This window comes from Phyllobates terribilis, unplaced genomic scaffold (assembly GCF_046119375.1).
Source record: "Phyllobates terribilis strain yellow unplaced genomic scaffold, ASM4611937v1 Scaffold_12__6_contigs__length_324123572, whole genome shotgun sequence".
Lineage (NCBI taxonomy): Eukaryota > Metazoa > Chordata > Amphibia > Anura > Dendrobatidae > Phyllobates > Phyllobates terribilis.
In genome coordinates this window covers 303,733,682-304,022,039 of record NW_027362772.1, presented here as the reverse complement: position 1 = coordinate 304,022,039, position 288,358 = coordinate 303,733,682, and the positions used below count along the sequence as shown (strand labels likewise).

General features: G+C 45.3%; 3 protein-coding genes, 1 long non-coding RNA gene and 2 other non-coding genes across 11 annotated transcripts; 4 read left to right on the top strand and 2 right to left on the bottom strand.

The window, feature by feature from the left end:
• Nucleotides 1-94,503: 94,503 nt before the first annotated feature.
• On the top strand, nucleotides 94,504-219,631 carry CLMP (CXADR like cell adhesion molecule). Its single transcript, XM_073657301.1, has 7 exons — nucleotides 94,504-94,964; nucleotides 192,339-192,493; nucleotides 196,787-196,982; nucleotides 197,885-198,043; nucleotides 210,480-210,596; nucleotides 211,972-212,113; nucleotides 217,168-219,631. Exons 1-7 carry the CDS (start codon nucleotides 94,937-94,939, stop codon nucleotides 217,355-217,357), a joined length of 987 nt encoding a protein of 328 aa, XP_073513402.1. The 5' UTR covers nucleotides 94,504-94,936; the 3' UTR covers nucleotides 217,358-219,631.
• A 17,321-nt stretch (nucleotides 219,632-236,952) lies between these two features.
• LOC141172788 (uncharacterized) lies at nucleotides 236,953-253,112 on the bottom strand. Its single transcript, XR_012252534.1, has 4 exons — nucleotides 252,943-253,112; nucleotides 247,767-247,834; nucleotides 245,579-245,643; nucleotides 236,953-237,059 (listed from the first exon to the last, which is right to left on the bottom strand). It is a non-coding gene; the product is annotated as an uncharacterized lncRNA (long non-coding RNA).
• Nucleotides 253,113-253,116: 4 nt separating this feature from the next.
• Nucleotides 253,117-260,931, top strand: HSPA8 (heat shock protein family A (Hsp70) member 8). Of its 4 annotated transcripts, none has more exons than XM_073657297.1 (9): nucleotides 253,117-253,273; nucleotides 257,264-257,478; nucleotides 257,564-257,769; nucleotides 258,214-258,366; nucleotides 258,616-259,171; nucleotides 259,386-259,588; nucleotides 259,710-259,908; nucleotides 260,111-260,343; nucleotides 260,547-260,931. In XM_073657297.1, exons 2-9 carry the CDS (start codon nucleotides 257,274-257,276, stop codon nucleotides 260,733-260,735), a joined length of 1,944 nt encoding a protein of 647 aa, XP_073513398.1. In that variant the 5' UTR covers nucleotides 253,117-253,273; nucleotides 257,264-257,273; the 3' UTR covers nucleotides 260,736-260,931. The 4 variants fall into 4 exon arrangements, with proteins under 4 accessions (XP_073513398.1, XP_073513399.1, XP_073513401.1 ...); XM_073657298.1 differs by having other exon boundaries at nucleotides 253,126-253,273; nucleotides 257,239-257,478; XM_073657300.1 differs by having other exon boundaries at nucleotides 253,145-253,273; nucleotides 257,269-257,478.
• LOC141173265 (small nucleolar RNA SNORD14) lies at nucleotides 257,919-258,017 on the top strand. Its single transcript, XR_012252624.1, has one exon. It is a non-coding gene; the product is annotated as a small nucleolar RNA SNORD14 (small nucleolar RNA).
• On the top strand, nucleotides 259,937-260,035 carry LOC141173263 (small nucleolar RNA SNORD14). The gene has a single exon (XR_012252622.1). It is a non-coding gene; the product is annotated as a small nucleolar RNA SNORD14 (small nucleolar RNA).
• A 1,903-nt stretch (nucleotides 260,932-262,834) lies between the features above and the next one.
• On the bottom strand, nucleotides 262,835-287,487 carry LOC141171828 (uncharacterized). 3 transcript variants are annotated; one of them, XM_073655458.1, is made up of 11 exons: nucleotides 287,036-287,487; nucleotides 286,098-286,158; nucleotides 272,156-272,237; nucleotides 271,767-271,895; nucleotides 270,991-271,146; nucleotides 270,783-270,876; nucleotides 266,329-266,564; nucleotides 265,151-265,261; nucleotides 264,994-265,016; nucleotides 264,512-264,659; nucleotides 262,835-264,417 (listed from the first exon to the last, which is right to left on the bottom strand). In XM_073655458.1, exons 2-11 carry the CDS (start codon nucleotides 286,149-286,151, stop codon nucleotides 264,191-264,193), a joined length of 1,260 nt encoding a protein of 419 aa, XP_073511559.1. In that variant the 5' UTR covers nucleotides 286,152-286,158; nucleotides 287,036-287,487; the 3' UTR covers nucleotides 262,835-264,190. The 3 variants fall into 3 exon arrangements, with proteins under 3 accessions (XP_073511559.1, XP_073511561.1, XP_073511560.1); XM_073655460.1 differs by lacking the exon at nucleotides 265,151-265,261; XM_073655459.1 differs by lacking the exons at nucleotides 286,098-286,158; nucleotides 287,036-287,487 and adding an exon at nucleotides 275,470-275,613.
• Nucleotides 287,488-288,358: the final 871 nt, after the last annotated feature.

Below are 288,358 nucleotides of genomic sequence, written 5' to 3'. Positions count from 1 at the left end.
ACAGCTACGGAACCCTGAAGAGGAACAAGAAGACCATCGACCCGTAGAGGAAAGGGAAGATATGGTTAGTACTGTGCTCGGAGACTTCCCTCGCTCCTGGACTCAAGTCAATGGTGCAGTTGTGGTACCCGTCCTCACGTTCCTCCAACCAGCATCCCAAGTGCCTACGGAGCAACAGGTAGAGCTGGAAGAGCAGCCGGTCCAGGAGGCAGAAGACTCCACACAAGCAGAACAGGAGGATCAACCCTCTGCTTATAGTGAGCCTGCCGTACCCCTAGTGAGCCAAAGAGCCGGTAGACAGCTGCCCAGTTTACCCTTGACAGCTCCTACACCCTGTAGTTCAGGGCTAGACAGTCAGCTCCGTAGGTCCACTAGGGCCACTAGAGGCCAGTTACCCGCACGTTGGAGGATTTGAAGTGTATAAATTGTTTTATTTGTGGTTACCTGTTTTTCTTGTTGCTTGTGTATAATTATGTGTTTCTAGTTATTTATAGGAGTCCATGGTGGATTTACCGGGAATCCTTGTACATGGTTGGAGCGTAACCTAGGAATGGACTAAAGACTGTTAAGGACTCGGGGCAGGACAGACCCCTACCTGGTTACGTCTCCCTGTTTTGGTGAAATGGACACCTTGCTTTTCTTCAAAGACTGCACCCGGTTGCGGACACGCCGTAACCATCTTTATGTGTTTTTCTTATTGTATTATTATTGTTTATACCTTGTTATGTTTTTCTAAAAATATGTTTAGTCCCGGAGTACTAAATTTCACTAGGGGGGAATGTGGCACCCCAGGGGTCTGGTTTCCACAGTAACGGCAATGTTATGTCTGAGAGCAGGTGGGAGGTCTCTTGGTCAGGGATCCTGTGCATGCCACACCTCCTGCCCAGTCCTGGGAGGGGAAGAACTTCCCCTATAAAAACCTAGGGCTGAGGCAGGGTTAGTGAGTAGAGAAGAAGTAGAGACAGAGAAGAGAAGCAGCATAGGAAGAAACAACAGGAGCTCTGTGGGAGCAGTACTACAAGGAGTCAGGGGCTGGCAGCTGCAGAGCTCACCCTGACTGAGAAGCTATCACCGGACCCGGAGTCCGAGGCTGTGGGGACTAACTCCTATCCAGCAGCAGAAACCGACCGGCAGGGGATTTCAGGTCCTCTGGCCAAGAAACCCGAAGGCACGGTCACACGCGTGGGACCAGCACCGCCGTCGTGGAGCGGAAGCTACTAGAAGGCCCCGAGTCACCGGCCATACGGGTGAGCACCACACGGTACACTCAGGGACGTGGGCTACTTATACCCGCCTCTAGCAAGGTAGCCAGAAGAGTACAGTTAGTTTGGGAGGCCTACAACTCCGCCTGGCCAGGGGAGATCCCATCTGCTCAAGGACTGACCAGGCCCCAATCGCTAGCCAGTACTCCGGGAGGGTCTATCTTTGTCACCAGTAAAGACCCTGAACTACACCGTACCGTCTCCGAGTGGTTCCTGCTACCCCCATCATCCACGTCGGCTGCCCTGAGGCCATACCCCTCCCGTTGGGGGTGATACTATCACGCTGCACAATCCTACCACCGGCCTCAGCGGTCTGCCCTGCAGCGGCAGCTCCTTCGCTGCATTCAACGGGTGGCGTAGTCGTACAACATCTACCGCTAATACAGCGCCACTTAGTCTGCCTCCCTGGGCACGGACCGGGTCACCGCCACGAGACTACAACCCTCAACAGATCCGGCTCCGGGTAAGCTCCCGCGTGCGCAACGCTGCGCGACACAGGCCCAGGGGTGCGTCAGAGACCCTCTTTGTTTTAAGGAGAACTTTGGAATAGACAGCAAAAGGTCTTCACATTGCCAGTGAGATTCAAATTAAGATACTTCATTGATGAAGGAAGAGAGACAGAATGCATGTGACATGCATTGTCAGCAGGTAGTCTTTCTCGTGTGGCAGCAAAGACTCACCATATTTATTAGCTAGACAGAACAGAACTTCATTGTTACAGAAAACCGAAATAGACTTATTAGTAACAAATTTCCCTTGGCCCAGCTTAAACCTTCTTGTCAAGGACTTTACAGGAAACAAGTATCTTAATCAGACATTCCACAATGTAAAATTAGAAAACACTCAAGCAGACTTCAGACATAGCAAAAATATAAATTGTTTTTATCTAAATTAATAATGATATCTAGATATTAAAAAATTAACCACAACAATACCAATCAGAACAGAAACAAACAGATCTTTGCAGTCTAAATGCTCATCCAGACATCCGTTTTTTTGCATACAAATTCTAGCCTTATTTTTTTACAGCCAGAACTCGTACCTATTAGAGTCTATGGGCCATTCACTTGTCCGATTATTTTTGCAGACAGAGTGGTCCACTCAAAATCATGGAGACATGTCCCATAGTGTTCCAAGTGTCGTATCAAAATCGTCAATGCAAGTCTATAAGTCCATGACAAAAATTGGACAGCACTCGGATGCCATTTAAGGATGGTACGCTTCCACGGACTGGTAGATAGGAGAAGGTAGAGAAACTTTTTTTTCTCATCCGAAAAAACTTGGACCAAACTCAGACGGCACTCTGATAAAAATCAGATGAAAATCTGAACAAAATCACGATGAAACTAGGACAGTTTTTCTGGTACGTAAAAAAAAACAGATGTTTGAATGAGCCCTAAGTAACCTAAGGATTGTATGGCTTACCACTGAATACAGTAGGAGGGATGCTAATAAAATCTTGAGCACATTACTATTGACGGGAGCATGCTGACTCTCTAAAAGGCTTGAAACCAGTACATGCGACAACCACCTCAGCAGGTAAACTGGTGATTTCTTTCAAAAAAGAGTTTCTAATCTCCGGTAGTAAACAGTGTTTCCAAAAATGTTCCTACTTATAAGTATGTTTGTAAGGTTTGTATAGTTGTATTTCCACTGAGGGCCTGCCAATAAAGCTGAGAGGTTCACTGAGGAACTCTCAATCAGGCTAAGTGAGCAAAGATTTAGCAGCAGCAGCAGCAGAGAGGAGGGACACTGAGGAGCTTGGTTCATGAAGAGTGAAAAACTTTCAGAAAAGATTATACAGCCACTCTGAAATTTATAATCACAGTAAGTACATCAGTCTAATCAAGTCTATGATATTATTTTATAATGTATGCAGCAGATGTGAAATCTGGTGACAGGTAGTACACATATCTGAGTTATGCTTCGGGCACTTCTATTAAAATCAGTGAGACTGAAATACAATTCCGAGCTACGTTTCCTCACAGATGATATTCTCTAAAATGACTTATTGACATATCAAAAGCTGGCTAGGGGTGCATATACTCTATATTCAATAGCATGGCTTGAAGACTAATTATCACTTGAGCTGGCTATCAGGTCCTCTGGGCTGCTATCTGGGTCACTGTAGTGTTTATTAGTCATCATAGTCTCCTCACATTTACAAAGCTGTTTGATAAAAATAATCTTAAGAGATTTTGTCATGGGACATAAAAGTCATCCAGGTTATACGAACTGTCAAAATCGAGTCTGGATGAGCAAGCCTGAATGTTACCCAAGACAAATCAGATCTGTAGTCAACTATATTGTGAAAGTGCAGGCAGCGGGCAGCAAAGGATGGCTTGTTAGTATGAATTAATCATTTCGATCCAAACAAAAAAATAATTCCAGATGGGGGAGATTTTCAGTCCCAAATACACGTTATCCGCATGTTTATCCCTGCAAAAAGAGAAATCCATGGCATTTCCATTACCTAATCAACACAAAGTGGACACTCTACAGAACCCAGTGTAAATGGAGCGTACGTCGAGCAGGCATAGTTCCATCCCATTCATTCTCTATGGGACTGAAGGCATTTGCCAAGCAGAGGTGCACATGCTCAACCTCAGCTTCATTTAGTCAGACCCCAAGCGATCCTACAGGATTAGTAGGATGGGGGTTCTCTTAGGATTTGGGATAACTTTCAAACTTGGTACAAAGTGTTTATCTTGAGCAGAGTGTACATATTCTGTGTATCTTTACAAATACAATAGATCTCCTAACTGAAGTCTTAGCAGATATATGTAGAGATCTTTTTCCAATGATGCACATTTATTACCATATCTGCTGGACAGCAGGAGCTGCTTTATATTCATAGCTAAAAGCAGTTGTTTAGGAATATACAGCGGGATAGTTGATCCTCTGCTTCACCATGGCTTCCAATTAGCATAAACTGTGGAATATTAAAACATCCTTCATAATCCTAAATAAATCTGTCCATGGACTGTAAGGCTCCTATTGGGTGGGCTCAGACCTCGTGGATCTTACTGTGAATTCCTATGTAATCACTGTGATAACAGGTGATTTTAAAGGGCATTTTCATTAAAAGACAATTGTCTCCCTATGTTCTCTCGTGTGCACTTTAATATTCTGTTCTGCCATTGCTGAAATTGCCTTGCTTTTTTTTTGGTAGAGATGCTGGGTGAAAACCACTAATCACAGTCATTAAAGTGCCTGTCAGGGCTAGCCTTAGGAGATGTGTGACCTGTGCTTTGGAACCTGTGGCACCTGTGTAATGGCAGAAACCCAAGGATCAGCCTCTGGCTTCTGCTGTGAACATGCCCCAACTGTCCAGATATATCGCTGGACCTTCCAGGGCAAACGTTAAGAGTGGGAGCCCCCGACCTGTATCTCTGTGGCTACAATATTTAGTCTAAACCAGGGATCAGCAACCTTTGGTTACTCCTCCTGTTTTGAGGCTACAACTTCCAAACATTCCCAGTCAGATAATGTCAGTCTGTGGCTGTCAAGAAGTTGTTGGAGTCATAGTTTCACGACACCTGCAGTGCCGAAGGTTTGTGATCCCTGTTTTAGATTTATACCCACTCATCATACACTGTGCTGCTGGCTCCTGCCAGCCTTGGGGACCTAAGGAGTCTCGGAAGGGTGGGGACGTGCTATTGATTCCTTGTAGATCTGCAAGCAGTAAGTATATAGGTGGTCTGCCTGGGCAGCAGAAGCATATATGTCCTGATGCCGATCTACCCATGTGCCGTTGGATGTCGGCGCTCTATGTTCTTGGAGTTCCTTGAGGTATTAGTTTACTTGGAGCCTGTAATGCATGCAGTACTGTGGCATCTGTCACTCATAAGCCATTACAGCTTCCTTTAATATATAGAGGGAGATTTGTGACACCCCAGGGGTCTGGTTGCCACAGTGATGTTATGTCTGAGAGCAGGTGGGAGGTCCTTTGGTCAGCAATCCTGTGCATGCCACACCTCCTGCCCAGTCTTGGGAGGGGAAGAACTTCCCCTATATAAACCCGGGCTGAAGCAGGGTTAGCAGTCAAGGAGAGTAGAGACAAGAAACAGCAGAAGCAATACTACTACGAGTCAGGGGCTGGCAGCTGCAGAGCTCGCCCTGACTGAGAAGCTTTCTTACCGGACCCGGCGTCCGAGGCTGTGGGGACTAACTCTTACCCAGCAGCAGAAGCCGACCGGCAGGGGATTTCAGGTCCTCAGGCCCAGAAACCCGAAGGCACGGTCACACGCGTGGGACCAGCACCGCCATCGTGGAGCGGAAGCCATTAGAAGGCCCCGAGTCACCGGCCATACGGGTGAGCACCACACGGTACACTCAGGGACGTGGGCTACTTATATCCGCTTCTAGCAAGGTAGCCAGAAGAGTACAGTCAGTTTGGGAGGCCTACAACTCCGCCTGGCCAGGGGAGATCCCATCTGCTCAAGGACTGACCAGGCCCCGTTCACTAGCAAGTACTCCGGGAGGGTCTATCGTTGTTACCAGTAAAGACCCTGAATTACACCGCACCGTCTCTGAGTGGTTCCTGCTACCCCCATCATCCACATCTGCTGCCCTGAGGCCATACCCCTCCCGTTGGGGGTTATACCATCTACGCTGCACCATCCATCCACCGGCCTCAGCGGACTGTCCTGCAGCGGCAGCTCCATAGCTGCATTCAACGGGTGGCGTAGTCGTCCTGCATCTACCGCTGTTACATCGCCGCTCAGTTTGACTCCCTGGGCACGGACCGGGTCACCGCCACGAGACTACAACCCTCAAGAGATCCGGCTCCGGGTAAGCTCCCGCGTGCGCAACGCAGCGCGACACAGGCCCAGGGGCGCGTCAACTTTGGCGTAGTCGGCAGGATTTCGTGCCCGCAACCACCGGGTACTGCGTGCCTGAAAAAGAGACTTTTCAAACTTACCTGTGGTGAAGATTCCCGCCATCCGGCGCCATCTTCAGCCTTCTTCCCGCCATCGGTGAAGTTTCCCGCCATCCGGCGCCATCTTCTGCCTTCTTCCCGCCATCCGTGGAGTTTTCCCGCCATTGGACGCCATCTTGAGGACGCCGCGCGGGAAGAAGAGGGGCGTGGACTCCAAAAGCGCGCGAGAACTGAAGCCCCGCCTCACGTCCGGACGTTGCGTAAGGTCCTGGAAGGAGCCCAGCAGACGCCGACGTCACAGGAGCGCGACGGAAGGTCCTCAACCCTGACGATCCACTGCGGAGCCGCGGCCTACGGAAGAGGATCATCGCAAGGTAGGCCACGGTCCACTAGGGGGGAGGAAGATGTCGGATACGGAGGAGAGCTTCACTGCCTCAACCCCCGCCAGCGCTACCGCTGCTGCAGTTATGCCCTTCACCATGCCCTATATCCCGGGAGCAGCCTGGCTACCCCAGTACTCAGGGGAGTCACATACCCTGCATGACTTTAGAGAAAAGCTGGATAGCCTCTTCCAGGTGTACCCCCTCACAGAAGAGCAAAAAGTGAGCATCCTGGTGGCCCAACTAACCGGGGCAGCCAAAAGGGAAGTAAAATCCTGGCCACCTGGGAGGAAGACTGTCGCAGGGATACTAACCCGGCTGAAGGACACCTTTGATACCCGCACCTCAGCCGAGATTAAGCTTAGATTCTACGGGTGCAAGCAGCGAGCGCATGAGAGTATAAGGGACTATGCACTAAACCTACAAGAGGCCCTGAGGGCCATTAAGCAGACCGACCCTGATGGAGTGGGAAACGAGGACAGGCTGTTGACCGAACAGTTTATAGAGGGACTGTATTGTAATACCCACCGAACCCAGTTGCGGGCAATGGCCTTACAGGATCCCCATCTGGGCTTTGCACAGTTCAAGGACAGAGCCATCCGGGTGCTCCGAGAACCGGCACCGGGTGGCGTTGTGACCCACAAGCGCCCTGCTATCACTTACCACCAGGAGGCGGCGCCCTTGTCGGCAGGGCCTGTGGGAGCTGATGCGCAGGCTTTGGACAATGACCCGGCTCCAGACCTACACCATCAGGTCCAAGAGCTAGCTAAGAGCGTTGCTGCGCTAACCCGAACTGTGCAGTCTTTACAGGCTTCCACCCCAGGGAAGATCCAGCTGGCATCCGGACCGGAGGACATCCCGTGGCGTCGACCAAGGAGGACCCCACCGGCCAGAGGGAGACCCAGTGACCGATACAGCGAGGACGGACGACCCATCTGCCGCCGCTGCAATCAACCTGGACATATGGCAAGGTACTGTTCTTTAAAAGGGCACAACCTGGGGTAGAGGGCCAACCCCCAGGAAAAAGATCACCAGGCCCATCGAACTGGCGCGACAGATATGTGGGAGGACGTCCAGTCTTGCCTGTGGTACTGGATGGCATTCCCATGAGTGCCCTACTGGACACCGGGTCACAGGTCACCACCATCCCGTACGTGCTCTTTAAGCAGTACTGGAATGACTCGGATATTACCCGCTACCCTGACGACGACTTGAGTATCATCGCCAGCAATGGCCAGCCCGTGCCACAGATCGGATTTAAAGAGGTGACCATCAAAATCGGTAGAGTCGAACTGGCAGCACAGGGACTGATCATTGTAGATATTGACAAACATGAGAGTCACCCAAAAATAACTCTAGGAACTAATGTAATTGAAAATTGTCTTGCAGAGGTGATTTTCCTTTTACAGCAGGTTGCCAAGAACGCCAGCTCCGGCGAGCAGCGGGTGCTCCAGAAAGAGATCCGGGCACTGATGCGACGGCAACAGGTGGAACTCTCCGGCGGTGAGATTGGTAGCGTAAGAATGTGTGACCCTTTTCCTATTGCCATGCCCCCAAAAAGTGAAATGATGATTTGGTGCCGGGCAGCTATTGGTCTGAGAGGTAGAGATTACCAGGCAATGGTAGAACCAGTTTACTCGGACAGTAGGCCCACCATTTTGACAGCACGGGGGGTGGTTGATGTACGCCATGGGAGGGTGCCCGTTCGCATAATAAATATCGGGGAGAGGGAAGTGTACCTGCCCCGGTATGCCACGCTAGCCAAATTATATACCATTAACCAAAATTCTATACAATCTGTGGAACCCTTGCCTCCATCTCACCCGGAGGAAGGTAACGGCTCTAAGAAAAACATGGAGGACTGGTGTCAGCAACTACATCTGGGTACTGACTCCACTCCCGCCCACCAGAAACAAGGAGTCTATCGGGTGGTTCAGGAGTACGAGAGAGTGTTCAGTAAACACCCGTTAGACTTCGGGCGAGTCAAGGGGGTAGAACACCACATCCCCACGGGAGACCATCCTCCTATAAAAGAGAGGTATCGACCCGTACCCCCTGCCCACTACCAACACGCCAAGGGGATGCTTAGAGACATAAAGGAGGCTGGGGTGATCAGGGATAGCTGTAGCCCCTGGGCAGCTCCACTAGTCTTAGTCCGAAAGAAAGACAACACCATGAGGATGTGTGTAGATTACCGGAAAATCAACCGTATCACACACAAGGATGCGTACCCCTTACCAAGGATAGAGGAGTCATTGGCTGCTTTAAGATCTGCTAACTTCTTCTCTACCTTGGATCTCACTAGCGGGTACTGGCAGGTTCCTGTAGCAGAGGCGGACCGGGAGAAGACCGCATTCACCACCCCGATGGGACTTAGCGAGTTCACCTGCATGCCGTTCGGACTCTGCAACGCACCGGGAACCTTCCAACGACTAATGGAGTGTTGTCTGGGCCACAGAAACTTCGAGACGGTCCTGTTGTACCTGGACGATGTCATCGTATATTCCAAGACGTATGAGGACCACCTGAAACACCTGGCGGAAGTGTTCGAAGCTCTGGCAAGTTACGGCCTAAAGGTGAAACCCTCCAAGTGTCACCTCCTGAAACCAAAGGTGCAGTACCTGGGACACGTGGTGAGCGCTGACGGAGTGGCTCCCGACCCTGATAAGATCACCGCAATTAAGGAATGGCCAAGCCCCTCCAGCGTAAAAGAAGTGCGGCAGTTCCTCGGGTTGGTAGGCTACTACCGAAGGTTTATTCCCGGTTTCACCAAAAAGGCAGCACCTATGCAGGACCTCCTGATAGGCCAGTCCCGGAAGGCCAAGAACCAGAAGCCGCCCTTCAAATGGGAGGAGCTGGAAGAAGAGTCCTTCCGCCAGCTGAAGATGGCCCTCACGGGGGACGAAATCCTGGCGTACCCGGATTATAGCCAGCCCTTTATCCTCTACACCGACGCCAGTAACATCGGGCTAGGAGCCGTACTGTCCCAGATCCAGCAGGGGAAGGAACGAGTAATCGCCTACGCCAGCCGAAAACTGCGACCCACCGAAAGGAACCCCGAGAATTACAGCTCATTTAAGCTAGAGTTCCTGGCCGTAGTATGGGCAGTCACCGAGCGCTTTAAGCATTACCTCGCTTCTTCCCGGTTCACCGTGTACACGGATAACAACCCGTTGACACACCTGGACACGGCAAGACTCGGTGCCCTGGAGCAGAGGTGGATGGCCCGTCTGTCCAACTACGAGTTCACAATCAAATACCGGGCAGGACGCTCCAATACCAACGCGGACGCCCTGTCCAGGATGCCCAACCTGCCGGACGGAGGAGAAGATCCGGAGGGACTGGAAGAAGTTGAACTCCCTGCGTTCCACCGTCATGGGACTATCCAGTATTCCCACCGGGTAAGGAGTAAGCAGGCTGCTACGTTGAACCCCTTACCCCACTACAACTGGGCGGAAACGCAAGACAGCGACCCTGCCGTCCGACTGGTGAAGGAGATGCTGACTCGGCCGGAGGCTCGCCTTGAACCAGACGCTCCGGAGGAAGCCAAACAACTATGGGCAGAGAAGAGTCGACTGTTCCTTTACAAAGGGAAGTTGTGCCGCAGAATGGTTAACTCCCGGACGCATGAATTACTCTGGCAAGTAGTGGTGCCACGAAGAGACGCAGCCATGGTGATGGAGGCATACCACGACGGAGCTGGACACTTCGGGTGGAAGAAGCTGGAGTTCCTGCTGCGCGAGCGGTTCCACTGGGTAGGCATGAGGGGAACCATCGAGAAGTGGTGCAGAGACTGTGGCCCGTGCAACCTGAGAAGGAAGGACCGTGCCAGCCAGAAGACTCCCCTGCAGTCCATCGTCACCCGGCAACCGTTGGAACTGGTAGCCTTGGATCATGTAAAACTGACCCCAAGCAGAAGTGGCTACGTCTACGCGTTAACCATCGTGGAACATTACTCCCAGTTTCTGGTTGTCGTCCCCGTCAAGGACTTAACGGCTCAAACAGCAGCTAGAGCCTTCCAGCAGCACTTTTGCCGTCCACACGGGTACCCGGACCAAGTGCTGACGGACCAGGGACCTGCCTTTGAAGCAGAGGTCTTCCAGGAATTCTGCAATCTGTATGGCTGCCGGAAGATAAGGACGACACCCTACCATCCGCAAACTAATGGACTTTGTGAGAAAATGAACCAGGTGGTAATGGATCTTCTAAAAACGTTGCCCCTGGAAGAACGCAGTCTGTGGCCTGAGAAGTTGCCCGATCTGGTGGACCTATACAACCACATCCCGGTAGGTATCACCAACTGTACCCCGGCTTACCTAATGAGGGCAAGACCTGGTAAGTTACCTGTTGACCTGGAAATGGGAGTCCTGACACCCGAGGACACTTCACCAGAAACAGACTGGGACACAGAGAGGCAGCAGCAGTACCGGAGAGTACAGGAGAGCGTGGAGCGAAGTCTCTGTCAGGCTAGGGAAAGACAAGAGAAAACTTACAACCAGTATGCTCCCGCTGTTCCCCTGGTACCCGGAGAGCAGGTCTTGAAGAGGAAGAGACGGCTCCACAAGTTGGACGACCAGTGGGAGAAGGACCCGTACACCGTACTGCCCTCAAGCCACGAGAACCCGAAGGTTTGTACCATCAGTAAAGACGGAGGGGAAACCACAGCCATTGTATCCCGGGACCACCTGAAGAAGTGTCCCGAACAACTGAGGAACCCTGAAGAGGAACAAGAAGACCATCGACCCGTAGAGGAAAGGGAAGATATGGTTAGTACTGTGCTCGGGGACTTCCCTCGGTCTTGGACTCAAGTCAATGGTGCAGTTGTGGTACCTTCCTCCAACCAGCATCCCAAGCACCTACGGAGCAACAGGTAGAGCTGGAAGAACAGCCGGTCCAGGAGGCAGAAGACTCCACACAAGCAGAACAGGAGGATCAACCCTCTGCTTATAGTGAGCCTGCCGTACCCCTAGTGAGACAAAGAGCCGGTAGACAGCTGCCCAGTTTACCCATGACAGCTCCTACACCCTGTAGTTCAGGGCCAGACAGTCAGCTCCGTAGGTCCACTAGGGCCACTAGAGGCCAGTTACCCGCACGCTGGAGGATTTGAAGTGTATAAATTGTTTTATTTATGTTTATCTGTGTATTGTTGCTTGTGTATAATTTTGTGTTTCCAGTTATTTTTAGGAATCCTTGGTGGATTTACCGGGAATCCTTGTACATAGTTGGAGCGTAACCCAGGACGGACTAAAGACTGTTAAAGACTCGGGGTAGGACAAACCCCTACCTGGTTACGTCTCCCTGTTTTGGTGAAATGGACACCTTGCTTTTCTTCAAAGACTGCACCCGGTTACGGACATGCCGTAACCAACTTTATATGTTTTTCTTATTGTATTATTATTGTTTTTATCTTGTTATGTTTTTCTAAAATATGTTTAGTCCCGGAGTACTAAATTTCACTAGGGGGGAATGTGACACCCCAGGGGTCTGGTTGCCACAGTGATAGAGATGTTATGTCTGAGAGCAGGTGGGAGGTCCTTTGGTCAGGGATCCTGTGCATGCCACACCTCCTGCCCAGTCTTGGGAGGGGAAGAACTTCCCCTATATAAACCCGGGGCTGAAGCAGGGTTAGCAGTCAAGGAGAGTAGAGACAAGAAACAGCAGAAGCAATACTACTACGAGTCAGGGGCTGGCAGCTGCAGAGCTCGCCCTGACTGAGAAGCTTTCTTACCGGACCCGGCGTCCGAGGCTGTGGGGACTAACTCTTACCCAGCAGCAGAAGCCGACCGGCAGGGGATTTCAGGTCCTCAGGCCCAGAAACCCGAAGGCACGGTCACACGCGTGGGACCAGCACCGCCATCGTGGAGCGGAAGCCATTAGAAGGCCCCGAGTCACCGGCCATACGGGTGAGCACCACACGGTACACTCAGGGACGTGGGCTACTTATATCCGCTTCTAGCAAGGTAGCCAGAAGAGTACAGTCAGTTTGGGAGGCCTACAACTCCGCCTGGCCAGGGGAGATCCCATCTGCTCAAGGACTGACCAGGCCCCGTTCACTAGCAAGTACTCCGGGAGGGTCTATCGTTGTTACCAGTAAAGACCCTGAATTACACCACACCGTCTCTGAGTGGTTCCTGCTACCCCCATCATCCACATCTGCTGCCCTGAGGCCATACCCCTCCCGTTGGGGGTTATACCATCTACGCTGCACCATCCATCCACCGGCCTCAGCGGACTGTCCTGCAGCGGCAGCTCCATAGCTGCATTCAACGGGTGGCGTAGTCGTCCTGCATCTACCGCTGTTACATCGCCGCTCAGTTTGACTCCCTGGGCACGGACCGGGTCACCGCCACGAGACTACAACCCTCAAGAGATCCGGCTCCGGGTAAGCTCCCGCGTGCGCAACGCAGCGCGACACAGGCCCAGGGGCGCGTCAGATTCAACACTAGGTTTTTGGCAGAAAACTGACGTAACACAGTTTGAATAGTCTCAACATTTTTGTGCTAAGCAAAGTTATACAAAAATGTTGCAACTTTTTGCGTTTTCACACCAATTAGAAGCAGCAATGCCAAAATGGGTGAAGCTGGGAAAGAACTGGAGCAGGACAGGGCATGGCAACACCAGCCCATCAGATTCAGCAAAATACAGAAAAATTCAGCAGATTCTTATGTCCCTGCCTGGAGTAGCATTTCTGGTGAGGCGCACATCACAGAAAAGATGCACCAAATTAATGAAGTGGTTTGCACACCAGCCTTAGTGAATCGCCTCATAGTGCATACATACAACTCACTATTTACAGGGCTCTGCAGTATGGAAGAGCATAGTTCTTACACTATTTAATCCCTTTATTACTGTATATCAGCCAGGTGGTGACCAAATAAATACCCATTTAACTTTGGTCTATTAATACATGCTAAATATGACTATTTAGCATGTATGTTGGAAGGTTTCCGGGCATTGAAGCTAAATGTACAGCTAAAGTGTGATGTGACTTAGTTTTATTGGGTCAGTATATATTTGCTTTATTTGAACACTGTAGTTTGATCCTTACACTGTGTGATACTGGTACTCATAATTGTGCAACATATGATGGCGGTGGAACTGTATAGCGCTGTTATGGAAGTGTGAGCTGCACAACGTAGGGCACTGTTATCTGAGTACCGTATAGTATTATTATTATTAGGCCAATGTATGATGGGGTCATTTGTACACTGTATAACCATATACTAAGAGCATGTACTACAAGGAGCATCCTCAAAAACAAGGCCAGTCCAGAGGATGCAGTAAGGTGTCACTTTCCTCTGGCGCTAGAAAGCTCAGGATGAACAGTGCAACAGATCTTACATGGGAATGCACGGTAAAACAATGCATTTCTTAACAGCTTCATAGAATCAATTTCCCCATCAAATAACACTTCAAATGTGAATGTGTTTTGTAATACAGAAGCTATCCTAAGTGACAGGATAGCAAGTGGAATAATCCTATTTATTAAAGGGAGACCAAGAAAATAGCTTCAATTAGCCTGATGCAATCCATAATTCCTTTGGGATTTACAAAGTTATCATATTAGAAACTGTAAGACAGACTCATTCTTCATCAATGCTGATCAATGTGAAAAGTTATGATTTTGTGAATTCAGCTCTGGGATGATATAAATACTTTAATGAAAGCAGCAGATGATTTTTCTCGACTTCTCCTTTTCCCTTCCCTCTCCTCTCTCTATGAACTTTAATAGACAGCTTTAATCTGATACCTCAGTGATCTAGAAGTACGTCTTGATTTGAACAGTCTTGATTTTTTCAAAATGACTGATCAGTTCAGAATGCAAGGGGTGGAGAAGAAGTGGCTCATAAGTGGAGAAAGAAGCATATCACAATTTTTTTTTTCTCAAAATGTCTCTTGATTTATGCAAAGTTTGCTGAAAGAGCAAGACCAAGATCAGAAGATGTAGTTGCGATCCAGCACAAAATGGAGCCCCTAATAACACAGTGAGCAGTTAAATCTGCCTGTTTTTGCACCTAACACCTCAACTCTCTTTATTCCAGGCTGGATAAAGCCAAGATTCTAAGCTGAACAACAAGGCCAAGTTCGTAGCTCTAATTGTGATCTAGCCTTAGGTTCAGTCATTGATAGAAGTACATATTTCATATGTTGTTGGCTATGCTATGGGCTCACCTAGCAAGGTGGATTTAAACCATAGGTCAGAGAGAGCAACACGAACAAAAAGCGGTGGCACAGTGGGCACGACTTGCAGGACAGCAGGGTATGATGGATGATGCGCAGGCAAGCAGAGCAGGAATCACAAAAAAACACAAAGTGTACAAATAAACTGTAGATGTAGAGACAATCCAGGATTCGCAGCAAACAAATGATTAAAGATAGAGTTGTAAGCTATCAGCAGAAAAATGGCCCTTGGCAAGGAAAGACACACAAGACTTGCTTGCAGAGAAGATACACACTGCTGCAATATCGTCTGTAGTGTGAACAGCACCAGAGAAAAGTTTGTTATACTTACAGCATATGAAAAGTTAATTGGCATACAAATAATTAGTCACACGCAGCAGTGATGCACAGGCAAACTGAATACTTGCTTGTTAAGAAGATACAGTGGTGGCCAAAAGTATTGGTACCCCTGCAATTCTGTCAGATAATACTCAGTTTCTTCCTGAAAATGATTGCAATCTTTGGTATTATTATCTTCATTTAATTTGCTTGCAAGGAAAAAACACCATAGAGAATGAAGCAAAAATCAAATCATTGATCATTTCACACAAAACTCCAAAAAATGGGCCAGACAAAAGTATTGGCACCCTCAGCCTAATACTTGGTTGCACAACCTTTAGCCAAAATAACTGCCGGTAACCATCAATGAGTTTGTTACAATGCTCTGCTGGAATTGTAGACCATTCTTCTTTGGTAAACTGCTCCAGGTCCCTGATATTTGAAGGGTGTCTTCTCCAAACTGCCATTTTGAGATCTCTCCACAGGTGTTCTATGGGATTCAGGTCTGGACTCATTGCTGGCCACCTTAGAAGTCTCCAGTGCTTTCTCCCAAACCATTTTATAGTGATTTTGGAAGTGTGTTTGGGGTCATTGTCCTGCTGGAAGACCCATGACCTCTGAGGGAGACCCAGCTTTCTCACACTGGGCCCTACATTATGCTGCAAAATTTGTTGGTAGTCTTCAGACTTCATAATGCCATGCACACGGTCAAGCAGTCCAGTGCCAGAGGCAGCAAAGCAACCCCAAAACATCAGGGAACCTCCGCCATGTTTGACTGTAGGGACCGTGTTCTTTTCTTTGAATGCCTCTTTTTTTTCCCTGTACACTCTATGTTGATGCTTTTTCCCCAAAAAGCTCTACTTTTGTCTCATCTGACCAGAGAACATTCTTCCAAAACGGTTTAGACTTTCTCAGGTAAGTTTTGGCAAACTCCAGCCTGGCTTTTTTATGTCTCGGGGTAAGAAGTGGGGTCTTCCTGGGTATCCTACCATACAGTCCCTTTTCATTCAGACGCCGACGGATAGTACAGGTTGACACTGTTGTACCCTCGGACTGCAGGGCAGCTTGAACTTGTTTGGATGTTAGTCAAGGTTCTTTATCCACCATCCGCACAATCTTGCGTTGAAATCTCTCGTCAATTTTTCTTTTCCGTCCACATCTAGGGAGGTTAGCCACAGTGCCATGGGCTTTACACTTTTTGATGACACTGCGCACGGAAGACACAGGACCATTCAGGTCTTTGGAGATGGACTTGTAGCCTTGAGATTGCTCATGCTTCCTCACAATTTGGTTTCTCAAGTCCTCAGACAGTTCTTTGGTCTTCTTTCTTTTCTCCATGCTCAATGTGGTACACACAAGGACACAGGACAGAGGTTGAGTCAACTTTAATCCATGTTAACTGGCTGCAAGTGTGATTTAGTTATTGCCAACACCTGTTAGGTGCCACAGGTAAGTTACAGGTGCTGTTAATTACACGAATTAGAGAAGCATCACATGATTTTTCAAACAGTGCCTATACTTTTGTCCATCCCCTTTTTTAGGTTTGGTGTGGAATTATATCCAATTTGGCATTAGGACAATTCTTTTTGTGTTTTTTTAATTGAAGACAAATTAAATGAAGATAATAATGCCAACGAATTTGTGATTGCAATCATTTTCAGGAAGAAACTGAGTATTATCTGACAGAATTGCAGGGGTGCTAATACTTTTGGCCACCACTGTACATACTGTTGCAACAGCATTTGTAGTGTGCACAGCACCAGAGAACAGTTTGTTATGCTCACAGCAGATGAAGGGTTAATCGGCAGATTTGCGCTATTAAGTAAATGCAGATCATAGAGAAACAAACGGGTTTTGCTGAAGAGATGATTACCAGTGACAGAAATGGGGTGCTCGGGTAAACTCCAAAGCATTGTAACCAAGTTCAAAGCTTACTGAATACTCCGACAGCACATGGCTATCTGAGTCGGCCGTAATAGGCCTTGGGTGATGATGTCAGAAGAGTTCAATGGCCTATTTGAGAAACCTAGCATGGACCACAGCAAAGGAAGGTGACCATAGGAGAAGGAAACAGTGTCTGGCCCTGAAGCCCTGACAGATTATTAGGAGTAATAGGCTACTGGTGTGTACTCCTGCCTTAGACACACCCTCGGCAAGGAATTAGTTAAAACTTCCCTTATCTTACATTCCCTGGTATGTATTTATAATGGTTTTACATTTCTATTCTGTGTCTCTTTGAATCTCAGGGTGTATCAGTCGAATTCTGTAAGTTATGTGTTAAAATTCTATGTCATGATGATCCACTTTTCCAAAAATGATGAGAAATTGCTAAGGAATCTCTCTTTCTGAAACACCCTACAGAATAAGCACACATCAGGAGGCGCTGGATTGGGCAAACTGACTACAGAATACAGAAAAGGCTAAGAATAAGCCAAACACATGCCATCTTCAAATAAAAATACTTTTGCATACAATTGGTGCCATATAATCTGTTCTATTCAAATGGTAATAAACATAAGGTTCACTATCAGATATCAAGAATGTTAGCTCACATGAGAGTGTGAATCTGGCTGTGATATTTCAGTCCAGAATAGACTGTACATTACAGACAGAGTAATGCATGGCTTTGTTGACTTGTTACAGAATTGATGTCCTGTCATTCATCTTTCTAACCATGCCAGGAATCAGCTTCCCTGCATACAAACAATAGAACAAAATCATTGAATATGCATTAGAAAATTGTGTGTAGCTGTACGCAGAGCCTGCTGAAAAATTGATATAAACCATCATATGTCCATCCAGAGCGGATGACATATAATGGGAAGGAGCTATATTACTGCAGATTCCCATAACACAAAACTAGCAGCACCAAGTAAGTGAAGATAACAGTAAAATGGTAAATTTATGACATTTTGGAAGATAACACTAGAAATGTTTGTGCTGAGAACAGTAAGGGAAGTGGTAGATCTACCAAGCTTTTCAACTGGAGTCTCTGGGTAATGGGGAGCCAGTGAAGAGATTGACAGAGAGGAGAGGCCGGGGAATAGCGGGGGGACAGGTGGATTAGTCGGGCAGCAGAGTTTATGATAGATTGGAGCGGTGCGAGAGTGTTGGAAGGGAGGCCACAGAGCAGGAGGTTGCAGTAGTCGAGGCGGGAGATGATGAGGGCGTGCACTAGTGTGTTTGTAGATTCATGGATGAGGAATGTGCGGATCCAGGAGATATTTTTAAGTTGGAGTCGGCAGGAAGTAGAAAGGGCTTGGATATGTGGTTTGAAGGAGAGATCAGAGTCCAGGGTTACCGCAAGGCAGTGAGATTGTGGGACTGGGGAGAGTGGACAGCCATTGACGTTGATAGATAGGTCACTTGGGGGGGGGTGAGTGAGATGGTGGAGAGATGATGAATTTTTTTTTATCCATGTTAAGTTTTAGAAATCTAGCAGAGAAGAAGGATGAAATAGCGGACAGACATTGTGGGATTTTGGTTAGTAGGGAGGAGATATCGGGTCCAGAGAGGTAGATCTGTGTGTCATCAGCCTAGAGGTGATAATGAAAGCCATGGGACTCTATGAGCTGTCCCAGGCCTAAGATGTAGATGGAGAAGAGCAGGGGTCCTAGAACTGAACCTTGGGGAACACCGACAAATAGGGGGTGAGATGAGGAGGTGGTCTGTGAGTGGAAGACACTGAATGTCTGGTCTGTTAGGTATGAGGAGATCCAGGATAGGGCCAAGTCTGTGATGCCGAGAGATGAGAGAGTCTGTAGTAAGAGGGAATGGTCCACTGTGTCGAAGGCAGATGACAGGTCCAGGAGGAGGAGGACAGAGTAGTGTAGCTTGATTTGGCAGTTATTAGGTCGTTGGTGACTTTAGTCAGTGCAGTTTCAGTAGAATGGTGCGGTCGGAAACCAGATTGTAAGAGGTCGAAGAAGGAGCAGGAGGAGAGGTGGGAGGACAGTTCAGAATAGATGTGTTGTTCCAGTAGTTTTGAGGCATAGGGGAGAAGTGATATGGGGCGATAGCTAGTCAGAGAGGAAGGGTCAAGGGAGGGTTTTTTGAGGATGGGTGTGATTGAGGCATGTTTGAAGCATGAGGGGAAGACACCAGTTGTTAGTGACAGGTTGAAAAGGTGGGTTAGGGTTGGGATGAAGATAGTGGTAAGGTTTGGGATGAGGTGGGAAGGGATTGGGTCAAGTTTACAGGTGGTGAAGTATGAGTTGGAGAGTAAAGAGGAAAGTTGATCATCCGTAGTGGTGGAGAAGGTGGTTTTGGTGGAGGAGGTTTGAGTGAATATGAGGAGGGGCTGTGGGGACTTTAGGCAAACGCTTTGTCTGATGGTGTCAATATTCTGCTTGAAGAATGAGGCAAAGTCTTCAGCTGAAATAAGAGGAGAGGGTGGAGGCACTGGGGGATGCAGGAGAGAATTGAAAGTGTTGAATAGCAGTTTGGGGTTGTGAGACAAGGAGGATATGAGAGATGAGAAGTATGTTTGTTTTGCTGCAGTGAGTGTGGACTTGAAGGTGGTGAGGGACTGTTTGAATGCGGTGAAGTGCTCATTGGTGTGGGACCTTTTCCATCTACGCTCAGCGACCCTGGAGGCCTGTCGCAGTTCTTTAGTTAGGCTGGTGTGCCAGGGTTGCCTGTTGATTGTGCGAGCTTTGGTATGTGTGAGGGGGGCAACCAAATTGAGAGCTGCAGCTGTTGTGGTGTTGTATAAAGAGGCAGCAATGTCTGCATCATGTAAGGAACTAATGTCTGTAAGAGGGAAAAGGGATTCAGAGAGTGAGTGTAGGTCAAGGTGTTTAAGATTTCTGCGAGGGTGTGCAAGTTGGCGGAGTGGGAATTGGGGACCTGGAGAGGAGAGGGTAGAATGTAAAAAGGTTGTGGTCAGAAAGAGGGAGTGGTGAGTTAGAGAGGTAAGACAAGGAGCAGAGGCGGGTGAAGATGAGGTCCAGAGTGTGGCCATCTTTGTGGGTGGCTGCGGAATACCACTGGATAAGGCCGAAGGAGGAAGTGAGGGATAGAAGCTTAGAGGCAGTTGGGAGGGAAGTGTCAATGGAGATGATGAAGTCGCCCATGAGGATAGTGGGGATGTCAGTGGAAAGGAAATGAAGGAGCATTGGCCACTTACATCCTTAGATTCACTGATAATTCAGACAGAAAACAGAATGACGTGCTGCCATTAGGGTCTCTCAATAGTGCAGCTTCAGACTAAGGGCCTTAAAGAAATCACATTTAAGTATTGTAGTGCGGCGGTGTTCACAATGTGCGGTAATGAGGCAGTGACCCAAGGAAAGTCACAACAAAGTTTTTCTTGAAGTTGGGGCTGATGAGGATCGCCTGTCCACACAATGCCGACTTCATGGCCTGGAACACTTCCTCCGCTTGAGGGTTCCATCGTACAATAACTGACTTCTTACCCTTTAACAGATCGGTTAGGGGTGCCGATCTCCCTGCAAAATTAGGTATGAACCAGGCGGTAGTACCCAATGACGCCGGGGAACGTTCTCACCTGTTTTGTACTCAAAGGCCTGGGCCAGTTTTGAATGGCCTCAATCTTGTTTATTTGCGGTTTGATAACCCCACGGCCAATCGCGTACCCTAAGTACGGGGCTTCCTTGAGACCTATTGCACATTTTTTTGGGTTCGTTGTTTACCCCGCAATTCTGAGTGAATCCAGCATCGCATGTACCTGGGACAGGTGGGTGTACTAGTCGGTACTAAAGATGATGATATCATCTAAATATGCGGACGCGTACTTCTGATGAAGTTCTAACACTATGTCCATCAACCTCTGGAAGGTGGCTGGAGCCCCGTGTAATCCAAAAGGCAAGACGACATAGTGATAGACATCCTCTGGCGTTATAAAGGCGGTCTTTTCTTTCGCCGATTCTGTCAGTGACACCTGCCAGTAACCCTTTGTAAGATCAAGCATGGTGAAGTACTGGGCCTGCCCCAGTCTCTCAAATAGCTCGTCTACCTGGGGCATTGGATAAAGGGTCAAACTTCACACCTGTGAAGTGAAAACCATTTCCGGTGACTACCTCTTGTAGCTCATCAAGAGAATGCCAAGAGTGTGCAAAGCAGTCATCAAAGCAAAAGGTGGCTACTTTGAAGAACCTAGAATATAAGACATATTTTCAGCTGTTTCACACTTTTTTGTTAAGTATACAATTCCACATGTGTTAATTCATAATTTTGATGCCTTCAGTGTGAATGTACAATTTTCAAAGTCATGAAAATACAGAAAAATATTTAAATGAGAAGGTGTGTCCAAACTTTTGGTCTGTACTGTACATGCGGGGGAAACTGCCTCTGCACTCAGTTGCTGAGGCACCCCATTTATTTCCACCACCCTTTCTCGTGCTGGGCAAGAGTGGGATCCTGGAGCTGAGCTCTCCCAAATGTACCAGGGGACACTTCCAGCTCTGGAATCGATAGGGTCTCCTCGACCTCTCCTGCCATCACCTCTTGGGGAATCCTAAAGGGGTTACACTCTGTCCCTAGGTTGGCGACCCCTACGGCAGGTATCCCTGACTGGGGATCTTCGGGTTCCGGAAAGACATTTACCCTGGGAGGGTTAATTTTGTTCTCCCACAGGGACCAGAACAGGGGCAAGTCTCTTCCCAACACAGTCCCATAGGGAAGGGTCATCACCACTCCCACCACGTTTAACCTCCCCACACGGAGTGGAAAAGGTAATATCCGCTGTCTGGTATTCTCGGAGGTCCCCATGTATGCAAACAACCCCAACTTTCCGACCATTGGGGCTGTCCTCGGCAACCAACGACGCATAGACAAGTGTCACCAGGCTCCCTGAGTCCAAGAGGGCCTCCGTTGGGTACCCATTGACGTGTACCTGGCACAGTTGAGGTTCACTGCCCGTCGTGTCTGCATTCGCGGTGCAGACTGTCTGGGCATACATGGACACCCGGCGAGTAAACCCACAGTCCATGGGTCCAACAATCAGGGGGCAGTTGGCACCCACTTGTCCTGGCCCTTGGCACCGCCAGCAACTGATAGTGGTGGCACTGTTAGTCCATGAGACCGGTTTAGGAGTCACTGGTCTCCGTCCACCATCACTCCGCGGCACCCCCTCAGTATGGGCTTGCCTCTGGCTGTTCCCAGCAGAGGGACGTTACCCTTTCCCAGTCTCCTGGGCTTGCAGGGTCCGGTGTGACAACTGCAGTGGGGCAGAGTCCCGTATGAAGTCCTGGGTGGTTGTATACCTCTCAATCAGGCTAACCACCTAGTCCAGAGTTCCCAGGTCCCCTTGCCCCACCCAACGCTGTATAGTGGCTGGCAGAGTTCTCACAAGCCGGTCGACCACCACCCTCTCTACCATCTGGGACAGAGTAAAGGTCTCATGCTGGAGCCACCTTTTAACTAGCTGCAGCAAGTCATATGCCTGAGACCTGGCATGTCGGGCCTCTACAAAGGTCCATGAAAACACCCGTTGGGCTCTCACATATATTAACCCCCAGTCGGGCAAGGATCTCACATTTCAGCTTCCCACAGTCCTGGGCATTCTCCCGACTGAGGTCAAAGTAGGCCTTCTGCGAGTCGCCCATCAAGAACGGAGCTACTACTTCAGCCCACTGGGAAGTGGGTAGGTTCTCCCGCTCCTCTGTGCGCTCATAGACGGTGAGGAAGGCTTCCACGTCATCCTCCGGACTCAGCTTCCTTAATGCGGAACGGACCTTGTCCCGGGCCTCACGACCTTAAGGGGTAGGTGATGGTGGTGTCTATCGCAGAGCCGCAATCTGCTGCACAATCAGTTCATTAGTGCGCTGCTGCAACTGCTCCTGCTGTTGCCGCTGAGTGAGGACAAATTGCCTTAGCAGTTCCTCCATTCTGTCCATTAGCAGTTCCTCCATTCTGTGCAATGTGGCAGGCCTAATAACAGACATGCAGCTGGCGTTGGGGTATGCCTCAGTTCACACTGCCCACATTCTCCACCATATTGTAATGCAGCGGTGTTCAAAGTGTGCGGCAATGAGGCAGTGACCCAAGGAAAGTCCAACTTAAACTGCTTTATTTGGCAAAAACTCACAACTCAAAAGCAAAAGCTGTCCTCTGGATCACAGCAGCGATATTCACACAATCCGTGTAACCCTGTTGCCATGGGAGACAGCCGTGCCGTGTCACTTAGGGTGCGTCAGATACGTTGCCTTCACAGGCCTGTGTTCTGCTTCACACAAGCTTGCAGAGCTTCCTGCTATGCTGCTAGCAATCCCAACACTGACACACCCAAACCTTTGCTGCAGTTTTTTACAAGGAATCTGTGGCCATGAGCCACTTCTAAAACCCCCACTGCCATCCTGTAGTCCATTCCAAGAATAAAAGCCCATGCCGGGTTTTCTAAAATCCAACTTAGCCAACTAGCTTGACCAACTCCAAACTTACTTTTATTCTGCACTGCAATCACAGCCGTGTCTGTGACAGCAATGCACTCCAGCGGGTTCAATATGCCTCTATGCACATCCTAGGAGACACATACCGTCCCTCGCATATGACCCATCTCACTGCCTCACAGAATACAAAGTGGAGATATGTCCTGGTATCCCTGTCCTTTTTGCATTACATAGTCCAAATGAAGTGTTAAAAAGCGAGCAACTTTGGAAAACGTTGACAAAAGTAATATTTTTCAAAACTGGTAATCATCCCATGCCATTCAGTTCAGGGTTTCTCAAGCCAAGAGGAAGAGAAGGAAAGACCCATCTACATTAAATAAGTTTTTATTTACATATTTTAGTATGTAGTAAAGACACTTTATACATTTGTTCTAGCTGTTATCACATAAACCAGTGCTACTATATCAAGTCTGGGTCACATCGAATGGTATGTAGTCACACGCTAGCGTGGACTTCTAATGTGATAAAAACTATATTTTTTTGTTAGATCATGAGTTTCCCAAGATTGGGGAAAATTAAAGCAGTTCTCCATCTTTTTTTTTCAATACAGTGCAGAATAGGCTGTTTTAGTGGATGTGCTATTTCTGGGTTGTCTGCCATCTTGATTTCCCCTTCCCGCTGATATGGTTCCACTATTGCTGACTACATTTCCCAAGATGCCACTTGCTTTGCAAAGGTGGTGGAGTGTCATCAAATGTTTTGCTTCTATCTAATAGGGTCCAGTAATCAATCAGTGACATAGAGCTGCTGTTCTCTGATTCATACCACAGAGACTCGGTACACCTTCTGTAATGAAGCTTCCACCTCACTCCCCTGCCACCTGCAAGTAATAGATTTCTTCCTGTCAATTCTTAGCATTGTGAAACTGTTTCTTGTAGGGATACACTGGAAAGTCTGAACCCAGCAAAGCAGAGTGGGTTATTTTAAAGCGCACCTGTCAGCAAGATTGTGCTCAGTAAAATACATACACTGTCAGGTGGGCGACATTACCCTGATTAAAATGATACCTTGGTTGATGAAATCCATCCTGTGGTTCTTGTGTCATCTTTACTTTCAGTTTGGAGATGATATGCTCATGCTTCGGGGCAGCCTGTGGGGGGGAACTTTATCTGGTGCTCTGCTTACATATTCATCTCAGTTAAGGTAACAACACACAGTGCAACTGGCCATGCAGACGAAAATAAGCCCTCCAGTGGTGGAAAATGCAATGGCCATACATATAGAACACAAAATCATGCGGCCACTGGCCACCATGGGTGAGTGAAGTTTCAGCTGTGCCCAACCACATGTGGGGTCTCGCCTTTGAAATACCTCTGTTGAGATAGCATTTTAGCATAGCATATTCAAGACAAATCTTGTTGGAGAGCCTAACTTCTCAGCAGCAGATACTTTTTTGCTCACTTGATCAAAGCTCAAAAACAGAACAAGACTCCTTCAATCCGACTAAAAATAGAATCAATTAAATACGAAAAAATCTTATTTTATAAATATATGATTTATCCATTTCATATAATACATGTGCATAATACTGATTCATATAACATGTGTAGGAGACAGCCTTGGCTAATTAAAGTAACATCTTAAAAGGATGCTACTGACATGGAAAACTTGAAGAAAGTACTTGAAAGTGTATTATTGTGGAAAAGTATCTATAAATACATCAACTGAGCGCCCACCTCACACACCGATGACACACTTAGGGACTTTTATACATTGTCTTTTTATGCAGTTTAGTTGCAGAAATAATTTTTCAGTTGTGACATTGTAGGAAACAAATTCTTTTAAAACTAAAATTAACATATTTTCTTGACACTATAGCATACACACCTAAATTTTGTCACAGGTGTGTCAGGTTTGACAGACAGTCATACGGGGTCCTGTAGAAGGTCGCTGCGTTTAGCCTTGCAAACATCTTCATGACCCAGCGGTGATCCTCACCTTCTGCTGCTAATTAGCACGCCCTTGCTGTATCCTTAAATACACTCAGTTTCTCCAGAGAGTTACTGGTGATAGAGCGATATCTAGTCAGGCTTAGAATTCTAGTTGTCGGATAGAATTTTCTTGGAGTTCTTTCGTGGACTGTTGCCGTGTGCTCTCAGGTGTCATCTTGAAGATAAGTGTATTCCCTTGTTTGCTTCCCTTGTGTGTACTTTAGTTTGCAGTGGGGATGACTAGTGCTTACCCCTCCCTACCAAGGGCTTAGCTTTAGGGTTAGCTAGGGTCAGGTTCCCTGCTCGGCGATAGGTGCAGAACCTATATAGGGTCCATAAGGGGAGACAGGGTTTGTCATTTGAGCTATTTAGGGGTCTCCACTCCCCCTTTCCCTGCGATTATACGCAGAGTTCTCCCCATATCCAGCGTTACATTATCACAGGCCGTATATAATATAAAAAAAAAAACTGCCTTTTTTTTGTGTGTATTTTTTTCTGTGTCGTTATGGATCCGGTTTTGATGCTGGCAGAGCATCTTTAGAGTTTATCACTGGAGGTAACTGACCTTCGATCAGCTGTTCAGTAGCAACCGCTGTGGCCGCAGACTCCTAATGTTGGGGACTCTGCGGGTAGGCCAGTCCAGCCAGAACCCAAGATTGCCCTCCCGGACAGTTTTTCAGGAGGTAGAGACAAGTTTTTTGTGTTTAAAAAAGCTTGTAAATTATACTTTAAACTTCGACCCTACTCCTCTGGAGATGAAGAGCAGCGAGTGGGGATTGTGATCTCACTGTTGCAAGGAGATCCTCAATCCTGGGCTCTGTCTTTGCCACAGGGCTCGGCTTGCCTCCGATCGGTTGAAGGATTTTTCGGGGCTCTGGCCCTCATCTATGATGATCCTAACTGAATCTCCTTGGCTGAGTCCAGGCTGCGTCGCCTTCAGCATGGGGATCGGTCAGTGGAAACTTATAGTTCAGAATTCCGTAGATGGGCAACCGATACCAAGTGGAATGACCCGGCTCTTAGAAGCCAATTTTGCCAGGGTCTTTCAAAAATGCTGAAGGATGCCTTGGCAGTTTATGAAACCCCTGGGTCCTTGGAGGCTGCCATATCATTAGCTATATGCATAGATAGACGCCTTCGGGATAGGGGCTTCTCCGAAGCCCACTTTTTGGGGCAACACCCCATTGCTGGGGGGGGGGGGTCGGTCTGGGGTAGAACCTGTACTTATGAATTTGGAGGAACCCATGAAGTTAGGGGGAGCTACTGCATCGCATATTTCCCCTGAAATCCGCAAGAGAAAGGGATTATGGTTTTTTTTTTGTGGTAAAAAGGGACATTTTATTGGGGTCTGTTTCTCGGTTCCTAAGCAAAAAGGAACATCTGGAACTCGACATACCCTTGGTAGTGTGGGGTTGTATATTCAGGGGTTGTGTTTGTCTTCTACATGCAGTTCTCGGTTTGTCCTGTCGGCAGAGTTGGTGCTAGAGAGCAGGACTGAGAAAATTTCTGTGTTTTTGGATAGTGGAGCTGGTGTCAGCGCATGGTTGATGCTGAGTTTGTGAGAACTCATGGGTTTACTTGCTGTACGTTAACTAAGCCCATCCCTATTTATGCCATCGACTCAGTGCCAATTGCACAGAGATGTCTAACAAAGATTGTACATGATATAAGACTGAGGGTGGGGCCTTTTCATTATGAAGTAATTCCTTGTTATATCCTGAAAGGCCTGCCCACTCCAGTGGTACTGGGTCTACCCTGGTTGGTGAAACATAATCCGGTAGTGGATTGGCAATCCAGGGAAATTGTGGAATGGGAAGATTACTGTCATGAGAATTGCTTAAATATTTCCCTTTCTGCAATCAATACGGAGACCTTACCTGCATTTTTGTCTGGTTTTGAGGATGTATTTTCTGAGAAGGGGTGTCAGCATTTGCCTCCTCATCGTGCTTATGACTGTCCTATTAACCTGATTCCTGGAGCTAAACTACCCAAGTCCAGACTGTATAATCTTTGTGGCCCTGAGAGACGAGCTATGAAGGATTTCATTGCTGAGAGTCTGGAGAAGGGACATATCAGACCCTCATCTTCGCCCGTGCAGCAAGGTTCTTCTTCGTTAAGAAGAAAGATGGGGGTCTCCAGTCCTGTTTAGATTTCTGGGAATTGAATCAAATTACAGTCCAAGATCCTTATCTCTCTGATTCCAGATTCATTCAACCAGGTTGTGGGAGCTAAAGTGTTGCCCAAGTTGGATATAAGGGGAGCCTATAATTTGGTTAGAATCAGAGAGGGGGGGTGAATGGAAAATGGCTTTCAATACCCCTGATGGGCATTTTGAGAGTCTGGTTATGCCTTTTGGTCTCACCAATGCACCTGCGGTTTCCAGCATTTCATAAACTATATTTTCCACCATTTAGTGGGCAGGTTTGTGGTGGTCTATCTGGATGATATTTTGGTTTACTCACCTAATTTAGAGACAGATCAGGGTCATGTTAAACAGGTACTACAGATTTTAAGAGATAACAAATTATATGTTAAACTAGAGATATGTGTTTTCGCTGTCCATGAAGTGCAATTTTTGGGGTACCTGTTGTCATGATCAGGTTTTCGGATGGATCCGGGGAAGATCTGTGCTGTACTTAATTGGGACAGTCCCGAGAACCTAAAGACATTACAGCGCTTTCTGGGGTTTATGAATTTTTACCGGAAATGTTTCCAAAATTATTCGGTAATTGTGAAACCCCTCACTGACATGACAAGAAAGAGGTCAGATTTCTCTAAATGGTCGAATGCCGCCCAGCAGGCTTTCTCCTCTTTAAAGAGATGTTTTGCCACAGCACCTATACTCAGTCAACCCGATGTTTCTCAACCTTTCATCGTAGTTGATACGTTGGAGGTGGGGGTTGGGGCTGTGTTATCTCAGGGTCCGTCTCCTGGTAAATTGCGTCCATGCGCTTTCTTTTCCAAAAAGTTGTCTTCGGCTGAGAGAAATTATGATGTGGGTAATAGGGAGCTTTTGGCGATTAAATTGGCTTTCGAGGAATGGCAACATTGGTTGGAGGGGGAAGTCCATCCTGTTACTGTTATCACGGACCAAAAGAACCTGCCATATCTTCAGTCTGCTAAACCAACGTCTCAACCCTAGGCAGGCTTGATGATCTCTGTTTTTTAGGTTCAATTTTGTTGTCACTTTCCGTTAAAAACCTTAAGGCTGATGCTTTATCCCAAAGCTTGCCTGGTGGTGGTGACCATGAGAACCCTGCCCCTATTTTGCAGAAGGGGGTAGTCATTTCGGCTTTGTACCCTGACCTGGAGGGAGAGGTGTTGGAGGCTCAGGGGGACGCCCCTGCCTCCTGCCCTTTGGAGAGGTTATTTGTACCATCTAATCTGCGCTATAAAGTAATTAGGGAACATCACAACTGCTTCCTGGTCATCCAGGTGGTAAGGCAACTGCGGACCTCCTTTCTCGTAGTTTTTGGTGGCCGAGGTTGAATCAGGATGTGGTAGAACATGTCTCTGCTTGCAGTATTTGCACGAGTTCTAAAGTTATCACATACCCGCCCGTCTGGTTCTCTTCTGCCGCTGCCTATTCCTAGCAGACCATGGACACATGGATTTGTCCATGGATTTTATTACTGACCTACCGGTATCTGCAGGCAAGACTGTGGTTCTGGTGGTTGTAGATAGGTTCAGTAAGATGCTACATTTCATCACATTACCGGCACTTCCGAATAAGAAGACTCTTGCTCAAGTTTTCATTAATGAGATCGTGAAGCTTCACAGGGTTCCTTCTGATGTGGTGTCAGATCAGGGGACCCAATTCGTTTCTAAATTTTGGAAAGCTTTCTGTACTCGACTGGGGGTGAAGTTGTCTTTTTATTCTGCCTTCCATCTTCAGTCGAATGGACTGAGCGCATAAATTAGAATTTGTAAACTTACCTCAAGTATTTTGTCTCTGAGAACCAGGAGGATTGGGCATCTTACTTATCGTTAGCCGAATTTGCTATAAACAATTATCGCCAAGAGTCTACTGGCATTTCACCTTTCTTTGGTGCATACTGTTTTCATCCACAATTTGGTACCTTTAGTGGTGGAGGGGCTTCGGGAGTTCCTGAGAAGGAGCGTTTTACTTCGTCGCTCATTTCTGTGTGGCAGGGGGTTCAGAGTAATTTGAAAATCATGGGACACAGATACAAATGTAGACGCTCGCCAGGTCCGGAACTAGGTGTGAATGATTTTGTGTGGTTGTCTACCAGGAATATCAAGTTGAAGGTTTCTTCCTGGAAGCTGAGACCTATATTTATTGGTCCCTATAAAAAAAACTGCCGTTAGCAACCTAGCAGCGTTTCGTCTGGAGTTACCTCAGGCTCTTAATGTGTTTCACAGGTCTCTGCTCAAGAAGTATGTGATACCTCGTGAGTCCTCCCCCTTGCCTCCGCCCCCAAATATGGTTGATGGCAATTTAGAGTACCAAATTTCGAAGATTGTGGATTCTCGTCTTTAGCGTCGTTCCTTTCAGTAATTGGTGCACTGGACGGGGTTACGGTCCAGAGGAAAGGAAGTGGGTTTCAGCATCGGAGGTGAATGCACCTAGGTTGGTTCAATCATTTCATGCCTCTCATCCAGAGAAGCCTGGTCCTGAGAATCCGGTGACAACTCCTAGAAGGAGGGGTACTGTCACGGGTGTGTCAGGCTTAACAGACAGTCATACGGGGTCCGGCTTTAGAAGGTCGCTGCGTTTGGCCTTGCAAACATCTTCATGACCCCTCTCCCTTTAGGACCCAGTGTGATCCCCACCTAACTTGCGGATTCTACCGTTAGTACCCAGCGGTGATCCTTACCTTCTGCTGATAATTAGCAAGCCCTTGCTGTATCCTTAAATAAATCCAGTTTCTCCAGAGAATTGCTGGTGATAGAGCGATATCTATTCAGGCTTGGAATTCTAGTAGTCAGTTAGAATTTTCTTGGAGTTCCTTCGTGGATTGTTGCCGTGTGCTCTCAGGTGTCATTGTGAAGCTAAGTGTATTTCCTTGTTTGCTTCCCTTGTGTGTACTTTAGTTGGCAGTGGGGCTGACTAGTGCTCACCCCCCTACCTAGGGCCTAGCTTTAGGGTTAGCTAGGGCCAGGTTCCCTGCTCGGCGATAGGTGCAGAACGTATATAGGGTCCATAGGGGAGACAGGGTTTGTCATTTGAGCTATTTAGGGGTCTCCACTCCCCCTTTCCCTTTTCCTGCGATTATAAGCCGAGCTCTCCCCATACCCAGCGTGACATTATCACCGGCCGTATATATATAAAAAAACCTGCCTTTTTTTGTGTGTATTTTTTTCTGTGTTGTTATGGATCCGGTTTTGATGCTGGCAGGGCATCTTTAGAGTTTATCACTGGAGGTAACTGACCTTCGATCAGCTGTTCAGTAGCAACCGCAGTGGCCGCAGACTTCTAATGTTGGGGACTCTGCGGGTAGGCCAGTCCAGCTAGAACCCAAGATTGCCCTCAGTTTTTCAGGAGGTAGAGACAAGTTTTTTGTGTTTAAAAAAGCTTGTAAATTATACTTTAAACTTCGACCCTACTCCTCTGGAGATGAAGAGCAGCGAGTGGGGATTGTGATCTCACTGTTGCAAGGAGATCCTCAATCCTGGGCTCTGTCTTTGCCACAGGGCTCGGCTTGCCTCCGATCGGTTGAAGGATTTTTCGGGGCTCTGGCCCTCATCTATGATGATCCTGACCGAATCTTCTTGGCTGAGTCCAGGCTGCGTCGCCTACAGCATGGGGATCGGTCAGTGGATAGGTGCAGAACCTATATAGGGTCCATAGGGGAGACCAGGTTTTTCATTTGAGCTGTTTAGGGGTCTCCACGCCCCCTTTCCCTACTTATAGGGCACCTTTCCCTTTTCCTGCCGTTATACGCCGGGTTCTCCCCATACCCAGCGTGACAAATTTAAAAAGAACAAAACTAATACAAAAAAAACACATACACCTGGTGAGGTAATCTCTAAATCTCTCCCATGAATCAGGTCGCATTGCAATCACAGCCATAATGTACATGACAACATATTATATTCCAAAATGTGTCTGTGAATTAATCCATAACGACTGTCTGCAAAATATTCCAATAGAAATGTGTTACATCGGCTGTTAAAAGGGAATTGTGAAGAATATTGGAGATATAAGCCCATTTGGAAGGGAATTATAAAGATCTACAGCGTACAGCTGTAACTGGACACTTCTGCAGCTAGGAAGGAGGGAGGGGGCGGAGAGACAGTGAGTGACAAATATCTCACCTAGCAGCATAAAGCCAAGGAGTTACACCCCCACCAGCTAGCTGGTGGGCTTCAACAGGATGACTCCCTGGAGATCGAAGCCATGCGGCTTCCTTTGTGTCAGACAACTATAATTCAATACCGAGTTATGGAAATACTATACATCCCAGCTATACACCAAATAGATTTTTGAAATCCCACGAACATGAGGAATGTCACCCTGGCTTCCAGCCCAGTCTAGAACGTAGGGATGGGGAGATACCCGGGACAGCCTTTCAGAAACCCCTAGGGTCACTGTGTTTAGTCTCCACGTGTAGCAGGGACCCGGCTGGATCCGACGACACCAGAACCGGCTCCCTAGAACAGTCCATTAAGGAAGTATAACAGATTTTAGTTTTTGGAGTTTATAGCTGATGGAGGTCAAGGGTAGAGATTTAGGTACAGCCCAGGGAGCAAGAGGGGGAGTGACCCAGAGAGATTAAAAACTCCTGCAGCTCTAGCAGAGGGCTTTCTTCTCTGGGAGGTCACGATGACACATCCTGTGAGGGAAGTCACCCAAAAGAAAGAGAGACCCACAAGCCTCCCATGTGGCAGCCCATCCCCCGCAAGCCAGGCCTTCCTTCTGACTGGTAACCGACTCTTAATATCTGCTTATATCTTTTGTACCACTACTATTTGCATCTCTGTTTGCATCTCTGACCATTATGAATGTATAACCCATATGTATATAGTGTATTGTCTAGTGTGCCCTTAAAGCGATTAAATACATAATTTAACCTTGGGCTGCTCTTTAATCTCGATCCACAAATCCTCACGTAAGTTGTTCAGTGCAATTAACACGCTACCAGGGCTGGTTTCTGGCCCGATATAATTCCCGTTATATCGAATAGAAACTGGTGGCAGTTATACCAGGCTGACAAGGTTCTGTTTCACTGGGGTCAGTGAAAGGGGCCTCTCAGCCTTTCAGGGGTGTGAGCAAGTGTGGTGCCACGTCAGTGACTGAGTGGGCCACCTCTTCTCACTCCCGGTACCTTCCTGTTCCCGTGTGGACAGGGGGAGTCTGTGTAGAACTGTACCAATCTGACCTTATGCGTCCTTGAGGGGGTGCGGAAGGTCACGTTGGTGCAAAGGGCAGATCCGTATCATGTGATCCATCTGACGTAATCGTGACATCAGTCGGGTGGTGAGGTGGAGATCCTTCACATGTGGTGGCAGCGGTGGGATTCTAAGGGATCTCTCTGGTGCCATTCTTCACAGGAATTAACTATGTTTTTATGTTATTATTATTTTTTCATTTCTGGTAATCATTAGAAAATGTTCCATTTTGTAATCCCGAAATCTATATGGACAATACAGGATCTGGCCTTTACGATAGGTGATAGTCATCTCCTCCCCCTCACTGCACAATGATTGATGCACAGATCTCAGAGTAGGTCAACAACATTTTACGATAAAAGGTAAGTAGTAGTAGTCACAGACCTCCCCCTTCCCCTCACGACACAATGACCTCTTCATGGGCCCCAGAGCATCCCCTGAACACTCTACGATAAAAAGTAATGGTCATAGATAACCTTCTCTCCCTCACTGAGCAATGACCTCTGTACAGATCACACAGCATGGCTACAACACTCTGCCATACAAGACAATATGTAATGGTCACAGATCACCTCCTCCCTATCCCTGCGCAATGACCTCTGAACAGGTCACAGCCTTCAATAAACAGTCTATTGTTGTTTATGTTACTGCTGTAAAGCATACCTTTGAATACCGCTTTTAGCAGCTCAGGAAAGGTGACCAGCCAACATAAACTTGGGTATTAACTAGATTTAAAAGACTAACAAAAAAATTAAAACATTAGAGAAGAAAACAGGATATTTATCGGTATTTGTTTTACATTTGGGAAAATATACTGTATACTGTTGGTGACACATTCCCGGTACAGTGCTTACCTCCATGCAGATCATCTCTAGTGACAGTAGGGAGTGACTTATCAGAGGTGTGAATATCATGTGACCAACAGCAATGTGGCAATCTAGGATAACGCCACAGAGTCCGACACTTTTTCTGCAAATGTTCATTACAGAAGCACGAACCACCAGAAAGTTCCAGAAGACTAGCCTCAGTCCTCATAACGACTCCTATGATAACAAACATATTAATGGTGTCAGACATCAGTTACATTTTGTTATATGTTACATTTTTAATGGCAAAATGTATAATTTAAGATGCAAACTATTTATCGGTGCATCACACAGTATTATACGGCTTTCCATAGATTAGTCAAGCAGATGATACACATGGTCCAAGATCAATGCATATGAGGCAATTAACTTGTCTTCAACACTGGAGAGCGCTTTCCCTTACCTCTGTGTAATGCTGATGTGCATCCAAAGAACTCATTGTCAATTATTACAAGAGATAAGCCGGCCCCATTCTCTGTTTTTGCATTGGCTGTGATAGAGAAGAAGGCTGGTTTAGCTATTGATAAGCCTGATAACAAGCCCCCTGCAAGCAAATAATCTATAATGCTGGGTCACAACAGGCGTACTTCACGTTTCGTATACGGACTGCAATCCCCAGTCTGATGGCGGGCTCCCAACCCGAACTTAAAGCTTCATATGTGTGTGACACCCCAGGGGTCTGGTTGCCACAGTGATAGAGATATTACGTCTGAGAGCAGGTGGGAGGTCTCTTGGTCAGGGATCCTATGCATGCCACACCTCCTGCCCAGTCCTGGGAGGGGAAGAACTTCCCCTATATAAACCTAGGGCTGAGGCAGGGTTAGTGAGTAGAGAAGAGGTAGAGAAGAGAAGCAGCATAGGAAGAAACTACAGGAGCTCTGTAGGAGCAGTGCAACAAGGAGTCAGGGGCTGGCAGCTGCAGAGCTCGCCCTGACTGAGAAGATTTCTCACCGGACCCGGAGTCCGAGGCTGTGGGGACTAACTCCTATCCAGCAGCAGAAACCGACCGGCAGGGGATTGCAGGTCCTCTGGCCCAGAAACCCGAAGGCACGGTCACACGCGTGGGACCAGCACCGCCGTCGTGGAGCGGAAGCTACTAGAAGGCCCCGAGTCACCGGCCATACGGGTGAGCACCACACGGTACACTCAGGGACGTGGGCTACTTATACCCGCCTCTAGCAAGGTAGCCAGAAGAGTACAGTCAGTTTGGGAGGCCTACAACTCCGCCTGGCCAGGGGAGATCCCATCTGCTCAAGGACTGACCAGGCCCCAATCGCTAGCCAGTACTCCGGGAGGGTCTATCTTTGTCACCAGTAAAGACCCTGAACTACACCGTACCATCTCCGAGTGGTTCCTGCTACCCCCATCGTCCACGTCGGCTGCCCTGAGGCCATACCCCTCCCGTTGGGGGTTATGCTATCACGCTGCACAATCCTACCACCGGCCTCAGCGGTCTGCCCTGCAGCAGCAGCTCCTTAGCTGTACTCAACGGGTGGCGTAGTCGTCCAACATCTACCGCTGATACAGCGCCACTTAGTCTGACTCCCTGGGCACGGACCGGATCACCGCCACGAGACTACAACCCTCAAGAGATCCGGCTCCGGGTAAGCTCCCGCGTGCGCAACGCAGCGCGACACAGGCCCAGGGGCGCGTCAACTTTTGGCGTAGTCGGCAGGATCTCGTGCCCGCAACCACCGGGTACTGCGTGCCTGAAAAAGACTGTTCAAACTTACCTGTGGTGAAGATTCCCGCCATCCGGCGCCATCTCCCGCTTCCTTCCCGCCATCGGTGGAGTTTTCCCGCCATCCGGCGCCATCTTCAGCCTTCTTCCCGCCACACGTGGAGTTTTCCCGCCATTGGACGCCATCTTGAGGACGCCGCGCGGGAAGAAGAGGGGCGTGGACTCCGAAAGCGCGCGAGAACTGAAGCCCCGCCTCACGTCCGGACGTTGCGTAAGGTCCTGGAAGGAGCCCAGCAGACGCCGACGTCACAGGAGCGCGACGGAAGGTCCTCAACCCTGACGATCCACTGCGGAGCCGCGGCCTACGGAAGAGGATCATCGCAAGGTAGGCCACGGTCCACTAGGGGGGAGAAGGATGTCGGATACGGAGGAGAGCTTCACCGCTTCAACCCCCGCCAGCGCCACCGCTGTGGCGGTCATGCCTTTCACCATGCCCTATATCCCGGGGGCAGCCTGGCTACCCCAGTACTCGGGGGAGTCACATACCCTGCATGACTTTAGAGAAAAGCTGGATAGCCTCTTCCAGGTGTACCCCCTCACAGAGGAGCAAAAAGTGAGCATCCTGGTGGCCCAATTAACCGGGGCAGCCCAAAGGGAGGTAAAGTCCTGGCCACCTGGGGGGAGGACTGTCGCAGGGATACTAACCCGGCTGAGGGACACCTTTGATACCCGCACCTCAGCCGAGATTAAGCTTAGATTCTACGGGTGCAAACAGCGGGCACATGAGAGTATAAGGGACTATGCCCTAAACCTACAAGAGGCCCTGAGAGCCATTAAGCAGACCGACCCTGACGGCGTGGGAGACGAGGACAGGCTGTTGACTGAACAATTTATAGAGGGTTTATATTGCAATGCCCACCGAACCCAGTTGCGGGCAATGGCATTACAGGACCCTCATCTGGGATTTGCACAGTTCAAGGACAGAGCCATCCGGGTGCTTCGAGAACCGGCACCAGGTGGCGTTGTGACCCACAGACGCCCCACTACCACTTACCACCAGGAGGCGGCGCCCTTGTCGGCAGGGCCTGTGGGAGCTGATGCGCAGGCTTTGAACAATGACCCGGCTCCAGACCTGCACCATCAGGTCCAAGAGCTAGCTAAAAGCGTTGCTGCGCTAACCCGAACTGTGCAGTCTTTACAGGTTTCCACTCCAGGGAAGATCCAGCTGGCATCCGGACCGGAGGACATCCCGTGGCGTCGACCAAGGAGGACCCCACCGGCCAGAGGAAGACCCAGCGACCGATACAACGAGGACGGACGACCCATCTGCCGCCGCTGCAATCAACCCGGACATATGGCAAGGTACTGTCCTTTAAACTGGCACAACCTGGGGTAGAGGGCCAACCCCCAGGAAAAAGATCACCAGGCCCATCGAACTGGCGCGACAAATATGTGGGAGGACGTCCAGTCTTACCCGTGGTACTGGATGGCATTCCTATGAGTGCCCTGCTGGACACCGGGTCACAGGTCACCACCATCCCGTACGTGCTCTTCAAGCAGTACTGGAATGACTCGGATATCACCCGCTACCCTGACGACGACTTGAGTATCATCGCCAGCAATGGTCAGCCCGTGCCACAGATTGGATTTAAAGAGGTGACCATTAAAATCGGTAGAGTCGAATTGGCAGCACAGGGACTGATCATTGTAGACATTGACAAACACGAGAGTCACCCAAAGATAACTCTAGGAACTAATGTAATTGAAAATTGTCTTGCAGAGGTGATTTTCCTTTTATAGCAGGTTGCCAAGAACGCCAGCTCCGGCCAGCAGCGAGTGCTCCAGAAAGAGATCCGGGCACTGATGCGACGGCAACAGCTAGAACTCTCCGGTGGTGAGATTGGTAGCGTGCGAATGTGTGACCCTTTCCCTATTGCCATGCCCCCAAAAAGTGAAATGATGATTTGGTGCCGGGCAGCTATTGGTCTGAGAGGTAGAGATTACCAGGCAATGGTAGAACCAGTTTACTCAGACAGTAGGCCCACCATTTTGACAGCACGGGGGGTGGTCAATGTACGCCATGGGAGGGTGCCTGTTCGCATAATAAATATCGGGAAGAGGGAAGTGTACCTGCCCCGGTATGCCACGCTAGCCAAATTGTATACCATCAATCAAGATTCCATACAGTCCGTAGAACCCTTGCCTCCATCTTCCCCGGAGGAAGGTAACGGCTCTAAGAAAACGATGGAGGACTGGTGTCAGCAACTACATTTGGGTACTGACTCCACTCCCTCACACCAGAAACAGGGAGTCTATCGGGTGGTTCAAGAGTACGAGAGAGTGTTTAGTAAACACCCGTTAGACTTCGGGCGAGTCAAGGGGGTAGAACACCACATCCCCACGGGAGACCATCCTCCCATAAAAGAGAGGTATCGACCCGTACCCCCTGCACACTACCAACACGCCAAGGGGATGCTTAGAGACATGAAGGAGGCTGGGGTGATCAGGGATAGCTGTAGCCCCTGGGCAGCTCCACTAGTCTTAGTCAAAAAGAAAGACAACACCATGAGGATGTGTGTAGATTACCGGAAAATCAACCGTATCACACACAAGGATGCGTACCCCTTACCAAGGATAGAGGAGTCTTTGGCTGCTTTAAGATCTGCTAACTTCTTCTCTACCTTGGATCTCACTAGTGGGTACTGGCAGGTTCCTGTAGCAGAGGCGGACCGGGAGAAGACCGCATTCACCACCCCGATGGGACTTAGCGAGTTTACCTTCATGCCGTTCGGACTCTGCAACGCACCAGGAACCTTCCAACGATTAATGGAGTGTTGTCTGGGCCACAGAAACTTCGAGACGGTCTTGTTGTACCTGGACGATGTCATCGTATATTCCAAGACGTATGAGGACCACCTGAAACACCTGGCGGAAGTGTTCGAAGCTCTGGCAAGCTACGGCCTAAAGGTGAAACCCTCCAAGTGTCACCTCCTGAAACCAAAGGTGCAGTACCTGGGACACGTGGTGAGCGCTGACGGAGTGGCTCCCGACCCTGATAAGATCACCGCAATTAAGGAATGGCCAAGTCCCTCCAGTGTAAAAGAAGTGCGGCAGTTCCTCGGGTTGGTAGGCTATTACCGCAGATTCATCCCCGGTTTCACCAAAAAGGCAGCTCCTATGCAGGACCTCCTGATAGGCCAGTCCCGGAAGGCCAAGAACCAGAAGCTACCCTTCAGATGGGAGAAGTTAGAAGAAGAGTCCTTCCGCCAGCTGAACATGGCCCTCACGGGGGATGAAATCCTGGCGTACCCTGATTACAGCCAGCCCTTTATCCTCTACACCGACGCAAGTAACATCGGGCTAGGAGCCGTGCTGTCCCAGATCCAGCAGGGGAAAGAACGAGTAATCGCTTACGCCAGCCGAAAACTGCGACCCACCGAGAGAAACCCTGAGAATTACAGCTCATTTAAGCTAGAGTTCCTGGCAGTGGTGTGGGCAGTCACCGAACGCTTTAAGCACTACCTCGCTTCTTCCCGGTTCATCGTGTACACGGATAACAACCCGTTGACACACCTGGACACGGCAAGACTCGGTGCCCTAGAGCAGAGATGGATGGCCCGTCTGTCCAACTACGAGTTCACAATCAAATACCGGGCAGGACGCTCCAATACCAACGCGGACGCCCTGTCCAGGATGCCAAACCTACCGGACGTAGGAGAAGATCCAGAGGGACTGGAAGAAGTTGAACTCCCCGCGTTCCACCGTCATGGGACTATTCAGTATTCCCATCGGGTAAAGAGTAAGCAAGCCGCTACGTTTAACCCCTTGCCTCACTACAACTGGGAGGAAACGCAAGACAGTGACCCTGCCGTCCGACTGGTGAAGGAGATGCTGACTCGGCCAGAGGCTCGCCTTGACCCAGACGCTCCGGAGGAAGCCAAGCAACTATGGGCTGAGAAGAGTCGACTGTTCCTTTACAAGGGGAAGTTGTGCCGCAGAATGGTTAACTCCCGGACGCATGAACTAATCTGGCAAGTAGTGGTGCCACGAAGAGACGCAGCCATGGTGATGGAGGCATACCACGACGGGGCTGGACACTTCGGATGGAAGAAGCTGGAGTTCCTGCTGCGCGAGCGGTTCCACTGGGTAGGCATGAGGGGAACCATCGAGAGGTGGTGCAGAGACTGTGGCCCGTGCAACCTAAGAAGGAAGGACCGTGCCAGCCAGAAGACTCCCCTGCAGTCCATCGTCACCCGGCAGCCGTTGGAACTGGTAGCCTTGGATCATGTAAAACTGACCCCAAGCAGAAGTGGCTACGTCTACGCACTAACCATCGTGGATCACTACTCCCGGTTCTTGGTTGTCGTCCCCGTCAAGGACTTAACAGCTCGAACAGCAGCTAGAGCCTTCCAGCAGCATTTCTGCCGTCCACACGGGTACCCGGACCAAGTGTTGACAGACCAGGGACCTGCCTTTGAAGCGGAGGTCTTCCAAGAATTCTGCACTCTGTATGGCTGCCGGAAGATAAGGACAACACCCTATCATCCGCAAACTAATGGACTTTGTGAGAAAATGAACCAGGTGGTAATGGATCTTCTGAAAACGTTGCCCCTGGAAGAACGCAGTCTGTGGCCTGAGAAGCTGCCCGATCTGGTGGACCTATACAACCACATCCCGGTAGGTTCCACCAACTGTACCCCGGCTTACCTAATGAGGGCGAGACCTGGTAAGTTACCTGTTGACCTAGAAATGGGAGTCCTGACACCCGAGGACACTTCACCAGGAGCAGACTGTGACACAGAGAGGCAGCAGCAGTACCGGAGAGTACAGGAGAGTGTGGAGCGAAGTCTCTGTCAGGCTAGGGAAAGACAAGAGAAAACTTACAACCAGTATGCTCCCGCTGTTCCCCTGGTACCCGGAGAGCAGGTCTTGAAGAGAAAAAGACGGCTCCACAAGTTGGACGACCAGTGGGAGAAGGACCCGTACACCGTACTGCCCTCAAGCCACGACAACCCAAAGGTCTGTACCATCAGTAAAGACGGAGGGGAAACCACGACCATTGTATCCCGGGATCACCTGAAGAAGTGTCCCGAACAGCTATGGAACCCTGAAGAGGAACAAGAAGACCCTCGACCCGTAGAGGAAAGGGAAGACATGGTTAGTACTGTGCTCGGAGACTTCCCTCGGTCTTGGACTCAAGTCAATGGCGCAGTTGTGGTACCCGTACTCACCTTCCTCCAACCAGCATCCCAAGCACCTACGGAGCGACAGGTAGAGCTGGAAGAGCAGCCGGTCCAGGAGGCAGAAGACTCCACACAAGCAGAACAGGAGGATCAACCCTCTGCTTATAGTGAGCCTGCCGTACCCCTAGTGAGCCAAGGAGCCGGTAGACAGCTGCCCAGTTTACCCTTGACAGCTCCTACACCCTGTAGTTCAGGGCTAGACAGTCAGCTCCGTAGGTCCACTAGGGCCACTAGAGGCCAGTTACCCGCACGTTGGAGGATTTGAAGTGTATAAATTGTTTTATTTGTGGTTACCTGTTTTTCTTGTTGCTTGTGTATAATTATGTGTTTCTAGTTGTTTATAGGAGTCTTTGGTGGATTTACCGGGAATCCTGTGTACATAGTTGGAGCGTAACCCAGGACGGACTAAAGACTGTTAAGGACTCGGGGCAGGACAGACCCCTACCTGGTTACGTCTCCCTGTTTTGGTGAAATGGACACCTTGCTTTTCTTCAAAGACTGCACCCGGTTACGGACATGCCGTGACCACCTTTATGTGTTTTTCTTATTGTATCATTATTGTTATACCTTGTTATGTTTTTCCAAAAATATGTTTAGTCCCGGAGTACTAAATTTCACTAGGGGGGAATGTGACACCCCAGGGGTCTGGTTGCCACAGTGATAGAGATATTACGTCTGAGAGCAGGTGGGAGGTCTCTTGGTCAGGGATCCTATACATGCCACACCTCCTGCCCAGTCCTGGGAGGGGAAGAACTTCCCCTATATAAACCTAGGGCTGAGGCAGGGTTAGTGAGTAGAGAAGAGGTAGAGAAGAGAAGCAGCATAGGAAGAAACTACAGGAGATCTGTAGGAGCAGTGCAACAAGGAGTCAGGGGCTGGCAGCTGCAGAGCTCGCCCTGACTGAGAAGATTTCTCACCGGACCCGGAGTCCGAGGCTGTGGGGACTAACTCCTATCCAGCAGCAGAAACCGACCGGCAGGGGATTGCAGGTCCTCTGGCCCAGAAACCCGAAGGCACGGTCACACGCGTGGGACCAGCACCGCCGTCGTGGAGCGGAAGCTACTAGAAGGCCCCGAGTCACCGGCCATACGGGTGAGCACCACACGGTACACTCAGGGACGTGGGCTACTTATACCCGCCTCTAGCAAGGTAGCCAGAAGAGTACAGTCAGTTTGGGAGGCCTACAACTCCGCCTGGCCAGGGGAGATCCCATCTACTCAAGGACTGACCAGGCCCCAATCGCTAGCCAGTACTCCGGGAGGGTCTATCTTTGTCACCAGTAAAGACCCTGAACTACACCGTACCGTCTCCGAGTGGTTCCTGCTACCCCCATCGTCCACGTCGGCTGCCCTGAGGCCATACCCCTCCCGTTGGGGGTTATGCTATCACGCTGCACAATCCTACCACCGGCCTCAGCGGTCTGCCCTGCAGCAGCAGCTCCTTAGCTGTACTCAACGGGTGGCGTAGTCGTCCAACATCTACCGCTGATACAGCGCCACTTAGTCTGACTCCCTGGGCACGGACCGGATCACCGCCACGAGACTACAACCCTCAAGAGATCCGGCTCCGGGTAAGCTCCCGCGTGCGCAACGCAGCGCGACACAGGCCCAGGGGCGCGTCATGTGTCTAAGAGGCTGTAAGTTCTGGCTGGGGAATCCACACTGTGGTCTGTATATGGACTGTGAAGTACGCTTGCGTGAACCCAGCCATTCATAGGGAGGAGAGAAAGCCTGAAGTGGAGATGCTGATATCCTTGTCTGGGGAAGGATTGATAAATCTTTTAGAATTAAACTGTACTAAATTTGTATCAATTTCATTTTTAAACACATTTGGAGTCATTTTTATCCAGCTCAATAATCCTTAAAGAACAAGACATAGCATTGTCAAGAATGCTATGTAACATGTTTCAGTAACATGTTTCCACAGGAGTTTCAACATAATATATCATTTACCTTTGAACCCAATGTCAAAGGTTTAGATATAAAGCCATATTCACATGCTGAGAATGATGTCAGAATTAAGGTGCGGAATCGACTCCTAAATCCTGAGAGAAGAGATCATCTTTCCTCCGGCAGTGCTCACGAGTGGAGAATCTGTTTACGTCCGTCACATGTTCCGGAAAATATCAGTGCGGAATAACAAACTTGGAGTATTCAAAAATCCAAAGCATGTTCATTATTACTGTGGATTTTACACTAAAATACAGATTTATGCCACTGAATCACAATGGAGCCTATCTGCAAGTAGATTTGCAGGTTAATAAGCAGCAAATATCAGAGCTAGCTTTTGGCCAATACATGCAATAAAAACATGACTTTAAGGTCCATTTGCAGATTAATATGGCAAATATGATTGGGATTTTGATTGCATTTAGATGACAGGATTGTCTTCTTTTACATTGGAAATACAGTATTTGCTGGCTATTCCTGTAGCCTCACATTACTGGGGATGTCACATAATGTGTGAGAATGTGTTGCATGGAAGTGACAATCGTATACACACTGCTTGACATGTCTGTTACCCTTGAGGAGCACAGTACCACAGTTTACAATGTGACCCCGTCCTGCGGCTACTGTTTCATCACACAATGTTTGACTTCATTATCGGCTATTTTATATTTCTGCTATTAATGATATAAGAAAATAACAATAAATGTGTCTGTCACATTCCTGGGTGATGTGGTTAAGAGCTCAGGAAGGACACAAAGGAACTTTAATTGTTGCAGGATTTAATTTTAAATCTCCATCTCCATAAGCTGAGACAGACATCATTCTATATTATTTAATTTATTTTACTCACTTATATAGCGTTATTAATTCTACACCGCTTCACAGACAATATTGGCACTGTCCCCATTGGGGCTCACAGTCTAGATTCCCTATCAGTATGTCTTTGGAGTATGGGAGGAAACCGGAGAATCAGGAGGAAACCCACACAAACACAGGGAGAACATACAAACTCCTTGCAGATGTTGTCCTTGGTGGGATTTGTCCTTAGCTGTATCCATTACAAAGAACTGAAGATACAATACACAGGTTGAGAATATAGTAACAGATTGCAGAGTGAGGGTCCCTAAGCACCTAATCAGATTAAAGATTAATTTAGTAAGGTAAAAGCAGGCTCTGATAACAACCCGAATAATAAAGGTCCATAATCATGTATGTCTACATTATTTTAAATAAATCAGTCATTACTGATCATCGTTTTCTTATTTCAAACCGTGATTTATTAAATGATTGAAATCTTCTGTCACCTGTAAGGCGGCGGTGTTCACACCGTGCAGTAACTGAGGCAGTGACCCAAGCAAGTCCAACATAAACAGCTTTATTCAGCAAATCACGGGTAAACAGCAAAGTCCTCCGGTTCGCAGCCGGGTTAACGTGAGTCCTTAAACAATGGTTGCCGTGAGCAACGGCCGCGCCAGGCCACTCAGAGCCTGACGGGTGCAGAGCCTTCCCAGGCGTGGGTTCAGCCGCTCACAGGCCCGCCAAGCTTTCCTGCTATGTTTCAACAGTGAACAACACTAATCCTTAGTGCAGGGTTTTTAAAGGACCTGTGGCAAGAGCCACTGGAAAACCCGGGTAGGCGGGAGGAGGCCGTCCCACTGCCTCCTGTGACCTCCTCCAAGAAATAAAGGCCCTGCCGGGTTTTACTAATCAGCCTTAGCCAGATAGCCTGACCAGGTGAATGCTCACCTTCATTCCTGCATTGCAGCCGCAGGTGTGTCTATGACTGCAATACACTCCAATGGATTTAATAGGTCTCTGTAGACATTCTGGGGGATATATAATGTCCCTCGTATACGATCCCGGTCACTGCCTCAAACAACAAATGTTATTAAGGTATATAAACATATAGGATGGGTATGAGTGAGAAACACTAAGGCCCCAAATACATGAAGCAGTTTTCACCCAAATTCTGGTGTAAAACTTCTCAAAACGTTACAAAATTCTTACGCAACTCAAAGTTTTGTGCCATTTGTCATTTTTCCACCAGTCCTGACCGACTCAACCAACTTTTTGAACAGTGTGTGCGAAGCCTGGATGGAAAGCGGCGTAATCAGGCGCGCCCAACAAATTCATAATTTACATAACATAGGTGGCAAAAAATTACGCCAGATATTTTCTCCAGCCAGAGTGGCATACATTTCTGAAAATCGTGCATGGCAGTTTGAGGATGTTTCAAAATCATTAAAAGGATCTCTTAATGAATATTGTGCATATTATTCTGACACATCCTTTATTAAGACTGGTGTACAGTCTCAGGCCTAAGTATGAGGGGCTCCTGTCCTTAAATCTTTCTTGCTCCTCTACTCTGGATCTTATTCCTCTGGTGTTCTCTAATCTACAGGTCGTTGCTTCCGCCATCTATTTTTCCTGTCCACCAGTAACCCTTCACGGTTGGCTATAATCTCCGCGGTTATGTAGATGATAGTGCCTGGCAACCTTCCCAATGTTCAGGATACTGTATCCACAAGGACTCCGTAGAGACGCAATCCCCTACTCTCTTTGACCGAAGGACCCTAGCTTGACTCAAGAGTCTCTTCATAGCTCACAAGATGACGTGACAAGTGAATTCATCCCGGGCAACATGCCCAACTCTCTATCACGCCATTTCTTAATAAAAAAAATAAGTGGCCCCTAGTTTTGCAGACACAGCCCTTTTGTATATTTCACAATGACCCGTTTATTTGAAGGGCAGACGTAATACTGCATAAATGTATGAAACTTACCATGGCGATAACGATCTTCAGAGAAGGAGTCAATCTTCATGAGACAACCCATTTATGTATCACTATTTTCATTACAGTGTACCCATTACTTAATATAACAATAAATGAAACAAGATGGGCTGACATGTTTGATTATTTACCTTCATGGTGAATCCACTTTGAGACAATCATTCAAAACTTGTATGTTTGTAAGAGACTGGTCCTTTCAAATAAGATGGTCAGTATATACAATATATGGTAGAACTGAAAATCTGTCTGCAGGAATCTGGTCTCATTAAAGAAAGTGGTCACAATGTTGTGATGGTCCAACAAGTTAACCCCTTAAGGAAGGAGCCAATTATGTCCTTAATAACCAGGCCAATTTTTACAATTCTGACCAGTGTCACTTTATGAGGTAATAACTCCGGAAAGCTTCAACGGATCCCGCTGACTCTGAGACTGTTTATTCGTGACATATTGTACTTCATGATAGTGGTAAAATTTCTTTGATATGCCTTTATTTGCATTTATTTGTGAAAAAAACGGAAATTAGGCGAAAATTTTTAACATTTAGCAATATTCAAACTTTTAATTTTCATGTCCTTAACCCCTTTCTGACCTTGTCAGTAATCGTACGTTGCTGCGCCCTGGGCCTAAAGGGCCAGCTACGTACTATTACGCGCGATCTTTAATGCGGTCCCGCGACAAAGCCACGGTGACCGCATTAAGTTTATGGAGCCATCTTACCTCAGGGTAGATAGTGCCGTCATCTTGGGGGGTGTCACCGCCCCCCAGCTACCACGATTGCTGTGATTGGCTGTTCAATTCTGAAGAGCCAATCACAGCATTTCTCACTGTTTCCAGCAATCAGTTTGCCGGAAACAGTGATGTGCAGCCTAGGATCGGTGCTCCTAAGAGCACCGATCCTAGGCTGTTGGTAGAAGACCCCAGCCCTGGCCCCAACTTGCTATGATCGGTGCGATCGCCGATCACATCGATCGCACCGCTCATAGCGCGACCGCGCGGTAACAGGGCGGTCACCGGCTTGTGACCTGACAGTCACGGCCCCATGACCCCCTACAGTGTAAGTCCAGGCCCCAGCCACCTCTGATTGGAGCGATCGATGATGACATCGATCGCTCCAATCAGAGTACCTGAACACAGGTGACAGGGGGGGTCACAGGGCGGTGACCGGCTTGTGATCTGCCTGTCACCTCTCTGTGACCCCCTGTGGTGCGTGCCCAGGCCCCAGCCATCTCTGATTGGTGTGATCGATGTCATCATCCGGTGATCGGCCTGTGACCTAGCTGTCACCACGCTATCACCCCCCTGTGACCGCCCTGCAGATCCTCACACTTGGTGAGGATTTCTACAGAGCAGTCACGTCTGATCTGCGCTGTGCTGGGTCTTGTAGTGCCACATAATTTTCTGTGACACTACAAGACATTTCTCCTACCTGCTCCAGTGTTCGGTCTTCTGGATCTGCTCCTCCGATGTCCTGCTGCTGCTCCGGTGTCCTGCTCCAGTCCTGCTCCAGTGTCTTGGATCTCCTGCTCCGGTCTGCTCGGGTCTTCGGTCTCCTACTGCTGGGCTTCAGCAACTGATCCTGCTACTGATCCTGCTACTGACGCTGCTGAAAAAAGAACAGAGAAGGCTTTGTTAAGTCCATCTCTGTTCTCTCCTCATCCACCCCAACCCACCTCATTTTACCCCACCCTCAACCCTCTCTTTTTACCACCCTCGCCATCCCCTTTTTCTGCCACCGAGCGTGTTTTTTTTTTTCGTGCGTCCAGCAGCAGCCGAGCGCTGACCAGCGACTACGTCACTGATCAACGTCCGTGCTTGCTGTTTTCCAGGACTTTTTTTTGCCACGGTCCATTTTTCTCCCCCCCTCCCACTTTGCACCACCTCCGTGAGTGCATCCAGCAGCAGCTGAACGTTCATCGGTGATGCAAATCACCGATCAGCATTTGCCCTTGCTACTTTACACTTTTATTTTCCACTAACCTTTTTTTTTTTGGTAGAGGGCGGTCGCGCTGTACGATTGTGCGCCGTGCTGGGCCTTTCAGTGCCACAGAAGCCCGTGATACCACAATTGCCACTCCTGCTACAGAAGACATCTGACAGAAGACATCTGAAAGACGACATCGGAAAGACGATAACGAAGTATGATTTTTTGATCCATCCACATCCACCCCAATCCCCCTCTCCTCTTCCCCACTTCCCATCCGTCTTTCTGCCACCAAGTGCTGATCATTACTTGATCAGTACTTGATCGCTCGACTTTTGTCTGTCTTTTTTTTCGTTCTTTCCGCAGCGGCTGAGCGCTGATTAGTGACCACAGATCACTGATCCGCACTCGTGATCAAAGTTTTACACTTCCCCTCATTTGCTCCACATCTGCACGCACACCCAGCAGCTGCCGAGAGTTGACGGGTGACATAGTTCACAGATCCGCACTCGTGCTCGCTGTTCTCACAACCTAAGGTTGCTCCTTTTTTTTTTCCAGAAATAAAAAAGTTCATACCAAGCACACTGACACACACACACTCTAAATAAAGTACTGACACACACGCACCACATACACAACAAAAAATGTCCCGCTCATCCCAAACTCGCTATTCAGCGATGACCCGAACTTTGATAGTCTTTTCAAAGTTGGGCCGGTCATCGAGCACTTCAACAATAAGTTTACTGAAGTGTGTGTGCCCCAAAGGGACATCTGGGTGGATGAGTCCTTAATCCATTTTAAGGGGCGGCTTAGATTTCAGCAGTACCTGCCCAATAAAAGGTCTAGGTACGGAATCAAGCTGTATAAACTTTGTGAGAGTACCTCAGGGTACACTCACAAGTTTAGAGTTTACGAAGGGAAGGACTCCCGGATTGAACCACCTGAATGCCCCCCTGTCCTGGGAGTGAGTGGGAAAATTGTGTGGGATTTGGCGCATCCACTGCTGGATAAGGGTTATCACCTTTACGTGGATAACTTTTATACAAGTATCCCACTCTTCAAGTCCCTCTCTGTGCGACGTACCGCAGCCTGCGGTACTGTCCCCAAAAATCAGAGAGGCCTCCCAAAGACGCTAATTGGGCAGCTGCTCAGAAGGGGTGAGAGCAGAGCCCAATGTAGCGACAACCTTCTGGTGGTCAAGTACAAGGACAAGAGGGATGTCCTTCTCTTGACCACCATACATGGTGAGGGCAGCACCCTTAGCACTCTATGAGGTTCCACTACACAGGTCGTCAAATTAGACTGTGTAGTGGGGTACAACAAGTACATGTGGGGAGTTGATCTCTCTAATCAAGTCCTCCAGCTGTACGGTGCTTGGAGAAAGGCCAAGGTATGGTATAAGAAGTTGGCCTTGCACATAGTTCAGATGGCAATGCACAACGCTTTCCTACTGTCACAATGTGGAGGCCAGACTTCTACGTCGTACCTTCACTTCCAGGAGAAGGTTATTAAGGCCCTGATATTTGTCAGCGGTGATGGAGCGGGCCCCAGTACTTCTGGAACTGAAGGACCTCGAATTGTAACAGGCCAGAATTTCCAGGGAGAGGTCCCTCAAAGAGGAAAAAAAGGTAAGTCACAAAAGAGGTGCCGAGTGTGTTCCAAAAGGGGAATACGCAAGGACACCACTTACCAATTCGACACCTGCCCCGACAAACCTGGCCTGTGCATGAAAGAATGCTTCAAAAGATACCATACTTCCATGCACTACTAAATTAATTTCTGACGTATGACAACCTGACGAACACTACACAACTGAAGTAGTGTTCGTCAGGTTGTCCTACACAATTGACGTATAACACTACATTATAAAATTCACAAATTGGGTATCAGTTCCAAAAAGGGGACACTTATTGGGCATTTCCACTGTTTAGGCACATCAGGGGCTCTGAGAACGTGACAGGACGCCCGCAGACCATTCCATCAAAGTCTGCATTCCAAAGCGTCACTCCTTCTCTTCCGAGCCCTGACGTGCGCCCAAACAGTAGTTTTCTCCAACCCATGGGGTATCAGCGTACTCAGGAGGAATTAGACAACAGATTTTGAGGTCCACTTTCTCCTGTTACCCTTGTGAAAATATTTTTTTTTACATTTTTGTGGAAAAAATTTGTTTTTTTTATTTTCACAAGTCAACGTTATAATTTTCTGTGAAGCACCAGGGGCTTCAAAGTGCTCACAACACATCTATATGAATTCAATGAGGGGTCTAGTTTCCAAAATGGGGTCACTTGTGAGGGGTTTCCACTGTTTAGACACATCAGGGGCTCTGAGAACGTGGCATGACGCCCGCAGACCATTCCATCAAAGTCTGCATTCCAAAGAGTCACTCCTTCCCTTCCGAGCCCTGACGTGCGCCCAAACAATGGTTCTGAAAAATAGTAATCAGCTCACCTATTTACAAATGCAGGTGTGCACGGATCCAAGTGCCAAAGGGAATAGTCCATATAACAGAAGCGATTGATCCAGCACTTCCAATAAAACAAGTATTTTTATTCAGAAAATGTCATCCATAAAAAATATATAATTCCATAAGAAATCCACAAAGACATATGGACAAGTGTGTCATCTGAGGAAATAGTCCCAAGGGAGATACATTCAAGGTGTTGGTTGACGCGTTTCGAAGTGATACTTCTTATTCATAACCTATTATGGGAATAAAGCTCAAACAGAATAAAAACTCTCCTAGGTAGCCACACCTATGCACACATGGAGCAAAGACTAATTAATAAATCCAGCACCTGAGTAGTGACAAAAAACACACAACATCCTCTAAATTACAAACACATGTTAAGTTAAAATATAAGTAATTACAAGGTTATTTTCTACCCTTACTAATAATGCAGAATCAAATCTGTTCTTTTATTCAAACCTTCAGGGTTAGAGGTGTTTAACATTAGTATCCAATATGCCTCGCGATTCAGTAAAGCTCTTCTGCGATCCCCCCCTCTAACAGAGCAATTAACCCTTTCCGAACCGTAAAATTGAAAGTCTTTCAAGTTACCATTATGTTCCCTCTGGAAATGTTTGGAAACATTGAAAGGGTTAATAGCTACAGGATTCACAGAATCAAACAATGGCTTTCCCCCACATATGGGGGTATCAGCGTACTCAGAAGAAATTGCACAACAACTTTTGGGGTCCAATTTCTCCTGGTACCCTTGAGAAATGTAAAAAAAATTGAGGATAAAAGATCGTTTATGTGGGAAAAAAAATTTTATTTTTTTTTCACGGCTCTACGTCATAAACTTTTGCAAAACACTTGGGGGTTGAAATTGCTCACCACACATCTAAATAAGTTCCTTAAGGTGTCTATTTTCCAAAATGGGGTCACCTGTGGGGGATTTCCACTGTTTAGGCAAATCAGGGGCTCTACAAACGCGACATACAGTACAGATCAAAAGTTTGGACACACCTTCTCATTTAAAGATTTTTCTGTATTTTCATGACTTTGAAAATTGTACATTCACACTGAAGGCATCAAAACTATGAATTACCACATGTGGAATTATATACTTAACAAAAAAGTGTGAAACAACTGAAAATATGTCTTATAATCTAGGTTCTTCACAGTAGCCACCTTTTGCTTTGATGACTGCTTTGCACACTCTTGGCATTCTCTTGATGAGCTTCAAGAGGTAGTCACCGGAAATGGTCTTCACTTCACAGGTGTGCACTGTCAGATTTAATAAGTGGGATTTCTTGCCTTATAAATGGGGTTGGGACCATCAGTTGTGTTGTGCAGAAGTCTGGTGGATACACAGCTGATAGTCCTACTGAATAGACTGTTAGAATTTGTATTATGGCAAGAAAAAAGCAGCTAAGTAAAGAAAAACGAGTGGCCATCATTACTTTAAGAAATGAAGGTCAGTCAGTGCGAAAAATTGGGAAAACTTTGAAAGTGTCCCCAAGTGCAGTTGCAAAAACCATCAAGCGCTACAAAGAAACTGGCTCACATGAGGACCGCCCCAGGAAAGGAAGACCAAGAGTCACCTCTGCTTCTGAGGATAAGTTTATCCGAGTCACCAGCCTCAGAAATCGCAGGTTAACAGCAGCTCAGATTAGAGACCAGGTCAATGCCACACAGAGTTCTAGCAGCAGACACATCTCTTCAACAACTGATAAGAGGAGACTTTGTGCAGCAGGCCTTCATGGTAAAATAGCTGCTAGGAAACCACTGCTAAGGACAGGCAACAAGCAGAAGAGACTTGTTTGGGCTAAAGAACACAAGGAATGGACATTAGACCAGTGGAAATCTGTGCTTTGGTCTGAGGAGTCCAAATTTGAGATCTTTGGTTCCAACCACCGTGTCTTTGTGCGATGCAGAAAAGGTGAACGGATGGACTCTACATGCCTGGTTCCCACCGTGAAGCATGGAGGAGGAGGTGTGATGGTGTGGGGGTGCTTTGCTGGTGACACTGTTGGGGATTTATTCAAAATTGAAGGCATACTGAACCAGCATGGCTACCACAGAATCTTGCAGCGGCATGCTATTCCATCCGGTTTGCGCTTAGTTGGACCATCATTTATTTTTCAACAGGACAATGCCCCCGAACAAACCTCCAGGCTGTGAAAGGGCTATTTGACCAAGAAGGAGAGTGATGGGGTGCTACGCCAGATGACCTGGCCTCCACAGTCACCAGACCTGAACCCAATCGAGATGGTTTGGGGTGAGCTGGACCGCAGAGTGAAGGCAAAAGGGCCAACAAGTGCTAAGCATCTCTGGGAACTCCTTCAAGATTGTTGGAAGACCATTTCCGGTGACTACCTCTTGAAGCTCATCAAGAGAATGCCAAGAGTGTGCAAAGCAGTCATCAAAGCAAAAGGTGGCTACTTTGAAGAACCTAGAATGTAAGACATATTTTCAGTTGTTTCACACTTTTTTGTTAAGTATATAATTCCACATGTGTTAATTCATAGTTTTGATACCTTCAGTGTGAATGTACAATTTTCAAAGTCATGAAAATACAGAAAAATCTTTAAATGAGAAGGTGTGTCCAAACTTTTGGTCTGTACTGTAGTTGTCAACTCCAGCGAGTTTTACATTGAAAACGCCAAATGGTGGTCCTTCCCTTCCGAGCCCTGCCGTGCGCCCAAACAATGGCTTTCCCCCTCATATGGGGTATCAGCGTACTCAGGAGAAATTGCACAACAACTTTTGGTTTCCAATTTCTCCTGGTACCCTCGTGAAAATAAAAAATTGGGGTCTAAACTAAAATTTTAGTGAAAAAAAGTTAAATGTTAATTTTTTCCTTTCACATTCAATTAATTGCGTGAAGCACATGAAGGGTTAATAAACTTCTCGAATGTGGTTTTGAGCACCTTGAGGGGTGCAGTTTTTAGAATGGTGCCACTTTTGGGTATTTTCTGTCATAAAGGCCCCCCAAAGTGACTTCAAATGTGACGTGGACCCTAAAAAAAAATGGTTTTGTAAATTTTGTTGTAAAAATAAGAAATCGCTGGTCAACTTTTAACCCTTATAGCTCCCTAACAAAAAAAAAAAATTGTTTCCAAAATTGTGCTGATGTAAAGTAGACATGTGGGAAATGTTATTTATTAACTATTTTGTGTGACATATCTCTCTGATTTAAGGGCATGACAATTCAAAGTTTGAAATTTTCGCCAAATTTCAGTTTTTTTCACAAATAAACACAAGTGATATCGAAAAAATGTTACCACTATCATGAAGTAGAATGTGTCACGAAAAACAGAATCAGGGGGATCCGTTGAAGCGTTCCAGATTAATTAGCTCATAAAGTGACAGTGGTCAGAACTGTAAAAATTGACCTGGTCATTAACGTGCAAACCACCCTGGGGGGTAAAGGGGTTAAATCAGAGAGATAGGTCACACAAAATAGTTAATAAATAAAATTTCCCACATGTCTACTTTACATCAGCACAATTTTTTAAACAAAATTTTTTTTGCTAGGAAGTTATAAGGGTTAAAAGTTGACCAGCGATTTCTCATTTTTCCCAAAAAAATTACAAAAACATTTTTTTAAGGGACTACATCACATTTGAAGTGACTTTGAGGGGTCTTTATGACAGAAAATACCCAGTGACAGTGACACCATTCTAAAATCTGCACCCCTCAAGGTGCTCGAAACCACATTCAAGAACTTTATTAACCCTTCACGTGCACAGGGACTGAAGCAACGTGGAAGGAAAAAATGAACATTTAACTTTTTTCACAAAATATTTACTTCAGATCCAATTTTTTTAATTTTCACAATGGTAAAGAGAGAAAATGGACCACCAAATTTGTTCTACAATTTTTCCTGAGCTCGCCGATACCCCATATGTGGGGAAAAGCACTGTTTGGGCGCAAGGCAGGGTTCGAAAGGGAAGGAGCACCATTTGACTTTTTGAATGTAAAATTTGCTTGAATAATTAGCGGACGCCATGTCGTGTTTGGGAAGCCCCTAATGTGCTTAAACAGTGGAAAACCCCACAAGCAACACCATTTTGGAAACTAGACCCCTCAGGGAACTTATCTAGATGTGTGGTGAGCACCTTGAACCGCCAGGTGCTTCACAGAAGTTTATAACATGGAGCCGTGAAAATATAAAATCAAATGTTTTTCCACAAAAATGTACTTTTAGCCCCAATTCTTTTATTTTCACAAGGGTAACAGGAGAAAATGGACCCCAAAATTTGTTGTGCAATTGCTCCTAAGTACAGATATACCCGATATATAGGGGAAAACTATTGTTTGGGCGCACGGCAGGGATTTGAAAGGAAAGAGTGACATTTGGAACGCAGACTTTGATGGAATGGTCTGCGGGTGTCATGTCTCGTTTGGAGAGCCCCTGATGTGCCTAAACAGTGGAAAACCCTGACAAGTTACTCCATTTTGGAAACTACACCCCTCAAGGATTTTATCCAGGGGTATAGTGAGCATTTTGAACCCACAGGTACTACACAGAATTTGATAACATTTAGTCTTCATATTAAAAATTTTCATTCTTTTTTCACGAAATAGTAGTTTTAGTCCCAAAGTTGTAATTTTTACAATGGATAATAGAGGAAAATGGACCCTATAATTTGTTATGCTATTTCTTCCGAACGCGAAGATGCCCCATATGTCATCATAAATTACTATTAGGCCACACATCAGGGCTGAAAAGGAAGGAGCACTATTTGGCTTGTAAACACTTAAATACCGCTGACAGCAGTATTTAACAGGTTAATAGGCCCCGATCGGCATCAAAACCAGCAGGGTGTCAGCTGTGATATACAGCTGACACCCGAGGGAATTGCTGCTATTCACTTATGCCTCAGCGATGCATTTTCACGGCGCTGAGGCTTAGGTACCCTTAATAACTGCCATAAAAATGCGTTACAGCAGTCATTATGGGGTTAAAAATGGATCTGGATGCCTTTGTTGAAAAACATATTACAAGTCATAGATACTACATTTGTGGAGAAGGGAAAATGAACCAGGGGTTTATTGGAAAGTAATTGGGAGAGGTTTCGCCATAGACACTTATGAAATGAGCAGCGAGAATCTCCTGTAGTCTCTGCTGAAGCTGTGCTTCAAGTGAAAAGAAACCTAGAAAGCAAGAAAGCTCAGTCTCCATGGCTCCTGTGTTCAGTACAGAATCCTTTTTATGCAGCGCTCATTAAAATCAATAAGAACATTATGGTAAGGATTGTGTACTGAATATGGCAGCCTTGGAGATAGAGTAAGCTTTCTGGGTAAACAGCTGCAGTTAATGCACAGTATGCAACAAAGATCTGGAATGTAATATCTTTAAAATATACCAGAATACAACTGGATACTCTACAATTCAGCTCAGTTTTTTTCATGACTCTGCCATGTACACAAAGGCTCTATCGGTATAGTTTTCAATGTGGATAGCAGAGTTAAGCATGCAGCAAACAAACAGTGAAACTCCTCTAAAGGAGAATATCTATGGAAGGCTCCGCCCACTCTTCACAATGTCGGTGCTGCGGACAGGACTGTGGACGAATGGGAAGAGTCACATTCTGGCAAAACTGAACAATCAGCGATAAGGGTAATTTTTTATATTACATAAAACGACAATAAAAATGTTAGTTTCATTAATCAAGAAAAAAAAAGAATTTTGCCTAAATCCATAAAATATATAACAGTGTAAAAAAAAAATCATTTTTGACTTGTGATGTTTGCTCCATTAAAAACATGAGCAATTGCATAAAAAAGCATAAGAAAAACAATAGAAAGCCGGTAGAGGTGACTAGACAGCAGTGAGTATGAGGATCCTGGGATCTACTCCGATCTAGTGGTGTCAGTGCTGAACTGTCTACATCAGAGGGGATTACTGAGACCCTCACTCCAGCAACTCCGATCTAGTGGTGTCAGTGCTGAACTGTCTACATCAGAGGGAATTACTGAGACCCTCACTCCAGCAACTCCGATCTAGAGGTGTCAGTGCTGAACTGTCTACATCAGAGGGGATTACTGAGGACCTCACTACAGCAACTCCGATCTAGAGGTGTCAGTGCTGAACTGTCTACATCAGAGGGGATTACTGAGGACCTCACTACAGCAACTCCGATCTAGTGGTGTCAGTGCTGAACTGTCTACATCAGAGGGGATTACTGAGGACCTCACTCCAGCAACTCCGATCTAGAGGTGTCAGTGCTGAACTGTCTACATCAGAGGGGATTACGGAGGACCTCACTACAGCAACTCCGATCTAGTGGTGTCAGTGCTGAACTGTATACATCAGAGGGGATTACTGAGGACCTCACTCCAGCAACTCCGATCTAGTGGTGTCAGTGCTGAACCGTCTACATCAGAGGGGATTACTGAGGACCTCACTACAGCAACTCCGATCTAGTGGTGTCAGCGCTGAACCGTCTACATCAGAGGGGATTACGGAGGACCTCACTACAGCAACTCCGATCTAGAGGTGTCAGTGCTGAACTGTATACATCAGAGGGGATTACTGAGGACATCACTCCAGCAACTCCGATCTAGAGGTGTCAGTGCTGAACTGTATACATCAGAGGGGATTACTGAGGACCTCACTCCAGCAACTCCGATCTAGTGGTGTCAGTGCTGAACCGTCTACATCAGAGGGGATTACTGAGGGCCTCACTACAGCAACTCCGATCTAGTGGTGTCAGTGCTGAACTGTCTACATCAGAGGGGATTACTGAGGACCTCACTACAGCAACTCCGATCTAGAGGTGTCAGTGCTGAACTGTCTACATCAGAGGGGATTACGGAGGACCTCACTACAGCAACTCCGATCTAGTGGTGTCAGTGCAGAACTGTCTACATCAGAGGGGATTACTGAGGACATCACTCCAGCAACTCCGATCTAGTGGTGTCAGTGCTGAACTTTCTACATCAGAGGGGATTACTGAGGACCTCACTCCAGCAACTCCGATCTAGTGGTGTCAGTGCTGAACTGTTTACATCAGAGGGGATTACTGAGGACCTCACTCCAGCAACTCCGATCTAGTGGTGTCAGTGCTGAACTGTTTACATCAGAGGGGATTACGGAGGACCTCACTCCAGCAACTCTGATCTAGAGGTGTCAGTGCTGAACTGTCTACATCAGAGGGGATTACTGAGGACCTCACTCCAGCAACTCCGATCTAGTGGTGTCAGTGCTGAACTGTTTACATCAGAGGGGATTACGGAGGACCTCACTCCAGCAACTCTGATCTAGAGGTGTCAGTGCTGAACTGTCTACATCAGAGGGGATTACTGAGGACCTCACTCCAGCAACTCTGATCTAGTGGTGTCAGCGCTGAACCGTCTACATCAGAGTGGATTACTGAGGACCTCACTACAGCAACTCCGATCTAGTGGTGTCAGTGCTGAACTGTCTACATCAGAGGGGATTACTGAGGACCTCACTCCAGCAACTCTGATCTAGTGGTGTCAGTGCTGAACTGTCTACATCAGAGGGGATTACTGAGGACCTCACTCCAGCAACTCCGATCTAGTGGTGTCAGCGCTGAACCGTCTACATCAGAGGGGATTACTGAGGACATCACTCCAGCAACTCCGATCTAGAGGTGTCAGTGCTGAACTGTATACATCAGAGGGGATTACTGAGGACCTCACTCCAGCAACTCCGATCTAGTGGTGTCAGTGCTGAACCGTCTACATCAGAGGGGATTACTGAGGGCCTCACTACAGCAACTCCGATCTAGTGGTGTCAGTGCTGAACTGTCTACATCAGAGGGGATTACTGAGGACCTCACTACAGCAACTCCGATCTAGAGGTGTCAGTGCTGAACTGTCTACATCAGAGGGGATTACGGAGGACCTCACTACAGCAACTCCGATCTAGTGGTGTCAGTGCAGAACTGTCTACATCAGAGGGGATTACTGAGGACCTCACTCCAGCAACTCCGATCTAGTGGTGTCAGCGCTGAACCGTCTACATCAGAGGGGATTACTGAGGACCTCACTCCAGCAACTCTGATCTAGAGGTGTCAGTGCTGAACTGTATACATCAGAGGGGATTACTGAGGACCTCACTACAGCAACTCCGATCTAGTGGTGTCAGTGCTGAACTTTATACATCAGAGGGGATTACTGAGGACCTCACTACAGCAACTCCGATCTAGTGGTGTCAGTGCTGAACTGTCTACATCAGAGGGGATTACTGAGGACCTCACTCCAGCAACTCCGATCTAGTGGTGTCAGTGCTGAACTGTTTACATCAGAGGGGATTACTGAGGACCTCACTACAGCAACTCCGATCTAGTGGTGTCAGTGCTGAACTGTCTACATCAGAGGGGATTACTGAGGACCTCACTACAGCAACTCCGATCTAGTGGTGTCAGTGCTGAACTGTTTACATCAGAGGGGATTACTGAGGACCTCACTACAGCAACTCCGATCTAGTGGTGTCAGTGCTGAACCGTCTACATCAGAGGGGATTACTGAGGACCTCACTACAACAACTCCGATCTAGTGGTGTCAGTGCTGAACCGTCTACATCAGAGGGGATTACTGAGGACCTCACTACAGCAACTCCGTTCTAGTGGTGTCATTGCTGAACTGTCTACATCAGAGGGGATTACTGAGGACCTCACTACAGCAACTCCGATCTAGTGGTGTCAGTGCTGAACTGTCTACATCAGAGGGGATTACGGAGGACCTCACTCCAGCAACTCCGATCTAGTGGTGTCAGTGCTGAACTGTCTACATCAGAGGGGATTACTGAGGACCTCACTACAGCAACTCCGATCTAGTGGTGTCAGTGCTGAACTGTCTACATCAGAGGGGATTACTGAGCACCTCACTCCAGCAACTCCGTCTCCTCAGAAGTGAAGTGTCTAGATCGGAGGATCAAGTGAGGAGCACAAAAAAATCACCTCCAACCTAGACACTAGATCGTAGTTGCTAGAGTGAGGGCCTCAAAAAATCAACTCCGATCTAGACGCAACCTTGCCGAAAGCAATATTCAAATACATGGACAGCGCCAGCAGTGACTGAATGTGGTGCTGCCCATGACTGAACGTGAGAATCACACCCCTATGACTGAATACGAGCAGGTAGGACAATGTATATAAAACGACTTATAACATCATTATACTACCATCGATTTTCATGAAAACAGCTTGTTAGTGATGCACATTGTATCACCAACAAAGCAATGGGGACAGTGTACATAGCAATTAGGACGTGACAGGTTCTCTTTAAGTATTGGATTCTAAGTTATTTTTATATCCACCACTGTACAAATGTCGGGTTGGCAGCGAACAATCTTTATATATTTTACCTGTTTAATTATTAAAATAATTATTAGCAATTACTATTAAATAGTCAAAATACTAAACATCTGTGTCCACAGTGTTGCTGAGGGTATTGTTACAGTACATACGGTTACGGCCGAAAGTGTTAGCACCCTTGAAAATGTTCCAGAAAATGAAGCATTTCTCCCAGAAAATTATTGCAATTACATATTTTGTTATAGACATGATTTTTTCCTTTGTGTGTATTGGAACTACGCAAAAAAACAGAGGAAAGAAAGGCAAATTGGACATAATTTCACACAAAACCGAAAAAATGGGCCGGACAAACTTCTTGGCACCCTCAACTTCATATTTGGTTGCGCCCTTTGGCATAATTAACTGCAAGCAATAGCTTTCTATAAGCATCAGCTTCTTACACCTCTCAGCTGGAATCTTGGACTCTTCATTTGCAAACGTCTCCAAGTCCCTCATATGTGAAGGCGTCTTCTCCCAACAGCAATTGTAAGATCTCTCCTCAGGTGATCAATGGGATTTGGATCCGGACTCATTGCTGCCACTTCAGAATGCTAGAGCGCTTTGTTTCCATCCATTTCTGGGGGCTTCTTGAGGTATATTTGGGGTCATTGTCCTGCTGGAAGACCCATGACCTAGGACGCAGACCCAGATTTCTGACACTAGGCACTACATTGCCACCCAAAATCCTTTGGTAATCTTCAGATTTCATGATGCCTTGCACACGGTCAAGGCCCCCAATGCCAGAAGCAGCACAGCAACCTCAAAACATCTTTGAAGCTCCACCGTATTTGACTGTGGGTACTGTGTTCTTTTCTTTGAAGGCCTCATTTTGTTTTCAGTAAACAGTAGAATGATGATTTACCAAAAAGCTCTATCTTGGTCTCATCTGTCCACAAGAAGCTTTCCCAGAAGGATTTTGGCATACTCATGTACATTTTGGCAAACTACAGTCTTTGTGTCGTTAGTAGGATCCTCCTTGGTCTCCTGCCATAGAATTTACACATGTGGATGGATAGTTGCGCTGACACTGATGCTCCCTGAGTCTGCAGGACAGCTTGAATTTCTTTGGAACTTGATTGGGGCTGCTTATCCACCAACCGAGCTATCCTGCGTTCCAACCTTTCATCAATTTTTATCTGCCATCCACGTCCAGGGAGATTAGCTAATGTGCCATGGGTTGTAAACTTCTTGATTATGTTGCGCACCATGAACAAAGGTACCTCAAGATCTGTGAGATGGACTTGTAACCTTGACATTGTTGATATTTTTCAACAATTTTGATTCTCAAGTTCTCAGACAGTTTTCTTCTCCTCTTTCTGTTCTCCGTGCTTAGTGTGGCACACACAGACACACAATGCAAAGATTGTGTCTACTTCTCCCCTTTTTATCTGGTTTCCGGTGTGATTTTCATATTGCCCATGCCTGTTACTTGCCACAGGTGAGTTTGAATGAGCATCACATACTTGAAACAAAATTGTTTAACCACATTTTTGGAAATGTTAATTCGTGAAGATCATGAAGTCTGATGTAATTCCTCACTGGAGCAGATTGATGTGATGCTTGTATTTCTCGGATGAACTCAAAGATTTTTTTTATCTTGGACTCAATAAATTACTATGTTTTAACTTTATCCTACGCTGGAGATTTTCCTCTTTTCTCTTAATTTTTGGAAAGGTGCCAACAATTTTGTCCACCCCATTTTTGGGGTTTTGTGTGAAAGCATGGCTGTGGACTTGGTGGCCAAACCTCCAACTCAGACTCCTCAATTTCCCTGACTCACGACTCTGAATCCACAGCACTGCCTCATTACTGAGCATGTACATAAAGTGCAGCATAGATTCATCTCAACTAAAAGCCTAGATCAGGAATAGAACAGACATTTATAGGACAATTCATAATTTTCACAAATTCTTATGAAAAAATTTACAGCACATACTGCATTGGACTACTGTACCCAATTTATTATATATTTTAGGAGTCGGGGTCGGTTCATTTTATAGACTCCCCGACTCCACAGCCCTGTGTGAAAGTATGTCCAATTTGCCTCTTTTTCTCAGTTTTTTTTGTGTTGTTCCAATACACATAAAGGAAATAAACATGATTTTTTGCCGCAGAATTTCCACAGCGAAAAAGCTTAAAAAACGCTTGGTAATCCGTGTCCCATGGTCCCTAATGATAATACGCTGTGCTGTGCATATGCCTATACGCTGTGCTGTGCATATGCTGCTGAAATTTCCGCTGCGGATTATCATTGCGGAAAAATCTGCAGCATGTCCATTAATTTTGCCAATAACTGCCGCCATTGACTTGCATTAAATCGCTTAATATTCGCATGCCTAATGTGCAATTGTTGCGGATATTAAGCGATTCAATGTGCGGATGGTACCCGGGTCTGGAGAAGAGGAAACTCTCATCCAGACCCGGGTACCATAGTACCTGTTAAAAAAAAAGAATTAAAAATAAAAAATATACATATACTCACCTTACGATGTCTCCCGATCTCCTCTATGGTGCGTCCTGGCTCCCGGTGGCTTGCGATGGTGTAAAAGGACCTTCTATGGTGTTATTTAGTCATGTGACAGGTCACGTGATTGCTGACATCGGCAGTCGCGTGACCTGTCACATGACTAAATGATGTCATGGAAGGTCCTTTTACACCACCGCGAGCCGTACAAGAGACCGGACGCACCGGAGAGAAGACCGCGGGCCATCAGAAGGTGAGTATAATGTTTTTGGTTTTTTTTACCATTTTTATTCTTTTTTTAACTATTAACTTGGTCACACTATATAAATCCATGCCGGTTGCATTGATTTATATAGTGTGACCAAGTTGTCAAGCACTTTTACAAGTGATGCTAAAATCGCTTGGAAAGCGCATGACAACCCGCATGCGGAAATGCATGCAAAAACGCTTGACAAACGCTTCTACCTGGCAGGAAAAACGCATGTAAAATCAGCATGCATTTTTTCCTGCCAGGGAGATGCAGAAAACATCTGCAGCATTTCTGCATCGTGGGCACATAGCCTTAGGCTGAGTTCACACGATGCGTATTTCATGCGTTTTTGCAGTTGCGTAAACGCCGCGGAAACGCATGAAAAACGCATGGTAGAAGGGAAGCAATGTCCCCCAATGGAAATCCGCATGTGCTGTGCCCATGATGCGGATTTTTCCGCAGCGTGAACGCTGCGGTCAAAAATCCGCAGCATGTCAATTAATTTTGCGGAAACGCGGTGATTTCGCCGCCATTGACTTGCATTAGAACGCGCCAATTCCGCAAGACTGCATCTGTACTTGCGTTATTGGCGCGTTCTAATATGCGGAGGGTACCCGAGTGTGGAGGAGAGGAGAGTCTCATCCACACCCAGGTACCATTAAAAAAGCTGTAAAAAAAGAGTAAAATAAAAAATAAATGTATTCTTACCTTCTGTCGGCCCGCACAGCGCTCCCGCTTGGTTCCCGGCACTTGCAGTGAGTTGTAGGACCTGCGCTGACGTCAGAGTCATGTGACGGGTCACGTGACGCTGACGTTGGCAGGTCTTTCAATTCAAAGTTGCCGGCAGCCGGGAACTTTGTAAAGCAGGACAGCGCGGGCCATCGGAGGTAAGTATATACACTCTCTCGGGTCACACTATATAAATCCATGCTGTTTGCATGGATTTATATAGTGTGACCTAGTTGTCAAGCACTTTCCAGGTGATGCTAAAATCGCCTGGAAAGCGCTTGTCAATCTGCATGCGGAAACGCATGTGAATCTGCATGTGGATCCGCATGTATTCTGCAGGAAAAACGCATGCACAATCTGCATGCGTTTTTTCTGCCAGGGAGATGCAGAAATGATGCAGAAATTTTCTGCTTCATTTCTGCATCGTGTGCACATACCCTTACACATGTTTTGTAAGGCTGAGTTCACACGATGCGTTTTTCATGCGTTTCCGCGGCGTTTTTGCAGTTGCGTAAACGCCGCGGAAAAGCATGAAAAACGCATGGTAGAAGGGCAGCAATGTTCCCCAAATGAAATCCGCATGTGCTGTGCCCATGATGCGGATTTTTCAATGTCAATTAATTATGTTATTATTAATTATGTCAATTAATTTTGCGGAAATGCTGCTCTTTTGCCGCCATTGACTTGCATTAGATCGCATGGAATCCGCATCACTGTATATGTTGATGCGCTTTTCATGCGGTCTAATGTGCGGATGGTACCCGGGTGTGGAGGAGAGGACTCTCATCCAGACCCAGGTACCATTAAAAAAAAAAGAATAAAATAAAAAATATATATATTCTCACCTTCTGACGGCCCGCGCTGCGTCCTGCCGGCTTCCCGCGCACTTCGCGGTTGAATGAAGGACCTTCGCTGACGTCAGAGTCATGTGACGGGTCACGTGACGCTGACGTCGGAAGGTCCTACAGTCTTCACTGCCGGCAGCCAGGACCGATGAAGCAGGACACCGGGGGCCATCAGAGGGTAAAGTATAGATTTATTTTTTATTTTTTGACATTCACACACTATATAAATCCATGCTGTTTGCATGGATTTATATAGTGTGAAGTTGACAAGCACTTTCCAAGTGATGCTAAAATCGCTTGGAAAGCGCTTGTCAACCCGCATGCGGAAATGAAAGTGAAGACCGCTTCATTTCCGCATGTCCCTGGCAGGAAACCGCATGTACAATCCGCATGCGTTTTTTCCTGCCAGAGAGATGCAGAAACGCTCAGGAAAAAATCCTGAGCATTTCTGCATCGTGTGCACATACCCTAAGGCTATGTGCCCACGATGCAGAAATGCTCAGGATTTTTTCCTGAGCGTTTCTGCATCTCCCTGGCAGAAAAAAAACGCATGCGGATTGTACATGCAGATTGTACATGCGGATTGTACATGCGTTTTCCTGCCAGGGACATGCGGAAGTGAAGCGTTCTTCACATGCATTTCCGCTTGCGGGTTGACAAGCGCTTTCTTGGAAAGTGCTTGTCACTTGGTCACACAATATAAATCCATACAACCAGCATGGATTTATATAGTGTGACCGTAAAGAATGTCAAAAAATAAAAAAATAAATCTATACTTACATTCCGATGGCCCCTGGAGTCTTGCTTCACCGTCCCAGCTGCGGTGGATTGAAGGACCTGCCGACGTCAGCGTTGCGTGACCCGTCACATGACTCTGACGTCAGCGCAGGTCCTTCATTCCATCGCGAAGTGCCGGGAAGCAAGGAGGAGCGCACCGCGGGCCGCCGGAAGGTAAGTATACATTTATTTTTTATTTTATTCTTTTTTTACAGCTTTTTTAATGGTACCTGGGTGTGGATGAGACTCTCCTGTCCTCTACACCCGGGTACCATCCGTACATTAGAAAGCGCCAATTACGCAAGTACAGATGCAGTCTTGCGGAATTGGCGCGTTCTAATGCAAGTCAATGGCGGCAAAAATGCAGCACTTCCGCAAAATAATTGGTAGTGCTGCGTTTTTTTCCGCAATGATAATCCGCAGCGGAAATTTCCGCAGCATGTGCACTGCACATGCGGATTATCATTGGGGAACATGGCAGACCTTCTACCATGCGTTTTTTAAGCGTTTCTGCAGCGTTTTTGCCGCTGCAAAAACGCTTAAAAAACACATCGTGGGCACACAGCATAATTGCAATAACTTTCTAGGAGAAATATTTCATTTTCTGAAGAATTTCAAGGGTGCCAACACTTTTGGCCATGACTGTATATACACTTCCTTGAGTGTTTTGTTTATGTTATTTTCCAGGATTTATTTTCCACGAATTTTAGATCCTAGAAATTTTATTTAAAAAAAAAAAAAAAACCACAAGATTCTGCCCGCATTAATTTTCTAGTAATTACTGTTGATCAATTCAACCTTTGAGTTTCCTATTAAGAAAACATTTCCCCACTTAACATGTAACTCAATTTTCTTTTGCTTTTAGATGCCTCAGCTAATGCTGCTAATCATTCTGAGAAACAATTTAGGTTCCCCTGTATAATTTATTTTCACTTTATAATCTTATATGTGATGCTGGTGTTTTCAGTTTTGCAGCTTTATTCATCAATACATAATTTAGTTGCAGATGCTAAAAGTTCACTCACATCTAAAAATACAATGCTTTGAGTCACAATGACCTCAGATAACGATATTTGCAATTTAAGGCTCCCAAACACACTGGGGTAAAGATGGACAAACCCACCGAATTCAGCAGGACAAGTCGATCATGTAATATGTATGGAGAGAATGCTATATAGTGTATTGGGAGACGGGATTGGATGCTATACAGGTACTTATGATAAATTGGGGGGTCAGAGTGGATGCTATACAGGTACTTATAATGAATTAGGGCACAGGAAAGGATGTTATACAAGAACTAATAATGAATTAGGGGGTTGTAGAAGGTGCTATACAGTGACTTCTAATGAATTGAGGAGGGGGAGAGCGGAAACAGGACCGAGACTTATAATGTATTGGGGAGAGGGGAAAGAGGACACAATAAAAGAGCTTATAATGAATTGGGGGGTGGGAGAGTATGCTAAACGGGGACTTATAATGAATGAGAGGGAGAGGACAGAGGACAGGCACAGGTAATGAATCGAGGGGAAGGACACAGGACAGGGATTGGTAATGGATTGGGTGGGGGAGAGGGCACAGGACAGGGACTGGTAATGAATTGAGGGGTGGGAGAGGTCAGAAGACAGGGACATATAATGAATTGGGGGGAGAGGACTCAGCACAGCACATGCGGATTATCATTGGGAAACATAGCAGACCTCTTAACAAGCTATTTTAATGCGTTTCCGTGGCGGTATTTCCGCCGCAGAAACGCATTAAATCCGCATCTTGGGCACACAGCCTTACTAATTTATATTTATTGGGCAGCAGAAAAGTGGTTAACTATAGTTAATGGGGGCCACAGTTCTAGCTTATCATTAGTGTTGAGCCACCCCCGTAGTGTTCGAGTTCGGTTCGGTTCGTCGAACACCCGTGTGTTCGCCGAACTGTTCGTCGAACACCTTCGAACACCGTTAAAACCAATGGCAGGCAAACAAAAACACATAGAAACACATAGAAAACACCTTCAAAGGTGTCCAAAAGCTGACAAACTGCTCAGAAGACACAACTAACACATGGAAAAGTGACAAGTACATATAGTCATGCGAAAAGAAAAGAGGTGGAGGAGTAAAAGGAGGGGGAGACACAGATATAGGCATGTCATGCCCTTCTAAAATCCAAAAAGTGAGAAGCCGACACGGCCAGTCCGCTCCTGCCCGTGCCACCTCCGTGTCGCCGGGTTTGTGCCAGAGCCGCGGTGAACCCTGACGGCCAGCCCCCCTCTCCCAATACTGGTGCCTGTCCGCTGGTGGGTCGAGCGAGCCCCCCTGTGGTGGAGGCAGCTCTAAGCTTTTTAATTTAAATTGTCTCTCTAATTTGAATGAATACACTTTAAATCCATTTACAAGGATCTATTGGAGGGCAAGTCTCATGCCAGCAGCCGCGTAATTCCAGCTCCAGTAGCGTCCACTTAAGCTGCTGCAGTTAAAAAGCTTTTATAAGGATCGAGCTCGGCTGTCCACCGCAAGGCATCCTACTGCCAGTCCCAGCCCCTATGCCTTGGGGTGCCTCCTGATGCTCTTCACTGAGTATCCCATGGTCCCGAAGCATTTCCTTTGAAAAAATTAAGTGTCCAAACTACAGGTGGTGTAGCTTGCTTAACAGCCGGGATAATCCGCTCACTAGCAGACACTGCTACTAGGCACAAAGTATTTCCTGGGCTAGATGCAGTTAAAAATTTGTAATTAGATACTCTCGTTGGATGCTGAGAAAGCATTCCATAGAGTCTCCTGGCACGCCATATATGATTCTCTTAAAAAGCTTGGGGTGGGGGTCTAGGGGACCCTTTTATAGCCAAAATCACGGCCCTGTATCACAATACGTCACCTAGGCTGAAGATAAATGGAACTGTAGCACCCTGAGGGCTCGGTTGCTACAGAGGTATTGCACCTCACCCAGAGGTGTGATATCTCACTCTCAGGTAAGGATGGAGTGTGGATCAGGACCCGACACCTGCATGCATTACACCACATTGCCGTGGGGCAGGGCGACCAATATGCCTCTGAGATGGGCACGACAGTCCCTGTCCCTGGCTGGAGTGGGGGGAGGGAACACTGAGGAAGGGGAACCCTGTAGTGCAGGAGCAGGGAAGAAGCAGTTCCTGGGTGCATTGAGAAGGGAGTATAAAAGGTGGGCACCATCTTAGTTCAGTGCAGAGAAGTCTGAGCAGAAGTGACAGGGAGCAGGGGCTCTGCATGAGCTCTGCTCCGGAGGCGGGCCTAGTAACACAGGCCCAGGCCTGGAAGAGGGAGAAGGAAGGAAGAGGAGCGGAGAAGGCTCCAGGAACGAGGAACGAAGGGATCCCAGGGTTGCGGACGGGCGAGTCGCCACCGCACGCCCGAATCCACCTGCGTAGAGGGGTCAGGCCAAAGGGGGAGACCGGTCCCTGAAACTAGTGGAGGTGGGAAACGACCCTCAGCTAGAAACCGGAGGCTGTGACATTTTATGTGGCGCAGCCCCTCACTACACCCGCTAGGAAGGCACCACATAGGGTCAGGGAAACTGGTGCCAAGTTTACCAAGAGGAGGCCCGAGGCAGCCGGACAGAAGCGTTGGTAAGAAAGGCCAGACAAAGGACACACAAAGGGGGTCCTGTGAAGCGCTCCAAAGTTATCTGGGAGTTGTCTGAGCCCCTCACCTGGTGAGCACAGTACGACGTGGGCAGCCGTTACCTGCAGACGTGGTCTGGATAATAAGAACTGTGAGTAAAGGCCCTGGACTGCATCACTGACTCCGTGTCGTTACTGCTGCTGCCCTGCACCATCACCCCCATCCTCCGCATACACTGCCCTGAGGCTATACTCCTCCCGTGGGGAGTTATGCTACGCTCTGCTGCACCCACAACACCAGCCTCAGCGGTCTGGCCTGCAGCGGCGGTTCACTCTGACCGCAATCCATGGGTGGCGTAGTCGGACATTTAAACATCAAAACCACATAAATAGTTCCGCCACTGGTTTGACCACCCTGAGCCACGGAACCGGGTCGCCGCCACGAAGACTACAACCACCAGCATCCACCAAAAAGGGTCCGGCTCCCGGTGTCCCAAGGCCCAGGGGGTGCGTCAGAACATTTTCATCACCTTTCACAATCACCAATGGGACAAGGCAGGGATGTCCTCTGTCCCCTCTCTTATACATCCTAGTGACGGAGCACCTGCTCTCATCAATTCGCCATAACCCCAATATTAGGTGGATTGAGGTGGGAGGCACAGAGTACAAGTGCTCTCTATTTGCTGATGATGTCCTAGTATATATCACTCAATCACATATATCCATCCCTGCTGTTATGGCTGAAATAGATCACTTTGTTACATGGTCAAATTTTAAAATCAATGCAGCGAAGTCTGAGGCCCTCGATGTCTCCCTCCCCAAATCCATACAGGATTCCATCCAGTCCAACTTTCCCTTTGCCTGGCCCTCACAGGGTATCAAATACTTAGGAATTCCTATTCATAGAGACCTCTCCCATCTATGTTATCTTAATTTTGGGCCCTTTATTGAACAACTCCATACAGACCACGGTTGGCAAGTTAGAACTGTAAGATTCACTACGTGAACCACTGGTGTTTTGTGGAAAAGCACATGTACACTGTGTTCCAAATTATTATGCAAAAAGTGTTTAGGAGTCATAAGGGAAGAATTTGTTTGTTTGTCAGTTAAACTCATTGATGGTGATGTGTGTCAGGGCTCTTTATATCACTGTAAGCAATTGCAGACACCTGTGCTAATTAGTTTGTCAGGTGTGTCCAATGAAAGGCAAGACTACTTAAGAAGGCTGTCTCACATTATTAAGCAGCCTACATTTTCTGCCAAAATGGGAAAGAAAAAGAATGTGTCGGCTGCTGAGAAGCAACAAATTGTGGAGTGTTTAGGTCAAGGCATGACTACAATCAACATTGTGCGATGATCAGGATGAAGTGTCTTGGCAATCAAGAAGTATGTAGCTGATTCACAGTACACACGTGTGCGTGCTGATAAGGGCAAATTGAGGACTCTTTCCTACAGGCAATTACGTCAGGTTAAAAGAGCAGCGGCAAAAAAGCCTTGTCATAGCAGCAGACAAGTTTTTGAAGCTGCTGGTGCCTCCAACGTCCCCCGAACAACAAGATGCAGGGTCCTTCAGAGGTTTGCAGCTGTGCATACGCCATCCTGTCGACCTCCTCTATCCACTTCACACAAGCAGAAACGGCTCCAGTGGGCCAAACATTACATGAAGACTGATTTCAAAACTGTTTTGTTCACGGATGAGTGCCGTGCAGCGCTCGATGGTCCAGATGGATGGAGTGGAGGATGGCTGGTTGATGGACACCCCACGCAAACACGGCTACAGCGCCAACAAGGAGGAGGTGGAGTAATGTTTTGGGCTGCAATCATGGGGAGAGAGATTGTCGGCCCCTTTAGGATCCCTGAAGGCGCTAAAGATGAACTCCATAATGTATGTGGATTTTCTCAAACAGCACTTCCTGCCATGGTTCAAGAAGAAGAACCGTGTATTTCACAGCAATATCATTTTTTTGCATGAGAATGCACCATCTCATGCTGCACATAAAACATCTGCATCTCTGGCTGATATGGGCATAAAAGGGGACAAACTTATGGTGTGACCCCCATGCTCCCCTGACCTCTACCCCATTCACAACCTCTGGAGCATCATCAAAAGGAGTGTCTATGATGGCGGGAGGCAGTTCACATCTAAGCAACAGCTCTGGGAGGGTATTCTGTCCTCATGCAAAACAATTGAAGCAGAAACCATCCAAAACCTGACAAATTCAATGGACGAGAGAGTTCAGAAGCTCCTTTCGAACAAGGGGTCCTATGTGAAAATGTAACATCACCTAGAATAAAGTTTTGAGTTGAAAACTGTTTGATTTCAGTTTCTAATAACCTGCTAATGCTTATAATTTCAAAAATGACCATTTTTTTGGTCTTTATTAAAATGAAAAGGTTGATCGAAAAGTTTGGGGGATCTAAGAGTGTGGCAACCCAGTAGTCATGATTACTTCGAATTCTGACAATATGAGGGTCATGTTGCAGGCAGTGCAGCAAGAAGGCACTTATGTGTCTTGCGCATCTCGGAGCCCCAAAATTATTTTCCGGGCTAGATGCAGCTAAAAATTATTATTAATTTTAAATCTGGTGGAGCTTAGTATAGATGGCCTAATAGGATCAGTGCTGCACACTGCTACAAAGCCCAAATTATTTTCCAGTCAAGATACAGATAAACATGATTAGTAATTTTAAATCTGGTGGAGCTTATTATAGATGGCCTAATAGAATCAGTGCTGCACACTGCTACAAAGCCTAAATTATTTTCCAGCCAAGATACAGATAAACATGATTAGTAATTTGAAAGCTTAAAACGGTTGGTAGGGTGATTTTAACCAATCATCAAGCTTTTACTCTCCCCAGGATGACACAGGGGTAGAAAAGTCGTTTGGATCCATGATTTTTTCATCTTTATGAACGTGAGTCTGTCTACATTATCAGTGGAGAGCCGCGTGCGCTTATCTGTCAGCACACCACCAGCAGCGCTGAACACACATTCAGACAGAACGCTGGCTGCGGGGCATGACAAGATCTCCAAGGCGTAAGTGGCTAGCTCCGGCCATTTATCCAGATTGGAAGCCCAAAAAGAGCAAGGGTCCAGTGACACAGTCATGGCTTCAATGTTTACTTGGAGATACTCCTGTACCATCGTCTCAAGGCGTTGACTATGTGTCAGACTTCTTGTCTCCTGTGGCCTTGCAAAGGATGGGCTAAAAAAGTGGTGAAATTATTCCGCAAAATTGATGTTACCAGCAGATACTGTGGTTCTGTTACGGTTTGAGTGCTGAACACTTGACGGTCTCACGGTTGGCAAGTTGGAACTGTGAGATTCACTACGTGCAACACTGGTGTTTTGTGGAAAAGCACATGTAAGATTCTGCAACAGTCTCTGCTGATACTCCTGCATGCGTGCATCCCTTTCTATGGCAGGAATAATTTCTGCAAATTTACTTTTGTACCGGGGATCTAACAGTGTGGCAACCCAGTAGTCAGGATTATTTCTAATTCTCACAATTTGAGGGTCATGTTGCAGGTAGTGCAGCAAGAAGGCACTCATGTGTGTTACGCATCCAGGAGCACCAAGTCCCTGTTGTGTTGGTGGCGAGGTAACAATCATGCTTCCTTCCTCTGTCCTCTCCCCCCAACCTCGCACAACAGAAATGTGATCAAGGTCTCCCTCATCTGATGAGTCTTCCATCAGTTCGTCCTCCACTTCTTCCTGGGCTCCTGCACCTTCCTCACTAGTTTGGCTGCTACCATGCGCCCTGGTAAAACCATCTCCCCCACCCTCACATGCCTGCCGCCTTGGTGCTGCCGACCATCTGGACCTTGCACATGTTAGCCCTTCCGCATACAACTCCTCCTCCTCTACTTCCTCCACCTCCTCTTGTGCCACCACCTGACTCCGAATTCTGTTTAACATGTGCTCCAGCATGTAAATCACCGGAATAGTCATGCTGATAATGGCATCGTCAGCACTAAACATCTTCGTCGCCATTTCAAAACTGTGCAGAAGGGTGCATAGGTCCCTGATCTGAGACCACTCCTCCAGCATGATTTGCCCCACCTCTGGATCTCGTTGGCCCAGGCTATACGTCAGAACGTATTGCACCAGGGCTTGTCGGTGCTGCCACAGTCGCTGCAACATGTGCAGAGTTGAATTCCACCGGGTAGGCACATCGCATTTTAGCCGGTGAAGTGGCAGGCCCAACGACTTCTGTAGAGATGTAAGTCGCTGAGCTGCGAGATGCGAACGGCGGAAGTGAGCACACAGCGACCGTGCCCTCTGCAGAAGGCCATCTAGTCTGGGATAGTGGGCTAAAAATTGCTGGACAACCAGGTTCAACACGTGAGCCATACAAGGCACGTGTGTGACATTGCCCCGGCGAAGGGCCGCACCCAGGTTTGCAGCATTGTCGCACACGGCCTTCCCTGGTTTCAGGTCCAGTGGAGACAACCATTCATGAAATTAGTTCTCCAGAGCTGACCACAACTCCTCAGCTGTGTGACTCACATTTCCCAGACATTTCAAAGTAAAAACCGCCTGATGACGTTGAGCCCTACTGCCAGCATAGTAAGGAGGTGTGCAGGATCCCTTCTGCGCAGTTAGAAAGCTTGTGGCATGACCAGACAGGCTTTGGGTGCAGGTGGAAGACCGAGAGGAGGTTGAGGAGGCAGAAGCAGTGGAGGAACTTTGACATAAAGAGGATTGACGCACAACTCGTGGGGACGGCAAGACTTGGACAGCAGCCCCTTGTCCTGCTGTCACCATAGTTACCCAGTGCCCAGTCAGCGACATGTAACGCCCCTGTCCATGCCTACTCGTCCAAGTGTCTGTGGTGAAATGCACCCTGTCACACACAGATTTTCTCAAAGAAGCGGTGATGTTGTGTGCGACATGCTGGTGGAGCGCAGGCACACCTTTCTTTGAGAAGTAGTGCCGACTGGGCATCTGGTACTGGGGCACTGCGACGGACATAAGGTCTCGAAAATTCTCTGTGTCCACCAGGCGGAAAGGCAGCATTTCTGTAGCCAAGAGCTTGCAGATGGTGAAATTCAACCTCTTAGCTTTCTCATGGCTAGGAGGAAATGGTCTTTTACTTGTCCACATCTGAGGGACCGAGGGCTGGCTATTGTGCTTAGACGGGGTTGATAAGGGTGTCCCCGGCAAACTGCCGGTCTGTGAGGAAGATGCAGGCGGACATGTTAGGTTGCCTTGATCCAAAGGTGGTGCTATCGATGTCGGACAGCGCTCAACACCAGCTGGTGTTACCACCTCCAAAGAAAATGATGACCTGCCAATCACGCTGGCTGTTGCGGGTAAAGAGGTGGCAGGTCTGCGCCCCAAAACAGGTGTGACTGCTGTCCCCCCAGTCACAGAGGATGAAGAGGCCGCGGATGCACAAGATATGGCAGACGGTGGTTGGCCCGGCCGGCTAGGCCGCATTGTAGCACACTGAGCTTCCCACTGCAACTTATGCTTCATGTCCATGTGCCGGTTCATGCATGAAGTACTCAAACTATGTATTTTTTGGCCTCTACTTAGCTTTTGCTGACAAATGTTACAGATAACACGAGTTGGGTCATCTTTATCGATCTGAAAAAATGCCCAGGCTATGCAAGGCTTAGCACCCATGCGACCTGAAGAGCCACCACGACTTGTGGTGAGAGGCAGAGTTGTGTTTGAGGATGCAGTTGTTGACTTGCTTCCAGTACTACGTCTCTGTCCAGGAAGGCGCAACCTGACCTCGTCGTCACTAGCATCTTCCTCCACCTCCTCTGCTGACCTCATCTCTTGGCTGACTGTGGGTTGACAGTAAGTGGGATCTCCAACCTCATCATCATCACCCTGTGCGTTATCACACCCGTCGTCCTCAGAGCCAACCTGTTCCTGCCCTGACAAAAAACTAAAGTTGTCGCTCCAATCAGGTATTTGAGTCTCATCATCGTCTTCCTCATTGTCTCCACCAACAGGAGTTACAGTTTGGGAATGAGGGTCTACATTATGGTCAGAATCTTCTGCGTCTGGTCCTGGATCCGACTCATAAAGATTCTGGGCATCAGTGCAGATCATTTCCTCGTCTGGATTCACAGAAGCGCTGGAGTCGACCTCTGATTCCCAGGCTATAGTATGAGTAAACAGCTCTGCAGACTCAACCATCTGTTCTACCTCATACTCAGACGGGCAGCTGGAGATTTGGGAGCTGTGAGGAAGCAACTGCGATTGGGGTGACACCTTTGAGGACTGGAGTATTTGTGATGTTGAAGTTGATGTGGAGGAGAGCCCACTTAAAGGAGCACTTGATATCCGTTGAAGCACCTGCTGTTTTTGTGCCTCATCTGGAATTTGTAGCGATTGGCGTGGCCGTAAGAAAGGGATCTTATCACATTGTCCGCTAAAAGAAGTAGACATTTTAGTTTGGCTGGAAGATGGTCTTTCTTCTGCAGATGTTACTGTTGCTTTAACACCTACCCCACGGACACAACCTTTTTTCCCCTTCCCAACACGCCTATTCCCCTTTCCACCAGCAGCAGGCCTTTTTCCACTCATTTTGGTGGTTAACTAATTCACAACTCTGGAGTTGTTTGCACAAAAAAACAATGGATGGGAACCGAGGAGAGCTGAGTGGCCAAACTGTGGTATTAGGCCAAAACTATTGGCTGGGTTAGATGCAGAAAAAAATTATATTCAATTTGCAACCTGATGGAAGTCAGTATAGATGGACTAATAGAACAAGTCCTACAGACAGCTAGAAGCCCAAATATTTTTTCAGAGGTAGATGCAGAAAAAAAATATATTCAGTTTGCAACCTGATGGAGGTCAGTATAGATGGACTAATAGAGAAAGTCCCACACACTGCTAGAAGGCCAAATATTTTTTCAGAGCTAGATGCAGAAAAAAATTATATTCAGTTTGCAACCTGATTGGAGGTCAGTATAGATGGACTAATAGAACAAGTCCCACACACTGCTAGAAGGCCAAATATTTTTTCAGAGGTAGATGCAGAAAAAAATTATATTCAGTTTGCAACCTGATGGAGGTCTGTATAAATGGATTAATAGAACAAGTCCCACACACAGCTAGAAGCTCAAATATTTTTTCAGAGGTAGATGCAGAAAAAAATTATATTCAGTTTGCAACCTGATGGAGGTCTGTATAGATGGATTAATAGAACAAGTCCCACACACAGCTAGAAGCCCAATATTTTTTCAGAGGTAGATGCAGAAAAAAAATATATTCAGTTTGCAACCTGATGGAGGTCAGTATAGATGGACTAATAGAGAAAGTCCCACACACTGCTAGAAGGCCAAATATTTTTTCAGAGCTAGATGCAGACAAAAAATTATTTTGAATTTGCAACCTGATGGAGGTCAGTATAGATGGACTAATAGAGAAAGTCCCACACACTGCTAGAAGGCCAAATATTTTTTCAGAGCTAGATGCAGAAAAAAATTATATTCAGTTTGCAACCTGATGGAGGTCTGTATAGATGGACTAATAGAACAAGTCCCACAGACAGCTAGAAGCCAATATTTTTTCAGAGGTAGATGCAGAAAAAAAATATATTCAGTTTGCAACCTGATGGAGGTCAGTATAGATGGACTAATAGAGAAAGTCCCACACACTGCTAGAAGGCCAAATATTTTTTCAGAGCTAGATGCAGATATAAATTATTTTTAATTTGCAACCTGATGGAGGTCAGTATAGATGGACTAATAGAGAAAGTCCCACACACTGCTAGAAGGCCAAATAATTTTTCAGAGCTAGATGCAGACAAAAAATTATTTTTAATTTGCAACCTGATGGAGGTCAGTATAGATGGACTAATAGAGAAAGTCCCACACACTGCTAGAAGGCCAAATATTTTTTCAGAGCTAGATGCAGAAAAAAATTATATTCAATTTGCAACCTGATGGAGGTCAGTATAGATGGACTAATAGAATGATGCTATGCCCAAAAGATTTTACTTCACTAGGTGCAGTAAAAAAATTGGTATTCTATACACAGGTGGTATATCTTGCAACACAGATAGTGGAGTAGCCTGACTAACACACTCTGCAATAGGCCAAAAAGGATTAGCTTTGCTAGATTCAGCCAAATGCTGTGAAAAAAACTTGCACAGCACTGGCACAGACCTGCCTGGCAAAAACTGATAGGAACTGATGTAACCTAGTCCTGAAAAGGACTGCAATTACAATTAGTCTTTACTCCCACAATCTATCTATTTAAGAGCACAGACCTGCCTGATAAAAGTCGTAGGAAATGCTGTAACCTAGTCCTTAAAAGGACTGCAATCACAACTATTCCCTACTCCCAAGCTATCTGTAGATTTGTGCGAAAATTGGCTTGAAATTAACAAGGTATAGCGCACACAGCAACAGCGGTGCCGTCTAACACGCAGCTGCAGCAGTGAGAAAATGTTGGCGACGGGGAAAATGGCTTGGTCTTATAGGGCAAGGACATGTGACATACACTGTGTAACATACCTGGCGGCGCCCTTGCATGGTGGTCCATCTCCCACTGTGCAAGAGCGCGCACTTGATCTCCAGTCCAGAATGTCTCTCTGGCTTCCCTCCATGCTGTCTGTTTGTGTCTGTTTCTGCTGCTTAAGGGCGGCGCCCAATCACTTCCTGCTTTTTGTACCTGCTGTGGGTCACACCCCTTGTGCGTCCTCAGCCTATTGCTGTCTGTCACCTGGTATATAACCCAGCTGCTCCAATCAATCCCTGCCTGAGCATTGTGTTTCATTCAGTGTGTGCTTGCATTCTGAAGGTGCCAGGTCCCGTTCTGTGTTCTCTTGTCTGCCTATCCTGGAGGCTGTATTTCCAGGCCTGTCTGAACAAGCTCCTAGCCTGTTCCTCCCGCCTTCTAGGGGCCGATTACCTAGACCCGCTCCTGTATCTTGTCTGTCCTGTCTGAACTCGCTCCTAGCCTGTTCCTCCCGCCATCTAGGGGCCGATTACCTAGACCCGCTCCTGTATCTTGTCTGTCCTGTCTGAACTCGCTCCTAGCCTGTTCCTCCCACCTTCTAGGGGCCGATTACCTAGACCCGCTCCTGTATCTTGTCTGTCCTGTCTGAACACGCTCCTTGCCTGTTCGTCCCGCCTCTCTGGGGGCCGTATTCCCAGACCCGCTCCTGTATCCCGCTGCAGTGTCGGTCTCTTCCGTACACTCAGTTCCAGTCTGAACTCTCTCCTATCCTTTACCTGTTTTGCCTCTATGTCCGTTCCTTTCCTTTTTCTGCAGAGTCTGAACTTGTACCTAACTCCTGCTTGTTGTCTCTGTACTCCCGCTTGTGTGTTTGTGGTCCACTCGCTACTTCACTGCAAGTACCTTGTGGGTATCTGGCTCTGCCTTTCCCTTCCTGTCTGTTCCGTGTGAACAGAGCCCTGTCCCCCCTGCTCAGTCTCGCTCCGCTCTGACTCCTTTGCTCACTGCTCCGGCAGTCTCGCTCCGCTCTGACTCCTTTGCTCACTGCTCCGGCAGTCTCGCTCCGCTCTGACTCCTTTGCTCACTGCTCCGGCAGTCTCGCTCCGCTCTGACTCCTTTGCTCACTGCTCCGGCAGTCTCGCTCCGCTCTGACTCTTTTGCTCACTGCTCCGGCAGTCTCGCTCTGCTCTGCTCTTGCTCACCGCTCCTGGCGGTCTCGTCCTGCTCTGCTCTTGCTCACCGCTCCTGGCGGTCTCGTCCTGCTCTGCTCTTGCTCGCCGCTCCAGGCGGCCTCGTCCTGCTCTGCTCTTGCTCACCGCTCCTGGCGGTCTCGTCCTGCTCTGCTCTTGCTCGCCGCTCCAGGCGGCCTCGTCCTGCTCTGCTCTTGCTCACCGCTCCTGGCGGTCTCGTCCTGCTCTGCTCTTGCTCACCGCTCCTGGCGGTCTCGTCCTGCTCTGCTCTTGCTCACCGCTTCTGGCGGTCTCGTCCTGCTCTGCTCTTGCTCACCGCTCCAGGCGGTCTCGTCCTGCTCTGCTCTAGCTCACCGCTCCAGGCGGCCTCGTCCTGCTCTGCTCTTGCTCACCGCTCCAGGCGGCCTCGTCCTGCTCTGCTCTAGCTCACCGCTCCTGGCGGTCTCGTCCTGCTCTGCTCTTACTCACCGCTCCAGGCGGTCTTGTCCTGCCCTGCTCTCGCTCACCTCTCTGGGCGGCCTCACTCTGCTGTGTTTGTCTGCCACATCTGTGGTTCTGTTCCAGAGTCCCAGTGTGTACTGGGTCCTATCCCGCCTGTGTTCCTACCTGCTAGTGCCTTCCTGTCTGCACTCTAGCCGTGCTTGCCTGTACCCCACTGCCTGCATACCCGCCTGCCCGCATACCAGTCGTGCCTGCCTATTCCCACCAGTCTGTGTGCCAGCCTAACCAGTCTGTTCCTGTATTCCCCTGTGTGGGTCAACAGCCGTGTCCGGGGTCTGTCCTGGAGTAGCACCTGGTCCCTCTGCTCGGTTCCTCCTGGGTGCACTGGCGTCGTATGCCGTCGTGCGACCCTGGTCGGATCGGGTGAATACCTAGTTACGCCCCTCCAGGCATTCACTCTCCGGCACGGTCCAGTGGAATCACACGCACACGCCGCTCAGCCCGGGCGTGTGCATTACAGCATGCTCAGGCCATGGTTCCCGTTGAGCCCCACGGCCTTCGCTCTCTGAGACGTTTTCCAGCGAATACATGCATTAAAAATAAATAAATACAATTTTTTTTTCTCTAGCTGAGTTCCTGGCTAATTACGCACCCGTCCAGATGGATCTATCTGCTCTCGTTCCCGCGGATCCGCCACGTTACTATGGGGATCCAAGACAAAGTCGTGCATTTGTGGAGCAATGCATGCTACACTTCAAGTTCTACCCTCTATGTTTTCCCACCGATCGGGTTAAGGTGGCATTCATTATGTCTAACCTAGCGGGTGATGCCTTGGAATGGATCAACCCCCTATGGGAAACACAGGATCCTATCGTCCTGGACATAATGGCCTTCCTGGTGGCCTTTCTAATGGTCTTCGATGATCCTAACCCGGAGGCTCCTGCTGAAGCTTCACTTCCCAATATCCCGGAGCAGCCCCGATGGGTAATGTGTGTGGGTAGCGCAATAGTCCTCCAGCCCAATGAGACTACTGTCCACCCAGAATCCTCACAGGGTGACTACGCTCTCCGGAATACTTCTCCCAACCTCAAGAGGCAGTCCAGACGTGCTAGACGTAGAGGCAAGCCGTCACGCCAGTGTCTGTCCTCCCTGAGACCTCCTGACCCCAACCTTGAAGTCCTTACTGAAGCTTCATCTCCCTGTATCCCGGAGAAGCCCCAACGGGTAATGTGCGTGGGTAGTTCACCAGTTCTCCTGCCCGAAGAGACTACTGCCCATCCAGACTCCACACAGGAGAACTTCCTGCACCCGGCATCAGATGCTTCACCCACTTTAACCGGTGTGCATGTCCAAGGATGCTCCGAAGCTGTGATTACCTCAGAGTCTGTGCACCTCTACTACCTGGCGGAGGACCCCCAGTTGCCTCCTGAATCCTCCGGGATACCACTCGATGACAAATGGAGAGAGACTTCTCTACACCTGGTAATCGATACTTTGTCCGCTCCGTCCTGTGAGCCTGACAATGGGTACCCCAAAGTGGTAGTTTCCCCCGAGTCTCTACACCCCTCCGACCAGGCGGAGGACCTCCAGTTGTCTCCAGAACCCTTCGGGGTGCTACCTGGTAGCGAAAGGACAGAGACTCCCCTATACTCTGTACCTGATACCTCGCTCGCTTCGTCCAGTGAGTCCAACCTAGTGTACTCTGAAGCAGAGGTTACCCAAGAGTCTCTACACCCATCCGACCGGGCGGAGGACCTCCAGTTGTCTCCGGAACCCTTCGGGGTGCCACCTGGTAGCGAAAGGACAGAGACTTTCCTATACTCGGTACCCGATACCTCGCCTGCTTCGTCCAGTGAGTCCGACCTAGTGTACTCTGAAGCAGATGTTTTCTCCGAGCCTCTGCACTCTTCTGACCCGGCGGTGGACCTCCAGTTGTTTCCTGAATCCTCCGGGGTACCAACAGATAACAAAGAGACAGTGACTTTTCCTCATCCTGTACCTGATAACCCGTCTATTTCTTCCTGTGAGCTTGACAAGATGTACCTCGAAGCAGAGTTTACCCCCAAGTCTCTGCTCCCCTCCAACCCGGTGGAGGACTTCCAGTTGTCTCCTGTACCCTCTGGGGTGCCACCTGAAAATATGTGGAGAGAGACTTCCTTGTGTGCTGTTCCTGGTACTCCACCCGTTTCGTCTGTTGCTGAGGATGGCTGGATAGGAGGTAGCATCCTAGCTAACCAGATGAGACCAGTTTTTCCTGTGGACAGTGGGAGTGATCTCCTTGAAGTGAAGGATTGGCCCTCGAATTCCCTGCGGAAGATTCTGGCAGGCCTGAAGAAGAGGGGACGTAAGGGGGGGGGTACTGTAACATACCTGGTGGCGCCCTTGCATGGTGGTCCATCTCCCACTGTGCAAGAGCGCGCACTTGATCTCCAGTCCAGAATGTCTCTCTGGCTTCCCTCCATGCTGTCTGTTTGTGTCTGTTTCTGCTGCTTAAGGGCGGCGCCCGATCACTTCCTGCTTTTTGTACCTGCTGTGGGTCACACCCCTTGTGCGTCCTCAGCCTATTGCTGTCTGTCACCTGGTATATAACCCAGCTGCTCCAATCAATCCCTGCCTGAGCATTGTGTTTCATTCAGTGTGTGCTTGCACTCTGAAGGTGCCAGGTCCCGTTCTGTGTTCTCTTGTCTGCCTATCCTGGAGGCTGTATTTCCAGGCCTGTCTGAACATGCTCCTAGCCTGTCCCTCCCGCCTTCTAGGGGCCGATTACCTAGACCCGCTCCTGTATCTTGTCTGTCCTGTCTGAACTCGCTCCTAGCCTGTTCCTCCCACCTTCTAGGGGCCGATTACCTAGACCCGCTCCTGTATCTTGTCTGTCCTGTCTGAACACGCTCCTTGCCTGTTCGTCCCGCCTCTCTGGGGGCCGTATTCCCAGACCCGCTCCTGTATCCCGCTGCAGTGTCGGTCTCTTCCGTACACTCAGTTCCAGTCTGAACTCTCTCCTATCCTTTACCTGTTTTGCCTCTATGTCCGTTCCTTTCCTTTTTCTGCAGAGTCTGAACTTGTACCTAACTCCTGCTTGTTGTCTCTGTACTCCCGCTTGTGTGTTTGTGGTCCACTCGCTACTTCACTGCAAGTACCTTGTGGGTATCTGGCTCTGCCTTTCCCTTCCTGTCTGTTCCGTGTGAACAGAGCCCTGTCCCCCCTGCTTAGTCTCGCTCCGCTCTGACTCCTTTGCTCACTGCTCCGGCAGTCTCGCTCCGCTCTGACTCCTTTGCTCACTGCTCCGGCAGTCTCGCTCCGCTCTGACTCCTTTGCTCACTGCTCCGGCAGTCTCGCTCCGCTCTGACTCCTTTGCTCACTGCTCCGGCAGTCTCGCTCCGCTCTGACTCCTTTGCTCACTGCTCCGGCAGTCTCGCTCCGCTCTGACTCCTTTGCTCACTGCTCCGGCAGTCTCGCTCTGCTCTGCTCTTGCTCACCGCTCCTGGCGGTCTCGTCCTGCTCTGCTCTTGCTCACCGCTCCTGGCGGTCTCGTCCTGCTCTGCTCTTGCTCGCCGCTCCAGGCGGCCTCGTCCTGCTCTGCTCTTGCTCACCGCTTCTGGCGGTCTCGTCCTGCTCTGCTCTTGCTCGCCGCTCCAGGCGGCCTCGTCCTGCTCTGCTCTTGCTCACCGCTCCTGGCGGTCTCGTCCTGCTCTGCTCTTGCTCACCGCTCCTGGCGGTGTCGTCCTGCTCTGCTCTTGCTCACCGCTTCTGGCGGTCTCGTCCTGCTCTGCTCTTGCTCACCGCTCCAGGCGGTCTCGTCCTGCTCTGCTCTAGCTCACCGCTCCAGGCGGCCTCGTCCTGCTCTGCTCTTGCTCACCGCTCCAGGCGGCCTCGTCCTGCTCTGCTCTAGCTCACCGCTCCTGGCGGTCTCGTCCTGCTCTGCTCTTACCGCTCCAGGCGGTCTTGTCCTGCCCTGCTCTCGCTCACCTCTCTGGGCGGCCTCACTCTGCTGTGTTTGTCTGCCACATCTGCGGTTCTGTTCCAGAGTCCCAGTGTGTACTGGGTCCTATCCCGCCTGTGTTCCTACCTGCTAGTGCCTTCCTGTCTGCACTCTAGCCGTGCTTGCCTGTACCCCCCTGCCTGCATACCCGCCTGCCCGCATACCAGTCGTGCCTGCCTATTCCCACCAGTCTGTGTGCCAGCCTAACCAGTCTGTTCCTGTATTCCCCTGTGTGGGTCAACAGCCGTGTCCGGGGTCTGTCCTGGAGTAGCACCTGGTCCCTCTGCTCGGTTCCTCCTGGGTGCACTGGCGTCGTATGCCGTCGTGCGACCCTGGTCGGATCGGGTGAATACCTAGTTACGCCCCTCCAGGCATTCACTCTCCGGCACGGTCCAGTGGAATCACACGCACACGCCGCTCAGCCCGGGCGTGTGCATTACACACTGCCAATGACACATGCCCTTGCTTGTGTGAAAAAAAGCACTTCGCTCCGTGTGTGCGCTGCTGATAGGCTGACAGATTGCACCTCCCCACTGTAAATGCGGGAAAGAGAAAAAAAAATGGAGATCTTCATTATTCCTGCAGAGATCCATCCCCTGCCCCTCCCCCCGCCCCGCTGTACACTCAAACTGCGTATTAACATTAATTTTCATCATTACTGAGAAAAAATCCAGTTATGATTTTGGTGCACGAACAGTTATCGAACATAACCTCGAACAGCCGAATTTTTCTCAAATCGTTCGTGTTCGCCGAACAGCTCGAATACCGCCCAAAACAGCTCGAATTTGAGATTGGCGAACAGTTCGAGTCGAACAACGCTCGTCTCTACTTATCATTTTATACTTTTAAACATAGCTGTCCCAAAAACCCTTACTTTAGAAAGGGCAACACTCCACAATCAATTGAAACCTGATGACCCCTAAGATAATAGGTCTCTTCGAATCAAGAGTGTATGGAAAAATATTGAGTGTAAAAAATTATTTTATCAACGATCATATAAAAATACACAATATAAAAATAATAAGGTGCCCCTTGGTAAGAGGAGATGCAGATAAAACCTTTTTGGCAATATGCAGGATAATAAACAGTTACTGGCTCAATTAATAGTCCTGGTAAATATACTCCCAATAAACGTGCCCAAGGTAGATCATCCCTTCTGGATACTAAAGCCCCCGTCTCACATAGCGAGATCGCTGCTGAGTCACGGTTTTGGTGACGCAACAGCGACCTCACCAGCGATGTCGCTATGTGTGACACTTTGCAGCGATCAGGCCCCTGCTGTGAGGTCGCAGATCGCTGCAGAATGTCCTGGACCATTTTTTGGTCGTTGCCCTCCCGCTGGTCAGCACACATCACTGTGTGTGACAAGCGGGAGCAGCGATCAGGCTGGTAACCATGATAAACATCGGGTTACTAGGGGCACACGCGCACTTAGTAACCTGCTGTTTATCATGGTTACGAGCCTGCTAAAGTGAGCGGTAACCTCCCGCTCACCGTAGCAGAGTGGTAACCATGATAAACAACGGGTTACTAGGTGCGCGTGTGCGCCTGGTAACTCGATGTTTATCATGGTTACGATCCTGCTAAAGTGAGCGGTAACCTCCCGCTCACAGTAGCAGAGTCGTAACCATGATAAACAACGGGTTACTAGGGGCACACGCGCACCTAGTAACCCGATGTTTATCATGGTTACGAGCCTGCTAAAGTGAGCGGTAACCTCCCGCTCACCGTAGCAGAGTGGTAACCATGATAAACAACGGGTTACTAGGTGCGCGTGTGCCCCTAATAACCCGATGTGTATCATGGTTACGAGCCTGCTAAAGTGAGCGGTAACTTCCCGCTCACCGTAGCAGAGTGGTAACCATGATAAACAACGGGTTACTAGGGGCACACGCGCACCTAGTAACCCAATGTTTATCGTGGTTACCAGCCTGCTCCAGCTTCAGCAGGCTGGTAACCAGGAGCAGGACATCGTGGAAAGATTCTTTCCACAATGTCGCTGCTCCCCTGATCGTTGGTGAGCCTGCCTGTTTGACAGCTCACCAGCGACCACATAGCGACGCAGCAACGATCCCTGACAGGTCGTATCGTTGTCGGGATCGCTGCAGCGTCGCTAAGTGTGACGGGACCTTAAGAGACCTATTGTCTCAGTAATTATCATGTTTCAAATTATATTTTGAAAGGTGCGTGGCTAATTGTATTTTAATGGTGTGGTACATATTTGTATTCAGTGAAGCAGGGTGGTAGATTTTTTTTATTCAGGAGGTAAATGTACTGTATATATACAATATACAGTACAGACCAAAAGTTTGGACACACCTTCTCATTTAAAGATTTTTCTGTATTTTCATGACTATGAAAATTGTACATTCACACTGAAGGCATCAAAACTATGAATTACCACATGTGGAATTATATACTTAACAAAAAAGTGTGAAACAACTGAAAATATGTCTTATATTCTAGGTTCTTCAAAGTAGCCACCTTTTGCTTTGATGACTGCTTTGCACACTCTTGGCATTCTCTTGATGAGCTTCAAGTGGTAGTCACTGGAAATGGTTTTAACTTCACACGTGTGCCCTGTCAGTTTTAATAAGTGGGATTTCTTGCCTTATAAATGTGGTTGGGACCATCAGTTGTGTTGTGCAGAAGTCTGGTGGAAACACAGCTGATAGTCCTACTGAATAGACTGTTAGAATTTGTATTATAGCAAGAAAAAAGCAGCTAAGTAAAGAAAAATGAGTGGCCATCATTACTTTAAGAAATGAAGGTCAGTCAGTGCGAAAAATTGGGAAAACTTTGAAAGTGTCCCCAAGTGCAGTTGCAAAAACCATCAAGCGCTACAAAGAAACTGGCTCACATGAGGACTGCCCCAGGAAAAGAAGGCCAAGAGTCACCTCTGCTTCTGAGGATAAGTTTATCCGAGTCACCAGCCTCAGAAATCGCAGGTTAACAGCAGCCCAGATTAGAGACCAGGTCAATGCCACACAGAGTTCTAGCAGTAGACACATCTCTTCAACAACTGTTAAGAGGAGACTTTGTGCAGCAGGCCTTCATGGTAAAATAGCTGCTAGGAAACCACTGCTAAGGACAGGCAACAAGCAGAAGAGACTTGTTTGGGCTAAAGAACACAAGGAATGGACATTAGACCCGCGGAAATCTATGCTTTGGTCTGATGAGTCCAAATTTGAGATCTTTGGTTCCAACCACCGTGTCTTTGTGCGACGCAGAAAAGGTGTACGGATGGACTCTACATGCCTGGTTCCCACCGTGAAGCATGGAGGAGGAGGTGTGATGGTGTGGGGGGGCTTTGCTGGTGACACTGTTGGGGATTTATTCAAAATTGAAGGCATACTGAACCAGCATGGCTACCACAGCAAATTGCAGCGGCATGCTATTCCATCCGGTTTGCGTTTAGTTTGACCATCATTTATTTTTCAACAGGACAATGACCCCAAACACACCTCCAGGCTGTGTAAGGGCTATTTGACCAAGAAGGAGAGTGATGGGGTGCTACGCCAGATGACCTGGCCTCCACAGTCACTAGACCTGAACCCAATCGAGATGGTTTGGGGTGAGCTGGACCGCAGAGTGAAGGCAAAAGGGCCAACAAGTGCTAAGCATCTCTGGGAACTCCTTCAAGATTGTTGGAAGACCATTTCCAGTGACTACCTCTTGAAGCTCATCAAGAGAATGCAAAGAGTGTGCAAAGCTGTCATCAAAGCAAAAGGTGGCTACTTTGAAGAACCTAGAATATAAGACATATTTTCAGTTGTTTCACACTTTTTTGTTAAGTATATAATTCTTCATGTGTTAATTCATAGTTTTGATGCCTTCAGTGTGAATGTACAATTTTCATAGTCACAAAAATACAGAAAAATCTTTAAATGAGAAGGTGTGTCCAAACTTTTGGTCTGTACTGTATGTGACCAGGTTTTCATGGGCCCTGTGTGAAAAAGTCTCAGTGGGCCCCTTTAACACATACAACAGTTCATGATGCACAGATACAGTGGAGAAATATAGCTATACAACACAAGGCCCAGCCAGTCCCCTCATCCTTCACATATGCAGACATGCACACACACACACATACACACACGGTGCGTAGACATGCACACACTTACACTACGGAGCCATGCATACGCACACAGTACGCAGACATGCACGCGCACACAGTACGCAGACATGCACGCGCACACAGTACGCAGACATGCACGCGCTCACAGTACGCAGACATGCACGCGCACACAGTACGCAGACATGCACGCGCTCACAGTACGCAGACATGCACGCGCACACAGTACGCAGACATGCACACAGTACGCAGACATGCACGCGCACACAGTACGCAGACATGCACGCGCACACAGTACGCAGACATGCACACGCACACAGTACGCAGACATGCACACACACTACGGAGACATGCGTGCACACAGTACTCAGACATGCATAAGCACACAGTACGCAGACATGCATGCACACACAGTACGCAGACATGCATAAGCACACAGTACGCAGACATGCATAAGCACACAGTACGCAGACATGCATACGCACACAGTACGCAGACATGCATACGCACACAGTACGCAGACATGCATACGCACACAGTACGCAGACATGCATACGCACACAGTACGCAGACATGCATACGCACACAGTACGCAGACATGCATATGCATACGCACACAGTACGCAGACATGCATACGCACACAGTACGCAGACATGCATACGCACACAGTACGCAGACATGCACACGCACACAGTACGCAGACATGCACACGCACACAGTACGCAGACATGCACACGCACACAGTACGCAGACATGCACACGCACACAGTACGCAGACATGCACACGCACACAGTACGCAGACATGCACACAGTACGCAGACATGCACACATACACAGTACGCAGACATGCACACATACACAGTACGCAGACATGCACACATACACACAGTACGCAGACATGCACACACAGTAAGCAGACATGCACGCACACACACACACACACACAGTAAGCAGACATGCACACATACACATGGTACACAGATATGCAAACATGCAATATGCAGACACACACAAACATATACACATACATGTACACATTGTTACAACTCTCCTGTTAGTTTTTATTTAGTTTGCTGGTCACATGACCATTTTGCCTATTTAATCCGGCTCCGCCCTCCTGGCTTTGCTGGACTTCATTTGTATTTACTACTGTTGAGCTAGCTTGTTGCTCTATTGCCGTTCACTGTTAGTTTTGCTAGGTCTTCGGACCTCTATGCTTTTTGTTGTGTGTTTGTCTTTGACTGCTACTATTTCTGCTAGGAGGTGTCCAACTTGTCCCAGTCCCTAGATCTTGTAGGGATCCCTCCCCCACAGGGAAATGCTGTAGATATAGTATATCTTGACTTCAGCAAAGCATTTGACAAAGTATCTCACACCATCCTTATTGAAAAAATGACCAAGTATGCAATGGACCAGGCAACTGTTAGGTGGATTCATAACTGGCTTAGTGATCGGACTCAAAGGGTGGTTGTAAATGGCTTCACATCCAGCTGGATGAATGTCTCAAGTGGGGTACCACAGGGCTCCGTCCTGGGACCTGTATTGTTCAACATCTTTATCAATGATTTAGATGAAGGAATTGAGGGTAAACTGATTAAATTTGCTGATGACACAAAGCTAGGAGGGATAGCTAATACTAGAGAAGAGAGAGAGAGGATTCAAAAAGACCTAAATAAACTGGAGCAGTGGGCAGCAAACAACAGAATGGTTTTTAACAGGGAAAAATGCTAAGTACTACATCTGAGCAATAAAAATGAAAAAAGCATATACAGAATGGGAGGAATAGAGCTAAGCAACAGTACATGTGAAAAAGACTTAGGTATACTAATAGATCATAGACTGAACATGAGTCAACAGTGTGATGCAGCAGCAAAAAAGGCAAATACAATTCTGGGATGTATTAACAGAAGCATACAGTCTAGATCACGTGAAGTCATTATCGGTCTTTACTCCTCTTTGGTCAGACCTCATCTGGAATACTGTGTACAGTTTTGGGCACCACATTTTAAAAAAGACATAGACAAACTGGAGCAAGTTCAGAGAAGAGCGACCAGAATGGTGACTGGTCTGCAAACCATGTCCTATGAGGAACGGTTGCAGGATTTGGGAATGTTTAGCTTGCAAAAAAGAAGACTGAGAGGAGACTTAATAGCTGTCTACAAATATGTCAAGGGCTGTCACATTGTAGAAGGATCATCTTTATTCTCATTTGCACAAGGAAAGACTATAAGCAATGGGATGAAACTAAATGGGAGGAGACACAGATTAGATATTAGAAAAAACTTTTTGACAGTGAGGGTGATCAATGAGTGGAACAGGCTGCCACGAGAGGTGGTGAGTTCCCCTTTAATGGACGTCTTCAAACAGAGGCTGGGCAGACATCTGTTTGAGATGATTTAGTGAATCCTGCTTTGAGCAGGGGGTTGGACCAGATGACCCAGGAGGTCCCTTCCAACTCTACATTCTATGATTCTATGATTCTATGATCTATAGGTCTGCGTTCAGACTAGCCGAGGACTTTAGCGGGTCTGATCGCAGGATCAGGTTCCCCGTTACATCGTAGGGATCTAGTTTAGTTCTATTGTAGGGACAGATCTCCTGCCTTTCCTTAGTCTCTGTAGCAGATCATAACAGTAAGTCCAGCCATAAAAAAAAAATAAAATAAAAAGGAAAGGATTTTCTCTGGGGAAAGACCTCCAGTTTTCCATCATGATCTCGGTGCAAGATTTGGCTCAACGCTTGCAGGGACTCTCTCTGGAGGTGACCAAGCTCCAACAACACGTGAGTAGCTGTTCTGGAGCGCATTTTGTGGAACCAAAGGTACGTCTGCCTGATTTATTTTTTGGCGAACAACAAGATTTTTTTTCTTTTAAAAATGCTTGTCTATTATATTTTCGTTTGAGACCCGGATCCTCTGGTGATGAATCACAGCGCATAGGGTTCATAATGTCACTTTTGCGCAAAGATCCTCAGGGATGGGCCTTCTCTCTCCAACCTAGTGATCCGTGCTTTAGTTCAGTGGATAGTTTTTTTTCTGCTTTGGGTTTGTTGTACGATGATCCTGATCGTGTCTCATCTGCTGAGTCTGAATTAAGACGTTTGAGGCAGGGATCAGGTAATGTGGAAAAATATTGCTCTCACTTCCGTCGGTGGTCTGCCCAGGTAGGGTGGAACGATTCAGCTTTGAAAAGCTTGTTTCTGGCAGGGCTAGGTGAAAGGGTTAAGGATTTACTGATTGCTTATCCCACACCTGGAAACTTGCAGGAGGCAATGCAATTAGCTATACGGGTGGACAGGAGACTGCGTGCAAGGGTTAATGAGAGCAAATCCTCTGCTGTGTCAGCTTCGAGTCCTGAGAGGTTCTGTGCTGACAATGGAGAGCCGATGGAAATTGGGGCGATGGCACCCCGCTCTCAGGAAAAAGACCGCCGACTTTCTGAAGGCTTGTGTTTCTATTGCGGAAGCTCTGGTCATTTTATTAAGAGCTGTGTGCTTCGTAAGAAGAAAGAAAAAAAAATGGTCAGTCATGCTCGTATTGCCTGTTTAAATTCTAAGGGGGTATTCCTATCTGCCACTACTGCTGCTCAGGATGAATTAATTGAATTTCGGGTATTTGTGGATTGTGGATCTACTCTGAATGTGATTGATGGGGGATTCTTGGAAAAACTTAGATTAGAACCTAAAACTTTGTCATCCCCTATTGCTGTGGTTTCTGTCGATGGCTCTCCCTTGAAGAGTGTTACTCACAAGGTCTGTGAATTTCCCCTCACTATTAATGGTATTCACCAAAAAAAGTTGGATTTGGTGGTATTGGATAATTTGCCTTCTCCAGTAATATTGGGGTTACCCTGGTTAAAATTGCACAATCCTGTACTGGATTGGTCTACCAATGAAATTAAGTCCTGGAGCCCTAAGTGTTATGACAAGTGTTGTAACGGACGCATTGCTGCTGTGGATAGAGGGGAATTGCCTGTACCTATTCAGGATTTTTGGAGAGTTTTTTCTGAGGAGGAGTCGCAGGTTTTGCCTCCCCATAGAGACTATGATTGTACCATTGAATTTGTCCCTGGAGCGACTCTTCCTAAGAGTCGTTTATTTAATCTTACTATTCCTGAGAGAAAGGCTTTGGAGGAATACATACAGACAAGCTTGGCCGCTGGTCACATTAGGCCTTCCAAGTCTCCTGTGGCTGTTGGTTTTTTTTTTGTGAAAAAAAAAAGATGGCGGTTTACGTCCTTGTCTGGACTTTCGTGAGATTAATAAAATTACTGTACGCAATCCTTACCCACTGCCATTGATTCCCGATTTATTTAACCAGTTAGTGGGGGCCAAGTGGTTCTCTAAAATTGATCTCCGGGGGCATACAATTTATTGCGCATGAAGGAGGGTGATGAATGGAAGACTGCTTTTAACACTCCTGTGGGTCATTTTGAGAATCTGGTTATGCCTTTTGGTCTCACCAATGCTCCAGCATTTTTTCAGAATCTTATTAATGACATCCTTAGACCTTTAATCGGCAAAAATGTGGTGGTGTATTTGGATGACATTTTGATTTATTCGCCGGATCTGGAGTCTCATTGGCGGAGCGTACGTGAGGTATTACAGTTATTAATGGACAATTCGCTTTTTGCTAAGCTGGAGAAATGTGAGTTCGCTGTACAGAGAATTAGTTTTTTGGGCTACATTATCTCCAGTGAAGGTTTTGAGATGGACCCGGTTAAAGTTCAAGCTGTGCAGGAATGGCCTAGGCCTATTGGTTTGAAATCGATACAGAGGTTTTTGGGTTTCGCCAATTATTACAGAAAATTCATAAAAAAAATTTCTATTATTGTCAAACCGCTGACCGATTTCACCAGGAAAGGTGCTAATGCGGTTCAGTGGTCTTCTGAGGCCATTGAAGCTTTTGTGTTTTTAAAGGAGAGGTTCACCTCTGCTCCCATCCTTATGCAGCCTGATGTGACTAAGCCGTTTTTGGTTGAGGTTGATGCTTCTTCGGTGGGGGTTGGTGCGGTGTTGTCTCAGGAAAACAAGGATGGAGTACATCCCTCTGCCTTTTTTTCAAAAAAATTTTCCGAGACTGAACTTAATTACGATTTTGGTAATCGGGAATTGCTGGCGATTAAACTCGCATTTGAACACTGGCCTCATCTCTTGGAAGGTGCTGAATTTCCCGTTCAGGTTTTCACTGATCATAAAAATCTGATATATCTTGACGCTGCCAAGCGCCTGAATGCCCGTCAGTCTAGGTGGGCACTTTTTTTCTCGCGGTTTAATTTTTCCGTTACTTACATCCCGGGTACCAAGAATGTTAAAGCGGATGCTTTGTCTCGCAGCTTTTCTCCCATGGTCGGTGCTGAGGAGGAGGGGAGCATTTTACAAGAAGGTGTTGTGATTGCTGCTTTGGACTCCGTTTTGGAAGATGAGATTCTTAAAGCACAGGAGAATGCCCCATCTAACACTCCCCATGGGAGGTTGTTTGTGCCTAGGACCTTTAGGAGAGATTTGTTTGTTGAGTGTCATGAGTCTCGGTTGGCAGGTCATCCAGGAATTTCTGAGACCAAGAGACTTGTGGGTCGCAGTTTTTGGTGGCCTGGATGGCAGAAGGAAGTCATTAAGTGGGTGCGCCAATGTACTGTGTGTGCTAGATCCAAGTCTTCGCATGCTCCTGCTGCGGGGTTGCTTTGTCCTCTGGAGGTTCCTAGTGCACCTTGGACACATCTGGCTATGGACTTTATTACTGACCTTCCTCCCTCTGAAGGTTTCACGGTCATCTGGGTGGTCGTGGACTGTTTTAGCAAGATGTGTCACTTGGTTCCCTTCATCAAACTACCTTGCGCTAAGACACTCGCCAAGGCCTTTGTCAAGGAAATTGTCAGACTACATGGCGTTCCTACTGACATTGTTTCTGATAGGGGACCTCAGTTCGTGGCTCGTTTTTGGCATGCCTTTTGTGACAGGTTGGGAGTTCATTTGTCGTTTTCATCCGGATATCATCCTGAGTCTAATGGCCAGACAGAAAGGAAAAACCAGGATGTTGAGCAGTTCTTGCGTTGTTTTGTGGCAGACAATCAAGAGGGGTGGTCTGAGTTTCTGCCACTTGCTGAATTTGCCTTTTTTTTGTTGTTCTGGGAGACATCCGTCTTTTGGGTCATTCTCCAAATTGGTTTCGGCTGTGCCTGAGGAGGAGAGTTTTTCCGGTGATTTGGAGAGAGTTTGGACGGATGTGCGTGGTAATCTTCAGGAGGCTAAGAAAAAATCTAAGAGGTACTTTGATAGGAAATGGCAAGAGGTTTTGTTTGCTGTTGGTGACATGGTTTGGTTGTCCTCTAAGAATCTGCGATTGAGGATTCCTTCTAAAAAATTGGGTCCCAAGTTCGTAGGGCCCTTTAAGGTACTTCAGATAGTTAACCAATCTGCTGTTAGGCTGGAGGTTCCTACGTCCTGGAGGATTAATCCGGTGTTTCATGTTTCTCTGTTGAAAAAAGCTGATGTGTCGGATGGTGACACCTCTGCCACTGTTCCTCCGGTGGTGGAGGACAGGGAATATGAAATTTCCCGCATCCTAAATTCTAGACGGTATAGAGGGACTTTGCAGTATCTCGTCGCTTGGAAGGGTTTCGGACCTGAGGATAACTCATGGGTGAGGGCGGATGATGTTTCTGCCCCCAGACTTGTCCGAGCGTTTCACAGGAGGTTTCCTGGTAAGCCTGGGCCTAGGGGATCCGGAGGATCCTCTTAGAAGAGGGGGTACTATTACAACTCTCCTGTTAGTTTTTTTTTTAGTTTGCTGGTCACATGACCATTTTGCCTATTTAATCCGGCTCCGCCCTCCTGGCTTTGCTGGACTTCATTTGTATTTACTACTGTTGAGCTAGCTTGTTGCTCTATTGACATTCTCTGTTAGTTTTGCTAGGTCTTCGGACCTCTATGCTTTTGTTGTGTGTTTGTCTTTGACTGCTACTATTTCTGCTAGGAGGTGTCCAACTTGTCCCAGTCCCTAGATCTTGTAGGGATCCCTCCCCCACATCTATAGGTCTGCGTTCAGACTAGCCGAGGACTTTAGCGGGTCTGATCGCAGGATCAGGTTCCCCGTTACATCGTAGGGATCTAGTTTAGTTCTATTGTAGGGACAGATCTCCTGCCTTTCCTTAGTCTCTGTAGCAGATCATAACACACATACAGGCATACATACATATTTGAACACAAATTCTTAAAAACACATAAACAGACAAAAATATATTTACACAGTCATACACATCATACATGCACGTGCGTGCACACACACACTAGAAATATTTTTAATATGGGGATTGGGGAAGCTGGCAACAAACTTCACTCACCTGATCCCGGCCTCTGTCCCATCCAGCTCCTCGGGCATGTGGCAGTACAGGGCCACCGGCGTGTCTTTGATGGCCGTCACAGACATGGCCCTGGACCATCAGGGAGGCCCACTCGCCGTCAGGGCCCTGGACCATCAGGGGGGCCCGCTCGCTGTCGGGCCAGGCCCGCTCCTCCAGCATCTGTGCAGGAAGGCTGCCGCTGTTTGAGTGCTGTCACTTCTCCAGACATGGCAGCGCACAGTACGCAGACATGCATGCACACACAGTACGCAGACATGCATACACACACAGTACGCAGTCATGCATACACACACAGTACGCAGACATGCATACACACACAGTACGCAGTCATGCATACACACACAGTACGCAATCATGCATACACACACAATATGCAGACATGCATACACACACAGTACGCAGACATGCAAGTTTCCCCCAATTAGGCACTGGAGAACTGGCTGTCAATCTGCATGACACCAGTAGTCCCGCCCTGTCAACAGGAAGAGAAACTGCTGCTCTGTTGACAGGGAGTAGCTAAGTCAATGACCGGTGCCAGGTACAACAGACAGGTAGTTGCCTCTGTTAGCAACTACATGCCTTTTTTTTTTTTTCTTTTTAAAGGTCCGGATATCCCTTTTAAGGAGCCTTTTCCAAATTACACAGAATCCACTACAGTCTGAATCTATAATGTGCAGATTCCAATAAGAACAAGGAAAACCATTTCATGAATACGTGTCCAAACTTTTGACTGGTACTCTAAATGCACTAATTTTTAGGTCTGAGTGGTAAGACTGATAAGTCGTACATTTATGATGAGGTAACAATATATTATTTGATTCACAGAAATCTGAAGGGAAATGCATTTGTTATGCACAGTATAAGTTTTTTTTTTATTTCTTATTTTTATATATCCATCTTTTTTAAACCAACCAATAAATTTCCCATTTGGAAATCCAATGTTCGATGACAGTGATCTACATATAAAAACAATTTTCACTGAGAAATCATACCCTAACCAACTGTGCTACAATGCCCTGATCAAAAGAACATCCAACTACAGCAAAAAATATTGTAAATCTCTTTGGATTGGAAATATATCTTTGTGTCTATGGCAACCATTACAAGCATTGACAATACTAATAAAACAAAAGCATCAAGAATGATTATAACCTCCAGGATTATCAGAATGACAGTCTGTATTTATATGGTTCCAAATTATTCCACGGTGGTTTATGCATAAAGTGTAAAGGTAAAATATGGTGCAATTGTAAGGGAGCTCTAAGCTTTCCACACTACAGAGTTATTGTTTGATATATTTTGAGCTAAGATTTTTCATTAAAAAGGGAGTTGAATGAGCCAGTATATAAGATTTGGACATACTGTACACCTCCATCCCTCCTACTCTGCAGGAGTTCAGGCTAGCCAGTAATTGCTCTCCTTGGTTAATCCCAGCAGATAGCTGGGAGGAGCAGGTCTGGGATGCTGCCATGTGGTGAATGTTCTGCACAGTATATTTTCTTGCTCTCCTTTCCTTCTGCACACGGATAAGTGGCTGCTATTACATTCATGCTCATTTTTTCCAATTCGGGACTTTCGTTTCTTGTAAAAAAAAAAAAAAGGAACTAAAGCAGGACTCCCAGTCTGCTATTATCTCTAGACAAGGACCAGTAAAGTGACAAGTACTGACACAAAAGGCAGAGGAAACTTGGTTCTTGAGCTGACACATGGAGGTAATTATGTTGCTTGCATTCCACTCGCTGTGATGCTTCCCCCATGCAGGGCTGTCTGCCATTCCTGTAAAGAGCCAATGCACTGCACTGTGCCTTCAACTCTGCCCCAACTCTGCAGCCCACAAATTCCTCTGGATTTATGAACAAAGATGCAAACACTGCTTTGCTCCTTCCTGGGTGAGTTACTTTTCTTCTTCATTTTTTTTTTCCCAGGCTATCAATATTGTGTTAAAGGTGTGAGTGATAGTGAATGATTTTATTCTGCAAAGTGGGGGAACAATTACCTGTTGGCTATAAATGGAACACCTTAGCATGTCTAATGTAACAAGTGCTGGGATTCAATGCTGCCTTTGTTATTTTACATATTTCTTAGCATAATCTAAATGGTTGTTTTGTAAAGGGCAATGATTGTAAATGGAATAATATGTTGAAAAAAAAAAAAAAACATAACGTTGAATGGCATTGGAGAAAAATGGCTTTTTTTTTTTTTTGTGTGTAAGGGTCTCGGAGGAAAGACTGAGGTTGCAGCGGTTCTGCAGGAGGTGCCCTCAGCATAAGTATTCTTCAGGTTAATAGAAAAGGCTATTGTTTGCCTGGAACAGGCGCCTGCAACGGCACATATTGGAAACAGATGTGCTGGAGGGGAGGCTGGAGAAGGAAGGAGGGAGGGATGGAGAGAATAAAAGTGTACACAAGGAAGGACAATGAAAGTGAGCTAACCAAGGAATCTGCAAGCACAATGGACACAGAGGACAGGGCTTTCTTGCTCCTTTATATTCATATATTTCATATAAATCACCGGGCTCATTGTATGGCTTGTTACATTATGATGGAGAATTTTAATTTTATTACAGCCATGGGGGTCACTGGTTGGCCATTACCCCCCCTTTACATGGCTTTCTCCAAAACGAGACATGGCTCACACTACAGGATCAGACAGCAGCCCCGGGATATAGTCACTGTGGGGTTTCAGCGCTTTTCCTTTACTGGAACAAAGCCTCTTAATTCAAGATGTGTCATACAGGGCGTACAAGACTGTCGCTTTCATTCACAAATAACTTTTGTCACAAATGATGTCATTCTCGCCATGCATATCAATTTATGGAATTAATCTGGATATACGCGATCTATTGTAGAAGCGTTTTTAAATAACATGAATGGCAATGCATATGTCACATTGTCTGTCACCGTGGAGTCCGCCTATACGTCTTGAAGGAATTCTTTGTGTACCCACATCTCTATGTATGTGCCAGTCAGCGGTGTTGAGGAGGGGGGGGGGGGATGGTTCAGACAACATTCACAATATTTATGAGATGGGCTGGAGAAAAATCTAAGCTCGGTTAAATGGAGGGGGGTCCTAATAAAAATTTAAAGTCAACTGTGTGGTTTTTTTTTTAGAACGGTAATGAAGTTTGAGGTCAGAAAAGGATGAAGCAGTGGAAAGTCTTGTGGATCGCTGAGAAATCTAACAATTAAGCTTTCTCGGCAGAGAAATAATTCTGGGTGCTCATGGTAACTTTGTTTTCATCGCTTATCGAACATGTCAAAGCAATAGCTCAGTGTGGCTGTCGCTCCACGTTACTTGTGATAACAGTGGCAATTACTTGTAATCACTGTTATTGGAAGTGAATGCATCTCAGGGTGCTGCGCTGTAACCCCCTTGGGCTCCTTATAATGCATTTCCTATAATTTTGCACTAATTTCTATAGCAGTACGTGTGCCCCCCATGGTCGCTGGCCCCGGATTATACAATGTTACTATTTGTGGGCAGGAACGGTTTATTTACTGCTAACAATGCACCCTGTGATAAACACTGGCTTACATTTACTAAACAGCACCAATGAGGATTATCGCCGTCTACAGCCTGTAGTTTAACTACTTAATAACGGCTTTGTATAAGAACAGGTTTGGGAAGCAAGAATAGTGGATGCTCAATGTTATAAGTTTCCCAGATTTATTACAAAACCGTTCTTCCCTAGTATGAATCTGTTCAGGTCAGGTTCACAGGGTGCGATTGCGCTGGTGTTTTTGGCATATGCTGGGCATACCTTTACTGTATTGTATAGGAAATAGCATATTGTGCAGTATACTTTTTAATGAGAGTTATACATCATGTAATAATCCTAAAGTAAATTACTGATTAAAGTAAAAAAAACAGATGTGAACCAAGCAGAACCTTCTATCAAACTTGTATTGATCGGATTATTTAACCAATAAGTCCTAGGAAATAGAGATGCCAAGTGGATAGTATTGACCTCCAAAGACGTCTTATTCAACCCTACCAATGTCATTTCATCATAGTCTGCAACGACTTTGGCTTTATGTCAAACAAGTGGTCTATCCCAAACTATCAGGCGGTGTGCACAAGTCGCGTTTTTGCAGCATTTTTGCCATGCCGCTTTGTCACAAAACCTGAATTGAATCCTGATGCCAGAAAAGTGAATGAAAATCCTGAAGTCTTATGCACATATTGCGAATTTGTGATTTGCAGATTCAAACCTGCAGCATCTCAATTCTTTCAGCGTTTTTGCAGCGTTTTTTTCACCCATTGACTTCAATGAAGACAGTCAAAAACACTATAAAAATGCAGGTCTAAAAATGATCGCGGATTTGTGGGGTTTTTTTGCGTGCGCTTTTAGACAACAGTAAATGCTATAGAGATAGATAATAGATATAGCTAATAGATATAGATAGACAGACAGACATATAATTGCAGAACCCCCTGAAATACAATAAAATTGCAACCTGTGGAGCTTATTGGACAGCTTTTTATCATTAAATAAAATAAATCTGATATACACCTCTCCATTACTAACACCAGAGCTTGACGTCAGCTGTGTTTTTGGACAATTCATAGCTGACATCAACCCCAAACTCCATTACCCCAATTGCCCCTTCGCACCATGGCAATCAGGAAGAGCTAAGGCGAAGCACCAGAATTGGCATATCTAATGTGATGCGACAATTCTGGGGTGGCTGCGGGCTTGTATTTTTAGGTTGGGAAGGGCCCAATAACCATGGACCTTCCCAGCCTGATAATATCAACTCACAGCTGTATGCTTTACCTTTGCTGGTAACAAAAAATGGAGGGACCCAACATCACTTTTTATTTTATTTATTTAAAAATAAAAAGCTGTCCAATAAGCTCCACAGGATGCAATTTGATTATATGTGGGGGGTCGTGCAATTATGTCTATATGTCGTTCTGTCCATTTTTGTATGTCTACCTATCTATCAATTATCTATCTCCATAGCATTCATTACCCGCTCCAAAAATGCATGGAAAACCGAATTGAAACTTGTGTTTTTGCAGCTGCGTTTTTTCCTACCAAAAGATGCAGAAATTCCTGCATTCAAATACTGAACGTGTGCACATAGCCTTACCATCAAGCCCATACAGAGTAGAATAGACACATAAGAATAGTACCAGGTGTGAAAATCCACCAGTAAAAACAACAGGTGGCCAGTAACATCATAAGCACCATTGGAGATGAGAGAATGGCTTTTCTGGCTGCTGTCTTAGTTATCTTAGGAGATAATGACTATAAGATTTGAAAAGGGGTCATGAGCGATTCCTGGTGGCAGGATATTTTATAAAAATGTGACATCCTCATTATTCCAGCCTAAACACTCCTGTCATCCCCTTCTGAATCCCTATCCTGTTATGTAACTAGATGAAGGCAGGATAGAAAGAATACAAGGAAACTCGGAGGCACATACCCCAAAAACATCACCAATGACCTACTCCCTATATTGCCATGCCACAATCAGAGACAAAAAGGTAGGAAGCCAAATCGATATCCTATAAAGTCCAATATATATCCTACTTCTATCAGAAACATTATGAATACTAATATGATGCAGATCAGAATCCCATAAACAAGATCCCAATGCAGTAGGGTTAAGAAAATATGCAAAGTCCCTCATGGACCACTGGAGTGTAAAAGGATTTAACAGGTATTGATTGATTTCATATTTTACAGTATTTTCTGCTGCCAGTTTAATTTCTTCAACAATCGCTTAGACATTAAACTGGCTTTGGTAACAAACAGGAAATGATAAATTTCCCTTTTCCTGTATTCTTTAGATGCAATAATCAAAGTACTTTATAGGATTCTGAAATCTGTGTTCAAAATCCTTAGCAAAACCAGAAAAGCACACAATAAGAATGGCTCATCTTGAGACGCCGGATAACCATCTTGAATCAATTTAGTTTCTCCAGCTCAATCCTGATCTTTTTATTTTTTTTTCCCTGAGCTTATATTGAATTTTCACAATCTTATGAGGGTCTTAGAGCCAGTAAGGGGTTAATACGAGATTTTGCTGTTTCATTCTGGAAGCGCTGTAAATCCTCAAGATGCTTTTAGTTTGTTCTGGTTTGATTCAAGAGAAAGGTATGTCGTGTTATAGCTTGCAGAAAGTTACGTTTTTCCTTTTGACCTCACTGAAAGGCTCAGATGTTATTTTTCAGCTGTGAAGTCTGTTCTTTTTGGGCTGTGGTTTTGGCCCACGTACTTTTTGTTCCTAACGTTTCTTTGAGCAGTCAAAAAAAACTGCAGACTTTGGTCCGACCGACACAAACTAAGGGAATACTTCAGCATCTGTGGAAACAACTTCATACAGGGCCCTTGTTTTTGACCCTTAAATAGGGAAATTTGGTATTTTGAGATTCTATTGTGATACAAAACGTAACACTGTAAGTGAGATTCTGCGGAACAAGACACAAAGCCTTGTCTTCAGTTCATTAAGGAAACTAAAATTACTTACTGAGAGGCAACTGAAGACGTGAAATTAACTTCTGTGTTTCAGCACTTCATTTGCAGATGACTTCCCTTTCCTATGTAGGTTGTATTAAAAACTATAGAAGTCACATTTATTATTGGCTTGTATACGTCCGCTCACATTTCTTGCTGATGCACATCATTTGTCTGCTTTATTACTTTGCACATTTGCATTTGCCTTATCTTTATATGACCCGCTTCAAAAGGAAGGTCACCATGGTAGATGAGGTACAGAACCAGCAGTAGTATTAGAATGAATGTATTCTTTGCACTTATTCATACACATATTGACCTCAAGATTGTAATCGATAGATCATAATGAGGACCCCATTAGTATTTCAAATGGAAACATCAATCACCCAATGAACCAAAAAAAACAGCAAGAAGTAGAGGCACTATGCCATGCTTGATATCGTCACAGTGAAAACTGATTATATACACATGCAATATATCAGAACAGATTCCCAGACATTAGGATTTGCTGCTGCCATGTTTAAGACTTATGGTCTGATCTTGTCTCCAGGTGGTGTCTTTTCACCATGAATAAGAATATTTATCACCATTAAATCTCACCTGGCTGTCATGCTTCTACCGCATATAATACAGGGAGCGAGTATGGTAAAATGTTTCTTATGACGTACAGGCTGTGAACGGACCTGCAGTACACCAAGAAGTCATGACTATAAGAGGCAGACCTGCATCATGACTATGAGAAGGACCTGCAATACACCTAGAAGTTATCATGACTATAAGAGGCGGACCTGCAATACACCTAGAGGTCATCATGACCTGCAGTACACCTATAAGTCATGACTATAAGAGACAGACCTGCAGTACACCTAGAGGTCATCATAATAAGAGACAGACCTGCAGTACACCTAGAGGTCATCATAATAAGAGATGGACCTGCAGTACACCTAGAGGTCATCATAATAAGAGATGGACCTGCAGTACACCTAGAACCATGACTATAAGCGAAAGACCTGCAGTACACCTAGAGGTCATCATAATAAGAGATGGACCTGCAGTACACCTAGAAGCCATGACTATAAGAGACAGACCTGCAGTACACCTAGAAGCCATGACTATAAGAGACAGACCTGCAGTACACCTAGAAGCCATGACTATAAGAGACAGACCTGCAGTTCACCTAGAAGTCATCATGACTACAAGACACAGACCTGCAGTACACCTAGAAGTCATCATGACTATAAGAGACGGACCTGTTGTACACCTAGAGGTCATGACTATAAAAGACGGACCTGCTATACACCTAGAGGTCATGACTATGAGAAACAAACCTGCAGTACACCTAGATGTCATGACTATGAGACACGAACATGCAATACACCTAGATTTCATGACTGTGAGATACAGACCTGCAGTACACCTAGAGGTCAAGACTATGAGATACGGACCTGCAGTACACCTAGAGGTCATGCCTATAAGAGATGGACCCGCAGTACACCTAGAGGTCATGACTATCAGAGATGGATCTGCAGTACACCTAGAGGTCATGACTGTGAGAGACAGACTTACACTAAACCTGGAAGTCATGACTATAAGAGATGGACCTGCAGTACACCTTGATGTCATGACTGTGAGACACAGACCTGCAGTACACCTAGAGATCATGACTGTGAGAGACGGACCTGCACTAAACCTGGAAGTCATGACTATAAGAGATGAACCTGAAATACACCTAGAGATCAAGACTATGAGAAACGGACCTGCAGTACACCTAGATGTCATGACTATGAGAGACAAACCTGCAGTACATCTAGAGGTCGAGACTGGACTACGGACCTGCAGTACATCTAGATGGCAAGACTATGAGAGACGGTCCTGCAGTGCACTTAGGGGTCAAGACTACGAGACATGGACCTGCCGTACACCTAGAGACCATGACTATAAGAGATGGACCTGCAATACACCTAGATGTCACGACTGTGAGGCACGGACCTGCAGTACACCTAGAGGTCAATACTACAAGACACGGACCTGCAGTACACCTAGAGGTCAAGACTATGAGACATGGAGCAGCAGTACACCTAGAGGTCATGACTATAAGAGATGGACCTGCAGTACACCTAGATGTCATAACTGTGAGACACGGACCTACAGTACACCTATATGTCATGACTATGAGAAAAGGACCTGCAGTACACCTAGAGTTATGGCTATAAGATACAAACTTGCCGAACACTTAGAAGTCAAGACTATAAGAGATGGACTTCATGTACACCTAAAGTTCATGACTATTAGACAAAGACCTAGAGGTTATGAATATAAGATACGGACCTGCAGTACATCTAGAGGTCATGACTGCGAGATGGACCTGCTGAAACTTAAAGGTCAAGACTATGAGAGACTGACCTGCTATATACCTAGAGGTCATGACAGAGATACAGACCTGCTATTTACCCAGAAGTTATGACGGTGAGCTGTGCACCTAGTGGTCAGGACTATGAGAGACAGAGCTGCTGTACACCCAGAGGTCATGACTATGAGGGATGGACTTGATGTACACTTAAAGCTCATGACTATGAGAGACAGACCTGCCATACACCTAGAGGTTATGAATATAAGAGATGGACCTGCTGTATACTTAGAGGTCATGATGCAAGAGATGAAGCTATAGTACGACTAGAGGTCACAACCATGAAAGAGAACTTGAGTATACACAGAGGCTATGAGTATGACAATAAGACCTGCAAGTACTCTTTGAGATCATGACTATGAGAGATGAACCTGCAGTAGAACAGTGGTCATGACTATGAAAAATGGACCTGCAGTTGACCTAATAGTCACAAAAGCTGTTTTCACACAATGTACTCGTTTGTGGGGACAAAGAAAGATGTACATTTCTTGGTAACATTTGCTGTTAGCAGTCATGGTATATTCCTTTCCTCACCTGTGGTCGTAAGCATTTGGTGATGATGACTGAATGAAGAATGTCATGGTAACAGGAACTGGGAATTAGGTTTCTGTAATGATTTATTGGGCTAATTCTTCATTAGAGGTTGAAAAGTTCATCAAGTGTGGCTTATGTTAGATTAGCTGCTCTTTCACTATCAGATCCTGCTGTTTGTCTACTCATTGAAAATAGTAATAGAGGCCATAAATATTATATCGACTAATGTGTAGGAGAGTGTCCACAGACTCAACCTAAGCAAAAATGTATACAAGAGAAATGAGGATTGGGCATGTTGAATTTCAGGCACAACCGTTTGGTTCTGCGGGAGATAAAATGCTGGCAGATTGCATATGTATGGCGGTTCAGGAGGAATAGCTGTTGACTTGTTTGGCTGATCTTTAATGACCCGTTAATAAGGTGATAAGCTAAAGGTTCAATAAAAGCTTTCCTATATTTTTCCTATTTTTGCATACAGATAGGATGCTTCTGGTACAATGATCACAGACAGGTATTAGCCATCACTTCTCTATATCGCCAAGCCCATTCACCTTGGCCTAGTAGATACGTTGCTTTAACAGTGCTGCTGATATAAGTAGCTGCCACACACATCTGCTGCAGTTTATCTCTTTGAAAGAAGCTAAAACTTACCGCATGTAAACCTTGTTTCTCCTGACGGGGGACATGGGAGTTACATATGGGCTATCCACGTATATATTCAATTGTTGGCATTCTCAAAGAATTTGTTATGAATATGACCGACTGTGTTCCAAAGCATCACCATAGGAGTGGTGAGAGCTTCACCTTATAGGAGAGCACACATTTTAGACAAAAATGTAAAGAATGAGAAACAGCAGTACTGATTTACTTACACTGGATCACTCTAAGGCATACATGTCAAACTCTGGGCCCATGGGCCAAATCTGGCCCGCAGGGTGGTTTTATTTGGCCCTCAATACCAAAACCACCACCCCTATATGGGGCCATTATTCTGTATGGAGGACTATGTGGGGTCCATTATACTATATGAAGGACTATGTGGGGCCCATTATACTGTACGGAGGACTATGTGGGGCCCATTATACTGTATGAAGGACTTTGTGGGGCCATTATACTATATGGAGGACTATGTGGGGCCCATTATACTGTATGAAGGACTTTGTGGGGCCATTATACTATATGGAGGACTATGTGGGGCCCATTATACTGTATGAAGGACTTTGTGGGGCCATTATACTGTATGGAGGACTATGTGGGGCCCAGTATACTGTATGGATGACTATGTGAGGCCCATTATACTGTATGGAGGACTATGTTGGCCCATTATACTGTATGGAGGACTATGTGGGGCCATTATTCTGTATGGGGGACTATGTGGGGCCCATTATACTGTATGAAGGACTTTGTGGGGCCATTATACTATATGGAGGACTATGTGGGGCTCATTATACTGTATGAAGGACTTTGTGGGGCCCATTATACTGTATACTGGTTGACCCATGACGTTGTCCAAGTTTTTAATTTTGTCCCTCTGTCTATTTGAGTTTGACATCCCTGCTCTAAGGCCAACTTTACATGAAATATTTTAATCACTATTTTGTGTTTCTAAGTTTGGCTTGTTAATGCAAAATACTGAGTAGAATATTGTAATAAGAGTGTCATATGGGCTACTAATTAGTGACTTCTCACCTGCATTTGTGGAGCATGTTTGTCGTATGCACATGGAAAGTTGCATACCGATGATACATCCGATGTATCCATAGGTTTCTATTCACAGTTCTGTGCTATTTTGGCCTTTGTTTGGCTAGTATTCATTAGTTTACCTTTTATTTCTTCTGTATGAGCTAATGCAGTCTGCTGTGTAATTCATATAACTCCATACAGAGGAATGAAGTGAAGAAAAAAATCATATATACTGTAGCCTGTGGGCAACAATCACCACTCTATGCCTATAGGGTGGCAACAGTGGGAAATATATATCACAGAAAATACAGCAAAAAATCCTTAGGATGCAAACGTCTATCAGACATGTAAAATACAAAGTGAAAATATCCAAAAACTGCAATGCCCGTCAGAGGTAGAATTCTACTGAAAGATCTCAGCACATATACCAAACTGACTCCTCAAATGCCAATCTTAACCAGCATATTAATTAATGGCTTTTGATTAAAAAAAGGATATCCATGGAAAAACACATTTAAGATCATGAAAATAGTTTATTTTAGACAAATAACGTACCCTCTTATGTCACATCAAATAAACTCCTATAGGGTCCTTTAGGTGCCACTAGTCTCCTAAGTGACAGGTTCATTGTGGTCATGAATCCCGTTTTTCTCTTTTGGAATTGATAACGCAGATGTGAACAAAGCCTAAATTTTAAGGGAGTAAACGATACAAATTGAAATAAATGTAATAAGTGAATGTATTCATCATGAAATGATAAAAATTAGTAAGACGTCATCAGTAAGGGTGGGTTCAAAACAGTACATAATTGGCTAACGAGCATTTGTAGTTAGACTTGTTCCAAGTTATCTACTGGTGTAAACATGGCGGTGATCACTTGATGTACGCTTATTTGAAGGGTGATCGGATTGTTTATGCCATTAAAAAATTAAGTTATCAACAGAGCATCGTCCGGTGTAAATAGGGGTTGTGCTGCGGATAACATGACACAAGGATTGGTAATCGTTCTGTTCCCCATCACTGTTGTTAAGCGAGCACCAAACGATTGTTTATTGGAGCTTGTTAATTGAGCATTGACAGGTCCAACTCAGCACATCTAAATGCACCATGAGAACGAGTCTGTAATCACTTGTAGACAGCAACAACATATGCAGATACCAGCTTAGGGGAGGAGAGGTCAAGGGTTAATAACACCTTAAAATGGATTATTTCTAAACAGTTGAAGCGCAGATTAAAATATTGTGAACGGCAGCCAGACTCTAGTTAGCCTCCAGGGATTGAAGAGCAAAGTGACTGGAGATGGAAAAGACTTTAGGATAGGGAGACAGCGTTGGAAGGAGAACAGGTGTATGAGGATCTTGTACAGTGAAGTGAGGAGGGGTCTTCAATTCTTCATGGTAATCAAAGATACAAGTGAAGTGATGTTTACAAGTGACATGTCCCCGTGTGGTGAAAGAGTTAAATAAGGTCAACATGTGACTTTATGGTACATATGTAAAAAGAAAAAGGATGCTATACACAATAGAAACTTTTTCGCCCTCTCCTAATTGACAAATATTTATTCAGAGTTTATGGGGGGAACTTGGAGAAAGAAAAAAAAACAACTTTTGTCAAAACAATGTTTGGCTAAAATAATTAAACTGTCTCATGCACAATATACACCTGGGTCTGACTTTGCGCTGACTACACAACACACAAAAAAATCTGCATATCCCGTCTACATCTTGCAACAATTTTGTATCTTAAAAAATATCATGTTACATAATTTGGAACATGTTGCTGACAACAATGTCAGACCTATGAAAAAAAAATATGACAAAATCCGTGTTACATGCTTTAGTCTGTGTTCACACGAGCGTTCGTTATGATCATCGTTCTGCTTCATCATAGCAGCCGAACAACAAAATTCTGGTAGTGCCGGATCTGTCTCATAACGAAAGCCAGCGGTGCCTGATGAGGAAAATCCATGGAGAAAAAAGTCTATGTGAAGATACCTACACACTGAAAATAAAAAATAAAAAAAAAAACACTTCAAAAATTGAGTTTTTTTTTTTTTTTTTTTACTTGTTTTTGGGTGCTTTTTTGGCCCCTTTTCGGTCTACATGGCATTTTTTCTGCATTAATTCATTTCAGTAGTCAAATTTGGAACATTTTTGCAATGAAAAACACTGCAAGAATTGAAATAAAATAAAAAAACTAGAGTAAAAATGAGCACTGTGTGTAGTATATAGGCTTGTTTTCCCATTGAAATAAACAAGTAGCTTATTTAAAAGATTAGGTAATGAGATTTTCATGTGGATTTTGCAGCAATTTTCTGCACCAAAAGCCATATAAAAAAACTACCCTTAGACCAGGGGGTCCCCAAGCAATGGCTCACGAGCCACATGTGCCTCACTGCTGTCTGCTCAACTGTATTGGCATCCACAGGGAGCATCATTATTTATTAAGGGCACACAGGACAATATTACCTTAAAGGGGGCACTTGGGGCATAATTACTTGTTAAATGGGCTCTCAGTGTGCAGTATTATTATAGAAGCTGCAATCATTAAACTACTACTTCAAAGAGGGGTACTTGGTGCTTTATTATTTTTTAAGGGTGCACTTTATTATTAAGTAGACACCCGTGTCATTACTATTGTATAAGGGGGCACTCAAGGCATAATCACCTTGTAAGGGACATATGGGTTGTTATTACTTTATAAGAGGGCACTCGGGGCATAAGCACTTTATAAGTAGACACTCTGGCTATTATTATTTTATAAAGGTATGTTCACTCGTTGCTTTTTTGCCGTGAAAGCAGCAGCATTTTACTCTCCCAGCAAAGTGAATGAGACTTCTGAAATCTCACGCACACGTTGCTTATTTTGGCCCTGCAGATTTTAAGCTGTTTCCAATCTGCAGCATGTCAATCATTTCAACGTATTTGTAGCGTTTTTCCTGTATTCTAATAATAGGGAAAAAAAAAAACGCAACAAAAACTAAAGCAAAAATATTGGCAAAAATGTGTGCTTTTTTTATGCAGCGTTTAATTTCCTGCCAAGAGACACGATTTTGATACTTGTCTGCAGCAAATACTTAACGTGTGGACAAACACTAAGGGGTTAAAGAATTATAACTTTTAATGGGGGCAAAAAGGGGACTTTCTGAACATAGAATCTGTCTCGTCACCATCTCTCAGACTTTCAAGTTAAGAAAGGTTGGGGGCCCCTGTCTTAGACCGTATGGAATCCACACACGCAAAAATTACAGCAAAATCGGCATCAATGTGAAATGTGCAGATTTTGATGTGGATTTAAGGCCATATTTGCAACTCAAAATAATAACCAGTAAATCTGCATTTGGCTTTCATTAGATTTTCCTTGGTTATAATAGTAAATTACTGAAAAATAAAGAATTCCTTTACAACAATAAAAATAATTGGTCTCTCATTTTATACATTGTAAAGGAAAAATCCCTAAAATAGTAATAATAATATAATAATGCAATCTTACAAGTGAAGCGGATGTGAAGACGTCAATTACGACGTATATTTTGTTGACAAAAGATTTCCTCTCTTGTCAGTTTTCCAGGTTAAACAAACTGAAAGGCTTTATATAATGTGACAAGTATAAAACATCCGAGGAATAACAGAAAGCTCAGAGGCAAATCAATACCGCGCTCTCTTTCCAAACTGAAATGTTATGGCCTTTTAGACAAGCATCATAGGGAGATGTTCTATGTACGATATGCTAAATATAAACTATAGATTAAATGTGATGTGATTAGATGCTGAGAAAGTGTTTGCCTGGGTGAAGTGGAACCTTATGACGTGCACCTTGGAGCAGCCAGGTCTCCTCTTAGGATTAAGGAGCTTTGGCTCCTTGTCACTAATATAAATAGAAGCAAAGGAATCAGACCAGAGCCATTCTGATATAGAATCACCATACCTAGATGATGGCCACAAAGCTTTTTTTTTTTATATCAAATCTCAGGAATTACATAAAACAATAGTAAACAGCTTAATATTCTGACTTCATGATACTTTAAGAACGGGAGATTTAAGGGGTTGAAGTGAATGTGATCTGAGCTATAGCACTTGAGAACAGCCATTACATAGTGTACAGATCTGTAGTTTTCTGGCTCCATTCAATGTTTACATCCAGATGCAATACAAGCTGCAAAAAGCTCATCGGCTGGGGTACCGGGTATTGGCCCTCCACCGTTTTGGAGTTGATTGCCTATATTAAAGACCTCCATACACAATAGACTAAAGTTGGCCAAACCCATCGATATTGGCAGGATCGTCCGATGGCATGAATTTTCAGCTGTCATCCCAATTCAGACTGACAGTTGATCATTTGTCCAATGCAGATTTGTGTTTGGTCACTGAAAATTACTTGAATAATCCAGACTATGATTGCTTCTCTTTATCCCAACAAAGCCTTGTTATCTTCCTTGTAGGTGTTTCCCATTTGCAGTTTCCATATGTAAATGCTATTTTATTCAGCTAATTTCTTATTGTGCTGTAACAAACATTGATTGTTTTTCCGCCCATCTGGTTCTCTTCTGCGTTGCATGTTGCTATGAATTTTATATCCTGATGCTTTGACGTTTCCTCGCTTTACCTGTTCTCATGATCCTTGATTTATACTTGCACCAACAGCTGACTGGGAACAACGAACATCTTTTTCCATGTTGGATTTCCATCTTGAAGGAGTCTTATCCTTCTTTTCAGTCAACTGACAGCTCTCTTAGGGCAATGTTTTCTTTCAATTAGCCATTACAGCTCATTAAGGTCTTTAGGTACTTGCTTTTAACTGCAGACTAATTAGTATTTGTGTCGGTGTTTGTTTTAGAAATGCAAATCACAAGATTATTTCAATTTTTTTTCCTCCACTTGATCTGTAAAAACATCTGTCATTAAGTAAAATGATTTACATTTGTTTGCGGTATGTATGACAAGCCAGATGAACAGCCATAAAACAAACATTGTTTCGTGTCGTATCTGGGAATTATAAATTTGCTATTAAGTAAAATAGCTGGGTGATCATCATCTAATGTGGTCACTGCAAGATTTTTTGCCAGGGTTGTGTATAATCTGGCAATAGAACAAGTTTTGAATGCTATATAAATTGATGGTTAATGTATTGGGCTTGACCATTGATTGCGCATAGTACAAATGTTCAGCCTTTGACAGGTGTCATCTACATATTTAGCAAATTTCATATTTTGGGTAATTTATTGCCCTCTTATTTTTCTTATTATAAAAGAATTGTATAGCGATATTCTGGTATCTAACACCTCAAGTGAGAGAGAAGTCGTCTTTCTGCTTTGCTTCCATATAAACTTCTTGTCTTGCTATTTATGTGAATTATGGCTCTAGGATCTGGTAAATAGTATGGAGACCACGACTCAAAATATCACCCCTCAATCTTTCTTTTAACAGGACCTTGGCGTTTACACGAAGATACATTTTAACAGTATATATACAGTACAGACCAAAAGTTTGGACACACCTTCTCATTTAAAGATTTTTCTGTATTTTCATGACTTTAAAAATTGTACATTCACTCTGAAGGCATCAAAACTATGAATTAACACATGTGGAATTATATACTTAACAAAAAAGTGTGAAACAACTGAAAATATGTCTTATATTCTAGGTTCTTCAAAGCCGCCACCTTTTGCTTTGATGACTGCTTTGCACACTCTTGGCATTCTCTTGATGAGCTTCAAGAGGTAGTCACCGGAAATGGTTTTCACTTCACAGGTGTGCCCTGTCAGGTTTAATAAGTGGGATTTCTTGCCTTATAAATGGGGTTGGGACCATCAGTTGTGTTGTGCAGAAGTCTGGTGGATACACAGCTAATAGTCCTACTGAATAGACTGTTAGAATTTGTATTATGGCAAGAAAAAAGCAGCTAAGTAAAGAAAAACAAGTGGCCATCATTACTTTAAGAAATGAAGGTCAGTCAGTCCGAAAAATTGGGAAAACTTTGAAAGTGTCCCCAAGTGCAGTTGCAAAAACCATCAAGCGCTACAAAGAAACTGGCTCACATTAGGACCGCCCCAGGAAAGGAAGACAAAGAGTCACCTCTGCTTCTGAGGATAAGTTTATCCGAGTCACCAGCTTCAGAAATCGCAGGTTAACAGCAGCTCAGATTAGAGACCAGGTCAATACCACACAGAGTTGTAGCAGCAGACATATCTCTTCAACAACTGTTAAGAGGAGACTTTGTGCAGCAGGCCTTCATGGTAAAATAGCTGCTGGGAAACCACTGCTAAGGACAGGCAACAAGCAGAAGAGACTTGTTTGGGCTAAAGAACACAAGGAATGGACATTAGACCAGTGGAAATCTGTGCTTTGGTCTGATGAGTCAAAATTTGAGATCTTTGGTTCCGACCATCGTGTCTTTGTGCGACGCAGAAAAGGTGAACGGATGGACTCTACATGCCTGGCTCCCACCGTGAAGTATGGAGGAGGAGGTGTGATGGTGTGGGGGTACTTTGCTGGTGACGCTGTTGGGGATTTATTCAAAATTGAAGTCATATTGAACCAGCATGGCTACCACAGCATCTTGCAGCGGCATGCTATTCCATCCGGTTTGCGTTTAGTTGGACCATCATTTATTTTTCAACAGGACAATGTCCCCAAACACACCTCCAGGCTGTGTAAGGGCTATTTGACCAAGAGGGAGAGTGATGGGGGGCTATGCCAGATGACCTGGCCTCCACAGTCACCAGACCTGAACCCAATTGAGATGGTTTGGGGTGAGCTGGACCGCAGAGTGAAGGCAAAAGGGCCAACAAGTGCTAAGCATCTCTGGAAACTCCTTCAAGATTGTTGGAAGACCATTTCCGGTGACTACCTCTTGAAGCTCATCAAGAGAATGCCAAGAGTGTGCAAAGCAGTCATCAAAGCAAAAGGTGGCTACTTTGAAGAACCTAGAATATAAGACATATTTTAAGTTGTTTCACACTATTTTGTAAAGTATATAATTCCACATGTGTTATTTCATAGTTTTGATGCCTTCAGTGTGAATGTACAATTTTCATAGTCATACAAATACAGAAAAATCTTTAAATGAGGTGTATCCAAACTTTTGGTCTGTACTGTGTATATATATATATATATATATATATATATATATATATATATATATATATATATATATATATATACATACACAAGTGTTTATATGTATGCGTGTGCATATATGCGGTAGCAGCAGGGAAGGGTGAGGAGGCCGGGGAACAACTAGCTAAATTAACAGGGGGTGAAATAGATCATTTCTCGGTCTCCAAAAATGACGTGAGGGACCAGTTTAGTAAGCTGGCCATTGGCAAAGCAGCAAGGCCTGACGGTCTCAGTCCACGTGTCCTCAGAGTGTGTGCAAATGAGTTGTGTACTGTCTTCCAGCATCTCTTTAACCAGAGCTTACAATCAAAGAGAGTACCAGTGCTATGGAAGACTTCCTGCCTGGTGCCGGTTCCCAAGACTACCTTCCCGGCTTCCCTGGGGGACTATAGACCGGTGGCCTTAACATCGCATGCGATGAAGTCCTTGGAGAGAATAGTACTTGCTCACTTGTGTCCGAGGGTGATGGCGCATACTGATGCTCTTCAGTTTGCGTACCGGCAGGGACTGGGGGTGGACGATGCTGTAGCGTCTCTGCTACAAACAGTACATTCCTTTTTGGACAATGATGGAACCACTGTGCGTGCTTTGTTCTTTGATTTCTCTAGTGCGTTCAACACATTACAGCCACTCTTACTGCGTGGAAAGTTGATTAAAATGGCGGTGGATGAGGGACTTGTGAATTGGATAATTGACTACCTGTCGGATAGGCCACAGTTTGTTAGGTGGGGGACGGCTACATCAGATAGTGTACTGAGCAGTGTCGGAGCCCCGCAGGGAACAGTGCTGTCGCCATTCCTCTTTACATTGTACACAGCTGACTTTCAGTATAAATCAGACCGTCACCTCCAGAAGTACTCGGATGACTCTGTGATAGTTGGCGGTATTGGGAAGGACCAGGATGAAGAGGAATATAGAAGGGTGGTTGCGGACTTTGTAGTATGGTGCCAGGCTAACCATCTAGAACTAAATGTTAAGAAAACCAGGGAGTTGGTGATGAGCTATGGAAGGTGCAAGAAGGTATGCCTACCTCTTACCATTGACGGTCAGGATGTGGAGATGGTGGACAGTTTCAAATATTTGGAGGTTTACCTGGATAGCAAGCTAGACTGGAAGTGCCACATGGAGAAGGTCTACAAGAAGGGGTTGAGTAGATTGTACTTCCTAAGGAAGTTAAGGTCGTTTAATGTGTGTGGCAAAATGCTTGAGGTGTTCTACCAATCCATTGTGGCTAGTGCCACCTTTGCAGCAATAATATACTGGGGTAACAGTGTGCGTGTTGCTGACGCCAACAAGCTCAACAAACTTATCAAGAAGGCTAGCGCGACGGTGGGCCTACAGCTTGGGACTTTTGAAGAGGTGGTAGAGGATAGGATTAAGAAGAAGTGCAGAGCTATAATGGGCAACAACACACACCCGCTTTATGAACTGTTTGCGAAACAGAAGAGCACATTCAGCAATCGCCTAATACAACTAAGGTGTAAAAAGGAAAAATACAGGAAATCGTTTGTTCCAACAGCTATGGGGGTGTTTAACAAATGTCTGAAAAGCAATGTCTAAAGCATTCCAAATGTTATGTTATCATATGTGTCATGTTCGAGATCTGTGTTCTGCTGCTGTGATACCGCAATTTCCTCCGGGATAAAATAAAGTATATCTTATCTTATCTTATATACACTGTGTTCCAAATTATTATGCAAAAAGTGTTTAGGAGTGATAAGGGAAGAATTTTCTTGGTTGTCAGTTAAACTCATTGATGGTGATGTGTGTCAGGGCTCTTTATATCACTGTAAGCAATTGCAGACACCTGTGCTAGTTTGGCAGGTGTGTCCAATGAAAGGCAAGACTACTTAAGAAGGTTGTCCCATATTATTAAGCAGCCTACATTTTCTGGCAAAATGGGAAAGAAAAAGGATGTGTCGGCTGCTGAGAAGCAACAAATTGTGGAGTGTTTAGGTCAAGGTATGACTACAATCAACATTGCCAAGACACTTCACCGTGATCATCGCACAATCAGAAGACTGGAGAAGAGCAAATGTTGTTCCTATCTTCAAAAAGGGGAAGAAGGTGGACCCAGGGAACTATAGGCCGGTGAGTCTGACTTCTATACCAGGAAAGATCTTTGAACAAATTATTAAACAACATGTATGTAAGTACATGGATAAGAATGAAGTGATTAACCAGAGTCAGCATGGGTTTGTAACTAACAAGTCATGTCAGACTAACTTAATTTCCTTCTATGACAGAATCACTGACTGGGTGGATCAGGGAAATGCTGTAGATATAGTATATCTTGACTTCAGCAAAGCATTTGACAAAGTATCTCACACCATCCTTATTGAAAAAATGACCAAGTATGCAATGGACCAGGCAACTGTTAGGTGGATTCATAACTGGCTTAGTGATCGGACTCAAAGGGTGGTTGTAAATGGCTTCACATCCAGCTGGATGAATGTCTCAAGTGGGGTACCACAGGGCTCCGTCCTGGGACCTGTATTGTTCAACATCTTTATCAATGATTTAGATGAAGGAATTGAGGGTAAACTGATTAAATTTGCTGATGACACAAAGCTAGGAGGGATAGCTAATACTAGAGAAGAGAGAGAGAGGATTCAAAAAGACCTAAATAAACTGGAGCAGTGGGCAGCAACCAACAGAATGGTTTTTAACAGGGAAAAATGCAAAGTACTACATCTGGGCAATAAAAATAAAAAAAGCATATACAAAATGGGAGGAATAGAGCTAAGCAACAGTACATGTGAAAAAGACTTAGGTATACTAATAGATCATAGACTGAACATGAGTCAACAGTGTGATGCAGCAGCAAAAAAGGCAAATACAATTCTGGGATGTATTAACAGAAGCATACAGTCTAGATCACGTGAAGTCATTATCGGTCTTTACTCCTCTTTGGTCAGACCTCATCTGGAATACTGTGTACAGTTTTGGGCACCACATTTTAAAAAAGACATAGACAAACTGGAGCGAGTTCAGAGAAGAGCGACCAGAATGGTGACTGGTCTGCAAACCATGTCCTATGAGGAACGGTTGCAGGATTTGGGAATGTTTAGCTTGCAAAAAAGAAGACTGAGAGGAGACTTAATAGCTGTCTACAAATATGTCAAGGGCTGTCACATTGTAGAAGGATCATCTTTATTCTCATTTGCACAAGGAAAGACTAGAAGCAATGGGATGAAACTAAATGGGAGGAGACACAGATTAGATATTAGAAAAAACTTTTTGACAGTTAGGGTGATTAATGAGTGGAACAGGCTGCCACGAGAAGTGGTGAGTTCCCCTTCAATGGACGTCTTCAAACAGAGGCTGGACAGACATCTGTCTGAGATGATCTAGTGAATCCTGCTTTGAGCAGGGGGTTGGACCAGATGACCCAGGAGGTCCCTTCCAACTCTACCATTCTATGATTCTATAAGTATGTAGTTGATTCACAGTACACACATGTGCGTGCTGATAAGGGAAAATTGAGGACTCTTTCCTACAGGCAATTACGTCAGGTTAAAAGAGCAGCGGCAAAAAAGCCTTGTCATTGCAGCAGACAAGTTTTTTAAGCTGCTGGTGCCTCCAACGTCCCCCGAACAACAAGATGCAGGGTCCTTCAGAGGTTTGCCGCTGTGCGTAAGCCATCCTATCGACCTCCTCTATCCACTGCACACAAGCAGAAATGTCTCCAGTGGGCCAAACAATACATGAAGACTGACTTCAAAATTGTTTTGTTCACCGATGAGTGCCATGCAACGCTCGATGGTCCAGATGGATGAAGTGGAGGATGGCTGGTTGATGGACACCCCATGCAAACACGGCTACGGTGCCAAAAAGGAGGAGGTGGAGTAATGTTTTGGGCTGGAATCATGGGGAGAGAGATTGTCGGCCCTTTTAGGATCCCTGAAGGGGTAAAGATGAACTCCATAATGTATGTTGAGTTTCTCAAACAGCACTTCTTGCCATGGTTCAAGAAGAAGAACCGTGTATTCCACAGCAAGATCATTTCATGCATGATAATGCACCGTCTCATGCTGCACATAACACATCTGCATCTCTGGCTGCTATGGGCACAAAAGGGGACAAACTTATGGTGTGACCCCCATGCTCCCCTGACCTCAACCCCATTGAGAACCTCTGGAGCATCATCAAAAGGAGTGTCTATGATGGCGGGAGGCAGTTCACATCTAAGCAACAGCTCTGGGAGGGTATTCTGTCCTCATGGAAAACAATTGAAGCAGAAACCATCCAAAACCTGACAAATTCAATGGACGAGAGAGTTCAGAAGCTCCTTTCGAACAAGCGGTCCTATGTGCAAATGTAACATCACCTAGAATTTTAGTTTTGAGTTGAAAACGGTTTGATTTCAGTTTGTAATAACCTGCTAATGCTTATAATTTCAAAATGACCATTTTTTTGTTCTTTATTAAAATGAAAAGGTTGAAAACTTTTAAAAATATCCTGTTATCATAGGCAGTTTGTACAAAAACCTTTCAATTGTACTCTAATAGTTATTTGACTGGAAAATTACAATGACTGCAATTCATATAGGTAATTTTGGAAAATCTGAGAAAATATTATTTGCATAATAATTTGGAACACAGTGTATACAGTTATATGAAAAAGTTTGGGCACCTATTAATCTTAAGCTTAATGTTTTATAAAAATTGGTGTTTTTGCAGCAGCTATTTCAGTTTGATATATGTAATAACTGTTGGACACAGTAATGTTTCTGCCTTGAAATGAGGTTTATTGTACTAACAGAAAATGTGCAATCTGCATTCAAACAAAATTTGACAGGTGCATAAGTATGGGCACCTCACCAGAAAAGTGACATTAATATTTAGTAGATCCTCCTTTTGCAAAAATAACAGCCTCTATTCGCTTCCTGTAGCTTTTAAAGATTTCCTGGATCCTGGATGAAGGTATTTTTGACCATTCCTCTTTACAAAACAATTCCAGTTCAGTTAAGTTTGATGGTCGCCGAGCATGGACTGCCCTCTTCAAATGATTCCACAGATGTTCAATGATATTCAGGTCTGGGGACTGGGATGGCCATTCCAGAACATTGTAATTGTTCCTCTGCATGAATGCCTGAGTAGATTTGGAGCGGTGTTTTGGATCATTGTCTTGCTGAAAGATCCATCCCCTGCGTAACTTCAACTTTGTCACTGATTCTTGAACATTATTGTCAAGAATCTGCTGATACTGAGTGGAATCCATGCGTCCCTCAACTTTAACAAGATTCCCGGTGCCGGCATTGGCCACACAGCCCCAAAGCATGATGGAACCTCCACCAAATTTTACTGTGGGTAGCAAGTGTTTTTCTTGGAATGCTGTTTTTTTGCCGCCATGCATAACGCCTTTTTGTATGACCAAACAACTCAATCTTGGTTTCATCAGTCCACAGGACCTTCTTCCAAAAAGAAATTGGCTTCTCCAAATGTGCTTTTGCATACCTCAGCCGACTCTGTTTGTGGCGTGCTTGCAGAAACGGCTTCTTTCGCATCACTCTCCCATACAACTTCTCCTTGTGCAAAGTGCGTTGTATAGTTGACCGATGCACAGTGACACCATCTGCAGCAAGTTGATGCTGCAGCTCTCTGGAGGTGGTCTGAGGATTGTCTTTGACTGATCTCACCATTCTTCTTCTCTGCCTTTCTGATGTTTTCCTTGGCCTGCCACTTCTGGCCTTAACAAGAACTGTCCCTGTGTTCTTCCATTTCCTTACTATGTTCCTCACAGTGGAAACTGACAGGTTAAATCTCTGAGACAGCTTTTTGTATCCTTCCCCTGAACAACTATGTTGAATAATCTTTGTTTTCAGATCATTTGACAGTTGTTTTGAGGAGCCCATGATGCCACTCTTCAGAGGAGATTCAAACAGGAGAACAACTTGCAAGTGGCCACTTTAAGTAGCTTTTCTCATGATTGCATACACCTGTCTATGAAGTTCAAAACTCAATGAGGTTACAAAACCAAAAAAAGTGCTTTAGTAAGTCAGTAAAAAGTAGGTAGGAGTATTTAAAACAAGAAAATGATAAGGGTGCCCATACTTATGCACCTGTCAAATTTTGTTTGAATGCAGATTGCACATTTTCTGTTAGTACAATAAACCTCATTTCAAGGCAGAAACATTACTGTGTCCAACAGTTATTACATATATCAAACTGAGATAGCTGCTGCAAAAACACCAATTTTTATAAAACAATAAGCTTAAGATTAATAGGGGTGCCCAAACTTTTTCATATAACTGTATATATATATATATATATATATATATATATATATATATATATATATACACACACACACACATATACACACACACGCACATACATACACATATACACACACACTTTGCTTTCTTACATTACTATAATTTGTCTTTTCCTTGGAACATTGCCACTATTAGAAATATTCCCTATTAAAGTTAATTCTCTGTAAATGTCCTCTTAGGTCTCATGTCCATTGCTCAAGCTGTTGTTTCCTACCTCTGATGTGGTAGTGAAGTGCTAGGTCTGATCCTACAGAGTTCTAAGGCATCCTTCCTAGTTACATGGTGCAAGATTTGACCTAGAAGCGTATCAAACAATTTTTCATGTGGCGCTGATCTAGCTATGGATGCTGGACCATTGCACAACTGAGCATTAGTTGTTTCATGGCCCAACACAACTGGTATCTGGAAACCCATGATATTACGTTGTTTATGTTTCCTGCTGTTTGCCAAGGACTCTTAAGGTCCCTGTGCACATTAGACAAATTTCGGATGAACTCACCGATATCTACGGGTTCAGCCAACAGGCGAATGTGTATGCGGGCACGGCTGACTGATCATTGGGGAAGATGCCGATCGGGCATGTTCGATTTCAGACTAACAATCGTAGGTCAGCCGACTTTTTTCTCATAGAGAACACAGGAGCGCTAGACCGAACGACCATTCTTCTGTATGGGAGAGTCGGCTTAGATGGCTGTCAGACAAATGATCATTCAACCGACAGCCATCTAATGTGTATGGCAACCTCGACTATTCAATAGCAATGCTTCCTTGGCATCAATCTGAAAAGTATTTTTGGGAGGAGCATTGTGAAAACAGCCGTGTCTGTCACCAACATTGCTGAGCACATTCCCATCAGTGAAGTTCGGCTATTAGCAGGTCTCAAAATTCCTCCCAGGTGTCCATTTTTGACTGAATGAATCCACATTTATTACACGCACACATATAAGAAATATAAACAGCACTGAGACGTCATTATAAAAGTACAAGTCATGCACAGAACATAAGAAGCATGACGAATAAACCATTAGTAAAAAAAGACACTACATAAATGTACAAAACATATACAAGAGCGCTGATGCCTCATTTATTGCCCTATTAATATTAACGCAGCTCAAATTTAAGACAAGAAATGTTGTTTACAGACTCATTAGGACTATAATTATGTGTGGAACATTACGGTTATTATTGTAGATTAACGCCATGACATGATTACAATGTACTGCGATATAGTGTACATACCGGCACTGCAGTATTTACATATAACGCTGAATAAATCATTCCTGGTTTATATTAAGCTGATGACTTCAGGAACTAAAAATTGTATCCAAGTTCAATCGCCATCATTAAAATAATTGTGTGCAGAAATGATCCCAGAGGGCACACCGAGACTATGACCCACAGGAGAAATGGTAAGCAGATGCTGGAAGATGGTTTTCACATTTGTGCTTCATAGTTACAAATCAGTAGAGACGAACCTGAAATATCGTTTTCTTGCACATAAAAGCCAAATGTTAAAAAAAATCATACTTCTCCTAGCTATTGGTATAGCATCTGACTGTAGCATAAAGACAATGCCTCTACTCCAGGTGCCAATGGTAAACGTGTGCTGAATGATATAGGATTCAGACTCCAGACTTGTATGACATGTAGCTGGTGGCTAAGGAGGAGCTTTTTATTGTAAATCAATGGGCTGTCTGTGGACTAACACATGACTGCAGTATGAGCCTACACATCAGTCTGTAAAGGAGCTGTATACATATTACGGTATATTTTTTAGAAACTAAACTGCTTAATATTTCATAGTGTTGATGATATTTTGCAAAAAGACGTACATTTCTTACAGAGAATACCTATACTTTTAATAAGAAATGTGATGGGAACTTGAAAGGACTTTTTACTAATCAAATCAGCGGTTTAGCTGTAAATGTTGTAGAACAACAATAACAATTAATGCACAACTGAGTCCGCTCACCATTCGGAGTGTGGAGCCAAATCGCCTTGCCCGGATCCGGTCAGAGAAGCCGAAGTAACTCAGGTGAGAAAAAAGGAAAGGATGATCCAGCGTATCAGGCTAGTTTCTAAAATAAAACATAGCCATATGGTGCACTACAAGGATCAGCTCCTGATCCTTGTAGTGCACCATATGGACAATTGGTGTGGAGCAATGTTTTAATGGGCACAATAAAAGCTATATTTTATTTTAGAAACTAGCCTAATACGCTGGATCATCCTTTCCTTTTTTTCTCAACAATAAAAATGATACCAGTATTGTAATCCAATGTGCCAGTACTGAGAAATCAAGATTTCAATCAACATGCAAATTAGCCTGCATGTAAATTAGAGGCATGTCAATGTACTCAAAGTATCAGCACACCCCAATGCAATTCCAGGCTAATTTGCATGTAACTTTATACCTGTAAGTACTCATAATTGTTTAAAACTTCTACTATAGCGACAAACACGACAAATACTGTATTCTAAAGACCTCTTTTTAAGACAACCTACTCAAACCACGGGCAGCGTATAGTGGGTACGGAAAGTATTCAGACCCCTTTACATTTTTCACTCTTTGTTTCATTGCAGCCATTTGGTAAATTCTAAAAAGTTCATTTTTTTCTCATTAAAGTCCACTCTGCACCCCATCTTGACTGAAAAAAACAGAAATGTAGAAGTTTTTGCAAATTTATTAAAAAAGAAAAACTGAAATATCTCTTGGTCATAAGTATTCAGACCCTTTGCTCAGTATTGAGTAGAAGCCCCCTTTTGAGCTAGTACAGCCATGAGTCTTCTTGGGAATGATGCAACAAGTTTTTCACACCTGGATTTGGGGATCCTCTGTTGTTCTTCCTTGCAGATCCTCTCCAGTTCCCTCAGGTTGGATGGTGAACGTTGGTGGACAACCATTTTCAGGTCTCTCCAGAGATGCTCAATTGGGTTTAGGTCAGGGCTCTGGCTGGGCCAGTCAAGAATGGTCACAGAGTTGTTCTGAAGCCACTCCTTTGTTATTTTAGCTGTGTGCTTAGGGTGATTGTCTTGTTGGAAGGTGAACCTTCGGCCAAATCTGAGGTCCAGAGCACTTTGGAAGAGGTTTTCATCCAGGATATCTCTGTACTTGGCCGCATTCATGTTTCCCTCAATTGCAACCAGTCGTCCTGTCCCTGCAGCTGAAAAACACCCCCATAGCATGATGCTGCCACCACCATGTTTCATTGTTGGGATTGTATTGGGCAGGTGATGAGCAGTGCCTGGCTTTCTCTACACATGCCGCTTAGAATTTTCACCAAAAAGTTCTATCTTCGTCTCATCAGACCAGAGAATCTTATTTCTCATAGTCTGGGAGTCCTTCATGTGTTTTTGAGCAAACTCTATGCGGGCTTTCATATGTCTTGCACTGAGGAGCGGCATCCGTCGGGCCACTCTGCCATAAAGGCCCGACTGGTGGATGGCTACAGTGATAGTTGACTTTGAGGAACTTTCTCCCATCTCCCTACTGCATCTCTGGAGCTCAACCACAGTGATCTTGGGGTTCTTCTTTACCTCTCTCACCAAGGCTCTTCTCCCACGATTGCTCAGTTTGGATGGATGGCCAGGTCTAGGAAGACTTCTGGTGGTCTCAAACTGCTTCCATTTAAGGATTATGGAGGCCACTGTGCTTTTTGGAACCTTGAGTAATGCAGAAATTCTTTTGTAACCTTAGCCAGATCTGTGCCTTGCCACAATTCTGTCTCTGAGCTCCTTGGGCAGTTCCTTTGAGCTCATGATTCTCATTTAGTCTGACATGTACAGTGAGCTGTCAGGTCTTATATAGACAGGTGTGTGCCTTTCCAAATCAAGTCCTATTAGTTTAGTTAAACACAGCTGGACTCCAATGAAGGACTAGAACCATCTCAAGGAGGATCACAAGGAAATGGACAGCATGTGACTTAAATATGAGTGTCTGAGCAAAGGGTCTGAATATGTATGACCATGTGATATTTCAATTTTTCTTTTTTAATAAATTTGCAAAAATTTGTACATTTCTGGGTTTTTTTTTTCAGTCAAGATGGAGTGCAGAGTGTACTTAAATTCTAAAAAGTTCATTTTTTTATAAGTAACCAAATGGCTGCAATGGAACAAAGAGTGAGAAATGTAAAGGGGTGTGAATACTTTCCGTACCCACTCTAAATCAGAGCTTGTCTGTGTTATTGCAGCTGTATATGTTTCACTCTGAAACACAACAGCATTTCAGAGAAAACATGCTTTCAGATGCTGGCAGGGGACTACACATCTTGGGATGACTTGACTGGTCCAAGGCAAGTCGCCCATCAGCTTCTCCCCTAGATTGGCAGGATTCTCCATACGTGTGTTTAGAGCCAGGAAGGAGCCTCCGAGAACTACCTTGGAGTATGTCACGGGTGTGTCGCCACGAAGATCGTCACGATTACACAGCCTGACTTCTCGCAGCTGACTTTTTGGTGCTTTGTGTTTTCGGCAGTGAGGGAGTTAATTCTCTCTCTCTCTGTGCTAGACGAGGTCCAGCCTCGCCCAGCTGCAATCAATGCTGCTGTAGTGAGTCTCCTTCAAATGCCTGCTGGTCTGTTTGGGAAGTGTCGGTGAAAGCATTTCATACAGACTTACAGAGCGGATCGTGGTATTTGGAGTTTCTGAGATAAGTGTTTTTGGAGTGTTTTTTCCCTTCCTCGCTTTATCATTTATCTCCTTTCCCGTTGGTGTTCCCTCTGTTGTAGTTGTGTAGTTTTTGTATGCAAGGTGGTTTTGGTTTTTCCCTTGTACTGTCTCGTTCGTCTAAGTACTGTGTGTGGGCATATTATTACTTGTCCTCTTTTGTTGTGATCGGGGTCCTTCTCAGGACTAGATTACTTAGGTGCAGGGATCCTCAGGAGGTAGGGGTTATGCTGGCGGCCTGGACCTCTGTACCTTTAACAGTACCTCCAGGTTGAGGGATTAGTCAGGGCCCCAGCTTAGGGTCAGCTTAGGCCCCCTACCTCCAGTATACAGAGACAGCGTGACATTTTCACCGACCTACTTAGTTTTTCTCCAGCTACCATGGATCCAGTAGCCGGTCTAGCTCGGCAGTTGCAGAGTTTGTCCATGGAGCTGGCGGACGTTAGGTCCAAGGTTTTGCATCCTCAGGAGCAAGCCGGACCAGAACCTATAGTAGCTCTCCCTGACAGGTTCACTGGGGGGCGGGACAAGTTTTTTGTTTTCCGGGAGGCATGCAAATTGTACTTTCGGCTGCGGCCTCGGTCATCGGGGAGTGAAGAACAAAGGGTGGGAATTGTCATCTCGCTCCTACAAGGGGACCCACAATCTTGGGCGTTCTCTCTTCCCCCGGGCTCCCCGGCTCTCCAGTCAGTGGATAGGTTTTTCGCTGCTCTGGGACTCGTATATGATGACCCAGATCGGATCCCCCTTGCTGAGTCTAAGTTACGTAGGATCCAGCAGGGAGATCGTCCGGCGGAGGAATTCTGTTCGGAGTTCCGTAGGTGGGCCACGGACACCCAGTGGAATGACCCGGCTCTTAGGAGCCAGTTTTGTCAAGGTTTATCCGACAAATTACAGGATGTGTTGGCACAGTATGACTCTCCCGCGTCACTGGAAGCCGCTATGGCCCTGGCTATTCGCGTTGACAGACGGCTTCGGGAGAGGTGCGGGATAACTCGACCCCCTGTGATGACTCCACCTCCTACAAGGTCCCCTCATATGGGGGTTCCCCTGGTCAGTCCAGAGGAGCCTATGCAATTAGGAGGGACATCATTTCGGGGCAGGGGACCGGTGGTGCGCCATAAGACAGGAAGGTGTTTCTTCTGCGGGAGAAAGGGACATTTTATTGGGGGGTGTCCATCCCGTCCCTTGCAGAGTGAAGAGTCGTCGGAAAACTGTTGATCCCAGGTTGTGTGGTGGACGGCAATCTGGGAGTAGGTATTTCGTCCCTAGGTTCGTCTCAGTTTCTCGTACCGGCGGAGGTGGTGGTGGGTACGAGAACTGAGAGGATATCTGTTCTTCTGGATAGTGGGGCCGGGGCTAATCTGGTTGATGCTCGGTTTGCCCGGGTTCAAGGTATGCGATTGAGTGAGTTGGCTAAACCCATCCCCATATTCTCGATCGATGCCAGGCCTCTCGGTCAGGGAAGTTTTTTGTAAGCTGTGCATGACGTAAAACTTCAAGTGGGGGCGATACATAAAGAACTGTTGTCTTGCTACGTGTTGGAGGGTCTTCCCACTCCTATAGTGTTGGGCCTTCCTTGGTTAACTAAGCATAACCCGGTTATTAATTGGCAAACCAGAGAGATAAGCCAATGGAGTAAATTCTGTAATAAAAACTGCATGAACACGGTCATCGGTGCGGTTACTCCTTGGGTCTTACCTCCATTTCTGGCGGACTTTGAGGATGTATTCTCAGAGAAAGGGTGTCAGGAACTACCTCCTCATCGCGAGTATGACTGTTCTGTAAAACTGCTCCCTGAGGCCAAGTTACCTAAAGCTAGGTTGTATAACCTTTCTGGTCCTGAGGGGCAGGCCATGAAGGATTATATTTCAGAAAGTCTGGCTAAGGGGCATATTAGACCTTCATCTTCACCGGTGGCTGCGGGGTTCTTTGTTGTTAAGAAGAAAGATGGAGGCCTACGCCCTTGCCTGGATTTCCGTGAACTTAATCGGATTACGGTCCGAGATCCGTATCCACTCCCACTTATTCCCGATCTCTTTAATCAGATCGTGGGCGCCAAATGGTTCTCTAAGTTGGATCTCAGGGGGGCGTACAATCTGATTAGGATGAAGGAGGGGGATGAGTGGAAGACGGCGTTTAACACTCCGGAGGGGCATTATGAGAACCTTGTCATGCCATTCGGTCTGACTAATGCCCCGGCGGTGTTCCAACACTTTGTTAATGACATTTTTCGCCGCCTGGTGGGACAGTTTGTTGTCATATATCTGGATGATATCTTAATTTACTCGCCGGATCTGGTGTCTCATCAGGAGCAGGTTAGGCAGGTGTTACAGATCTTGCGGGATAATAAACTGTATGCCAAATAGGAAAAGTGTGTGTTCGCCGTACAGGAACTCCAGTTTTTAGGCTTCCTGGTTTCAGTGTCCGGTTTTCGTATGGACCCTGGGAAAGTGCGGGCAGTTCTTGAGTGGGATCGGCCAGAGAATCTTAAGGCACTACAACGTTTCCTGGGGTTTGCTAATTATTACCGGAAGTTCATTCGTAATTTCTCGTCCATGGTTAAGCCTCTCACAGACATGACTAAAAAGGGGACGGATTTTTCTAGGTGGTCTGACAAGGCTTGTCAAGCATTCTCCTGCTTAAAAAAATGTTTTGCCTCGGCACCCATACTCATTCAACCTGATGCGTCACAGCCATTCATTGTAGAGGTAGACGCTTCCGAGGTAGGGGTGGGAGCAGTATTGTCACAAGGTTCGTCCCCTGGTAAGTGGCATCCGTGCGCCTTTTTCTCTAAAAAATTGTCGTCCGCTGAGAGGAATTACGATGTCGGCAATAGGGAACTCTTGGCCATTAAGTTAGCTTTTGAGGAGTGGCGCCATTTTTTGGAGGGGGCAGTCCATCCGGTCTCCGTCATCACCGATCACAAGAACCTGCTATATCTGGAGTCCGCGAAACGTCTGAATCCCAGACAAGCTAGGTGGTCATTGTTTTTTACCAGGTTTAATTTTGTCGTTACATATCGTCCTGTGTCAAAAAATGTAAAGGCGGATGCCTTATCTCGCAGTTTCCCTGGGGCCGGGAATACGGACGACCCGATTCCTATCCTTCAGGAGGGGGTGGTGGTTTCGGCAGTATGCTCTGAGCTGGAGGAGGAGGTATTGGAGGCTCAGGGGGACGCCCCTGTTGGACCTCCGGGGAGACTGTTTGTTCCAGATCAGTTGCGACAAAAGGTGATCGAGGCACACCATAACTCAGTTTTGGCAGGACACCCGGGGAGTAAAGCAACTGTGGATCTCCTCTCGCGTCGGTTTTGGTGGCCTAACTTACATAAGGAGGTGGTAACTTTTGTCGCGTCCTGTGGGGTTTGTGCGCGCTCTAAGACCTCACATACCCGTCCGTCTGGGGCCCTCTTACCTTTGAAGATCCCGGAGCGTCCTTGGACTCATCTGTCTATGGACTTTATTACGGACCTCCCTCCGTCTTCGGGTAAAACGGTCATACTCGTTGTAGTGGACAGGTTCAGCAAGATGGCACATTTTATCGCTCTTCCGGCTCTCCCTAATGCTAAAACTCTTGCGCAGGTGTTCATTGGGGAGATTGTGAGGCTTCACGGGGTACCCTCCGATGTGGTGTCTGATCGGGGGTCTCAGTTTGTGTCCAAGTTCTGGAAGGCGTTTTGTGCACGGCGGGGGATGCATTTGTCATTCTCATCGGCTTTTCACCCTCAGACCAATGGTCAGACGGAACGTATGAACCAGAGCTTGGAGACATATCTCCGGTGTTTTGTGTCAGAGAACCAGGAGGACTGGGCTTCTTTCTTACCTCTGGCAGAGTTTGCTCTTAATAATAGGCGGAGCGAGTCCACTGGTAAGTCCCCGTTTTTTGGGGCATATGGTTTTCACCCCCAGTTTTGTACTTTCAGTAGGGGGGGCTCTTCGGGGGTTCCTGAGGAGGAACGATTTTCCTCATCACTCGCTTCAGTATGGAGAGGGGTGCTGAAGAATCTGAATACTATGGGGAACCGATACAAACGTATGGCTGATAGGAGGAGAGTGTCTGGTCCGGACCTAAGTGTGAACGATCGGGTATGGTTGTCTACCAGGAATATAAAACTTAAGGTTCCCTCCTGGAAACTGGGTCCCAGGTTCATCGGGCCGTACAGAATCAGTTCTATTATTAATCCGGTGGCATTCCGTCTTGACCTCCCCCCTACGTTTAAAATTCACAACGTGTTCCACAGATCGTTGCTTAAGAGGTATGTGGCGCCGGTGGTACCGTCACCTTTACCTCCCCCTCCAGTGGTGGTCAATGGTAACTTGGAGTTCCAGGTATCAAGGGTCATCGATTCACGTTTTAATCGCCGGTCCCTTCAGTACCTGGTTCATTGGAAAGGGTATGGTCCTGAGGAGAGGATGTGGGTTCCTGCGTCGGATATTAACGCAGACCGATTAGTTCGGGCCTTCCACACGACTCACCCGGATAAACCTGGCCCTGAGGGTCCGGAGGCCCCTCGTAGAAGGGGGGGTACTGTCACGGGTGTGTCGCCACGAAGATCGTCACGATTACACAGCCTGACTTCTCGCAGCTGACTTTTTGGTGCTTTGTGTTTTCGGCAGTGAGGGAGTTAATTCTCTCTCTCTCTGTGCTAGACGAGGTCCAGCCTCGCCCAGCTGCAATCAATGCTGCTGTAGTGAGTCTCCTTCAAATGCCTGCTGGTCTGTTTGGGAAGTGTCGGTGAAAGCACTTCATACAGACTTACAGAGCGGATCGTGGTATTTGGAGTTTCTGAGATAAGTGTTTTTTCCCTTCCTCGCTTTATCATTTATCTCCTTTCCCGTTGGTGTTCCCTCTGTTGTAGTTGTGTAGTTTTTGTATGCAAGGTGGTTTTGGTTTTTCCCTTGTACTGTCTCGTTCGTCTAAGTACTGTGTGTGGGCATATTATTACTTGTCCTCTTTTGTTGTGATCGGGGTCCTTCTCAGGACTAGATTACTTAGGTGCAGGGATCCTCAGGAGGTAGGGGTTACGCTGGCGGCCTGGACCTCTGTACCTTTAACAGTACCTCCAGGTTGAGGGATTAGTCAGGGCCCCAGCTTAGGGTCAGCTTAGGCCCCCTACCTCCAGTATACAGAGACAGTAGACCTGTAGTACGGGTAGTATGAATCTCATGGGCAGGTTCCCTTTAATTGAACAGTAATACTGCTATGGTTTAAAAACAAAGTTTTAATCTGCAGCGTCGTATATATACAAATGAGGCCAGACTAGGTCAGTGGGGGTGTCTCTTCCTGACTAGTCTTGCCTCGGGTCTTCTAATTACTCCTCCCTGGGAACGATCGATGGCATCTGTGTAATCCCTGACTCTGTAAGACCACCTGAAATGACATGCCGGCAGTCCTACAATAACAGGGATAGTATCAAGGCTGTCAATCACGTCCAAGGGGGCGTGATTAGAATATCTGAAACATATGTAGTGCTATAGTAGCAGTTTTGAATAGTTATGGGACCTGACAGGTTTTTTTTAAAGCTCAATTTCTCATCAATGGCACATCAGATTACTATAAAACAGGACTCATCTTTTTTGTTGTTCTGCAACTTATTCAACCATACAACTAGTTTCAGAAGTAAAAATTATCCTGGCAGGCTCTTTCTAAAAGCAAATATACTGTATATCTATGTACAAAAAGTACATTTTCAGCTAACTTTTTTTTTGCCTTTGACACTTTCTGCCAATGAGGAGGCACACTAGATGTTTAAAAGCAGTAATTAGCTCTGTATAGCAGCTCCCTGAACACATCCGTACACGACACTAAATGTGGCTTCTTGTGTAGGCGATAGATATAAATTCATGCCCGGCCTGCTGGGGATTATCTGACAAGTGACTTCAGAGGCTACAGTCTAAATCACCACTGTTACTTCTTCAGTTTTGGGAAGCAGTACTCCACAGCATTTATTCCTGGCATAGACTAATGACGTCACTCAAGAGCAGAGGTCTTGCTGTACTTTGTCAGAATATCCATTGCATACATGATGGTGACTACCTCTGAAGCCGTACATGGTGATTTTCCATTATTTAATGCATGATGCTCCATCATCTCCTAGGAGCTTACTGCTCTTCTGAATTGGATTTTAAAGATGAATTCACGTTAAACTTGTGTATACACGCAGCAGCCTGGCAGGGAGGAATGTGCCCGACCGTCCACGTCATTATTTACAGAATAAGCTGGACGGTGTCTCTCTCCTCTTGTTTATATCTTTCCTAATTACCATTTATAGGAACGCTTCTCCGCGCTGTCCTCCTTAGCACTGCCTACAAAATCTAAACTGTTTGCTCTGCATGTTCGACAAAAGGAATTGTGCAAGTCACGCATTTCACATTATCAAGGAACTAGACTGTAAAAATCATAGAAGTGTCTACTCTTCAAAGTCGCCCTGTATCCTGATATCTACATCATGCAGATTTGTTAATGTGAGTAACTATGAATTCTTGATAGAAACCCAATTAGCCAAGCACTTGTTTCCCCTGAGAACATATTTTAATGTGAGTGAATTATTCTCTGTACATGTTACTAAGTTACTATTTTACTCATTCATACAACATTTAGATTTGAAAACTCCCACTTTGTCATTTTTGCGCCACAGCCGTTCACGGTTACAGTAAAATTGAAGGTTACTTGTGGATGCAACCTGTGCCTTTTTCCTCTCTGGGAACACTGATGCATCACCGCCGCACTGACCCATCAGTTTATCGATGCCATAAAAAACAAAAGTTGACAAAAAAAAGGCAATTAGGTGGAGTTGAGTTGAAACCGGAAAAAAAAGGGGAAACTTTGTGTAAAAACAAATTGATTATGGCAATACCAGCACTAAATCTCTACCGTGAATATTCACAGCATAAACTGACATTCTGTGTCAATTTATATTGCTAATATTCTTTGCAGCTCACGGATAAAATTTGATGAAATCTCATCCTAAACGCTGGTCCTGATTGTAACGCTGGCAGGTATGGACCCACTGCGCCACGGGCCGGGCTCACTCTGGAGGGGTGTGACTAAGTGTCTAGCAGGTAGTCACTACAGCCTCCAATTGTGAGGATAGGCTGGGCCACCGGCAGACATCAATACCGCTCCAGGGCAGTCCCCAGGACTGTAGCAGCTGACTGGAGGGTCAAAGGCATGGGTATGAGGTACAGGAAGGCGAGACAAAAGCGAGGTCAGACGGTCCGAGGATGGGGCAGGCAGCACAGGTTCAAAATTCATAGCCGAGGTCAGGAGAAGAGACATCAGGATAAACGATAAAGCAAGCCGGGTCGATAGCAGGTGAGATAAAACAGGAATAAGCCAATATAAGAACTAGAGACAGAGCTACTAAGAACCTAAGTTCAGGCGAGGAATGGAGGGCGGATATATCACCTGCTGGCAGGTGATAGGCTGGGGAACCAGATCTCTGAAGGACAGAATGGATACAATTCCTGCAGAGTTCGGCCGCGCCCGCCCTATGATTCACAAATAGTCAAGCTGGAAGATAACACAAGGCAGTTTAGAGCGATGGACAGGTACTGGATGGGACGAGCAATCCACTGGGTAAGTGGGGCGGACTTAGAAGGCATGCAAGTGTCTGACTGACATACACTGTGTATCCTGTACACCTGTGAAGTGAAAACCATTTCCGGTGACTACCTCTTGAAGCTCATACTGTCGCATATAGATGTCTAATGGGTAAATTAAGGTCTATACTGTAGGCTTAGAAAGTAAGGTTTATAATTGGATCAGAAGCTGACTCAAAGACCGCACCCAGAAAGTTGTGGAGAATGACTGCTAGTCTGAACGGTCTTTTGCTATAAGTGATGACCCCAAATTTCAGTGCTAGGTCCGCTATTATTCTACTTATTTATTAATTATATAGAAGACGGAATTAATCATGTTGATTTCTATTTTTGCAGATGACACCAAAGTGTTTAGTATAGTGCAGTCTATGGAAGATGTTCATAAGATATTAAGCTGACTTGGACAAACTTAGTGTTTGGGCATCCACATGGCAGATGAGGTTTAATGTGGAGAAATTAACGTTATGCATCTGGGCACTAGTAACCTGAGGGAGCCATATGTTCTGGGCTAGGAGAGGGTGTAAAAACTGAGAGTCACTTGCAGAGAAGGATCTGGATGTACTTGTAGATCATAGACTAAATAACATCATGCATGCATTCATATAAACCCACCTGAAAAGACAAGAGGGCCCTCTGTCTGGTGAAAAAAAAAGCCTCAATCTCCATAAGAGGCAAGGCTTCTCTAGCATGAGAGTTATTAATCTGTGGAGCAGGTCACCGTTGATGGTTCCAAAAAGGGGCTCATATGAATTATTAAAAGAAAACAAATGTTTATGTAAATATTTAAAACTCTTGTTCTGAATGTTGATCCAGACGATCGACAATCAGGAACAGGAGGGAAAAACTTGCTCTTTAGGGCAGACTGGATCATGCATTATGGATGTACTTATACCCCATTCCCTTTATCCTTTCCCATCCCTTAGTTTAACTTGATGGATGTGTCTTTTTTCAACTGTACTATGTCACACAACATGCCCACGTTAACTTGTATTACATTGCAAAATAGTAACGGCACAGGGCAATCTCTAGCCGTGTCATGCATTTGGCAGCCAAAGTTGCTATGCGGTCCTATCCTGAAGTTAGTGGTAACTTTAATTTCAGAGCAAAAAAATTGGCACAAATACCAATACTTAATTAAACGGTATTTGGGTGCCAAATTTATTGGCATCTAGATTAGTAGAAAAATGTAAATGAACACAAGAAAAGTATGTCTGCCCCATGGTTTCTTCTGTGCAATCTGGCAAGTTACCGTAAAATGTGAATTCATGGTAGATTTCCTGGGTTTCAGATGCAATAACGATAAGGCTTTGCTGCACACTACATCAAAATGCAAACATGACCTTGGAAAACCTCAGTCTCTTAGCACAGATGAGGTAGAAAATATCCACTTCTAAGTATGCATATTACAATCTGCAGCAATTCCCCAGTAAGATGTCATCAGCGGCAATTTCCTGCTGATTTGGGGTTTGGTGGAATCGGTTTTGTCTGGACAAACTAACCAAACATTTATTATGTGCTGATGCAGTGTCCAGTCAGATGTTTGCGGCTGTAATGTCCGGTGCATGTTATATAAATCCTACCCAGAAATCAAGTGCCCGACATACACTGCACTGATCTAGTGCTAAATGTCCATCTAACTTACACTTGTCACAGCTAAGAAACTACATGCAGAAGGCTCCGGAGCAAATTTCTAGAATGGATAATGAATCAGAGCTTAGATATACAGTATACCTTGTGATGCAATACAAACTGATCAAATTATAAAAGGAACGTAATTTGTCCTAAAATTGCACAATGCAGACATGTGGGAGATATCAGACATATAACAGCAGTAATCCATGTCCGGATATCGGAGTTCAGCCAAGTGTAATTACTGGCAGCCGCTGCACACCATCAGATGCAAGGCCTCTACTCAATAAGGATACTTTAAAAAAAAAAAAAAAAAAAAAAACATTTTCCACAAAAGAGAAAACATTAAAAGGGGGGACAACTCCTTATGAATCGCCCCCACGGTGGCAGAAGAAAATAATAAAATGTTACGTTACCTGTTAGACTGACACCATTCTTCTGATGTCGGCCTTGTGGCTCCGGTGGTTACGTGATTGTTGCAGCCAATCAGTGCCCGCTGATCATCTGAAACCATCTGCTCCAATAGTAAAGGCTGCAGCCAATCAGCAGATGTTGATTGGCTGTAGAGGTCAAGTGACATACTGTCACATGACCACTTTGAGTCACAGCACCAACATCGGAAGAACAGTGGCCGATTTTGGAGGCAAGTATTGCAATTTGTCATCTTATGCATCAATTTGGGGTGATTCAGAAGGAGGTGAGCTTTTTTGATATTTAAAAAACAAATAAATAAAAAATTACATTTTGTTTTTTGTGCAAAAATGGCTTTTTTTGTTTTCTATTTTACACCACTTTTGCCACTTTTAATCTGGGCGTGGTTAGCGAGGCAAACAAAGTTTAAGGTTGTATTCATACATTGCGGCCACAGGCCTTTTTTATTTATTTTTTTTTACAGCAATTACCGTATGTTACAACTGAATTATTTTTGCTGCAATTATCAAAAATCCAGAAAAAAAATATATATAAAAAAAAATATTTAAAGCTTACCATTGTTAACTTCAAATAACATTAGCAAGTCAGAAAAAAAACAACAGAATTGACTTGGTTACATACAGGATTTTTTTTAGGTTATGTAAAGGGATCCCTTAGAATTGTTTCCTTTTTCTAGAACAAGGGTTAAACATTTGCTACTTACTTAACCTTACACAAGTAATATACAAAAACATTGTATTAGTATATATATATATATATATATATATATTTATATATATAGTTCAGGCGAGAGGAGAAAGGTTACCTAAAAGATATGACGCTGGACATAGCAGTGACAGCTAGAATAAAAACCTCCATTCTTTACACTGCCGACTGCACTCAGAAAACTGGAGAATAATGTAAAATATAAAGAAGTTTTTTATATTACAAGGTGAATTCTCTGGTCTATAACTTCATTTATATAAAGGTAAGAATCCCTTTACGATTCAACATCTCATGCACATCCCAGTAGCCCCGGCTCCTCTCCAGTAAGAGAAAACAGTCAGCTCCATTTAGCAGAACAACGTAATAGTAGTTATTAATTTAGAAGCTGACAGGAGCCAGTGTACGTTCACAGAATGAAGGACATCTAGAAATACTGCTTCATTAACATCACACGTGTAAACAGCGCAATGATGGAAACGCGATATCTCACATGACTTGAAGCCTGTGAGGTCTCATTATGTTCTGTGAACCAGGGACACTCACTTCCACAAGTCTATGTTGGTGCAGAATTGAAAAAGACAGCTTTGTACTCAGGATCCCATGTGAATGTATGCAAACTCTGGTTTTCTTCCATATACAATCAACTTATTTTGGGGAAATTTTACATCTCATGTGATAGTTCGAGAATTCATTATGGTCAGGATTTTCTTTAGAAAACCAACTTTCTCTTGACATTATGGAATTTTCCATTTGATGCACAACTAACGAAATAAAAATAAAAAAACATCAAAGAATTGAGAACCACAAAGATCGAACATAAGACAGATCATACACTGGTAACACACAGCTCAAATGGTGACCACACTACAAAACATATAGGAGCTCTGCTGTGTCGTCACATGCAGATAATGTTTCTCTAAGCCAGGGGTCTCAAACTCGGCTGGGTATATGGGCCGCAAATGGAAAAAATTTGAATTTGGGGGGCCGCATTTTTTGTTCAATGTGACATTTTTAGTGATACCATTTTTTTTGTATACACCTTTTGAACATTTTTGCCGTGTTTATTTTTTTATAGCTTGGGTCCTTATGGATGTGGCGATAATAAACGTGTACTTTTTTGTGTTAACTTTAGTTTACATATAAAACAGCATTTTTAGTGCCCAATATTTTTTCATGCTTTATTTTTATTTTTTTGATTTTTACAATTTTGTTTCCCCCAATTGGCCACATACAGTAAAATTGTCTTACAATTAGCATCATATAGTAATAATGGCAAACATCTTGTAGTAATGTCCCCATCTTGTACTAATGTGCCCCAACCAGGTCCCCATCCTGTGGCTATGTGCCCCATCCAGGTCCCCATCCTGTGGCTATGTGCCCCATCCAGGTCCCCATCCTGTGGCTATGTGCCACATCCAGGTCCCCATACTGTGGCTATGTGCCCCATCCAGGTCCCCATCTTGTGGGTATGTGCCCATCCAGGTCCCCCTCTTGTGGCTATGTGCCCCATCCAGGTCCACATCTTGTGGGTATGTGCCCATCCAGGTCCCCCTCTTGTGGCTATGTGCCCCATCCAGGTCCACATCTTGTGGGTATGTGCCCATCCAGGTCCCCATCTTGTGGCTATGTGCCACATCCAGGTCCCCATCTTGTGGGTATGTGCCCATCCAGGTCCCCCTCTTGAGGCTATGTGCCCCATCCAGGTCCCCATCTTGTGGCTCTGTGCCCCATCCAGGTCCCCATCTTGTGGGTATGTGCCCATCCAGGTCCCCCTCTTGTGGCTATGTGCCCCATCCAGGTCCCCCTCTTGTGGCTATGTGCCCCATCCAGGTCCACATCTTGTGGGTATGTGCCCATCCAGGTCTCCCTCTTGTGGCTATGTGCCCCATCCAGGTCCCCATCTTGTGGCTCTGTGCCCCATCCAGGTCCCCATCTTGTGGGTATGTGCCCATCCAGGTCCCCATCTTGTGGCTATGTGCCCCATCCAGGTCCCCATCTTGTGGCTATGTGCCCCATCCAGGTCCCCATCTTGTGGCTCTGTGCCCCATCCAGGTCCCCATCTTGTGGGTATGTGCCCATCCAGGTCCCCCTCTTGTGGCTATGTGCCCCATCCAGGTCCCCATCTTGTGGGTATGTGCCCCATCCAGGTCCCCATCTTGTGGGTATGTGCCCCATCCAGGTCCACATCTTGTGGGTATGTGCCCATCCAGGTCCCCCTCTTGAGGCTATGTGCCCCATCCAGGTCCCCATCTTGTGGCTCTGTGCCCCATCCAGGTCCCCATCTTGTGGGTATGTGCCCATCCAGGTCCCCCTCTTGTGGCTATGTGCCCCATCCAGGTCCCCATCTTGTGGCTATGTGCCCCATCCAGGTCCCCATCTTGTGGCTCTGTGCCCCATCCAGGTCCCCATCTTGTGGGTATGTGCCCATCCAGGTCCCCCTCTTGTGGCTATGTGCCCCATCCAGGTCCCCCTCTTGAGGCTATGTGCCCTATCCAGGTCCCCATCTTGTGGCTATGTGCCCCATCCAGGTCCCCATCTTTTGGCTATGTGCCCCCTGTGCTGTTCTTCACACACATAAAAAAAAAAAGATGATTCTCACCTGTCCTCCGTTCCCTCGGCGTCCTTCCTGCAGATGTGGCCCGCAGGCACCACAGAGTCAGACCCCTTGACGATCCCGACCTGGTCCAGGAGGAGCCGCCGACAGCAGTGCTGCATTGCCGCACACAGACTGTCTCCCAGCACAGCATTTCCAATGCCAGCCGCCGGCCAATCAGAGGCCAGCAGCTGACATCAGCGTACGGCAATGACATCATACTCACTGCGCCGACACGCAGATATCAGCTGCTGGCCTCTGATTGGTCAGCGGCTGTCATTGGAAATGCTGTGCTGGGAAACAGTCTCTGTGCGGCAATTCAGCGCTGCTGTCGGCGGCTCCTCCTGGACCAGGTCGGGATCATCAAGGGGTCTGTGCCTGCGGGCCGCATAAAGCAGCCTCAGGGGCCGCATGCGGCCCGCGGCCCGCGTGTTTGAGACCCCTGCTCTAAGCTATACACGCATACAGTATTTCTTCCATCTCTGCACTAGTTTGTCTATAGACCATGTGATCTATCCTAGGTAATCAGTGGATAAAGTCATGACCGGCTGTGGACAGTGCTGCAGTTCTATTTGCCATATGGAGAACAACAGTATTATTGTATCTAATAAATTATTGTAATTATTTTGTCTATACCCAATCCCTTTAATTTGCTACATACACAGTGGGTACGGAAAGTATTCAGACCCCTTTAAATTTTGCACTCTTTGTTTCAATGCTGTCCATTTCCTTGTGATCCTCCTTGAGATGGTTCTACTCCTTCATTGGAGTCCAGCTGTGTTTAACTAAACTGATCGGACTTGATTTGGAAAGGCGCACACCTGTCTATTTAAGACCTGACAGCTCACACTACATGTCAGACCAAATGAGAATCATGAGCTCAAAGGAACTGCCCAAGGAGCTCAGAGACAGAATTGTGGCAAGGCACAGATCTGGCCAAGGTTACAAAAGAATTTTGGCATTACTCAAGGTTCCTAAGAGCACAGTGGCCTCCACAATCATTAAATGGAAAAAGTTTGGGACCACCAGAAGTCTTCCTAGACCTGGTCGTCCAGCCAAACTGAGCAATCATGGGAGAAGAGCCTTGGTGAGAGAGGTAAAGAAGAACCCCAAGATCACAGTGGCTGAGCTCCAGAGATGCAGTAGGGAGATGGGAAAAAGTTCCACAAAGTCAACTATCACTGCAGCCCTCCACCAGTTCGGCCTTTATGGCAGAGTGGCCAGACAGAAGACCCTCCTCAGTGCAAGACATATGAAAGCCTGCATAGAGTTTGCTCAAAAACACATGAAGGATTCCCAGACTATGAGAAATAAGATTCTCTGGACTGATGAGACGAAGATAGAACTTTTGGTGAAAATTCTAAGCGGTATGTGTGGAGAAAACCAGGCACTGCTCATCACCTGCCCAATACAATCCCAGCAGTGAAACATTGTGGTGGCAGCATCATGCTTTGGGGGTGTGTCATGAAAGTTAGCCTTCATCTTAGGTATGATACGTCATACCTGAAGATATTCCCTATTGTCATTTCTAAAAATCCCTCACACAGCTCCTACCATGTCACATTTCTCCAGCCCCTGGTAAATAGAGCAATTTGCCCCCACCTCTGGAGATCAGTCTCCAGGAACTTCTTTGATATGGTAAATAGATGGGCCAGCCTTGTTGTGTCCAAGCAGGACAGAGTCAGAGAGACCCTAGGGGGTAATTAACACCTTGATGTCACTTGAAACCAGAAGCAAACCATTTGTGCAAGCCTGAAAACCTCTCCATTGTCTCAAGAAACCATGTGCTTTCTTTGTGGAAAATGGCCGCCAAAAGCTACAGATATACTATCAACTCATAACCACACGATACAAGTTAGGGAACCCGAATAAAATGTATCATGTGGGGAAGGTGCACGCGGACACAATCCTGGGACTTATGAATCCATGAGTGGCCTGGAAAGCTAGATATTTAGAAGAACCATATACCAGGTCCCAGGGGAGGCATGTTTAGAGTCAATGGCTTCCCCAGAAGAGTAGGATCACGACGAGACCTCTGGTGATACGATGAGATCACCCCAGGGAAAGTTATGGGTACTTTTCTCAAATGGAGCCAAAACTGGCATTGGTAGGGGGGCGGGGCTTAGTAAACTGACATCACCAAGAGTGGGCGTGACAGGACTCTAGTATAGCCGACAGCCAGAAACCCCCTTCAGTTTTGACCCAGGAGATGATGTGAACAACTCCTAACGTCGGGTCCAGGTCTCTGAGTGGGAGGAGCACCTTTGCCATGTGCTGCTGAAGTCTGGATGACTGCAACCAAGCTTGAACCTGTGGCATAGCAAAGCCTCCCTTGCAGCACAAGAACAGTAACTGATTTATCATTGTTATTCCTGTGTTTTGTATTTCTAATTGTTATATCTCTTATTCTGGCCAAATACCGTTGTATAATTAATTGTATAGCCTTGTAATCTAGTGTATTCTTATAATCGATTAAATCATAAATTAATCGTGGGCTGTATCCTTTACTCTACATATACGAATCCATTGGTCCGGAAACGCTTAGCTGAAATGCTACTGGGTTGGTTCCTGACCCAATACAAGTCTATTAACGGACCGGGCTTGTATCAAACGAGAACTGGTGGCAGCATACCATCTGGGGGATTTGAGGAAGGCTGGTAGTGACGGTCGGAGGTGTGTATATATATTACTGGCGCAGTCAGGGAAATATATATACCGCCCTCACTGCAGAGGGCCTCAAATACCCACAGGGCTACAGGACGGCCTCTCCGGCAACCACTCACTCTAGGTGCAGTACCTTGACTGACCTGAGAGGCAAGGGGGCGCCAGAGAGTTGTGCCTGTATCGTGGCGTCACGGATTGGTGACGTGTAAGGGACAACACACCACCGTGTTTTCCCCCGCTGGTAGCAGCTTCCTGGCACTACTTACTCTAGGTGCAGTACCTTGACTCACCTGAGAGGTAAGGGGGCACCAGAGAGCTGCACCCACCGGCCGGCATTTCATCACAGGGTGTTTTTCAGCTGCAGGGGCAGGACGACTGGTTGCAATTGAAGGAAACATGAATGCGGCCAAGTACAGAGATATCCTGGATGAAAACCTCTTCCAGAGTGCTCTGGATCTCAGACTTGGCCAAAGGTTCACCTTCCAACAAGACAATGACCCTAAGCGCACAGCTAAAATAAAGGAGTGGCTTCAGAACAACTCTGTAACCATTCTTGACTGGCCAAGCCAGAGCCCTGACCTCAACCCAATTGAGCATCTCAGGAGACACCTGAAAATGGTTGTCCTCCAACGTTCACTATCCAACCTGACGAAACTAGAGAGGATCTGCAAGGAAGAAAGGCAGAGGAGACCCAAATCCAGGTGTGAAAAACTTGTTGCATCATTCCCAAGAAGACGCATGGCTGTACTAGCTCAAAAGGGGGCTTCTACTCAATACTGAGCAAAGGGTCTGAATATTTATGACCATGTGATATTTCAGTTTTTCTCTTTTAATAAATTTGCAAAAATTTCTACATTCCTGTTTTTTTTTTATTCAAGATGGGGTGCAGAGTGCACTTTAATGAAAAAAATGAACTTTTTAGAATTTACCAAATGGCTGCAATGAAGCAAAGACTGAAAAATGTAAAGGGGTCTGAATACTTTCCGTACCCACTGTATATTCTAACGTTCTACCAATTGTGGAAATTCCCTAAGCATGTGGCATAGAGAATTCACCCTGCTGCACTTTAGATCTTTTACATACAGTACAGACCAAGAGTTTGGACACACCTTCTCATTTAAAGATTTTTCTGTATATTCATGACTATGAAAATTGTACATTCACACTGAAGGCAACAAAACTATGAATTACCACATGTGGAATTATATACTTAACAAAAAAGTGTGAAACAACTGAAAATATGTCTTATATTCTAGGTTCTTCAAAGTAGCCACCTTTTGCTTTGATGACTGCTTTGCACACTCTTGGCATTCTCTTGATGAGCTTCAAGAGGTAGTCACCAGAAATGGTCTTCACTTCACAGGTGTGCCCTGTCAGGTTTAATAAGTGGGATTTCTTGCCTTATAAATGGGGTTGGGACCATCAGTTGTGTTGTGCAGAAGTCTGGTGGATACACAGCTGATAGTCCTACTGAATAGACTGTTAGAATTTGTATTATGGCAAGAAAAAAAGCAGCTAAGTAAAGAAAAAAGAGTGGCCATCATTACTTTAAGAAATTAAGGTCAGTCAGTCCGAAAAATTGGGAAAACTTTGAATGTGTCCCCAAGTGCAGTTGCAAAAACCATCAAGAGCTACAAAGAAACTGGCTCACATGAGGACTGCCCCAGGAAAGGAAGACCAAGAGTCACCTCTGCTTCTGAGGATAAGTTTATCCGAGTCACCAGCCTCAGAAATCGCAGGTTAACAGCAGCTCAGATTAGAGACCAGGTCAATGCCACACAGAGTTCTAGCAGCAGACACATCTCTACAACAACTGTTAAGAGGAGACTTTGTGCAGCAGGCCTTCATGGTAAAATAGCTGCTAGGAAACCACTGCTAAGGACAGGCAACAAGCAGAAGAGACTTGTTTGGGCTAAAGAACACAAGGAATGGACATTAGACCAGTGGAAATCTGTGCTTTGGTCTGAGGAGTCCAAATTTGAGATCTTTGGTTCCAACCACCGTGTCTTTGTGCGATGCAGAAAAGGTGAACGGATGGACTCTACATGCCTGATTCCCACCGTGAAGCATGGAGGAGGAGGTGTGATGGTGTGGGGGTGCTTTGCTGGTGACACTGTTGGGGATTTATTCAAAATTGAAGGCATACTGAACCAGCATGGTTACCACAGCATCTTGCAGTGGCATGCTATTCCATCCGGTTTGCGCTTAGTTGGACCATCATTTATTTTTCAACAGGACAATGACCCCAAACAAACCTCCAGGCTGTGTAAGGGCTATTTGACCAAGCAGGAGAGTGATGGAGTGCTACGCCAGATGACCTGGCCTCCACAGTCACCAGACCTGAACCCAATCGAGATGGTTTGGGGTGAGCTGGACCGCAGAGTGAAGGCAAAAGGGCCAACAAGTGCTAAGCATCTCTGGGAACTCCTTCAAGATTGTTGGAAGACCATTTCCGGTGACTACCTCTTGAAGCTCATCAAGAGAATGCCAAGAGTGTGCAAAGCAGTCATCAAAGCAAAAGGTGGCTACTGTGAAGAACCTAGAATATAAGACATATTTTCAGTTGTTTCACACTTTTTTGTTAAGTATATAATTCCACATGTGCTTATTCATAGTTTTGATGCCTTCAGTGTGAATGTACAATTTTCAAAGTCATGAAAATACAGAAAAATCTTTAAATGACGTGTGTCCAAACTTTTGGTCAGTACTGTACCTAGATTGCAGCGTGTGACTATCTTTTGCACTCACATTAGCTCTGCTTCATTCTTTTCTAAAGGTGTTTGTAGATAAACGAGCGGAAGATGATAAATGAATATTCTAACGTCAGCTGCAGAATAGTGATTCTACAATAAGCCATGCAGAGATGACAAATACCAAACCGAATGGTTTTCCCAATTATAAAGAAAATGCACTGCTTTGGAAGAGATGACAGTGACCGACGAATGAACCCCATTTTTCTTGTACTTACATGCTTGTGCTAGATTTATAGTAATTGTTATGTGTTTTCTAGTATTTCTTTTATAGGACTCTATAGTTTTGCTCATGTTTTTTTTTACCTTTAGGCCTCATTGACACATGCTTTTTTTCTGTGTGCATGTTACAAAATACCATCCATTTCCTTCATTGGACAATACCTAGCATTTGTCAAAAAACAGCTGGGAGATCCCGCAGATATCTCCCAGCCATTGCCATATGATCACGAACCAGCACTCTGCCGCCTCCAAACATCAAGACAATTACGCAACTGACAGACGAGTGATGGACGAGGCCGCGGCTGTTTTCCCTACTAAGTCAGCTAATGGGAACTCACAGTGTGCGTATGGTATATACACCTCCGATTCCAACACATGGAATATATATGTACACCCCCCGATACGACCACTGTCAACTCCAGAATAACAAAAGGAACTAACTGCCACCACCAATCTTTTATACAGGCCGTTTGGACACACCAGTTTCAGATAACGTATGGCTTCAGGGATGCGATTTACAGAATAAGAGTAACCTAGCTATTAAATTTTATAGATTTAATCCAGAAAAGTAGGCAGTGTTTATAAAAAATATACAAAGATGTTACAAAATGGGAACAAAAGAGTACGGTATATACAATCACATTGAATAAAAGGGATAACCAAAGAAAAGTACTAAACCTGTGTCACGGAAATGGCTCAGAGCTTAGCGGAGGGAAGCACTCCTTAAAACTCCTTAGAGCAATGGACAGGCCCACTGAGCACTGTGTCTTCCAGAACTGACAAATGCCAAAAAAACTAAATCTGATTTTTTTTACTCCCACATACCTTCCCTTGGTGAGCTCATATGGGGGGCTGGTCGTGGGATGTGCTAGATCTTTAGAAGATTATGAGATCCCCAACTTTCAGGATACCTTCGCCCCTGGAGGTCTCAGGAGGGAGATATTGTTGTCATGTTTGCCATCAGGATTTTACCTTTCTATAGAGATAAAAACATGGCATGGATAGTATCATCCATCTGACTAGTATTAAGTTGGAGGTGTTAGGCCAAACCTACGGTGATGTGAGTGAATGTGTTATGTTCGGCACTTCGCCAAGACACAGAAAATATATCTCATCACTGACCACTGGTTCTAGAGTGTCTGAGATAATTCCTTTGTACAGAAGAAACCTCTGCCTTTGAAAGTGTACTTATCCACCTCTGAATATAAGAATTCTTGAATTGGTGACTGGCTATCAGAAGATTACCTGTTGTACTTACCTGTTCACTGCAGGAGGTCCTACTTCAATAGAGGTTGAAGTGTCAGCTCTTTTTCACTTCCCCAGTTATAATTAATCCCACATGTTCAATGTGAGGGTGAAATGTCCCTTCCCGGGAGATGTCTTTATGGATTTTACAATTTTTCTCTACGACAGTTACCAAGCAGTGTAGGCAAATAGATGAAACATCCTCCTTAGAGGCCTCTTCTCTGTCCACTCCTGCTCAGTGTCACCATAGTCAGAGCCAAGCACCAGGCTTAATCTGGGCCTACTCAATCAACCAGAACCATGTAAGGAACCTCTCAGTAAGCTAGTAGACATTAAAAGAATAGGCAAAAATAAAGGATACATGAACTCGAAAGGCTGCAAACAAGGGTTAAAGAAAACACTGGCGTGACATACTATTTACCTACTGAGATGAAAGGTATACAAATACCAGGAATGCAAGTAGCAAGAAAAGGGCAGGAAAGCTCAGATGAATTATAGAATACTTGTTTTATAAAACCTCTAGAAAAAGTCTTTTATCCCCAAGGAGTCTGATATTCTAGAGAGAAATCTCATACTTTTTGCATCAAATGTCTGTTTAAAGTCCCTAAAATGTCCTTTGGGAGATGAACGTTGAGAATCTGCGCACTAAAAAGTGAATCAGAGGCACTGACATTAGCAAAGCAGTGACATTAAAATGTTGTGACATTAAAATGACTTTGTATGTGATGGATTATGCAGTTAGGAACCAGAAGGCCGACTCCAGGCTGCAAATCTCAGCTATCCTCGACATTTATTTCTGCTAGTTTTCATTCTTATATAACATTTATTTTTCAGGGGGGGGGGGGGGAGACAAAAGAGTATAACGAGGTAAAATGTATGGATAAACAAAAAAAAAGCCATGGAAAATCAAGTGAAAATGAAGCCTGTGTGTAGCTCACTTGTTCTGTTTTCCCGGAGTCCCGGTATTGCAGGTTTTATAGATTTCTTCACATGACAGGTGGCCTTGTTAGGGGTCACTAGGGACCGCTGCTGCTGAATTCCGTGGCTGTGGAAATTTAACGAGGTGGAGGAGCATCAATGGTTCGAGGGTCAGGAGAAAATAAACAGACATGATTTTAACTGAAGGCTTATGAGAATTATGGGAAGTAAGAAGATTTATGTGTTCATAGGATGAGGAATAACGTAAACTACACAACTGTGCAATTAACAGGACTGTAGTAATATGTACGTTACCATTATGGAGCAATATAATACTCCATTGTGAAAAAATGAATAGTCATTAGTAGAGCAGGTAGTGATAATACATAAAATACTACCATTAAATTGAAGTGGGCTTTTACACGTCACATTTGTAATGTGTCCGTTTTTTGTTCTTCTTTTTTCAGATAGAGCATTGACACATTATATTTTATTGGGCTATTCACGTGCCCCCTTTTTTTTTGCAGTCCAATGGTCCACATGAAAAAAAAAACACCCTGGTCCGTTTTGCAGAAAGAACTCAACTATTCAAGTGAATGAGTTTGCAAAACAAGCAGACGCCGGAGAAATGGCACTTGAGTCCTGCCCGTTTTTTCATTGAGTTATTGCATTGACACTTGCAAAATCAAACTCCTTTTTTGTGGACATAAAACAGACACAAGCGTGTGATTAAGTTCTAATGGTTGGCCTAAAATCTTTAGTTGGATACTGGTGTATTATAGCCGTTGCATGTTTGAAAGGAAGAATTATATTTGCAGTTGGGGAAGATTTCAGAATCTTTAAGAATTGTCTTCTCTATTCACATGTAAGGAAAACATATTGTTATCAATGTGAATAAAAGTGTGCCATCTTATAGTAAAAATCACACATGTCAGAAATGTTTGCCAATCAAAATTCGTAGTAACGGTTTAGCTACCTGGAATCCTGGAGGCAGATGCAAGTCTCAGTTATTGTCTGGACATATCATTAGGTGAAAGTAACATAAGGCTATGTGCCCACGATGCAGAAATGCTCCGGATTTTTTCCAGAGTGTTTCTACATCTCCCTGGCAGAAAAAACGCATGCGGATTGTACATGCGTTTTTACTGCCAGGGACAAGCTTAAGTGAAGAGTTCTTCACATGCGGGTTGTCAAGCGCTTTTCAAGCGATTTTAGCATCACTTAGAAAGTGCTTGACAACCTGGTCACACAATATAAATCCATGCAACCGGCATGTATTTATATAGTGTGACCGAAAGAATGGTAAAAAATAAATCTATACTTACCTTCTGATGGCCCCCGCTGTCTTTATCCGATGCGTCCTGGCTTGCCGGTAGCTCGCGGTAGAGTAAAGGACCATCGCGAGCTGCCGGCAAGCCAGGACGCATCAGATAAAGACACCGGGGGCCATCAGAAGGTAAGTATAATGTATATTTTTTATTTTATTCTTTATTTAACAGGTACTATGGTACCCAGGTCCGAAGGAGAGTCTCCTTCTCCAAACCCGGTACCATCCACACATTGAAACACATGGATTGCGCATCTGCAGATGCAGTGATGCGGATTCCATGCGGTCCAATGCAAGTCAATGGTGGCGAAAACGTAGCGTTTCCGCAAAATAATTGGTAGTGCTGCGGATTTTTCCGCAATGATAATCCGCAGTGGAAATTTTTGCAGCATGTGCACAGCACATGCAGATTATCATTGGGGAACATGGCAGAACTTCTACCAAGCGTTTTTTAAGTGTTTCTGCAGTGGAATTGCCGCTGCGGAAACGCTTAAAAAACGCATAGTGGGCACACAGACTCACTGTAATTAAACTATTCCTAACAAACAGATACAATAATGTACACTGAAATAAAGTCGATAGGTTCATGGCCATCCTCTCCTGTTTGATATTGAAAAGCGGCAGCATATAAAAAAGGAGAGAGTAAATAATACCACTGGACGGTTTCTAAGGCGAGTGACAGATAAACCCTGCACAGAAATGAAATAATGAAAAGATTGATAACAAGAAATGATAGATTGCACTGTCATTACTTTAATCGTCTCCCTTTTTCAAATGTGACACTTCCTGCTGATGTAACCGGTTTGAGCTGTAACAATGTCAGCCTCGATTGCCCTAAAATGAGTCAAAGGCCAAGCAGGTGCTTGTGTGTGTTTGGGTGTCAGTGTAACAGATTCTGTGTGTAATGACACAACCATGATCTAGAGAAAGGTGCTCCAGTTTAATCTCATATCCTTAGGGGGAAACACTTAGAGAACCATTCAAGCCTTTTGGAAAAAGCAATTTGCAGCCATGCTACAGTGATGGAAAAGAATGACCAGATAGTAACAATTATGTTTTGTAGGATAGGAATGACCTGGGTCAAAAAGCAACTGGGGGAATAATCGACCAAATCAATGGAAAAGATCCTTGTGGCACTATTATACAATAATATCTTGCAATACGGGGAGGAGGTTAAAAGGTGATATACTAACAACATAAATATATTGTGTACATTATATATATATATATATATATATATATGTATATATATATATATATATATATATATATACACACACACACACACACACACACGCATACATACATACATACACACTGCTCAAAAAATAAAGGGAAGACTTAAACAACAGAATATAACTCCAAGTAAATCAAACTTCTGTGAAATCAAACCGTCCACTTAGGAAGCAACACTGATTGACAATCAATTTCACCTGCTGTTGTGCAAATGGAATAGACAAATGGAAATTATTGGCAATTATCAAGACACCCTCAATAAAGTAGTGGTTCTGCAGGTGGGGACCACAGACCACATCTCAGTACCAATGCTTTCTGGCTGATGTTTTTGTCACTTTTGAATGTTGGTTGTGCTTTCACACTCGTGGTAGCATGAGACAGACTCTACAACCCACAGAAGTTGCTCAGGTAGTGCAGCTCATCCAGGATGGCACATCAATGCGAGCTGTGGCAAGAAGGTTTGCTGTGTCTGTCAGCGTAGTGTCCAGAGGCTGGAGGCGCTACCAGGAGACAGGCCAGTACACCAGGAGACGTGGAGGGGGCCGTAGGAGGGCAACAACCAAGCAGCAGGACCGCTACCTCCGCTTTTGTACATGGAGGAACAGGAGGAGTGCTGCCAGAGCCCTGCAAAATGACCTCCAGCAGGCGACAAATGTGCATGTGTTTGCCCAAACTGTTAGAAACCGACTCCATGAGGGTGGTATGAGGGCTCGACGTCCACAGATGGGGGTTGTGCTCACAGCCCATCACCATGCAGGACGCTTGGCATTTGCCACAGAACACCAGGATTGGCAAAGTCGCCACTGGCGCCCTGTGCTCTTCACAGATGAAAGCAGGTTCACACTGAGCACATGTGACAGACGTGACAGAGTCTGGAGACGCCGTGGAGAGCGATCTGCTGCATGCAACATCCTTCAGTATGCCCGGTTTGGCAGTGGGTCAGTAATGGTGTGGGGTGGCATTTCTTTGGAGGGCCGCACAGCCCTCCATGTGCTCGCCAGAGGTAGCCTGACTGCCATTAGGTACCGAGATGAGATCCTCAGACCTCTTGTGAGACCATATGCTGGTGCGGTTGGCCCTGGGTTCCTCCTAATGCAGGACAATGCCAGACCTCATGTGGCTGGAGTGTGTCAGCAGTTCCTGCAAGATGAAGGCATTGAAGCTATGGACTGGCCCGTCCGTTCCCCAGACCTGAATCCGATTGAGCACATCTGGGACATCATGTCTCGCTCCATCCACCAACGTCACGTTGCACCACAGACTGTCCAGGAGTTGGCAGATGCTTTAGTCCAGGTCTGGGAGGAGATCCCACAGGAGACCATCCGCAACCTCATCAGGAGCATGCCCAGGCGTTGTAGGGAGGTCATACAGGCACGTGGAGGCCACACACAATACTGAGCCTCATTTAGACTTGTTTTAAGGACATTACATCAAAGTTGGATCAGCCTATATTGTGTTTTTCCACTTTAATTTTGGGGGTGACTCAAAATCCAGGCCTCCATTGGTTAATAAATGTGATTTCCATTGATGATTTTTGTGTGATTTTGTTGTCAGCACATTCAACTTTGTACAGAACAAAGTATTCAATCAGAATATTTCATTCATTCAGATCTAGGATGTGTTATTTGAGTGTTCCCTTTATTTTTTTGAGCAGATATATATAATTTTTTTTTTTTTTTTTACATAGATGGTCGCAAATCATAAACTGAGCAAAAACATTTATAATTTTCACATTTATCAGTAAGGAGAATATATAGTTGTGGCCAAAAGGTTTGAGACTGACATAAGTTTTAGTTTTCACACAGTTTGCTGCTTCAGTGTTCTTAGATCTTTTAGTTGGAAGTTTCTATGGTTACTGAAGTGCAAATAGAAACATTTCAAAACTTTTTAAACTTTTTTGACAGATACATCAAGTAAAGCAAATACTCAAAAGTTACAGTTCTGACCCTTATTTAATAAAAAAATAATTTTGCAGGAAGTACAGGGGGGATTGGACTGCAAAAGACAGAAAAGTTATTTTCTCTGATGAAAACCCCTTTAGTCTAGGACATCAGGTCCCGTACTAGAAGAACTATACAGCTCAGCACAAGTTCTGCTATAACACATTCTTTCCCCACACTTATAGATACATTTGTCAAAGTTAGTTTCTATTTTTCCATACAATTCATCTTGATACGTTTATATATTTCGGTCCAGTTAAATTTTAGAGATCATCAGGTGTACATGAAAACCCAGATTCAAGACTGGCGTTTTGAACACTACTCTTTGTGAAATGTGCACTGGAGTATGATGCATCAAATTCATTATGAAGCTTGGCCTCTTTAAATTAATATAGAGCATCTTTTAACTGCTATGCTCCACCGCCAAAAATATTACTACCATAAATAGAGTACAATTCTAGAATAATTTACAGAAAAATAATGATTAATTTCTCAAGCACGAATGACCAAGCCACATCCTGCCTGTGTGAGGCTCACTTTCCTAGAAGTAGCGTAAAGCAGCCAGAGGTTGTAAAATTTTTGCAGCATTTTTGAGACAATTCAAGCAGTTCTACCTCAGGATTCTAAAGAAAACTGCTTGATCAACCTGGCCCTCATCACACTTATTTAGAGGTCATTGCCCTGGCACAGTTTTGAAACACATACAGAAGCCATTATAGACACAGCAATCACCAAAGAGCCTGAGATCCATGTTAAGGCCACGTTCACACGTTCAGTATTTGGTCAGAATTTCACATCAGTATTTGTAAGCCAAAACCAGGAGTGGATGAAAAATGCAGAAGTGGTGACTTGTTTCTATTACACTTTTCCTCTGATTCATCAACTTCTGATTTTGGCTTACAAAAACCGATGTGAAATAGTGACCACACATTGACCGTGTCCTAATACGAGAATTAATTTTTTAATCACTGCTATTTCTGCAGGGTACTGGCCATTTTTATTAGCAATGTCCCTAGAAGTGACATTAGATAATTTAAGCCTTTTAATATTTTATCAAAAGGATGTCATCCAGCTATTGCCAGAATGTGATTGCTAATACTTACCATGAAGCAACCAATAAGAAGAGGAGCACTGGCAGAGCCCTGCAAAATGACCTCCAGCAGGCCACAAATGTGCATGTGTCTGCACAAATGGTTAGAAACTGACTCCATGAGGGTGGTATGAGGACCCGACGTCCACAGGTGGGGGTTGTGCTCACAGCCCAACACCGTGCAGGACGCTTGGCATTTGCCACAGAACACCAGGATTGGCAAAGTCGCCATTGGCGCCCTGTGCTCTTCACAGATGAAAGCAGGTTCACACTGAGCACATGTGACAGACGTGACAGAGTCTGGAGACGCCGTGGAGAGCGATCTGCTGCCTGCAACATCCTTCAGCATGACCGGTTTGGCAGTGGGTCAGTAATGGTGTGGGGTGGCATTTCTTTGGAGGGCCGCATAGCCCTCCATGTGCTCGCCAGAGGTAGCCTGACTGCCATTAGGTATCGAGATGAGATCCTCAGACCCCTTGTGAGACCATATGCTGGTGCGGTTGGCCCTGGGTTCCTCCTAATGCAGGACAATGCCAGACCTCATGTGGCTGGAGTGTGTCAGCAGTTCCTGCAAGATGAAGACATTGAAGCTATGGACTGGCCGCCCGTTCCCCAGACCTGAATCCGATTGAGCACATCTGGGACATCATGTCTCGCTCCATCCAGCAACATAAAAACGCTATAAATTCGGTATGGTCATTGACATACAGAATAAAGTTAACATTGTATTTTTACTACTAAATGAGCACTGCAAAAATGAAAAGGAAAAAAAATCTCTACAAATTGCAATATAGCTTTTTTTTCTTTTTCCATTCCACACCACAAAGAAATATTTTAATACTTCATATGGTAAATTGAATAGTGACAAAAATGCAAACAAACTGAAAATAATAAAGAAGTTAAGGCTCATGAATAATAAAAAAGAACACATGAAAAAATAAAAAAACGGTAGTAAGAGGTTAAGAAATGCCGGCGTACTGTCGAAAGACGCACTCAGAAGCATGAATCTCAATTCTGGAGGGCATGCTATTCTTAATCTGCTGAAATGAAATACTAATTGTGGTAAACATCAGAAGGATGATTCAGGGCATAACAAAAATGCCCATAAGACTAATATACTTCAAGTTTAGTGCGTAACTGGGTCTATTAATAATGATAATGTATAATGTGATGCACACAGACGCAGTTTTGTATTAACATATTTTATTGAATCCTTGTCTCAAGTTAAATGCCAAGTTTAAATAGTATCCGTGTCATGTACTTAATTACATTATTTTAGTTAACTTTAGTTTCTAATCATTCTCAATCCGCTGACTTCCTATTATACACAAAGCAACCAACCTGAACAAGCAGAGCTGCAGTTTAAAGCAAAGAGGAAGAATAAACGAGTAGGCCGATTCTTTAAAAAGACAACAATTGGATCACAAAATACCTCAATGGATGATGCAGCTAAACTGATAGCCCTCGAGAAAAAGCTAAAGCGAAAAAAAAAATCAGCTAAATTTAAAGCATACGTGTGATTTTAAACACAACTTGTAGAAAAGTATGGTCTCCCTCCCAATTCCCTACAAGATGTCCAGGAACTGTTCTGATTCTCATGCTTTATAACTTGCCATCCACGTTCTTTCAGTGGGCAGTTCTTTTCATCAGCATTCTGACAGTATTATAGATGCACGGACTTCCTTTCCCCTTACTTCCCATGCACTGTACATTGGCTTCCCTGAACTGTCAGGCAGCGTTCCCACTATGCGTTTTTCAAGCGTTTTTGCCACGCAATTTCCGCAGCGAAAACGCTTAAAAAACGCTTGGTAATAAGTGCCCCATGGTCCCCAATGATAATCTGCATGTGCTGTGCACATGCTGCAGAAATTTCCGCTGCGGATTATCATTGCGGAAAAATCCGCAGCATGTCCATTAATTTTGCGGACACGCAGTGTAATTGCCGCCATTGACTTGCATTGAATCGCTTAATATCCGCATCACTACATGTGCTCATGCGGATATTAAGCGATTCATTGTGCGGATGGTACCCGGGTCTGGAGAAGAGGAGACTCTCATCCAGATCCGGGTACCATGGTACCTATTAAAAAAAGAATTTAAAATAAAAAATAAACATTATACTCACCTTCCAATGTCCCCCGGTATTTTCTCCGCTGCGTCCGGTCTCTTGTACGGCTCGCGGCGGTGTGAAAAGACCTTCCATGACGTCATTTAGTCACGCGACCGCTGTCGTCGGCGGTCGCGTGACCTGCCACGTGACTAAATAATGTCATGAAAGGTCCTTTCACACCACCGCGAGCCGCACAAGAGACCGGACGCAGCGGAGAAAAGAAGAAGGTGAGTAGGATGCTTTTTTTAAATTATTTTTTACCATTTTTATTCTTTTTTTTTAAACTATTAACTTGGTCACACTATGTAAATCCATGCCGGTTGCATGGATTTATATAGTGTGACCAAATTGTTAGGCACTTTTCCAAGCGGTGCTAAAATCGCTTGGCAAAGCGCTTGATAACCCGCATGCAGAAATGCATGCAAAAACGCTTGACAAACGCTTCTACCTGGCAGGAAAAACGCATTTAAAATCCGTATGCGTTTTTTCCTGCCAGGGAGATGCGGAAAAAATATGCAGCGTTTCTGCATCGTGGGCACTTAGGTCCAGGATCTTGAGGCTATCTGTTGTCAGAGAAGCAGTGGACAGCAAATTTGACAGTAAAGAGACGCCTGGTGGCCAGGCCTTTGGAGGTATTTTTCAGGGGTAAGATATCATATTTTGAAATAAAACGATTTGCAGAGTGCTTATTTCTCACATTATCTATCACATGAGATCAACTTATCTAGAGGTGCTAAAACCATTAAGCATATGTACAAACTGACATATGATTGCTTCATTTTCCTTTTCTCATTTGATACACGTCATCACTGATTATTTCATTCTCAATGTCATCTTTACATCAATCACTAGAAGGAAGCACACACCACTTGCAATCTTCATTTGGAGTTTCCTTAAAATCTCATTACTGCATTATTCGCAAACAGGACAGAAAGCCATTTTGTCATTCAGTAAAGTATCTAATCATGTCACCGCAGATGTTATATTTAGACCCATGCTAATTTAACTAACTTAATCTCCGTCTGTTGGAGAAAGATTATTTTGAGCAGTAAAATCTAGGGCATCAAATTCATGTACTTGATATTATTTTTGCAGACAGCGCGCTCCAGCACCACTTGCATGTGGTAAGCCGCATCCAGTCTATGGAACGCGTTACTCACGGCTGCACTGCACGTTCACTTTGACAAATCACCATTCTCCAGATCATTAATTTCTTGCTGTACACTCCCCGGCATTATTTTCATCTTCCTGTTAAACGCATAAATGCTGTTTTTTCAGACTGACTTCGTTGAATTATGCAACTGCTGTCCATATACAGTATATTTGTTTGTCGCAGTTAGTTTTATTCCAGTTGGGAATTTGCCAATTAAAACTAGTTTTTATGGAAAGCAGCTGTTTTTCTGGATTTATGTGGTACAGGGAGTGGATAAAGCTTTGGCTCAGTTGGAAGTAAACCTCTTTTATATGTTACAGTGGATTGTAATACACCCTAAAGTCAGGCAATTAGGAGAAAAAAAATCTGGCATGTTAAAGCCTTATTCAGACATTTAGGAATTGCCACATATTCATACTGCATATTTTGCATCAGAAATCTGCAATTTACATTCCATGTGGATGAGGTTGTCACATCCCTACTCAGGGGTCAGACACAGACAAAAGAGGGCCCCTGTGCAAAAAAAACAGTACATGGGTCCGTGACCAATCTCCTTACTGGTTTGGAGGTGGGATTGGGCTCCCTTATCATATGGGCCCCTGTGTGGCTTCACAAGTTGCACCAAAGGTTTGTCTGCCCCTCGAAAAACTAACTGGCCACCCGCATCATGTTGTCCAACTTGTTGATGGTTTCCAACAGAACCCACAAAAATTGTAATTGGAGCTCTGGGATATAATGCAGGCCATAGCACTGGATATACATGATATGTAATTTATTTTTTTAAAAAAACAAAGAAAGGCTATGTTCATATGTTGCATTTTAATTGCATTTTTTAATGCAAATTAAAAGCAGCTTTTAACAGTACCAGCAAAATTTCATAAATCTCATGCACACGCTTATTTTTTTCCTGAATGAATTCGACTTTTGAAATCTGCAGCTTGTCAATTATTTCAGAGTTTTTGCAGCATTTTACACCCGTAGAAAGCAATGAGTGACTGCAAAAATGCAGCAAAAACTATCAGTTTTGCCAGTGTTTTTGGTGAAGAAAAGGTAGGTTCAGCAGTATGTGAAACCCATATATTTTTGTGATTTTTTTTCTCCTGATTCCAAGTACAGTTTGATTTAATTAGTGATATGTGTTAAAGTAAACAATGCCCTACCAATTCAGCTTTCCCCTGCTGTTTTTACATTTATAATTGTGCATTTTTTATGAACTCAAAATCTTAGTTCACAGTTGCGCTTCATACATGAATCCAGCTTTTTTGGTTCAGAACAGTCACTATTTTTCCAGACAAACATTTTGCCCTAAATAATTTGATCAAATTGCCCTTTTTCCCCCAAAATGTTTTATGATGGTTTCACAAACGTCTCACATTGGTGGCCTAACACCTTGCATTGTTCATGCTTGCAAGGTGGAAACAAAGCTGAACTTTGGGATCCTGAAAAAACACAGCAAGATAAGCAGCAAAACCTGCATTTTAGCTGCAGCTTTTTTTTACTGCCAGGAGATCAGGTTTTGACTGCAGAAACAAAAAATTCAGCAAAAAGCAATGTGTGAACATAGCCCAAATTTGTATACTTACGGTATACAGCGAAATAGAACTTGGAAAATAATGTAGAAATGTTGAGGAAGCAATATGAATTTGCCCTAGCCCATGTGTGACAGGATCTTAATGTTCTTGTGCAGAACAAATGTTCTCACTCATATTGAAATGAAGGACTGGTATATTCATAGACGCCTCCAGCACTTCTGCTCCCAGCTAGGGACATGATGAACACATCTGGCAATAGAGGTATTGCACAAATCAAATAAAAGTCAAATATTAAATACTATTCTTTCCGTTACATATTTGTTGGAATGGATTTATCAGCTGGCAGCTTTAAGTCTCATTGAAGTTAGTTTGTTTCAACTTCATCATGATTTGACCTGGACCTAAAAGACCGGCCAGAGCCAATTTCAGCGAGTTTTCTGTCATATAATCTGTGCAACTAAAAGTCCCTGACATTATCAAAATGACAAGCTTTAATAGGGTTAAACTCCTTTATAAACTACCAAAAATGGGCTTTTCAGAATTTCTTGTTCTTCGACTTTGGCAGAGTTAGGAATGAAGCTATTGCACTTTATTGAATTCATAAGTTGCTGAGCAACAGACTGTCAATCATTGAAAAAGCGAATGAAGCTGATTCATATTTGCAAACACTTCAGTCCACAGGGAAGTTGGACATAAAAATCCAACTAGGAAAGGTTGAAGCACATTTATATTTTGTCCTGATGTGACCCTATAACATATTTTGAAGAAAATATGTAAATTCACAGTGAAAACAAAAGTAGGTCATGGGTGTTTACCTTAGGAAAAAATTCAGCACTCTATACAATGATAGGATGGTAAAGAAAGCTTTTCTTGCAGGTTATAGTCTAGATCGGTGTCTCAAACCAAATTGGAGTCTGGGGTCACTTAAAAAAAAATAGTCAGGGGTCATTGTTAGGCCGGTTTCACATGTCCGGATAGTTCTGGTACCGGTGATATCCGTGTCCCGTGTGTCCAAGTGTGGCACATGTGTGGCAACCGTGTGCCACATCAGGATCACACGAGCAGGCGCCTGGGAATCAGTGTACAGTTAACGCTGTTCAATGCAACCGCTGCTGCCGAGGAGTCGGGGAGAATGAGTGGCTCTGGAGCTGCAGCTCAGGAGTGGTGTCCTGTCACTCACTTGATCGCGGCTCATTCTCCCCGGCTTCTCGGCGTCAGCGGTCAGAGGATTACAGCGGGGAACACTTAGGAGAGGTGACTATACGGATTTTATTATCCTTGTGTGTTCAGCGTGAGGCACTTTTGCGGACTGTGTATCCGCAAAAAAACGGACATGTCAGCGTGTGGAGCACACGGACACACGGTCCGTGGAAACACACTGACATGTGCGAAAACCCATAGATTTTAATGGGTCTAAGTGTGTCAGTGTCTCCAGAAAACGGTCACCACTAGTACCGGAGATACTGACGTGTGAAAGGGCCCTTGAGCTGGAGCTACATGGTGACTTTCGCCACGACCAAAGTTCAATCTGTACAGCTGCTACATCACTGTTTATACAAGAAAAATTACCCTACAAACAGTAGGATGGCACCAAAGCCCCATATATACAGTATGATGGCTCTATAGCCCCCTATACACAGTATAATGGCCAGGTGTGACAACCGCTATAGACTGGTATAAATAGTCAGAAACATAACACATTACTAAGCTTTTAATGTTTACAATGGTTGACTACCAAAGTTTTTTTTGGCAACATTAAAAGTTGCTTGGGTGATCTAAAAATGTAAATTAAACTTTTTTTTTTAAATAAACTTCACAAACCTCCCTTCTAGCTTACATTATCGAGAGAGACACACAGATCTCACATACAGCCTATTACTGGAAGGTAAACACAGAGCTCCCCATTTAGCAAATATATTAATAGGGGGGAACAGAGAGATCAGACATCCAGCCTAAACTACTGGGAGAGACACAAATAGCTCCCCATCTAGCAAATATATTACTAAGAGGGACACACAGACCTCACATCCAGCCTCTATTGCTGGGAGAGATACACAGACCTCACATCCAGCCTCTATTGCTGGGAGAGATACACAGACCTCACATCCAGCCTCTATTGCTGGGAGAGATACACAGACCTCACATCCAACCTATATTACTGGGAGAGATACACAGACCTCGCATCCAGCCTATATTACTGGGAGAGATACACAGACCTCGCATCCAGCCTATATTACTGGGAGAGATACACAGACCTCGCATCCAGCCTATATTACTGGGAGAGATACACAGACTTCGCATCCAGCTTATATTACTGGGTGAGATACACAGACCTCGCATCCAGCCTATATTACTGGGAGAGATACACAGACCTCGCATCCAGCCTATATTACTGGGAGAGATACACAGACTTCGCATCCAGCTTATATTACTGGGTGAGATACACAGACCTCGCATCCAGCCTATATTACTGGGTGAGATACACAGACCTCGCATCCAGCCTATATTACTAGGTGAGATACACAGACCTCGCATCCAGCCTATATTACTGGGAGAGATACATAGACCTCGCATCCAGCCTATATTACTGAGTGAGATACACAGACCTCGCATCCAGCCTATATTACTGGGTGAGATACACAGACCTTGCATCCAGCCTATATTACTGGGTGAGATACACAGAGCTCACATCCAGCCTATATTACTGGGAGAGATACACAGACCTCGCATCCAGCCTATATTAATGGGTGAGATACACAGACCTCGAATCCAGCCTATATTACTGGGTGAGATACACAGACCTCACATCCAGCCTATATTACTGGGAGAGACACACACAGCTCACATCCAGCCTATATTACTGGGAGAGACACACAGATCTCACATCCAGCCTATATTACTGGGAGAGATGCACAGACCTCGCATCCAGCCTATATTACAGGGTGAGATACACAGACCTCGCATCCAGCCTATATTACTAGGTGAGATACACAGACCTCGCATCCAGCCTATATTACTGGGAGAGATACACAGACCTCGCATCCAGCCTATATTACTGGGTGAGATACACAGACCTCGCATCCAGCCTATATTACTGAGAGAGATACACAGACCTCGCATTCAGCCTATATTACTGGGAGAGACACACAGACCTCACATCCAGCCTATATTACTGGGAGAGATACACAGACCTCGCATCCAGCCTATATTACTGGGTGAGATACACAGACCTCGCATCCAGCCTATATTACTGGGAGAGATACACAGACCTCGCATCCAGCCTATATTACTGGGTGAGATACACAGACCTCGCATCCAGCCTATATTACTGGGAGAGATACACAGACCTCGCATCCAGCCTATATTACTGGGAGAGATACACAGACCTCACATCCAGCCTATATTACTGGGTGAGATACACAGACCTCGCATCCAGCCTATATTACTGGGAGAGATACACAGACCTCGCATTCAGCCTATATTACTGGGTGAAATACACAGACCTCGCATCCAGCCTATATTACTGGGAGAGATACAGAGACCTCGCATCCAGCCTATATTACTAGGTGAGATGCACAGACCTCGCATCCAGCCTATATTACTAGGTGAGATACACAGACCTCGCATCCAGCCTATATTACTGGGAGAGATACACAGACCTCGCATCCAGCCTATATTACTGAGTGAGATACACAGACCTCGCATCCAGCCTATATTACTGGGTGAGATACACAGACCTTGCATCCAGCCTATATTACTGGGTGAGATACACAGAGCTCACATCCAGCCTATATTACTGGGAGAGATACACAGACCTCGCATCCAGCCTATATTAATGGGTGAGATACACAGACCTTGCATCCAGCCTATATTACTGGGTGAGATACACAGACCTCACATCCAGCCTATATTACTGGGAGAGACACACAGATCTCACATCCAGCCTATAATACTGGGAGAGATGCACAGACTTCGCATCCAGCCTATATTACTGGGAGAGACACTCACATAAGAAAATAATTGAAAACTTACATCAGGCTGAAAGCTGCACATCAGAGAGTCTAAAAATGAATTATTATTATTATTTATTATTATAGCGCCATTTATTCCATGGCGCTTTACATGTGAAAAAGGGGGTATAATACAAGAACAATTACAATAATCTTGAACACAATGTGACAGCGACTGGTACAGGAGGAGCGAGGACCCTGCCCGCGAGGGCTCACAATCTACGAGGGATGGGTGAGGATACAGTAGGTGAGGGTAGAGCTGGTCGTGCAGCGGTATCGTGGAGCGGTGGTTACTGCAGGTTGTAGGCTTGTCGGAAGAGGTGGGTCTTCAGGTTCCTTTTGAAGGTTTCCACGGTAGGCGAGAGTCTGATACGTTGGGGTAGAGAGTTCCAGAGTAGGGCGGAAGCACGGGAGAAATCTTGTATACGGTTGTGGGAGGAGGAGATAAGAGGGGAGTAGAGAAGGAGATCTTGTGAGGATCGGAGGTTGCGTGCAGGTATGTAACGGGAGACTAGGTCGGAGATATATGGAGGAGACAGGTTGTGAATGGCTTTGTATGTCATGGTTAGGGTTTTGAACTGGAGTCTCTGAGCAATGGGGAGCCAGTGAAGAGATTGACAGAGAGGAGAGGCCGGGGAATAGCGGGGGGACAGGTGGATTAGTCGAGCAGCAGAGTTTATGATAGATTGGAGGGGTACGAGAGTGTTAGAGGGGAGGCCACAGAGCAGGAGGTTGCAGTAGTCAAGGCGGGAGATGATGAGGGCGTGCACTAGTGTTTTTGCAGATTCATGGTTTAGGAATGTGCGGATCCGGGAGATATTTTTGAGTTGGAGTCGGCAGGAAGTGGAAAGGGCTTGGATATGTGGTTTGAAGGAGAGTTCCGAGTCCAGGGTTACCCAAGGCAGTGAGCTTGAGGGACTGGGGAGAGTGGGCAGCCATTGACGTTGATAGATAGGTCAGTTGGGAGGGTTGAATGAGATGGCGGAAAGATGATGAATTCTGTTTTGTCCATGTTAAGTTTTAGAAATCTGGCAGAGAAGAAGGATGAAATAGCAGACAGACATTGTGGGATTTTGGTCAATAAGGAGGTGATATCGGGTCCAGAGAGGTAGATCTGTGTGTCATCGGCATAGAGGTGATCATGAAACCCATGAGACTCTATGAGCTGTCCCAGGCCTAAGGTGTAGATGGAGAAGAGCAGGGGTCCTAGAACTGAACCTTGGGGAACACCGACAGATAGGGGGCGAGATGAAGAGGTGGTGTGTGAGTGGGAGACACTGAATGTCCGGTCTGTTAGGTATGACGAGATCCAGGATAGGGCCAAGTCTGTGATGCCGAGAGATGAGAGAGTCTGTAGTAAGAGGGAATGGTCCACTGTGTCAAAGGCAGATGACAGGTCTAGGAGGAGGAGGACAGAGTAGTGTCGCTTAGATTTGGCAGTTAGTAGGTCGTTTGTGACTTTAGTCAGTGCAGTTTCAGTAGAATGGTGCGGTCGGAAACCAGATTGTAGGCGGTCAAAGAGGGAGCAGGAGGAGAGGTGGGAGGACCATCCTTATTGAAAAAATGACCAAGTATGCAATGGACCAGGCAACTGTTAGGTGGATTCATAACTGGCTTAGTGATCGGACTCAAAGGGTGGTTGTAAATGGCTTCACATCCAGCTGGATGAATGTCTCAAGTGGGGTACCACAGGGCTCCGTCCTGGGACCTGTATTGTTCAACATCTTTATCAATGATTTAGATGAAGGAATTGAGGGTAAACTGATTAAATTTGCTGATGACACAAAGCTAGGAGGGATAGCTAATACTAGAGAAGAGAGAGAGAGGATTCAAAAAGACCTAAATAAACTGGAGCAGTGGGCAGCAACCAACAGAATGGTTTTTAACAGGGAAAAATGCAAAGTACTACATCTGGGCAATAAAAATGAAAAAAGCATATACAGAATGGGAGGAATAGAGCTAAGCAACAGTACATGTGAAAAAGACTTAGGTATACTAATAGATCATAGACTGAACATGAGTCAACAGTGTGATGCAGCAGCAAAAAAGGCAAATACAATTCTGGGATGTATTAACAGAAGCATACAGTCTAGATCACGTGAAGTCATTATCGGTCTTTACTCCTCTTTGGTCAGACCTCATCTGGAATACTGTGTACAGTTTTGGGCACCACATTTTAAAAAAGACATAGACAAACTGGAGCAAGTTCAGAGAAGAGCGACCAGAATGGTGACTGGTCTGCAAACCATGTCCTATAAGGAACGGTTGCAGGATTTGGGAATGTTTAGCTTGCAAAAAAGAAGACTGAGAGGAGACTTAATAGCTGTATACAAATATGTCAAGGGCTGTCACATTGTAGAAGGATCATCTTTATTCTCATTTGCACAAGGAAAGACTAGAAGCAATGGGATGAAACTAAATGGGAGGAGACACAGATTAGATATTAGAAAAAACTTTTTGACAGTTAGGGTGATTAATGAGTGGAACAGGCTGCCACGAGAGGTGGTGAGTTCCCCTTCAATGGACGTCTTCAAACAGAGGCTGGACAGACATCTGTCTGAGATGATTTAGTGAATCCTGCTTTGAGCAGGGGGTTGGACCAGATGACCCAGGAGGTCCCTTCCAACTCTACCATTCTATGATTCTATGATTCTATGACAACTCAGAATGGACATGTTGTTCCAGTAGTTTTGAGGCATAGGGGAGAAGTGATATGGGGCGATAGCTAGACACAGAGGATGGGTCAAGGGAGGGCTTTTTGAGGATGGGTGTGATTGAGGCATGTTTGAAGCATGAGGGGAAGACACCAGTTGTTAATGACAGGTTGAAGAGGTGGGCTAGGGCTGGGATGAAGATAGTGGTAAGGTTTGGGATGAGGTGGGACGGGATTGGGTCAAGTTTACAGGTGGTGAGGTGTGATTTGGAGAGTAAGGAGGAAAGTTGATCTTCAGAAATGGTGGAGAATGTAGTTTTGGAGGAGGAGGGTTGAGTAGGTGTGGGGAGGGGCGGTGGGGGCTTTAGGCAAAAGCTTTGTCTGATGGTGTCAATCTTCTGCTTGAAGAATGAGGCCAAGTCTTCGGCTGAAATAAGAGGAGAGGGAGGAGGCACTGGGGGACGGAGGAGAGAATTGAAGGTGTTGAATAGTTGTTTAGGGTTGTGAGACAGGGAGGATATGAGAGATGCAAAGTATGTTTGTTTTGCTGCAGTGAGTGTGGACTTCAAGGTAGCGAGGGACTGTTTGAATGCGATGAAGTGCTCATGGGAGTGGGACCTTTTCCATCTACGTTCAGCAACCCTGGAGGCCCGTCGCAGTTCTTTAGTTAGGCTGGTGTGCCAGGGTTGTCTGTTGATTGTGCGAGCCTTGGTATGCGTGAGGGGGGCAACCGAATCGAGAGCTGCAGCTGTTGTGGTGTTGTATAAAGTGGCAGCAGCATCTGCATCATGTAAGGAACTAATGTCTGTAAGAGGGAGGAGGGATTCAGAGAGAGAGTCTAGGTCAAGGTGTTTGAGGTTTCTACGAGGGTATGCAAGTTTGTGGAGTGGGGATTGTTGCCCCGGGGAGGAGAGAGAAGAGAATGTGAGTAGGTTGTGGTCAGAAAGAGGGAGAGGTGAGTTAGAGAGGTTAGATAGGGAACAGAGGCGGGTGAAGATGAGGTCCAGTGTGTGGCCGTCTTTGTGGGTGGGTGTGGAAGACCACTGGGTAAGACCAAAGGAGGAAGTGAGGGATACAAGCTTAGAGGCAGCTGAGAGGGAAGTGTCAATGGGGATGTTAAAGTCGCCCATGAGGATAGTGAGGATGTCAACGGAGAGGAAATGAAGTAGCCAGGTGGTGAAGTGGTCAAAGAAAGTGGTGGTTGATCCTGGGGGGCGGTAGATGACAGCCAGTTGGAGGTTGGATGGGGAGTAGATGCGCACGCAGTGCACTTCAAAAGACGGCAGAGTAATTGCGGGCGGCAGTGGGATCTGGGTGAAGGAGCAGTTTTCTGAGAGGAGGAAACCTATTCCTCCACCGTGCTTGCCGTTGGGGCGGGGGGTATGGGAGAGGTGGAATCCGCCATACGAAAGTGCAGCAGGAGAGGCTGTGTCGGAGGGGGTGAGCCAGGTTTCAGTGATGCCGAGGAAGGAAAGCTTGTTAGTGATGAAGAGATCGTGAATGTAGGAAAGTTTGTTGCAGACAGAGCGAGCGTTCCATAGAGCTCCTGTTAGTGGAACTGGGGAAGCGGGGGCTGGGCGGATGGGTATAAGGTTAGAAGGGTTACGAGAGTTTGGGATAGATCGGGGTAGGAGGTGGAAGTGAATGTAGGGATGTAGTGAGGAGGGCCAGGATTTGGAGAGATGTCGCCGGCAGTAAGGAGCAGAGAAAGCGTTATTAGGTGGGAGCAGGAGAGGGCATGAGGTGGCTGTCTGTGTTTGGAGACAAAGGATTGTATGTTGTGGAATAGCTCTGAGGAGGAGGTGAGATGGGTGGGGAGAATGGAGGGAGAGATGAAGAGTTCCTTTCCAGGTGTAGGGATTAGGGGTGGTTGTAAGAAGTGAAGGATTAAGGGGGTGAGAGTGAGAACAAAGACAAACATTGTTTACTGTGACTTAGTATCCAGTTACCTTCAGTTCACTTCAGATTCAATTCAGAATTAATTAAAATTTCAGACACTTCAGCTAATGGACACTTAAGCTGAGGGACACAGACTGTAGTCTGACACAGACTCCTGGCTCTCAATATATTTGTAACTGAATGCATTCAGCTGTGAACCAGAGGGGAGTGGTCTGTGCTCATCTTGATCAGCTGATTAAGGCTAAACCAGATGTAGGATACTCAAAGGTTCAGTAAACAGGGTCATAAATGAAAGTGGGGGGTGGGTAGTGTAACTTGGGTCACGTACCATTAGTATATAGTAGAGCAGAGAGATATAGGGAAGGCTGCATGGAAATCAGGATGGCAAAGTTGGGTCACGTACCATTAGTATATAGTAGGAGCAGAGAGATATAGGGAAGGCTGCATGGAAATCAGGATGGCAAAGTTGGGTCACGTACCATTAGTATATAGTAGGAGCAGAGAGATATAGGGAAGGCTGCATGGAAATCAGGATGGCAAAGTTGGGTCACGTACCTGTAAGAGGAATGGATGAAGAGAGATGCTGATTAGAGTGCGGTGGTGGCCGGTAACGAATGAAGAAATGCAAATTACAAACTGAAACTTGTAGTTATGTTAACTAACGTTAACTATAAACATATGTAAAATCATATTTCCATGTTCTAGGTGATCATAGCCCTTAAGTTTTATTAAATCTATTTTAAATATGTCTACATTTTTTATGTTCGTATGTGTGGGTCAACTACTTTAAACATCATTAACAAAAAGGCAACCCCATCAATGCATTTTGAGCTAAATTTTCAGCTATACACGTATAACATTCAAACTCTAGAGTCTTTATTTAGACTTCAGAATATTAATTAGAACATTCAGTGTAGTGTATTGTATGCAACTCAATGTAATACTAGAAGAATCTACTAGAAAAATACTAGAAAAATCATTTCAGGCAGTTCCTAAAAATAATAATAACCACCCTGCAAGCAAAACTGTCTGCATTGCAATTTAAATGCCCTGGAGGTTTAAGAAATGTTTTTTTACATACAGCAGGGATTTTATTCCTGACTAGTGGTGCTGGGGATGAACAACGCTTGTTTACACGTTTCTTTTCCGGAGAGGCACATATGAGGAAACTCCGCATCTCTTTGTATGTGTATAGGGGACTGGATGATCATAGCTTTTAATATAAATATAGTAATCTCCAGAGAGGTTGACTCACGAGCCAGGCTGCATGCACTGGGGGTTGGTGTGGCTCATGGGAGCAGGTGACCTTTCAGCTTTTGACCCTGAATTTCTAAGAAGCCTGATGAGAAGCAGCTGTCTTAGAAATGAAGCTTTGTTTAAATTGCAGCAAACCAGCAATCCTCAGGGAGACAAACTAATTACCCACAAAAACATTGTGCTGTCATCTCAACTTAACAGATATTCTAATTAATATTCCTTTGTGAAGTCTAAATAGATTATGGAAGTGGTCAAGGACCCAGTTTACTATTATTAGGTCATCTTTTATGACCCCCCAATGGAGACAGTGCCCATAATGTCTGTAAATTGTCTGAATTGTTAAGCGCTGCGGAATATGTTGGCGCTATATAAATAAAAAGATTATTATTATTATTACAGCACAGTGCACTCTTTTGTTATACTGTGGCCAATGGGTTTACAGTGGCATATGCTGGAGGGATATTCAACATATACCACCCAAGTATAGTCAAAAGGCGTCAGGCTGGTTGGTACCCTAATGTGGCAAGTACGTCATCACAAGCCACAGCCTGCACTTGCACAGCGAAGCGCGGCTTCATCTGTGCACTGTGTACTGGCAGCAGCTCCATTGGCGCACAGCACATGCTGGATGCTGATGGGCATGGTTTATGATAACCTGGCCTGCAGGATGTCAATAAAGCCAGGACTGTATCCAGGCCTGTTAATGTATACTTCAAAGTTACTTTTCTGCATGATGTAACAACTACCAGAAAGTAAAAATAAATTCATTGACTCAGTGGTTAGAACTGCAGCCTTGCAGTGCTGGGGTCCTGGGTTAAAATCCCACCAAGGACAACATCTGCAAGGAGTTTGTATGTTCTCCTCGTGTTTGCATGGGTTTCCTCCTGATTCTCCGGTTTCCTCCCACACTCCAAAGACCTACCGATAGGGAATTTAGATTGTGAGCCCCAGTGGGGACAGTGCCAATAATGTCTGTAAAGCGCTGTGGAATTAATGGCGCTATATAAGTGAGTAAAATAAATAAATAAATTGGGAACCTGTTACTATCCTAGATAAAAGGTTAATCGCAGTTTTGGGGCAAAACGCGTCAATACAGGAGGGATCAGCTAACAGTCTAATGTGCCTCCCGACTCTCCCCAGAGGTGACAGAAGGATGTGACATGTCTGATTTTCAGCTGCTGATCCTTTTTTTGGTGCCAAGACACTGCCAGAAGAGTCTGGAGGAAGAGGAGGACAGAGGAGCCTGGCAGTGGCTCTCATAAAAAACACAGGAGAGATTGGCTAAACCAAGAGTTCCGGTGTATGTGGGACTCGGGAGAGATAGCTGCTAGCCGAAGAACCATTTGGCCGACCGCTATCGATGTGTATGGGGAGCTTACTTCTTGATAACAGGTTCCCTTTCAAGGGACTGCTTCATACGATAAAACTAAATTAGTGAGCGTCTATTTATAATGTATTCCCTGCAACTAACCGTATTTTTCTAACTATAAGACACACTTTTTTCCTCCACTATTTTGGAGGAAAGTGGGGGGTGCGTCTTATAGTCCGAACTGTGCCCTGTACTCTATGGCTGTGGGTGGTGGGATGTGGCGGGAGTGGCAGAGAGGGGTGAGCAGGGCACAGGAGGCAGCAGCTGCCTGGTACAGCCTACGCTGTGCCCGCTGCTAAAGAAAATGAATATTCATTGATCCCCATGCCCATGGACGGCTCACACAGTGAGAGTCTGCAGCAGAGTGGGATGCAGAGCTGGAGGAGAGAGGAGGGGAGTATAATTGTTTTATTTGTGTGTGTGCAGCGTGATGCGGATCAGGGGGTGCCAAGCATAACAGGATGGAGGGGTGCCAAGCATACCAGGATGGAGGGGTGCTAAGCATACCGGGATGGGGATCGGGGGGTGCCTTGGATACCAGGATGGGGATCAGGGGGTGCCTTGGATACCAGGATGGGGATCAGGGGGTGCCTTGGATACCAGGATGGGGATCAGGGGGTGCCTTTCATACCAGGATGGGGATCAGGGGGTGCCTTGCATACCAGGATGGGGATCAGGGGGTGCCTTGCATACCAGGATGGGGATCAGGGGGTGCCTTGCATACCAGGATGAGGGGTGCCATCCATACCAGGATGAGGGGTGCCTAGCATACCAGGATGGGGATCAAGGGATGCCATGCATACCAGGATGGGGGATTGGGGTGCCATGCATACCAAGATGGGGGATTGGGGAGCCATGCATATCAGGATGGGGATGAGGGGTGCCATGTATATCAGGATGGGGATGAGGGGTGCCATGCATATCAGGATGGGGATGGGGGCCACATATAACAGGAAGGAGGGGGCCATATATACCAGGATGGAAGATATTAACAGACTTGGGGGACATTACCCTTATAACAGTGTCAGCAGCAGACCCCCTCCCCCTTAACAGTGCATCATGATCAAATTTTTTTTTATATATTTTCCTCCTCTAAAACCTAGGTGCATCTTATGGTCTGGTGCGCCTTATAGTTCGAAAAATACGGTATATATAGTGCCAGCAGTGTACAATCTGAGTACGGCATGGGGTGATCACTCATATCGCTACCTGTCCAACATATTCAGGACAGTCTGCCCCATATTTGTGTACTTTCACCTCCTATTCCATAAACTGTTTCCTTCTAAATGTAGAGAGCTCATCAACTGGTCTAAATGTAATAGTCCTGCTGTTGAATACCACAGGACGCAGCCCTCCAGCATCAGAAAATCTCAGAAGAAAGGGGAACACTGGCTAAAAACTGCCTAGGTAGACATGACGGCACAGCGGACACCAACGATGCCTTTAAGTGCCAGACAACAGATTCAATTATGCCACCATCTGTTTTCAGGTCTTCCATGGGTTTCCATGGGTTTTCTTTACACACATCATTACCTGCCCCTACAGAGAGAATCTACATTAAAAAAATGGATGACAAGACCCTTTTGGGTATTTAACAATGTGAATGAACATAATGATGGCTATGGAAGGCTATATAATAAGAAAATACAATAAAGAAATCTAAAATATGTGTTGAAATGACTCCTTAAAGGGAATCTGTAATCACCATTATACCCTCATATAGAACGGCTGTGTAGCTCTTCGACATACAAGTTAATCGATACCTTTATGGCGCCAAAGTGTTGATTCAATGCTGAGAAATCCCATTCTGAAAGCATATGCTAATGAGGCTGGAGGTGCATTGGGGGTGTGTGCATCAGTGTTCCGAAATTACTTTCCTTTACTTGCCTGACAGCTCATCCTTCGGCTACGTTAGACATGTGGCAAGTGGAGAGCGAATCTGTCAATCAAGAAAAGGAATGTGGGGAGCAATGAATATTTATATAATCTCCGTGCAGCAGCACACCACTAATGCACTTCCAGCCTCATTAGCATATAATTTCAGAATAGCATTTATCAAAGCTGGGGCAACACCCATTTATGACCAACACAGATATTTTGCCTGTTGGGGAGGTATAGAGTTGATGACATATTCAATTACATACAGAACTGATGCAAAGACTCTAATGCCAAGTAGTGTTGAACGAGCATGCTCGACACTGCTCGGTACTCGCCCGAGCATCACGCTACTCGGGATGTTCGGCGAGCACCGAGCATTTCCGGGTTACTCGGGCGGGAGCTCTGGTCCCCTCCCTGAATGTTTGGCACTCTTTACAGAGCCAATGAACATGCAGGGATTGCCAGCCAGTCACTGTAATGCCGCAGCCATGTTGGTTGTGGGCATTACAGTGATTGGCTGGCCGCACAGCGTCACCTCGAGTATTTAAAACCGGGAGCTGCCATCTTGGACACAGTCGCTCCGGATCAGACAGTGTAGGGAGAGTGCTGCTGAGCTAGGGAGAGATTTATACTGCGAAATAGGTACTGTAGGGTCTCTAAAGCCTGCAAAATCAAACAAACAGTCCTTCTGAGGACTAATATCCATCCCAGATAGACAATGACTTGCACGGGGATAGTTGCAAATCTGCATCTTCTGATGCGGCAAGGATCACTTCTGATGGGCACACTTTTAGGCAGTGACCTGGGGAGTCAGAGATGCTTCCAGGGGTCTTCCCCATGCTGTTCCCATGTCTTTTCAGCACTGTATGCATGTGTCACACAGCACATGGCCAGATAAGGTTGTAAAATGTTAAAATGACATTTCCCGGTGAATGTATTTGTCACGGTTGAAAGCAATTCAAAAGTGCAAAAACGCATAAAAAATGCTACTTGTGAACATAGCCTAAGGTGTAGAGGAGTATTTTTGTTTTTGGTTATTTATTTTACCTTATACACAAATCTTTACCCTGGAAAGGAAGTTCCTTAACATATTTCCCAGGAAAACAGTTTCAGTTTCGTTTTTGAACATTTTATTGTTAACCCCTAAAAGTGGCTTAATACCTCTGACCACGTTGTTGACAGCAGTGACCTGGGGGTCAGAAATGCTTCCTGGGGCGATCCCCATGCTGTCCCCATGTATTTTGAGCACTGTCACTATCGTTTTGGGCACTTTTTAGGCTTTCTACAGACTGCCGGGGGTGCCGCTGCAAAAATGCTCGGGTCTCCCATAGACTAACATTGGGCTCGTTGCTCTGGTCGAGCACCCAAGTATCATGGTGAGCTCGGCCCGAACTTCGATTACCCGAGCATTTTAGTGCTCGCTCAACACTAATGCCAAGTCAAACTACTCAAGATATCTAATTATATACAGTACAGACCAAAAGTTTGGACACACCTTCTCATTTAAAGAAATTTCTGTATTTTCATGACTTTGAAAATTGTACATTCACACTGAAGGCATCAAAACTATGAATTAACACATGTGGAATTATATACTTAACAAAAAAGTGTGAAACAACTGAAAATATGTCTTATATTCTAGGTTCTTCAAAGTAGCCACCTTTTGCTTTGATGACTGCTTTGCACACTCTTGGCATTCTCTTGATGAGCTTGAAGAGGTAGTCACCGGAAATGGTCTTCCAACAATCTTGAAGGAGTTCCCAGAGATGCTTAGCACTTGTTGGCCCTTTTGCCTTCACTCTGCGGTCCAGCTCACCCCAAACCATCTCGATTGGGTTCAGGTCTGGTGACTGTGGAGGCCAGGTCATCTGGTGTAGCACCCCATTACTCTCCTCCTTGGTCAAATAGTCCTTACACAGCCTGGAGGTTTGTTTGGGGTCATTGTCCTGTTGAAAAATAAATGATGGTCCAACTAAACGCAAACCGGATGGAATAGCATGCCGCTGCAAGATGCTGTGGTAGCCATGCTGGTTCAGTATGCCTTCAATTTTGAATAAATCCCCAACAGTGTCACCAGCAAAGCCCCCCCCACACCATCACACCTCCTCCTCCATGCTTCACGGTGGGAACCAGGCATGTAGAGTCCATCCGTTCACTTTTTCTGCGTCGCACAAAGACACGGTGGTTGGAACCAAAGATCTCAAATTTGGATTCATCAGACCAAAGCACAGATTTCCACTGGTCTAATGTCCATTCCTTGTGTTCTTTAGCCCAAACAAGTCTCTTCTGCTTGTTGCCTGTCCTTAGCAGTGGTTTCCTAGCAGCTATTTTACCATGAAGGCCTGCTGCACAAAGTCTCCTCTTAACAGTTGTTGAAGAGATGTGTCTGCTGCTAGAACTCTGTGTGACATTGACCTGGTCTCTAATCTGAGCTGCTGTTAACCTGCGATTTCTGAGGCTGGTGACGCGGATAAACTTATCCTCAGAAGCAGAGGTGACTCTTCGTCTTCCTTTCCTGGGGCGGTCCTCATGTGAGCCAGTTTCTTTGTAGCGCTTGATGGTTTTTGCTACTGCACTTGGGGACACTTTCAAAGTTTGCCCAATTTTTCGGACTGACTGACCTTCATTTCTTAAAGTAATGATGGCCACTCGTTTTTCTTTACTTAGAATTTGTATTATGGCAAGAAAAAAGCAGCTAGCAGTCTATTCAGTAGGACTATCAGCTGTGTATCCACCAGACTTCTGCACAACACAACTGATGGTCCCAACCCCATTTATAAGGCAAGAAATCCCACTTATTAAACCTGACAGGGCACCCCTGTGAAGTGAAAACCATTTCCGGTGACTACCTCTTGAAGCTCATCAAGAGAATGCCAAGAGTGTGCAAAGCAGTCATCAAAGCAAAAGGTGGCTACTGTGAAGAACCTAGAATATAAGACATATTTTCAGTTGTTTCACACTTTTTTGTTAAGTATATAATTCCACATGTGGTAATTCATAGTTTTGATGCCTTCAGTGTGAATGTACAATTTTCATAGTCAAGAAAATACAGAAAAATCTTTAAATGAGAAGGTGTGTCCAAACTTTTGGTCTGTACTGTATATACACACATACATGCACATACTGTATATAAGTATGTACTCTCCCTATGGATGCTATTTATGAAAAATCACAGTAAGATAATTGACCAAGCACATGAACTTCACTTCAGATAAACTTTCACTCTGAAATTGCAAGCCGACTACTACTACATCTGCTTATGGAGCTTTTACACAATTATAAGTCGGGTCAAACAGTTTGTATCTGTTGTTTTATGATCGTTATGTTGCAATATGTGAACGTTTACATTACATTAAAACTTCAAATAATACAGAATAAACTAGCTGAGCTACAGTCCTGCAATCTATTTCACGGACACCCACCGAGCGCTGCTATATTAAGGAAAAATCATTTCCCATTTTCAGAAGACTCAGATAAGAAAGGTTTCTCCTCACAATATGCTGAGCTGGAGCTCTGCCAGTCACCGCCGGTGGATGCTCACAAACCTTCCATTTGTACAGGCTGGAAATAGAGCATTACAGTAACCTGCAATTTATAGAGGTGCAATAAAGGCTGAGTGCCACCTGGGAGAGCTGGCTTTAAGACAGTGGGATATGAAGAGCGGAGCAGAGATTTATGGAGTTCAGTGGCTGTGAACCCAATATGTCTCGTTCCAGTTATTTATTCATAGTGTTTCTTTCATTCATATTTGGTGAAGACGACGAGAAATTTACTTAATGTGGTGGAATGGAAACAGGTGTGAAATATTCAAATACAAAAACAGCTCATCAGTAGGTAAATACACACTTCGCCGGATGTGAAAGGATGTGTCACATTTTTAGAAGTCATATCGGACTACAGTACTTGGCAGCCGCAATGTTTATGAAATGTTATCTTTAGTTTAGCATATTATTTGATTTTGGAGTGTAGTTTTGTCTTTTATTAAAAATTATTATATTATTATTAAAGGCCGAGTGGGGTACAAGTGCGGTATAAATGCTGTGTTTTTTTTTTTTAATCCCTCCCTTATTTTGTTAACTAAAACTTTATTACAAGTCAGTAGCCCTATGACGGACCCAAGGCCTCCAGATCAGTACGATAATGGAGTTATCGCTTATTTACCTTCGATGGGATACAACCGTACTGATGTCACATCAACCAAAAAATATAGCTGTGTAACTGTGCTTATGAGCAAACAAAATGACCTTCAACTATCCCAGAGAAGTCACTAAAAATAGACTGAAAAATATCCAATTTCAGGAAAAGAATTAAAAATCCTCAGTTGGAAATGTATGGCTGAGAATAATTAGACTGTTTCCATCTAATCCTGTGTTATTTTGCAGCTGGAGCAGATCTATTAGCTCACATAGGTAAACAAGAAAACAGCTCGCTGCCACCCGCCAAGAAGGATGTGGTTTTCCATTTATAAACTTGGCAGCGAGATTTTACACAAGTCATCGAGCTGGCGAAGGAACAGTAAAAACAATGCTGGCATATTACAGGACTAGTAAATATCTTAACGGTTTCTCTACAATGGAGAGAATATATATACACATACATGTATTCATATTCTAATATTGCAATTCAAGAATATGTCCCTACTGACCCAACAGAAAACTACTCAAGAACTGCAATAAGTATCATATGCCGTGTTACACATACAGGAAAGAAATGATGCTAGGCTGGATGTCACATCGCCTCTAGTTACAAAACAATAAAATGGATATACTGGAATATTTTACCCTTTGACTTTTCCACTTTAAAGGGAACCTGCCGATCAGGATATTAGCTAAAGGCATGTGTGTAAAGGCCCTTTAATGCTTATTAATTCCATGTTTATAGTATTTCATTTGGAAAGTGTAGAGAAATCCAGCCTTGAAGTATTAATCGCAAGTGCAGGGGGTTGACACTGCACTTCTAGCTCTGGGTTTATTCACAATTTCCAAACAAAATACTGCAAGTATTTGATTTAATAAGCATTAAATGGTGCTTTACACACATGCCGTTCATTAGAGGACTAATATCTCGAATAACAGATTCCCTTTAATGTTCTTGCATTACATGCAACTTATCAGCATTTTTGGAACTACACATCAGTAAATGTGTGAAAAGTGGAAAGTGCAAAACTGAAAACACAGAACACCACAATTCGGGGTGCATCCCAGCTACTAAATTTTATCACCTATCCTATTCACAACTACATCTGAAGGGTCCAAACTCTCACTCATCCTATAGAGTTGCACAGAATAGCTATGCACAGTACCAGGGAAACAGGGGTCCCATATAAAAATCCCCATCTCAGACAGCACTGGCCATGTTGGATTTTTTTCAGCCAATGATACAGCCATTGCTTATAATTGGTAGGCAATTGGTCAAAATGAATAATCATTCATTTAGCGGAGGTGCCGACGATTGTTCATTATGGTCATAATCAGATTGGCCTGGACACATGGTGTAGCGAGTGAAGCAGCTGTTTTCATACAAAATCATTACATGCTACTGCAGCTTCATTGACGCTCTCCCTGGCTTTATCCCAAGTTATATCTATAACATGAAACTCGTTGACAAAATTGTCTTGTTTCTCTCTGGAACTGCAAACACAGATAAACTGTCAAAATGGAGAGCAGTCAGAAGCACGTGCTCAGGACAATGTACACGGCAGACGCTGTGCTCACCGCATCATGGTATTTCTACAGTTTTTACAATTGTGCTGGAACACATTCAGTGAATATGCACAGCCATTATAATCACTAAAGAGGTTATTATATTGGGCTAAAAGAAAAAAAAATAATAATAATTTATATTATAATAAAGCAACCTGAATTTATATTACAAATTTTACCAAGAGTGTAACCTTCTACAATAGCACCTGGTAGACAAGCAGCTTTTTTCTCAAGCTTTCTACCAGTCTAAGTGTATGCAAAGCGTTTTAGGAAAGCTGTGTCTTTCTGACCTGAAGCACTACAACGTGTTATTGCCATAATGATATAGTATGAATTATACTGCGATCAGCACAGAACCAGTGGTTAGACTTATCTTCATATACTGTAGAGCTCCTTCTCTGCTCATGAACAGTCACATTCAGCCCTTGTATCCACTGACAAGCTCTGCTCCTAAGTTATGTAGCTGCCAGCAGAGTGTGGATTTATAGGCACTGTGGAATGACTACAAGCAGGTAATAATGTTGTCGGCACCTTAGTGGTGCCTAGCTCTGGGATTTATTCAGCCCTGGGCAAAAGACAATATATGCTTGTTGAGAGTTGCAACATATTGGTTTCATTACATGCATCCTTTCCATACAACGAAGACGACTATAAGCAATGTAATCGCATTTTGAAAAAAACTCTGAATACACCAATCATCTACATGACAAAAAGTATTATGTCATCCGTCCAGCCAACTTAAAGGGAATCTGTCAAAAAGATTTTACCTATTATCCTACTAACTATTTATATATACAAGTAGCTCTTTCAAAGACAAGTCCAGGGATACCTTTACATGGCCGGGCCGTTCCTCTGTTACTGAGAAATCAGTTTTGATATGCACATGAGGCTGATGATCTGAAGCCTCTGTCACTCCAGCTCTATTCCCTGCTTCCTCCTGCTTGACTGACGAACTTTATGCGGTGTGACTTCAGGTAAAGGAGCTGTCAGTCAAGCAGAAGCAGGCGGCGCATAGAGCTGTAGTGTCAGAGGCTTCAGATCTACCATAGTCGTTCAGACTCATTTGCATATCAATTCAAACATCAATTGCGTAATAACAGAAGAACAGACCGGCCATGTAAACGTATTGCTGCACTTGTCTTTGAAAGAGCTACATACGTGTATAGCAGGGCCGGCTCCAGGTTTTTCTGGGCCCCGGGCGAAAGAGTCTCAGTGGGCCTCTTTAATACATACCACGATTCATGATCCAGAGATACAGCGGAGAAATATATATATATAGTACAAGGCCAAGGATTTCACTTCTTACATTACATGAGCGATATCTATTGTAAATTCCACAATAGCTCAGAAACCGGCGAATCACTCCACACAGAATACTGGCCCCCATATAAGGCTCCATACGGAATACTGGCCCCCATATAAGGCTCCATACGGAATACTGGCCTCCATAAGGAATACTGGCCCCCATATAAGGCTCCATACGGAATACTGGCCTCCATGCGGAATACTGGCCCCCATATAAGGCTCCATACGGAATACTGGCCTCCATACGGAATACTGGCCTCCATATAAGGCTCCATACGGAATACTGGCCCCCATATAAGGCTCCATACGGAATACTGGCCCCCATATAAGGCTCCATACGGAATACTGGCCCCCATATAACGCTCCATACAGGATACTGGTCCCCTTATAAAGCTCCATACAGGATACTGGCCCCCATATAATGCCGCATGCAGGCTGTTACCCCCCACATAATGCCCCATACAGCCTGTCCCCCCCCCTTATAATGCTCCATGCAGGCTGTTACCCCCCACATAATGCCCCATACAGGCTGTCCCCCCCCTTATAATGCTCCATGCAGGCTGCTCCCCCCACATAATGGACTATGCAGGCTGCCCCCCCCCTTATAATGCCCCATGCAGGCTGTTCCCCTCCTTATAATGCCCCATGCAGGCTGTCACCCCTCCTCTTTATAATGCTCCATGCAGGATGTACCCCCCCCTCTTTATAAGGCCCCATGCAGGATGTACCCCCCCCTCTTTATAAGGCCCCATGCAGGATGTCACCCCCCCTCTTTATAATGCCCCATGCAGGATGTCACCCCCTCTCTTTATAATGCCCCATGCAGGATGCCACCCCCTCTCTTTATAATGCCCCATGTAGGATGTCACCCCCTCTCTTTATAATGCCCCATGCAGGATGTCACCCCCTCTATTTATAATGCCCCATGCAGGATGTACCCCCCCTCTTTATAAGGCCCCATGCAGGATGTCACCCCCTCTTTCTATAATGCCCCATGCAGGATGTCACCCTCTCTTTATAAGGCCCCATGCAGGATGTCACCCCCTCTTTCTATAATGCCCCATGCAGGAAGTCACCCCCCCCCCCTCTTTATAATGCCCCATGCAGGAAGTCACCCCCCCTCTCTTTATAATGCCCCATGCAGGATGTCACCCCCTCTCTCTATAATACCCCATGCAGGATGTACCCCCCCTCTTTATAAGGCCCCATGCAGGATGTCACCCCCTCTTTCTATAATGCCCCATGCAGGATGTCACCCTCTCTTTATAAGGCCCCATGCAGGATGTCACCCCCTCTTTCTATAATGCCCCATGCAGGAAGTCACCCCCCCTCTCTTTATAATGCCCCATGCAGGAAGTCACCCCCCCTCTCTTTATAAGGCCCCATGCAGGATGTCACCCCCTCTTTCTATAATGCCCCATGCAGGATGTCACCCTCTCTTTATAAGGCCCCATGCAGGATGTCACCCCCTCTTTCTATAATGCCCCATGCAGGAAGTCACCCCCCCTCTCTTTATAATGCCCCATGCAGGAAGTCACCCCCCCTCTCTTTATAATGCCCCATGCAGGATGTCACCCCCTCTTTCTATAATGCCCCATGCAGGAAGTCACCCCCCCTCTCTTTATAATGCCCCATGCAGTATGTCACCCCCTCTCTCTATAATACCCCATGCAGGATGTCACCCCCTCTCTCTATAATGCCCCATGCAGGAAGTCACCCCCCCTCTCTTTATAATGCCCCATGCAGGAAGTCACCCCCCCTCTCTTTATAATGCCCCATGCAGGAAGTCACCCCCCCCTCTCTCTATAATGCCCCATGCAGGAAGTCACCCCCCCCTCTCTCTATAATGCCCCATGCAGGATGTCACCCCCCCTCTCTTTATAATGCCCCATGCAGGAAGTCACCCCCCCTCTCTTTATAATGCCCCATGCAGGAAGTCACCCCCCCTCTCTTTATAATGCCCCATGCAGGAAGTCACCCCCCCCTCTCTCTATAATGCCCCATGCAGGATGTCACCCCCTCTCTCTATAATGCCCCATGCAGGATGTCACCCCCTCTCTCTATAATGCCCCATGCAGGATGTCACCCCCCCTCTCTTTATAATGCCCCATGCAGTATGTCACCCCCTCTCTCTATAATACCCCATGCAGGATGTCACCCCCTCTCTCTATAATGCCCCATGCAGGAAGTCACCCCCCCTCTCTTTATAATGCCCCATGCAGGAAGTCACCCCCCCTCTCTTTATAATGCCCCATGCAGGAAGTCACCCCCCCTCTCTTTATAATGCCCCATGCAGGAAGTCACCCCCCCCTCTCTCTATAATGCCCCATGCAGGAAGTCACCCCCCCCTCTCTCTATAATGCCCCATGCAGGAAGTCACCCCCCCTCTCTTTATAATGCCCCATGCAGGAAGTCACCCCCCCTCTCTTTATAATGCCCCATGCAGGAAGTCACCCCCCCTCTCTTTATAATGCCCCATGCAGGAAGTCACCCCCCCCTCTCTCTATAATGCCCCATGCAGGATGTCACCCCCTCTCTCTATAATGCCCCATGCAGGATGTCACCCCCTCTCTCTATAATGCCCCATGCAGGATGTCACCCCCCCTCTCTTTATAATGCCCCATGCAGGATGTCACCACCCCCCCCATATTATGCCCCATGCAGGATGTCACCCCCCCCATATTATGCCCCATGCATCCATACATTAATAAAAAAAAATAAAAAATCAAATACTCCCCTCACTCCTCCTCACCTGCTGCAGCTGCTCGGGTCCGGACTCCAGCGTCGCCGGTATCTTCCCGCTCTGCGCTCCCTGTGACGGCTCATGGGAGCGCGCGGTGGAAAGACGTCACCGCGCCCCCTGACCTGAGACGTCAAAGGGAGCGCAGAGCAGGAAGACAGCGGATCTGCGGAGGCACGGGGAGAGGTAAGTATCCGGCTGCTGGGGCCCTGAGCAAGCGGGGGAGAAGGGCGGGCCCTGACACCGCTCTCCTCCGCCCATAGCCCAGCGGGGTGCGCGACCGCCAGTGGGCCCCCCCTGCCTGCTCAGGGCCCCGGCACTTGCCCGGGTGCTGACGCCGGCGCTGGTGTATAGATAGTTTGCAGGGTGAAATGCTGCCGACAGATTCCCTTTAAGGGCTCGTTCTGAAGAGAGTATTCTACAGACGTGGGCTGTCTGTGTAAAATCCTACAGCAAACTGACCAATGTAATTCAATAGGGATGTTTAGATGACAGTTTTTTCACACGAAACAAGTATTCGCAGGAAATGAATTGCAACATGCACTAATCTCTTCTGTATCCCGAATGAGACTCGACTATTCAAGTTTATAGATGTGCAAAAAAAAAATTTGGCTCTTTCTGCATCTGATTTTTTGGACACATTGTCATTATCAACACGTGAAATGTATTTGACTTTGTAAATTTTATTAAACTACTAATGTATAAAAACAGATGCCATACGGATGTCATATAGATGTAAAATACATAAAAATGGATGACACGCGGATGGTATGTAGATAGGATACGGATGAATGCCATACTCTAATTTTTGATGGGTACTTGATAAGTTGACGCTTAACCGACCACACTGCTGTGCAGAAAGAGTAGTTCCATGCTTGTAATTGTGTCTCAGGTTGTCTTTGTTACGCGTTTCTGGTTCGTACTGAACCCTTTCTCAAGTAAGACTACATACTTTGCATTGCGACCAAGGAGGTACTGTGACTGTGACAAGCAAGTTGCATTACTGCTTGCTGCAGGTCACAATGTGACCCTACTCGCCTGTATTATGCTGCCATGTTTGCAGCAGCAGAGAGCGTTCCTTGGCTGTGCGACCTGTGTCATGGCCAAAGTCACTTGTAGTCCCTGCCTAAATATTAATACTTTTGCTTGACCATGAATAGCAAACTTTCCTCTTAGCCATCACTATAGCAAAAGTGTAAATTTTTCTCGCTGCTATCAATAGCCCCAGCCTGTAGCTATCCCCCTCTCGCTATATAGCTGCTGAGATATAAATCATAACCTTATTATTCACCTTTCCTTATTTCTGCCACAGTCACCTCCTTTGTTTCCACATTTAGTGTGTGAAATGTTTATTATGTTCATGACATTTACAGCTTGAGATCATTATTCTCCTCCTGAAAACCAATAGCAACTACCGAACGCAAATTAAGATTTACCAGATGAATGCACATAATTGTAGGCGATTGAAATATTGGTCTGAAAATCTATATTAAACACTGGAGTAATATCTTGGGAGGAAAATTGTGAGACTTGAAAGAGTAAGGTCAAATTCACACACAAGGTTTTTTTTTTCTATTCTCATTTGCAAAAAAGATTATTTTTTTCATCAGAATAGTCATCCATTTTTCTCATATCCAGAAAAGTGGAAAACAACCAGCACGCTGATGCAACACGTAGGGCATCTTCGTGCTGAAAATGTTTCACTTTTACGGGTCATTCACTTAAATTGGATGAGTTTGGTTTGCAAATGGTTCTTGGTCAGTTTTTGTGCTTTCCTTACAAAAGTATAATTCTCCAAATTGTTCCTTTTTTTATATCATTTTTTATATGTAGTGTTTATAAAGGGCAAATATTGCAAAACTACAACTACTATCATGCACAGAAATGTAATTTTTCTTACAGAGAACATTTACTTTTAATGTAAGGAAAGATTTTATAGAAACTTCATCAGCGCTTCTAAGTATTCCAATAAAAAAAAAAACCTGCTGCCTGGTCATTGTATGATGTTAAGAGATCTGTAATCTGGTTGTTAATCTAAAATTTATTAGATGTTGGCTGCAAAATGCTAATTTAGTCAAATATATTATTGAACAGATGCTGCATTTTGCTACATTAATTTTTGCAGTTTTAGGAATGTTGAGCCGTGAGGCATGTTCCTCGCGAGACACTCACGCAGATCACTAAATGTAAACATGGAGCAGCTCGTCTGCCATCAAATCATTTTCGGGGCGCTCGCTGTCCACATCATGTATCCTTTACAAACATCCGTTTGATTTTTTTTTCTTTTTTAATGTATCTATCATAGTTAAATGTGCCTGTTTCTGTTTGATACGTTTCAGTCAGGAACTATTTTTTAATAGGACAGACAAGTGTAGACTTTACCTTTTTTTCTCTCCTACTGAACAACAGAACAGAATAATTTGTTTCTATAATGCACCTTAAGGTCCCCATACACATTAGACTAATGTCGGTCGAACCTGCTGATACTGACAATCTCTGGACTGCCAACCACATTGTTCTCCTGGAGATGATCCACCAGCCAACATGTCAGCCGGCTGCTTTCTCGGACAGAAGCCGAATGAGCTCATGTGTATGGAGAGTCGACTCAGATGGCTGTCAGCTGAAGAATCGCTCATCCGATAACCATCTAAGGTGAATGGCCAGCTTTAGATCGCTTTTGGAGTAATGCTAATTTTCCCACCCGATATCTCTCCTGACTCCCCCATACACATAATTGCTCGGCGTTCATTCCGAAAGGCTGATTTCTTTCCATTAACGAGCACCGATTAACTATCTACAAGCAACACAAAGGCAACAAGTAACTGATTGGAACAGAATATTCATTAAAGGGGTTGTCCATGTAGAGGACATGCTACCACGATTCCCTGGTATTCCCGATGCAAGCGAGTAGTCATGTAACTACCTGTATGCGTTGTGCTTCTCTCAATTCATTTCTATGGAACGAAGCGAGACATGTCTTGTTGGCATGTGACAGCAAGTGTGCAAAGCGCACACATTAACTCATGTGGCCACTTAGTCACACTGGCAATAATGGGGTGAAAACTGGACAACACCCTTTAACATGGGAGTTGAGGCCCCATACAGCACCATGTTAAGGCAGCACATCATCTGATTACACAGGACAATGTGCAGCCAATTACTATGATTTTTATGACGCCATAAACGAACCAATCACTCAAAGAAACAAGCGCTTTGCTCAATCTGCAAGTAATCGCTGGCATGTTTATACACACCAATAACGAGCGTTCATTGTCTAAATGGACTATAAGCTGCTTCCAGACACCTCACAGCAGCTTATCTCCAGGCAGAACAAACAAAAGAATAAGGTGTTTGAAATACATATAAGAAGAAAGTAGAGAATGGAGATTATAAACCAACCAAATCACATACATCGTTACATTCAAATCGCCTTAGATATTGAAGAATACAGTGGAATATTGGTATTACAAAGGTGTTAAAAAGCCAGTAGTCAGAGCTTCTGTCACTAATCCAAGAGAGATTGCTATAAATAAAGAAAAATAGTGTGTGTGTGTAATATATATATATATATATATATATATATATATATATATATATATATATATATATATATATATATATATATATATATATATATATATATATATATATATATATATACACACACACATATACACACACACACAGTAGAGAAAATTAGTATTTGATACACTGCTGATTTTGGAAGTTTTCCCAGCTACAAAGAATGGGGAGGTCTGTAATTTTTAACATAGGTACACTTCAACTGCGAGAGACAAGTTTTCCCAGCTACAAAGAATGGGGAGGTCTGTAATTTTTAACATAGGTACACTTCAACTGCGAGAGACAATCTAAAAAAAAACAAAAAAAAAACAGAGAATCACATTGTAGGATTTTTACATAATTAATTTGCATTTTATTGCACGAAATAAGTATTTGATACAATAGAAAAACATAACTTAATATTTGGTCCAGAAACCTTTGTTTGCAATTACAGAGGTCAGACGTTTCCTGTAGTTCTTGACCAGGTCTTTCAGGTTTTGGGGCTGCCACTGGGCAACATTGAGTTTCAGCTCCCTCCAAAGATTTTCTATTGGGTTCAGGGCTGGAGACTGGCTAGGCCACTCCAGACCTTTAACTACTTATGGAGCCACTCCTTAGTTGCCCTGTCTATGTGTTTCGGGTCATTGTCATGTTGGAATACCCAGCCACGACCCATCTTCAATGCTCTGAGGGAAGGAGGTTGTTGGCCAAAATCTCGCGATACATGACCCCTTCCATCCTCCCTTCAATACGGTGCAGTCGTCCTGTCCTCTTTGCAGAAAAGCACCCCTAAAGTATGAGGTTTCCCCTACCATGCTTCACGATTGGGATGGTGTTCTTGGGGTTGTACTCATCCTTCATGTTCCTCCAAACACAGCGAGTGGAGTCGACACCAAAAAGTTCTATTTTGGTCTCATCTGACCACATGACCTTCTCCCATGCCTCCTCTGGATCATCCAGATGGTCATTAGAGAACTTCAAATGGGCTTGGACATGTGCTGGCATGATCGGGGGGACCTTGCGTGCCCAACAGGATTTTAATCCATGACGGCGTAGTGTGTTACTAACGGTAATGTTTGAGACTGTGGTCCCAGCTCTCTTCAGGTCATTAACCAGGCCCTCCCGTATAGTTCTGGGCTGATTTCTGACCTTTCTCAGAATCATCCTTACCCCATAAGGTGAGATTATGTATAGAGCCCCAGACCGAGGAAGATTCACAGCCATCTTGTGTTTCTTCCATTTTCTAATAATTGCGCCAACAGTTGTTGCCTACTTAACAAGCTGCTTGCCCATTATCCTGTAGCCCATCCCAGCCTTGTGCAGGTCTAAAATTTTGCTCCTGGTGACCTTAGACAGCTCTTTGGTCTTGGCCATGTTGGAGAAGTTGGAGTGTGATTGAGTGAACAGGTGTCTTTTATACAGGTAATGAGTTCAAACAGGTGCAATTAATACAAGTAATGAGTGCAGAGTAGGAGAACTTCTTAAAGAAAAACTAACAGGTCTGTGAGAGCCAGAATTCTTGCTGGTTGGTAGGTGATCAAATACTTATGGTATTTCATACAATAAACGCAATTTAATTATTTAAAAATCATACAATGTGATTTTTTGTTTTATTTCTTTCTAGATACTGTCTCTCACAGTTGAAGTGTACCTACGATAAAAATGACAGACCTCTCCATTCTTTGTATGTGGTAAAATTTGCAAAATGGGCCATGTATCAAACACTTATTTTAATACATATATATATATATGTATGTATATATATTTCACATACACACATATGTACATCTATATATAGATTTATTTATTGCAAGCACAATTTTTTTTCATAAGGGCACAAGTGATAATAGTCAGTTAGGCTTAAGGTTAAGTGCACTCTTGAGCGTTTTTGATACGTTTTTTCCGCGCAGAAATGCACCAAAAACGCTAGATAATCCATCTGCCAATTAATGCAATGGCAATCCTGATGTGCGGTGCACATGATGCGGACATTTCCGCTCAGGATTGCCATTGCATTAAAATACGCAGCATGTCCATTCTTTGTAGCGTTTCTGCAGCACAAAAACACTCCAAGAATGGTACCTGGGCCGGGAAAGAAGATTACTTCTCCCATCATCCAACTGATAACAGCGAGAGCGGCGTGGCTAAGGGGAGCAGTAGTCTCCTCAGCCAAGCCGGGGCAGTTCGCTGTGTTAAAAAAAAAAAGTAAAAATCTATTTAAAATAAAAAATTTTATCCTCACCTGTCCGGCATCCCCCGGTGTCCCGTCATCCTCCTGCGACGTGACCATCCTGGTGGCCGGCGGCACACTGATGGGAGCGCGCATGCTCCCGGCAGTGTACATCACTGCTGCAGCCGGCTGAGGTCACGCGAGTTCATCAGCTGAAGATCAGCTGAGAGCTCCGGGATCTAACTTTACGGCAACGGTTCTGTATGGGAATATTCTCACGAATGTTCCTACGCAGTACTGATGCAGTATGAGGTCACCAGATCTGATCAGCTAATCTTGAGCTGATGAACTCACCTGACCTCAGCCTGCAACAGAGCAATGTATACTGACAGGAGTAATTTTACACTCCTGTCAGTGTACAGTGCTGTCTTCTACAGCAGTCCCATCAGTGATTGATGTGGCTGCTGTAGAAGTGACCCGGATCGCCGAGGGACAATCTGGATTATGTTGTGATGTCAGACAGGTGAGGAATATTGTTGTTTGTTATTTTTTACAGAAGATCGAGGGATTCGGGGATTGGCAGAATAATAAAACAATTATTAAAACAGTGTGTCATTTTATTTCGATAAAATACTTTATTCTGGCGGTGTCTTTATTGAAAAAGCGTTAGTACCCTTTACTACGGGATTAGTAATAGGGGAGTCTTATTGACGCCTCTCCATTACTAACCTGGGCTTCATGTCAGCCGCCAATACAAGGCTGACATGAACCCCAGCCGTATTACCTCACTCGTCACCGTTACAAGGCAGTGGGAAGAGCGAGGCTAAGCGCCAGATTTGGCGCATCTTATGGATGCGCCATTTCTGGGACTGCTGAGGGGTGATATTATTAGCTGCGGAGAGGGCTAGTATCTATGGTCCCTTCCCTGGCTATTAATATCACCCCGCAGCTGTCTGTTTAGCCTTTTCTGGTTAGATTTTATAGGGGGACCCTACATCAAATTTTTTTCTTGGGTCCCCCTGTAATCTATCCAGTAAAGGCTAAGCAAACAGCTGGGAGCTATTAATAATAGCCAGGGAACATTTTTGGCTAAGGGCCACTTCCCCGGCTACTAATATCAGTAGTCAGCTTTCCCTCTGCTGGTTATAAAAATGACGTGGGAGCCCAAGCCATTTTTTACAATTTTTTAGGCTATGTGCCCACGACCCGGACGTAGCAGTGCTTTGGATGCAGTATATTTTTGCTGCGTCCAAAACGCTGCGTTCTATTGAATGCAGGTAAATCCACATGTGTTCACTGAGCCATGTGCATTTGCCGCATTCAATACATTCTAGTGGTCAAATTTCTGTTGCGGAGACTAGACTAGCGACTCTGCAAGAGAATTTGACATGCTGTGGTCCTGAAAGACTCTCCGCATGTCAGTATCCACGGGTGATCCGCAGCCTCAGATGAACGCATAGTGGACATGTGATTTCTAGAAATCCCATCCACTTTTCTGTAACATCTTAATGCTGCAGGTGTCGCTGCATAAACATGCAGCTTCAAACCTGCAGTGGCTCCTGATCGTGGCCACGTACTCAAACTCACCCGCAGCATGTCAATTTCTGTAGTGGACACGTTAGTCTCCGCTGCAGATTTTGACTGATGGAAATGTCATTATATGCAGTGGATCCGCAAGTATTGACAACCAAAGTGTGGCATTAGAACACAGCGTTTTGAACGCAGCGAAAATACGCTGCGTACAAAGCGTTGCTGGCTGCTGATCGTGAACAGCTGTGAGCAGCTATTGACGCGCCCCTTGGGACATATTCCTTTTTGAGGGGAATACCCGGCACCGGATCAGATGGGGGGGGTTGTAGTCTCCGAGCGGCTGTGACCCGGTCCCGTGCCCAGGGCGTCAAGCTCAGTGTGATGTGGCAGTTCTACAGATGTTACTAAAGTTCTTTTGTGTCGACTACGCCACCCGTTGTGATGCGGTCACTGTGGCCGCCGCTGCAGCAGGGTCCGCTGAGGCTGATGGTGGGTGCGCAGCTTGGTGAGATAACCCCCAACGGGAGGGGTATAGCCTCAGAGGGGACAGGCGCAGAGGATGGGGGTTGTGGTGGTGTAGTGCAGACGGCAGTGAAGACAGAGTCGGGTTGTGCAGTTAAGGGTGTTTACTTACTGCTGGTGTTGTACTGGTCACTCCAGCTGCTAGTGACCACCCGAGCCGTGCTGCGTCCACCAGGTCCTGGATCCAGCCAACCCCCAAACAAGTCCGGAGCGTGGCCCTGAGCTCTCCCTCTGTCCTTTCTTCAGCCGTCCCCACCAGTGATTCACCTAGGTCCAGCTCCCTCGGGCCTTCTGTTGGGACACCCTTGGCCCTGGGTTCCCTGACCCTTCATGTGGTGTGCCTTCGGGGTGAATGTAGTGGGTGACCGTGACAGACACTGCCCACGGTCTCCGGTCTCTGGCTGGGGATTGTTTTTACCCCCACCAGCTTGGGTTCCGGTACCCTGATGCTGACTCCTCACCCGGTGCTCTGATTTGGGTTCTTGGGTCCCTTCTCTTCTGTGCTCTGGGTCTTTCTCTTTTCTCCTCTCTCACTCTGGGTCTTGATCTTTCTTCTCCCCTCTTCTGACTTGTTTTCTGCATCTGACTCTCTGCGTCTGACCCTGATTCTAGTTGGTGCCCACCTTATATACACCCTCTATGTGTGAGCTCAGGTGACCAGCACCCAATGAGCTCCTAACTTTACCCAGGCTGCTCCCCCTATCTGCCCCTACACTACATGGGATGTACCACCCCCCTCCCACTCCAGCCAGGAACAGACTCGGTCGTACCTGCACATTTCTAAGTGGGAGTACCGTCGGCCTGTTCCTCGGAAATGGGATGTGTGTAGTGCATGCAGCCTACCGAGCTCAGTTCCACTCTCCATCCTTGCCCGGGAGTGGAATATCACACCTCTGGGTTGAGGTGCAATACCCCTGTAGCAGCCGAATCCTCAGGGTGCTACATTCCCCCCTGGTAAATCACAGCACGTCCTCGGGCTGTAAGACATAAAACATCACCAAAACATACAAATTTTTATAAACATATAAAACATTATATATATATATAAAACATCATATAAAACTTTTCAGATAAAACATTCTCGTTTCAGGTTCCTCCTCCGGACACTGTGCAACGTGTGTCCGGGAAAAGTGCGACAGTCTCTTAGAAAAACTGGTTTTCCTATAAAACCGGTAGGGGGCGCTTTAGGAAGCGCAACTATTTACAGGGGAAGTTGGCCGCTCTCAGTCCTCGGCCAGGTAGAGGGAAGGGAATGGCTGCTCACAGTCCTCAGCCTGTAGGATGAAAGGGGTTAACGGGTAAACAGTTCACTGGTCCCAACGGGGACTATTTTAGCAGCAACAGTTTCAGTTTCTTTATACCCCCATTGGGTAACTTATTTACAGCACCTGCTCTGCCGCACTCAACGGCGTCTTCCTCCTGCTCTTTGAACTTCAGACCCGTCCGGGTCCTCTGGCTCCTCCTCCTCGTACCGCAACTCCTCCTCCGTCAAGCGGTGCACGTGGAGGGCATAGGGTCCTTTGGCACACTTGTGCCGGGTAAAGGTGACCTCGTCTCCGACGTAGAGGTCACGGCCTTTGTGACCTTCCGGCAGGTGGGACTCGACGTCTCTGCGGGTCACAAAAACGTCACCGCGGTTGTTACGGTCCCGAATAAAGCCCCACCCATGCTGCGGGTTGAACTTTATCACCGTCCCGATGGTGCGGGGACAGTGCGCTGCACGGGGATTCCTCCTAGTCCGGCTCTTCTGCTCCGCGCTCTGGATTTGGGCCTGTTGTTCTCTGACCCGCCTCTCCTCCCGTTCTCGGGCAAACTCTGCTAGCTGCTGACGACAGCACTCAGTACGCTCAGCGGCGACTGCCCGAGTTTCTCCGGTGAACCCCATCAAATCTTCTCCCGTGGGGTCCCACTCGAATTGGGCTTCTTCTAAAGGAGGCGAGACCCGAGTCACGGGCTTCGGAGCCGGGATCAGGGGCTCACACAAGGGCCCTAGTCTTTGTTGCCGCTCCAGCTCATGGTATCCTTCGGGCCAGATGAAGGGCCGCCCGTCCGGCCATGTGAGCTGGCTGAACAAGTCCTCCCCCAGGTGTGGCACCCTTGGTATTGCGGGCGCAGGCGCGGTGGTGGTGGCGCCCGGGTTGCCCAGGCCTTGCGGCCAGGCCTGGGGCACCTGGAAGGTGAAGGGCACCGTTAGGACGGCGGCGCCCTGGGCTACCTGGCCTTGCGGCCAGGCCGGAGGCTCCGCGGAGGTAGGGGGCGCTGTTGGTGATGCGGCGCCCGGGGGTACTAGGCCTTGCGACCAGGCTGGTGGTAATTCCTGCTTTGTCACGCTCCGGGTCGAGGCGCGTGACGTCACAGGGGTCGCTGCGGCGGCTTCCGGTCGGGGCCTAGTCCATAGCGGTGACATGGCGGCTACGGGCACAGCAGGGGGACTTTCGGGCTCTGCGACGGGGAGCTGGGGCAGGTAAGCGGTGTCACGGCTTGGGGTATAGGCGTCCCCTTTACCTGCCTCCATGCGTTCGGCTCCCTCCTCGGCGCCGTCTCCGGCCTTGGGTCCTCCCGCGCCATCCTCAGAGGCGGTCTGCTTCCTCTTCCAGGGTAGCGTGCTCCGTTGACTGGTCTCTGCTTGCTGGGCCATCTCCCGGCTCCACTCCGCCAGTATCTCACGCTGTACCCGGGCCATCCTCCGTGCGAGGCCCTCCAGGGCAGTCTGCGCACACTCCCGGTCTCGGGGGAGCTGTGCTAAGATCTCCGCTAGACCTAGCGGGGTTGTGGACTCTAGCAGGCTCCTGACCATCGGGTCGGTGCTGCTCTGCTCTGCTTCCGGCAGGCTCCTGGCCAGCGGGCCGGTGCTGCTCTGCCCTCCTTCCTCGGTCTCTAGCAGACTCCTGGCCAGCGGGCCGGTGCTGTTCTGCTTTCTCTCCATATCCGGGTAAGCTCCTCTGCTGTTTCTCTCCAGGCTTCCTGCCTCCGGGTGCGCTCGCTCCAGACTGCTCCAAGCGACACCCATCTTTTCTCTTCTCTTTCGTCTCCTCCCACTTCGAGGGCGGTCCCGGGGCAACTCGGTGACTGTCAGCTCCAGGGGTAGTTCTTTCACGCTGACAGACACCTCCAGCATCACAGTCTCTGTTGGTGGGGGCGGTTTCCACTTTTGGCGCCATTTTCTGTCCCGGCCCACGATGGGAGGTGGCCTCTTGCCCTCCTTTGGCACGCCCATAATGGCGTCCGCTGCTCTTCCAAGGCGGGAAATCTGCGGTTTTCGCGGGAAGCGTCGCCCAGTGGCGGGAAACTCTGCAGATGGCGGGAACAAGTTGGAAATGGCGGACAATCGGCGGGAAACGACTGGTGATGGAGTCCGATGGCGTGGACCCTCCGGAACCGGCGGGAGACTTCTTTCTGAGGTAAACTTGCACTTTTCTTCAGGCACGCAGTACCCGGGTGTTGCGGGCACGTAATCCTGCCGACTACGCCAAAGTTGACGCGCCCCCTGGGACATATTCCTTTTTGAGGGGAATACCCGGCACCGGATCAGATGGGGGGGGTTGTAGTCTCCGAGCGGCTGTGACCCGGTCCCGTGCCCAGGGCGTCAAGCTCAGTGTGATGTGGCAGTTCTACAGATGTTACTAAAGTTCTTTTGTGTCGACTACGCCACCCGTTGTGATGCGGTCACTGTGGCCGCCGCTGCAGCAGGGTCCGCTGAGGCTGATGGTGGGTGCGCAGCTTGGTGAGATAACCCCCAACGGGAGGGGTATAGCCTCAGAGGGGACAGGCGCAGAGGATGGGGGTTGTGGTGGTGTAGTGCAGACGGCAGTGAAGACAGAGTCGGGTTGTGCAGTTAAGGGTGTTTACTTACTGCTGGTGTTGTACTGGTCACTCCAGCTGCTAGTGACCACCCGAGCCGTGCTGCGTCCACCAGGTCCTGGATCCAGCCAACCCCCAAACAAGTCCGGAGCGTGGCCCTGAGCTCTCCCTCTGTCCTTTCTTCAGCCGTCCCCACCAGTGATTCACCTAGGTCCAGCTCCCTCGGGCCTTCTGTTGGGACACCCTTGGCCCTGGGTTCCCTGACCCTTCATGTGGTGTGCCTTCGGGGTGAATGTAGTGGGTGACCGTGACAGACACTGCCCACGGTCTCCGGTCTCTGGCTGGGGATTGTTTTTACCCCCACCAGCTTGGGTTCCGGTACCCTGATGCTGACTCCTCACCCGGTGCTCTGATTTGGGTTCTTGGGTCCCTTCTCTTCTGTGCTCTGGGTCTTTCTCTTTTCTCCTCTCTCACTCTGGGTCTTGATCTTTCTTCTCCCCTCTTCTGACTTGTTTTCTGCATCTGACTCTCTGCGTCTGACCCTGATTCTAGTTGGTGCCCACCTTATATACACCCTCTATGTGTGAGCTCAGGTGACCAGCACCCAATGAGCTCCTAACTTTACCCAGGCTGCTCCCCCTATCTGCCCCTACACTACATGGGATGTACCACCCCCCTCCCACTCCAGCCAGGAACAGACTCGGTCGTACCTGCACATTTCTAAGTGGGAGTACCGTCGGCCTGTTCCTCGGAAATGGGATGTGTGTAGTGCATGCAGCCTACCGAGCTCAGTTCCACTCTCCATCCTTGCCCGGGAGTGGAATATCACACCTCTGGGTTGAGGTGCAATACCCCTGTAGCAGCCGAATCCTCAGGGTGCTACACTATTAATAGCCAGGGAACATGTCTGCCTAATGGCACCTTCCTAGGCTAAAAATAGCAGCTCACAACTGCCCCAGAAATGACTTGAATGGAAATGCTAATGAGATTGGGTGTATGGGATTAGTTTACACCTAGCCCTTTTGTTTAGTGATGATAAGGTGTCAATCAGACCCTTTCATTACTAAATGCTAATTAAAGTAAAGTAAAAAGTTAAATAAACACACACACACAAAGAGTAAACACTTAATTTGAAATACAACAGACTTATTCTTTAATCATTAACCAATATACTCACCCCAGGTCTGACGGTAATCCAAGGGTTGAAGCAATGTCCCATGTTTCTTTTTTCCAATATCTTTATTTAGCTCCAAAAAGCATTCATTGATGTCCAAAAACACATAAAAAACCGCATTAAAAGCACATAAAAAAAGCATCAAAATCGCGGCAAAACATACGTTTTTTCAGCAGCGTTTTTCCTGCCAAGAGATGCAGAAACGTTGCAGAAATTTCTCCATTCAAATCCTGAACGTGCGCACATAGCCTTACTCACATCTGAGTGGCAGTGTAATGTTTCAATATTGTTCTATAGGACAGGAAAACAAATTGGGAGTTCCCTGTTTGCATTGATTTTTCGGGTCTGGATATGTTTTTTTTTTTTTTTTTTTAAAGGTACTAATAAGTGTTGCCATGAATATTTTGGTTATGCTTGGCATATACACGTTTGGGCCCTGGTCGTATGCACTGTCCGGGCAATTATATAAATGCCTAACAGGACAGTATATGAAAATGTGCATGTCAACCACACATTTTCTAAAGACCGCATTAACTCCATATGTTTTTTTGTATTTTTTTTTTTTTTTATCTAAAATTGACTATTGTGTGATTTAATATAGTCTTTTCTTTTATTCAAGTTTCCTTTCCGCCTGGCATTATTTTTGGTACGTGTTTCTTGTTAAAGTCACCGTAGCATGTTTCTAATATTCCAATAATCACTGAACAAAGGAAAGGTCTTCAGTGGTGATGTCATTGGGGTTCAGTAACTAAGCAACCTATTCTCCACCAATGGCGTTCGCCCTAGATGCTGTCATACATTTCTTTCTTGCTTTTTTGTTAGGCCCGTACATTATCACACTGTTACCTGCTGTCGGTGATTATTGAAACATAACGTTAGATATTGATTGGAGTTAAAGGAGTTTTCAGGGATCAAAGAAAATCTTTCTAAAAGGCAAAAAATTCGGTAAGCTAACAAATAAACATTATTTACCTAAAGAATCCCCTGCTGCTTCAGCGACTCCGCTCATGTGCCTTTTACATTCGTTATCACTACAACCGGAGGACGGCACAAGACCACTGCGGACAGTGGCTGACTGTAGCAGGGTCAGGTGTGCAGGGAGCATCGGAATGACAGGTGATTCATTGGGTAAAGTAATATCTGTTTTGTTGCTTTACAGCCTTGAGGCAAACTTTCATTGATCCTGGAAAACCTGTTCAAATTTTAATGAAATGTCCAACTCTATACCTAGATACAACTGACTCCATGTAATAAGTTACAATGAGGAGACCATAACAAGCTCATAGCAATGACAATCCAGTGGGGAGAATGTGTATAAAAGGCCATTTAATTTTTATTGTGAGGACTTTGCAGGCGATCACTATGTCGCCTGTGGCCCAATAAAACTACAGAGCGATCCTGGGCAATCCAGCCACACTAATATTCACATCTACAGCCCTATTACATAGTCTGACGACATCTGTAAGCTCATCCTTCAGGGATTCCTGAGAGATAGAAGAACTCCTCACGTCTTGTACCTCTGAACATACTGAAAGACCAATTGGTATCAATCAAAAACTACGTTATAGTATTTTATTACGTAAGTCCAATTATAATTCGATAAAAATGTCATAAGAATAATTATGATCTGAATAGCGATAATTTAAAACAATAACATAATAAAACCAAAACGTAATAATAATAACTGTAACAGGTATTTCAGATTAGAAATAAATTAGAATTTTTTTCTAGGCAATAAATTTCTACTCATAGTATGTCCAATTGGACATTACAAGTGTAAAATGCAATAAAAAGGATGTGTTAGTATTTAACGTTACACGCGAAGACTGATGGAGAAGGAAAGCATGCGAGGAATGCTGCTGGATGTAGCGGTAGCCAGGGAAGATGATCAGCTCATTAGCGCTCTCTGCTGGTTGAACATCGATGTCATTTGCTTTTTCTGTGTAGTAAAGTAAATTGGCAAAATAATAACATTTCACCCAATGCAGCACAGCAGTGAGATTGCACCTCAACTTTTTGCCATATTTCACCCCTGGTAAAGTAAGAGGAACTAAAAAAACAAACAACCCATCACATCTAGTAAAAGATGAAATGACCAGGATACTTTCTGGGTGATGTTTTGTTTATTTAACAGATGTAATCACTTATTTATTATTATTATTCTTTAAAAAACAACAGTGCCCACAGACCTGAGCTGCCGCATGTAAACGTTGCTGCAGTGTTTAGGTCCGCACATGGTCCTCTTCTCACAGGAGCCCATGCATTAAACAGAGAGGCGAGGGGCCCATGTATGGACCCAAGTGTTGCTGTCAGGTCAGTGAGTGACCCTGCGGTCTGGCAGTAGATGTAATGGGAAAGCTATAAAGCCATCTTACTCTAAGTGAATAGGGGGGGGGCTACCTGATGAAAAAAAAGCCAAGAAAACCTCTTTAAAGGAGTCTAATGAATATAGTTGTATTTCAGACAAGTGTACACAATGGATCCACATTGCACAGAGGTGCACACAGCGGTGCCATTTTCAAGGCATTCTACATTACAGAAGTATTCTCACCTAAAAACATTTCTTGGAGAAAATACAAGAAATAGGGGACAGGACAGTGGCTCAGTGGTTAACACTGTAGCTTTACAGAGCTGGGGTCCTGGGTTCAAATCCCACCAAGGACAATATCTGCAAGGAGTTTGTATGTTCTCCCCGTGTTTGCATGGTTTCCTCGGGGCTCTCCAGTTTCTTCCCACACTCCAAAGACTGATAGGGAATTTAGATTGTGAGCCCCAATGGGGACAGTGGTTATAATGTCTGTAAAGCGCTGTGGAATTAATGGCACTATAAAAGTGAGTAAAATAAATAAATAAAAATAAATACAAGTCTTCAGGGGGGGCACCACACACACAAAAGAACGTCGGCTGGGTGTGCTACTGTAGACGTGACATGTGCACAAGCCCTAACTGAAATGCAAGCAATAGAAAATTTCCAACATATGTCTCTGCGAAAAGCCCTGGGACCAGTTTCCTGCCATGGAGCAAACTTTGCTAATCTTTATAGGTAGATGATGAGATGAGATTTGGGTAATTTGCCATTGAGAGCACCACATGTACAAATACTTTTTGGAACCACTGATGCTCCTCCGTCCCGCTGTCCAGCTACTTTTTTTTTTAAATAACATACTTGGGCCATTTAGTAATTCAAAAGAGAGGAAAACAATTCAGAGCTGCATTCAATGATGCTAAAGATCACACTTTCTCAGCCTTGCGCACTTCTACGCGTTGTTCCAGACAGTATGTGTATTTGTGTGAATTACATAATGTAATGTACGTATTTTATTACAATATGTATAAGGTTATTTATCGCTTTGAGATATGACTCCAAGTTTTGTTTCTATTCTCCTTAGGTCTCTGCTTTGTTGTTGGAACATTTGCTCCGACGGTGATCGAAAGCATTTCCGAGGAAAATGCGACGTTGCCCTGCCAGCACAAGCTGGGGCTGTTAGGAAACAATTTGGACATTGAGTGGCTGTCAAACGATTCGGATCACGGGCAGAAAGTGGTAAGGTCTTATCAGCGACCACAGTCACTCACATCATTTGTACAAACTGTTCAAAAAAGAGAAGTACGTTATGGTAACATCAGAGAGCTGTAAAAAAAAACAACAAAAGTTAGATCCCTCCTGATGCCCAACAAAATACCAAAAGATGAAAAGTCTAGTAATATGTCACACAATACAGTGGCCTCTCAAGTTACAATAATTAAAGGGGTTGTCCATTACATAAGTCATCAATATCAGTAAAGCGCTGCGGAATATGTTGGCGCTATATAAAAATAAAGATTATTATTAGATCGTAGGGTATGACACTTGACATCCCACCACGATCAGCAGTGAACAGGTCCCACGGCGGCTGCATATACACAACGTATGGATCCAAAACAGCAGAGCTTGATATAATGTGTAGAAGCCATTATTGGGCACTTCAATAGGAGCTGAGCAGCAATATACGAGAACGACCACTACAAAGTGTATGTGGCTATCCAGTCCCGGCTCTAGACACTGTATACATCCGGTCAAAAAACAGAGCTGCAAACCGCTGATCAGTGGGGGTGCAGAGTGTCAGACCACCACCAATCTAATATTGATGTCCTATACTGAAGAAAGAAATACAAAACAGAGAAAAGAACAAGGCAGCACTCCCAAAATTCTAGATGAAGTAGAGTATATTATAATCCAATATGTCATGTTTCAGTTTACATCCTAATCTTTTTCAAGCATAGGAAAGGTCAACAACACTTTAAGCGCACCTGTCAGCAGGATTGTGCTTAGTAAACCACATACACTGTCAGGTGGGCGCTGTTATACTGAATAATATGATATCTTTTGTTGATGAAATCTGTCCTGTGGTTCTTTTATAATCTTTACTTTCATTTCTGGCCGCGGCCATTTTGGGGGGAAATGTAAATTTCACTTTGTGACACAAATTACACAGTCAGTATGTAAAATATTAGGCAGGTCACTGAAACCACAGTGAACTGTCACAATGCAGAGATAGGCATATGTGAATACATAATGAGAGCACCAGAGCGCATGCATATCATTATGTCAGAAAATGAAATTAAAGATTATAAAAGAACCACAGATGAGAGGAGATAAGAAGCCGGGCTGATCCTCCGCGCTGGTCCAGAAACACACAAGGATTAATGATGAACCAAAAATTTTCTTTATTCCTTGGCCTACGCGTTTCGTGGCTACACTGCCACTTCCTCAGGAGCCCTGAGGAAGTGGCAGTGTAGCCACGAAACGTGTAGGCCAAGGAATAAAGAAAGTTTTGGTTCATCATTAATCCTTGTGAGTCTCTGGACCAGCGCGGAGGATCAGCCCGGCTTCTTATCTCCTCTCATTTGTTTACTGATCAGCGGGGTCTCCTGCAGCGGCCATCTGACAGGTGCTTCACAGTTGGTTCACACAACCTCAGAAGGTCAGACTGATTGTGGGACCTGGTATTTACTTTTATAGGATAAAGCCCTATGTGTGCTGTCTTTCCTATCTTTTGCAAAAGAACCACAGGGAATTCTGCATTCACAAATCCAAATGCCCCCTCCCTTCTGAGCTGCAGTGTATGCCTAAAGCACAGTTAGCGTCCACACATTTGGCATTTCTGTAGCGATGAGAGCCCACCTAATTTACAAGTGTGTCTCTCCAGAAGCATGAACTGGGCACAATATACTGGTTACTACAACGTACTGGTCACTACAACAGCAGTTTGCAATTTTCACTCAGCAACATCCGCTGCTGCTTGTCTCTGGAAAAGACCCATGAAGTCAAAATCGTCACTACGCCTGTAGATGAATTCCCAAAGTGGTATCATAAACAAAATGGGGTCACTTGAGGGGGGATTCTGCTATTCTAGCAATTAGGGGCTCTGTACACAGAGTTCACATACTATTCTAGAAAAATCTGCGCTCCAGGAGGCAAATAGCGCTCTGTCGCTCCCGAGTCTCACAGTGTGGCTAAGCAGTACTGTACAACATTCAGCAGAAATTGTGGGACAAATTTTTGTGCCATTTTACCTATTTTTCAGTGTGAAAATGTAAAATCTGGGGCTGAAACAAAATTTTGGTAGTAAAAATTAAATTTTTTCTTTTCTTCACTGCCCAATGGTTTAAAATTCTGTGATCCACCTGTGGTGTCAATATGCTCACTGCACCCCTAGATTGATTCATTCAGAGGTGCAGTTTGTAAAATGGGGTCTTTTATGGGGGGGTCTGCTGTTCTGGCACCTAAGGGGCATCGCAAATGTGACATGGCACCCTCAAATCAGTCCAGCAAAATCTGAACTCCAATACGGTGCTTCTTCCCTTCTGAGCTTTGGATTGTGCATCAAAAGTAGTTTTTGAACACATATGGGTATCGGCGTACATAGGAAAAATTACACTACAAATTTTGGGGTCCATTTTCTCCTGCTATCCTTGTGAAAATGAAAAATATTGGGGCTAAAACAACATTTTTGTGGGAAAAAATATATATTTTTCAGATCCACTTTGTAAAATTCTGTGAAGCACCTGTGGGTTCAAGGAGCTCTCCACACATCTAATTAAATTCCTTGAGGGGTCTAGTTTCTAAAATGGGGTCACTTGTGGGAGATTTCCACTGTTTAGGCACATCAGGGGCTCTCCAAATGCGATAAGACACCCGCAGACCATTCCATCAAAGTCTGCGTTCCAAAATGTCACTCCTTCCTTTCTTAGCCCTACCGTGCACCCAAACTATTGTTTCCCCCCACATATGGGGTATCTGCGTGCTCAGGAGAAATTGCACAACAAATTTTGTGGTCCATTTTCTTCTGTTACCCCTTTGAAAATAAAAAATGTAGGGATGAAAAACATTTTTGTGGGAAAAATTTGATTTTTTTTTTCATTTTCACGGCTCCATGTTATAAACTTCTGTAAAGCACTTGGGGGTTCAAAGTGCTCACCACACATCTAGACAAGTTCCCTGAGGGGTCTAGTTTCCAAAATGAGGTCACATGTGGAAGGGGTTTCCACTGTTTAGGCACATCAGGGCTCTCTAAAATCGACATGGCGTCCGCTAATTATTCAAGCAAATGTTACATTTAAAAAGTCAAATGGCGCTCCTTCCCTTCCGAGCCATGCCATGAGCCCAAACAGTGGTTTTCCCCCACAAATGGTGTATCAGCTTACTCAGGAGAAATTGCAAAACAAATTTTGGTGTCCATTTTCTCCTGTTACCTTTGCAAAAGTAAAAAAATTTGGGTCTAAAGTAAAATTTTTCTTCCACATTCCAAATATTTCTGTGAAGCACCAGAAGGGTTAACAAACTTCTTGAATGTGGTTTTGAGAACCTTGAGGGGTGCAGTTTTTAGAATGGTGTCACTTTTGGTATTTTCTGTCATAAAGGCCCCTCAAAGTCACTTCAAATGTGATGTGCTCGATAAAAAAAATGGTTTTGTAAATTTTGTTGGAAAAATTAGAAATCGCTGGTCAACTTTTAACCCTTAAAACTTCCTAACAAAAAATAATTTTGGTTCCAAAATTGTGCTGATGTAAAGTAAAGTAGACATGTGGGAAATGTTATTTATTAACTATTTTGTGTGACATATCTCTATGATTTAAGGGCATGAAAATTCAAAGTTTGAAAGTTGCGAAATTTTCAAAATGTTCCCAAATTTCCGATTTTTTCACAAATAAATGCAAGTCATATCGAAGCAATTTTACCACTATCATGAAGTACAATATGTCACGAAAAAAAGTCTCAGAATCAGTGGGATCTGTTGAAGCGTTTCAGAGTTATTACCTCATAAATTGACACTGGTCAGAATTGTGAAAATTGGCCTGGTCATTAATGTGCAAACAGCCTTCGGGGGTAAAGGGGTTAATATTTAAAAGACAGAAAACTCTGCTGGAAGCAGCCTTTTCTATTGTGAACAGAAGCCTCTTCAGGGCCCTGTACAGTAATAAAAAAAAAGGCATCCGCTCCTCTTGGCACATATAGATAGACAGAACAAGTAGTACCGTGCTGTACTGGAGAGCAGCTACTAAACAGCCAACAGGGCACTGTTCACATCTACATGGAGGCTTTTATGAAAAGCACAAAACAAGACAAGGTGACCGTCCAATACATGACAGTCAATAACTGCATCTGACAGATCCCATTGGCTTACTAATGGGGTATTTTCAGTTACATTGCGGTGTCTGACGTTCTAGTGATAAGGAGCCTTAGACCTGGATGTGATCACAGCCAAACTTGAAGGAGCACGGTAGCTTTGGGAACAGAAACATGGGAAATGTTTATTACTTTTCGCTTTTTCTTCCTTTACATTGTACTTTTCAGATACTCAGCTACAGCGGAGGTCAAGTCTATGAAAACAGAGAACTCAAAGGCCGTTACAGCTTTGTTGCAGACTTCTTAACTGGTGATGCTACCATTTTTATAAGATCTTTGGAGCCCAATGACGCTGGACTATACACATGCAAAGTGAAAAATGCTGGCCAGTATGCATGGAGTCACGTCGTCCTTAAGATATTAGGTTAGTACCTGAAAAAGAAGGGGTTGTCTCATAAAGAATGAGGTAAGTAGAATGACAACCCAGTATGTTACTACTAGCATGGAGAGTACATGATCTTCTTTTCGTCATGCTTTAACAGTCATGACACACCAAACAAAAGCAAACTAAATAATAAAGTGTGCATGAAAAATCTTATGAACGGGGAATAACTTGCTGATCGGCAGGAGTCTGCCCACTGGGACCCTCAATAATCCAGAGAACACATCCTGCAGTGTATGGAGTAAAAATGTGCATGCTCGGACTCCGCTATTTCATTGATATAGGGTCTGCCAGAAAAAGTCGAGAACATTGCCCAGCTTCCTCTTGCTGTCTCATAGACTAATGGAGAGGAGGTCGAGCCTGTGTACTGTTATTTAATTCAGTAATGGGCTGCAGAGAGTCAATCTGAAAATTTACTAAAGGTAAAGAAAGACATAAATGCTGTCTGTTTTGGCCACTTCCTTTTCATTAGAAAGGTCTCCTCTAGTGCTATTATGTTATGCTAATAAGATACCTTAAGGTGAAAAGGTTGCACTCTTCACACACATTCAGACACCCCAGTGTACAGTTTTTAACCTGCACCTAGTTTCAACCTTGGCATAGTCCCTCGCAGTAATATTTGCTGGATGCGAGTGCTGTTAATCTACGCTGCTTCTGCCTTCACTAGCTCTCATGTACTGTAATAGCTTCATTCCTCTATTTTCCCCTCATGTAGAAACAGATACAGCCCTTTACAAAATTACCTCATCAGAACTGATACTGAAGAGTGTGTGATCCACCTGTCCCTGCAGAATCGTTCCTGCTGTGTTATAGTGGACTTGCAATGGTAGATACAATACATGATTAGTCAGTACGCAGATATACTGAGTTTACTTTCCTTGCAGTGAAGCCCTCGGAGCCGGATTGTTGGATAGAAGGGGAACAAATTGTGGGGAGAAATGTCACGCTGCACTGCAAATCATCAGCTGGTTCACTGCCCATGAAATACTACTGGCAGCATCTGAAGCACCATGAATACTCAGGATATCTACCAACGCGGCCCGGTGAGAATTTCACTTATTTGTATCATCTTGTTTGGAGAACTGTAGATTGTAAGCTCTTACGAGCAGGGTCGTCATTATTTTTGGTGTAATTATTGTATTATCTTTAGCTATGAAACTTATGACTGTTGTATATGAACCTCTGAATTGTAAAGCGCTGCGGAATATGTTGCCGCTATAAAAAGATTATTATTATTATTAACTGTTCTGTCAGTGTCAGAGGTCTGAATGAATGTCCACATTGGTCAGATTTTAATGTCACTGTGATTTCAATAAATTTAAACATAAATCAGTAGTTAAGGTTAAAATAAGAAATTTTATAATATATCTTATTAGAGAAACCTGCTTATTTCTCCACTTCTTTCCCTGCATCCTGAACTCACTAATATGAACTGCTAAACTGTGTCCTGCTCAAGACAAGACAGACTGCTAGCACACTGATGGATCTTATTACAGTTGCCAATTGAAGTTTATGGAGAGGAAATCTGGAGGAGGAGGGAGAAGCTGTCAGAGAGAATTAAACACAGCACGCACACCATGTTGCAGGCTCTATGCTTTAGATCCTGCAAGCTCTGAAGCCGGATCACTGGATCCAACTAGCCCCAGTGCTACTGTACTTCTCCCATGGTGCAGAGGTAAAGCTGTCTCTGCTAGCTGTATGGGGGAGCGATAAGTTCAGGCCAGTGATGTGACGACACTGGCCAGAACTGTCAGTAGCAAACCGAACCCTGAAAAGATGGGAGCCAGGGGTGAGAAACTTGTGATGAGAACAACTCTTTAAGGAATAGGTTAGTGCAAGATCAGACTTTATTACCCAGCAGTATGTTTAGTATTAAAACTAACAGATCAAAATGGATACTATACTTTATAAAGGTATCTAACCTGTTAGTTAGCAAATGTTATCATGACTCTCTGAAGCGCAAAACTGTGCACTCCTTTAGGCTGATATCATTGTAGTAGAAGGCAATGAACCAGCAGGAGAACTCTTGCAGGATGTGCCAGAGATGAGGAGAGATTGCCATCTGCTGGTCAGGCGAAATCAAGCAGAACCAAGTTGTGCTAGAAGAGTTGAAAGGGGAGCAAATTCAGTTGCCGGACCTGATCAGGTGACCTCCAGGAAGGATTTCCTGGAGATAAAAGTCCAGAGCGTCAAGACACAGGGAGATTTGGCGCCAGGCTGCAGAGTGGATCAGATGTGCTCCAGAGGGACAGCAGAGCCCAGCGCAACAGACCTCAGCCGGAGGCCTGTGTCGCACCAGAGCCAGACACCGCCTGATAAGCTTCGGACTGCTCACAGAAGCGCCCTGAGTCCTGCATATGTTGGTCAGAGCCAGGACCTGCGCTCCACCCTAAGTCCCCGGAACCCAACGCCGCCGCCTGCCAAAAGACGAGGTCTGGACCCCCTTACCTCAAGCGTGAGAAACTACCGTCGACGGTCAAGCCGAGAGGAGCTGAGAGAGGACTGCGACAGGAGAGACACGCCAGCAACAGCGGAGGAATCTCGCAAGAGAACAGGGTCATCACTTCCAACTCTCACCTATGGTACAGGGGACAGTTGGGATTAGGACTTCAGGTTGGGAGGGGTCCGGTTGGTGCGTGGGACGCTAAACGGGATCTCAGACTTTATCCGGAAGAGACTTGTGACCTACAGGAAGAACCGGTGACCCCTGCTAGGGCCATGTACAGAGAACTCATGTGTGACTCCCATGACTGGGTGCATCACACGTTTGCAAAGAACTTTACTGTTATTCACTGAAAATATTCCTTATTGTTATTCAAAATTGCTGTTTATTACCCTTGTTATTAACCCCCTTACAGAATAGTTATCATGCATATAAAGTGGTTATATCAACCACTGACGGTTCCCGCCTTGTGTCTCTGTGCGTTGCATACTAGCAGCTGTGTTACATTTGGCGTAGTCGGTAGGATGTAACACTCAGACACAGAGATGGCGACCCAGTCTGTGATCAAGTTTGAAAGGGGACATATACCCTTGGGGGCTATGCTCAGCAATCTTGCTAGGTTTACAGGGAGCAGAATGTCGCTGTGGGACTGGGTAGAAAGACTGATAAGTATGGTACGCATGTATCCCCTGACCCCTCTCGCCCAGGTAGAGCTGGCTCTCCTAACCCTTGATGGGGAGGCCCGGCAGACTGTGATGTACCACCCACCTGGGGACCATGATACCGTGGATAAAGTGATGAAAATCTTGGAGGACATGCACAGTGATACCATGGACCTTGGGGCACTTACATCTGCGGTTATTTCAGCGGGTCCAAAGGGAAAATGAGACCATAAACTAATATGTTAATGCATTGCAGGAAGTGACGGCCCATATTGTCAAGGTGGTTTGAGATGAAAACCGAGAACTAGGAACATTAGACGAAGTGTTGCGTGACCAACTGATTGCTGGCCTAAAGGATCCCTTTCTGAAACAGATCTTAAAGGAGCGCCTGCGCTTGGGTACTGATCTTGGATTCCTGGAGGTCGGGGCCGAAGCTGGAATCCTGGAGAAAGAGGTTCCTGTTCTTAAGGCCACAGTACGGAGCTATGAAGTGACTATTCCGGAATTAACCCACAAAGAGACCGACTGGGTGCGGGAGATACGTCAAGAGATCCAGGATATTCGAGGTGAGCTGCACAAGATTAAAGGGACCGCCACTGCCCTCTCGCCGGCAGACCGCACAGCCCCATGTGGACGGAGGTCAGAGCGAGAGAAGCGTTCCTATCGTACTCCACCACGTCGTATACCCAGCCCATCAGAGGAGCGAGGGCCAGAGTGTTTGACCTGTTGAGGTAGAGGACATATCTCCAAAGACTGCCCGAGTCGAGAAAGGAGAAGACGGGGGCAGCCGTTAAACTAAGGCGCCCCACGGTCATGGAGCATGCTGTGGGGTTCCGAGCCTCAGAGAGTGGAAGGTAGAACTCTGAGGACATTATCTCCAACAGGCCAATCTGGGATGAATTTAATGGGCAACGGATTCGTTGTTTAATGGACACAGGGTCTCAGGTGACTACTATGCCTGAGGCATATTTCCAAAGTAATTTCCCCAAAGTTGCTCGCTCCTGGAAAGAACCCACTGTCCGGTTGGTGGCGGCTAATCAACTACATATTCCAGTAGCGGGAGTAGTATGGATGACTGTCCGGGCACGCGGGAAGGACCTCTGTCAAAAAGGGATAGTGTTGACCACGGGGTCTGGAGGCGAAGGACCCATTGTAACTTTGGGCATGAATGTGCTTAAAGAAAACGGACAGTTCTTAGCCGAGGGCCCCGACAAAAACAATTGGACCTGCGCCACTCGCGATCCGGCCAGCAAAATGGTATTCCAACATCTCGTGCGAGTCAACCAAATTCAAAAGCTACCAGCTGCCTCCCATTATAGCGGTAAAGTATCGATATCGCCTGAAGCCACAGTGACACTGCCAGTGGGACAGATTGTACTCGCTATACCAGTACTGACACATGTATCTTTAGAAGGCGTGGATGTTCACATTGAGCCTATGGAGGGAGAGGAGGCGCCCTCCGGACTCTTGATTGCTCGCACCCTAGCCACCGTGCGACAGGGGCGGGTGCCCGTACGTTGCATCAACCTAAGCGGAGTGAGTCTACAGTTATTGCCCCGACAAGAGGTGGCTCGAGTTTGTATAATGCCAGAGGACCTCACCAGAGCTGACACTATAGGATTGATACCTGTGAAAGGAGAACCATGGACTCTAGAGGTGTCACTCAACAGCCAAAAGAAAGGAAGAGAACCACTGGCAGGACGCCATCTCTTAGAGCAAATGGAGGCTAACCTTACTGAGTTTTCCGCAAGCCAAGTCAGACAGGTTTAGCAGTTACTACAGCGGTACCAGGGGGTGTTTGCTCAGCAAGAAGACTACTTCGGGTGCAGCCAGGACATTCAGCACAAAATACCTAAAGGAAATACTGCTCCCATTCGAGAGAGGCATCGGCAGATCCGACCTGTATCAGGAGGTGAAAGAACTGTTGACTCACATGTTGCGGAATGGCGTGATAAGCGAGAGTCAGAGTCCCTGGGCGGCCAGTATCGCGCTGGTCCGGAATAAGGACGGTATTTTGAGGTTTTGTGTAGACTACCGGAAGCTTAATGCATGCACTGTGCGGGACTCCTATCCCTTACCCAGAATCGAAGAATCTCTATCAGCATTGGGAATTGCCAAATTCTTCTCTTCCCTTGACCTAGATAGTGGCTATTGGCAAGTCCCGGTAGCAGAGAAGGACCATCCGAAGACAGCCTTTGTTCTCCCTATGGGCTTGTTCGAGTTCAACCGGATGCCATTCGGGCTGACAAATGTGCCAGGGACATTCCAAAGGCTGATGGAAAGATACTTGGGGGATCTTAACTTCGAAGCCACTTTGATATAGTTAGATGATATAATTATCTATTCCGCTACGTTTGAAGATCACCTCCGCCGACTGGAACAAGTGTTAGAGTGACTTAGAGACACGGATTGAAAATCAAGCCTCGCAAGTGTCATCTATTCAAATGGGAGCTTGAATATTTGGGGCACACCGTGACCAGTGCAGGAGTGCACCTCACAGCAGAGAAAGTAGCTGCAGTATAGAAGTGGCCCACAACTACCTACCTGAGAGAACTGAGGGCATTTCTGGGGCTCGCCAGATACAACCACTCATTCATAAAAGACTTTGCTAAGATTGCGGTACTGCTCAATAAGCTGCTGAGCGGAATGGCTGGAGGAGCCAAGTGACAACCTATTCGGTGGGGCCCACGAAAAGAAGAAGCCTTCCGTGCATTGAAGATGGCACTAACAGATGACCCAATTCTGGCCTACTCTGATTTTTCAAAGCCCTTCGTGTTGTACACTGATGGGAGCTTGTATGGTCTGTGAGCAGTATTCTCACAAGTACAAGGAAGAGAGTGGGTGATCGTGTATGCCAGTCGGTCACTGCGGGATACAGAGAAGAACCCAGACAATTACAGTCCGTACAAACTGGAACCAGTACCAGTACAAGATCGGCTATTGGTCTAAGGCCCTGAACATTCATGCAGATGCCCTGTACTGAGTCACCCAAGCGGGGCCTAAGAGATATAGATGAAGAGCTCGAAGGCGACGAGATCCCGGATTTCAGTCACTTTGCCTCTGCTGTAGTAGACACCCAGAAGTCCGGAGGAGAGCCCAGACCCCCTCAAATTCTAGGCCGATCAAGAGACGAGTGGATACATATACAGCAGTCTGACTCAGAGCTGGCGAAATTGAGAGAATGGGTCGCCCAGGGGAAAAAACATCGACCAGGAAGTCAGGGCTGCTTCGCTCCAAACTACCTGCAAATCTTGGGCCAGTGGGAAAGGCTCTCTCTGGAAGATGGCTTGCTATGCTGAAGGATCCAATTACCTCGGGAGTTCGATGTTACCTGGCAAGTATTGGTTCCGGAAGTGCCAGTAGTACAGCTAGCCAAGGAAGCTCATTAGAGGGGTGCTCACTTTGATGTGGAGAAGACCTTCCGGTGGTTGCAACGGCTAGCGTATTGGCCCCAACTGCAGCAAGAAGTTGAAGGAGTTTGCCGAAAATGTCGTCAGTTTGAGCTAAGTAAGCCCCCGTAACAGAGGGCTACTGTCCAGACCATCCAAACTTCTGCGCCCTTGGAGGTCCTGATGATGGACTACCTGATTATCGGAACTTCATACAATGGTTAAGGGTATTGCTTGGTGAGGTCTGACCACTTCACCAAGTTCGCAGTGGTGATCCCTACTCAAGACCAGACGGCAAAGGCAGCAGCTAAGGCTATCTATCCAGATTTCGTTTGAATATATGGGTGCCCGAAGAAAATACTCTGACCAGGGAGCCTGCTTCTAGGGGCGAGTGATGGATGAGCTGTATCGTATCTATAAATCCTGAACAACGCCATATCACCCCTAGGGGAACGGAGCCTGCGAACGCTTCAGCCGAACCCCGTTGCAAATGTTGCAAACTCTGGAAGACAAGCAGAAGAAGTGGCACGAATTTGTGTCTGAGCTGCTGTGGGTGTATAATAATCGGGTCCATGCGATACTGGCTACACCCCCCCTACATGTTGCTGTTTGGGAGGAATGAACGAGAAATCACTGAACTGAAGCTAGACTCAGAAGACCCCTGTCCGGGCAGCAGCCCAAGTACCTGGATTCGGGAGCACCGACTTCACATTGTGAGAAGATTGGTTTAACAGTAGTTCCGGGAAGTGGAACATCCAAGTCGGCCCCTGACCTCGGGTGGACCACTCCAGCCAGGGGACAGTGTGCTAGTGCGAGCCAAGCAGCTCGGGAGTAAGCTGGATCACCGTTGGGAGACAATACCCTATCGAGTGGTGAAGAAGGTCCACCCGAATAACCCGGTCTACGAGGTCTGACCCGAAGGGGATGACACAGCAACATCTAGAGTGAGCCACCGCAATATGCTGTGGCCCTGCACCTCTGAAGTGGAGGACTGTCACAGGACTGAATCTCCAACTGAAGTAGCTGAAGCGACACAAACAAGGGTCTTAGGGGATGAAGAGGGATGGGCTACAATGCTATTCAGTTATTAACACAAATCCCATCAGCATAATTATTTAATATAAATTAGATCATTTGTGCATTTGTAAAATGTAAAGGCACTCCTGAATGAGTAATTCAATAGAAAAGGAGAAAGAAGGAGTGTGTTTTCAATAAAATATGAAACTTTATTAAATACAGATTAAAAAAGAGACAATCATACAAATAAGACCAGAACACGCAAAGTGGCAACAGGCAAAACCGGGGGTGGGAAAAGCCCATGCAAGTATGGGATAACCAGAATAAGATACTATAAAAAGCAAGTGGGAGTTGGTATACAGTACAGACCAAAAGTTTGGACACACCTTCTCATTTAAAGATTTTTCTGTATTTTCATGACTTTGAAAATTGTACATTCACACTGAAGGCATCAAAACTATGAATTAACACATGTGGAATTATATACTTAACAAAAAAGTGTGAAACAACTGAAAATATGTCTTATATTCTAGGTTCTTCAAAGTAGCCACCTTTTGCTTTGATGACTGCTTTGCACACTCTTGGCATTCTCTTGATGAGCTTCAAGAGGTAGTCACCGGAAATGGTCTTCCAACAATCTTGAAGGAGTTCCCAGAGATGCTTAGCACTTGTTGGCCCTTTTGCCTTCACTCTGCGGTCCAGCTCACCCCAAACCATCTCTATTGGGTTCAGGTCTGGTGACTGTGGAGGCCAGGTCATCTGGCGTAGCACCCCATCACTCTCCTTCTTGGTCAAATAGCCCTTTCACAGCCTGGAGGTGTGTTTGGGGTCATTGTCCTGTTGAAAAATAAATGATGGTCCAACTAAACGCAAACCGGATGGCATAGCATGCCGCTGCAAGATGCTGTGGTAGCCATGCTGGTTCAGTATGCCTTCAATTTTAAATAAATCCCCAACAGTGTCACCAGCAAAGCCCCCCCACACCATCACACCTCCTCCTCCATGCTTCATGGTGGGAACCAGGCATGTAGAGTCCATCCGTTCACTTTTTCTGCGTCGCACAAAGACATGGTGGTTGGAACCAAAGATCTCAAATTTGGACTCCTCAGACCAAAGCACAGATTTCCACTGGTCTAAAGTCCATTCCTTGTGTTCTTTAGCCCAAACAAGTCTCTTCTGCTTGTTGCCTGTCCTTAGCAGTGGTTTCCTAGCAGCTATTTTACCATGAAGGCCTGCTGCATAAAGTCTCCTCTTAACAGTTGTTGAAGAGATGTGTCTGCTGCTAGAACTCTGTGTGGCATTGACCTGGTCTCTAATCTGAGCTGCTGTTAACCTGCGATTTCTTAGGCTGGTGACTCGGATAAACTTATCCTCAGAAGCAGAGGTGACTCTTGGTCTTCCTTTCCTGGGGCGCTCCTCATGTGAGCCAGTTTCTTTGTAGCGCTTGATGGTTTTTGCAACTGCACTTGGGGACACATTCAAAGTTTGCCCAATTTTTCGGACTGACTGACCTTCATTTCTTAAAGTAATGATGGCCACTCGTTTTTCTTTATTTAGCTGCTTTTTTCTTGCCATAATACAAATTCTAACAGTCTATTCAGTAGGACTATCAGCTGTGTATCCACAAGACTTCTGCACAACACAACTGATGGTCCCAACCCCATTTATAAAGCAAGAAATCCCACTTATTAAACCTGACAGGGCACACCTGTGAAGTGAAAACCATTTCCGGTGACTACCTCTTGAAGCTCATCAAGAGAATGCCAAGAGTGTGCAAAACAGTAACCAAAGCAAAAGGTGGCTACTTTGAAGAACCTAGAATATAAGACATATTTTCAGTTTTTTCACACTTTTTTGTTAAGTATATAATTCCACATGTGTTAATTCATAGTTTTGATGCCTTCAGTGTGAATGTACAATTTTCAAAGTCATGAAAATACAGAAAAATCTTTAAATGAGAAGGTGTGTCCAAACTTTTGGTCCGTACTGTACGTAGACTCAACCCATGTATCATACACATCTTTGTGAAGAGCATACCAAAAAAACACCAGAACTGCTCAATTATGAAAATTCTTACTCATATTGCATAGGCAGGTAGGGAAGGAAAGGATGGAAAAGGAAGGAAAGAGAAGGAAAAGATGGAAAAAGACCAATAGAAGCAATTATAAACTATCAAAACAAGTCATCAGTCTACACCAACGTTTCCCAAACTCCAGTCCCCACGGACCCCACAGGTCATGTTTTCAGGATTTCCATAGTATTGTACAGGTGAGAGAATTCCTGATGCCTTGATGATACTTCCATCACCTGTGCAATACTAAGGAAATCCTGAAAACATGACCTGTGGGGTCCGTGGGGACTGGAGCTTGGGAAACACTGGTCTACATCATTTGGAGAACAAATATAAATACAATAAACATACCAGAGCTATCATTATTACTATACAATATTTGCCAAAGATGTATGTTGACCGATCATTGAAGTATATAAATTGCAGATTGATCTCCATCCTAGTCAGTCATCCATGGAGTTGTATGCAGACATGCATGTAAATATTATACATGCATGTATATATGAAGTCATTATCCGCTGCATCAGACAACCAGTTAAACATATATGGAACCAGTCACAAGGTGAAAAGGAAAGGAGAACTGCAGATAGATCCACAAAAATACAATTATTAGCATTAAAATAACAATGATAGATTAAAAACAAAAAAATATACAAAACACCACACAAACTCCATGTGGTAGAGGTGGCAAGTATCCAAATTATAGGTGAGACCAGATGGAGCCAACGTCCCCAAGGTGACGATCAATCTGGTTTCGCATTGTGTCAAGTGTTTCCCTATATCTCCTCCCCGAATGCCAGTATGGATGAGGTCAATCCACCTCACCCGAAAAGACTTGGGGTTACAGTCATGATGCATCTTAAAATGTCGGGGGATAGTTTTTAATTCAGTGATATCAGCCGCTGTCCTGGCCGCAGCAATGTCCCTCACATGCTCCCGCATGCGTACACGTAATGCCATTGAGTCTGTCAGAGCTGACAGTGCCACTATCGAGTGGGACAGAGAATGAAATGGGAGGCGATTTACAATCCCCAGTGATTGATTCTTCAGGAACTCCAGAATCACCTCTGCAGGAGGAGCTCCGCAGGACTGAGCGGGCTAATGCCGGAATCCCTCCTAACCGGTATGCCCAAGAAGAGTTTATCTAGTCTCAGATTCAACAGACGTGTGCTCAACTCTTGTATGAACTTGCGCTGCCAGGAAGGAGACGTCAATCCCGCAAGAACTCCACTCACCCGAGGACTGGCGAGCAAAAAGGGGGGAGGAATGTAGCAGAGGGCTATGAACCAGCAGCAGAACTCTTGCAGGATGTGCCAGAGAGGAGGAGAGATTGCCATCTGCTGGTCAGACGAAATCGAGCGGAACCAAGTTGTGCTAGAAGGTTGAAGGGGGAGCAAATGCAGTTGCCGGACCTGATCAGGTGACCTCCAGGAAGGATTTCCTGGAAATAAAAGTTCAGAGCGTCAAGACACACAGAGATTTGGCGCCAGGCTGCAGAGTGGAGCAGATGTGCCCCAGAGCGATCACAGAGCCCAGTGCAACAGGCCTCAGCTGGAGGCCTGCGTCGCACCAAAGCTGGACACCGCCTGATAAGCTCCGGACTGCTCACAGAAGCGTCTCGAGTCCTGCACATGTTGGTCAGAGCCAGGACCTGCGCTCCACACTGAGTAAGTCCCCGGAACCCAACATCACCTGCCAAACGCCGAGGTCTGGACCTTCTTAACTCAAGCGTGAGAGACTATAGTCGAAGGTCAAGCTGAGAAGAACTGACAGAGGACTGCGACAGGAGAGACGCGCCACCAACAGCGAAAGAATCGCGCAAGTGAACAGGGCCGTCACATCCAACTCTCACCTACAGTCATGGCCAAAAGTATTGAGAATGAGACAAATAGTAATTTTTCCAAAGTTTACTGCTTCATTTTTTGTAATGGCAATTTGCATATACTCCTGAATGTCAAAGAGTGATCAGCTTAACAGCAATTACTGTACTTGCAAAGTCAATATTTGCCCAGAAAATGAGCTTTAACCCCCAAAACACATTTCAACATCATTGCAGTCCTGCCTTAAAAAGAGCAGCTAACATCGTTTTAGTGATTGATCCATTAACACAGGTGTGGGTGTTGATGAGGACAGGGCTGGCGATCAATCAGTCATGATTAAGTAAGAATGACATCACTGGACACTTTAAAAGGAGGCTGGTTCTTGGTATCATTGTTTCTCTTCAGTTAACCATGGTTATCGCTAAAGAAACACGTGCAGCCATCATTGCACTGCACAAAAATGGCCTAACAGGGAAGAGTATCGCAGCTACAAAGATTGCACCTCAGTCAACAATCTATCGCATCATCAAGAACTTCAAGGAGAGAGCTTCCATTGTTGTCAAAAAGGCTCCAGGGCGCCCAAGAAAGACCAGCAAGCGCCAGGACCGTATCTTAAAACTGTTTCAGCTGTGGGATCGGACTACCAGCAGTGCCGAGCTTGCTCAGGAATGGCAGCAGGCTGGTGTGAGTGCTTCTGCACGCACTGTGAGGTGGAGACTCTTTGAGCAAGGGCTGGTTTCAAGGAGGGCAGCAAAGAAGCCACTTCTCTCCAGAAAAAAATATCAGGGACCGACTGATATTCTGCAAAAGGTACAGGGAGTGGACTGCTGAGGACTGGGGCAAAGTCATTTTCTCTGATGAATCCCCTTTTCGATTGTTTGGGACATCTGGAAAACAGCTTATTCGGAGAAGAAGAGGTGAGCGCTACCACCAGTCTTGTCTCATGCCAACTGTAAAGCATCCTGAAACCATTCATGTGTGGGGTTGCTTCTCAGCCAAGGGAATCGGCTCACTCACAGTCTTGCCTAAAAACACAGCCATGAATAAAGAATTGTACCAGAATGTCCTCCAAGAGCAACTTCTCCCAACCGTCCAAGAGCAGTTTGGCGCCCAACAATGCCTTTTCCAGCATGATGGAGCACTTTGCCATAAAGCAAAGGTGATAACTAAATGGCTCATGGAACAAAACATAGAGATTTTGGGTCCATGGCCTGGAAACTCCCCAGATCTTAATCCCATTGAGAACTTGTGGTCAATCATCAAGAGACGGGTGGACAAACAAAAACCAACAAATTCTGGCAAAATGCAAGCATTGATTATGCAAGAATAGACTGCTATCAGTCAGGATTTGGTCCAAAAGTTGATTGAGAGCATGCCAGGGAGAATTACAGAGGTCTTGAAGAAGAAGGGGCAACACTGCAAATATTGACTTGCTGCATTAACTCATTCTAACTGTCAATATAACCTATTGGTACTCATAATATGATTGCAATTATATTTCTGTATGTGATATAAACATCAGACAAACACTAATAAAAACCAGAGGCCAGCAGATCATGTGAAAATATAATTTTGCTGTCATTCTCAAAACTTTTGGCCATGACTGTACAGTACAGGGGACAGTTGGGATTAGGACTTCAGGTTGGGAGCGGGCCGGTTGGTGCGTGGGAGGCTAAATGGGATCTGATAGACACTATCCTGAAGAGACTTGCGGCCTAGCAGGAAGAACTGGTGACCCCCGCTAGGGCCATATAAAGAGAACTCACGTGTGACTCCCATGACTTGGGTGCATCACACTTTTGCAAAGAACTTTACTGTTATTCACTGAAAATATTCCTTATTGTTATTACAAGTTGCTGTTTATTACCCTTGTTACTAACCCCCTTGCAGAATAGTTGTAATACGTATAAAGTGGTTATATCAATGCCCGACTGTTCCCACCTTGTGTCTCTGTGCGTTGCATTCCAGCACCTGTGTTACATTATCAGTCTATTAATTTGAGTTATCAGTCACAATTACTATATAAAAGTGTAATCATAACAGGCCTCATATAAAAGTCTCTCCCTTTGTGCCCTAGGATCTCCTCAGCAACTATTTTTGCAAAACGTCAGTAAAGCAGACAATGGCTCATACCGCTGTATTGTATCAAATCAAGCTGGAAGCCGGACATGTTATGTACACCTGACAGCTCAAAGTATGTATAAAGTTCCAGAAAGTTATTAAAAAGACATACAAAAGTGTAGTAGCACACAGAACCTATTATCTACGGTTACCATTTTATATTTGGTATCCTGCACTGATCCTAAGTTGCATCCTGTATTATACCCCAGAGCTGCACTCACTATTCTGCTGGTGCAGTCACTGTGTACATACATTTCAATACTAATCCTGTATTGATCCTGAGTTACATCCTGTATTAGGCTGTGTGCCCACGATGCGTTTTTTAAGCGTTTCCGCAGCGGCAAAAACGCTGCAGAAACGCTTAAAAAACGCAAGGCAGAAGGCCTGCCATGTTCCCCAATGATAATCCGCTGTGCTGTGCACATGCTGCGGAAATTTCCGCTGCTGATTAACATTGCGGAAAAAAACGCAGCACTACCAATTATTTTGTGGAAGTGCTGCGTTTTCGCTGCCATTGACTTGCATTAGAACGCATGGATTACTCATTACTGTATATGTAGATGCGCATGCCATGCATTCTAATGTGCGGATGGTACCCAGGTCTAGAGGAGAGGAGACTCTCCTCCGGACCTGGGTACCATTGAAAACTGTAAAAAAAAAAAAAAAAAAAAAAAAAAAAAAGAATAAAATAAAAAATAAATATATACTTACCTTCTGGCGGCCCGCGCTGCGCTCCTCCTTGCTTGCCGGCAGTTCGCGATGTACTGAAGGACCTGCGCTGACGTCAGAGTCATGTGACGAGTCACGCGACGCTGACGTCGGCAGGTCCTTCAGTGTACCGTTGCCGGCAGCCGGGACGGTGAAGCAAGAAAGCGTGGGCCATCGGAGGGTAAGTATAGATTTTTTTTTTTTTTTTTGACATTCTCTCGGGTCACACTATATAAATCCATGCTGTCTGCATGGATTTATATAGTGTGACCAAGTTGACAAGCACTTTCCAAGTGATACTAAAATCGCTTGGAAAGCGCTTGTCAACCCGCATGCGGAAATGCAAGTGAAGAACGCTTCACATCCGCATGTCTGTGGCAGGAAAACGAATGTACAATCCACATGGGGGTTTTTTTCCACCAGGGAGATGCAGAAACGCTCAGGAAAAAATCCTGAGCATTTCTGCATCGTGGGCACATAGCCTTTACCTCCAGAGCTGCACTCACTGTTCTGGTGGTGGAGTCACTGTGTACTTACAGTACATTACTCATTCTGTATTATACTCCAGAGCTGCACTCACTATTCTGGCTTGTCATTAGATACATTATCTAAATGGGAGGTCTGGCCTCAACAGAAACAACTTTGCAGATTGCAGAGAAGGCTACAAGACAATAACATTTTACATATGATTATTATTAGATGCGGTTTCCTAAAACTAAAATGATATTTCTGTTTCACAGCTCCAACCAATGTGGCGTTTCTGGTAGGGATCACCTGTGGCTCTGTAGGTGGGGTGCTATTCCTAGTTCTTCTGTGCTGGTACCTGTTTCGAAAGAAAGAGCTTAAAAAACGGGAAGAAGATGAGTTCCTGAATGAAATTAGGTAATAATTGGGAATCGTGAAATGTAGTTTCTTGTAATATGATCTGGCAACATAAAACCCGAAGTGGCTACACTTACAAATATTCAGTTTAATTGCCTCTAACATCTTGTTATTGTACACTTGTGGTCTCCAACTGGTGTCTGTCTACCTCTTGCAACCCTACAGGGAATGGAAAAAGTGTGCAATTGTTCAAGAACCAGAGGTTAGTGCCATAGTCTTTGCTGACAAATAGTGTTGCGCATTCCGATACTGAAATATCGGGTATTGGCCGATATTCGCGGTATCGGAATTCCGATACTTAATTCCGATACTTTTACAATATCGAATACCGGAATCGGAAGTTCCCATAATGCCTGCGCTCTGCAGTGTCTCTGAAGGATGACAAGCTGGATGGCAGCGCTCAGCTGAGATCCAGCCTGTCATCAGAATGCCATCCCAGCGTGGGAGAATTCTCCTGATCGTTTAAAAGCCGGCGGGCGGTAAAAAGCCGCCGGCTTTTAAACAATCACACAGCCCCATACTGCTTCCCCGCAGCCTACCACCCCGATCCTCCGCTCCCCTCGCCACCTCCCATCCCGATCGTAAGTTAGGACCGGGCGGGGAGCGCAGCACCAAGGAGCGAAGGACCCGGGCGGGGAAGCCGGCAGTGAAAAGACTTCACCGCCGGCTTTCCCGTTCTGTGCTGCGCTTTCCCGCCGGTTATTTCAAATGAACAGCTGAGGTATCAGGTGATGCTGATCAGCTGTTCATTTGAAGTCGCCGCGGTGCCCTCAGAGGGTTCACGTGAGTTCATGCTTGACTGCATTGCATGAACTCACATGAACTTTCCCACGGCCGTACAGGTCAGCCTCACTTCCCAGACGATCAGACCCATCATGATTGGTGTGTGTGGGTGTCTGTGCGCGGTGTCTGCGAGTGTGTGCGGGGTGTCTGTGCGTGTGTCTGCGAGTGTGTGCGGTGTCTGTGCGTGTGTCTGCGAGTGTGTGCGTGCAGGCAGACATAGGCCGATGTGACACTACTACTCCCATTGGGTTATGATCTCCAGTTTAGAGCAGCCACATAGAATGTGACCGCTCTGAACCGCTGCCGCCGCTAGAATGACGGGGCCGTAAAGCAGCCCCGTCATTGCATAAGCGGGTTCGCCGGAGTTCAGGCAGTGCTGCTCCGGTTAGCTCCTTTACGGCCCTGCTGTATCGTGAGAAATTCCCACGGTACAGCAGTGCCGTAAAGGAGGTCTCCGGAGCTGCGCTGCCTGAATGCACTCCGGTGACCTCAGTCAGGGGCTCCTGCTGCCGGGAGCGGACGTGTTCCCGGCAGTGTGAGCTTACAGCAGCCATGACAGCTGTCACCATCTCCAGATGTGACAGCTGTGCATGGGAGATCAGCGCAGGAACGTGGACAGGTAACTATTTTTTTTTTAGTAAACTAAGAATTAAATAAAATTGTGTGTTTTATTTCAAATAAATTATTTTTTTCTGGGTGTAGTGTGTTTTTTCTTTTTAACACTTTGTAGGTTAGTAATGGGGGTGTCTTATAGACGCCCATCATTACTAACCAGGGCTTTATGGCAGCTGGCGCTGACATGAACCCCATCACTATTACCCCCTGCCACCGCACCAGGGCAGCGTGGAAGAGCGAGGCTAAGTGCCAGAGTTGGCGCATCCTATGGATGCGCCATTTCTGGGGCGGCTGACGGCTGGTGTTTCTAGCCTGGGAGGGGGCCAATATTCATGGCACCCTTCCTGGGCTATTAATATCAGCCCCCAGCTGTCTGCCTAGCCTTTGCTAGCTATTAAATAGGGGGTACCCCACGTCATTTTTTTGGGGGGGTCCCCCATTTTAATAGCTAGTAAAGGCTAGGTATTCAGCTGGGGGCTGATATTAGTAGCCTGGGAAGCTCCGTGGGTATAACCCCCTTCCCAGGCTTCAAACATCTGCCCCAGCCGTCTGCTTAACCTCCGCTAGAGACTAAAATTATGGGGGATCCCACGCCAATTTTTTTTTAAATAAATCCTTTATTTTAACACTAAATGACATTTGAGGAGTTAATAAAGATGCAGTCCCTAAATTATTATTTATTTTTTAATTAATTTTTCCCAAAAATGTTGATGTGGGCTTTGCCATATTTTTGTATGCCAGCCAGGTACAGCATCCAGCTTCTATGAACGCGCCATTTTCCGGGGTGGCTGCGGACTGCAATTTGCACCGGGGGGGGGGGGCAGAAAGCTTGGGCCTCCCTGAGCTGCAGATTCCATCCTCCAGCTGCCTAGTTGTACCTGGCTGGACACACAAATAGGGAGAAGCCCCACTTATTTTTTTTTTTAAATTATTTCATGAAATTCATGAAATAATTAAGAAAAAAAGGGCTTCCCTATATTGTTGTGTCCAACCAGGTACAAATAGGCAGCTGGTGGTTGGGGGCAGCCCATTCCTGCCTGCTGTACCTGGCTGGACACAAATATAGTGCGAAGCCCCACGTCAATTTTTTTTAAATTATTTCATGAAATAATTTTTTAAAAAAAGGGCTTCCCTATATTGTTGTGTCCGGCCAGGTACAAATAGGCAGCTGGTGGTTGGGGGCAGCCCTTTCCTGCCTGCTGTACCTGGCTGGACATAAATATAGTGCGAAGCCCCACGTCAATTTTTTTTAAATTATTTCAGGAAATTCATGAAATAATTAAAAAAAAATTGATGTGGGGCTTCGCCCTATATTTATGTCCAGCCAGGTACAACTAGGCAGATGGGGGCTGGAATCTGCAGTGCAGGGAGGCCCAAGCTTTCTGGGCCCCACCCGCTGCAAATTGCAGTCCGCAGCCGCCCCGGAAAATGGCGCGTTCATAGAAGCGCCATCTTCTGGTGCTGTACCCAACTCATCCAGGGCCCTGGTGCGGTGGCTCACTGGGTAATAAAGGGGTTAAGGCCAGCTTGGCATTATCAGCTGGCCCTAAGCCCGAAATTCATGGGGTCACGCCAATATTAGACATGACCACCATGAATTTCTAGTAAAGTATTTAAAAAAAACACAACACCCAGAAAAAAGTCCTTTAATTGAAATAAACACACAATTCTTTATTGTTCTAAATTAAACTCTACTTACCATCACGCCCATTCCAGCTGAAGCCAACGATCTCCTGCAATAAAAGTAAAATAATAAACCAACCTCATCCTTACCTTTCCATGGTTCCCACGACAGCTTCAGCTCTGCTACATCGAGATGACAGGCTGGATCGCAGCAGAACGCTGCCATCCAGCCTGTCATCCCGCAGACACTGAGAAGCGCAGGCATGCTTGCGCTCCTCAGTGTCTCTCTGTGACGGCATAAAGATGAGCCGAGGTCATGTCCAATGAACTCGGCTCACCTCATGCACGTCACTGACAGCGTGGGAGAATTCTCCTGCACTCAGCGCTTCAGCGTGAGAATTTTCCCACGCTGTCAGTGACGTGAATGAGGTGAGGTCATGTCCAATGAACTCAGCTCACCTCATGCACGTCACTGACAGTGTGGGAAAATTCTCACGCTGAAGCGCTGAGTGCAGGAGAATTCTCCCACGCTGTCAGTGACGTGCATGAGGTGAGCTGAGTTCATTGGACATGAACTCGGCTCATCTGGATGCCGTCACAGAGAGACACTGAGGAGCGCAAGCATGCCTGCGCTTCTCAGTGTCTGCGGGATGACAGGCTGGATGGCAGCGTTCTGCTGCGGTCCAGCCTGTCATCTCGATGTAGCAGAGCTGAAGCTGTCCTGGGAACCATGGAAAGGTAAGGATGAGGTTGCTTTATTATTTTTCTTTTATTGCAGAAGATTGTTGGCTTCAGCTGGAATGGGCGTGATGGTAAGTAGAGTTTAATTTAGAACAATAAAGAATTGTGTGTTTATTTCAATTAAAGGACTTTATTCTGGGTGTTTGTGTTTTTTTTTTAACTTTGACTATGGGGTTAGTAATGGGGGTGTCTTATAGACGCCTCTCCATTACTAACCTGGGCTTGATGTCAGCTGGCATTATAAGCTGACATCAACCCCAGCCCTATTACCCCACTGCCACCGCTACAGGGCAGTGGGAAGAGCGAGGCTAAGTGCCAGAATTGGCGCATCCTATGGATGCGCCATTTCTGGGGCGGCTGACGGCTGGTGTTTCTAGCCTGGGAGGGGGCCAATATTCATGGCACCCTTCCTGGGCTATTAATGTCAGCCCCCAGCTGTCTGCCTAGCCTTTGCTAGCTATTAAATTAGGGGGGACCCCACGTCATTTTTTTGAGGGGGTTCCCCATTTTAATAGCTAGTAAAGGCTAGGTATTCAGCTGGGGGCTGATATTAGTAGCCTGGGAAGCTCCGTGGGTATTACCCCCTTCCCAGGCTTCAAACATCTGCCCCAGCCGTCTGCTTAACCTCCGCTAGAGACTAAAATTAAGGGGAACCCCACGCCAATTTTTTTTTAAATAAATCCTTTATTTTAACACTAAATGACAAGTACAGTAAGCAACACTGTCACTGTACTTCATATATATGTGACTGACATGTTTCTATCTATCTAATCTATGTGTGAAGCTCTATTCTGTCTGTTATAAATTGTCGGGTACCGCTGCTGAATTGCCGGCCGGCTTTTTTAAAGAGACAGTGCATGAAAACACAATTATTTTTTTAAATAAATCCTTTACACTTAATGACAAGTACAGTAAGCAACACTGTCACTGTACTTCATATATATGTGACTGACATGTTTCTATCTAATCTATGTGTGAAGCTCTATTCTTTCTGTTCTAAATTGTCGGGTACCGGTGTATGCCGCTGATGAATTGCCGGCTTTTCATGTAATACATTCTACATTATTCTTAGTTGTTTTCCTTCATGTAGAATTAACCTACAAGGAAAGAAAGGGTTTATTTTCATTCCGATATTTGTGTCCCATTGACTTGCATTGGTTTCCGGTATCGGAATCGGCGATATCCGATACTTTTTGGGTATCGGTCCGATCCAATCCGATATGATATTTCCTGATATCGGAAGGTATCGCTCAACACTACTGACAAATAATTTATTCTTTTGGCCTTTATAGGGAGGATGCAGAAGCACCTAAAGCTCGTCTAATGAAACCTGGATCATCTTCCTCAGGCTCCAGAAGCTCGCGTTCAGGTTCTTCATCTACTCGGTCTACAACCAACAGTGCCTCTCGTAGCCAACGAACGCTCTCAACACAGGAAGCACCTCATGGGGACTCAAGGCATCACTGCCTGGAGCAGATATAAGGGAAGAGAAGCAGTGCCCTGTTATTAAAGGCGTAAGATCGTAAAAAAAAAAAAAAAAGAATGTATGTGTACTTTGTGCCACTGGGTTAAAGACGCTGGGCCTCCTGCTTGGACAAGCTTTGCCAAGTAGTCTTTTTCACATACAGTATAAATCCTTACAGACCACACATTTGGTTTATTCACCAGTAGCGTTTGCACCTTTTCAATAAACAGACGTCAAAACTGCAAAGTGAACTGAAGACGTCATTCAGATTTCTACTCAAACCTCGAACAGGTAGGTAGCAGGAGTTATAGGAAGAACCTGAACTCTAAAAGGGAATGTGAATACAAGTTCTACAGATTGTAAAGGATTCACGTTGTGGACAGTTAGGGGAACAAAGAGGTTACAGTAAGGACGATGAACTATGTAGCAATGTGAATTGTTTTGTAAGGGAAAACTTCCAAATACTTTACGTTGAAGGTACGAAATAATGTTTGATGAAACAGTCGTTCTATGAGGGAAATATTTTTTTAGATCGTTATCGTTTTGACGGTGTGAATTTTAATGTTCTGTAAAGCAGAAACGTCAATGGTTGAATTGCCCATAGACACTTCCGATCTGGTTAAGACGCCTTACAACCAGAACGGTCTTTTCTTCTATTCTCAGTAGAGGTCCATTATATCTTGTAGTCGATGATCACCCTCACACTCTAGCAGTAGCCAAAAAATTCATTACAGCTGTTTACTCCCAACTTTTGGCTTTCTGGCTGTTGTTAAACTTACAACTCTCATTATGGACTGACAGCCTGTGACTGTCAAACAGTACACTGGGAGTTGATGATCATGATCATCAGTATCAGTATTATGATTCCCTTATCGTTTTTTGTAGGTTTTATATACTGGTAGTTGTAATTTTGCAAAAACTGGAGAGCCAAATGTTGGGGTTACACTGCATTACAGTATCACTACATAACTTGCCAAGAGCCAGTGACCATACTAAATTCTTCTTGTGCCGCAGCAATGTCACTGGATGCCTATGAATAAGAGGCAATCTGATAAAGACCACGTCATGAGAAATGTGACCTGTAGTAATTCGTTGCTGTGGCACCTATACTAATAGCTGTTGTAATGGTAGGAAGATATTCTTATACACTATAAAAAGCCAAAAGACAGAGGAAGAGGTGGAAGTAAATGAAAAAACAATTTTCAACCAAGCCACCGCAATAATTAATAATGTTCTGCATAAGTTAAAGGGCTTAGTTCTCTCATCAGGTGTGAAATTGGGTACGAATTAAAATGATTCCCCCATGCCCCTAGCCATATGGCCCCAACTCTTGTACTAAATCTATAAAAAGTCCATTTACAGGTAACAATATTTATGTGAAATTGGTACAACCGTAAGATGAAAATTACTCTGAGTGACATCATTAGACTATTCAATGCAAGCCAGAGGTTGGGCATTTACTTGTATAATTAACCTGAACATCTGCCATGCATGGGGGGTGCCAGTTGAATTATACAGTCAGCATCCACCACCAACAGCAGCAATGAGAGCTCGCTCCAATCACTGCTGTTTAATCCCTTAAAATGCCCCCCGTCAACCAGACGGCGGAATTTAATTAGCACAATCTTGATAGCGTGCTAATTTGGGCTTCTAGGTTCAGGACAACTTGAATTATAGGTTCATTAATCAATCCGATTTTTCCAATACAAAAATAACAAAATTAAAGAAAAATTTAAAAAAAAAGTGAACATATTTGGTAGTGCAGCATTTGCAAAAGTCCAATCTATTAACATATAAAACTGTTTATCCTGTACACTAAACAGCGTAAAGCAAAAAATATCATCAAAACGCTAGGAATGGAGTTTCTGCTTGCCATGCATACTCCCAAAAAATGCAACAAGAAGCGATGAAAACGCTGTTTGTACCTCTAAAATGGCATCAGTAAACTACAGGTTTGCATACACAGAAAAAAAATGACAAATTATTTTTTAGGGTATGTGCCCACGATCAGGCTATAGCAGTGCTTTGGATGCAGCATATTTTCGCTGCGTCCAACCATGCAGGTAAATCCGCATGTGTTCATTGAACACACGCGAAGTTACTGCATCCAATACATTCTATTGGGGAAATTTCTGTTGCGGAGACCAGCGTCTCCGCAACAGAAATTGAAATGCTGTGGCTACTAAAGCCACGCCGCCGGTGAGTTTACGCGGTGAATGCCAAGGGATAAATGACACATCACATAGAAAAAATGTATAGAAAATTTACATAACAAATTTATTGATAAAGATTAATAAAAGTAGGAAAGGCAAGGAAACATACAGTAAAGGGTGGCACCTGGGACAGGTGTATAATTAGGATATAAAAGGGATGTGATAACCTCAATATACATTACATAACTCCTATAATAAAATGTCACTAGAGACACAGAGTACACATTCCAATATAGCAATAGGATGAGAAATGGCAGAAATCAATAAAGTGCACAGTGCTAAGTCTGACAAAAACTCATTCAAACCTTCCAGGAACAAAATAACAATAAGGACTGTGTCTACAAAGTTACATAGTAAGAGATGGTGAAGTAGTCAGGAGATGAGAATAAATACTAACCCCAGTGTGCCACCGCTGATCTGACGCGCGTTTCGCCGTATGCTTTGACGAGAGTTTACGCGGTGTCAAATAGAAGCACAGTGGGCAGGAGATTTCTATAAATCCATCCACTGTGCTTCTAATGTAGAATGCGTTTTGGACACAGCGCAGGTGAGCTGCGTCCAAACTGCTACTATTACAGATTGTGGGTACGTACCCTAAAACATTTTTTGATTACATTAAAATATACATATCCGTACACGCCTTCTCATTTAGAGATTTTTCTGTATTTTCATGACTTTGAACATTGTACATTCATTCACAATGAAGGCCTCAAAACTATGAATTAACACATGTGGAATTATATACTTAACAAAAAAGTGTGAAACAACTGAAAATATGTCTTATATTCTAGGTTCTTCAAAGTAGCCACCTTTTGCTTTGATGACTGCTTTGCACACTCTTGGCATTCTCTTGATGAGATTCAAGAGGTAGTCACCGGAAATGGTTTTCACTTCACAGGTGTGCCCTGTCAGATTTAATAAGTGGGATTTCTTGCCTTATAAATGGGGTTGGGACCATCAGTTGTGTTGTGCAGAAGTCAGCTGATAGTCCTACTGAATAGAGACTGTTAGAATTTGTATTATGGCAAGAAAAAAAGCAGTTAAGTAAAGAAAAAGGAGTGGCCATCATTACTTTAAGAAATGAAGGTCAGTCAGTCCGAAAAATTGGGAAAACTTTGAAAGTGTCCCCAAGTGCAGTTGCAAAAACCATCAAGCGCTACAAAGAAACTGGCTTACATGAGGACCGCCCCAGGAAAGGAAGACCAAGAGTCACCTCTGCTTCTGAGGATAAGTTTATCCGAGTCACCAGCCTCAGAAATCGCAGGTTAACAGCAGCTCAGATTAGAGACCAGGTCAATGCCACACAGAGTTCTAGCAGCAGACACATCTCTTCAACAACTGATAAGAGGAGACTTTGTGCAGCAGGCCTTCATGGTGAAATAGCTGCTAGGAAACCACTGCTAAGGACAGGCAACAAGCAGAAGAGACTTGTTTGGGCTAAAGAACACAAGGAATGGACATTAGACCAGTGGAAATCTGTGCTTTGGTCTGAGGAGTCCAAATTTGAGATCTTTGGTTCCAACCACAGTGTCTTTGTGCGATGCAGAAAAGGTGAACGGATGGACTCTACATGCCTGGTTCCCACCGTGAAGCATGGAGGAGGAGGTGTGATGGTGTGGGGGGGCTTTGCTGGTGACACTGTTGGGGATTTATTCAAAATTGAAGGCATACTGAACCAGCATGACTACCACAGAGTCTTGCAGCGGCATGCTATTCCATCCGGTTTGCGTTTAGTTGGACCATCATTTATTTTTCAACAGGACAATGACCCAAAACACACCTCCAGGCTGTGTAAGGGCTATTTGACCAAGAAGGAGAGTGATGGGGTGCTACGCCAGATGACCTGGCCTCCACAGTCACCAGACCTGAACCCAATCGAGATGGTTTGGGGTGAGCTGGACCGCAGAGTGAAGGCAAAAGGGCCAACAAGTGCCAAGCATCTCTTGGAACTCCTTCAAGATTGTTGGAAGACCATTTCCGGTGACTACCTCTTGAAGCTCATCAAGAGAATGCCAAGAGTGTGCAAAGTAGTCACCAAAGCAAAAGGTGGCTACTTTGAAGAACCTAGAATATAAAAGACATATTTTCAGTTTTTTCACACTTTTTTGTTAAGTATATAATTCCACATGTGTTAATTCATAGTTTTGATGCCTTCAGTGTGAATGTACAATTTTCATAGTCATGAAAATACAGAAAAATCTTTAAATGAGGTGTGTCCAAACGTTTGGTCTGTACTGTGTATTATATATATATATATATTTTTTTTTTATTTATTACACATATACAGTTGTGCTCAAAAGTTTACATACCCCAGCAGAATTTTTCCTTTCTTGGCCTTGTTTCAGAGAAGGTTGGGTGAAGCCATTTATTGTCAAACTACTGAGTTTTCTCTTTTTCAATCTTAATGACAACCAAAAACATCCAAATTACCCTGATCAAAAATGAATATACCCCAGTTTTTAATACCGTGTATTACCCCCTCTAACATCAATGACAGCTTGAAGTCTTTTGTGGTAGTTGTGGATGAGGTTCTTTATTTTCTCAGATGGTAAAGCGGCCCATTCTTCTTGGCAAAAAGCCTCCAGTTCCTGTAAATTCCTGGGCTGTCTAGCATGAACTGCGCGTTTGAGATCTCCTCAGAGTGGCTCAATGATATTGAGGTCAGGAGGCTGAGATGGCCACTCCAGAACCTTCACTTTGTTCCGCTGTAGCCAATGACAGGTTGACTTGGCCTTGTGTTTTGGATCGTTGTCATGTTGGAACGTCCAAGTACCTCCCATGAGCAGCTTCCAGGCTGATGAGTGCAAATTTGCCTCCAGTATTTGCTAACGTGCTACATTCATCTTTCCTTCAACTTTTACCCCAAAACATCAGCGATCCACCTCCGTGCTTTACTGTAGGAATGTTGTTCCTTTCATTATAGGCTTTGTTGACCTCTCTCCAAATGTAACGTTTATGGTTGTGGCCAAAAAGTTACATTTTGCTCTCATCATTCCAAATTACCCATGTACCAGAAGTTTTGAGGCTTGTCTCTGTGCTGTTTGGCATATTGTAGGCGAGATACTTTGAGGCATTTGTGCAGTAATGGCTTTCTTCTGGCGACTCAACCATGCAGCCCATTTTTCTTCAAGTGCCTCCTTATTGTGCATCTTGAAACAGACACACCGCTAGTTTTCAGTGAGTCCTGAATTTCAGCTGATGTTATTTGTGTGTTTTTCTTTGCATCCCGAACTATTTTCCTGGCAGTTGTGGCCGAAATTTTTGTTGGTCTACCTGACCGTGGTTTGGTTTTTATAGCGCCCCTGATTTTCCATTTGTTAATCACAGTTTGAACGCTGCTGACCCGTATTATCAATTCCTTGGATATGTGGTCGTATCCCTTTCCTATGTTGTACAGTTCAACTACCTTTTACCGTAGATCCGTTGACAATTCTTTTGCTTTCCCCATGACTCACAATCCAGAAACGTCAGTGGCTGGATGAAAGATGCAAGAGTTTGTCTGAATCCCAGAATCTCACTCAGCTTTTATGCACACACACTGATTACAAGCAAACAAGTCACAGGTGAGGATGTTCCCTTTAGTAGCCATTCAAACCCATTTGTGTCAAATTCTGTGCATGTTATCAGGCCAAAATAATCAAGGTATGTGAACTTTTGATCAGGGTCATTTGGATGTTTCTGGTTGTCATTAAGATTTAAAAAGAGAAAACACAGTAGTTTGACAATAAATGGCTTCACCCAACCAATAACCATGAGTGGAGAAAAAGTTTTTTTGTTATCATTCATATTCTCTGAAACAAGGCTAAGAAAGGAAAAATTCTGCAGCGGTATGTAAACTTTTGAGCACAACTGTATATATACACACAGGTGCAACTCACTAAATTAGAATATCATCAAAAAGTAAATTTCAGTTCTTCAATACAAAAAGTGAAACTCATTATATAGAGTCATTACAAACAGAGTGATCTATTTCAAGTGTTTATTTCTGTTCAGGTTGATGATTATGGCTTACAACCAATGAAAACACAAAAGTCATTGTCTCGGTAAATTAGAATATCTTTATAACACTAGCTTGAAAAATGTTTTAAAAATCTGAAATGTTGGCCTACAGAAATGTATGTTCAGTAAATGCACTCACTACTTGGTCGGGGCTCCTTTTGCATCAATTACCCATCAATGCGGCGTGGCATGGAGGCGATCAGCATGTGGCCCTGCTGAGGTGTTATGGAAGCCCACATTGCTTTGATAGGAGACTTCAGCTTGTCTGCATTGTTGGGTCTGGTGTCTCATCTTCCTCCTGACAATACCCCATAGATTCTCTATGGGGTGAAGCTCAGGCGAGTTTGCTGGCCAATCAAGCACAGTGATACTGTTGTTTTTAAACCAGGTATTATTACTTTTGGCCGTGTGGACAGGGGCCAAGTCCTGCTGGAGAATGAAATTTCCATCTCCAAAAAGCTTGTCGGCAGAGGGAAGCATGAAGTGCTCTGAAATTTCCTGGCAGACGGCTGCGCTGACTTTGGTCTTGATAAAACACAGTGGACCTACACCAGCAGATGACATGGCTCCCCAAACCATCACTGATTGTGGAAACTTCACACGAGACCTCCAGCAGCTTGGATTGTGGCCTCTCCACTCTTCCTCCAGACTCTGGGACCTTGTGGAGTGTGTCAATGACTGCCTTCTGGACATCCGTCAAGTCAGCAGTCTTCCCCATGATTGTAGAGCCTACTGAAACAGACTAAGGGACCTTTTTAAACGCTTATGAAGCCTTTGCAGGTGTTTTTTGTTGATTATTTTAATTTACTGAGATAGAGATAAACACTTGAAATAGATCACTCTGTTTGTAATGACTCTATATAATATGAGTTTCACTTTTTGTAATGAAGAACTGAAATAAATTAACCTTTTGATGATATTCTAATTTAGTGACATGCACCAGTATATTATACATATATTTATCACACACACACACACACACACACACTTGACCTGAATACTCATGTTACTAGGTTAATTTGCTCATTTTTACTGCATATTGAAGACCAAATCAAACCACTCTTTAAAAAAAAGACAGAATTGTGATTTTTTTTTCCTATTTGGATTTTTCCCCCTATTTTTCAGTGCATGATATGGTAAATTGAATTGATTCATTAGAAAATATAACTCCTCCCACAAAAAAAGCCCTCATACGGCTATGTTGACAGAAGAATACAAAAAAAGTTATGATGCTTGGAAAAAGGAAAGTGCAAAAACCAAACCAATATTGACCACAGCTGGAAGGGGTTAAACTATATCTCACAAAGCAAAATTATCAATTTAATTAACTGTTTGCCCTACAATTACTGCCCTTACAAGTAGAGGTTATCTGCCAGGCTGCAAAAAAGACGCATACTACAAATTCCCTTGGAATCAATAACGTGTTTCATATCGTATTTTGATTTTACAGCAACTTACCAATGTTATTTGCAATGCAGTTTGTAAATATCTGGTATAGTATCCGTGTGGGTCACCGTTCCTGGAATGGTGACCCAAAACTGTATTGCAAAACTGCTGTAATTTGTGCTTATAACACCGGCTGATTTGCCAACTGCTGCACAGCCACTACCTGTACAAACAGTCACAGAACTATCAATTGTTTGGTTATTCTTCCAGTTGTATCAATAATTGCTACATTTCAATGGGCCTCACATACAGTAGGTTGTAGATGGGGACAGAACAGGTACTTGTGAAAATGTTTACATATACAGCTCGCTTATGGCGGTTCGATGCTTTTATAGAGCTGATAACCAGAAATTAGTTACATATCCAGCCTATCTCGTAGCTCAGTCTAAAGTATGTTTAGCTATTTTTATGAAAGACCTATAAAATAAGCCATAAGTATCGGTCAGCGATGAACCAATTCGGTCCATTGCAATGAATAAATATAGTGGATGGATTTTTGCTATAAAATTTTTGCTACTGAATTTAAAAAAAAAAAAAAGTGGCGCAACCTGCAGTGAATAATAGAATAAGTGTAGATATGTATTTTACCTTCTCATTTGATCCAAAAAATAACTTGTGTACGTTTGTACCAGTTCTCATATCCAACATGGATAAACATTAGCTTTCTCAGATGACACTTTTTTTTTAGTAGAGTCTGAGAACTATTTACTACTATGGTTGTACTCATTTTTTTGGAGAAAAAAAAAAAAGTTATTGTTCTCAATTTTATTTTTAATTATGATAAGACATACAGTATTGCTGCGGAACTACAAGATATACATTGTGATGTGGATACGATAGCATAACCAATACCCCAAGGACTATGTAATTTTGAGGTGCTTTTCCCAAAGTTTTAAGTGCTATATACAGGATACATATTCAGGTCAAGCAATAAGGCTGAGTTATGTTAGAAAATACCCACTATTTTGTAATTATTTTAAAATAATCTTTTTTTAATTTGGAAATAGATAAAACAGGTAGTCTCCAATCCCCAGTCCATGCTTCGTATGGATACCACTAAAGGATTGGAGAGGGTTAAAGTAAAAATTATACAGCGTCACTGAGGAATGGAAAGTGTTGGTATTGTGGAAAACATCTTTGCAATGGCCCACATGTACTTTTTTTGGATAGAAAAGTAAAAGCCGATAATTGTCCACCAATATCCAGAAAAAAAACCTGAAAGCATGTATGATAAATGTTGTGGCGAAAGGGGAAGATTTTTCATGGAGTCACTGACTTGTTTTAAGTACCATATATATCCTAATTATGAAATGTATGGGCATGATGCAAAACTATATTTTTTTTTTCTGTAGAATATGTTCTGGAGATCAGTATGGCCGCCATCTGCAATTCCCAGGAACAGCTGATGGTTTTAGCGGCTGTGCAGGACTTGTCCGATTGGGGCATGTGACTATGCAAAAAAGGCTAATGATAATCATCCGCAGGCCATAATCACTGGTGCAGCCAGGTGACACGGTACATTTTGTCACCTAGCTTATTTTAGGTGATTTATCGATATTGTTAGAAATATTGATGGATAAAGTCCATCTAGATCTTCTTGGGCGTATAATTTGTATGATGATACAAACATGCCAATTACTCCAACAAATCTGTCTGAAGCACCGTTAGGAATATTTGAGGATTTTAATTAGCTTTCTCACCATCATAAATGGTTAAAAATGCAAAGTGTTTGTAAAAACAAGCAACTTTGTAATTTACCTGTTATTACTCTTGTTTCCAAGAACAGAGTGCTTTTTAATTTTATTGTCTACTGGCCATCTCTGCAGTCTATCAGCAATGGCCAGTCTTCCAGGCAAGGACTGGCAGTGCTTTAAAGCTGGTCAGAAAGCCGAACCCAATTATCTTCAGTACCCCTGTGCTCCTCCAATGCTACATCGGACTTGCATTGCTGGTGAAAACTGTCAAACAAACAGGAGCGCCTCATCACCCGGCAAGCATAAAACCAGAGGGCTGGTGAGCAGTGTGCGCCTCACAAGAAAATCAGCAAAAATGAGCACGAGTCAATATAAAAGCACTGTATCCTCAGTCTTTTTTTGGAGTGACCTCAGGGAACATGAACAGTATAAATACTTTTGTCGATGGAACAATTTTTTATTCTGAAAACCTAATTAAGAGTCTTAATTAAAAAAAAGTGACAAAAGAGTTGTGTTAATGACAGTACTGAACGCTTCAGATAGTCGTGATGTAATCTAAAGGTTCTCTCTGAATTATGGCTTCTCTGAGAAAAAGCTATACTGCTACTTTAGTAAAACAGTAGGATGTGTAATCTAATATAGTGTTGACTGTGTTAATGTTGAAAAAGAACCTTTGCTACTTATCAAAGCCAACGATGGTACTTGCTGGTAATACACCCTATGTGTTATCTTGGTGGCAAAGATGAAAAGTACAATATCTGAATCTTCTAATGAATTTATCATTATTGCATATACATACCGTACATACAGTCTGAGATAACTTCTATATAGTAACTGTGGATTAAAGCTCCAGACAGATATGACTGGTGGACATTGCCTGTATTTTAGGTACTGTAAATTAACCACAATTCCTTTCTTTCAAATCCATCCTAGGAAATATCAGAAGGTGTAATGCAGCACCAAATGAATCTATTTAGAAGAGAAGAGAATGCATTTAATTATATTATTATTAGTGGGATAACATTTTTTTTACCAAAATTTTTAAAGCATTGCTGGGAAACTTCATAAAACACGACACAGCCCAACACCTAGTCTTCATTGAAAATACTGGTTCACATAGTGACTACACCAGCCTGTGCCTGAAATACTAGCAACATGTCTTAGGACCTTATAGATTGAAATTTTCATCCTCTCTGCACTTTGGACCTGTATAGATTACACTGTACCAGGGCCACCACAAGATCGCAACCTACAGTGCTTGCTAAGGGCCATAAGCATTCGACCAGGTTGGTCTTATTATAGATAATTCAGGTATGATCTATATGTATATAGATATTTCCTGATAAAAATTTAGCTCATGTCGTTTTTGGCCTGCTCACATGTGAGTTCAAACAGGGGGATTGAGAAATATTAATAGAAACTCCATATAAATGCACCTCCTCCACATAGGTCCTCAAATGCCTCTACCTCCCGAAACAGTTTCCATACAATTGTGTGAGTGACATCAGCAGCACTTCTAATCTGAGCACTGCACTATTACAATGCAGAGTTTCAGCCTTGTGTCCTATGAGCTATGACATATTACTAATGCCTAGTTGCCATATCAATGACTGCTCAGCAGATGGCACCCTCCCTGTTGCATCCACTTTGGATGCAATGTTAGCATTAGACGAAAAGTTACAGTGAGATTTCTCATCAGAAAAGCCACCATTGTAGCATCTTCCTCCTCTTGATTATGCATGTACTTGTAGATATATATACCGCCAGCCTTATTTTACCTCGCACATCTTACCTGTGTAACAGTAAGGACTATACCCCATGGGGCATGACTGCTTGCTCCCTTCTGCCTTATGGACAATCCACAATGTGGAGCTAATCATGGAGATGATAACATTTACTGACAACTGAGGCCGGGGAAGCAAAGTACCATCAGAAGGGGTCTAGCAGGGCTCCTCCATCCTTCACTTGCCACTTGCAGTAACACAGTCCTCTTATACAGCAGAGGGGTCATTAGACCCAGAGTAGCTGTACATCCTTAGAAAAATTCCCTATTAATTATATTTCTATAGTCGCTGGAAAGCTATTAAAAGTCTCTTACTTATTCAGATGCTACAGAGCTGAAGCACTATTAAAGTCAATTTTATACTTGGGTCATTTGATGTTTTTGAAAATGATTTAGGGTTAAGTAAGAAAGAAGCGAGCAGGAATATTACTTCAAAGAGAGATATGTACAAAACTGTGATTAGACTGATGTAAAATCCAATTACTGCATAAAGGACTCCACAGCGACGTGGAACAATTCTCATTTCACAGATAAAGTTAATACAAAGCTGTAATTACTGATCACAGTCACATCGAGACTAGACTTTCTCCAAGGCAGTGTAATCATGAACAAAGTGACTGCCCCTCTCCTCACTTCCAGATCATGAGAAGTTTTATATCCTAGAAGGGACCGGTGTTGTTGTCCTGGTGGGTCCCACTAGGTATTTTTCTACCATTGGTTAAAAGCATAAAAATGTCTTCATTTTTTTTTATTGTTTTTTTTTTTTTTCCTGTGGTATTTACAAAGGTGTTCTTCTTGTTTTATGTCATTGCACTTTAGTTTTCTTTTACAGCAGGATTCATGTCAGTTTGATGCTACATTTTACTCTCATAGAACCGATTGGTTATTATAACTTTGATTAAATAATTACTTATGGAGTAATATGAAGTCATTTCTAAATATAATTTAATAAAAAAATGCTATTGTAAGATTGAGCGTTGTTTTCATTTGCTTGATAAGTGTCTGTCAGATCATTCAGAGATTCTATTAGTCCCAGTTCTCAACAAACAGCACATCTATTAATCATGTAATATATCATTTTTTGAAATAAAATTTAAATATTTACTGTAATCCCTGGAGGAAAAAAAAAACATCATTCCTTGTCATAAAACATAACTAGCAATATTATAAAAGGAACACCAAAAACCTATACATCTGTGAGCTAAACAGATTTAATGGGTTGGCCAGGACTAAACTATTAATGACCTGTCTGTTCTCCCGCAGAACGGCTGATATCTGCTCCGAGCTCTGCAGTTTATCAGAATATCAGCTGATTGGTGGACACCTGGCACCATCGATCTCATATTGATGACCTATCCTAAGGACAGCTCAAGAATAATTCAGCCCCAGACTGAGGTCTATAAACCTAAGGCCACGGCCCCACTATCAGTATTTGGTCAGTGTTTTTTCTCAAGAGTGGGAGCCAAAACCAGGTGAGGAACAATCAGAGAAAAGGTATAATAGAAACAAGTCACCAATTCTGCATTTATCACCCACTCCTGGGAAAAAATACTGACCGAACACTAACCAAATACGGATAGTGGGGCCGTGGCCTTAGAAAGCATTTAGCTGACAGTCATTGGCCAAAGGTTAGCTCTCTGGACTCCCCCATACACATGAACAGTCAGCTGAGCATGCACGCGTTTGCAATAAGTCACATTACCGCTACAACTACTGATTCATTAACTTTTCTTGTTTTGTTTTTATAGTTTTCATTTATGGGTTTACCTGAGGACTCGCATTTGATCCACAGCAATCTCAACAGTATTGTGTTTTTACTGCGGATTTAAGCCAGCGCTTTCATGTCAATGGAAAAATCAGCAAAGAAAAAAAAATATACAGTGAAAACTTGGACACGCTGCAGATTAAAAACATTTGCTAAACAGGCCAATTTCCAGGCTAAAAAAAAACAAACAAACAGCATGAGGATAAAATTAGAAAAAACCTCAAAAGTTTTTCTGGCCAAAAAATCTGGTTGGTAAATCTGTAGCATAATGATGTCGGTAAAGCGCTGTGGAAATTAATGGCACTATGAAAGGGAGTAAAATAAATAAATACAATACTACACTCATGATTGAAATTACAACACTAAGAAAGAAAAGTTGTGGACTTATGGAAATCACAGGATAGACAAGTTAATGATCTGCAAATGATGAAAAATGGGAAACTAATTTTTCAAACCATCTGGATTTAATTAGTATTGAGTATGAGTGCCACCAATCATTCTGTGCCCATGGAAATGCAGTTGGCCTGTCTAAACCAGCTATCAAACACATCGGCGATCGGCTTGTGACCGATTATTTAACGCATTGTAAATAAATATATTTTTTGATTCTGAACTGCGGCGTTAAACAATCGATCACAATTAAGCCAATCGGTCTTTAGGTCTAACTTGTAGCTGTAAACAAAATTTTCCTCTATTTACTTCTGGAATTAATTTAACATGACACATAATGTATATAAAAACATTCAGGAATTCATCCCCTAAACACTTTAAATGCGCATGTGGCTCCTTCAAAGACAAGTCCAGCAATGCCTTTACATGGCCAGTCCTTTCCTCTAGTGATGAGCGAGTATGTTCTGTTAACCCTTTCGCCGAGTATGCTCGGGTCGAGCTCCGAGTAGTTACAGCTGCTCGGTGTTATGTTTGAATCACTCCAGTGTGCATGATTTGCGACTATTTGACAGTTTTAATACATGTGAGGAATGTGTAAGAAAGACATTCCTCACATGTAATAAAGCTGTCAAACAGTCGCAAATCATGCACACGGGAGCGATTCAACCATATCACCGAGAAGCTATAACTACTCAGTGCTCGCCCGAGCATACTCGGCGAAAGGGTTAACAGAACATACTCACTCATCACTACTTTCCTCTTTAACAGAGAAATCAGCATTACAATTGCTATGCCAATGAGCAGCTCTGAAGCCTACCTCACTTCAGTTCTATTCTCCACTCACCACCGTTTCCACCTGCTTGACTGAAAGTCTTTATGCTTTGTGACTTCAGGTAAAGGAGCCCTTAGTCAAGCAAAAGGAAATAACTCTGGGTTTTGAATCTATGAACAAGGCATCTCACAGTAAATTATGCTATGTATCATGAAAGATGTACTTCGACATGGGACAGTCGATTTGCAGAACTCCGTGTCCATCGGCTAGGTCTGTAAACTGACCGCTGGACGGGAGGCCGGCAAATCTCTTTCCTTTCCAATATTCCCAGCTCTTCTTTCCATTAAAAAAATCCTAACAGGCATAAATATATAGTTAAGGTGAGTCAGATACAAAGCAATCCTAAACAAGAACAAAACCCCCAAGACTTAGAGTAATTGAAATGACAGTATTTTTATTAAGTACACATATAATAATTAAAAACAGACATAACACATGTACAATGGGATAGTAATTCATGACTGAGTGATAAAAAAGCTGGATGAACATAAGGGTATGTGCACACGATCCTTTTTGGCAGCGCTTTGAGCGCAGCATACTTGTGCTGCGTCCAAAGCGCTGCAAGCAGGTGAATCCGCATGTGTTCATTGAACACATGCGGATTCACTGCATCCTATACATTGCACTGATAGAATTTCTCTTGCGGAGACTAGCATCTCTGCAAGAGAAATTAACATGCTGCGGTTTGTGAACACATGAACACATGTCTAGTGTCTGCGGGTGAGCCGCAGGAGCAAGGAGACGCATAGTGGGCATGGGATTTCTTGAAATCCTGTCCACTATGCTCTAACATCCATCTGGCCGCTGCAGATTGCACGCAGCGTAAGTGTGTAATAGTGGGGAAGGACGTAGCCTTCCCTTGGCACTGAGGTAGTTAAAAGAAGTGTTCCTGTAGTTAGACCTCTCTGAATTGTTGGTATGCCAAGCTAAGGGGTCAGTAGAGTAGAGGGGGGAACTTAGTGCCCTGATCAAGCCTTGAGTGTTGTAGAGCTTGTTCCTGGCATAATTCCTTGTGGGCTGCAGTACCTGTAATCAGCCACAAGATGCCACTGTTCTGTGTGCAGATGTCAGGTTGAGTCTGCTAGCAGTGTTACAGACAGTGATGGGGTTAATGTTGTGTTATGACAGTCCACAGAGGGTGGGCACTTTAGGCAAATCCCTGCTTAGCTTCCAGAAGCAGGAAGTGATGTTCAGTAAGAGATAGGACAGTGAACCGTACGAGCAGCCTGACTATATGGTGGCTGCTAGGGTAGACGGGAGCTCCATACCCTCAGACAGTGGGATCACCAGTGTAAAAGTCTCCCTACACAAGAGCAAGAGTCCTGTTAGCCGGCCGGAGAAACTCAATAGAGGTGTTGAGGACCCGGGGCACTTCTAGTCTGCAGAAAGCAGAGGAAGATAAATAGGACTCCAGGCTAAGACGAAGGGGAGATATCAGATCCGGAACACTGTTGATATTGCAGAAGAGTCTCTTGGGCTAGAGATTAGAGTCACAGAGATGTTTCACTTAAAGAGGGAACCAGGGCTGAAGATGTTGCCAGCGCCTGTGAGAGAGATAATAATCTGTCGGGCCTTATCCATTATGTCTGCCTGTAAATACTGTACATATTCTTCTTCCCCAAGTAAAGTCCAAGTTATGGTTAAAAACCTCGTGCCCTCTGAATTTATTGCTGCCCTGGTTCCAGAAGAGAAATGCCTGGAGACAGCCGCGATTGGATGGTTTGAAGTAAGTGTAGAGCACCACATACACAGCCACATATTGTCTGTAGGGTGCCAGAGCGAGAGGGGGCTACAGCTCGCCCACGACTACCTCGCTGGGGCACCTTACAAGTGCACTGTGTCCAATAAGCAGCGTTTACTGACCATGTGCACGCACCCGAAGACATTCCATAGTACAATCAGTTCAAATCATCATATCCTGCTAGGTACATGATTTCAAAAAGTAACACGTAGTCATTAAATTTATATTGCACAAATGCCCTTATGGTTTGAAAAAGTAAATGGATAAATAAATGTCAATATAGGAATCAATACATAACAATCCAAGATACCATGTAAGGTGGTTGGGAGTGTATCACATATAGTAGTAGACACTATAGTACAAATAAATAGAGCACAACTAGAACAGCACTGTCTATAGAAACTTAATTGTATATTGATCAATGTAGATATAGGTAGGACAGTCACAGAAAAATATAGAACTATTAATCACTCCTCTAGTGGATCTTATAGTGACAGTCACTTATATAAATACCAGACTGTAACACAACTAGGACTGTAGTACAAATGAATGGAGCATAATTAGAATAGTACTCTGAGGGTTGATCAGTGTGAATATAGATGTAAACAGGACTGTCACACATATAAGATAATGAAACACTCCTCTAGTGGATCCAATGGTGACAGTTACTCTGGTAATGCCTAATTGCTTCACATGAACTCACTGAGTACTATTCGGATATAATAGCGCACTGTTTTATGCTGCAAGTGGCCATGTAAATAGATATACCAAATAATAGCCAGTAATGAAAAGTGCTGAGCGCTTCCCTGACCCAGAGAGTCCTATGTGCTTCATTTGTCCAATATGGATTCAATTAGATAAATATGCCAGATAAACAAGCAAGAAAAGTGCTAAATGCTGGACTCAAATTTGTTCAGTATACATTACCCACCAAATGGAATGTCTTATATTCATCCAGCTTTTGTATCGCTCAATCATGAAATACTATCCCCGCGTACATGTGTTGTGTCTGTTTTTAATTGTTATATATAAACTTGATAAAAATACTGTCATTTCAATTATACAAAAAAGTTAATGTCTGCTCACCACCTCCTGGTGTGCGGCAAGTTTTCAGAACTTAGAAAGGAATAAGTCCTGCGCTATAAGTCCATTTAAAAATCCATTCTTCATTTATTTCATAACTTCAAATGGTATAAAATCCATTAAGTCACAGTCCAGACATTAAAAACATACGCGTTTTGAAAGTGCGTCTTAATCATTGACCAAAATGATTAAGACGCACTGCTTTGCGTCGAAACGCGTATGTTTTTAATGTCTGGACTGTGACTTAATGGATTTTATACCATGTGAAGTTATGAAATAAATGAAGAATGGATTTTTAAATGGACTTATAGCGCTGGACTTATTCCTTTCTAAGTCATTTCAATTACTCTAAGTCTAGGGATCTTGTTCTTGTTTAGGATTGTCTTCTTTTCATTAGCTGGACTGGCATGATGTTAAGGCTGCGTTCACACATTGCTTATTTTGAAAAAGCGCGCTCGAAAATACGCAATGTGCCTTGTGTCTGCCAGCAAAGTGAATGGGAAATTCACTTTGCCGTTCAGACACTGTTATTTTACGCAGCGCGAAAGCGCAGCTGCGTAAAGAATTGACATGTCAATTCTTTACGCAGCTGCGTCCTGCGCTTTCGCCTATTGTGCCCATTATAAGCGATGGAATTACGCAGCGGTGTTCACACACTGCGCAATTCCAGCGCTTTTTTATGGAGGCGCAGGAGAAACTATGGATACTCACCTATCCGATGGATGGGAGAGGCGTCCGCTCCGGTCCCGCGGCTTCCAGCATCTGTCGGAGAACCGTTCAGCTGACTGTAGCTTAGCGGCTTCCGGTCAGCTGATTTACAAGCCGGTCACCTGACAGTCAGCTGATCGCTTCCCGGCAGATGTTGGAAGCCGCGGGACCGGACGCCTCTCCCATCCATCGGATAGGTGAGTATCCATAGTTTTTTTCTTTTAAAGCAGTGTATGTACAACAGCCAGAAGCTGTCTGTACATACACTGCTAGGGGGACACACACACACGACACAGACACAGACAGGACACACAGACACATACATTACATTACACATACAGACACATACATTACATTACATACAGGTGTCCATGCTCCTCACACTTCATTTCTCCTGCACCTGCGTAAAAAAACGCAGGAAAAAACGCAGTGTGTGAATGGAGGTGCAGTTTTTACCTGCGTAAAAAAACGCAGGTAAAAACTGCAGGACAATACGCGCGGGTAAAAAATACGCAATGTGTGAACGCAGCCTAACACTGCGGTATGACGCACATACAATGTCGTGCAGGAACAGGAAATAACGGGAGGTAAAAGTATTTTCAGGCCGGCCTCCCGTCCAGCAATCACAGATTCCAGACCTGGCCCATAGATAGACCGAAGTCCTGTGACTCGATTCTCCCATCTCTACTTGTAGTTTTATATTCAGGAGAACTGATCTAAGTTTGGCCATGTCTGGACTCTCTCATTTAGATCTGAAGGTTACAGAACTCCTATTCTTCTGGTTCTAACAACTGAGATACAAATCCATTGCAACATCAGATTAAAACATACAGTATGTGGACGAGCTGTTTGGGTACATCAGGGGAGAGAACAGTATATTATACTGCCACAGAATATCTCATTGCTAATATGTCAGATCTAGCTACATTTTCTACAAGAAATTTTACATTGCATTTCCAGATCTGTAAATACGAGGAAACTGATTATGTAGCAGTTACTATACTTCTGTAAGTAAATCTGTGGTTTCAATGGGAGAAGTATCCTGCAGAAGTCGCCACTCTCCAGCAACTTATGACTTTATGGCAGCTGGAGAGCCATTTGCCAGTTGGGGGTGGGCATGATTGAGAATTAGTAAATTCCTGTACCATCTAGACACTTTGCTAAATTCAAGAATGTAACATATCTGCTAAAAGTTGTGTACAGGGAAATTTCTATAAAATCAATGTCATTATATTTAGTGAAGAGTTGTGCTCCAGCGTGCAGCTACACTGTAAACAGCAGCTGTCACATTTTTTTTCTACGATGCCTGCTAATACTAGATTTTCTTGTGACTATTTAATTAAAATAAGTATTTTTGTTACATCTCTACGAGGACCTGTTCGAGCAATGTCTGCCTCTGTTGGCAGGTACAGCTGCATTCACCCCATAGAGGGCACTGATAATGGAGACACACTGGGCAGCGCAGGCGCTGTCCAGTCAAGTATACATGAATGGTACATGTGGTGCCGCACAGCCAGGCAGAGTGTGTCTGATCTGCTCAGCAGGTGTAATAATAATAATAATTTTATTTCTATAGCGCCAACATATTCTGCAGCACTTTACAATTCAGCCCCCGGGTTCACTGGTGATAATCCTGATTCTTCGCGATTCTGAGCCAGCGTTGTTCAGCAATACTTGGTTCCAGTTTGCTAATCTGTGTAGACGACCCAGGGACTCCCATTGTATGTCCAGATCCATGTATAGGGTGTAAAGGGCGATGGCCGGCCAAAGCCTTTGACAGACTTAAGATTATTACTTTTTAGTGTCCTCACTTTGCCATTTTTCAGTTGCAAGTGGCACATTAACCCTGGCACCTATTAACATCCAAATCCTTCCATAGACACAAAATCAGTTTTTAATTTGCAAGAATTGGGAACACTATAGACCAGGGTACTTAACTTGTTTTAGAAAAGGTCGCTTACCTGGGTCTGTGTTCAGGTGAAGGTACATAATGAACAGCAACAATAAAGATGTATCCTTGTTAGAGGTGCCCTCTACCCCGATTTTTTTTCTCTAATAAATAGCCCTGAATTAAAAATAAAAAATACACTATAATCATGTTACAATCTTCCACTTCTCTACATCCAGCACTGCCCAGGTCCTCTGCTCATCTCTGCTCTACCACAAACGGGCATGTGACAGGTATAGCCCATCATGGCTTACAACTCTGCCTAATGGCAAGTGATTGGTTACAGCTGTCACATGTTCGTATGACCACAGCAGGATGTACAGAGACTGGCTCTACATAAATAATGGAAAATGCGCTTTAAACAATGATGCAAAGGTCATAACTATTACGCATATAAAAGTGTAGCCTATATAAAGAGAGGTTATCCGCACATGTGAGGCACCGTGGCTATACACCCTGTAACTAGAAGGCTTGACAAATAGGTGAAAAAAAATAATTGTTGTCTCCTCCTTGAGGGTTACATCCTCTTCTCAGACACTAGGCAGCTCAGATTAGTGCCAAAAGCAGGAGGAGAGAAACCTAAAAATATGTAAAAATTCAGAGCCAAAAGAACCAAGAACCAACATATCCTGAATCCAGGTAAGAAAAATACAGGATATGTGCAGCAGAACTGACTCCGGGAACAGGAAAGGGTAGGAGGTGTGACCCCAATGTATTCAGTAAGAAAGGGATTTTACAGTAAGTGCAAAAATCCAATTTTCTTGTTAACAGCACTGGAGACACAATTTGGTGGGATGTACCAGAGCAGTCCTAATGGGTGGGAAAAAAATAACAGATGACCATGACAGCGGCCTAGCGGACAGTGGCCTGCAGCAAAGTACGGCCTAAGCTGGCATCGACAGAAGCCATAAAGTGGATCTTATAGAACTGGACAAATGTATGAACAGAGGCCTAGGTGGCAGACTTGCAGGCCTGAGAAACAGAGGTCTGACATGTGACCGACCAACAGGCCACAGCCATCCTGGAATGTGAAATGAGTGGTTACTCGAAATGGCAGAGGTATTTTCTTGGGACACTCTCCTGGATTTAGAGTTTCAGAAACTCTACTACCCAGTTTTCCACACTGAGAATGTAAGTCTCCGAGAGAGCTGGAACATGAACTCAGACTCCTCGCAGCTTCCCTCATGACTGAGAGGTTCCTAGTGCCCTCCTGATGATTCTGATCGGCCACTGCAGGCGAGTTGTCGGCTTGCACTTGAAGCAGTCTATGAAGAGGAAGGGCTAATGGGAGAAAGATAGAAAAATTGCTCCCAGAGGTTGATCAGGAGTCAGGATTCCTTCAGGTACCAGAGATCCTGAGTGGAGCGATGGTTAAACACCACTCTCCAGCACGGAGACTGGATCTGGCTGTCACCACCAGCCATTGAAGAGAAACTAACAACCACCAAACAAAAAAGGAGAGCCAATACAGAATATCTCACAGAATATATATATATATTCATTTTATTATGGCCATATTAAAATTGAATACGCACATGACAAGATGTCTAAAAAAATAAATAAATAAATAAAAAAGGACTAAACAACAACAGAGGATAAGATAAGTATGGAAGCTAAATATTAAGGTAATAAAAATGAGTAAAACTGCACATAATCATTAGTATACTGAGCAAGAATAAAGTGTCAAATGCAATAAAGAAGCAAGTACTGTGTAGTGCAGGGATCTCAAACTCAAATACACAAAGGGCCAAAACGAAAAACTTGGACAAAGTCACGGGCCAACCGGTATAAAGTATAATGGGCCCCACACAGTCCTCCATACAGTATAATGGGCCCCACACAGTCCTCCATACAGAATAATGGGCCCCACACAGTCCTCCATACAGTATAATGGGCCCCACACAGTCCTCCATACAGTATAATGGGCCCCACACAGTCCTCTATACAGTATAATGGGCCCCACACAGTCCTCCATACAGTATAATGGGCCCCACACAGTCCTCCATACAGTATAATGGGCCCCACACAGTCCTCCATACAGTATAATGGGCCCCACATAGTCCTCCATACAGTATAATGGGCCCCACATAGTCCTCCATACAGTATAATGGGCCCCACATAGTCCTCCATACAGTATAATGGGCCCCACATAGTCCTCCATACAGTATAATGGGCCCCACATAGTCCTCCATACAGTATAATGGGCCCCACATAGTCTTCCATACAGTATAATGGGCCCCACATAGTCCTCCATACAGAATAATGGGCCCCACATAGTCCTCCATACAGAATAATGGGCCCCACATAGTCCTCCATACAGTATAATGGGCCCCACATAGTCCTCCATACAGTATAATGGGCCCCACATAGTCCTCCATACAGTATAATGGGCCCCACATAGTCCTCCATACAGTATAATGGGCCCCACATAGTCTTCCATACAGTATAATGGGCCCCACATAGTCTTCCATACAGTATAATGGGCCCCACATAGTCTTCCATACAGTATAATGGGCCCCACATAGTCCTCCATACAGAATAATGGGCCCCACATAGTCCTCCATACAGAATAATGGGCCCCACATAGTCCTCCATACAGAATAATGGGCCCCACATAGTCCTCCATACAGAATAATGGGCCCCATAGCTTTCCATACAGTATAATGGACCCCACATAGTCTTCCTTATTGTATTATGGGCCCCACATCGCTTTCTATACAGTATAATGGGCCCCACATAGTCCCCCATACAGAATAAAGGCCTCACATAGGAGTGGTGGTTCTGGTGTCACGGGCCAAATGTAATCACTCTGCGGGCCAGATTTGGCCCACGGGCCAGAGTTTGATGTGTGTGGTGTAAAGAAAAAGTATTTAGATCAGCCCATAGAGTAAGCACATGTTGAATACAGGTATAGTAGGGGCTCCTCAGGGGGGAAAACAATGCATTGGTCACAAACAGTGCAAAGTGATTTTACTTAACAGATTATAGTCCTGGTGTGCTTTCCCAACATGTGTTTCACCCTTTTTTTTGTCAAGGGGGGAGTGATGACGAATAAGGATCTACCAGAAAGCAGAGCAGGGGCTGTCAACCAACAAAAGAGGTCTCTCCAGACGGCGACAGATGTAAGGATCCAAAGAATCCACTGACTTGTTCCAGAGAGACAGAATGAATAGTTGTAGCTGGCAAGTGTGAAACCGGAGGAGACTCTCCTCTCCTCCACACCCGGGTACCATCCGCACATTGGAACGCATGGATTCCGCATCTACATATACAGTGATGCGTAATCCATGCGTTCCAATGCAAGTCAATGGCGGCGAAAACGCAGCGCTTCCGCAAAATAATTAGTAGTGCTGAGTTTTTTTTCCGCAATGATAATCCACAGCGGAAATCTCCGCAGCATGTGCACAGCACATGCGGATTATCATTGGGGAACATGGCAGGCCTTCTACCATGCATTTTTTAAGCGTTTTTGCAGCTGCGGAAACGCTTAAAAAACACATCGTGGGCACACAGCCTTAATGCATTTTTTTGTGGAATTGTGGTGACCAAATACCCATGATTCTGACATTCATTAATTTTTTAAGCCGGAGACACACAAGCAGAGAGCATCGGATGCAATATGCTAATGACACTCGGCTCCAGCTCTGCTGCGAATCAGTGCTCTGTGCTCTGATCCTCTCGCGTGACAGAATCACAGCACAGCTGCAGAGGAGACAGAGAAAGTAATTTCTCCATCTCCTCCTTTGACAGTGTCCGCGGCAATCGCACTGCACTCAGGTGACATCTGAGTGCAATGAAATGTTTCACATGCACCCATAGACTTGAATGGGTGCGTGTGATCCGATTCTCGCCGCCACTGTTTTCACATGCCGAATCGGCTTGAGAAAATAAACGCAAATGTGCGCTGCCCCATAGTGTTACACTGCCCAAGTACAATCCTATTTTTTTCATCGGATTGCAATTGTCCGATTTATTCGCTCGTGTGAACGATCCCTTGTAGTTTTTATAAATCGTACTTTTGTGGACACGTTGATACCAAATGTGATTGTATTTTTTGAACACTTCTTTATTGTTCACTAGGGTAAAGGTGGGAGGGATTCCAATTTTTATCTGATGTTTCGTTTGAGTATCGCTGTAGGCAATGGGATTCTCAAGTGAAGTGTCATCAAAAGAAATCAGAAAAAGAGAAAAGCTGTTAGATAGTGTAGTTAAAGCACCACTCCTGCAGTTGTTTTTTTTTTTATTTCACCGCTGGAGTGGCGCTTTAAACCTCACACACCTGCCCCAGTCATATACCCACCCTCCGGCATCTTCATCTGTTTTTTACAGCTGCTCCAGTCCATTTCCTGCAGTTTGTGACCTGCCGACTGCGCCAGTGTTTGCTTGAGGAGCCAGAGGTCATTACTCAATGTAAGTCTATGGGAACCTCGCTCTGGCCTCTCATAGACTTACTGTAGATTGAGAGGCTGTGACGTAGCTTCTGACTTCCAACCAATCAAAAGCAGCACTCACAAGATGGCGCCGTGGGACAGGAAAAACGGGGAAGATGCTGGAAGGTGAGTATAAGACAGTGGTGGGGTACTTGGGTTTAAAGCATCACTCCAACAGTGAAAAAAAACACGCTGGAGTGGTGCTTTAATTTTTAATTCAAGTATATTAGAAAATCGTTTCGATTATGGCACCAAAATAGATGAAAATTTAGGATGAAAAGTTTGTGAAGGTTTGCGTGGGGGCCATCTTAGTGTTTGGAGGGCTAGTGCGGGCCATTATACTGCATGGAGGGCTGTGTGGGGGATCATACTGTGTTGGGGTCACCTTACTTTGCCTTGGGAGTTGAGGTGGGGTACAGTAGGGTCATTATACTGTGCATGTGGAGGAATTCACCATGGGAATATCATACAGTGTTTGGGGGGGGGGCACTTTTGTTGGCATCATACCTTTCATGGGGGCAATGAAAGAGGGATCTAGGATTTCAGCAGGAGGAAAATTACTATGTAAAGGATGGAAAGTTGTGAGATATGCTCTTCTGTGACCCCGACAATTATATATATATATATATATATATATATATATATATATATATATATATATATATATATATATATATATATATATATATAAAACCTCTGCTATGGGGCCCCATAGTTTCCATGTACGCACCTGCCGCCCTACCCAGGACTCATACACAAAAAGGGGTAACGCATGAAATGAAACTTTCTGGCTCGAAGAAGGGAGAGCTTTTTGGTGGTTAAAAATTTGAACCACCCAAGTGTTTAAAGTCATGCTCAAAAAAATCCAGGAGCTTGGATGGCGTCAGACATTACTTCTGTCTGTTGATAAGCCAATTGAAGAGCTCCAAGGCAATTTGGAGACTGAACAGATCCTTCTCTCTGGACGGGCTTTCACCAAATCATTGTCCAGATAGAGGATGATTGTCACCCCATTGGAACGAAAGAGCTCCATCACGGGAGCAAGCACCACTTGTCATAAAAGAAATGAAACCTCTGGGTGCACCTATACGGCAGAGAGCGGCTGAGGTTCTGAGACAGCAAAGAACTCTTGCCCTCAGTAGCGTCCTTGATTTTCTCCTCTAGGCATTATATAAAGAGCCCATCCCCTGTAAAGGTCTTTTTGGATACCAATGAGCCACAGAATTGTCTGCAACGTGGGCCATAAGACTGCTCGATTTAAAATTATGGGCGTCATTAATAGGCTGCAAGCCAGACACAGTGCACCACATCTATCTGTGTGACTGGCGTCTTATATAAGCAGCATTTGTGTGCAATGTTAATACTACACAGTCACTCACATATCTGCCAGTTCGTGGTGGGGGTGGCGGCTGTCGTATCAGTATTTCGCACCTGTGCGGCCCCCCGCCTTTATCATGGGGTCTGCCGCGTCCTGCTTGTGCTTTGGTAATCTGACCGGGTGTTGGTAAGGCTGTTTTTTTCTGTGATTTTTTTTTAATTTTTGTCCTTTTCTGCGAGCCGTTTTTAATTTTAGCGTAGGGACTCGCAAGTATAGGGACCCGTAACGTGGGTTGCGAGCTTGTGTATTTTGGCCAAATTATCGACCAATACCTCATGTAATGTATTTATCTTATACATTATTTTTCATCTTTTTGCACATTTTCCATTTTTTGCAGGATGCGGCCAGGCCCTTCATTTTTCGGTGGGTGTATTGGGGCGCCTGTCCTGTGTGGGGCACGTATATAGTGCGGGGCAGCCCGCTCGATTTAAAATTATGGGTGTCATTAATAGGCTGTAAGCCAGACACAGTGCACCACACCTATCTGTGTGACTGGTGTCTTATATAAGCTGCATACTACACAGCCACTCACATATCTGCCAATTCATGGAGGGGGTGGCTGTCGCATCAGTATATCGCACCTGTGCGGCCCCCGCTTTTATCATGGGGTCTGCCGTGTCCTGCTTGTGCTTTGGTAATCTGACCTGGTGTTGGTAAGGCTGTTTTTTTTCTGTGATGTTTTTTTTTTAAGTTTTGTCCTTTTCTGTGAACTGAAAAAAAGAATTACAAAGGAATTTTCAGACATGTATCAATCAGGAAGAGGAATCAAGAAGATCCTGGTGAAGAGCTCCGGAAGATAAACCCTGGTGGAGGGAGGTTTTGGAGGGATTATAGTCACCTATCCATTGGCTCTGGCTCCCAGGGTCAACCCTTTTTTTTCCTCTTCACATGCACCATTTACTGGGGCAGCAGTAGCGGAGAAAGGTTGACCAGTGACAAAATGTCATCCAAAGGGAGGTACACTAATGTGCAATGAATGGTGTCTCCTCTCTGGGATGGCGAACATAAGGTAAGGGACATCAGCCCCACCTAGAAAAAGGAAAAAAATAAATAAATAAATCATGCCACAGACTTGAAACATTTTGTATCTGCCTCCTATGGACACAATGGTAAAATTGAGCTGCCTAACATATTAGGAGAGAATAAAGCCCACCAGGAAGAGTCAACCCTATTTTTCACCTTGTGTCAAGTCTCCTCGTGTCAGAGGGTGTACCCGAAGGTCCGGTGTCCCCCAATCCTGTTAATGAGAAAAAGTAGATTCATTTTATATAAATGTGGTTAATATGTGATGCACGGTTGTCCCATGGAGTGAGAACTTTCCAATTGTTTTCCCCTCTGGATAATACAGGCAGTCCTGATCTCAAAATACTCCTATGATTTCCGTGTCCCAGGCAAGCAGTCATCAGCAGGCAAACTGAGATGATGACTCATTATACAGTCATCTCATTTCCTGATTACTTCTTGTTTGCATCTTGGTTACATTGTGCTTGTGTAATTCTAAACTGTAAAAGGCCCTAGTACCTAAGGGCGGCTTCTCCCGCTGACCTCTGCCAAACTATCATGGATTGTATGTCAGCCACATGTACAACGTCAATCAGAAAACAGAGTCTTAGTACCATTAATCTGAGCCTATGACCTTGATTCATCATTGTATTTGTGTCTTTTTTTCTGGAGTAAAAACAGTTTTAATAGTGACTTATGTGTGTGCTTATTATTTAATTTGAACCCTTTTTAAAGGAAACTTCACTTGGTTTCGCCTGTTGGTATTAAAAGCGTGGTTTTCTTTATCCAGATGTTTTAGCCTTATTCATCATTACTGATTTTTTTTTTTAAATGTTGCAGCAATTATACTCCAGTACCAATCGGAGTACAAAAATCTGTCTGATTTTATTTATGTGCAATTGAAGACATTTTAAAAGGTTCATTTAACTTTGTGCGCTAAAGGGCTCAAAAAAAAAAAAAAAAAGCAGCTCTGATTTTGCGCAAGATTCAGCAAACAACATGTGTCATATCACATTTTACAGAAATACCAGCACTATTTCAATGGGGTCCATCACAGTGCTGTTGGTATCTGTTGTGTCACGCAAATGCCACAGTGACATTGTTTCCATTAATAAAAACCACAATACAGATATGGTTAAAGGGGTTGTCCGGTACTTTTCAAAAAATGCCACAGTGTGTTTTAATGATAAATATAACCTTCTTTCTAATTACCTTGCGCTGCTGATAGCGCCGCTCACAGGCAGCAAGTGACAAGTGAGGAGTGACTCAGAGCTGGGGTCCCTGAGGTGGCTGCTGGGTTGTGGGCGAGGTTATTTCCCTGTGTCACACCCAGCATCCACCGCACGCTTTCCCAGTGAATGAGGACAGGGAGAGCGCACGGTGGATGACAGGTGTGACGCAGGGGAATAACCCCGCCCACAACCCAGCAGCCACCGGTGGAACGTGGAAGAGGGACCCTCGGTTGCAGCCGCAACTTGTCGTGACGTCAGCGGATCTCAGCGCCTGCTGCAGCCGGGGGTCACGTGCTGCCCGTGAGCGGCCACCGATACTGCCTGTGAGTGGCGCTATCAGCAGCGCAAGATAATTAGAAAGAAGGTTGTATTTATGATTAAAAAAAAATGGCAGTGTGTTTTAAAGTACTGGACAACCCCTTTAAAAAGTAGTAAACACTGTCTATATTTTATAGTAAGAAACACTACATTCTGGCGTTGACTGCATATTCATACTTGTAAGAATTATATTTTCAGCACTTTTTTGGGGGGCGGGGTGGGGGAAAGGAGGATACAATCCTGATTTACAAAATGTAAAATGTATAGATACTGTACCTGTATTTTACAGCTCATCTTCTGTTCTTCCATTGAGACTAAATGCAGCAGATCGTGGTGACAATCTGCATAAAAGGGAAATTATGTCTATATTATAGAGAGGAAGCATGCATCATTTGTTTGTAAAGTCTATAAACAGGTAGGACAAAGAGAAGGAACCATAGTCTTACCGAATTAGAAAGTGACAAACCTGAGATAGAAAAGAGCCAAAGGAATTTTACTGAGAATCACAACCAATGTACACTACTGTAAAATTGACCGTTTAATTGCCAATGTTTAGATTTTAGAACAGTCCAACACTAAATTTTGTAGCCGAATTAATCCATGGAGATGATTCAAGCATTTTTGTCACGTACATCTGGTAAAAAAAAAAACAAACATGTACTTGTGTTGATATTTTTTTGATTCTGACATGAGTTTGGAGGTTTGTCTGTCTCATGCTCTTTCCTATCCTATAGCAAGTAATGCCGCCTTATTGCATCTGCCTGCTAATCTGAACTGAGCACAAAGAGATGGTCACTAAAACATGGAACTGTCACAAATATCTGCAGATCAGGACACCTTTATTAATACAAGTAGGCTTGTAAGTTCAATAAATTCATATTCCAAACATATTTTTTTTTCATGTGGACAAGCCCCTTATCTTCGGATGGTCTTTTATTTTGGCATATAGATTTGAAAGGTTGTTCCCACTGACGTCTTGGCTTCCATTTCCACGGGTTTCATGAGAGATATCTTTATCTCCATTGACTTACAATGCATCCATGAGCTTTTTCAATTTTATTGCTGGACATATTAGAGCAGCATGATATGCATTTTCTGCCCATCAAAAATTGAGCAGTCCAGGCACATAACACTGATGTCCTGTCCATAGGATAAATCATTAATATCAGATAGTTGGGGGCCCGACGCCCCGCAGTTGCTATTAGCTCCACCGGGGGACGGATGTAACCCCTGAGCGAATGCAAACTGATACCAAACTGAACTCAAGATTTCCATTCGTTAAATGGCTCAGTTTAAAAATGGTTTCCGTTTTGCATCAGTTTTTGTGCAGTTTTCAATGGACCCACCAGGGCTGTGGAGTCGGAGTTGTGAAGTCGGTATAAAAATTTTTCACAAGAATTTGGGAAAGTTATGAAATTTCTGTCCTATTCCTGATCTAAGGGTCTAAACTTTTAGCTCAGATGAATCTGTGCTACAGTAAATTTATCACTTAAACATGAGCCATGTATGAGAGAGTCGGAGTCGTGGAGTCGGAGGTTTGACTTACCGACTCCACAGCCCTGGGACTCCCTTTTACTGTCTCTGAATAGTTCCAGTGCTCGGAGCACGAGCAGGGCTAACAAAAAACAAAAACACAAAACTCCAAAACATCCGTTAAACTGACAGAACTGATGTCCAAGAGATAGCGAAGGGCAGATTGATTCGCAAAACTCCGGTCCATCGGCCAGGTCAATGGTCTCTGGACGGCAGGCTCACAAATCTCTTGTGAATAGCCGGGTTGGTACAACCCATCTAATAAAAGCTACACAGAGGATCAAGAAAGGTAAGAGATTTGTGATCCTCCTATAAAGCAGCCATAGAATAATGCACTGGCTGATGGACAAGACATGTTAACACAGTGCCTTTCATTATTGGCCAAAATCACTGTCCAGTGATCTGTTGTATAGCTACTTCAGGTTGGTCAGAAGCTGCGGTCACAAGTTGACGAATAGAGACCGAAGCGGCGCCAGGAAGAGCTGAAGAGGTCGGCTGCTAAGTATATTACTAGGGGCAGGGACCTTACATTAATGGCACCACTCCATTGATGAAATAAAAAAAATTAAAAAAAACACTGGAGTGGTGCTTTAAAAGCCTATACAGATATTGCAGGAGACGAAGATTCTTGATGACTATTATGCAAGTAAGACCAACTTCACCATTCTCCATTTTATTTAGACACATTAGAGTTTCGTTGTTTTTTTTTTCCCCCAGGCTGAACATGGGCATTAAATCTCAAAGCATATTAGAAGACAATCAAGTACTATAGCAGGATGTATATCTGCATTACAAAGATAAAGGAGGACACGCTGCATGAACGGAGAGGGGGCAGGGAACTCACAAAGGAAACAGGATAGTAGTGGGAGGGGGAGGACATCCTCATCAGGAACATCACACATCTCACTGCTGTTATGTGCAAGCAATTTACCAGAAAAGCTGTTTTTTGGAGTTAATAGCCGCTAGAAAATCCTTATATGAATCAGATATGGTGCAGACCTAAGAGAGAAATGTAACATCTTTACTGAATGCATGTTATACCTTAATTCATCTCAGTGATTACCACATGAAAGAAGAAAATGCAGAGAATACAGGATGAGCTGATGCATGCCGGCAAACACATTGTCTTGAAGGCAGTCACCTTTTATATCTATATGTATTTTTTTATATTCCAAATTACCTGGTTTTCCAAGTTGTACCCACCCATAAATGTCCATTTACATGGAAAAATTTCAACACCACACCATACCGAGTTGTGTTGTATCCCATCCGGGTGCTGCTGCAGCTGATCACAGCATGAACCCCCTTACCCAACACTGTGGTATTGATTGCTTAAGGATAGGTCATCAGTTCCATAACCCTGGACAACCCATATAATACAATGGTTCTGACCCCAAAGAGCATGCATCTTGCCGGCAGGACATCCACTGTTTACACCACTATAGCACCAATCCACAGGAAAGATAATAAATGTATGGGCACTGGGAGCCCCATTAGGGAAGTCCAAAGTACCTCTCCGAATAGGATAGTGAGCATGTGCAGATGAGCTCCTGTGTTGTAAAGGACAACCCTGTTATGCAGGGATGTGAAAAGGAAAAGTATAATTATAGGGGAATATATAACAGCAGTAGAGTTACATTTAGTTGACAAAAGGCTAAACTGGATTTACCAGTATTGCAAAACTCAGAACAAAGGGGTCTTCTTGCTATGAGTAAGTGTCAATCCCGACACCTCACCCTGGTCACTCTGAGCTTCAAAGGGTTAGCAAATTATCATTATAACCAAGCTGAAAATTTCTTATGTACTGTATGGAGGGGGTAGCTAAACATAGGATACTGGGCCCCTAAATTAGCCCACCATCCAGTCACAAAAAGCAATTCTTAAATAGTCCAATCGAGGCCATCCTGGAAATACGAGCCAAGGACCAGGCATATAAAAGATGGGTGACAAAATAGGAACATGTTCACACGGGGTGGGGGATCAGCCTCTGCTGATTGTGATCCATAATTAATTTCTCCTTCCCTCAAAGATAAAGAAGATAACAGAAATATTTAAATGTTTCTGTCTACAGTCATCTCTCCCTTTTTATTTTATAACTGTTCTGTTTCGTTTTATTTTTTTACCTTTTTATATCTTTTTTTGTAAGCACTGTATTTTTATATTAATGCTTAAAGTCTTTAATAAGTTTGATCCTTGTATGCGCTAAAGAATTAATAGCCTTTCAGAGAGTGTGTGTGGCCTTTTTTGATTGTCTAACAGTAACATATTTCGGGGACTCATCACCCCGTGTGTTTGATGAGTGGTGGCAGCGTGTTGCATAGTCTGTGTTGGGGGGGGGGGATGTGATTTATGCTTACTTTATAGCCTGAAACAGAGGTTGAGTGCTGGATTGAGTGAGTGGGGATAAATTATCCTTTTCAAACACATCCACGTTACACGCTGGGAAGTGTGTATATGACAGCATTAGACAAGCTAAACGTCTGTTATTATTTCCACTTTTCTATTCCATCATAGGTACAGAAATAGGAAAACCCTGGCAGTGTTGGAACCATCGCTACAGTCACTAACTGTGTCTAACATACCCCTACTATATGGTCCATCGACTTTCTGTCATTGTTTGATATTTTTTTCCACATAGGAGATGCTGGAGCATATACATCACACAGGAGACTCTGGAGAATAAACTTCACATACGAGGCTGGGCCTGGAAAATATACACCACATAGGAGATGCTGAAGCATATACATCACATACGAGGCTGGGGCTGGAGCATATACACAACATAGGAGATGCTGAAGCATATACATCACATACGAGGCTGGGGCATATACATATCACAGGAGACCCTGGAGAATAAACATCACATACGAGGCTGTGGCTGGAGCATATACACCACATAGGAGATGCTAAAGCATATACATCACATAGGAGAGACTGGGGCTGGAGCATATACACCACATAGGAGATGCTGGAGCATATACATCACACAGGAGACCCTGGAGAATAAACATCACATACGAGGCTGGGGCTGGAGCATATACACCACATAGGAGATGCTGAAGCATATACATCACATAGGAGAGACTGGGGCTGGAGTATATACACCACATAGGAGATGCTGAAGCATATACATCACATACGAGGCTGGGGCTGGAGCATATACACCACATAGGAGATGCTGAAGCATATACTTCACATAGGAGAGACTGAGTCTGGAGCATATACAGTCATGGCCAAAAGTTTTGAGAATGACACCAAAATTATATTTTCACATGATCTGCTGGCCTCTGGTTTTTATTAGTGTTTGTCTGATGTTTCTATCACATACAGAAATATAATTGCAATCATATTATGAGTACCAATAGGTTATATTGACAGTTAGAATGAGTTAATGCAGCAAGTCAATATTTGCAGTGTTGCCCCTTCTTCTTCAAGACCTCTGTAATTCTCCCTGGCATGCTCTCAATCAACTTTTGGACCAAATCCTGACTGATAGCAGTCCATTCTTGCATAATCAATGCTTGCATTTTGCCAGAATTTGTTGGTTTTTGTTTGTCCTCCCGTCTCTTGATGATTGACCACAAGTTCTCAATGGGATTAAGATATGGGGAGTTTCCAGGCCATGGACCCAAAATCTCTATGTTTTGTTCCATGAGCCATTTAGTTATCACCTTTGCTTTATGGCAAGGTGCTCCATCATGCTGGAAAAGGCATTTTTGGGCGCCAAACTGCTCTTGGAGGACATTCTGGTACCATTCTTTATTCATGGCTGTGTTTTTAGGCAAGACTGCGAGTGAGCCGATTCCCTTGGCTGAGAAGCAACCCCACACATGAATGGTTTCAGGATGCTTTACAGTTGGCATGAGACAAGACTGGTGGTAGCGCTCACCTCTTCTTCTCCGAATAAGCTGTTTTCCAGATGTCCCAAACAATCGAAAAGGGGATTCATCAGAGAAAATGACTTTGCCCCAGTCCTCAGCAGTCCACTCCCTGTACCTTTTGCAGAATATCAGTCGGTCCCTGATGTTTTTTCTGGAGAGAAGTGGCTTCTTTGCTGCCCTCCTTGAAACCAGCCCTTGCTCAAAGAGTCTCCACCTCACAGTGCGTGCAGAAGCACTCACACCAGCCTGCTGCCATTCCTGAGCAAGCTCGGCACTGCTGGTAGTCCGATCCCGCAGCTGAAACAGTTTTAAGATACGGTCCTGGCGCTTGCTGGTCTTTCTTGGGCGCCCTGGAGCCTTTTTGACAACAATGGAAGCTCTCTCCTTGAAGTTCTTGATGATGCGATAGATTGTTGACTGAGGTGCAATCTTTGTAGCTGCGATACTCTTCCCTGTTAGGCCATTTTTGTGCAGTGCAATGATGGCTGCACGTGTTTCTTTAGCGATAACCATGGTTAACTGAAGAGAAACAATGATACCAAGAACCAGCCTCCTTTTAAAGTGTCCAGTGATGTCATTCTTACTTAATCATGACTGATTGATCGCCAGCCCTGTCCTCATCAACACCCACACCTGTGTTAATGGATCAATCACTAAAACGATGTTAGCTGCTCTTTTTAAGGCAGGACTGCAATGATGTTGAAATGTGTTTTGGGGGTTAAAGCTCATTTTCTGGGCAAATATTGACTTTGCAAGTACAGTAATTGCTGTTAAGCTGATCACTCTTTGACATTCAGGAGTATATGCAAATTGCCATTACAAAAAATGAAGCAGTAAACTTTGGAAAAATTACTATTTGTCTCATTCTCAATACTTTTGGCCATGACTGTACACCACATGCTAATTGCACCCAAAAAGAATATCCCAACGCTGGCATTGGCTAGTGTCAGGACGTAATCCTCAGTGGCCAGCAAAATGGGGTCACTAGCCCAAGCACTGTGGTGTGCCTGAGGGCAGAGAAAAAAAAAATCCCACCCCTGACTTAAGGGATCCATGGGAAGCAATGGATACAAAAAAAAAAAAAAACACCCGAAAAGTATTTAAAGGCTTATCTCCCCCCAAAAAATCATATTATCACCTAACAATGGGGGGCATCTTTGCTGGTCACTGGGGTCTGGCTACTGGGACCCTCGGTGATCCCAAGAATGGGACTCTGTGAGGACTGTCGAGTACAACGCTCAGCGATTTCCATCAGTCCCAGACAATAAATAGAGACAGAGCACATGCATCTCCATTCAGGATGGGGATCGTCCCAGCGATCAGCAAGTTATCCTCTATTCATGGGATTGAGGTTAACGTTATTTTTTGGGACAAAAAACATTCAGGATGTAGATGAGAAGAAGCTTCTGGAAAATGTTGCAGATTTTATGTGTTCATAATCCGCACTGAATATGCCACGTGTGAACCCCGTCCAAATACGTGTTTCCAAGCACTTAATCATTTTTGTGCATATTTTTTTGCCTAGATTTTCCCTTTTTAAGTGGATATTTTACACTACAGGTTTTGCGTATAAATGCTGATATTCAGCACCTAATGTAATTTTTTTTTTAAGGCTCCCCATAGAGAAATAAAAATCAGGTGATTGCGCTAGGTGGGACCATGCCCTCCGTGTACTCGCAGACACTGCAGCGTCATACAAACACGATGAGGGCAACATTTGATTTTTTTTTTTTTTTTTACCTCAAATCAGCACAAACTCTATATGTGAAGTGTAGAAATAACGCCATTTACAGCGTGACCCTCCCTCATAAACGTGTAAATTACAGAGGTCTCCTCACACAGCCGTCTCCTCAGAATCACCACACGGGGACACTTTCTCCCAGCAACTAGCCATTCCAGCTGAACCACCGCCTGTGATTGGCTGCCGTTCCCGCTCCACAGACCACGTGGTGTTTACCAGCCTATCAGCAAAAAGACAGACTAATTCCCGCCTTTACGAACAAAAGAGTCGCCATTTTACTTTTGGGCAAAACCAACTTTACCACAGATTACTAAACAGTATGAAAAACATATGTAACGTAAACTCCGGTATAAACAGCTCTTACTCCCGGCGCCAGTCCTGGGGGATTATTAGCAGCCCTGCACTTAGGGGGGTTCACCTCGTTTACACACACGGATATAACACATCAGTCTCAAGACTATTAAAATGTCTACGTCGCTATTTACTTCATTTCTTCAGGACTGAAGTGAGCCGCCGGTGAGCCCGGGGATGTAGTAACGATTTAAAGATGGCGGCGGTCACCCCCCTCGCTGACAGAACACAGCCAGCTCACTGCGGACACTGGAACGTTCCAGAAGATGACGACGGTTTGGGTCAGGTGATCGCTCCCAGCGCGGTGATTGGCGGGAGGGGCGTTGACGTCACACAAAAATTCTGGAAGCTTCTCAGGCTGTATAAAAAGGCGCCGGCTCCGTTGCTCCACCTCATTTCACCAGCACGCAGCTCGGAGACGGCGAGCAGCTCCACCGAGACCAAGCAAGGATAACCGCAGTGCAGGTAATATGGCGGCACATGATGGGGCGCAGGGTGTTGGTAGCTTGTATTCTCCTTAACTTGTGGGCGGCCTTATGACATAATATGGGTTTTCCCGACGTCTTATCCTTCGTATTCCCAGCGCTGCCATTATCTCTCACCCCTGTTATACCTCTTCTCTATTCGTCTCTTAATGATTAACTGGGTGTCTTGAGGGTTAAAGGTGACGTCGTTTGACTTGTCACGTGGTCTTCTGTGCTAAAATGGCGTCTTGGCCTCCCAAAATGGCCTCTTGTGTCCCTTCACAGGCGGTGCCCTCGTGTATTTTGACTACACCTCATCATTTTTGTGTCCTGATCCACCAAGTCTGCATGTAATCCTTGCTGATTTAGTAGAGCTGGCTGTGCCTGTGGGGACCCCCTGGATGCAGCCCACCAGGGCAGAGATCAGCGGCATCCATCAGATTGTCTCTGCTGATCTCTGTACTGGTGGGGGAGGCAGAGCTATGTCTGGGGGTCCCCACAGGTCACCCTAATGCAGTGATCCTACAGTCACACGCAGAGATGTAGCAGCTGACTGTCTATGGGATCCCTGTGTTAAATAATGTGGGAACCCCTGGCTGTACCCCACCAGGGCAGATCCTGCAGACGCACCCGGAGATGTAGCAGAGCTAGCTGTGTCTGTGGGATCCCTGGCTGTACCCCACCAGGGTGGATCCTGCAGATGCACCCAGAGATATAGCAGAGCCCGCTGTGCTTGTGGGATCCCTGGCTGTACCCCACCAGGGCAGATCCTGCAGACACACCTGGAGATGTAGCAGGGTTGGATTTGTGCACAGTAAAATGGGGACTTTATAGAACAAGTACAGGACCATGGTGGGCAAGGCCTCTATAGCCACAGGAGTGGGGGTTCTCGATATTGGAGGCACTTCATGTGAGGGGTTGGTAGTGGCTTCCTTGCGATGATGTGGCCTTTAACACTTGTAATGGGGGCTAGTTTCATATACTGGGGTGGTATCTTCCAGGCACATAATGGTTTAAAGTGGCAGGACTCGTGCTTTGTATTGAGACCCCCCCCCCATGCTCGGCTGTCTCTTCCCCCACTGGTCCTTTCAGGGAGGAGGTCACATGACCATTGCTGCTGTCTGGTCTAGAGGCAGGGACATGGTGTCATAGCTGCTGTGGTCACATGACCTCCCCATGCTGGAAAGGGGGAAGTGATGACACAAGGGCTGGGGTCTCTGGTAGGTGGGTGACCCCTTGATGTAGTAGTTGGATATCTGAGGCACTACCACTCTCAGCTGCAGTCCTGTGTAATGTAGGTGCCTCTCCACGCATCCTATTCTCACTTAAAAGTGCTTCTCACAAAATTAGAATATTACCAAAAAGTAAATTTATTTCAGTAATACAAAAAGTGAAACTTGTATATTAGTCATTACGGAGCGATCTCTCAAGTGTTTTTATCTCTGGGAATTAGAATAATTGACAAACTCCTGCAAAGGCTTCATACTTGTTTAAAAAGGTCCCTTAGTCTGTTTCAGTAGGCTCCACAATAATGGGGAAGACTGCTGATTTAACAGATGCCCAGAAGGCAGTCATTGACACACTCCACAAGGAGGGTAAGCCACAAAAGGTCATTGCTAAAGAAGCTGACTGCTCCCAGAGTGCTGTATCCAAGCATATTAGTGGAAAGTTGAGTGGAAGGGAAAATTGTGGTAGAAAAAGTTGCACAAGCAACCGGGATAACCGCAACCTTGAAAAGATTGTTAAGAAAAAGCCATTCAAACATTTGGGGGAGATTCACAAGGAGTGGACTGCTGCTGGAGTCATTGCTTCAAGAGCCACCACACACAGACGTATCCAGGACATGGGCTACAAGTGTCGCATTCCTTGTGTCAAGCCACTCACGACCAATAGACAACGCCAGAAGTGTGTTACCAGGGACAAGGAGAAAAAGACCTGGACTGTTTCTCCGTGGTACAAGGCTGGGGTGGGCAATTAATTTTCCCAAAGGGCCACACAGGAAACTGGCACTGCTGTGGAGGGCTGAACTTAAGGGGGGGGGGGGATCTGACACAGAGGGTGAACTTCATACTAAACATCTTATCTAATGTACTTTTCTAATCTCTTCTAATATACTTGAATTGAAAATTCCCTAATGTACCCTCTCCAGTCTGACTTCCTGTATTTGTGTTTTTTTTTTGTTTTTTTTTTTTAACCTCCAATGGCATTTTGTCTAGAATACTCTAACAGGATGTAATCAGGTGGCACCGGCTGCAGTCACTGCCGCTGCTTCTGCCCCCTCCCTGAACTAAAGCGGCATCAGTTGCATCTGTTTCATGGTCTGGGCTAGTGACTGCTGTACTGTTAATGCATTGGTTGTAAATTCTGATGTGTGAGCTACCTGCGCTATATTTCTTTGAATGCAGTGACAGTGCGCTCCTTTGTCGGCTCCAAAGAGAAGTGATGAGCCAGCAAGAGTGCACTGTCGTGATAATTGTAAGGAGACCATGCAGCAAGCGGGGACTAACCCAGCCTCAAACGGGTCACTGATGCTTCATTTAAAGGCAGGGAAAGCAGCTGACAGTGTTCTCGGCCTCTGCCTCCTGATGTCCCATGTGAGTATCCCAAAATGCACTGGAATTCTCAAGAAGACAGGAAGTTTGAGTAAAGGGGAAACTGTAGGGAATTTTTAATTGTGCTGTACTAGGAATTTAGTATGACATTTAAAGGGGTATTCCCATCTCCAAGATCCTATCCCAATGTGTAGTAATATTAGCAAATACCTCCAATTAGAAATGTAGTATAGTATTTTCGTTTTGCTATGCCACTTACCTCATGTGCAGGCAATACAGGACCTTGGGTATCCACGGTTACGACCACTAGCAGCTAGCTGTCACTATCTGGTCCTGCAATGCCTGCACATGAGGAAAGAGGCATAGAGAATCAAATACTATACTACATTACTAATTGTAGATATCTACTAATATTACACCTACTACATATTGGGATAGGATCTTGGAGATGGGAATACGCCTTAACTTCTGTTTTGGACTGCCCCTTTAATTCTGCACAATACTAATTTAGCTTTATAAAAAAGCAGGTGATTGGAACATTTACACAAGCTTATTAAAAAAAAAATCATGATTGTCATTTATTTTTATATATCAGAAGTGAATAAAACTTTAAAAAAATAACACATTTCCATTACAAACATAAAAACTATCTAAAAATCAGATGTCACTGATTATTTTATAGCAATACAATTTTTTATTTTTGCACTCATGGGCTTCAATAGCTGAGTGTTATCTGACAGACTAGTGCATGCTGTGATCTTTTTCACATGATATTTGGTCTGTTAGGCCACAGCCCCACTATCAGTACTTAGTCAGTATTGGGAGTAGGTGATCAATGCAGAACTGGTGACTTGTTTCTATAAACCTTTTCTCACCTGGTTTTGGCTCCAGCTCCTGAGAAATACTGATTGTGGACATCTGAACAGCTCAATTCCAGAGCATAAGTCATAGATCACAGCAGGGAGCACTGAGGGGCTTAAAGGGGTTGTCCACCACTCTATTATCCATCTAATGTATGAACCTCCCCCAGGGCCTATAAGGGTTTTTGTAAATACCTTGACTTGCAGTCACTGCCTGTGAGCGGCACTATCACTGGCCGCTCACAGGCATGATGTGACACCCCCCCCCCGGCTAGTGACATCAGTGCTGCATTCCATTGTGGGCGGGGTTACCCAGCACATCACACCCGGCATCCACCTCACTCATTGGCAAGGCGCGCGGTGGATGCTGGGTGTGACGTGTGGGGAAACCCTGGCAACACATCTGCCTTGGAACGCAGAAGTGAACCATAATCCTCAACACTAACAGAAATAAACGCTTGAAATGGATCACTGTTTGTAATGACTCTATATAATAAGTTTCACTTTTTGCATTGAACTGAAATGTAGATTAACGTTTTGATATTCTAATTTAGTGAGAAGCACTTGTATCTTCTCCAGTACAGAAACCATGTCTAAGGGACCAGCAGTCGGCATTGATCTTGGCACCACCTACTCCTGCGTGGGCGTCTTCCAGCATGGCAAGGTGGAAATCATTGCCAACGACCAGGGCAACAGGACCACTCCCAGCTACGTGGCCTTCACCGACACCGAGAGACTGATCGGTGATGCCGCCAAGAATCAAGTCGCCATGAACCCGACTAACACAGTTTTCGGTAAGTTCTAGTCCTGCTCCATGGTCGGTGATTGTTCCTCTTCACTGCTGGCACAATGTCTGATTCGTGTATACTGGTTTTTTAGATGCCAAGCGTCTGATTGGCCGCAGGTTTGAGGACTCTGTGGTGCAGTCTGACATGAAGCACTGGCCGTTCAATGTGGTCAGTGACAGCGGGAGACCAAAGGTCCAAGTGGAGTACAAAGGCGAGACCAAGTCCTTCTACCCAGAAGAAATCTCCTCCATGGTGTTGACCAAGATGAAGGAGATTGCAGAAGCTTACCTCGGCAAGGTAACATCCGTCTTGGGGGCAGCCACGTTCCTGTGCGAGGTGGGGGGGTATCTATGTTGCTATATTCGTGATAGGCTACTATTACTTGCTATAATTACACAATGCTATGGTGGGTTTCTAAAATTGTGACCTGCCATGTGCTCGGGCGATCGCTGTGATGAATGTTTCCAACGCCATTCGTAGTTTTCACCGGACCAGAGCCGCAAGGCTCATGACGGCCCCAATACCTTCCTTGGATGTCTGAGCGATCATGTTCCTTTTATTTTCTTCCCCACTTGATTGATTTGCTGTTCCCTTCATATTATCCCCTCTGCAAAGCAACAAGATCCACTATACACAGAGGCTGGGACTTGTAGTTTTCCAATCTCCACTTCAGTCACCTCTTCTCCCCCATGTTTTGCAGTATGTTAATATATTTACTGACTTGTGGCATCTTTATCTCAGACTGTGACCAACGCTGTGATCACCGTCCCTGCCTACTTCAATGATTCCCAGCGTCAGGCGACCAAGGATGCCGGCACGATTTCTGGCCTCAACGTCCTGCGTATCATTAACGAGCCAACCGCTGCCGCAATCGCCTATGGACTGGACAAAAAGGTAAGCGGCTGTATGCCGTCCGATTACTCCGTGGATCGCTGTGATGAACGTTTCCAACGCCATTCGTAGTTTTCACCGGACCAGAGCCGCAAGGCTCATGACGGCCCCAATACCTTCCTTGGATGTCTGAGCGATCAAATGCAATAGATAAGCAGCTGGGTGGTCTCCATGTCTGAAGAGCGTGCATGCATATTGGGGAGGGGGTCATTGCATGTTTCAGGGCCGTGTCTGACTCCTTATTCTCTACAGGTTGGCACAGAAAGGAACGTGCTGATCTTCGATCTGGGCGGTGGCACTTTCGATGTGTCCATCTTGACCATTGAAGACGGCATCTTTGAAGTGAAATCTACTGCCGGCGACACTCATTTGGGCGGCGAAGACTTCGATAACAGAATGGTGAATCACTTTGTGGCCGAATTCAAGAGGAAGCACAAGAAGGACATAATTGACAACAAGAGAGCTGTTCGCCGTCTCCGCACTGCCTGCGAGCGTGCAAAGCGCACCCTGTCCTCCAGCACACAGGCTAGCATCGAGATCGACTCCCTGTACGAAGGCATCGACTTCTACACGTCCATCACCAGAGCTCGCTTCGAAGAGCTGAACGCTGATCTCTTCAGAGGAACCCTGGACCCAGTAGAGAAGGCTCTTCGTGACGCCAAGCTCGACAAGTCCCAGATCCACGACATTGTGCTGGTCGGCGGCTCCACACGTATCCCCAAGATCCAGAAGCTGCTTCAGGATTTCTTCAACGGGAAGGAACTGAACAAGAGCATCAACCCAGACGAGGCTGTGGCCTATGGTGCAGGTATGTCTGGGTTAACACTGTTGCGTGCAGAATATGATGGGCATCGCTGTGATGAACGTTTCCAACGCCATTCGTAGTTTTCACCGGACCAGAGCTGCGAGGCTCATGATGGCCCTAGTACCTTCCTTGGATGTCTGAGCGTCTCCCATACAAATCTTCTATGATGTGATCCATTTGTTGGTGTATTTTCTAAATATTTTTTTTCTATTTGCAGCTGTGCAGGCCGCCATCTTGTCTGGAGATAAATCTGAAAACGTGCAGGACCTCCTTCTGCTCGACGTCACCCCTCTGTCTCTGGGTATCGAGACTGCTGGCGGCGTCATGACTGTCCTGATCAAGCGTAACACCACCATTCCCACCAAGCAGACGCAGACCTTCACCACCTACTCTGACAACCAGCCCGGTGTCCTGATTCAGGTGAGGAAACCTTACATAGCTTATCCTGTGGCTCTCCAGAATACTAGAGCATGCTGGGAGTTGTAGTCTTGTTGCTGCAGGGTAGAGATGTATTAGTACTGATGTTTTTTTTATCCTCTAGGTGTATGAAGGGGAGAGGGCCATGACAAAGGACAACAACCTGCTGGGCAAGTTTGAGCTGACTGGCATCCCTCCCGCTCCTCGTGGCGTTCCTCAGATTGAGGTGACATTTGACATTGATGCCAATGGTATCCTGAACGTGTCTGCGGTCGACAAGAGCACCGGCAAGGAGAACAAGATCACCATTACCAACGACAAAGGTAACGACCGCTGCCTCTGATCCGTTGCCCGCTGTGATGAACGTTTCCAACGCCATTCGTAGTTTTCACCAGACCAGAGCTGCGAGGCTCATGATGGCCCCAATACCTTCCTTGGATGTCTGAGCGGTTAATACACTTCACACATCGGCCGACAAATCGTTAGATCTGTGCTGATTCATATTAACATGTCTTTCATTAACAGGTCGTCTCAGCAAGGAAGACATCGAGCGCATGGTCCAAGAGGCTGAGAAGTACAAGGCGGAGGACGACAAGCAGAGGGACAAGGTTTCCACTAAGAACTCGCTGGAGTCTTACGCCTTCAACATGAAGGCCACCGTAGAGGACGAGAAGCTGCAAGGAAAGATCAGCGATGAGGACAAGCAAAAGATCCTGGACAAATGCAACGAGATCATCTCCTGGCTGGACAAGAACCAGGTATGTATGGAGGCAAGGTGGCGGGCGGTCGCCGTGATGAACGTTTCCAACACCATTTGTAGTTTTCACCGGACCAGAGCTGCAAGGCTCATGATGGCCCCAATACCTTCCTTGGATGTCTGAGCAACCTGCCTCTCGTCTGTAGATATGTGCTCCATGTATGCAGCAGTCTGATCTCTTATCCAATGTCTTTTCCCCTCCAGACGGCAGAGAGGGATGAATTCGAGCATCAACAGAAGGAGCTGGAGAAGGTCTGCAACCCCATAATCACCAAGCTGTACCAGAGTGCTGGTGGCATGCCAGGAGGAATGCCCGGTGGCTTCCCAGGAGCAGGTGGTGCTCCCTCCAGTGGCGGTGCCTCATCCGGGCCCACAATTGAAGAGGTCGACTAAATGCAAACTGGAAAACATTCCCCCCTGACTACTCCTAGGGCACAAATGTTCATTGGCTGTTCCTAATTCCCAGTTAAGCTGCTGTTTTTTGGGGGGGGGCGTTAATACTTGAATTCACTCCATCAGACGTGGAACGCCGTGGCACTGTACTGTAACAAACCGGTCCAGAGAAATAAAGTATTTAACTGGCAACTAATGTGAATGAACCTCCTGCTTTCTGTCCTCTAACATGGGTCCTGTCCTCTCCCCATCAGTGTTTGCTGTAGGCAGAGGGCTGTTCTGCTGGCCCTGCACCCCTCAACTCTTGGTCCCCCACTTAAGTTAGTAACACTTGCTAGGTGTGGACATCTGCTGATGGTCATGTAAGTGACATCTAAACATGACAGCCATGACACAATTTGCATCAGAATAGCTCCATAATTAAGTGGAGATGTGGCTGGTGCAAGTCACAATTGTCCTAGGAAGCAATGTACTAGTAACTTGATCCTGCTGTTCATATTAACACTTTCTGTGTTTTGTTCAAACTTTATACGTACATAAAATTACTACAGGCCCAACTAAAGTACATCTGTGTGAAAGCAACTTTTTTAAAAACCACTGACAAAATTGCAAATAACTAGGGAAACAATGGCAAAAAACATTAACAAGAAATTTCAACACAATGAAGAAGTTTAGTTCAATGCACTCAAACTGAATTTAGGGCCGAGCAATGGTTATCTGGAGACTTGAGACTCTTTCCATTCCTCAGGGTTATGGAGCATCCGGTGGTCTGCAGATCTCCCACCACCGCACATCTGTTCTAAGAGCAGCTTCAATTATAGATTATCTTGTTCCTATGCCTCCCCCCTGCTTTCAGGGCTTATCAGATAAAATGATCACCCTGCAAGTAGTGCCACATAATGGACAGGCTGCAGCTCAGGTTGGGATAGTGAGGGTTGTAGTTGCTCTTTGTGCAAAACTAAGTGATGCCAAAATTAACTAGAACTAGTTATTTCCTGGCTTTGTTGGGCCCTACATCTGAAACACTATTCTATGCACCAAGCATCATCTGTATGAATACTTTGTACTTAACGGACTCTGGCTTTAAATCTCTGCCAAATTATTAATCTAGTGGCCACATACAGCACTGGATATAATCAGAATTGTCACTGGGTACACAAGGTAGTTGCCTATAAATCACCACTAGAGGGCAGAATGCATCCTCTGCAGCACCATACTGGTGGTGGTCCATGGCTGCACTGCATACAATTCGCCACTAGATGGCAGCATATTACACATGAGAAGTCAATATTTAATCTGAGCCAATGAACAAATGGCCTCACTTAAACTGCTCCTACATGTCATCCTACAAATGTGTATCTCCGCCTTGTAGACCCCAAAAATACCATTTGATATGATCACACGCTGTATGTAAATGAGGTGGTTGGTTCCAATGGGTGTCCTTGTTCCAGCAGCTGTCCCTCTGCACCTACCCTCGCTTGTGTACAGTGCAGCAGCATGAGAATGGGAGCAGAGAAGGACAGATGCTGCAGTGAGGACACCATCAGACCCAGTGCAGGAGCATATCAAATGGTATTTTTTGGAGGGCATCAGGAGCTGTTAGACATATTGTAGGGTGCAGGAGAAGTTAAGTGGGGCCATTTGTTCATAGGCTCAAAAAAAAAAAAACTTGACCGGTTCCTTTTTAATGCATAATCTTTATCTTGCTCCACATTAAAGGGGCTTTCAATTGGTAGGCCTACTATGGGTAACAAACTAGGCTTCACTACTGTCCTCCAGCTCCATGGGTGAAATTTCAGCTCACGTGACCATTGCTAAGACCAGTGATGGTGAATACAGCTTGTGACCGCTGCAGTTAATCACCAATAGGGGTTGAGGGAAGCTCAGACTGCTTTTTATTTTTTTTTTTTTAAATGTCGTCCAGCCTGTATATGTAGAACTAGTTCTTAGAAAACCCTTTTAATGTCAGCTGAGCCCACAGATTTTGGCGCTGTGGAGTCCTGTACTCCCATCTGATCCGAGCTGTTCCCTTTGCGCTTTTTTTTTGGAAAAAAAAAAGTTCTAGTGTCTGAAGGGTCCCAGAATACACAACTCCAAACCACCATGGTGTCATTTTATTAAAGATTTTATAACGAGTAGAAATCGGCAAGGAGATGATTAAGGAGGGAACAGTGTGAAAGCAATGGGAGAGGAAAGGGAAGCAGGAAACATGTCTGGGCATCATAGAGGCGGTTCCCATTGGAGAAGAGACCCTGTAAATAAAGGAAAAACCTCCCATTCATGTTACATGGAGTTTATATTACTTTTTTTTTTAAAACTATAACCATGTAACATCCCATTTCTCCAGCAGTGGGCACTGCAGAAAAGTCTATCCATCTGTGACTTATAACAATACCTGCTGATTTCTACATTCAAGGTCAAAGATTGTTCCTTTTTGAGGGATATTTTATTTTTCGTATAGTTTTTGCAGCTGGGTTTCATTAAAAATTTTGCATTTGCCTTTTATAGTTTGTTCATAGGCTGAAGAATAAGTTAGCTGAGAATCCTTCAGTGAGCTTGTTCTGACAGCATTGGTAGTGAATCTTTTCCTTCAGAGCTCCTCTTCTTTCCTGGTTAATGACTACACAAAAATTGGGCAGAACTTGGAGTTCAGGAGAAGGAAGAGATATAAACACTACTATCAGAACGAGCTCACCGACGGCTTCTCGGTTAACTCAGCCAGTGTATCATAAAAGTCAAACTGTACAAAATTCAATAAACCCAATTGCAAAAAATTTTTTAGCCGAGAATACATGCAGGTAAGCAAACTATGCCCCCCGAATAGGATCTCTATTGTCTCTTGTTGGAGTCTTAACATCCCAGATGTGGGAGAATGTGTCGTGACCAAAGTAGCTGCACTGTAGAAACCATACTGTAACACCGAGGACGCAGACAGATGGTGACACCACCTGGAGCGCAACATACAACAATCCAGGGCGGTTGGTTTTTTTTTAGTGTCTGGTCATTGATGCACATGTAGTAATCTTTATATTTTTTTTTTATACAGCACTAACATATTCCACAGCGCTTTTCATACATTATTGTCACTGTCCCCATCGGGGCTCACAATCTAGATTCCCTATCAGTATGTCTTTGGAGTGTGGGAGGAAACCGGAGAATCAGGAGGAAACCCACACAAACACTGGGAGAACATACAAACTCCTTGCAGATGTTGTCCTTGGTGGGATTTGAACCCAGGACCCCAGCGCTGCAAAGCTACAGTGCTAACCACTGAGTCACCGTGCCGCCCTAATGTACAGGATGTGATAGCTCAGAGGGTCGCTGTTGTGAAGTCTCTGACCCCTGTGATCTCAATTCTCCACCTGACACCTGGGCAGCGGCCTTGGCAGGTGACCTGTTGATCGCCGTTGTACCAGAGGTCTCCGTTATTGCACATTGTTGTCCGGTACCAGCCTTTACACTTCCAGGATGGCTTTGGCAGCGCTGGACTCGCTCTCTTCCTCTTCTATAGAAATCATCAGGTCATTTGCTGACAACTTGCTGGATTCCTGCTCCGGGTAACGTGATGCCAGTAGGGGGCTCTCTCGACTGTCACTCTCTGTCATTACTGATCTCCAACGTGGAGGAACTTCTGAGATGGAACCGACGACGACGGTGTCCGCATTCATGATGTAGATGTGTTCTAGGAAAGATCAAAAGGAGAAGCATGGATGGAGAGATCGAGATAGAAGATAAACGATAGATATCAGACAGATAATTGATACTTTGCTCCTCACCGATCCGGTTGTTCATTAGGTCTCTTTCTTGTGTTCCGTGGTTTTCTTCCATTGTTCCGTTGTCGCTCTCCGTCCTTCGCTCGCTCTTGGGGGTTACGTTCGCCTTTTCCAGTAGATTCTCCTGGGCATTTACGTCCATGACCGTCCCCTGTAAAATCCGGGAGGAAGATGCCAAAATATTACCCCATATTTATGTGAGGACGTAAAGAAGAAATAAAGCTGTGATGTTACATGTAGCAGTGTAACGAGTGGGAGCCCATGTACCCAAGTCCATAACCCCGCAGTAAAAACTAGGATTAGGGCTGGTTTCTACTGAATTACAGGAAAGAAACACTCCAGGCGAGTGATACATTGTGTTATATTGTGGAGTGAAGGGTCTGCGGGGGCGGGGCGTGACATTCTCTCCATGCTGTGCTCCCCCCAGGACCCTGCACTGGGAATAACACGCAGTATAGGTTGTTAGCCCTGTATATTATACTTACCACAAGATCAGGCTGGATGAAATCTAGGAAAAAAAAATATAAATATCAATTTGATTTGTAAGAAGTTTGGCAGCCAATCAGGTCCCATCTGCTGCTGTCGCTTCCTGATCAGATCCCCCCCCCCCCCATTTTCCGCTCCTCCCCAGCAGGTACGTACTCTTCCAGAGCTTGAGGTTACAGATCTTCTGCTTCCCATAGAGGAGGAAGGCGACGAGCAGCGAGACGGCGCAGATGATGGCGGCCACCACGTACACCGCGCTCCACTCCCCTGCAGGACACATGACATCTTCTCAAGAGACTTTACCAGAAAAGTGAGAATCCTCAACACATCTAATAGATATTCATAGACAGGACAAGCTGCCGAGGAGGACAGGGCATATACTGGTTTTATATAAAGATAGCAAAATGTCCTACTTTTTGGAAAGTGGGTTGAGCTTAGCAGTAGTGGGCGTGGTCTGTCAAATTCAACTTAATTTAATTAATTACACAAAATGGCAAATCATCTTTATGGAATGACGATCCAAGGAAACAGCAGGTACGGCACTAGTAACTGCCTATTTAGAAGTGACAACCCATATAAGAACTCTTATCTTGGTCATATTGGATGTCACACAGGTTTATTTGATACCTTTTGTGTTTTTTTCCATCTCTATTTATCCCTCTGTGCATCCAGCTAAATGGGTGGTCTTACTCTTTTCTGCTAAAACTACATTTCCCAACCGCACCCTGCTTCTCCTCAGTGCTGCAGACCTCTCCCTCCCTCCACTCTTCTGTTTGCTTATTGCAGAGATATAGATATCAACAAGAACTATTTTTATTTCTATGGATGAGGTGACGAATGATAGTTGTGAATGTAACGACGTTGATCCATTATGTAACCAATATTAAAGTCCACATCTTCAGAGTACAATCATGCTCCCCCTGCACGTATAGCAGAGCTGAGCATAGAATAGCTGGGCTGAGCTACAACAGGGCAGTGAGGATCCTAAGAGTGTCTGGGGGCTGATTTATTAGACAGGGTTGTAGGTGCATCTGTTTTCCATGAAGTAGACAGGGTCAGTAGGTGCAAATGCAGCTGGTGTAAGTGGGATCTCCGGCACAGCATAGCTAATCTGTGCTATAACCCGGGTGTCAGATGATTTATTAGACGGGTCCTTAGGTGATCTGAGCAACTTCATTAAAACTACAGCAGTGGTAACAGAGGGTAAAGAAAGCCCTCGAGGGGTCATCATTAGACAGTGATAGGTGCAGATTGTCACATGTAATTCTGTAAGTACATAAAGATGAGAGCACATTAGGATTTTGGGAATAAGCCTTTAAGAAATGAACAAGTACCTGTCTCGTATATGTCCCTTGTGGTTATACTAGTGAAAGTCCCAGAGGTCGTGGTGTCCGGGGCGGTAGTGTGAGGGGTCGTGCTGCTAGTGGTTGCGGGGCCGGAGGTAACAGCATATCTTATAGATGTCACATCTGGGCGCAGGGTGTAGTTCTTGCTTAATATAAGTCCTCCGCACAGAGCGTCGCTCGTGGTGCTGCCCCTCCTAGTGGTCACTAGATGTAATTTATCACAACTAAATAAAAGAAATAAGAAAATAAATTAATAAAGACTAAGTAGAAACAGTGATGTTCAATATACGGCCACAATGTGAACGTATTACTGATTGATATTTCCTCTTTGGCCGAATTCTTAGATTCTAGGTGGAGCTGCCCTTTGATCCCATTTACCTGTAAGCCACACCCTTTCTATCTAGACCACACCTTCTTTGATGAAAAAAAAAAGTGTTAAAAAACAAAAACTAATTAATCCGATAGGCAACAAAAATAACAGTGATTTATTTATTTACTTATTTTAGCATATGGTGTCAAAAATTCAGGGATTCAGTAAAGCTCCCCAGTGATCGGCGGATAAGAGGATGCATTGAAGTTTGTGAAAGTTTAGTCTCTACTTCCTTGTTACCTCAACCAGACACCTTTTATTCCTGCCGTTGTGCACAGCCGCAGGGGGAGCAGCCTGTGATCGCCCATCGGGTCAGAAGTGAGCCCCCCTGGACACAGGTCACACATGTAATGCAGGGTTAGTGCAGCTGCCGGACCTGACATCCTTACCTGTCACTACTGCAGTCACTTGGGATCTGGCCCAGCAACCCTGCCCTGGTAGCCACACACCCCTGCCCTGGAAGCCATACACCCCCCTGGTAGCCACACACACCTGCCAGGCGCACACACGTGCCCTGGTAGCCGCACACACGTGCCCTGGTAGCCGCACACACGTTCCCTGGTAGCAGCACACACGTGCCCTGGTAGCAGCACACACCTGCCCTGGTAGCCGCACACACGTCCCCTGGTAGCCGCACACACCTGCCCTGGTAGCAGCACACACCTGCCCTGGTAGCCGCACACACCTGCCCTGGTAGCCGCACACACCTGCCCTGGTAGCCGCACACACCTGCCCTGGTAGCCGCACACACGTGCCCTGGTAGCAGCACACACGTGCCCTGGTAGCTGCACACACGTGCCCTGGTAGCTGCACACACCTGCCCTGGTAGCCGCACACACGTCCCCTGGTAGACGCACACACGTCCCCTGGTAGCAGCACACACCTGCCCTGGTAGCCGCACACACCTGCCCTGGTAGCAGCACACACGTCCCCTGGTAGCAGCTGACACGTGCCCTGGTAGCAGCTCACACGTGCCCTGGTAGCCGCACACACCTGCCCTGGTAGCCGCACACACCTGCCCTGGTAGCCGCACACACCTGCCCTGGTAGCCGCACACACCTGCCAGGCGCACACACGTGCCCTGGTAGCCGCACACACGTTCCCTGGTAGCCGCACACACGTGCCCTGGTAGCCGCACACACGTGCCCTGGTAGCAGCACACACGTGCCCTGGTAGCAGCACACACCTGCCCTGGTAGCCGCACACACGTCCCCTGGTAGCCGCACACACCTGCCCTGGTAGCAGCACACACCTGCCCTGGTAGCCGCACACACCTGCCCTGGTAGCCGCACACACGTGCCCTGGTAGCAGCACACACGTGCCCTGGTAGCTGCACACACGTGCCCTGGTAGCTGCACACACCTGCCCTGGTAGCCGCACACACGTCCCCTGGTAGACGCACACACGTCCCCTGGTAGCAGCACACACCTGCCCTGGTAGCCGCACACACCTGCCCTGGTAGCCGCACACACCTGCCCTGGTAGCCGCACACACCTGCCCTGGTAGCAGCACACACGTCCCCTGGTAGCAGCTGACACGTGCCCTGGTAGCAGCTCACACGTGCCCTGGTAGCCGCACACACCTGCCCTGGTAGCCGCACACACCTGCCCTGGTAGCCGCACACACCTGCCCTGGTAGCCGCACACACCTGCCCTGGTAGCAGCACACACCTGCCCTGGTAGCAGCACACACGTCCCCTGGTAGCAGCACACACGTCCCCTGGTAGCAGCACACACGTCCCCTGGTAGCAGCACACAAGTCCCCTGGTAGCCGCATACACCTGCCCTGGTAGCCGCACACACCTGCCCTGGTAGCAGCACACACCTGCCCTGGTAGCCGCACACACCTGCCCTGGTAGCAGCACACACCTGCCCTGGTAGCCGCACACATCTGCCCTGGTAGCCACACACACCTGCCCTGGTAGCAGCACACACCTGCCCTGGTAGCAGCACACACCTACCCTGGTAGCAGCACACACCTGCCCTGGTAGCCGCACACACCTGCCCTGGTAGCAGCAGACACCTGCCCTGGTAGCCGCACACACCTGCCCTGGTAGCAGCACACACCTGCCCTGGTAGCCGCACACACCTGCCCTGGTAGCCGCACACACCTGCCCTGGTAGCCGCACACACCTGCCCTGGTAGCCGCACACACCTGCCCTGGTAGCCGCACACACCTGCCCTGGTAGCAGCACACACCTGCCCTGGTAGCAGCACACACCTGCCCTGGTAGCAGCACACACCTGCCCTGGTAGCAGCACACACCTGCCCTGGTAGCCGCACACACCTGCCCTGGTAGCCGCACACACCTGCCCTGGTAGCCGCACACACCTGCCCTGGTAGCCGCACACACCTGCCCTGGTAGCAGCACACACCTGCCCTGGTAGCCGCACACACCTGCCCTGGTAGCCGCACACACCTGCCCTGGTAGCAGCACACACCTGCACCCTAAGGATAGATGCACACAACCATTTCCTCTTCATCCGAATAAAACGATCCGGTTATGTCAGTCCATGAATATCGAACCACATTCAGACGTCATCCGAGTGCGGTCCAATGTTTTCCACGCACCCATAGACTTTCCTTACCGATATGGATCTAACACTTGGATCAAAATCAGACATGTCTCTGATTTTTTCTGTGGACCACTCGATCCGAGGAAAAAAAAAATCGGACATATGTGCGGCTCCATAGAATAACATAAGTACAAGTGCTGACCATGAGAACCTCGGACAGCGCTCGTCTGGTATAATCGGGAGCACGAGCCCTATCTCAGATGAGGGTACAAACATTTTTATGTTTCTGTTACTTATCTTTCATCCTTATTGAGTCCCGTGTGTGATACAATCACATTTTTATGTCCACTGTATACATCCATATGACATATAAAGGGCCTAGCCGCATTTTTTTTTTCTGTGATGTTTTTTTGAATTTTTGTCCTTTTCTGCGAGCCGTTTTTAATTTTAGCGTAGGGACTCGCAAGTATGGGGACCCGTAACGTGGGTTGCGAGCTTGTGTATTTTGGCCAAAATATCGACCAAAACCTCATGTAATGTATTTATCTTATACATTATTTTTCATCTTTTTATTGCACAATATCCATTTTTGCAGGATGCAGCTAGGCCCTTTATTGTTGGGTGGGTGAATTTGGGGTGTCAGTCCTGTGTGGGGCACGTATATAGTGCGGGGCAGCCCGCTCAATTTAAAATGATGGGCGCCATTAATAGGCTGTAAGCCAGACACAGTGCACCACATCTATCTGTGTGACTGGCGTCCTATATAAGCAGCATTTGTGTGCATTGTTAATAATACACAGCCACTCACATATCGGTCAATTCATGGAGGGGGTGGCTGTTGTATCAGTATTTCGCACCTCTGCAGCCCCTGCCTTTCCATGGGGTCTGCCGCGTCCTGCTTGTGCTTTGGTAATCTGACCTGATGCTGGTAAGGCTGTTTTTTTCTGGCCGATTCATGTATGCCCATCAACCACGACAAGGTAGCCTCCCTCCGCATGATGGGTAACTAACCTCCTAAACATGCCTCTCTTGGGCTATAAGCCTACAGTATAAATGGGCAAACATGCCTCTTTTGGGCCAGAAGCCTACAAATTTAAGTAGGCAAGAGAGGCATGTTTAGGAGGTTAGTTACCCATCATGCGGAGGCTCCCTTGTCGTGGTTGATGGGCATACATGAATTGGCCAATTTATGCGCTAAGAGCCTTCATTTTTTGTAAGTACATTTTATTTAACAATAATGCAGTTTAGCTCTTATGTTCTCGGTGTCTGCATATGTATTGGCCCTTACAGTGTGCTGCTCTGCTTTCTTGAGAAAAGTCTCTGTTTTTTTTTTTTTTTTTTTTTTAAGTTCAATCTAAAGATTTTCTCCAAAAATCAGACAGGAGAGGTGCATGCTGGGATCTTAGACCGTGCGTGTCTGAATTGTGCCATCATTAAGGAGGGCCGTCAGGCTCAGCACAAAGACGGAAAATACGCATGTCTGAGTTTACCCCACCGCAGCTCCATATCACATTAGCCATAGAAACCCCAATACTTCTCCAAGGTGCCCGGACTCACTCCGTGTGCGGCTTGCAGACTTCTGTGGCGGATTTCACATCGGAGAAGGTCCCGCTAGGACAAACTTCACATTCTGTGTTCTTCATAGGAGAACCTGTAAAATGTATATACAGAGAGATATGAGCCCATGATGTAGTATACGGGGTATATAGTTGAGTGAGGGTGCACCCTCCAGCCCCATAGGTGCAGGACTATCAGTACCGGATACCTTTCTGCTTTACTCCTTGGCCAGGTGGGCACGGTGTGAAGGGGTTGCAGCGGGCACATGTGTTGTGCAGAGGTGAGTGGCAGTAGTAGCCGGGCTTACACTGGCAGATCGCCTCCGTGAGTAACGTGCAGCTCTGGACGGGCACAAGGGAAGATTCTGGAAAGGAGGAATAAAAACATTTGAACTTTCTTATGTCCTTTGTATTTCCATTATTATATTGGGTATTTTCCATTATCTGCTTGTTGTCTGCTAATAGAAGCTGCCCGGACCTAATACTTCTCGCAGCTGAGGCTTCGTCACAGTGCATCCCGTCTAGACCATCCTCTTTCATCTTTTCTTGCTTTGCACAAAGCCAAATCTGAACCTGCGACTAAAACCGACTCCGGTGACTCATCTGTAGCCGCGACTATTCAGATATAAATAGCTGAAAATTTCCTCGCTGCCGACGGCTGATATTACGGGCAGAATCTGACGCTTTCTCACTATAAATTTGCTTATTAATATTTTTGCATTGGGTCTGGGTGACTCCGGAAACGTCTGGTGCTGCCTCCAGCAAACAACCCCCAGGATGGCGCCGGATTATTATATATTCTAGATTATGGGTAAAATGATGATAGATCCAGTAACACCAGTTTATTTCCAATATTGATTTATTATGATTGATCCCAATGTAGATCCTAATTGTTCTGTGATGCACCCAATATCTAGGATATATATACAGTATATATGGCATCATCAGCTTATCCTAAGGGCAGCGGCCCCGTCCTCACACTTACCTTCCTTGCAGCGCCTACAGGCCGCACACGTGGGACGATTCTTGGACCAGTCGATGAACGTGTTTGGCTCAGAACACGACGCACATTCTTTATTAATGTCTTTGACACAAGTGGAGCGCGTCACCAGACCTGGAAATATGAAATGATGAAGCATCATGGCCTCAAACCAGAGCACAAGGACCAAATCAATGGGGTTTATGGCAAAAAAAAAATCTACTAACAGGGAGCAGAGGACTGTGCAATATAGTACGTGACCCCCAACAAGAGCATCGTCCTTTCCTAAGGGGGGCAAAGGGTCTAATCTGGGCCCAGAGATTTGCATTGGAGTCCAGTAGCTTTAAGGTCTGCCACGTACTCACACGGCCCCACATGGCACATTCTGCACCCACCTTGAGGACATCTGAAGCAGCAGTCGTTCTCTTTCCCATTGTAGTACTGGTTTCCTTGGCATCTTTGGTGGCCGGCAGCTTCCTAGAATGACAACAGAGATAAGCGGAAAATTAATGTGGAAATCCGCTTATCTTCTCAAGGGATATTAGTAGATAGAGGGCAGATATTTGTAAATGAGAGGAGTCAGGAATTTTAAGATGGAGCAAAGGAAATATTCATCAGATAACATTGACATTTCTACTAATCAGCGTTATTAATAATAACTGGAGTCTGACCGGCTGCTACTGCCGATGCCCCTATGTGCCATAGCACCACCTGATGATGGGCAGACGAAGGCATCACCACGGGATCAATGGCTGCAATGATGTGATATTGGCTGGATTGTGGGTGAAGACCCAGAGAGTGCCCAGTGTCATTATCCTGTACCCGAATGTCAGCGTCATTCTCCTGTACCCAAGTGTCAGCGTCATTATCCTGTACCCCGAGTGTCAGGGTCATTATCCTGTACCCCGAATGTCAGCATCATTATCCTGTACCCGAGTGTCAGAGTCTTTATCTTGTACCCCAAATGTCAGCGTCATTCTCCTGTACCTGAGTGTCAGCGTCATTATCCTGTACCCCGAGAGTCAGTGTCATTATCCTGTACCCCGAGTGTCAGCGTCATTATCCTGTACCCCGAGAGTCAGTGTCATTATCCTGTACGCTGAGTGTCAGTGTCATTATCCTGCACCCCGAGTATCAGCGTCATTATCCTGTACCCCGAGTGTCAGCGTCATTATCTTGTTCCCCGAGTGTCAGCGTCATTTTCCGGTATCCCGAGTGTCAGTGTCATTATCCTGCACCCCAAGTGTCAGCGTCATTATCCTGTACCCTGAGTGTCAGCATCATTATCCTGCACCCCAAGTGTCAGTGTCATTATCCTGTACCACGAGTGTAATCGTCATTATCCTGTACCCCGAGTGTTAGCGTCATTATCCTGTACCCCGAGTGTCAGCGTCATTATCCTGTACCCCGAGTGTCAGCGTCATTATCCTGCACCCCGAGTCTCAGTGTCATCATCCTGTACCCCCAGTGTCAGCTTCATTATCCTGAACCCGAGTGTCAGCGTCATTATCTTGTATCCCGAGTGTCAGTGTCATTATCCTGTACCCGAGTGTCAGCGTCATTATCCTGTACCCCGAGTGTCAGTGTCATTATCCTGTACCCGAGTGTCAGCGTCATTATCCTGTACCCCGAGTGTCAGAGTCTTTATCTTGTACCCCAAATGTCAGCGTCATTCTCCTGTACCCCGAGTGTCAGTGTCATTATCCTGTACCCCGAGAGTCAGTGTTATTATCCTGTACCCTGAGTGTCAGTGTCATTATTCTGTACCCCGAGTGTCAGTGTCATTATCCTGTACTCGAGTGTCAGCGTCATTATCCTGTACCCTGAGTGTCAGCGTCATTATCTCATACCGTGAGTGTCAGTGTCATTATTCTGTACCCCGAGTGTCAGTGTCATTATCCTGTACCCCAAGTGTCAGTGTCATTATCCTGTACCCCGAGTGTCAGTGTCATTATTCTGTACCCCGAGTGTTAGTGTCATTATTCTGTACCCCGAGTGTCAGTGTCATTATCCAGTACCCTGAGTGCCAGCGTCATTATCTCATACCCCGAGTGTCAGTATCATTATCCTGTACCCTGAGTGTCAGCGTCATTATCCTGTACCCCGAGTGTCAGTGTCATTATCCTGTACCCCGAGTGTCAGTGTCAAAATTCTGACGCAGGTCTCTGGCACAATGTAAGCTAACTCATAAAAGAAGCAGCAGATTTATGAAACCACACGAGTGACTGATAAATCTGTGTAATGTCAGTGCGGTGTCAGTCTACTCTGTCAGTAATGATGCTGCTGCCCCATTCTTCGCCCTGGCACAATGCTCTGGGTGCGGGGCCCCGTGATGTACTCTCTCCCTGACGCTCTCTTCTCGGCTCGTGCAGCTTTTCTGCTGTGATTGCATTTTATGCCGTTGATTTTCTCATCAATCCTTCCATCCAGCACGGTGTTATATAGGTTAGTGTGTCAGATCTGTCCGCAGCGTTGTGTAACATTGTGTCATTTTGCGTCACTACACTGATCTGTGGTGTGATTTATACGGCGGTGCTGGAAGGGCGGGGACCCCTGAAGCTGGAGGACACTGGGAAGGACCCCAACAACCTCAGAGCTTTGGCTCCGCAGATGTAGGGCAGCAAACTGAATGCTGTCCCCAGGTGAAGGTAGCATTACTCTGCTGCAACCTGTAGTTCTCCAGCTGTTGTAATATTACAACTCCCAACATGATATAGAGGATTATCTTCCTCCTTTAAATTATGCGGAGATGGGGGCAAAAATGACAGAATTATAGGGATTATTGGGGCATCTCCCATTGCACCCCAGAAGGGTCAGCAATGGCAACACCCACGCCCGCTCCCAACAGCGCCTCCCCTGCTTACATGTTATGTCTAGTATTGCAGGCGTCATTGACTTCAATGGGGCAGAGCTGGAATATTAGTCACAACCTCTATAAACGAGGGGCCTGAGCAATGCCTGCACTCCTGATCTACGCGCCATGCTGCAGACTTTTTGGTGTGAATCTCTTAATTGGGGGAAATGCCCCTTTCTATGCGTTTATCATCTATAATGGCGTCTCCTTATGTGGCAGAGAGGATTTTGACCCATTCAGGTACCAGGACCTAGGATCGGCTGATACTTCTTCACTTCAGCCATGTCACGTGTTTTAGGGGGCTGCAGTAATGTCACATGTTATAGGGGGGGGGGGTGCAGTAATGTCATGTGTTATGGGGGCTGCAGTATTGTCACGTGTTTTAGGGGGCTGCAGTAATGTCACGTGTTATAGGGGGGCTGCAGTAATGTCACGTGCTATAGGGGGGCTGCAGTAATGTCATGTGTTATGGGGGCTGCAATAATGTCACGTGTTATAGGGGGCTGCAGTAATGTCACGTGTTATAGGGGGGCTGCAGTAATGTCCTGTATTATAGGGGGGCTGCAGTAATGTCATGTGTTATAGGGGGGCTGCAGTAATGTCACATGTTATATGGGGGCTGCAGTCTCATTATGAAAGTGATAGGTATGACTAGAACAGCGCCAACCCTACAAGACCCCCCAACCTACAACTACAGAGATGAGCGGCCCAGGAAGACACTGATAATCTGAATGTGATGCTAGACAGATAGATAGATAGATAGATAGATAGATAGATAGATAGATAGATAGACAGACATCTCGGGGGTCTTGTATCTCATTGTGGAGACCACCAGGCTGGCATATGGAGGCTTACAAGCATGGTGATATAAGGGCGGCCATTTGTTACAGGAGGTCTCATCAGCTGCGGGTGGCGGAGATCAGCGTGCACTCGCTCCGGTGTCGCCTCTTATCTCTGACTTGTGTGCGGCTCCGGAGATCACTCATCATTCTTCTCAGAAGGAAAAAGCTGAAGAACTGGTGTCACCCCAGAAACCGCAGGAAGCAGCCGGCAGCTCGCGACTCTTTGATGTGTAACCTCTCAGCCCTGGCGGAAGGTTTCATTATAGTCACAGAAGCCGCGACAGATCGGGTGTTATTCAGCGTCATCGTATTTTACATAGCAAAAACAAGCCGCAAAATTCCCAGACTGACATTAACGACAGCGGCACGGGAGTCACGTCACGGTCTGCACAGATCAGCCAGAAATCAGAATAAAACATCCTTGGACAAATCAAATAAATCTTTGTATATGATTTTATGTCATGTATCAAGGTTTTCAAGACCTCTGCTTGCTCTTATGCAGTTAGAATTCAATTAAGAACAACTTTTTGTGTTACTTTATAGCTTTTCGCCACTAATAAGTGAATACTTTGTTGCAATCCTTACACGCACATGTGACTCTCTTGTTACACAAATCTGCTACATTACATACAGTGACATCCTACCGGTCCGGGTCATATATACATGCACACATTAAATACATATATATGCAGTGAAGTGCACAAGTTTTAGGCAGGTGTGGAAAAATACTGCTGAGAAATGCAGACAGATACTTCTCCATCATGTGATACCATCAGGAGGCGTCTGACTGCCTCCAAATTTATTCTGCAGCCGGACAACGACCCCCAAAATCCAGCCGATGTCATTAAGGGCAAGGAGTCCTGCAAGTGATGATCCGGCCCCTCAGAGCCCTGATCTCACATCATCCCGTCTGTCTGGGATCACATGAAGAGACAGAAGGATCCGCACAAGCCTCATACACAGAAGATCTGGGGGCAGTTCTCCAAGATGTTTGGAACAAACTCCTGCCGAGATCTTTAAATACTGTGAACAAGTGACTAGAAGAAGTGATGAAGGCGAGGGGAGGTAACCAGATACTGATGATGGAGGAGACGGGTGGTCACCAGATACTGATGATGGAGGAGCCAGGTGGTCACCAGATACTGATGATGGAGGAGACGGTTGGTCACCAGATACTGATGATGGAGGAGATGGGCGGTCACCGGATACTGATGATGGAGGAGACGGGCAGTGATCTGATACTGATGATGGAGGAGTCAGGTGGTCACCAGATACTGATGATGAAGGTGACGGGTGGTCACCAGATACTGATGATGGAGAAGATGGGTGGTCACCGGATACTGATGATGGAGGAGATGGGTGGTCACCAGATACTGATGATGGAGGAGATGGGCAGTCACCAGATACTGAAGGAGTCAAGTGGTCACCAGATACTGATGATGGAGGCAATGGGCGGTCACCAGATACTGATGATGGAGGGGACGGGTGCTCACCAGATACTGATGATAAAGGCGACAGGCAGTCACCAGATATTGATGATGGAGGTGTCGGGTGGTCTCCAGATTCTGATGCAGGAGATGGGCGGTCACCAGATACTGATGATGGAGGAGACAGGCAGTCACCAGATACTGATGATGGAGGTGTCGAGTGGTCACCAGATACTGATGATGGAGGAGACAGGCAGTCACCAGATACTGATGAGGGAGGTGTCGAGTGGTCAACAGATACTGATGATGGAGGAGATGGGCGGTCACTGGATACTGATGATGGAGGAGACGGGTGGTCACCAGATACTGATGATGGAGGAGCCAGGTGGTCACCAGATACTGATGATGGAGGAGACGGTTGGTCACCAGATACTGATGATGGAGGAGATGGGCGGTCACCGGATACTGATGATGGAGGAGACGGGCAGTGATCTGATACTGATGATGGAGGAGTCAGGTGGTCACCAGATACTGATGATGGAGGTGACGGGTGGTCACCATATACTGATGATGGAGGTGTCGGGTGGTCACCAGATACTGATGATGGAGAAGATGGGTGGTCACCGGATACTGATGATGGAGGAGACGGGTGGTCACCAGATACTGATGATGGAGGAGATGGGCAGTCACCAGATACTGAAGGAGTCAAGTGGTCACCAGAAACTGATGATGGAGGCAATGCGCGGTCACCAGATACTGATGATGGAGGGGACGGGTGCTCACCAGATACTGATGATAAAGGCGACAGGCAGTCACCAGATATTGATGATGGAGGAGATAGGTAGTCACCAGATACTGATGATGGAGGTGTAGGGTGGTCTCCAGATTCTGATGCAGGAGATAGGCGGTCACCAGATACTGATGATGGAGGTGTCGGGTGGTCACCAGATACTGATGATGGAGGAGACAGGCAGTCACCAGATACTGATGATGGAGGTGTCGAGTGGTCACCAGATACTGATGATGGAGGAGACAGGCAGTCACCAGATACTGATGAGGGAGGTGTCGAGTGGTCAACAGATACTGATGATGGAGGAGATGGGCGGTCACCGGATACTGATGATGGAGGAGACGGGTGGTCACCAGATGCTGATGATGGAGGAGACAGGCAGTCACCACATATTGATGATGAAGGTGTCGAGTGGTCACCAGATACTAATGATGGAGGAGATGGGTGGTCACCAGATAATGATGGTGAAGGAGACAGGCGGTCACCAGATACTGATGATGGAGGAGACAGGTGATCACCAGATACTGATGATGGAGGTGACGGGTGGTCACCAGATGCTGATGATGGAGGAGACGGGCAGTCACCAGATGCTGTTGATGGAGGAGACGGGCGGTCACCAGATGCTGATGATGGAGGAGACGGGCGGTCACCAGATGCTGATGATGGAGGAGACGGGTGGTCACCAGATACTGATGATGGAGGAGATGGGCGGTCACTAGTGATGAGCGAGTATGTTCAGTTAACCCTTTCGGCAAGTATGCTCGCGCGAGTACCGAGTATCTTCAGTGTACTCGATGATATGTTTGAATCACTCGCGTGTGCATGATTTGCGTCTGACAGCTTTAATACATGTGAGGAATGCTTGTTTCTTAAGCATTCCTCACATGTATTAAAGCTGTCAAACAGTCACAAATCATGCACACGGGAGTGATTCAAACATATCACCGAGTACGCTGAAGATACTTGGTACTCGCCCGAGCATGCTCGCCGAAAGGGTTAACTGAACATACTCGCTCATCACTAGCGGTCACCGGATACTGATGATGAAGGCGACGGGCGGTCACCGATACTGATGATGGAGGAGATGGGTGGCCACCAGATAATTATGATGGAGGCGACGAGCGGTCACCAGATAGTGATGATGGAGGGGACGGGCAGTCACCACATACTGATGATGGAGGAGACGGGTGATCACCACATATTGATGATGGAGGCGACGGGCGGTAACCAGATAATGATGATGGAGGCAATGGGGTGTCACCAGATACTGATGATGGAGGCAACAGGTGGTCACTAGATACTGATGATGGATGTGACGAGAGGTCACTAAATATTGATGGGATTTACATTTCTCTTTTGTTCATTCACTTTGCATTTTGTTATTTGATAAAAATAAACTCTTCACACTTCTATTTCTGAAAGCGTCTTTTTCTTACTGTGCTGCATTTTTTCCACACTTGCCTAAGAATACTTTTATACAGCACCATATATATATTTATCTTCATATTTATATCCCCTATAAGCAGCAGTTTTTCATCAGAAGCCTCCCCCTACTTGTATCATGAAATGACTGAGCTGGAGGAGCCGTTTGTGTCTGATCATGAGCCCCTCTAAGCTCCACTAGTGTGATGTGGTTTTTGGAGAGAAACGATAGCTCTAGTGCACCGAAAATACAGAAATATGACTGATGAGATTTTCCATTTCACAAATTGATATTAGCAGCACAGGCCGAGAGCAGATACAGGTAAATACCCGCAGAAGATGGCAGGACGTGGGCACAGCGCACATAGTGGCATATCTCCAAAGTGCCACTCAGAGTATTGCAGTTGTGCCACACCATGCACTAGAATGTAGCTGAGCTGTAATTCCTGACACTACTTATGGACAGGGAGCTGTGTCACGCAAGATATGGGAAAGAGTTAGGGAAACACAGAGGGAAAAGGGAAAGGGAGCCCAGACACTAGGGAAAGGGGGAAGTGGAGACCTCCTCGTCTGGTCTAGTGTCACCCTGTCTCAACTACCGTCCCTATATTGGCTCTTCACCAATCACCACTCGCGTGCCTCATCCTGACTTTCCCTGGCGTAAGGCTAAGGCTAGGGAAGGAAGGAGATGAGCACTAGTCGATCTCTACTAAACTCTATAGACAACAAGGGTACACAAACAGGGGGGATTGCTTAGCTTTAGACGACTCCAAACAAATGAGCACGCGTCCTCAAGCTCCAGAGAGGAAGAAGTACTGCTCTTGCTAAAGCCTCACAAGTAGTAATGAATATTGCCGGGACCTCCCTCTCAGACACACCAGGTATTTATACACCCAGGCCAGGGAGCTAATTAGCCAGAGGGAGGTAGCCGATGGGTCCTAGAGACATCCAGCCTCTAAGAAGATGTCTGTAATGCCAAACATAGAGATCTCCTGCAACCAACTGCAGGGCGACTATCTGTCAACTCTGACACACCCGTGACAGTACCCCCCACACACCTCTACGAGTGGCCTCTGGACAATCAGGACTGGGTTTCTCAGGAAAAGATGTGAAATGAGCAAACCAATCTGGGAGCGTTCACCTCTGACGCTGAAACCCACATCTTCTCCTCTGGACCATAGCCTTTCCAGTGCACCAAGTATTGTAGAGAACAACGTTGGAGACGAGAATCTACAATCCTCGAAATCTGGAACTCCAGATTACCATCAACTATTACTGGGGGGCCGGTGGTAGAGGTGAGGGCTCAAGAGGTTCCACATACCTTTTAAGTAAGGGCCTATGGAACACGTGGACTTTAAGGGCCTGAGGAAGTTCAAGACGAAACGTTGCTGGGTTAATGACGGCGGCTATTTTATAGGGACCAATAAACCCAGGTCCCAGCTTCCAAGAAGGAACTTTCAATGTCCTGGTAGACAATCACACAAAGTCATTCACATTCAGGTCCGGACCTGGCAAGCATTTTCTGTCAGCCATACGTTTATACCTTTCTCCCATGATCTTTAAACTACTCAAAACACCCTGCCATACCGAGGAGAGCAACGAAGCAAACCGTTCCTCCTCAGGAACTCCTGAAGTTCCTCCCCCACCAAAGGTACCAAACTGTGGGTGATAACCGTATGCACCGAAGAACGGTGACCTGCCAGTGGATTCTTGACTATGATTATTAATGGCAAATTCTGCCAGCGGTAAGTAGGATGCCCAATCCTCCTGATTTTTGGATACGAAACATCTGAGGTAGGTTTCCAAATTCTGATTGACACGCTCGGTCCGTCCATTCGATTGAGGGTGGAAGGCAGAGGAAAAGGACAGCTGCACCCCCAGTCGAGAACAGAATGCCTTCCGGAACTTGGAAACAAACTGGCTCCCCCGATCTAACACCACATCGGAGGGAACCCCTTGAAGCTTCACAATCTCATTTATAAACACCAGAGCAAGTGTCTTGGCATTTGGGAGTGCAGATAATGCGACGAAGTGAACCATTTTACTGAACCTATCTACTACCACCAAAACCACCGCTTTGCCTGCAGAAACCGGTAGGTCAGTAATAAAATTCATGGAAAAGTGTGTCCATGGCCTACTAGGGATAGGTAGCGGAAGAAGAGTACCAGGCGGACGGGTGTGCGAAATCATAGACTGCGCGCAAATACTACAAGCAGCTACATGTTCAATTACATCCTGATGCAACCCTGGCCACCAAAAACAACGAGAGAGGAGGTCCGCGGTTGCCTTACCACCTGGATGCCCAGCAAGCACAGAGTTATGATGTTCCTTAATTACTTTGCGGCGCAGATTAGATGGTACAAATAACTTTCCTGAAGGGCAGGAGGCAGGGGCGTCACCCTGAGCCTCCAACACCTCACCCTCCAGTTCAGGATAAAGTGCCGAAATGACTACCCCTTTCTGTAATATCGGGGCAGGGTTCTCATGGTCACCACCACCAGAGAAGCTCCGGGACAAAACATCAAACTTGACATTTTTGACCCCTGGATGAAAAGTGACCACAAAATTTAACCTTGTAAAAAACAGGGACCCCCTGGCTTGCCTAGGGTTTGAGACGTTTAGCTGACTGGAGATATGACAGGTTCTTATGGTCAGTAATAAGAGTAATAGGATGGACAGCCCCCTCCAACCAATGTCGCCATTCTCGAACGCCAATTTGATCGCCAAAAGTTCCTTATTACCCACGTCATAATTTCTCTCAGTCGAAGACAATTTTTTAGAAAAGAAGGCGCATGGACGCGATTTACCAGGGGATGAACCCTGAGACAACACAGCCCCCAACCCCGACATCGGACAGATCAAACTCCACAATAAAGGGTTGAGAAACATCAGGTTGACTGAGTATAGGTGCACTGGCAAAATGATTCTTTAAGGAAGAAAAAGACTGGAGGGAAGCATCCGACCATTTGGAAAAATCCGACCCCTTCTTAGTCATGTCAGTAAGGAGTTTCACTATAACAGAGTAATTTTTATGAATTTCCGGTAAAAATTAGTAAAGCCCAGAAAACGTTGTAGAGCCTTCAGGTCCTCGGGACATTCCCAGTCAAGGACTGCACGGATCTTCTCCGGATCCATCCGAAAACCCGAAGATGACAATAAGTACCCCAAAAACTGCACCTCCTGAACAGCGAAAACACATTTATCTAGTTTGGCAAAAAGTTTGTTATCCCTTAATATCTGGAGCACCTGCTTAACATGCCCCCGATGAGTCTCAAAATCAGGTGAGTAAACCACAATATTGTCCAGATAGACCACCACAAACCTCCCCCAAAAAATAATGGAAAATGTAATTTATGAAATGCTGGAATATCGCAGGTGCATTGGTCAAACCAAAAGGCATAACCAGACTCTCGAAATGTCCTTCCGGGGTATTGAAAACTGTTTTCCATTCGTCCCCTTCTCTGATTCTAACCCTTAAATCCAACTTGGACAATACCTTAGCTCCCAGAACCTGGCTGAACAAATCAGGAATCAGAGGAAGAGGGTTACGGACGGTAATTTGATTTAATTCCCGGAAATCTAAACAGGGACGTAGACCGCCATCTTCTTTTCTTCACAAAGAAGAACCCTGCCGCCATGGGCGAAGATGAGGGTCTGATATGTCCCTTCTCCAGACTTTCCGCAATGAAATCCTTCATGGCTTGTTTCTCAGGGCCAGAAAGATTATACAGTCTGGACTTCGGTAGATTAGCTCCAGGGGTCAGGTTAATAGGACAGTCATAAGCATGATGAGGAGGGAAATCCTGACACCCCTTCTTAGTAAAAACGTCCTCAAAACCAGACAGAAAAGCAGGTAATATTTCCGTAGAGACAGAAGCAAGGGAAATATCTAAACAGTTCTCATGACAGTAATCTCCCCGTTCAATAATCTCCCCAGTTTGCCAATCCACCAACGGATTATGTTTAACAAGCCAAGGGATACCCAAGACAATCGGTGTGGGAAGATTGTCCAGGACATAGCAAGGGATGATTTCACATTGAACTGACCCCACCCTCAGTTTTACATTATGTACAATCTAAGCAAACGCTTTCTGTGCAAGTGGCGCCGAGTCGATGGCGAAAATGGAAATAGGTTTATCTAAAGTAAAGCAAGCAAGACTATGAGTTTTCACAAACTCAGCATCCACCATGCTGACTCCGGCTCCACTGTCAACAAACACAAAAATTTTCTCGGTTTTGCTCTCTAGCACCACCTCTGCTGTCAAGACAAAGCGGGAACTGCAGTTTGGTCACAAATGCACCCCTTGTTTATCCAACTCCAGACTACCAAGAGTTAATCAAGTCTCCTTTTGTTTAGGAATTGAAGGACAGGTCCCAACAAAATGTCCCTTTTTCCCACAAAAAAAATACGCCTTTTTTCTTGCGAATCTCTGGGGAGATGTATGATGTTGAGACACCCCCTAACTGCATGGGTTCCTCCACCTCCCCCAGTACTGGTTCACCCCCAGACCGCTCCCCTGGCAGAGATACACAACCCCAACAAGAAGGCCCCGGAGAAGGTGGTCTCACCCGTCTATCCCAAAGGCGCCTATCCAGAAGTATGGCCAAAGACATGGCAGCCTCCAAAGACTGAGGGGTTTCATATACAGCCAAGGCATCTTTTAACCTTTCAGTAATCCCCTCACAAAATTGACTTCTAAGGGCTGAGTCCTTCCATTTGGAATCCGTCGTCCATCTACGGAATTCCGAACTGTACGTTTCCACTGACCGAATCTCCAGCTGAAGGTGACGTAGCCGAGACTCAGCCAAGGAGACTCGGTCAGAGTCATCGTAGATAAGGGCTAGAGCCCCAAAAAAACACGTCACAGACTGGAGACAGAGTCCTGCGGTAAAGGAAAGACCCAGGATTGAGGATCGCCCTGCAGTAGAGAGATCACAATACCAACACGTTGCTCCTCATTTCCGGAGGAATAGGGACGAAGATTAAAATACAATTTGCAGGCCTCCTTGAATACAAAAAACTTGTTCCTACCTTCAGAAAACCTGTCCGGGAGGGCAACCTTGGGTTCAGGCTCGGCAGGCCTATCTGCAGAGACCCCCATATTGGCGACCTGTAGCCGCTGATGCTTCTGCTGAACCTCACCACGGAGGTCATTCACCTCCAGAGAAAGCCCGTGCAACCGCTCTGCAAGCTCTACAACTGAACCCATACCAAAGGGAGAAAGGAAAAAAAAGAAAAAGGTCCACGCCCCAAAACACACAGAGAAAAAAAACAACAAAATGTCAGGTTTTTTTTTTTCCTTTTCAAAACATGCTCGGCCAGCGATAATGTCACGCAAGGTGTGGGAAAGACTTAGGGCAACACAGAGGTAAGAGGGAAAGGGAGCCCAGACACTAGGGAAAGGGAGGAGTGGAGACCTCCTAGTCTGGTCTAGTGTCACCCTGCCTCAATTACCGTCCCTATATTGGCTCTTCATCAATCGCCGCACGCGTGCCTCATCCTGACTTTCCCTGGCATAAGGCTAAGGCTAGGGAAGGGAGGAGATGAGCACTAGTCGATCTCCACTAAACTCTATAGACAACAAGGGTGCACAAACAGGGGGAGATTGCTTAGCTTTAGACGACTCTATACAAATGCGCATACGGCCTCAAGCTCCAGAGAGGACGAAGTACCGCTCTTGCTTTAAACCCTCACAAGTAGTAATGAATATTGCCAGCACCTCCCTCTTAGACACACCAGGTATTTATACACCCAGGCCAGGGAGCTAATTAGCCAGAGAGAGGTAGCCGCTGGGTCCTAGAGACATGTCTGTAATGCCAAACGTAGAGATCTACTGCAACCAACTGCAGGGCGACTGTCTGTCACCTCTGACACACCCGTGACAGGGTGGTGCTGTTTTGGAAAGAATGTAGCCATGTTTTTCTAATTCTGGATCCTAGGGGGTCACTATCAATCAATATCTACTTATATCGCCTCCAATATTTACAGTGAAATGACCCCTTATAAGTGAGTCCCCTGGGCTTTATTATAGGAGGCTCTTTGGGGCACTGGATATTGCACAGCGCCATATATTGTGTAGTGGCCATGAGTGGTACTGCAGCTCTGACCCAGGCAAGTGAATGAATGATCTGATATTGATGATCTCTCCTAATGATCGGCCATTGACATTAAAACTCCTTTACAATAATCCGACTGGTGTAGGGTCCATACGCTCCATCCTAGACCATACAATTATGATTATATCCTTAATATAAGTCACAGATGCAGAGAGCACAAGTGACACATCCCCGTGGAAATATCACACGTGAATCTGTGTTACAGAAAATAAACAAGATGTCGCCTGCACATGTATCTGTGATGGCTCCTAATATTCAGATGTATAACTGTTTTCCATGGATAAAAATGGTTCAATTTCCAAATGACGTTTGCCACATACACGCAAAAGAAATGCAAAACTACAACTTCCAGCATGCCCTGACAGCAGGATGATGAGGCGTATGATACAATACAATATGAAGTAAGATTTATCTTTATATTACATACTGAAGTAAGTGCGGTAATCATCACAATACCCCCTTCGCCCGGTATGGACCTACAGTCTATGTAGATCACACACACTCAGATCCTTGCTATAAAGCATCATGAGATTACATTTTAATAACAAAAAAAATAATAAACTTTAAAGGCTAAAAAAATAATAATATAAAACATACACAAACAAAGAAAGTTACATCTGACACTTTCCACATATAAGGGTAGAATATATACACAGTTCTTCGCAACCTAATATGTATATATAACTCCAGGACGGCACTTTTTTATCTTCTTTTTGAACTGTTCTATTTTTCCTGCACCGTTATAAAGTAGGACGCCTCCACACGTATCGTACATGAAATGGAAAGTCTCTTCATGACGAATCTTCAACCCCCTCTAATAAAAAAAGTGAAAAATACACCCCCCCCCCTCAGCCCCAAAAACTTGTGAATATAATAAAGCTTTACCTGACAGATCCCTGTGATCAAGACGAATATGGAAATTACTTGAGCGAAGAACATGACGTCTCTGCAGAAGAAGGAGAAAAATGAGTGCAAGAATAGATAAATGTGAGGGGCCATATGATACGCAGGTCATCTACGGCCAAAAAGGTTGGAGAAAGTCAAGTCAAAGGCGGCTACACAGTATATATAGTGAATATATATGTATATATACATATATATATATATATATATATATGTGTACAATAGTATATATATAGTATATTATATACTATTGTAATATGTACACACATATATATATATATATATATTCCCCCTACTCCATCCACATCTGGTGTACCCTGTTGGTAGTCCCCGCTGCATCAAATTATATCTCTCGCCCCACACTAAAAACATTGACCATGAGGGAAAATATGCAAAAATTGACGTCCAGATGGTCTCCCCCCCCCCCAGCGATCGGTGCCTCGTGCTGCTGTAATATCACTTTCTCATCGCTTGTGAATGCGCTCAGGGGTTAATTATATTCCGTTATCAAAGTATCAGAAAGCGTCCACATAATAACAACATTCTAACTCTGAACATTCCGTGCAGCTTAACCCTTCGCTGCCTATTGATAATATACCAGTGATATATAGTGCCACACAAGGGCAAAAAAAAGGAAGAACAATTAACCTCGTGTCGCCCCTGCCTCGGACTGGAAACGCGTTATTAGTTATTGGAACCAAATTTTGGAAGAGGAAGTGTAAAGGAAAAACTGATACATTTATTTCCTGTTGGATCCACTTTTGGCTTTGGCTCAAAAAAAAAAAAAAAGCACCAAAATTGCACTTGTTGTCACCTCGTCCTAGGGTTTAATGCTAGGTCTGTAAAATGCCCTCTGCACTTAAGCCTGCTCCATCAGTGTATAAGCCAAGCAAGCATGAGCGGAGAAGCTTTGTACTCACCTTGGGCTCCTCCAGATCTACACTGCAGAGCCTTGTGCTGTGCTGCTCACACTGCAGAGCCTTGTGCTGTGCTGCTCACACTGCAGAGCCTTGTGATGTGCTGCTCACACTGCAGAGCCTTGTGCTGTGCTGCTCACACTGCAGAGCCTAGTGATGTGCTGCTCACACTGCAGAGCCTTGTGCTGTGCTGCTCACACTGCAGAGCCTTGTGATGTGCTGCTCACACTGCAGAGCCTTGTGATGTGCTGCTCACACTGCAGAGCCTTGTGATGTGCTGCTCACACTGCAGAGCCTTGTGATGTGCTGCTCACACTGCAGAGCCTTGTGATGTGCTGCTCACACTGCAGAGCCTTGTGATGTGCTGCTCACACTGCAGAGCCTTGTGCTGTGCTGCTCACACTGCAGGTGTCATGTCAGAGAGCAGTGTCGCTCTTTCACACCGATCATTGCGTTCTATCATTTTGTCACAGTCATTCAGAAACTTTAATTCTTTCGACCACAAGTGACTGAAGTCCTCCCCCCTGCAGATATTGGTTATCACACGCTTGTAGCTACTCAACCCAATACTTCAATTCTGATTCATGACTGTGTGAAGACGGTGAGGGCCCCTGTGCCCCCCATATCTGGGGCCCTTACTCTCTGATAACCCATCATATTACACCAGTAATTGAGAGCCATGAAGGTTATCAGCTCAGGCTGACATGTAATCTCATGGACGCTGATGTTATGGCAGTGCGCCCCCTTGCCTGGTGGCCCTTGTGCAGCTGCCAATATTCAATATCCAGCAGATCCTGCATTAGAAGGTGAGCAGTTGCTCCTGTTTTCCAGCTAAAGGTCCAGCCTTATCCTTCCGCCATCCCTGATCAATATTTGGCCATTTGCACCCATCCCTTCTCCCAACTGGGAGAAAAAAAAAAAAGAGTCTTATCTCAGTATACTTTGTTCTTCGTCTAATTTTCAAGATCTCTGCTTGATGTCATTCAATATACACTTTTATTGTTTAAATCTAGCACATATAAATCTGTCATGGTCATGTGACGGGTGGGCACACAGGTGCATTGGTCATTAAGGTGTATCAGTCCCATGTCCGGTAACGAGCCGTGACCCATGGGTGCCCATCACATTACCAGTATAGGTTTATAGCCAATGCCGGTAAATAATGAAGAATCCTATTCAATAACAGCAATCAGAGATCTAGAAAACAAAGGAACTGATGCAGAAAACAGGACGGACCAATGATGTGGAGCTTTCTTGAAAGTTATATACAAGTGTTCGTTTATCCAGTTGTGTCTTTCTGATACTATGGACAAGTCCAAATGGCCG

Bases quoted from the DNA above. Each gene is read 5' to 3' on its own strand.
- CLMP (XM_073657301.1), top strand. From the start codon at position 94,937: ATGCAAACACTGCTTTGCTCCTTCCTGG. The intron at 198,044-210,479 runs GTGAGAATTTCA...TTTGTGCCCTAG, and splicing joins ATATCTACCAACGCGGCCCG to GATCTCCTCAGCAACTATTT. The intron at 210,597-211,971 runs GTATGTATAAAG...TCTGTTTCACAG, and splicing joins TGTACACCTGACAGCTCAAA to CTCCAACCAATGTGGCGTTT.
- HSPA8 (XM_073657297.1), top strand. From the start codon at position 257,274: ATGTCTAAGGGACCAGCAGTCGGCATTGATCTTGGCACCACCTACTCC. The intron at 257,479-257,563 runs GTAAGTTCTAGT...CTGGTTTTTTAG, and splicing joins CCCGACTAACACAGTTTTCG to ATGCCAAGCGTCTGATTGGC. The intron at 260,344-260,546 runs GTATGTATGGAG...TTTCCCCTCCAG, and splicing joins CCTGGCTGGACAAGAACCAG to ACGGCAGAGAGGGATGAATT.
- LOC141171828 (XM_073655458.1), bottom strand. From the start codon at position 286,151: ATGTTCTTCGCTCAAGTAATTTCCATATTCGTCTTGATCACAGGGATC. The intron at 272,238-286,097 runs GTAAAGCTTTAT...TTGTCATTCTAG, and splicing joins TGATCACAGGGATCTGTCAG to GAAGCTGCCGGCCACCAAAG. The intron at 265,017-265,150 runs GTACGTACCTGC...TTTTTTTCCTAG, and splicing joins TAACCTCAAGCTCTGGAAGA to ATTTCATCCAGCCTGATCTT.